The sequence below is a fragment of the Camelus bactrianus genome, chromosome 2, assembly GCF_048773025.1.
Source record: "Camelus bactrianus isolate YW-2024 breed Bactrian camel chromosome 2, ASM4877302v1, whole genome shotgun sequence".
NCBI lineage: Eukaryota > Metazoa > Chordata > Mammalia > Artiodactyla > Camelidae > Camelus > Camelus bactrianus.
The window spans coordinates 134,342,281-134,586,073 of NC_133540.1; the positions used below are offsets into that span (position 1 = coordinate 134,342,281).

The following is a 243,793-nucleotide window of genomic DNA, read 5'->3' on the forward strand; positions in this document are numbered from 1 at the left end:
TGGAATCTGAATTTGCGAGTTCATTTTCCTCCTGGGAAGGATGAGGGGGTGTCTGGGTCAGAGTCTGGGCTGCCACATATGTGACTTTGGGGTCCAACTTGCCCCTGACCTCGCGGCAGTGAAGGAGCCTCCCCTGGGCTATGGCTCGGCCTCCTGTGCGCTTTTACTGCTCGTGTTTTGAGAATGAGAAGACTGGGCCCAAAAAGTTTAGCAGCAGGCCTGGGGTCACAGCTCCTAAGGGATGGAGTGGAACTTGAACCAAGGGGTCCTTGGCTTGTGAGCAGCCCTCTTACACACAGGTCCCACACACACACCACAGTGGCTCCTTCTCTAAGGCATTCTCTCTCCTTGGAATGCCCTTCAAAGTTCAGCATGTACAGGTCACCTCCTCCAGGAAGACATCCCTGACTTCCCATCCTCCACCAGCCTGCCTGTGTAGATGCATCCTCTCCAATGACAGATGACCTGTCTCAGCTCATTTGACACATCCTGGGCAGAACCATGTCCCTGTCCGTGTCCTCTCCAGCCCCGGCGCACGGCAGGGCTGACACCTCACTGCCGGCACTGCTAGATCCGTCCCGGGCTGGACAGTTCCCACCCTCGGGCAGCTGTGAGTAAGACTCCAGCGCCTTCAGCCAAGCTCTCGTCACGAGCTCTGGGTTGTCTGGGGTGGTTTTGTCCTTTTACAGTAGAAATCGTTTATTTTTAACATATTGATGCTGTTGTTTTCTTTTAAAGAAGTTGCAAAAAAAAAAAAAAAACCGTTTCTGTTTCTTTTCTCGGCCTGACGTGTCAGACACCCTCGAGGCTCTGTCTGGGCCCCCAGCGCCCGCAGCCCCACTGGATTGTCAGAGGCGAGGTGCTCTGGGCAGGGAGGGAATGAAACGCGGGGATTCACCTCCGGGGGCAAACCAAAGATGTAGGGGGGACCCGGGGACCCCACCCCACCAGGAGCAGGGCATCCGGGCTCAGCGAGGCTGAGGCAGCTCCTGCAGTGTTAGAACCACTGCCACTCCCGGGAGACCCCGGCTACCCCTCCACACACGCCCCTGGACGGCTCCTCCAAGCTCCCTGGCTGCACAACGGAGCCTGGGGGCAGTTGAGCAGCCCTGTCCCCGCCCTCTGGAAGCTCACAGGTCAGAGAGGGAGACAGAAGAAAGAAGTGAGTGCTGCAGCCAAGTAAGGGAAGGGGAGGGGGCCCCAAAGAGGGGTCCAGAAGGTCCCCTGGAGGCGATGGCCCCTGAGCTGAGCCCTGAAGGGTGCACAGGTGTTCAGAAAATGCGCAGGGACAGGAAGGGTGCTGGAGGAGCACCCCGGCCCTGGAGGAGGCGGACACGGTCCTGGTTAGCAACGTCCGCCGGGCAGGGCTGCGGCAAGGATTCCACAGGCTTGTCCACCCATTTACTCATTTCTCATGCTGCCAGTGGCCTCCCGCCTCTGGGAAGGTCCTGGCCTCTGGCTCAGCCTCCCTCACAGTTTTAATTTGCCTTCCTGCCTCCGCACATTCCGGCCCAGGAGAAAGAAGATGGTCGAGGCCAGGCAGCCCCAGCCTGCCGGGAGGGAGGGAGGGAGGGAGCTGCCTGGCCCCTGCCCGGACCCCCCCCGTCAGCACCCGTGGCTGGGAGAGCCGTGTCCACACAGGCCTACACACGTGCACGCCCCGTGCTCTCACACACGCTCCGAGTCTCCCTGACGTTCACACCGCTGTCTCACGGAAAGTGGCAGGAGTCAGTGTCACCGATCACATCTCTGCTGTTTCCGTGGCAACCCCCCTCACGTGCACCCCGGGTTTGGTCCTGGCTTGGTGAGAGGCATGGCTCCCCCTCATCCTAGGAGGTGGCAACACCTGCCCTGCCCTGACCTGACCTTCTGGAAGCCGCGGCCTCGCTGAACCTCAGCTTCTCTGGGTCGGTGGGGCAGAAGCCACCTTCTAAGGGCTGGGCATGCTGACTGGGCTGGCTACACAGAGTCAGCCCATGGTAGCTGTCCCTCGACTCGGTCTGGGGGCCTGGGATGGGTGCCCCGGAAGAGGGGCTGCTCTGTATGTCAATGTGGCAGGGGCATGAGAGTCCGGGCCACTGCCCTCCAGTCCTTCCTGTGGCCCGAGCCCTCCCTCCAGCGGCCCCAGCTCCTCCTTCTCGCCCTACATCTGGGGCCCAGCGGCGCATGCTTCCTCGGGGGCCTTTGCACGTGCCTCCTGCCTGCCCTCCCTTCCTTCTCCCGCCAGACAAGCATGTGGCTCCACCCTGGTATTTCCACTCACAGAGAGACTGCCGGGAGCAAGCAGTGTAACCCCAAGTCCCCCGGCATGCTGGACCCCAGAGCCAAGACTCCAACCTGTCACTCCATCGAGTGGCCAGACCCAGCAACTGTTACCAAACCAAACTGCGGTCCGCTCACCTGCTCCTGGCAAAGCCCGTCGCCCGACACGGGGCCACGGCGAAGGGAAGTGCAGCGTTCACTGCAGGGCACAGACGGGGCGTCTGGGACGGCCGGTGCTCCAGAGGCCCCGACCCCGGTGTGGGTTTCAGGAAAGCGTTTTAAAGGCCAAGTGAGGGTGGGCATCCAGGGTGCGTTTTCAGCTCGTGGGCAATTCTCTGAGTGGTTGCTGGCAGGTCACAGGGCGGGGTCACGGGGTTAGCATGACCATCCTCAGGAGCCAGTGGGTCTGGGGGCCACGCGCTCGGTCGTCAGCAGACGCTTCCTGCCACTTGGTGGGGGTTTAGCGTCTTCAACGCGCAGGTACTACTATCTACGCACTTCAGGGAGGAGCTGCCGCAGAGGGTCTGTCCCGGGAAGGGTCCTGCTCAGTTACACAACCGCAGGGCGGGGACCTGGCTGCTGTCACTGGGTCGGAACCAGCACGCCCACCTGCCACCCCAGCCTTCCCTCACCTCCTGGGAGAGGCCATTCAGCACCTTTCCTGTTTTTATTTTCTGTCTTGATAAAAAGAGGGCTGTGATCCCCCTGCTGCGGGACACACAGGCTGATGGGACTGCTGTCCCTGCTGACACAGAGCTGCGTGCACGGACTCAAGACCGCCCCGCACTGCTCATTCCCGACCCCTCGCACAGGTCCGCCTGCACCACGCACCCCCCAGGTGCTCTCCAGACCCTGCATCAGTTGCCAGGCATGTATCCCCGCATCTCACACACCCATCTTGGCTGATCAAGGGCCCACGTGGCCTCCCCCTCCTCTTTCAGACACCTCTCCACAAGCTCCCGGTCGACGAGTGGCCGTCCTGGCTTCCAGCCCCCACACCCTCCCCACCAGCAGTAGCTTGAGAACCAACAGACCCAGGTCAAATCCTTCCCCAGCGGCTACCTTCTCAGAGCCTCGCGGTCATGTGGATAAACAGGCTAATGAAGGCTCGTGCTCACCAGGCCAGCTGGGGACACAGGCACGGCCGGCCCAGTGGGGACACACCTTTGCCCCCTGGAAGCTCTGAGGACAGTCTTCCAAGCTCTGGGCTCCCACTGCCCTGGAGCCTCCTCCCACAGCTGGGTCCACAATACGTCCAGCAGCTCCTGACCCCAGGACAGTCCAGCACCCTCGCTCCATCAGAATCACCCTGAGAGCTCCCAGGGAAAAGGCCAAGTGCCCGGACGCACGTGGATGCAAGACACTCCTCTCAGCACCGGCCAGCGTACCTGCCCAGCCTTGGCTTCCAGCCGCACACACAAACAAGGAGAGAGGAAGTCACTCTCCGCAGTGGGGCCCTCAGGGAACCAGGAAATCAAGACATTGGGCATGCGGAGACCCAGTGAGACAGAAGCCCTGGGTCCCCATCCCAACCATGCATGAGCTGGGGGACTAGGGAACGAACCTCTCTGACCCTCTGTCTCCTTTTCCATAAAATGAGACTTTAATACCCACTTCCTAGGGCTGAGGAACAGATGAAACTGGACAGTGTGTGAGGCCCTAGGACAGGGCTGGAAACTTGCTCAGTTTCCAGGAGGGCCACTCCGGCCAGCCTCCACCCCTTGCCTACAGGAGGCCCCTGCTACAGGGCACTTTGTGGGCATTTGTGGCAGTGATAGAAGCAGGTCTCCTCCTCCTCCCGAGCCCCCAGCTGGACCACGTGCCCTGACCCCCTTGCAGCTAAGACTGGCCACATGGCTGAGCTCAACCAGTGGGGGTGAGGGAGCAGGTGCGCTGTTATGAACTGAATTGTGTCCCTGAAAAATTTGGAGGTGGAAGTCCCAAACCCAAGCACCGCAGAACGTGGCCTGTTTGGCAGCAGGGGCGTCACAGACATAATCAGCTGAGCCGAGGTCGTCAGGGTGAGCTCTGATCCAACTGACGTCTGTAAACGGGGCATTTGCACAGGCGGCACGCACACTGGGAGAAGGCCCGTGAGGGCAGAGGGAGCGCGAGGTGATGTGTCTAGAAGCCAAAGAACAAGAAGGCTACGGCCAGCAAACCCCGAGCAGCTGGGAGAGGGGCCTGGAGCAGATTCCCCCTCAGCCTCAGGAGCCGGCCTGCTCCTTGATCTCGGGCTCCGGCCTCCAGAAACCAGAGACGGTCAATGTTGAACCGCCAGCCCGTGGTCCTTCGATTCAGTACAGCAGCCCGAGCCTCCACGACCACCTTGGGGGGATGTTGGGAAGATGGCCAGGCCACCATCTGCCTGGCCCATGAGCCCCCTGCCACCTCCCTCTCACTGGCAATCAACCACCACCTGGGGGTCCTTGACATCAAGCGTTTGGGTTCCCTCACAGGTGCCGATCCCTCCCACCCAAGTGCCCCGGAGAGGCCTGGCCCCAGGGAGCCTCCACCTGCTGTGAGAGAGGGGTGTGGGATGAAACAGAGGCCCCCACTCAGAAAGCAAAGAGTCAGCTCAGAGCTGGCTGGGCAGGGGGTCGGCCACCGTCACTGCACTTGGCAGAGACGCAGGTGGAGGAGTGGGGCGCTTCCCAGGGGAGAAGAGGGGGCTCAGGGTGCCTGGTGGGGGCTGGGGGCCTCGGGGGACCTGGCTACCAGAAGAGGGGCAACCCAGGTGACTGGCCAGGGGCAGATTGGGCCTTCTGGGGTCTGAGTTGGAAGCAGGATGATTAGGGACGTTGTCCGTTACTGGTCAGGTCCTGGCCGATTGTCACAGGGGTTGCTGTCCGGCTCCTGGGGTGTTGCTGGAGACAGGAGCCTGACCTCGCGCGAGCCTGACTCACAGCAGGCCGGCTCCCTAGGCGCGGCTGCGGGCTGCGGGTCAGCGCTCTGCCTTCATACGGTCTGGCCGTTGTTTGTCTGCATAGTCAGTCTCCCAGCGAGGCAGGTGAGACTTTAAACAACCTGCTGGCCGCTGGGCATCCGCCCTCCTGGGGGCAAGCACGCCCAGGTGCGTTGGGCCTGGACCATGTTTCGCTGGGAACAGACAACCCCGGAGACCTCCCAAGTTAAGTCAGGCGCTCAGCCAGCCCCTCCCTCAGGAAGCCCCCTGCCGCACCGCTTTAGGCGGGAGATCCTGGCCTCCCGAGGGTCCCGAGATGATCACAACATGGCCCTGAGACCCCTCACACCCCATCCTGTGGGATTTGTGGGCAGACCAGAGGGGCGTGGCAGGAAAAGCTGCTCATTCCACCTCATCATGGGAAAAGAAGAAACTGGCTGCAGGAGGCAGCAGAAACCATGACCCGGGTGAGGGCATAGCTGGTGAAAAGGTCCTGAGGTTTGATGCTAGAGGCAGTTAAGAGTGGCTCACCACTGCTGGGGGCGAGGGAGCAGGGGAGGCAGGAGGTGAGAGGTCAGGCAATCGTGTTCCGAGAGACGCTGAACATCTTCATGTTCAGGTGCGTGGCAGTTATCAGAAAAAATCACCAGAGAATCACCAAACAACAATCAGCAAATAAGAGAATTCAGTGAGGACAAGGGATGCCGGGAGGAAGGAGCCCGGCATAACCGAAGTCAGGGGATGAGCGTCCGGGTTCCGGGGAGCAGTGGGGACCAGCGCTCCAGATGACCACTGGGCCAGAGAGGGGGTGTGAGGTTCTCTGTCTGGCCTTGCCACAGGTAAGCAGGGGCGTCGTGGTGTCCTCGAAGCCACATGGGGCAGGGGCTGTTTTCTGGAACGCAGGCTAGGAGATTGCTCACCCTTTGCAGGCTTCAGGTGCCCCGGGCTCAGTACGCATCAGCATTGTCAGAAAATTGGGTAAAGCATCTGGAAAAGAAAAATTGGATCTGGACTTGAGCATCCCCTCAAATAAGCACCAGTGGATTGGGGCGACATGTGACACAGGGAGCGACACAACTGCCTGGGAAATTTGTGGTGAATTCCTTGTGACCTAAGGGCGGGAATTGCCCTCCTCACTATGACTCGAAGCCAGAGCAGCACAGGGAGGTCTGGGGACCCCACGATGCAGCCTGAACGCACGCACATGGAGCACTAGGGCATCGGCAACGTCAAACACACGAGCACGAAGCGCGGAGAAACCGTTACAATCCGTGTCACAGGCAAGGGGCTGGCCCTCCCGCAGCAGGGCTCCTAATGGAGCCGCGAGGGCAGGGCCCGACCTGGCCCAGAAGGAGGGGAGAGCGCAGGGCGTGAGCAGGCAGGCCGTAGGAAGACGTGCACAGACAGGCAGAGGCCCCCACACACACACAAATGGGCTGAGCCTCTCTTATCATCAGAGAAGTGCAAATAGACCACCCGGAGACCCTGCCTCTTCCGCAGCGGAGCGCTGACGCCCAGAGGGGCCGGGGCGGGCGGTGGGCTGAGGGGCAGGCAGCCCCGCCCGCTGCCGGAGGGGGGCAGAACGGTGCCGCACTGGAGGGCAGCTGAGCAGCAAATGACAAAAGCACAGCTGCTTTTCCCTGTAGGCTCAGCCGTCTCAGATCCGTCCCAAAGACACCCTCCTGGAGCGCGGAATCGCACACACACAGAGGGCACTCATCAGGGCGGTAGTAGCGCTGTCACGCCGCGGGGCCTCCCCACCGCCCTCCCTCAGGGGCCGGCTGGATGAAGCGAGGTCCATCTCCACGGCGGGCACCAGGCAGTCCCAGGGAGGAGGAGACCTCTGAGTTCTCAGGGGTGTGCTGGTCATGGGAAAACGAGGCACGGACGGGGGCATGCAGCTCACTGCCTTCTGTAAAAGGAAAGCCTGTGTAGCGCTCTGCTTCTGCAGGACAGAGAGGCGGGACCCCAGCGGGCCTCCTGCCGTGCGGTGGGGCCGGGGCGCAGCGCAAGCGGCGGCGTTCGCAGACAGCAGGCAGCAGGCCAGGCAGGGCTGTGTGCTGAGAGGGATGCTGGGTGGCCCCACGTCCCCCCTGCTTTCTGCCCAGAGGCGATTTCCAACCACAGGCTGGGGGGTGGAGCCCAAGATAGCCTGGGGGTTCTCGCCGGGCTCTGCTAGAGTCTGGGGAGTTTGCGGAGTTTGCGGCAGCTGGAATCTGTGGGGCAGACGAGGAAGCTGGTGGGAAGGAGATTCAGATGGGTGTGGGGGGGGCCCTGAAGTCTTCTAAACTCCAAGCCGCCATGTGCAGGGCCAGGCGTGGCGGGGCAGGACGGAGGCCAGCCCCTGGGGACCTGGGGGCTGAGGGCAGAGTCTGGGGGCAGCACAGGGCTGGGAACTGCCTGTGTCCCACCCAGTCAGGCTGGGAGGAAGGGCCAGGCGCTAAGAGTAGACTGCACAGCCCTAGAACATGGGCCAGGCCGGAGCCACCCCAGCAAAGCTCAGAAACAAGCCCGGAAGGACCCACCACTGAGATCACTGCTGGCCGGGGCGCTTTTTCAACAGTCCACGCCCAGCCAGGTCTTAAAAACATATGTCGTAAATGTGTGGACGCAGCCTAAGTGCCCATCGACAGACGCCTGGGTAAAGCACGCGTGGCACACGTATGCAGTGCACGTGGCATATATACACTCGGCCATAAACAGAGAATGAAGTGATGCCATCTGCAGTAATGTGGCGGACCCAGAGATGGTCACACTCAGTGAAGTGAGTCAGACCGAGACAAATGCCATATCAGATGATGCCATTTACATGTGGGATCTAAAAAAGGACACAAATAAGCTTATTTACAAGACAGAAACAGACTCACAGACATAGAAAACAAACGCAAGGCTACCAAAGGGGAAAGGGGTGGGGAGGGATTAAACTGGGAGTCCAGGGTTAGCAGATACAAACTAGTATATACAAAAATAAAGAGAAAGAAAAATATTGTATGATATCACTCATATGCAGAATCTTTAAAAAGAGAAAAAGAAGACACTAATGAACTCAACTACAAAACAGAAACGGACTCGCAGACACAGTAAACAACCTTATGGTTACTGGGGAGAGGGGGTGGGAGGGCATAAACTTGGGAGTTTGAGATTTGCAAATGTTAACCACTATATATATAAATAGATTTTAAAAAACAAATTTATTCTGTACAGCACAGGGAACTATAGTCAATCTCTTGTGGTAACCTATAATGAAAATGAACATATATACATACGTATAAATAAATGACCGCTGTACACCTGAAACTAACACAACATTGTAAATCAACTGTACTTCAAGTTTTAAAGATGGGAAGAAAAAAACATATAAGCTTAAGGAAACCCTCTAAAAAGTTTTTCTAAAAAGGTTTAAATACGTCAATAGAAGAGCCATAGTGGAGTAATTTCTTTAAATGTTCTAGCAAAAGACAGAATGCAGGAAAAGCAGAGGGGAAAGACAAAAACAACAAATGTGGTAAACATCCTCACATGCGTGCCCACTGAAACACAGCCTCCCTTATGGAAAATAAAAGGTAAATTTCACTTGTGAAGGACTCACACCTAACTTCCCATGCACAGAAAAGACCAGAGGCACAGGAACACGCTGAACACCACCAAGGGGAACGGCCCAGGGCGGGACGTGGCCCTCACCCACGGCAGCTGACCCAGCCCTTCAGAATGAATGTGTAGAGGAACTGCGGCTCTAATGTAAAAGCTCCCCCCTGGGGGGATGTTTCCAGGTTAAAAGGCACCAAAGAGACAAGCAAGGGATGCAATGCACGGAACTCGGTTGGATCTTGGGTCAAACTAACAGATACAAAACAGATTTGGGGGGACATGCTGGACGCTTTTAATCTGGACAGGGTCATAGATGTTATTTGAGGATTGATTGTTAATTTTCTTAGGTGTGATTGTGGTACTGGGGTTCTGTAGGCAATGTCCTTATTAGGGTTAAGTGTCATGATGTCTGCAACTTACATCGAAATGTTCAGCCAAAAACGAAAGGCGGGAAGGAGAGAAAGAACGTGTACGCAGTATGTTGATAACTGTTGAACCCAGGTGAAGAGGAAGCAGGTGTTCACGGCGCTAATCTTCCATAGTATCCTTCCATTATGAAAATCTTCATAGTTGAGAAAAAATCCTGCAGTTACGCACAAATCAGACTTCCAGGAGGCGCAGCCATCTGGTGCGCAGGCACGCGCCCAGAAGTGAGCGAGAAGTCAGCGGCCACCACGGCCAGCACCACGGCCAGCACCAGGCACGCTGGGCCGCGTCTGCCACGGTGGGAGTTTACTGGCTGAGCCCCAGCACCCACGCCCCCTGCCCATCTGCTCTGGTTTCCGTCTGAGGACCCACGTGGCTTGCGGGAAGCTGACTCCACCCTGATCCCCCAACATGAGAAACTGGTCCAAGGGTGCTCAGGCGGTCTAAGTCAACTCGGTCAGGTCAGAGAGGGCGTGAATAAACAGCCAAAGCCTCAGGAGTCGTGGGCAAACCGCACAAGAGCATGAGGGGAGCCTGCCCAGGACAAGCCACGCCTGCAGAAGCAGCATGCAGAGGCTGAGGACTGGGTCTTTGGTGACACCCTGGAGCTACCAGAGCACACCCCACCCTAAGCTGCTGCCGCCTGGGGTTTGGTCTGTTGTGGAAGCTGACAGATTCACGTAGGTTGCGTTTCTGTTGCTTGCAATGTAAAGCATTCTTCCATGCTGCACAATTCTAGAGCAGAGTCCTTCAGGCCCCCCAGTGACATCCTTAAATCAGTAAACAGCACTGCATCTTGCTTCCCAGAACTCAGGAGTGTAGACCCTAAAAATTAGGAGAGGGGAGGGCTGGCAGGCAGGCATGACAACAGCATGGAACAGCGAGAACTGGCAGTCCGCAAGCAGACGGGCTCGTCACAAAGCAGGAAGCCCAGGTGCTCACCCTCGTGCCAACCAGGGAAATGCAGGGGCAAACCACAGCGAGACGCCACCTCACAGCTGCCAGGCGGGCAAAAGTTCAAAACTAGGATAATATCAAGGGCCGGCAAGGATGTGCAATGCCTAGAATGCTTAGGCACTACTGGGAGGAGAGTAAATCTGCAGAACGCACTTTAGAAAGCACTTTAGCACATACACACCCATGTATACGTGTACATACGTGTGTGTACATGTTGTAGTGTGTGTATGTGTGTACGTGTATGTGTCTAGATATATATACACACATATATGGCAAAATATTAACAAATCTAATTGGAGGGCGTACAAGTGTTCATTGTCTATTCTTTCAAATTTCTCTTTGCTTGAAAATCGTCAAAAATAAGCCCAGGGAAAATAAACTAAAAGAAGGCAAGAAAGAAGGAAAAATATACAGAATCAGCGGCCAAATAGAAAGTGCAAAATAGAATAGAAGCTTCCAACACAAATGTATCAAGACATGCACTAAACACAAGTGGACTAGCGCTCTAGTTAAAAGCCAGCATTTCAGGCTGAACACCATTGCCCAGAGTTGTCTGCGGGGTGAGCCAACACGCGGAGGACCCTGCGTGTGGCGTATCCTGGGAGGGTTCTTCCCAAAACAACTAGGAAAACAAAGCCAGGGGGCCCGTACACGGGGGACACCCTCGGAGCTCGCACCAGGGGGCCCGTACATGGGGGACACCCTCGGAGCTCGCACCAGGGGGCCCGTACATGGGGGACACCCTCGGAGCTCGCACCAGGGGGCCCGTACACGGAGGACACCCACAGAGCTCGCACCAGGGGGCCCGTACGCGGGGGACACCCACAGAGCTCGCACCAGGGGGCCCGTACGCGGGGGACACCCACAGAGCTCGCACCAGCCTGGTGCACCCCAAAACCCCACCCCGAGGGCATCCTGGGAGGGGGGCCACCGCATCACACTAGCAACGCCCGAGGGAAGCAGTGCGAGGCCAGGCGTTCCCTCCCCTGGGCCGGGCCAGGGCTCTCCCCGCTGTGGACAAGCCACGTGGGAGGAAACCCGGGAGCCGGAGTCAGGCAGGAAGCTGGCGCACACAGGGAGAGGCAGGCTGCAGCGGCCAGGTGCCCACCTCCAAGCCCAGGGGGGACAGCAGGGGTGGCAGGGTGGAGAGCCCTCCCTGCACCACCAGGGGCAGCTGTCACCTCTCCCTTGTCCTGGATCCTAGCCGTCCTGAGACTGGGAAGTCCCTCTGGAAAGACACTTTGCTCCGTTTCCTCTTCATTTTCCAAGTCATGCAGGCCCCTCCTCCACTCCTCACCTCTGTGGTTCTTCATGCCATCCCTTCCCTGTGGCCCTGGAAAAGCCCCCCCACCCAAGACAGGGCTCAGGGTCAAAGGCCAGGGACAAACAGACATCTGTAGAATGCAGCCTTGGTCGCTTCTGCCTGGAAATTCAGCTGGGAGTCCACACCTGGAGCGCAGGTGTCCTGGGGCTGGCCAGTGACAGCCACCTTGGCTCCAGCAGGTTTGCTGGATACGGAGCAAATTAAAAACACCTACTGTATTGCGATCTACCAGCAACACTTAGAAAACGAAATTGTTTACAAGATGCTGTGTCAGGTTCTCCAGGAAACAGAAGCGACAAGAAGTGTGTATGTACAAATCTTCCTTGGCTGACAAGGAGGTCACGTCCCAGTAAACCCACTGTAAGTGAAAAGGCATCAGCTGAAGATGCGTTTTGCAGCCTCGCCCGCCGAGCATCACAGGCCCCCGCCCAGCCCACCTCAAAGGTGCGCAGAGCACTCCCTTGGGCCCGCAGCTGGGCAGAGCGCCTCGCGCGAAGCCTGTTTCACAGTGGAGTGCTGGCTAGCCCGTGCAATTTACTGAGCACTGTGCTGGAGGTGAAATCCAGAACAGGTGTGAGTGTTTGGGTTGGCTACCCCACGGTCTCGGGGCTGCCCGGTATCACAAGGTAGGACTGAACCAAACGCAGAAAAACCGTAAGTCAAACCATTGTAAGTCAGGCATCGCCTATAACAAATGATTTATTTCAAGGACCGGCTCACGCGATGGTGGAGGTTTGTGAGTCCAGGGTCACAGGGGTGGGCAGCAGGCTGGAAACTCAGGGAGGAGCTGGAGTTCAGGTCCCAAGGCAGCTCAGACAGCCCTCTTCCTGGGGGAGGACCGTTCTGACTGACTGCATGAGGTCCCCCCACATGATGGAGAGTAACCTGCTTCACCCCAAATCCGCCACTGAAGATGTCAATCTCACCCAAAAAAAGCGCCCTCGCAGGCACATCCGGACCAGACACCCGGGCGTGCGGCCCAGGCAAGTCGACACATAAAATTAACCATCACAGAGACCATTTACAGTAATACTGAAAACATGAAATCCCTGGGAATAAACCTAAGGAAATATGTCAAAGAGAAACAGAACGAAAATTGCATGTCATTAAAGGAAACCTAAATGATTGGAGAGAGAAAACAGGTATGTTTTTCAAACAAACATGTATGTTAATAAGAAGTCCCCAAAATAGAGGGAGAGGGTGTACAGCTCAGGGGCAGAGCGCGTGCTTAGCATGTGCGAGGCCCTGGGGCCAATCCCCGGTGCCCCCATTAATAAATAAATAAACAAGCCTAACTACTCCCCTCTCCAAAATAAATCAATTAATTTAATTTAATTAATTTTAAGTCCCCAAGATATTATGACAATACCAATTTCCCCACAAAATGACCTGTAGACTCGATGCAATGCCAATCCCAGTCTCGTGTGTGTGACGGTGCGTGCGTGTGCATACAGAACTTGACAGGCTGATTCTAAAATTTCCATGGAATCACAAAGCGCCAAGAACAGCCAAGATACTCGTGAGGAATACCAGGGTAGGAGGACCTGCCTGCCCTACCAGACCCCAACATTTCCTTTAAAACTATAATAAAGCCACCGGCGAGGAGCCGGTGCAGGGGTTCCGTGGGCACTGGGGGAGCACAGCCTCGCCCGTTTGCTGGAGAAGCCCGGGGACCAGTGGAGCAAGGCCAGGCCTTTCCTGACCATCAGGTGGAGACCGGATTATCCACAGAGGAAAGAATATTAATCGGATGCCTGTTTCACACTGTCCACAAAAATCAACGCCAGGAAGAGAGTAAGTCATAAATTAAAAGCGATACCAGGTGGATGAAAGGCTGAAGCGCGGGCCGTAAGCTCACAGATCTTCCGGAAAGACACGGGGGGGACAGTCTGGTGACTCCAGGGCTGGGAGAAACTTCTCTCTTCTTTTTTTTTAATTTGTGTTCTTTTTTATTGAAGTACAGTCAGTTTACAATGTTGTGTCAATTTCCGGTGTACAGCACCATGTTTCAGTCACACACATACACGCACACACTCCTCATTTTAAGTTACTACAGTATATTGAATATAGTTCCCTGTGCTATACGGTAGGACCTTCTTCTTTATCTATTTTATACATAGTAGATCGTATCTGTGTATCTCAAGCTAGAAATCTCTTAAGCAAGACACAAAGGGCACAAACTCTAAAAAGAACAAAGAATTAATTGGGCTACATTAAAATTTAGTACTTCTTTCTATCCACCAGACACCACACAGAAAATGAAAAGACAGGCCACACTGGGAGAAGATGTTTGAAACACAAATGACTGGCAAAGACTCATTAGGAAATACGTGGAGAACTCAACTATTCTCTAAGGGAAAGACCAAAAAATTTTTCTAACGGACACGGTATTTGAACATGTGCTTCACACACAAAAAAAGAAATTCAAAGGGCAAATGAACACAAGCAAAGATGCAGCCTTCATGAGCACGTAAGGAAATGCAAATTAAACCACAGTAAATCCTGGTTGATATTCACTCGGTTGTCAAAAATCTTGAGATTGGACAGAACCAAGGGTGGCTGGGATCTCGAGCCATGGTCTGGTCCCCAGAGAACGGGGCAGCCCTCCAGCAACCAGACAGCAGATCCAGGAAAGTTGAAGGAGTGAGAACGATGGACAAAGCAGGTCCCTTCTGGGTGTTTCAGTAAACGAGTGTTCATGGCGTGGGCACTGGAATACGATGTTCTCCATGTCCGTATTGTGTTCAGGGTGGCAAGGGCGTCCACAGAGCACGTTCTGCGACCACAGGGAACCGCAGGGGCACACACCAGCCTGACAGAAGCAAGTCACAAAGGGTTCCTATGACGTGGCCCAACTTACAGCAAATTCAAACACGGACAAGCAGACGTACGCTTGTGCTGGCTGAAGTGTAGGGACCAGCCAGAACCAGCTGTCACAAAATTGGGGTTAAGGGTCCCAAAGCAGAAGGGGGCGCCCAGGAAGCTGAGGAAAGGGACCTGTTGTTGTGCGTCTGTGATGCACTTCATGGTAATAAAGCAAAATCAATGCGCACTGTGAGTTTCCCTCTCTGCCAGTGGACTGAGGGACTGGACAGCCCCCGCCCTGACCGTCCAGGTACACAGGGGCAGCTGGACCAGTGGGCCAGCCCAGCCAGGGCAGGCGGCAGCTGCCATGAGTCTGGAAGCCCGGGGGCTGAGGGGCACCTTTGCGGCGCCTCATCCCTTCTGAAGCCTCGGCCCGCAGGGTGAACCCCAGTCAGCCCTAAGTCAGCTAGAGACCTTGGCTGAACGCTGCCCCAGACAGGAAGGGGCCCCACCCGTCTCTGGTCAGGCCCCTCTCTGGCACCTTGTCTTAAGGGAGATGGAGGAAGGACCCCAGGCAGGGCATCCTCCTCCTCCAAGGTGTGGCCGGAGCCCTGATCTGATGGACCTCTTATCCTGGAGTTCCCTTCCTGGTCCGCTCTTCACCCACAGGCACCCAGGACAGGGAGGAAGCACCACCGTCTGCTGGAGGCCTCCCCAGCCCGGTGGCCCGAGGTAGTGGACTTGACCCCAAGAGATGACGACAGCACCCCCAGGAGGGAGACCAGCATCTCCTGGGAGCAGCAAAGACGTTCCCCCAAGGTCACTCCAAGTTCACCTTGGAAAGGTACGAGCCAGTACTCAAACCCAGAAGCGCCTGCCTCCACGCTGCGGGCCCCACCTCCCCGACTCGTGCACACACGCACACACACGCACTCACGCACTCATACACACTCACACACACTCTCACATACATACACGCGTACTCACAATCACACACAAGGACTCACACACTCACACGGACTCACGCACTCATACACACTCACAACACTCTCATACATGCACTCACACGCACTCACACACATGCACACACACACCCAGCCCACTGACTCACAAAGGACTTACTCCTGGCTGCAGCGAGTTGGGTCAGGACCTGGGGTCAACAGGATTCTGTCCCTGACCCCAACCTGAGGATGGGGCCCGGTCTCTGTCCCTCCTTCTTTCCTCCCCCCTCCCCTCCCCCTCCTCCCTCCCCACCTTACCGCCCAGTCTCAGCCACCACCACCACCACCGAGCTCCAGCCCACTCTCGTGCAGCCACGTGACAGCGATGACCTGTCCTCCCGGGGGGGAAGCAGACCGCACTGAGTGCATGAGAGCACGTGGAGTCCTCGCCCAACACCCGGTAACCGGGTGGGATGGGACCGCGCCACCAACACTCCGAAATCAGGTGGCAGGGAAGAGAAAAGGAAAGATGGGATTACGTGGGAGCTGCCGCCACCGCTGGTCGCTGACCGGTCCACTCAAACCCGCACGGGAGGTAAGGAACATGAACGTTCCGCACACGAGGACCCACAGCTGGAGAGGGGGGCGTGGGGGCCACGGCGGGCTGCAGGGAACCCTCCCTCTCCTTTCTCCTGTACTCCCAACTTACCTCCAGGTCCCCAGGAGCAGGAGCGGCCTCCTTCAGTGTCCTGGCCTGTCCCCAGAGGTCTGAGAGGTCAGAGTGCCGAGGACAGAGCCACCTGAAGTGGGGGGGCTGCCGGTGGGGGGAGCATCCAGCACTGGTTCTGACCCCTCCTCTGGCCATGTGACCCAGGGCAGCTCCAATCTCCCCAAGAGACAAGAGAGGGCCTAGAAAAGTCTGCAGAAAGAACAAACAAATGAACGAACGAGCGAATGATTAACCCCTCGCGGCCGTGCCTCCCATGGATCCTCCCATCTGACCCCCTAGGATGGGGCACAGCCGTCACCATGTCACCACACAGAGCAAACAGACCAGTGTCCCCGCTGCACGGGCTGGCCTGTTTCTCTGCATGCGGCATCCCAGGAGAGACTGCGGGGACCGTTCTGTCTAGCCAGGTCCCCAGGCCAGGTCCTTGTCCCTGCAGCCCAGACCTGGCTCAGGTGCAGGGCAGGGGGCTGCCGTGGAGGGGGTTCTGAGGAAGCTTGATTGGATTCCTTTTGACATCACAGGGACTGTCCCCCACGGAAAGCCACCTCTTTTCTTCCACAGCCCCTGTATTCACGCCTTCTTAGCTCCAGTGATGGCTGCAATGGTCCGTTTATCTGCGTCCATCCCCCCACAAACCACCCAGCCCATAAGTGAGCACACGTGTCGGGCAGGCAGTGTCCAGCAGGGCGCCTGGCTGCAGTCCCCACAGGGGCAACTCTGACTGAGGGCTGGCACAGCCCCGCACACGTGGACCCCAGGAACCCTCATTATTATCCTACAATGCCGATGGTCCTTTCAATAAACTCCTCTGACAACAGCAAGGAGAAGCTGGGGTTTGAATTGGGACCACTGGTGCCAGGACCCACACACCTACTACCACAACCATGATCCTAGACGTTGTGGGAGCAAGATGGTACAACGAAGGGAAAGGGCAGAGGGAGGTCGGGGCCAGGGTCTCCCAGTGCTGAGATGCCATAAACGCTCTGTTTTTCCAGCTGCAGCCTCCCTTTACTTGCGGGTATTTGTCCTAAGCCTCCTGCCTACTAGACCCTTTAGCGAATATTTATCAGATGGGAGGATAGATGGGTGGATGAATAGATAGGTAGACGGATGAGTAGATGGATGGATGGGTGATGGATGGATGATGGGTGGATAGATGTGGATGGGTTGGTGGATGGCTGGGTGGGTGGCTGGAGGATGGATGGATGGATTGATGATGGATGGATGGGTAGCTGAATAAGAGAACGAGTAAGTGAGAGGACTGGAGGATGGCTGGGCAGGAGAAGAGGATAGCAAGAAGGCAGGATGAAGGGTGAGTGAGTAGATGGATGGATGGAAGGATGAGTGGGTGTGTGGTGTTAAAGTGAGATTGTTTTTACGTCCTCGAGCTGACTTTTTATGCTTAGAAAAGATTATTCAGAAATCAGTTTTTTAATAATTAAATTTTCATTTATTAATGTTACAAAACCAGAAACCTAGGGCTTTTTCCCCTTTAAACCACTAATTCAGTCTACAAGTCTTATCATAATACTTTCAAGCCTAACAAATTTTGAGATTATTTTTAAAGGGGTTTTGATTAACATTAGGTCCCAGTTTCAAACTTAATAAAACACCTTCAGAAGTGTATTACACTGACAACTTGATGTACTTTATTTTATGTGATAAACCTCCCCAATATGTTAAGTAATTCTGATACACCTAGAAAGGTAACTTCCTAACGTGACGAATCTCGGATTCTGTCAAATGTTCCAACGCTGTGTGATATAAACTTTATGGATTTCAAGGTAAAATCGTAAGTCCAATTCAAGTAATTAAGTATATATTTTAAATTTGAATTAAAAGGTTGACGTCATTCTGATAGCCCAAATTCTTTTAAACATCGCAAATGCTCACAATGCCAAAGATGCCCAGATCTGTCACACACAAGCCTCAATTCTGTGGAGTTGGTACCATTAAATATTTCTATACTTAATTATAAATATGCCTGGGGGTTCAAACATGTTTATTCACTAAGGAAACAACCAAGAGATGTAGAGGCGGTGTCTTGTTTATCTGAGGCTGCAAAATACCAGCTCCTCAAATCTCTTGGTTATTTCAAGGACACTGAGATTTTCCGTCATGCTGATGGGAGTCACAGAGATTTATTTATGTTTTATTCCAGGGACTTCAGAACTTAGAGTTTGGCCCATCAGCCCTTGCCCCCGTAAAGATCCCCTCCCCATCCTCTCTGCACACCCCACCCCGGAGTGCTTTTGGATTTTGCATTTATCAATCCCTCCGTGAACGTGACTTTGACTGGCAGTCTTCCTGGTGAGACCACACCTTCCAGGGGCTAAAATGACACTCACTGGATGCTGCAAATCCCAAAGCTGAGCTGGAGTCTGTGGACAAGCCTTCGAAGATCATACCACTGGTGTGTGTTGTTCAGATGAATGGGTGGGTGGGTGGGTGGGTGATGGCTAGACCACAGTTGGTGAGTGGATGTAAGAGTAGGTACATAAGTGAGTGGAGAGAATTTTCCTGCATGTGGTGGTAACTAGGTAGTAGGGCAGGTGGGTGGGTGAATGGGTGAGGGGGGAAGTGGGTGGGAGTGCAGGGGGTGACGTATGGGTGATGGGTAACGGGATATGCATGGAGGAGAGGTCAATGGGTGTGTGGATGGACGGGTAGTAGGTTGAGAAGGTGGCTGGGTGGTGTGTTAGGTGGGGTGGGTAAGACAATGGATGGGGGGTGGATGGGTGGAGAGGTGAATTTGGGGACATATAGGAGGAAACAAGCTGGTTTGTGGGTGAATGGGTGAGTGAGTAGGTGGATTCAGGGATGGGTGCTGGATGGGTGAGTGGGTGAATAGACAGACAGAGGACGGCTGGGTGGGCAGCAGATGGTGATGGAGTAAACAGAAGTTTCTAGTTCAGACGACTGGTACCCCCCGAGAACTCTCTCTCTCTCTCTCTCTCTCTCTCTCTCTCTCTCTCTCTCTCTCTCTCTCTCTCTCCCCCCACAGACTCGCTTTCTGACTCAGAGTGAGCGTCCGCCCCACTCCGGGCTCTTTTCCCGTCCGCTCCGTGTCCTGGAGCAGATGAATTGAATTAGCCGTGCCGACTCCAGTCCTCCAGCCAAGCCCGCGTGCCTGGGAGTCACACCCCAGGACCCGGCCCTGGCCACTGGGGCCAGGGCCAGCAGCCGCCGGCCAGACCCGTCCTCCCGGGACAAGCTCAGACGGGGAGAGGACACGCTGCTCGCTGGTGGCTGCCCTGGGAAACTCGTCACTGCTTGTTTTCCTCCTTGACGGATTAAGGAAGGAGACTTGGAAAGTGACAGAGCATCACTGGCCTCGCTTCTGGCCAGCTCTCACTTGTCCTGTGACATTTCCCAAGAGCCAGCTAACCTTTCCTGCCGCAAATAGACTGACGTGGGTCCCTCGAGGCTGTCTGGCCTGCACAGGGCTCTGTCTTAGGGGAGTTGGGGACCCAGGGGACATTAAAGGCAGCCAGATACTGATAATAACCAGGCAAGAGAGCAGACAGTTCCGTGGGATCAGCGGCGCAGAGGGAACTGAGGGGCTCAGCGCTGGGGGGGGGGCAGGGAGGGCGAGCTGCAGGGAAACAGAGGCCCAGCAGAGCGAGTGGCCACTGGGACCCGCTGCCCCACGAGATGGTGAGCTCCCTGTCCCCGGAAGAGGACAAGTCGAAGCCACGCGGCCACCCAGCAGACAGGCCGGAGGGTCCAGGGCACAGTGAGGTCTGAAAGGTCCCACTCAGCTCTGAGTGTCTGTGAGCCTGATGCTCTCACAGGATTCCAGGATTCTGGATCTTTCTGACAGGGAATTGGAGAGTTTGGCAGCCACTGTCTTGTCAAGGAGTAAGGCTGCAGTGGTCAGGGAGGGCATCAGTCAAGCAAAGAGCTGAGGGGAAAGGGTCACAGTCAGAGGGCACAGCATGTGCAAAGGCCTGGGGCCAAAAGGCTGGTAAGTTTGAGGATGGGCCTCGCTGGGGAAGCTGCTGCACCCTCTGAGCCCAGGCTTATCCCCTGAGATCCACAGCCGTGTCTCTTTCTCCAGAGAGCGTGGGGCCAGTCGGCCAGACCGGAGCCATGGAAGGGATCTGTGAGTGTCACCTGCCATCACCTGCAGGACAGGGCCCTTTGTCACAGGGTCGAGCTCCCCTAAGGATGGAGTACGCGCCATGCAGACAGGCAGAGATGTGGATCCTGTCCCGAAAGCTCCCATGGTTTTCATGATAAAATCAGACATGTGGTTTTGCAGAAGGATATGGAAGACCCAAGCGGCTGGAGCTTGGCAGGGGTGACCCTGGGCTGGCGGCTGCGGTAGACCAACTGGCCACACCCACCAGGCGTGGGCAGAGCAGGGGCCCCGGGGCCTGGGTTCCAGTCCTGGTCCCCACTTGCCATTCTTCCAACGCCTCATTCCCTGATTAAATCCATCTCTGCTGGAAATACCGAGAGCTGTTCCTACGTCCCGCTCCGAGCCCAGACCAAGACTGCAGCTGCGCGGAGACCGGCTCTCCCGCCACCTGCTTAGCTGCCCCATGCTGGGAGGCGATTCTGCACAACGGATGTGTGCCACTAGTGCAAACAGGGACAGACTCCCGGGCTAGAGTGAGCGGACCAGAGACCCCGGGGCTCCTTCACGAAGCGTAATCTCCCTCCTCCCCTGGAGGAGGCGTGCTTGCTTTCCAGGTTGAGAAGACCACATCTCCCCTGCAGCGCTCCAGCAGCTCCTTCATACCATCAAGGGCTTCCTAAACTCTGGGCTCCTTACCTGGGAGTTTTTGCCACCTGGGACGTGGGGACAGAGGACTGATGGAGGCATTCTGTGCCTTGTTCTCTTACTGGTGGAATTTCAGGAAGTGCGGCAGGCAAATGTGACCAATGCCTGACCCCTTGACCCCAGCCCGTCTTGGACACCTGCATCCCCCGGTGGGCCCCCACCAGCTGTGGCCTCGCAGGTCCTGCCTCCTGGGCCTTCTCCCGTATCACACCCACTATCTCACCCACAGTCCAACCACTTGTGTTCTTCAAACCAGCAGAGCAAGTTCCTGCCTCAGGGCCTTTGCATGTGCTTATCCATCTGCCTAGAACTGCCTTCCCCAGGTCATCACATGGCCAGCGCATCCTCGCCTTTCAAGGAGTCTCAGCCTAAATGTGCCCTCCTCAGAGAGGCCTGCCCGGGCCGCTTTCCCCAAAGTGGCCATTCCCTCTTCCTGCCCTAGTCACTCTAGCACATTCGTTCGTCCTTTCACCAGATGGGGACCTACCGCTCACAGGTACGTCTGGGCTCAGGACACAGCTGAGGGCAGGCACCCAAAGCCCCTGCAGTCCCAGCGCTGATGTTCTAATGGGGAGACAGAAGAGCAACCGAATGCACGCATGGATGCTGGGAGCTCGGGTGCTCAGTGGCGGGGAGGACGGAGCCGCAGGGGCTCTGGGTGGGGGCGCGCTGTCCCATCGCGCTGTCCGAGGCTCTTTCTCCTTCACGTGTCACGTTGGTCCTGGTCCTCTGGCGAGCACACGCCAAAGAGGCATCGGAAGTGCAGAGACATTCAATCCCCAGCACCTCCATTAAAAATAAATACAATAAATAAACCTGGTGCCCGCCCCCTGAAAATACCCAAAATTTAAATTAAAAGTGTAGAGACGTTATTGCGGGAGACGACTGCGAGAGGTGATGGGGAGGTGGCAGAAGCATCGGTAGAGACACAAGTGTGACCTCCCCCCAGGGGAGGTCGGGTGGGAGCCTCCTGGCCCCGTCTGGTCTAGGAAGGTTCGGAAGGCTTTCGGGGAGTCCCTGACTCAAAACTGACCGTCAGAAGGGGCCCGGGCACCCCAGAGGTGGGCCTGCCGCCGCGCCCCGGCCGCGGGGGGGCAGCCGTGGTAAGTGCAGTCTCTGCATCAGCGTGCTGATGGGTCTCAGCGGACCCTGGATCAACGACGCGCCCTGTAGTTGGAGTCCATGGGGAGTGTCCCTGCCCTGCCTGTGTGTGCATATGGACCATCTCCACACCAGAGCAGCCCCTTCAGAGAGCGGGCACCCTGCCTGTGCCTGGAGCCCAGCGCTGAGCTGACACCCAGATACTCAGGCGATGAGTGAATGGGGTCAGTTAGCGGCAAATGTGGCCCGAGCCCTTCCAGCCTGAGTGCATCCTCTGCAGCTCTGCCCCTCCTCCATCAGGAAGCACAGCCTCTTTCTCCGCCCCGTGGAAGGGAGGCCGCGTGGCCCCGTTAGCCAGTGGGCATCAGCCAGTGTGATGCCAGCAGAGGCTTGAAAAGGCAGTGCCCGGGCGCGTTCTCCCACAGCGGGAACCTGCCTCTGCTCCGTGGGGGCCCCCCTGCCGACCCGCAGCCCAGCACCAGACGTGAGAGGGAGGCCGTGTCCCTGCCCCAACTCCAGCTGAGCCGCCAGCTGACCTCAGAGACCAACCAAGCCAGCTGGGACCCGTGAAGCCGCCCACTTGGTCTGGGGAATCTTGAGCTGTATAAGGTAGTTGTGTTTTAAACCACTAGGCTTTAAGAGCTTTTTTACGCAGCCGAAGCTACCCAGCACAGTTTTCTCCTCCTCCTCGGGGTCTCTGTTGGCCCTGGAGGGTGAGCTTGAACTCAAGACCCTGGTCCACCCAGAGTCGTGAACACTGCATCCGTCCACGCCTCCGGGGCAGACAGTCCTCCTTCATCAGGTGTGTAAGTTCAGTGGGTCACTTTTGCTTGGGAGGAGGAATTCCACGTTGTAACAATAAACACTTTGCCATTTGTCACCTTCTAAACTAGGAAACAGATGGTGCAATAATTTTCATTGTCCCACTTCTCAGTGAAGCCACTAAAGGACACCAGCCCGGCCGTGGGAAGGGCAGGTGGAGAGGGGCCCCCGCTGCTCAGCCCTGTGGGCGGGGTGGCTCCCAGCAAGGGTCCGGCCGTGCATGATGGACGCAGACACACCTGTTCACCCAACTCTGTCAGCACCCGCAGTCCTCGACATTTAAACATCTGCAACCTAGAAGGGAGTTGCAGGGACAGGACCTTGAGTGCCCGAATCCTTATCAGTTCCTCACCGCATCATGTACACACACTGCATCAGTTTGCAAAACCAGTTAACGCTGATCTGAGGACGTTGTCTATACACAGCCAATATTCAAAACTTCTAGAACATCCTTTCCAGCCATATTGTTTTGATCCGGGTTCCAACAAGAACACACGTGGTGTTTGGTTGCTGGGGCTCGTGTGTCTGGTTTTCCCTTTAAAGACCCTGATGACCCTGAAGGGGTCAGGTCAGTTTCTGCAGACGGCACCACCGTCCGGACTGGCCTGGGGTCCAGTTCAGCCTAGGCGTTCCAGGCACCAGCACTGTAAGGGATGCTGGGTCCTTCTCAGCACGTCCCGTCAGGGACACACCATGTCCGTGCATCCCTTTCCAGGTGATGCGAAGTTGGATCACTTAGGTGAGGGGCGCCTCAGACACCCCCACTCTGAAGTTCCCTGTTGCCTTTGTCATTCGTGGGTCAACCAATGGGTGTATCTGTGAGTGCGAATTTCCTGTTTCCCAACAGCCTTTCACTCGAGGGTCTCAGCACCTGCTGAATGTCCTCTTGCTGCTGTAACAACTTACACAGAGTGGCTCTAAACAGCGTGGAAGTGTCCTCTCACGGCTCTGGAGACCGGAAGTCTGAAGGGGGTCTCACTGGGCCGAGGTCCCGGTGTCGGCAGGGCGGGCTCCTCCTGGAGGTTTCAGAGGAGAATCGTTTCCTTCCCTGTTTAAGCTTCTGGAGGCTTCTGCGCTCCTTGGCTCTCGCGTGGTCCTCGCTCCACCTTCAGCCGCTGCCTCCATCATCACACCATCCTTCCTCCAGCTGATCTGCCTCCCTCTTCTGAGGACACTTGTCACTGCATTTAGATAAGCCAGAATCATGCCACACTTGAAAACCCTTAACTTAACCACTTCTGTAAAGTTCCTTTGACCGTATAAGGCAATATTCACAGGTTCTGGGAATTAGGGCGGGTCTGGGGATTAGGGACACTTCTGGGGCCATTTTTCAGCCAACCACAGCATCCTTTGACTATCCTCACTTGAATGAATCAGTATCACGTGGGGGTGGTCAGAACGGGGTGGGGGGTGGCTCTGAACGGATCGCCTCCCCAGCATTTACTAGCTGGCACTGTTCTGTACGGAAGTCCTCCCTTCGTTTCAGCATCTCTGTGGACTCATGAAGACTTCGACGTTTGATGTTCATCATAGTATCTCCCAAATTTGGCCACTGGGAGTCCCTGCCACCTGGCCCAGGTGTCTCTTGACCTGCCCCCTCACTCTCTGGGGCTTCTGGGCTTTCTGGCTCCCATGGTGTCCCAGGCTCGCCTTGGCCCAGGTCCGGACTCCGGTCCGTTAGTAGGCCGGCTCCAGAAGCCTTCGCGCGCTCCCAGCTTTTGGGCGTCGTTACCTTGAACTCCTCTCCCTGCTCAGAGCTAGGAAATGGATTTTCTTGGTTTTGAGCAGGAATTTTTCTGCTGCTTCCAATTCAAACACAAGCCCCAAGGGCCTGCATTGCCCTCCCTGCTCTGCGACCTCACCTCCCACCACCCACAGAGAGAGCCCTGGCCCCCAAGAAGACCTCCCTCGTTCGGTCAGCCTTCAACGCGCACACAGTATTTTCAGAACCGCCACACTCTACTGCCACTTGCAACAGCAACGACCCTGTAAACGGGAAGCTCAAGGCTTCAGATCAGAAAACCATGCTCAAGGAAAGGTATGTGGTCTCCCTTCTGTCTAGTTATATTAGCAGTTGATTTAGGATCATTTGGGCTTTTATTTTTAAATTTCTGAACTCCTTAGTACTTTTAATCAAACTATAGCTGATTTACAATGTTTCAGGTGTACAGCAAAGTGATTCAGTCACACATCTATATGTATGCACACATACATTCTTTTTCAGATTCTTTTCCATTCTAGGTTATTACAAAATATAGAATATAGTTCCCTGTGCTGTGCAGTAGGTCTTTGTTGTTTATGTTTTATATATTATTGGTCTTTGAGTTCAATTTTAGGGTTTTTAAAAAAAAAAAAAAACTTGTTGATTTAATTTTATTTTCTGACTGTGAAAAAGGTCACATGGCTCAAAAGTCAAAACAATATGAAAAAGACACTCAGAGGACTCTCATCTCCCCCTGATGGTAACCGCCTGCCTCCATCTGGGTTTTCCTTCCTTCAAAATCAAACTCCCTCTTTCCCCCTCTCTCCCTCTCAGGAGACTGGCAGATGGTTAACAGAGAGCGAGAGGGCTGGACGGATGGTAAACAGGGCTTGTTTGTTGGGCAGGGGGGTACTCGCGCCTCTCCCTTCCGAAAGGCAGCACACCATCCATGCTCCTTTGCACTTTGCCGGAGGGAACACATCCAGCCGCGTCCAGTTAAGGTTTTGAAGGAGTTGGTCTGAAGCCAGGGCCCCTGCTCCCAGGGAGTCCTGGTCAGGGAGTGGGGAAGCAGGACCACAGGACCACTCCAGGGTTGGCTTCTGGGCAGTGCCAGCCTCAGCTGGATCCCACCAGGAGCTCTGGGGCGTAAAATCCAGAATCCTCAAATTTTGTCCTGCCTCGAGATGAGAGCCGGTTCTCACTCCAGCCAGCCATCGCCCCCGGGAACACACTCCACGGGCTGGGAGAAGTCCTCCAAGGGTCCCCCGGTGCACCTGCAGCAGGTAGAGGGGCTCACAGGAGACGTCAGGGGAACTCAGGGGACCTGGGCAGAGGGCCCACAGCCAGGGGACTAGGCAGTAATCAGTGATCATTAAGCTGAGACTTCCCCCAGAATATTTTAAAGATGTGACTCCCAAGGAAGGAAGACCCAGGAGGTTAAATAAAAATAAATCCACATCCAGACACATCAGAGTGAGAGCACAGACGAGCACAGCAAAGGGAAGGCTGTGCAGCAGCCAGGAAAGCAAAGCCAGCTGTCTCCCCGGGCTGACAGACTCGCCGCCGACCTCTGTTCCGTAAGTGACTATCGGATGGATGGATGGATGTAGGATAGGGAGGGGGTGGAAGGAAGGAAAGAAGGAAGGAAGGAAGTGTAACAGGAAAGAACAGATCTGACTCCATATTAGCTCTGTCCCTTTGACTTTAACCCTGTGCTCTCTTCCCTGGGCTTCACCTTGCTGGCTCTGCGCCTTTTGTGAAACAACGTTGCCTTTAGCCTGAAATGTACAGGACAGCCTGTTCTCAAGGCTCTGACTTTCAAGGATACTTTGCCATTCATATAGCGATAACAGCTTGCAGAATAGAAAATAACATTTATTTTGTTGGAGGTTTACAGGAACACCCTGATCTGACCCACGTGGACAGCTGCAAGAACAATGGATTCCAAGAACAAAGAATTCCTACACCAAGAAGTTTGCAACAACCAACCACACCCCCTCCCCTCTTTAGTGTAAAAGGAGCCTGAATTCTGCCTTGGGAAGGTGAGTCTCTAGGACAGTAGTCTGCCATCTTCTGTTTGCTGGCTTTCCAAGTAAAGTCATTATTCCTTGCCCCAAAACCTTGTCTCCCAATTTATTGGCCTTCCGTGCAGCGAGCAGAACAAGTCTGGACTTGGTAACAGAAGGAAAGAAGGAAGAGAGGAAGATACTAGATAGTGGATGGTCGTATGACGGATACATAGGTGGATGGATGGGAGGATGGATGGATTGATTTTTGACTGGATGGGGATGGGTGGCGAGTAGATGGGTGGATGGTAGATGGGTGAGTGAATGGATGAATGGGTATTTGAGTGAAGAGGTGGTGGATGGGCAGGTGGTAGATGGATGGATGAACGGATGGATGGATGGATGTTTGAGTGAATAGGTGGTAGATGGTGAGGGGATGGGTGGATCAGAGAGTGAATGGCCAGCACTGAAGCAGCCATGGTGCCAGGGTCTGCATGACGCTCTATCGGTCCCTGCGTGACCAGCTCTAGGCTGAGCACAGGGGGAGTGGGCTGGGTGGTCCTGGGCAGCCAGCCAAGCCATCATCAGAGGGATTGAGATGACCCCCAGACTAGGCCCCCCTATAAGCCCACTGTCTCCGCCTCCCCTCTGATGGCTACAGCCCCAACCTGGACCTTGGGGCTGTCCCCAGGCCCTTCTGGCCACCCTCACATTTTATCTTTCCTATTTACTTTTATTTCCTACCGTAAAGAGTGACTCATGGTTCACGGTGACACTGAGCAGAGCCACACTTCTGTGCCGCCATTTACAGAGCTGACTGCTTACCTGTTCCCCTGGGAAGCTGGCGGGGGCCTTGTGCCCCCACCCCCGAAGAAGAATGCTTCTCTGCGTGCTCACAGCCCCTCCCATAAGTCCCTCCTTGAAGTGTCAGACTGCATGGAGCCCAGCTCCTGTCCACCCAGCCTCCTCCCTGTGCTCAGCTCGGGGCTCAGCGCAAAGAAAGCTCTCAATACACGCGAATGATGCTGAGACTTCACACAGTGACGACGATGTTCCCGGGGGCAGGGGTGGCTCGGGAGGACAAGGGAGAGAGGCAGGCTCTCGGGGCAGGACTGACCACACTGGCACCCCATCCAGGTGTGTGCAGGAAGCACAAGCAGGGCGAGTTTCCTTCCCTTCAGAGTGACGATGCGAACAAAGTGATGGGAATGTAGCAGGTGCCACTAACTGTACACCTCCCTCCCCTGCTGAGGCCAGAAAGTGACACTACAATTATTTTCCCTCCAGCGGCCCTGCCTCCATGCAGTATTCCAGAAATAGCAACAGCCCGCAGAGCTGCAGGAACCTACATGGCGAGTCGTTGCGGCTCTGCTCCCACGCACGTCACTGGTACGAAGCTTTGCCAGGAGGATGTAATTTGCACCCCAGGCTGCGGGGGTCCGAGCTGCCTGGTCACGTTGATGCTGGGGATCCAAGCACTGGCTGGCGAGTAGGAGAGGCACATTTGGAGTCTGCACCTACCTGTCTTCCATGAAGCCCTCTGCACTCAGGGCTTGCTTGCTACTTCCAGCTGTGTGACCTTGGGCAAGTGTCTTTACCCGTCTGAGCCTCAATTTGCCCCTCTATAGAAGAGTGACCAAGGTTATGATGAATATTAGCAATAATATATCCATTATGGCTTGGTTTGGCTGCTCATAACAGAGCAATCCCAATAAAACAGGCATAAACAAGATAGAAGCTTGTGTCTTTCATAAGTAAAAAAATCTGAAAGTGACCAATCCAGGGAGGCACAATTGCTCCACAATGTCCTCCAGGAACCAGACTCTTTCCATCTGCTCCTCCCCATCCTCAGTGCATGGCCTCCTTCCCCGAAGTCACTTCATGTTCCAAGATGGCTGCTGGAGCTCCAGCCATCAAGACCACGGGACAGAAGGAAGAAAGTTGGAATAGTACAGGGCAAGTAAGCCTCCCCCCAGAGTCGCAGCTGCGGCAGCTACCTTTCAAGCAGCCTTCCTGGAAGTCTCACAGAGAAGATTTTTATTTCATTGGCCAAAACTGAGTCACTTGGCCACACTTAGCTGCCAGGGAGGGAGGTTTGGAGATGTAGCCTTTTATTCTGACCCGCTACATGGCCAGCTGAAACCTAGGGTCTGTTTCCACAGAGGAAGGGGAACAGGGATGTTGGGGTGGACAGAGTTCCTGTGCAAGGAAGACCCATAACAAATAGAGCCACCGCTGTTGCTAATGTCGTCAGCATCCCCAGGGATGGCCCACAAAACCGCCTTCCCTGAAGTCACCTGCCACACACGTCACTGCACACACCACACCACCAACATCCAGCCCAGGCTGGTCCTCGCTGCAGCCTAGAGGGGCCAGGGTGCAAAGGGGACAAAACTACACCCAGAGAGAGGGACCTAAAGGGCTGAGCTGAGAGGCATAGGTTACTCATCAGGAGGAAATCCCAGAGGGCTGCCTGGAGGGGGCAGTTTGCAGCCTCTCATTTGCCCTTCTCCCCCCTCCCTTCTCTCCTGCTCCTCTCTCATCTCTCTCCCCACCTCGCTGTAGAAGGATGTTTGTACCCACCAAATTCCTACCTCACCCCCAATGTGGTGGTCTATGAAGTGATCAGGCAAGAAGCATGGGGCCCCCATTAAGGGATTAGTGTCTTCATCAAATCAGGAAGAGAGGGGAGATCCCTCCCTCACCCCCGCCCTGCCAAAGGCACCGCGAGGAGGCTGTGAGGTCTTAAGCAGGACGGGGCCTCACCCGAGCCCTCCCTGCCCCCGGACTCTGCCGGCAGACCGTGGGGAGGGAACATTCGCTGCTCGGGCCCCTCTGCGGTGGTCCGCTGACGGCAGCCTCAGCCTGCCTGGGAGGAGACACACACCGGCTCTCTCGGGAGGACCTTGCAGGGGAGCCGGGAGCCTGTGACCCGAGGGCGGGACAGGCTCTCAGCCGAGGACTACGGCTCTCTCAGACAAGCCTGAATGTCTCCTCATGTCAGCCCTTTGGGGCCCCAACGTAGGGGCAGGCTCAGAGTTGGGGAGCTGGGCTGGAGATCTCTTTTCCGTGGCTTCTGTGTCAGGGGCTTGTCTCACGCCCACTCCAGTCCCTGAGTTGTGTGAACTGAGTATTGAGAGAGCCCCTTTCTCACGCAGTTGTCTTTTTACTTGATTATTCAGGGACGTCCGAAGTGTCTAGTTAAACATTTTTCCCAATATTTTCTCACGAACATCATCCAGCATGCCGTAGGGCAGAAACTGTTCCGCCAATACCCACACGACCTCCCCCCGACTGTCGGCGTGTTTTAAACTCACTTTATCCCACTGCCATCCACATACCCATCCCTCTGTCTGTCCACCAGCCCACCTGGCTTCCTGCCACACGTCCAGGGAAGTGTAGCCACCAGGACCCTTGTCCTCACTAAACAATTCCGAGTGCACATCACTAACCAGAGCTCAACACTTGCTTCCACATTTAAGCAGAATTTAACGAGACAACATCAGTGCCCCGGGCTAACATGATGGAGCGCCGTGGACTGGGCTTCTGCGTCTCCACGTCCAAACTCCTTCTGCTCGCCCCACAACGGGCCGATACATCGGGAGACGAGGGGTGGGGGCGAGGAATGACGACTTTATCCTGAAAGCCAGCAGACCAAGAAGGTGGGGGACTAATGTCCTAGAGAACCATCTTCCCCAAGTCAGAAATCAGGCTCCTCTGATACTAAAAAGGGCGGAAGGGCGTGAGGTGTGGTTGGCTGTTGCAAACGTCTTGGTGTCAGAACCCTTTGTTCTTGCAGCCGTCCACGTGGGTCAGGTCGTGGCACCCCTGTAAACCTCCAACAAGACGAATGTTCTCTATTCTGCAATATTTCATCTTTATAGGAATGGAAAAGTGCTCCACCCTTAAAGGTCAGAGCCTTGAAGACGGGATCTCCTGTCTATTTCAGGCTAAAGAAAACATTCTTGTACAAAAGGTGCAGAGCTAGCAAGACTCAGCCCAGGAAACGGCACAGGGGTAAAGCCACAGCAACAGGTCTAATACGGAGTCAGATTTGTTCCTTTCTGTCACAGAGGGACACGGTGAGAGCCGCCTGGCGACGGGCGGGAAGCACCGCGGGTGTCACGGGGAGGCATTGTGGCACCCATCTTCTTGCCCCGGCCCCTCAGCCACACTGCACGCTCCACGCTCCTGCCCGCGGCCACCCTCGCACCTCGCACCCGGTGCCTCCTGCGCCCGCGGGGCCTGGCCCGGCTCCTCTCCCTCCCATTCCTGCCCCGCGGCCGGGGATCCAGCTCCCAGAAGTGGAGCACAGCAGACCTCCGCCCACCCGGGGAGCACCCCTCCCAGGCCTCTGGTGTCCCAACCCGTCTTCACAGCGGCGGCCAAGCGCCCCTGGCATGCGCCTCGCCTCTAGATCCAAGGTGAGTGGAGGGCAGCCGCCGGCTCCCACGCAGACACCTGTTGACCTTGGACCACCGCCTGACCCTAAAGCTGGGGTCTAGACCTTGGACCTCCTGCTCCACGCATGACAGCCACTGAATCGCACGGACCCCTGCCCACCTCCATGCAGCCTAACCCTGCAGAGCCAAGGGCAGCCTCAGGCCAGCGGGCACAGGCTTGTGTACCCTGGGTCACTGCAGAACCTTAAAACCACGGTCTCCTTGGATTCCAGGCTGGGGGAAGGTCAACCACTGATGCCGTCTGAGATTCCCGTGCCCCACCTGAGCCTGGGGACCCCCACACCCAACCTTACGGCACTTAACTGGACTCCCCAGGAAGGGCAGGCACCGTCCCAGAGTCAGCCGCCCAGAGTCATCCAGGCACTTGTGGGCTTTCCCTCCAAGTTCTCCACCTCGGATGCCCCTCAGCCTAGGGCACCAAATTCCACGGTCTCTGCTTCTGTCAACCCTCAGGACAAAAAGGGCAACATTCACATCGGTCTGAGAGTGCCCAGGACCGCCACCCACCACCATCCAGGCCTTCCGCAGTCAAGCCCCATGCAGCCAAGGGCCGCCTGAGATGAGCAGTCTGAGGCCCATGCGCCCCCGTCTCCCTGTGGGCCCTGAAGCCAGGCTCTCTAAGGATCCCCCTGTTGCAAACAGCAACAGCCACCCACAGTCAGACTGACCGCAGCCCCGCCTGCCCGCCCACCCTCCACCTGACGTCCCCAGCTTTTATTCGGCCCTTAGACAAGAACTGTCCTGGACCACTGGTTCAAATCCCGCGCGCCCACGGCCGTCTGCGCACCTCCACACAACCTCTCTGCTGCTGACCGCACATTTGGTGAGGGGCCGCTCCCCACCTGCCCTCAGAAAGCCACGTGTGCTGGCCCACCTGCACTCTCTAGTCCCTTGGCTTCCGAACTAGACTCCCCACCCGGCCAAGGGAACTCCAGCCTGAGAAGAGGGCCATCTGCACATCCACGCCCCAGCAGAGCCTCCCTCTGGGCACTCCAGCTTAGACTGCCCACGCCGCACAGGGCAGCCACTGACCCCCACGCCCACAGGGTGCCCCACCAAAACAAATCGGCTTACTCCGGAGAAAAAGCCACAAATGCAGAGGAATAAAGTTCCTGCTGTGCACGCCAGAGCAACTTACCCTCTGTATGGAGCCCGTCGGCCCCCAAGTGTCGGTTCCTTGCTCCAACTGCCAAGTGCTGGGGCAGCCGGGGCCACTTTGGGGAACTTTGAAGGGAAGGGCCTCAGGACAGGTGGTCCTGGCAGCTGCAAGGGCCTTACCCGAAAACTCCCCACGTGGAGCCGGCTGGCCATGAGCAGCAAGGCTGCTGGCTGGCTTCGCCAAAATTGTTACCGAGTCCAAACTCGTCCTGCCCACTGCACAACAGGCCAATAAATGAGGAGACAAGGTGTTGGGGCAAGGAATAGCAACTTTATTCAGAAAGCCAGCAGACCAAGAGGGTGGCCAACTAATGTTTTGGAAAACCATCCTCCTCAAGTCAGAGCACAGGCTCCTTTCATACTGAAAAAGGGAAGGGGGTGTGGCTGGTTGCTGCAAACTTCTTGGTGTAGGAATTCTTTGTTCTTGAAGCTGTCCACGTGGGTCAGGTCCAAACCTCCAACAAAACAAATGTTGTCTTCTATTCTGCAACTTACTATCTTTACATAAGGTCACAAGTATGAATATCCTTTTGCAGAAGCTGCAGGGCCCGCAGGACTAAGCCTAGAAGACGGGGCACAGGGCTAGAGCCGAAGGAGCAGCTCTAGCGCAGAGCCGGGCTTGCTCTTTTCTATTCCATTCCCAGGAAGGGCTCGGCCAGTGAGCAGAGCCCCAGTCTCTCCAGGTTCGGGGAGGGGTTCCCACACCCCAACCGCCTAACCGCCTCCCCCTGGGCCCTGGGCTCTGCCTTCCCTCCCAGGCAGGTTCTGACAGGTCACCGGAAGGGCACAGCCTTGGGGAGGCTGGGTCCCCACCCACCCTGAGGGGTCCCTGCCCTGCCTGGGGGCTGTGCATTCCTGTTTCTAGTCGGTCCTGGGCCCGAGCAACCCCGGCTGGGCCCGCAGTCTCGCCCAGACCCACTGCACCCGACGTACCGCTGTTGTCTGGAGGGCTTTCCACCGCGGCTGGGCGCGACTGGATCCCCATCCCCTTCGCAGAGGAGCAAACTGAGGCTCAGAAAGGTCAGGTCAGGACCTAGGTGGCACAGCCAGGATTCAGAGAGCCACCCTTCCCCCTTGTCACAAGCACCCTGCCTCAATAAGGTAATTTTCTTCCCAGTTAGGCGAGTAACACATCCTTAGAGAGCCCACTGTCGGAATCTTGCTGGACCAGCTTAGAAGGTCGCCGGAATCTGGAATGACAGATCGCAGGTAAGCTCAGGTAGGCCCTGAGGTCTGGAGGTCCAGGTGGGTGGTCCCATAGTCCGGTAGGTGGCAGGGGCGGGAGGCGGGGGCTCCCCAGGCTAACGGGAAAGCACTGGAGCTGGGGGCAAGGGTCCTGGGCTTTGTTCCTGCCCCAGCCTTGTGGCCTTCATCTGAAAAACGGGGAGAAAGAACCCTTCCTTCCTAACTGGAGGACAAAACAAGAGCATGATTTGGGAAGGTAGAATTTCTTCTTTTTTTTTTTTTTAATCACAGTGCTGTCAGTTACAATGTGTCAGTTTCCGGCACACAGCACCATGTCCCAGTCATGCGTATACACACATATATTCGTTTTCATATTCTTTTTCATTAAAGGTCATTACAAGATATTGAATATAAGAGTTTGGGGTTGTACCAGAGGTAATCACGCATATTGGCTGCTTTGGACTTCGTTCATAAATGACTTATTGCAGAAATGAGTAAGTTTATAATATATTATCTCTTTGGATCACATCTCTGAGGAAAATTCTAAGCAGCAAAATTATCAAATTAAACAACAATTTAAACATTTTTTGGCTCATAGCATACATTGCCAATTTTCTTTTCCAAAGGCTAGTTCTAATGTTATTGCCACAAAAAGTGTTTCGGTTTCACTCCATCCTCATTAGTATTGAGTATTAATTTTTAACACTATTTTGGCAAAAGTTGAACAATATATTTTTGGAATAAATTATAAATTTCAACATTAAAAAAAAGAGTTTCGAGGACTTCACAAAGGAGGACATCAGAATGGCGGATACAGACCGAGAAGTGCTCTCACCGTCAGGGCAGCATTGTTGGAGACCCGAGAGGGGTCGTCCCAGCCATGCTGCCCGTGGGCGCACAGATGCCTGTGGCCACCTGGGGAAACAGGATTGACTTTATTAATTTAATTTTTTAAATTAAAGTATAGTCAGTTTGATTTGTCACTTGAAGCTGTGGACCTGCAGACAATAGGACCTACAATTCCACTCCTGGGCAAATGTTCCACGGAAATGCAAGCATGTCCACCTGAGAGCTTGTTGGCAGTTGCCAGGGACCAGAAACAAGCCAGGCAGCCGTCATCACCAGACCAAATGAAGGAGGGGCAGCGTGTTCCTGAGCCGTGGGCCACTCAGCCCTGAGCACACGGGAGCCAGAGCTACTGGGAGCAGGGAGAGTTCACACATGTGGCGTTGGTGAGGGGAGAAAAGGCACCAGGAGCACATGCAGGACAAGTCCATGCGTGCAAAGTGCAAGCCAGACGCTGCTGTTCAGGGCCACAGTCGGCGCTGTAGAGAGATGCAAGGGGACGACCGCAATAAAAACAGAAGGGCGATCACTGCCCAGGGAGGTGGGGCACCCCCACCCGCCCCACCCCCCTCAGGGCCCTCAGAGCCATCCTGGGGGAGAGGCACCCCATTTAGAGACAGGACTCCAGTCTTGAATGAAAAATGCACTATTCTATATGAAAGCAACCTAAATGTCCATCAACAGAGGACTGGATAAAGAAGCTGTGGTATCTTTATACAATGGAACACTACTCAGCCATAAAAAATAATAAAATAACACCATTTGCAGTAACATAGATGGACCGGAGATCATCATTCTAAGCGAAGTAAGCCAGAAAGAGAAAGAAAAATACCATATGATATCACTCATATGTGGAATCTAAAAAAAAGAAAGAAAGAAAGAAAGGAAAAAGAGGACACTAATGAACTCATCCACAAACAGACACAGACTCACAGACACAGTAAACAATCTTATGGTCACCGGGGAAAGGGGGTGGGAATAAATTTGGGAGTTTGAGATTTGCAAATGTTAACCACTCTATATAAAAATAGATTTTAAAAATTTCTTCTGTAAAGCACAGGGAACTATATTCAGTATCTTGTAATAACCTTTCATGAAAATGAATATATGTATGTATACACATTGTGCTGTACACCTGAAACTGACACATTGTATCTGACTATACTTCAATTAAACAAAATTTCTTTTTAAGAAAAAAAAGTGCACTCTTCTAATACCTGGTCTGGGATGCACGCTTAGGGAGGCCGGGTCGCTTAGTGATGAGACGGCTGGTTGTCAACTCCCCCCAGGGACCGCTCAGCAGAGCGATGTGGTCTCTCCTAAGCACCTGCCTTGGAAGCCCCTCCTCCCAAGGGCAGACACTCTGGTGCATCCATTCCTGTTCCCAGCGCCTGAAGCCACCCCCATACACGGTGAGGGTCAGCAGGATTTGCTTAGTGGATGAATGAACCGCTGGCTTTATGGCAAATACCATGGAAACCGACCCTAGGAATGGAGGTGGGAAGGGAGCAGAGCGAGAGGAAGAAGAATCCTCGAGTCTCAGGTAAGATCGGCCAACACGTGTTCGAATCCTGTCTCCGCCACTTTCTCGCTGTTTGACCGTGGACCGATGTTGTCACCGCTCTCAACAGTCATTTCCCCCTCTGTAAACGGGTGTGCAGCCCCGCCCTCACAGGACACTTCCTAGCAGGATGCCAGACACCCACCCACCCCTTGTGAGGCGCAGCGGTCTTCACTCCCTCCCTAATGAGCAGGAGGCCCAGCCATGCTGTCCCCATCAGGCGGCTGCTGAGTCCCTGGAAGCGTGTGACCTTCCAGGAGTCCCGTGCGTGTCACTCTGGTCATCAGAAAAGGGGCCGCTCACATCATCGGTGAGAAAAGCCCTCTGCCCCTGAAAGTGGCCTGCCCACCGAGACAGGAAGGACCCTGGGAACTGAGAGCTGGCCGAAGCGCTCGGGCACCAGCAGCGGGGGACAGTGCCGCGGGCCTGGCAGGCGGCCTGGCAGGCGGCAGGGCGAGCCTGGCCCAGTGAGGGCCTGGTCCCGGAACCAGCTGAACCGCACGCTGGTGTCGCCAGGTTGAAGCTTTACAGACAGTGCCTAAGTGCGCATCTCCCTGTGGGAGGCTGGAGCGCAAAGGAGGATGAACTTACAAAAATGGCAACTTTTAAAAATGAGTTTCCAGTGATTGCTGTTCTGTGCCAAGTTTCAGCCTGGTGGGAGTTTCATGCCAGAATTGCCAAGTAGGAGTTTAAAACGGACAAGTTAATCATCCTTGTGCAGGGCTGAGGTGCTGAGCAAGGATCCGGGTACCCAAGCCAGATGCTTCCCGGGTCTGACAGCACAGGAGGCCACAGGGAGAGCGAAGGGCACAGGAGCAGGGGGAGCAGGGGAGCAGGGGACCAGTCCCCATGTCCCCACCACAGTACACACCTGGGCAGGAGAGGCTCCAGGCCAGCCCCCAGCCCCTTGGGACCAGGATGCCAGAGTCTGCAGGAACATTAAGGGAGAGAGGGGAGCTATCTGGAGCCGAGAAAAGGAGACTTCGAGCTGCCTTCTCTCCCCCAACACCCAACCCCCAGCCCCAGCCCCCTTGATCAGCCAGCAGATCCCACCTGAGTCTCTCCCAGGCCTGGAACTGAAGGCGGTATAAGACATCTATTCCTTTGCCCCATCATCACCAAGGGCTTTATGGCCCCTTATCTTTGCCAGCAGATTCTAAGACCAGGCTGGGAACAAGTGAAGAATTCATCATGTATCCCTCCCTCCCTCCCTCCATCCATCCATTCACCCTCCCTCCTTCCATCCAGCCAGCCAGTCATCATCCATCCACCCACCCATCCACCCATCCATCTATTCATCCATTCATCATCCACCCATCAATCCATTCCACACACCTTCACTGAGCACCAACTCTGAGCCCTGCCCTGTGCTGAGCAACAGGAGACAGAGATGCAGGAAACACAGTCACTGCTCTCAGAGAACAATGTATGCTCCAGGAGGGAAAAAGACAGAAGCACAAAACAAGGATACAAGAGAAAGGCTGGTCTGTGGTCTATATCCTGGGGGGACAACTGGAGTTACTGGTGTGATGAAAAGAAGGCTTGAGGGAATCGACACCCCCCAAAATGTCGGGTATGCACTGTAACAGCTAGCAGGGGAGCAGAAGGACCAGGGAGGGTGATGAGCGGTAAAAAAGTAGTAAATCCCAGTGGCTGAAGGATTCTTGGCCTTGAAGGTCAGCGGCAAAGACAGGTGCTGTGACTGCTGAGTAGGTGCTTGCAGCCGTGTTCAGGGAGCAGGTAGAATTCATGTCGTGGGTCAGACAGTCACCACGGGAGTGGGTGGCTGGGGTAGGTTGGTGGTCAAGTTCATCAAAGGTGAGCAGAACAGGGTTTTAGGTGGCTCATCCGCCAAGAAATTGAAATCACCAAAGATAGTAAGGGGGAGAGTATTAGAGAGTAATGCTGTATTTGAAGGGCAGGGAGCACCCGTTTTCCGTTAGAATAAGGTCAAGGGGATGTTCAGACGAAAGCTTTAAGGCATGGGGGTGTCGTGGCTCAAGAGGGCACAGTGGGAAGGTTTGGGGAGTCAGGGGACCAAGGAGAAGGGTCCGAGAAAGGCTGTGCAGAGCTGTGCGGATGAGGCTGGCCTGGAGACTTGGACCTGACATACAGGAGAAGAAGCAGAGTGAGATGAGTCCTGGGGCCCCGGTGGCAGGTGCTGGGAAGCACCTAGGGGCAGGGTTTTGCCCACTTATTCCTGTGAGAGGCGGGCAACCGGCTGAGACGGGCCTCCTGCAGGGACCCTCCTGGATCCCAGAGGAAGCTGGGGTTTTACTCACGATGTGGAGCCCCACCTGTCTCCAGGTGAGGGTAGTGGATACACTTGCTGCCCACCCAGACTCCTCCAGCATCGGAGCACAGCCTCCCCATCACTGCTCACAATGGCCCCCTCTCTGGGGAACTGCCAGTCCAGGAGGTCACGCCCTCCTCAGCCCTCAGCCAATCACTGATTATTGGGGGGAAGAGAATGGCCCTCCTCGGGTGGTCCAGACTGTGGGGTTCTGGTCCTGCTCCAGCTCCCATGGGTCAGGCTCGAGCCAGTGTCTGGCTGAGACCCCAGTCTCCTTAGCTTCCCTCCCCGGCTCTCTCCCATCATGCCCCCTTCTCCACCCATCATGGGGGAGACACCACCTTTGGGACCCAGGAGAGGCTCTGCCCTGGGGAATCTGACCTGTGCAGAGAGGCTGGCCAGGGTCAGGCAAAAGGAGCTGTCGTCCACTGAGTTGAGGCTTGCTCGTCCCGTGCGTGGCCCAGCCCCCAGGTGGCCTTGCTCTGGCCCCTGATGGCACTCTCCACACTGAAGCTCTTCGCCCTCCAGTTGGCAGCACGATTCCCCGAGGTTCCTGGATGCTTGTACTTCAGCGTCCTCTGGAAGCATCTTCTCTCGCGCCGTGCTCTACTGTCCGAGCATTCCACCAGTTTCTCTCTCTGCCCTCTTTCCCTGAGTGACCTCCATCTCTCTGCCTCTTCCATGCTCGCCCCGCCTTCTGAGTGCCCAGTGCCAGGTCCATCTGGCTGAATGCCCTCTGGGGAGCCCTGCAGACATCCTGCAGAGGCCTCGCACTTAAGATGTTCAAAACTAGACACACCATCGTGTCTCCCCCCTCCCCCAAACTTATCCTCCCCTCGGGGTTCTCTGGCTCTGGAAACAGCCCCTCCCTCCATCTGGTCTCCCGAAGGAGAAACCTGGGAGTCGACCTACGCTTCGGGCACCAAACCTGAAGTGTCCCGTGGCCTCTCCCACCCCAACAGCCACAGTCAGCAGGTCCTTAAACACTCCCTCGCCTGAACCCATCCCGAATGTTGTGCCCCGCAAGACGAGCACTTTGCTCTGCTCAGAGAGGCGCCCAGCAAAGGCAGCTTCCCTTTGCGCAGCGGGCACTGGATTCAGCTGGAGTGCCCCCAACTTCTGCAATGCCAAGAGCCGTGCCGTCCACCCTCGTGACGGTCACAGGCTCCCCGGCGCCACATCTGCCGACACAGCTTCGTCCTCTTTGCAGGCAGGCACAGCGAGTGCCCAGGATGCCCAGGCCAGGCACAGCGAGGGCCATGGGGGGCACTGACCTGAACTGAGAAAAAGGAAGTTGGCAGTTGCTGAAAACCAGTGTCCGACCTGGGGGTTAAGCTGAGGGGTAGGGACGGCCTCCCCCGGAGCACCTGCTCTGTGCCAGGCCCCACGCTGAGTGCACTCACTAGCCCAGAGGAAAACTTCTTACTGTGACACGCAATGCACATGAGGAGTGGGTAAGACGTGCGCCCAACTGGCAGGATGATGGCAAGACGCACCCTGTGCCCCCCACCCCAGGTTGAGAAGTCCAACCCGACCAGCAGTCTCTGGGGCCTCCTCCATCACGTCCTCCCCCTCCCCGGGCCCGGAAAACCGCTCTTTTAGTCACCCCCTTGCCTTTCATCACGGGTGGCCAACTATGTGTGTCCCCCTACAGCAGACCGTGGGCAGCGCACGCCAGCGTGGCCAGGTGAGCGGAAGGTGGGGTGGCATCGCAAGGTGAAGGCTCCTGAGAGGACTTTGATTCCAGTCTCTGAGCCCCTTCTGTCAAGCTCCTTATGCCAAGAAAGACACGCCTGGGTCTCTTTCTTTTGAGACCCCTATACCTGCCTGCACTCCCTCCCGGGCACACTCTGCATGCTCAGAGGTCTTTCAGGTCATCCTTACCAGGTAGGCTTACCCTACCCCTTCTTGAAGCCCCAAAGAACGTAGTTGGTGCCTCTACCCGACCCTATAAGCTACTTGAGGGCAGCAATCTGCTTCTCTGTTCTCTTTCCCCGTGTCCCGCTCTACCCCAGGGCACTGCCCAGCTCACTGGCCCAGGCCCCATCAGTCAGCTATATCCATTTGTGCTCAGTTGACTAAAATATAGCAGGCGAGAAGAAACGAAACAGGTACACAAATATCTCTAATGCAGAACAAGTGCAGGGAAGATAAGAGTTCGGGACGCAGATCAAAGAGGGTGTTGGGGTGCAGGCACTAGCTGGGTCACGGTGGGAGAAGCTTCAGAGGGGATGGAGTGAAAAGGCCCAGGACACCTGGGACTCCCGGGCCTTGCTCGCTATTCTTCCTGACACATGAAGGAGGTGCCAAGACTCTGGACAGCAGTGACATTTATGCTGGGGTGCCAACCAGAGGCCACCTCCCTGAGTTCACAATGACAAGTGTTGACTGAAAATAACACACAATCTAAAAGTGGAGATCCATGTTTTATTCCACGGACTTTGTGAGGATGTCAAGCCTGGAAGGCAGCCTTTCAGATCTCTCTGAAGGACTGCTCCCAAGAGGTAAGGGAGGAGTCAGGATATATAGAGGGTTTTGCAGCAAAGACCAGGTAGTGGGAACATCAAAAGATTATTGTTAATTAAAGAAAACTAGATATCTCAAGTTAGTGGATTTAGCACTTTTCTGTGTATGGGAAGGTGCAAAAGTCTAAGCTCACTGAAATCATTCCTTTAATGTGCACCTAGCTATCCGTGTTCTGTGCTTCTCACGCTGAGTCCCCTCAGCGCACGTTGTTGCGGACAGACGGCCGCAGACGCTGAGGGCTTGGCAGCGGGCAGCCAGTTTGTCTCCATCCTGAGCTCCCTCCAGCTCACCATCAGGGCAGCTGCAGTGGCTGACGGCTTGATGGCCACAGCATCCTTTGCGGGGAAGGCCTGCAGCATTTTTCATCCATACAAGGAAAACTCAGAATCAATGCAGATGACATAGAACAGTCTAAGGTATCAGCCACACACCCTTCCGATTTCTGAACTGTTTACTCTTTCTACGGAATAGAGGGGAAAGGAGCCTCCAGTCAATTCGATTTCGGTATCTGGGTCTTCTCCAGCCAAGCCTCGGACAAACCGCAGCGCCGTCGGCAGCCGCCCTGGCAGGACCGCCGGCAGTGGGGCCAGGCGGCACAAGACGAGTGTGGTTGCCTAGGAGACGCCCCCATGGCGCCGCAGGGCTTACTGGGCTCTGTAGTCCCCCTCCGCCTCCCCTGGGCCAGCCGCTCGGGGAGGGACTACAACTCCCAGGAGGCGGCGCGCGGGGCCTGGGGGCGGGCCGGGCCGGGCCGGGGCCTTTTCCGGCCCGCAGCCACCGGGGTCTCGGCGTCTGAGGGTGGAAGATGGCGTCGCGGAGAGTCCGAGCGGGGCTGCGCCAGCTCAGGCCGCCGCCGCCGCCGCCGCTGCTGCTGCTGCTGCTGCTCCTCCTCGGGCCCTGGTCGGCTGCGGGCCATGGCGGCAAGTACTCGCGGGAAAAGAATGAGCCCCAGCCGCTGTCGAAGCGCGAGCCCGGGGGGGAGTTCCGCATGGAGAAGCTGAGCCAGCTGTGGGAGAAGGCCCAGCGGGTGAGCGGGGGTCGGGCCGCCTCTGCCTCGGGGGTCCGCTGGGCAGGGGCTTCCTTTAATCCTGGGGACCGCGCAGCCCGGGGGTCCACGGGGCCGGGGTCTCTTGTAATCCTGGGATCCGCGGGACCCGGGTCTCCAACTTCGGGGTTCCGCGGGGCAGGGACCTCGAGCCTCTGATAGCCTCAGACCCGCCGGCAGTTGTAGATGTGGGGTACCCTTACCCACCTGCGTCAGGGAGGAGGGACCTGGCCCTGGGAGACAGGCGGAGACAGGGGAGGCCCTGGTGCCTGGGCAGAAATGCTGCCCGGTCAGTTTGAACTGTGCCTCTTTGCAGCTGAGGCCAGGACCCCACCCTGCAGGCAGGCCCAGGCTAGATCTCAGGTCCCTCGTCTTGCAGGTTTTCACCTTTTCGCACATTACATATCCCTGAGTGGAGAAAAAAGGAGACCAGGTGATGCCTAAGACACTTCCAAGGACAGAACCTTGCAGCAGGCCAGTGCGTGTTAGTTAGGGCGTGGGGGGGAGATGGGGAGGGGAGGGGAGGTGGGCTCAGGCGGGAACACCAGAAACTTAAGACTCTCCTGATCTAAATCCCACCTTCCTCATTTCAGAGCTGAAGGTAACGAAGCCCAGAGGGCAAAGGGCACCCCCAAGGTCACTTAGCCGTTGAGGGCAGAATTAGGCCAACAATTTGCTAATTGGTGTGTGACCTGGACCAGCGGCCTTCTCATTAACATAACAACTCTTCCTTTGTCAGGCTTGGCTTGTTTTTAGTGAAATGGGTATTTGCAAACTGCCCCCAACCCTGAGGGCAGCAGTGTCTTCAGCTCTAAAATGAAGGGATCCATTAGATCCAGTCTTCCAGTTTTAAGCATTCCTGAGTCCTTTAGGAGAGTTAGATGTTTGCAAAGTAAGACTGAGTTTTGGAAAAGAGGAGAAACTGGCTGGGAAGAAAGGTGGAGGTGGGGCAAAGTCTGCAGGAGGGGCGCGGGAGGAGACTGCAGGGCTGTGAGGGGGCAGGATGGATGCCCACAGGCCCTTAAAGGAGCTTCTGGGTTCTGTGCTGTTCCCAGACCAGTGTCCTTGAGGATCCTGCAGGGGTGGGCCAGTTGTCAGAGGGGCCCTTTTTGTGCGTGGAGTCTGCACAGGTGAGAGAGAGCACTGTGGGCTGGAGAGGCAGGGAGATGTACTGGGGGAGGGGGCTCTTGAGGGGCTGGGGCATTGCTGGATTTGGCAGCCAGGAATAGGAGTGAGGGCGGGGCACAGGGCCTGGGAGGAACCGGTTTACTGAACTGGGGGTCGTGCCTGGGAAATGCACTCTTGTGCCCATGAACCACACCCCCTCCTGCTTGCAGGGCTGTCCTGATGAGTCCTGCCTTGTCTGCCCTGATGCGGCTTTATGTCTCTCAGCCTGGGCAGCCTCCTCACGCCTGGCTGCTCACCCACCCTGGGGCTGCACCTGCGTGACCCCCCACACTCACCACATGCTCAGTCCACTTCTGAGCTGGGTCACTCTCAGGTCACATCTGTCCGAGAGGGCCTGGCTGTTCTCCGGAGACCCCAGCCCTGTCCTGGCCTTGGACAGACAGTCCTTGGACTGGATGACCTTTCTGCTCCCCTCAGCCCTGAAATTCTGCAGTGGCACATGCAAGTCTTTTCTGCTGAACAAGATGTGCAGGGCCTCTGTGGTGGGGTTTGTGCCTAGTGGCATTTTCCGGGGCCCTCCCCACTTCCAGACGGCCTCGTGCAGGTAGGCAGACCTGGAATACAGGCTGGCTGGTCTTGGCTCTCAGGTGGCTCCTGGCCCAGGGTCTGCCCTCCTGCTGCGCAGAGCCGTCGTGCAGGAGGAAGGTGGTGCAAGGCACACCTGTGCCAGCGTTCTGGACCTATTGATTTTGTTCTTTTCGCAGTTAGCTCTCTGAAAACATTGTTTATTTCCTAAGTAGAATGTGGTCTCCTAGTCTAGGTAGCTAGTGTGTTACAGTGTCACAGGACACAGGGACGGAAAGGAGGCTGGTGAAGGCATTTGCCTTCCCCTCTCTGTCCAGCCCACCTTCTCTGGGCTGGGGGGTGCGAATCCCCCCTTGATACGCAGGTGCCATGGATGGGGGGCCTCCCCTCCCATAAGACCAGACCAGGGACCTCCTGGTGTTGCTTCATCACAGCTCAGCATCTTAAACCTTGACCTCCTGTGAAATCATGCAGTTCCTCTTTGATCCTAGCCTCTTGTGTCATCTTCCAGCATGTTGCAAGGCTCCTGAGCAGGGAGGGGCCGGGGGCTATTCACAGAGCCCTAGGGTTGGGTGATGCCATGGGAAGATGTCTGGAGGGGTGCATCTGTGGGCGGCACCCACCGTCACATGGGGGTGGTCTGGTAGGTGTCTCTGTTCCCAGGGTGGCTGTGTGTGGTGTCACAGGGGTGCCGCTCCAGTGCTCAGGACGCAGTTCCTACACTGACCTCAGCGCTGAAGCCAGTCTCCAAGGTGGGAGGTCCAGGGGGAGAGCATGCGGCTGGTTTCCCTTCCCTGTCATCTGCCCCAGCCCCCATCCTCTGCTCCAGGGCAGACTGCGGAGGGACACTCCCATCCCCACAGCATCTTCAGTAGGGAAGGGCCGTGTTCTGTCCTTGGAGCTCCCTCACCTATGTGGGCCACTCTGCAAATAAGGTGGCTCTCAGGTCTTCGCCCAGGGACAGGCCCATGTCAATGCTGGGCCACCGCCAGGCCTCTGCTCAGAGTGCGCAGCTATGGCTGGAGGCTGAGGCTTGGGTGGACACCAGTGCCCAGTGACTTTTTGGTTTTGGTGTTTATCTTTTTTTTTTTTTTTTTTGAGGTCTGATTGAGGTCTGAACCTCCAAAAGGCTGTACCTGTGTGTGAATTTGGAGATAAGTGTATATTTGTGGAACCATCACCATCATCTGTGCTGTAAGCAGAGCCGTCGCCTCCAGGGTGCCCTCGCGCCCCCTCGCGTATTATTTGCAGGTGTGGTAAGAGCAGCTGACACGTGACCGACTCTCTTAGCAAGTGTGTGAATGCACAGCTTAGTAACCACCAGTGGTGGACGGTACTGCGGACTCAGGCCCGGCACTGGCACTCCATCTCAGTCCTTACTCGTGTCGCGTGGCTGGAACTGCGTCCTCTGACCAGCCCCTCCTGTCCGCCCCCCGCACCCCGGCACCCAGCTCCACCTGTGCGTCCCCGAGCTTGGTTGGTTCGATTCCCCGTGTGAGCGGCACCACGTTGCAGTGTTTGCTCTGACGTGTCCAGCTCGTTTCTCTCTGCGTGATGTCTTTTACCTTCACTCGTGTTGCCACAGATGGCAAGACTTCTTCCTTTTTGAGGCTGAGTAATATTCCATTGTCTGTCTACAGCACGGTTTCTTTATCCGTGTGTCTCGCTGGACATTCAGGTTGTTCCCCTGTCGTGGCTGTCGTTAGTAGCACTGCAGTGAACAGGGGGGCGCAGATCTTTCTCCAAGATCCCGAATCCAGTTCCTTGGGAGAGTGGATAACCCGGGGTGGGGTCGCCAGCTCGCGTAGTAGTTCTGTTCTTAATTTCTGGGGAACCTCTGTACTGTTCCCACAGTGGCTGCGCCAATTTGCGTTCCTGCCAACAGTGCGTGAGGGCTTCCCTTCTTACCCTCGCCAGCGATTGCCGTCTTCTGTCTGTTGTTTATAATAACCTTCTTAACACATGTGAGGGGACGTCTCGTTGTGGTTGGATTTGCATTTCCCTGATAATTCGAGGTGTTGAGCAGCTTTTCATGTACCTGTGGGCCATTTACATGTTATATTTGGAGAAATATTCAAGTTCTTTGCACCCTTTTTTTTTTTAACTCAGGTGATTCCATTCAACATAGTCCTGGAAGTTCTAGCCAGAACAGCTAGGCAAGAAGAAGTGAAAGTCATCCAGCTCAGAAAGGAAGAGAGAGAATTATCTGTTTGCAGATGGCATGGTCTTATATGCAGAAAGCCCTAAAGATTCCACAGAATAACTTGGATCTAATCAACAAGTTCACTATGGTTACAGGAGACAGAGTCAGTATACAAGCACCAGTTGCCTTTCTATACGCCAGCATCAAACTGTCTGAAAAGGACAGTGAGAAGTCAGTCCCATTTACAGTAGGATCAAAAGGCATAAAGTGCCCAGTGACGTTTAGCTACGTGTTCTGGGCCAGCTTCCTAACCTTCCTGGGCCTCGGTTGGTCCGAGCAGCCTGCAGGGTGGTTGTGAAAGTTTCAGAGACAGAAGAGAGAGTGCCAAGGTGGTGAGGTCCCCTGGCAGGAGGGCGCCTGAGATGTAGACCCGTGTCCACCCCGCAGGCCGAGGGCCTCTGTCTCTGTGAGCCGCGTGCTTCCTGCACAGCTGCTGTTGTGGAGTCAGGATTTACTTTCTTTCATGTTTGACAGAGTCTGCTTTGCGTTTGGTTTCTATTAACTGGTTTTGTTCGTGTGAGGAATGAATTTAGCTCAAAGTTAAAGGGATTGGAGGAGTCAGGAGAGCAGGCACCAGGTGTTTGCACGTGGCCTCCTTGCCCGGACCCCATGGCTGTGTCTCAGGGGCGCTGCTGCCCCCGTGGGTGTCTCCAGCCCCGGGCCTGCAGGCCTCCATGCGCCCCAGGAAGGTTGGCACCAGAGGGCAGCTGTCTTTGTGTGATGCGTTGGGAGGGTTAGACCTGCCGGGCTCTCAGACCCGGGAGGTAGTGACTCTCAGGGGGCGTGACAGTCACACTGGTGGGCACCAGAGTCTGCCAGCCATGGAGCCCCTGCCCTGACGTCAGCGCCTCGATTCCCTCAGAGCCCTGGGGAGTCGGACAGACAGGAAAATCGGGGTGAGTGGGGACCACGGGCTGTGGTTTGTCCAGCAGCCTGAGATCCCCAGATCTGTCCCCCCGGGATGGAGCTTGCTGGCAGTTGGAGGACACAGGTCCTCCCCCACAGCCCCAGAGAGGGCCACCTTGGGCTGTTGTGCTGCCACACAGGCCACAGAGAGCGGAGCCGGGAGCCTGTCCCTCCACCCTCACTGTCCCCCGCTGCGCCTCCCGCTGCGAGCAGGCCCCTGGTGGTGACACTGAGCGCCTGTGCCCTCGGCATCCCGGGTGGGCTGCAGGCCTCCCTTCGGGCAGCGCAGCGTCACTCAGTAGGAGCCGAGTAACGGAGCAGCCAGCATCTGTGTGCACGGAGTCAGAAACGGGGATAAGCCTGTCACCAATGGAGATGCAGTAAACGTGGACTGAAGGGTGAAGCCCTTAGCGCTCTTCTTCCTGCTAGAGGGCCCCTCCCTCTGCCTTTCCCACCATCCTGCCTCCCTGTGCCTCATCGGCCCACCCCTGGGAATGCAGGTCAGAGGAGGCTGCCACCTCCAGAGCTGGGGAGCCAGCTGGGCTGGCGGGGCCAGGTAGGCCTGCCCTGGGCGGCGATTAAGAAGCCTGGGGCACCCGGGTGCAGTCGTGTGGACTGCGGGAAGCAAGCTCGGGGGAGAAGAGGGGACGGGAGACCGCAGTGAGCACAGGCCTCAGGAGAAGGCCCCAGGCAAGGGCCCACCCCCAGGGGAGCCAGCAGAGCAGATGGAGAACCCGGGCCCTGCTGTCACCTGTGCCGTCTGGCTCGTGCTGGGGGACTTTCCCTGATAGGTTCCAGGCTCGTGGCGGGTGGGCCCCAGGTTTTTCTGGCATCTCCCGAAAGGCCCTGCAGAGCTGGGAGAGCCCAAGGTCTGCCAGGTGCCCATTAGGGACACTGGGGACACTGGCAGTTCTCGTCCTCTTGGGCGGGAACCCTTTACAGAGGTTCTCGGCTACCACAGTGGCCGTCCCCAAGGGTTCGTTCTCATGACCCTTTTAACCTGAAAAGCCTGGTGCCCACTGTTCTCCCGAACCTGTGCGGTCGATAAGGGGCCGCTTTGTCCTGGGCAGTGTTCGGGGGTGAGGACTGAGCTCCAGCCGCCCAGGAGAGCCTGCAGGGCCCGTGGGGTCAGGTGCTGGGAAGTGACATCTGAGCTGGGGCCTTGTGACCAGCAGGTACAGTGGTCTGGAGACAGGTGGAATGTGCAGCATGTTTGCTCCCCCGGCCTGGCCTGAGCCAACAAGTGTCAGCAGGAAAGGCCAGAGCCAGAGTCTGGGCCTCTTCTCGGTCTCCCTGGGTTCTGTGCTCACTTCCACTGGGTGACAATGCTTCACAAGGCGGTGACAGTGGCCCAGAGCCTTGCGGCCACAGAGCACAGGTCAGCCCTGGTTCCCAGCCTCGACCCGGTCTCAGGGGAGAGAAGCACTCGGAGCGTCTTTACTGGGAATGGGCCCTCCCCCGGGGCGCTTATCCCGGCAGCCTTCTCTGTCCTCTCGCTGGGGCGTGGTGGCCCACGCCACTGAGGCTGCCTGGCCACCTCCAAGCCCCGGTCCCACACTCCCAGGGCAGCAGCTCCCTCAGCAGCCTTGGTCACGTGTGAGCCCCGTCTGGGCTGGTGTGGCCGAGAGAGGCCGGGTGAGGGAGGCCCAGCGTGGCTGGGCCGGAGGCTGTGAGCGGCGGGGGGCACCCTGGGCGGGGTGCTGTGAGGAGGAGGGGCTGCTGGGCCCTCCTCAAGCCACAGAGGGGACTTGGGAGAGACCAGCTCCAGGACAAGCTGTGATGCAGGTCGACTGGGCATCCTGGCTCCTCCGTTCCTCGGCTGTTTCCTGAGAATGCCAGTCCTCGGAGAGGGTGACTGGTCTGAGGTCAAGTAGGTTCAGGACACCAGGCTCATGGAGCTGCTAGCTTCCTCTGCTGCAGGACTTGTCAGAGCCTCTGATGTGCTGGTGTCACAGAGCGCTGAGGTGTGCACGTCCTGGGTCACGCAGATCTTGGCAAGCCTGCTTTACAAAGAGGAACCCAAGTTTTGTGAAGGACGTGGCTTACTTCCCCCAGCGCACCCAGCCAGGCAGGTCTGAGCTGGGGCTCACGAGGAAGGGGCATTCTGACCCGCGGTTCTGGCGCAGGGACACTTGGTGTGGCTTTAGACATCAGCCATTAAACCTTGAGAACACAAAGCAGTGGTTCTGACAGACGGCGTCCCCCAGCCTTCCCTCAGCACCACCCACCCCGTCAGAGCTGGAGTCGCGTCAGGGATGGAGTGACGTGTGCATGTCTGGTGGCCTCGCTGGACCCCAGCGCCCTGCACTGCCGTCGGGTGGAGGGGCTGGGGAAGCCCCCGCACGGCCCGCGCGCAGCGGGTAAGTGGGGCACTGAGTCCTGCCACACAGGGTCAGGCTCCCTGGTCTGAAGGCTCTGGAGTTTGTTTAGAGCCCAGGGTGCGCTTCAGAGGCTGGGACGGGACGCAGGTGTCCCTGCTCCCCACGGGGTCGACGAGAGGTGAGGCCGGCAGGGCTGAAGCTGTGGTGATGTGTCTGCACCAGACCTCCCGGGCTCGGGGCTCACGTTGACGTTGCTCGGCCCGCGCAGTCCAGTTCACGGGGGCCGCCGACCGGGGCGGCTGGGGGCCCGGCTGCCCCGCAGCCTCCGCTCAGGGCCCTCTCCTTGCGTAGCGTCAGTTTCCTCCCCGCTCCTTCCCGCCCTGACCTGGAGCCCTTTCTCCCAAGGCTCTAGCGCCGGGGGGCTGTCCTCCGCCCTGCTGCTCACACGCACACTGGGTCCAGCCAAGCCCGGAGTGGACGAGTCCCCCAGGACAGCCAAGCTGTCTGAAGTCCAGTCCGGTGCCCTTGCCCACTGTCCCGTCTACCAGGGGAGCCCCGCACTCAGCCCCGCATTCTGTCTTGTGTCCTGTGTCACTCGGCCATTCCCTCAGGGGTGCGGGCACCTGTCACATTAGCTCGTTGGTTTTTAAAGCTGCAGGTTTAATGGAACTTACACAGCCTTCCGTGTCATTTTGGCTGACAAAGGTGGTGCGAGCCCTGAAGCTGTGAGGTGGCTGAGCCTGGAACAGGGTCTGTCAGGAGCTAGAGGTCCCTTCTCAGTCCCGCAGCCCGTGGCCAGTGCAGCCCCGTGTCCCTCGGTCGGCCAGCTCCTGGCTCAGGAACTGCTCCACGGGGGAAGGGCTTCCCAGCCAGTGTCCCGAAGGAGCCATGGCTGTGTTTTTTGGTTTTTGTTTTAATCGGACATTTTCCATAAATTCAATCTGCTCTCTGATAGTTGCACTGTCTTTTATCCTAGTTATGTAATACGAGGAAAAAGTATTGGTTTCCTGACCAAGCCCTGCATTCGTGCTCCCGCGTCCCCCCACCCCGTTTCCCCAGGTGTCCGCAAGGTGTCCTCAGGGTCCAGGCTGGGAAGCTGAAGCATCCCGTTACAGGAGCCAGCTTTCCACTGGCGCCCGCACGCTTGGGCTCCCCAGGGACTTGGGGTCTGGCAAGGCCAGAGAGCGGGCTCGGGACGCAGAGGCCAGTGGTCTCCACACTGTGGGCAGAGGTCTCCGAGGCTCTCGTGCAGGGACACATGAGGGAGTTTGACCATCCAGGACCCTGGCTCCTCTCCGAGGCCCATTTCTTGCAGGCCATGTCGTTGGTCACCACGCAGCAGGTGTTCAGGTGGTCTCTGTTCTTGTCCCACAGCTGGGCCTTACTCCTGTGAAACTGTCTGAGCTACATGCTGACCTGAAGATACAAGAGCGGGACGAATTCAAGTGGAAGAAGCTGAAGGCTGAGGGCTTGGATGAAGATGGGGAGAAGGAGGCAAAGCTTATCCGCAGTCTCAACGGTACCTCTCTGTCTTTCACCAAGGGAAGCGGGCTCCTGGCTCAGCCCCACATCTCGTTCTGTCTCTGGTTTGTGGGCAGGACGAGAGGTAGCCCCTCCTCGCGAGCCCGTCCTCGGCAGAGTGGCCCTCGGCTGTAGGCAGGCGCAGCCGCCGGGCTGTCCTCTGAGGGCTCTCGGCCAGCGAGCGCGAGGGCCAGGGCGAGGGTGTCCGGCCGCGTTAACGCGCAAGCCGCCAAAGGCCCAGAGCTGCCTGGGCCAGGGGGGCAGCCAGGGGTGGCCAGGTGCCTACGGTCACGTGGAAGAGAAAGTAGGGGTGTCCCAGGTCCTAGTCCACCCAGTGAAGAGCGAGCCCTCGCCGAACCAAGCCCGGTGCTGCTCCGCACGGGCCCAGAGTCCACCCACCGTCTCAGGCTCCCTGTGCACTCCAGGTGGCCTGGGGCTGTGAGGTGGAGGCGCACGGGGGGCACAGAGAGATAGCCAGTGGTCAGCTCCCTCCCGCTGACACCTTCACCTGGACTCTCACTGCCAGACCCTTTCCTCCTGGGAGCAGCTTCCAGCCCAGACAGTGTCCAGGTTCCTGTCACAGGTCTCGTGGGTGACGTTGGTTCCTTTGTGGGTGCCTGGGTGACCTCAGTCAGCCCGGAAGGAGCTGGAGTGCTGAGGCAGGCCCTCTGAGTGTCCGTTCTGCGGGACTGTTCACCGAGTGGCTGGCCGTCTTCTGGATGTGGTCCACAGGACCCCGTCTGCCATCCCCTTGGTGCCCTCCCCCGCCCCACGCCATTTCCAAGGCAGATGCCGCGTAGTACAGCATCCAGACCAGGACCCGAGCGTGACCAGGCCTGTCCTGTGTGCTAACGGTGCTCGCCCTGGTGTGCCCCCACACTGGAGGGACAAACTCCGCAGGATCTGCCTAGTTCTGGCCGAGGTCTTGCCGGCACACTCAGCACACCCAGTTGAGTCCTGAGCAGACGGGTCCTGCCCTTTCTGCTCTGCAGCCTCACACCCCGGGCTGGGCCGCCCCATAGAGTGCACTCCAGGGCTGCAGCCTTTCCTGGAAACAGGAGGCTGGGCTTGGGGCTGCTGAGTGCACCCCAAGATTCGTGTACCTTGCCTTGCCTGCTGGTTCTGCCTTCTGCTGGCTGCAGGCACTGGCTCGAGGACGTGGACAGCCCAGTGCTTCTCCCCGCCAGGCTCAGGGCCACTGGGGTCATTCCGGGTGGGTTGGGGTTGCCAAGCCTGGGGCTCCTTTCTGCACTAGTGATGCGAGGCCGGGACTCTGGCCAGGATGACCACTGCATGGGCCTCGAAGGCAGTGCCAGGCCCCAGCTCTCTGGGCCGGGACATCCAGTAGCCTTTTTTCCTGATAGTTTTAGGGTATAAGTTACACGTGGTAAGATGCTGGTCTCAGTCCCAGGGTGTGATGGATTTTGTGATCTCCCCTGAAGGCCCTGCCCCAGGCAGCATCCATCACTCAGGGGGGGCGGGGGGGCTTCTGCAGTTTAGGGCGAGGACCACGGTTTACGTTTAGGGAAAGCACAGACTGGACGCTAAGAACATACACACTTCACAGCTCATTCCATTGGTCTAAGCATCCGGGAAAGTGAGTTCCGAGGTGCAGGCAGTGTAGGCAGAGAAGTGAAACCCCAAAAGCCAAGATTAGGCCTGGCAGGGCCGTGGGGCCCCAGGGCGAGGAGCTGGGTGTGGAGGCTGCACAGGTGGGCCGCAGGCGCTAATTGCGTCCACCACCTATTGGGGTAAAGTCCAGAGAAGGGACTGGAGGTCAAGGGTCAGAGGGGCCACTGCTTAGATGAGGACCCCAGGGATGGCAGGGATGGGGTGCAGGGGGAAGGGAAGCCCTGTGCCCAGTTCCTGGGGAAGACAGGATGGGGAGCTTGGGAGAGGCCCGGGGTGCGGCCGTGGAGGGGACAGTGGGTCGTATCTGCCATCTGGAGGACCCGCGTCCCTTCAGATCAGGGGGATGGGTCAGACCCACTCCCAACTAAGGAGGCAGGTAGGGCATGGGAGGAAGCACTGGGAAGGCAGGACCATCCCGGGCAGGACCCCCGTCCCAGGGTAGGCCCAGGAACCCTGCCCCGCTGGCCGAGCTGTTCTCCAGTCTCCTGCCGGCCCCCTGCCCCGCGCTGTGCTGGTGACGACGGGGTCTGAGACGCAGGCCCCCTTCTGATGCAGAGGCTGTGGGCGGGCGCCGGGTCCTGAGTGTGCCTGAGAAGTGACACCCAGTCGCCACCCCGTCGGCTGGCCAGTAGGCCGGAGCTGCTGTCCTTTCCGGCTGCTGCTGGTGCCTTTTCACTGAAAGCACCAACAGGGGTTTCACCTTTAGAAAGTATTTTCCTTCAAATACAAATATGTTTTGGGTTGTGGAAAAGCTGCCCCGGCCCCTGCCCCGTCCACTCAGTGAACTGCCGCCCTCTTGCTCACTGGAGTTGGCCCCCCGACAGAAACAGGCTGCAGGTTTCGGTTTTGAACACCTGGGAAGCGCTGGTCTGTAGAGACGGTCCGGTGGGTGACAGCCCCATCCCGGCCGAAACGCACAGGCTCCACTGCGGTCAGGGTGGAGGGGCCGGGCTGGTGTGTGTTGGGGGTGTCCCCGAGCCCCGGACGCGTCGGTAGAGCGGCAGCCCCAGGTTTGGTCACGCTCCTTCCGCCAGGTCCCGAGTGGCCGGGAAAGCCGGGGGCGGAGGCCGGTGCCGAAGTCAGCAGGGCGCTGTGGCCCCCGGGCTGGGGCGCCGCTGCTAGTGACCGCCTCCCGCTCTCTCCTAGTCATCCTGGCCAAGTACGGTCTGGACGGGAGGAAGGATGCCCGGGCTGTGAGCAGCAACTTCCTCAGCCACGACGCCCAGGACGACAGCCTGGAGGACCCTCGGCTGGAGAAGCTGTGGCACAAGGTACCAAGGGCACCGTCCGCCACCCCGGGAATGCGCGCCCTCATGCTAACCCCTGCCCTGTCGTCTGGCCCGGTGTGGGGTGTCCCACTGGGACGTGGTCTCTTCGTGAGGCTGTACCCATTTCTCCGGGGTCGTGTCTTTCCTGTTCAGAACACTCGCTGCTCTCATCCGGGGTTCCTGTGTGGCCGTCAGAGCTTCCTGTGTTAGGGGCGTGTGGATGACCTGTGGTTAGAAACGGGCTCGTGGTGTAACCAGCGGCTCTTTTCTCTTTGTGCCTGGACAGTTGACCCTTGAACGTACGGGGCTTAGGGGTGCTGACCCTCCACACGGTTGAAAATTTGAGTGTGACTTAGTCTGCCCTCTGTGTCCATGGTTCTGCACCTGCGGATTCAGCCACCTGCCGAGCATGTGCACTGCCTTGTTCTTTGAAAATATCCTCACACAAGCGCGTGGATGCACGCGGTTCAAACCCATGTTGCAGGGTCATCTATAATTTAGTTTGATCCCACGGGCAAGTTCCATGACTCAGAAAGGCGTGGTCGCCTGGTTGGGGGTGCCGGCCAGGTGGGGATTCAGGCTTCATTCTCCTTTGCCCACCAGCTCCTGTCCAGGACGTGCTGTCTGGACCACACTGAGTGGGGGCTAGAACTGGGGTTCTCCCTCCCCTGGACGTGGACGGTGAGCATGGCCGACCGGGGTGTTCACCCGAGGCCACTGTGCTTTCAGGCGAAGACCTCTGGGAAGTTCTCCAGCGAAAATCTGGACAGGCTGTGGCGGGAGTTCCAGCATTACCAGGATAAAGTCCATGAGTACAACGTCCTGCTGGAGACCCTGAGCGGGACAGAAGGTGTGTGAGGCCCCGGGCCCCCCTGTGGGCAGCCCTGGCTCCAGAATGTTCCAGAATGGAGCTGGCCACTGCCCTGTGAGATCTAGACAAGGCTCCATGGAGCTGCTGTCCCAGGCCCAGGCTCTCATGCGTGGGCGCCCTGCTTCTGGTTCCCACAGAAGTTCGCGAAAACGTCGTCAGTCCTGCCGACATGACCCGCGTCAAGGAGGAGGTGCTGCAGAGCAGACACGCCGAGCTGAAGGACAAGCTGCGGGACGTGAGCCAGGGCTTCGAGCGCCTGCGGAAAGTCAGCCACCAGGGCTACGGCGCCCAGGCCGGTGAGCTCGCGGCCGTCCCCCACGTGCCCTCTCCCCTGCTCCTGCAGGCGCACCTGGTGGGGGAACGGGGCCACCTCGAGGGCCACTCTGGGAAGCCATTGAGCTACTGTGGAGCAACGACTCCGAGGCCCCGGCCATGCAGAGAAGCAGGGGGCACTTCTGACCTCCACCCAGCCCCTTCCAGGGCTGCGTCCAGCCAGCTGCTCGGTTTCTCCTGCTAGTCTGAGTCCTTCCAGCAATGCCCTGCGGCCCTGGGCAGCAGGAGGGGGTCCCCCGAGGGAGGAGGTGGAGCAGCTGGTGAGATCAGTGCTGGGCAGGCAGCCAGGGCCACTTGTGCCCAGCCTCCTCCAGAAGGTGGGTGAGAGGCCGGCACCCTCACCGCGTCAGCTTGTGAGCACTGGCCGAGGGTAAGGGGTCCCTTCCATCTGGTTTGCTTCACTTCAGAGCTAGCAGGATGGGCAGTGGCCTGAGCCTTAGCCTGGAACTGCAGGTGGGGGCACCCACAATCTTGACTCCCACAACCCCTTCCCCCTCGTACCCCCCAGCTCCCCCCCCCCCCGCTCACTTGTGGGACTCCTGCACCCTAGGGCGCAGCGGATTGACCGAGGGGCAGGTGGGGGCATCACCAAGGCCCCATTCCGCTGGGTCCCGTACACTGCAGACTGAATGCATGTGGGGAGTACCCGGTCTGCTTCCAGAAGAAACCAAATACACACCTGCACATCAACACTGTGTGTGCACACACAGTCACGCACATGTACGCTTAGACACACATGCTCTGTGCACTCGGGCGCGTGTGGCCCTGGGTGTCCCCGGTGCCGTGTGTGTCACTGACCTGCCTGTGCTCTGCAGAGTTCGAGGAGCCACGGGTGATGGACCTCTGGGACCTGGCCAGGGCGGCCAACTTCTCTGAGAAGGAGCTGGAGTCCTTCCGGGTAAGGAGGCGCCAGGCGATGGCATCTCAGTGACAGTATTTGGCAGCCTCTCCTGGTGAACTTTCTGGGGACGTGGCGGAGGGTTTCTTCCTCAGTCCTCGCAGATCAGTGTTTTCCCAGGGGCTTTCCCCTTGACCCCTGCGTCCCTCCACTGTCCTGGTTGGTGGCCTATGTGGGACAAAGCTGGTCTCCAGTGAGTGGACAGTGTGGGGTGCAGGATTTTATGGAACAAGCAGGTGGACAAGGATTTGGAAGAGGAACCGTTAGGACCCTGCAGGGGGCCCCGGGGCTGGGCCTGGAGGAAGGAAGGGTCTTGGGGCACCTGGGCATCGCTTTCCTGTGGGTCCTGTTGTGACAGAGGCAGCACAGGTCAGCATGTCGGGGATCGGGGGAGTGGGCTCCGCATGGGGCCTGTGGAGTTGAAGCCCCTTGAGTTGTTCAGGAGGCAACTGGTGTGGGCCTGGAGGTGCCCGGGGCAGGGAGCGGGGCGGTCTTAGGGGGAGGGTAGGAGGCCCTGGAGGCCCAGCAGGGGTCTCGGGAGTGGTGTGCCCATGGTTGCCAGGGAGTTGGCGGGAGGGTGGGAGGGAGCTGCCCTGTGTGGCCGCTGGGAGCAGGGAGGGACCTGAGGAGGGTGTCAGCTCCGTGAGACACGTTAGGTCAGCCAGCATGTGTCCAGGGTAGGTCCCAAGTGGGCATCCATCCTGAGCCCTCACAGAGTTCAGGCCATTCAGAGGGCCCACACTGTGGGCTCGCGGGCCTGGGCAGAACACGGAGCCCCACACTGAGGCCCGGGGCAGTGACAGCCCACCTCAAGGCTGCAGTGGGATTGGAGGTGGGATGTGTCACCCAGGAGCGCGGGGCGGGCAGGAGGGCAGTCATGTTGTCCCTTCTGCTCCTGACGGACAGGAGGCTGTAGGGTGGAAGGGGGCGGGGGGGCAGTGCGCAGGGGGCTGGGTAAAACTCAAGCCCACGTTTCAGGCTGGAAACGGGGTCCAGGCTAGAGAGAACCAGATGCCTGGCAGGTGCCGTTCACAGAGGTGTGGGTTCAGAGGTCATCGGGGGCGGGCTGGGTCTCTGACAGGGAAGCACCGCTCGCGGTTCCCACACGTGCTGCTCCCCGAGTGCGTGGCGGCCGGGGCAGCAGAGCCCGCTGCCCCCGCTCGGCCCCCGGAGCTGTCCCCGGCGGGCCGCACGTTGAGCTGGGATGGTGTGGGGGGCTGCTGCTGTCCTGTGCTGAGCCCTGTTCCCCAGTGGGACCAAGCGTGTAGTCTGCCCTCGGTGTTCTGAAACACGTCAAATTTGATCAGGGACCCTGAAATGGGAGTTAGAGCGTGTCGGGGGACATTCAGTTGTTTCACTGTTTTTCTAGGAAGAACTTAAGCACTTTGAAGCCAAGATTGAAAAGCACAACCACTATCAGAAGCAGCTGGAAATTTCCCATCAGAAGCTGAAGCACGTGGAGAGCTTCGGTGACCCGGAGCACATCAGCCAGAACAAGGAGAGGTACGCCCTGCTGGAGGAGAAGACCAAGCAGCTGGGCTACAAGGTGCGTGCGCGCCGGCCGGCCTCCCGGGGGGCGGGCCTGCCACGGTTTCGTCCTCGCCAGGCTGCCGGCCCCTAGCCCCCTGACCCCGTGTGTGCGCCTGGCCACTCCTCCCTGAGCCTTGGTTCCTTTCTGCAGACGGAAGGCGATCGTCCCAGCGTCATGGATCTTGGTGGGGGCTTCAGGCATACAGCCACACACCTGCTTCCACAAGGGGGCTGCACAGCCCTGAAGGGGGTTGGGGCTAGGCCATCACTCTGGGGCGCTGGGGAACAGGGGCTCCCCACCCCCCACCCCCAGCCACCTCTGGGCCTGTTCAGGGCCAGGACACCTGTCTGCACTCGTGCTCTCAGCTGGGTGACCAGGCAAGAGGTGTGGGCAGTGGGGGCAGGCTGGCCTGGAGCGGGGCTCTTCCAGCCACACAACTGGCATCCTGGCCCTGGAATGTGCAGCCAGGCACTGGTTCTGAGTGTCCTTAACTCCTGCCAGCTGCCTGAGGTGCCTTTGGAGCCTCCGTAGGGCATGCAGGTGGCAGTGGTTTCCCAAGAACTCAGTCTAGGGCTCGTGGACACCACACCTGGTTCCATAGGAAGCAGGGACCATCTCAGGGCAGCAACAGTTGGCCCAAGCGGGGTCACTCCTCGTGCATGGCTCAGCAGGGCTCATGTCTGCCCCAGATGGGGACGTCAGCTCCACTGTGGGGTGACGCTGGCACCCCAGGCAATGCACAGAGGTGTAGGACAGCCTAGACTGGAGCACCCCTCACAGGGGAGGTTGGGGGCGCCTGACCTGGCAGGGCTGTGGGAAATAGCCACTGCCCACCCTACCACAGTCATTCGTGGTGAACCCACGAATCGGGGCAAGTTCCAGGCATTAAGGCGTGAGGGGGCCCATCTGCGGATGGGCCTCTGGTTGAGATTCAGTGAGGACAGGAGGCAGCAGGCAGTGTGGACACTGGTACCAGCACAGGACGCTGCTGCAAGTGCACAGGGAGCTCTGAAAACAGGAGCTGGGCTGCACTGCAGGGGCGCACTTCTTACTCAAGACTTAGTCAAACTTTTAAACTAAAAGAAGGTAGAAGTAGCAAGAAGGACGGGTGTGTGGATCTGCTCCTGCACTTGGCAGAGGGGAGTAGAGAGAAGCCAGGTAACCCGTGGTGAGACATGCAATCTAGAACTGACACCACGATACAAGAATCTGCAGGGGAAATCGCTGTGACAGGCAAGGATGCGGGTGGGCAGGTGCGCTGGCTTCCCTGACCAAGGAAGAAGACACGTCGGTTAAGAAGTGCGTGTGAGAAGCTCAGATGGCTTAAGTCTTCCGCGTAAGACAAGACGCCAGAACCCTCCCAGAAGAGCGCGCAGGCAGAGCGTCCCTGACGCGAGCCCCAGCAGCGCTCTCCCGGGCCGGGCTGCCCGGGCGGCAGGCGGGAAAGCGAAACTAAGCAAGTGGGGCCTGAACTGAATTTACAAGCTTTTGCAGAACAAAGGACACCATAAAAAAAGACAAGACAAGACAACCTACAGAATGGGAGAAAATATTTGTAAATGATGTGACTGACAAGGGAGCTAATCATCAGAGAAATGCAAATCAAAACTACAATGAGGTGTCACCTCACACTGGTCAGAGTGGCCATCATGAGAAAGGCCACAAACGATAAATGCTGGAGAGGCTGTGGAGAAAAGGGAGCCCTCCTGCACTGCTGGTGGGAATGCAGTTTGGTGCAGCCACTGCGGAAAACATGGAGATTCCTCAAAACACTAAAAACAGACTTACCACATGACCCAGCTGTCCCACTCCTGGGTACATATCTGGAGGGACCTCTAATGCGACAAGACACGCGCATCCCACTGTTCACAGCAGCACTGTTCACGATAGTCGGCGTGGAAGCGCAAAGTGTCCGTTAGCAGAGGGCTGGATGAAGAAGCTCTGGTACATTTATATGATGGAGTACTATTCAGCCACAAAAAAGAATAAAATAACGCCATTTGCAGCAGCATGGATGGACCTGAGATTATCATACTAAATGAGCTAAGCCAGAAAGAGAAAGAAAAACACCATATGGTATCACTTACATGCGGAATCTAATTTTTAAAAAGGACACAAATGAACTTATTTACAAAACAGAGATAGACTCACATAGAAAACAAACTTACAGTTACCAGAGAGGAAAGAGTGAGGAGGAATGAATTAGGATTTGGGATTAGCAGATACAAACGTCTCTATGTAAAACAGACAGCGAAGTCCTGCAGTACAGCATGGGGAACTCCTCATGACGGCCTGTACTGAACAGGAACGTGTATGCATGTAACTGACTCACTGCCGTGCAGCAGAAACACAACATTGTAAACCGGCTAGACTCCAGTTAGAAAAGTGTGTGTGGAAGGGACTGGCGCTCCATGAGGAGTGAGGTGGCGGGGGGGCAGCCCCGGGGAGGCTCTGGCTGAGAGCACCCCGGCTTCCCGCCCAGCCTGTGCTCCTGGGTGCGGCCAGCAGGGCTCCAGGAGGGCTCGGGGAAGGCCTCAGGCAGAGCGGGAGCCGCAGGCAAGTTGGCGTCTTTTGCTGCTTTTGAAATGACACAGGCACGGTAGTCAGCCCACCACGGCAGAAGGGCCCCTGCAGCCCATGTAGGGGACATCCCCAGAGTGCGAAGCTCTGGTGACTGGACGGGACCATGCTGCTGGCTTCCCTGAGGGATGCCTGCTACGTTAAGACCACTTCCCCGAGATCGGGAAGCAGCCGACCCGGCTCATGCACAGAAATAAACACAGAACTAGGCACTGGAGACAGGAACGTGTTCCAAACAAACGAGATAAAACCCCAGAAGGACGCGGCAGAGGCGGGGTGGGCAGCCTGCCTGCTGTGGAGGTCGAGCTGGCGTCACAGCGATGCTCAGTGAGCTCAGGGCAGGGGTGGGCGGTCAGTGAGGAGTGCACCGGCTGGAAGATGCATGCGGACACCAGCAGCAGAAGGACACAGTGACTGAACTGCAGGACGTGCTGCAAGGAGTCAGCAGTGCGCTAGGGGACACAGGAGCGGAAGCGAGGCGTGGCGCTCACTCAGGCTGAACAGAAAAGGGAGACTGCTCGTGAGGACAGTTTGAGGGACCTGGGGCAGCGTCAGGCCACTAACCTTCAAGGTGTAAGGGTCCCAGAAGGACGACGAGGGGAGCTATTTACCCAAAGAAGTAAGAGCTGAAAAGAGACCCAGGCCCGGGCAGCACAGAGCCCCACACGACGAACCCACAGCGGCCCATGCAGGGCACGCTGCAGCTACAGGGGCAGGAGTCAGAGACACAGAATCCTACAAACAGCAAGAGAAAGGCAGCGCGTTACATACCAGGGAGTCCCCGTGAGGCTGTCAGCTACTTCTCAGCAGAGAGCTCTGCAGGCTGGGGTGGGGAAGGCGGTCAGAGACATGAAAGGAAGCCGCCTACGACCACGAACACTGCCCTGGCGAGGCCCCGGTGGGCGTGCCAGGGACGGGCGGGCTGTCGCAGGGAAGCAGAGGGACAGGAAGCGCTTCTGGCCTCCCAGGACATGATAGAGGGAGCCGTCTGTGCACATGGAAAAGAGAACACCACAACTGAAAATACGAGAATCACAAAAGGAAAAACCTCACTGGGGAGGCAGGCACTCGGTGACGGTAGAGAGTGTTCACCTACCAACTAGGAGGAGCGCTGAAAGCCAGCAGTGGCAGGCGCTCGGCTTTTGGCTCGGAGGAGGCCAAGGTGCAGCTTCCTTCGGTCGTCCCAGATCCGGGTTCGTCTGACACCAGCCCCCTCCACCGTGCCGCCTAAGTTCAACCCCAGCAAGAGCAAAGTCGTGTACCTGAGGTGCACCGGTGGGGAAGTCGGTGCCACATCCACCTTGGCCACCAAGATCAGTCCCCCTGGATCTGCCTCCAAAACAGACTGTGTGATGACATCACCAAGGCAATTGGTGATTGAAAGGGTCTGAGGATTCCAGTGAAACTTACCATTCAAAACAGACCCAGATTGAGGTGGTGCCTTCTGCTGCCGCCCTGATCATCAGAGCCCTCAAAGAGCCCCCGAGACACAGAAGGAAGCAGAGAAGCACGAGGCACAATGGAAACATCACTTCCGATGGGATTGTCAACAGTGTCCGACACACGAAAAAAGAGCAGGAATCCATAACAGGGAAGACAGTCACCAAAGCACAAGGGAAGAGAGCCAAGAACAGAATGAGCTACAAACCCACCAGGAAACAACTAACAGCGGCAGTAGGTGTGCGCGTGTCAGTAACCGGACGTACGCGGACTGAGGGCTGCAGCCGAAGGACACAGACTGGCGGAGCGACCGCAGCAACAAGGCCACACGCACGCCACCTGCAGGAGACTCGCTGCAGACCTGGAGACACGGCGCGGGGTGGGGAAAGGTGTTCCACGCAACTGAAGTCAAAACCAGGGCAGCAGTACTCATACCAGACAAAATAGACTTCAAAACAAAGACTAGCAAGAGGCAAGGCTGGACATTGCCTAACGGGATCAACCCAGGAGGAGATAGAGCAGCTGTCAGCGTGAGCACACCCAACCTAGGAGCAAGTAAACGCGCATAGAAGGAGGCAGTGACCCAAGAACAGTGCAGGACCCCAGCCCCCCACTTACAGTGACGGACAGACCCCCAGGCAGAAAGTCCTCGAGGCACATTGACCAGATGAATGAACGTTCTAGATGTTCATAGGACATTCCATCCAAAAGCAGAATGCACATTCAAGGGCATGGAACGTTCGCTGGGAGAGGCCACATGCTAGGCCACAGAGCAAGCCTTGGTAAATTTAGGAAAATTGAAGTCATATCAAGTGTCTTTTCCAATCGTAACACTATGAGGCTGGAAATAACTTCAAGGAAAAAAAACAAACGTGGAGGCTAAACAGTTTACTACCAAACAATCAATGGATCACCAAAGAAATGAAAAATCAAAAAGTGCCTGGAGACAAAAACAAGACCACTTTCCCAAATCCAGGGACGCAGCAGAAGCAGCTCAGAGAAGGGAGTCTGTCATGATGCAGGCCCACCTCAGGAAACGCAAGTCTTGAATAAACAATCTAACCTTTCACTTAAAGGAACCAGCGAAAGAAAGGCAGACAAACCCAAAGTTAGTAGAAGGAAAGAAATCGTAAAGATCAGAGCAGAAATAAATGAAACCAAGACTGAAAAAATAGAAAAGATCAACGAAACTGAGAGCTGATCCTTCAGAAAGGTGCACGGAATCAACGCGCCCTCAGCCAGTCTCGTCAGGAGGGACCCAGAGCTCAAGTCCGCAGAGTCCGGGGTGGAAGGAGGGCGTGGGGGGCGGGAAGGCCTCCTCCGCCTGTGTCCACAGTGTTCTTCGGAGGCTGTTCCTGGTTCGTGAGCTGCTTCTGAGATTTACTCACAACAGGGTCTGTGTGGGAGGGGGATGGGAGAGTGAGCTAACCGGGCTCGGGAGTTCACTGCTGGGCCAGCATCTCAGGCCGAGGTGAGCAGGTCTCCTGACTGCTTTGCCTGTGTCTTCTCTGCAGGTGAAGAAGCACCTGCAGGACCTGTCCAGCCGGGTCTCCAGAGCGCGCCACAACGAGCTCTGAGCCCCGGGAGCCTGGCCGCAGGACTCCTGAAGACAGCCAGCAGGGGACGGGGCCACAAGGGTCCCGAGCGAGAAGAGGAGCTGCGTGACCCCCCACCTCCCCCTGGCTGGCACGGCCCCGCCCGCAACACCGCTGGCAGTCACCTCTGTCAGGAACGCCGATTTCCAGCTGCCCATGCTGCAGGGTCACAGTTTGCATCAAAATCTTATCAGTCTGCTGCTGGAAATACTGTGTACAGAAGTCCTCAGAAATACACTGCAGTGTTTAAGCCCCGAGCTTGTTGGTGTCACTGGTTCCGGTTTCGCTGTCTGCTGGGCTGGTGACTTCAGTCACAGGTGTGGGCGCCCGAGGCCCCTCTTCCGCCGCCCCCTCCCCCAGCTTCTCTGTGGCACGAGACGGAGGAAGGGGCCATGGACTTGGCTCAGCCTCCCTGGTCAGGCGGCGGCGAAGGCAGGGTGGGGACGCGGCGTCGTGGCCTCCGAGCCGAGCCCTCGTGGGGCTGCCTTTCTCCTCCTGACCCCGCAGGACGGGCTCGGGAGCAGCCTGCAGGGCTCCATCCAGCGGAAGTGCCTGGTTCTCGCTGCAGGAGGGCTCGGGCCCGAGTCAGGGACGAGTCCGCAGCACGCCTGGGCCCTGGAGGCTCCGCTGGGCGCTGCCTTCCTGCGTTGGCCTCATCAGATCTCAGCACCAGCACTGGGATCCGCCGAGCACGAGTTTCCTGTTGCCGTTACAAGAAGAGCCAAGGCCAAGGACACCGTGGCGGGACTGTGCAGGGCGTTGCGAGCACAAGCGGGGAGGCAGCCCCACGGCAGGCAGCTCGGGTGCAGCCCCGCTCCTCCCTGGGTCGTGGGCCTTCACGTCCTGTCTGCCAGCAGCCAGGCCAGCTGCCGTGGGCAGGACTGGGGCGACTGCACGGAGACGCGTGTGCGAGGCTCAGGGCAGAGCTGCTCTTGAAGGGCTGAGAGCCCCCGTGTGCCTGCAGGGCCCAGCCCTCATGGTTCACAGCAGGGGCGCTGCCAGGCCTGGGGAGGCTGGCACGGGACGTGGAGGCCGGCAGAGAAGGAGCCTCAACCAGTCCGGCCTCTGAGGAGCTGACAGCCCAGAGAACTGGCCTTCAGACCGGAGCAAGAGAGAGGGACGGGCCTTCACTGTCGCTCGCCGCCTCCAGCCCTGGGGGAGATGGGTGAGGAGGGACCCCCCCCCCCCCCAGTCAGGGGCAGTGGCTGCACTGTTTGTAGCTTTTAAATGATCCCTTTGAAGTAAAACGTACGTTCGTTAAAGGGCACAAGACATACGCCTGGGGCTCAGGGAGATGTCCCATGCCAGCACAGTGGGCCCACCCAGCCCAGGAAGCGCAGGGAACCAGCGGCCCTGGGCCCTCCTTTCTCCTGGAGCCAACCACTGGCTTGTGTTCCCCAAATCCGTGGGTTGGAACCTAATCCCCAAGGTGACGGTGCCTGGAGGTGGGGCCTTCGGGAGGTCATGAGGTTGGGGTCCTCACAAGTGAAATCAGCGCCCTTACAAGATGACCCCAGAGCTCCCTCACCCCTGCCACTGTGCAGACTGCCCCCCAGCGCCCAACCTCCCACGCTGTGGCCACAGACGTCCGCCCCCCGGGACTGGGAAAGTGAACCTGTGTTGCTTCATTCCTGTCTGTGGTGGTCCGTTATAGGGGACTAGGAGACCGCCCTTCAAGGTCGGGTCTCCCTGTTTGACCTTCACAGATGTGAAAGTGTGCTAGGGGGCGGTCTGTGTTTGTGTTGTCCAGGTTTTAGCAGGCGTGTTGCTGAGATAACGCCAGCGGAAGTTTGTTCCTTTAGTATTCCATCCCGTTGTGGGAGGGTGTCATACTTTGTTTCTCGTCCGTTCTGCTGTTGATGGAGATGTGCGTTATTTCCAGTTTGGGATGGTGACAGCAGTTGGAAACGGCTGTGGGGAACACTCGTGCGTGCGCGCGTTTCCAGATTCTGAGCGGTGGTGGTGCGTTCGTTCAAACGCGGCAGGTGATTCCAAATGCCTTTCCAAGGGGAGGCGCTCATTCCCACTTGGGGCGGGGCGGAGTGCGTGCTCTGTTGCCAAGCCCTGGTGTTCAGCTTTCATTGTGGACGTTCCTGCTGGTGTTGGCAGTACCTACTTAGAGAGACGCTTGTTAAATTTTAGGTGGTTTTGTGGCGGGGAGGGAGTACATTCACAGGAAATAGCCCAGGTCTTAAGTGTTCAGCCTGGGGGACAGTGCTGGTGGTTGTAATAACCTGTGTGACCGCTACTCAAAAAGAGACTCAGTATTGCCTGTGCTCCGGAAAGCCGTCCTCACCCAGGCCACCGCCTTGCGACCATCCCCCCCTCCTGCCTGTCCCTGCGTTTGCCATAGTGGAGCTAGACCGTGTGTGCCCGGCGTCCCTCAGCCGGCACGTGCGCTGCCTGCGTCAGCGGTGGGGTCCCTGTGCTTGCTGATGGGCGTCCTGGTGCACAGACGGCGCCCTCTGGGGGAGGCTGGCACTTCCAGCTGTGTTGGGAGGCCAGGCCCCTTCTCCCCCTGTGTCCCAGCACCGCTTGTTATGTAGGCTTTTCCCTTTGCCAGTGGTTTGGTTTGGTGCCTTTGTCAAAAGTCAAGTGGACCTACAGGTGTAGGTCTGTTTCTGGACTCTGTTCTGTGTGTCTACCTCAGTCTGGCTTGATGACAGCAACTTTACAATAAATCTTGAAATCAGTGAGCGGTTTTCTTCCTGCTTTTAAAGATTCGCGAAAGGTCTTCCGCATTTCTGTATACGCTTCGTGTTTACGGGCGAGCTCCTGCACCGACAGGCGGGCCCTCGGTGCACGCGTCACCGGGGCGGGGCGCGCGTCTCCAGGATGCAGTCTTGCAGGGCTCACACGCGGTCCCGGCGCAGGCTGCTGCCTCTGCACGGCCTCTCGTGCTTTCTTTAGGTTCAGTCCCAGGTACACGGTGTTCTGCACTCGCGCCGGCAGCATGGTTTTGTATTTCATCTTCCGATTGTTTGTTTCATGTAACAACCTCGCATCCTCTACCCTAAATTCACACTTGTTCCTGTCATCTGTGGGGACCTCCGCACTGGCCGGGTCGCCAGGCCGCCGAGGACAGTGGTGGCGGAAGAGGGCGCCCGCACCTTCACCCGCATCCGCGCGCTCGCAGGTGAGGGCCCTTTTGGGGAAAGCAGAGGTGCTGTCCTCGTCTGCTGAGTGTTTCCATCGGAGGTGGTCGAGGACTTCGCACGCGTCTGTTGAGGAGGTTGTGAAGGCTTGCCTGCCCAGTGGCGGATCGCGCTGGTTGGTTCTCACGGGCTGACGTAGCCTCGCATTCCTGGGTAAATCGCACGGGTCGTGCTGACTGGCCCTTTTCTGTGGCCAGAGGAGACGCGCTGCCGCTCGGCCAAGCACTCCTGCACGCGCCCTCACGAGGGGCTCTGGCCTGTGCGCTCCCTCTGCCTGTCTGTGAAGCCTCACCCACAAGCCGGCCTCCCCAGACGGGTTGCAGCTTGGGAGAAGTGGCCCTGCTTCTGTCTTAACCGTGCAGTAGGGTTGATGGGTGAGGCCGTCCAGGCCTGGGACTTCCCTTGTGATGAGGTTCTTACTATGAGTTCAGTTTTTAAAAATAGATAGGAGGCTGCTTTGATTTTAATATTCTTTTGTGTTTTTTAAAGGTGTGTTTGTCAAGGAATTTGATCTAAGTTGTCAAAATAACTGGCATTAGTTGTTGAAAATACCCTTTTATCTTCTTACTGCGTGTGGAATCTGTGGTTAGACCCCGCCCTTCGCACGCCCGGTGCTGGCGGTCAGAGCTCGCTCGCGCCCTCCTCTGCCCTCCCCGCCCCGCCAGTCTCACCCAGGGCTTGCCGGTTATGTGGGCGTTTTCCCCAGAGCCAGCTTTGAAGTTCATCGATTTTTGTCTGCTGCTTGTTTGTCCATTTTCTTTTTCACTGACTTCTGTTCTTACTCTTCTATTTAATTTGTGTTTAATTTGCTGTCTATGTTCTAATTTCTTGTAAGAAAAGCTTAGATCACTGCAGAGTCTAGAAGAATGGGGGAAGGGTGCAGCTCAGGGGCAGAGCGCACACTTAGCATGCCTGAGGTCCTGGTTCGGTCCCCGCTACCTCCATTTAAATAAATCGGTGAGTAAACCTAATCCATCCCCCCACAAAAAAGTTACGAGATATAAGTAAATAAGCAAACCCAGTCACTCCTCTTCCCGCAAAATAAAGGCGAAGGCGCGCAAGGTGAAGCTGAAAGCAGAGCTGCCGTGGGAGCCGCAGCCGCGCTGCTGGGCGTCGATCGGGAGAAAACGGAAACGCTCGCTCACGCCGCCCGCGTGCCCTGTGTCCGCTGCAGCGCGATGCCCTGCATCCAGGAGGCAGAAGCCCCTGAGTGCCCGTCGATGGACGCGTGGATAGGCCGATGTGGTGTGTGTGCGCACACGTACACACGCGCAGTGCCACATGGCCACTGAAGAAACGAACCCCTGTCATCTGCAGCTTCACGGATGGACCCAGAGGCCGCCGCGCTGAGTGAGAGGAGACAGGCACGTGCATGACCTCACTCACACGGGGAAGCTTCCAGAGGAGAGACGTGAGCTTGGCACAGAGCAGACCTGTGGCTGCAGAGGTGGACGGCGGGCAGTGGCGATGTGGGTGCAGGGGCCAAAAGGTGCAAACTTCCAGTTAGAAGTGGAGTCTCGAAGGTTGTGTGTAGCATGGCGCCTGCAGGTCACAGCCCCAGATTTACACTGCAGGTCGCTAGCAAGTTGGTCTTTAGAGATCCTATCACAAGGGGAAATAGTCTGTAACTCTGTGAGGCGGGTGTTCACTGGGCTCACTGTGGGGTCATCTCACAATATACACAAATACCGAACCCTTACGTTGTCCGCCTAAACTCACGTCGTGGTATTTGTCAGTTACACCTCAGTAAAAAAGTAATGCGATGTTCAGTCCAACCGTGGTATCTCAGAGCCGAGACGCTGGGGTCGGGGAGGCAGGGGGAGGACGCCTCTGCCGGGTCGTGTCCAGCGCCCTGCGCAGCCTCCTGCGGGCCAGCTCAGGCCTAAGGAGGGTCCCACCCGGGGACCTGAGGGCAGAGGGGCCATGAGGATGTGAGGGGGATGGGACATGAATGAAGGCAGGGGGAAGAGCAGTGGCAGGTGTCGCTGCAGGGGCGCCCCTGCCCTCTCAGCAAAGGCGGCGTCCCTTCCCCAGCTCGAGCCTGTGTACGTGTGCCTTGGCCCTGGCGGCTGTAGCGGCTTGGCAGAGGTAACCCCAACGAATCGGGCCACCAAGTGCTGGCTTCACAGCTCCGGAGGAGGGGAGGTGTTTGTCTGGCCCCACTTGGCCCTGCCTGGCCACCATCCATCAGAACAAACCCCTGCCCTCAGCCTCGGCCGGCACCCTCACTCCGGGCCCCTCCCAGCCTCCCGAGCACCTGCTCCCCGATGGCCGCTCTCATGGTGCCCTTGGCTGGGCCCGCCTGACCCTGCAGGGAGCTACTCTGTTCCTCACAGACATGTGCCCAAGCAGGGGGTCCACAGGAGACCCCTTGGCTGCCTGCAGGGCAGAGGGCAGGGATGGCAACCCTTCCTGGACACGTCGCACATCTGTGACCTGACCCCACGTTAGCTTTGTGAAAACACAGCAGGCTCATCCCATTTTGAAAAATAGGAGACCCCAGACACCAGCCCCTCGAGGTCACAGGTAAGGCCTGGGACCCCTAGTTGCCCAGCCCTAAGCTGACACGTGTGGCCTGCCCAGGGCACGGAGGTCGGCCCCCTGCACCTGCAGGACCTTGGCCAGCTGGAGCCCTCGACTGGGGCACACTGGCTGTGCTTTGCCACCACGTACACCTGAGAAGGCAAGTCCCGCTACCCTGGCATCTCATCCAGGGCGTGTGAGATCCTGACCTGCCTGTGGGGCGGCCCCTTGGCCTTTGCACCCCAGGCGGGACATTTGCCTCCACGGACTCGGTGGGGAAGGGGACTGGACTTCTGGGCCCACTAACCCAAGGGGCCCCCACTGAGAAGGAGGGCCTGTGGGGTGTGAGCTGTGTGTGCTCCCCATGGGCATGCTAACCACGCCCACTGGGTCCTGGGTGGGGTCCCTGGAGGCGGGCAGGGTAGGATGGGTCTGCGTGGCCGTGGTTGGAGCCCCACCAGGCAGGGCAGAGCGCCATCTCCTGTCCGAGACCAGGGTAGGAGTGCCCGGCCCGGCCCGGCCCGGCCTTCCTGTCGTGCTACATACGGCCCAGGGAGCAGGAGGCCCACCCCCAATTCTGGGAGCCTCCCAGCCTCCAGGACCCCATCAGCCAGTGGAGCCAGGACCACCCCTCCCATCCACTGAATCATGGAAATGCCATCCGACCCCCAAGGCCACCAGGAGGTCTAACCCCAGCCCAGCCCCTCTGTGTGTCTGGACGGCAGCGAGCGTGGGCGCCTTGCCCTCAGGAACAACGCGTGACTGACGGTGGAGCAGGAGCCATCGATTTTAAACCGTTTGCAGGACAGGTGGGTCCGAAGAAGGGGGCGGTCGGTCCAGGCACGGGCAGCGGTGACCAGGATGGGGACGGCCGGGGCCCCGCGGAGGGCGTGGGGGGTCCAGGTGCTCAGGTGGTGCGATGCGTCGCCGTCACTGGGTGGTCACCACCTCCAGGGCCGGAAACTGCTCACCCGGTGCTGAGACGCTGCACCAGGTCCAACCAGAGCCACCCAGCATCTGTCCAGGTGGCACTTCCCGCCGGCCTGGGGGCCAGAGTGGACGTCAGAGGAAGGGCGGGCTCTGGGCACCAGAGACTCGGGAGGTTCTAGGTGGGAGGTCAGGAGCCCCAGAACCGTCCACCCGCCTGCACCAGGGCTCAGGGCAGCTCGCCCACCCTCTGCTCGGAGCCTGACCGGCAGGATACAACAGAGATGCCATGGGGCCGCTCCCTCGGGGCATCGGTCGTGGTGGAGTCCAGCCACCTCACCGCGGGACCCCCTTCCGCCTCTGCTCCAGGTCGTGCAGCCGCTCCTTCCTGGTGTGTGCATGCAGGGCCCCCGCCCTGTGGGCCGCCTCGGTGGCCAGGATGTCGATCTGCGCGTAGCGGGAGGCTCCGGCCCCTGCAAGCAGCCCGAGGTGAGCCGCCGCGCACCCTGCCCGCCCCGGGACCCCGCCTGGGGCACACTGGGCCTGGACGAGGAGACAGGCTGGGGCTGCACCCGCCCCGCTCACCCGCAAGGGCCCAAGCGCCAGGGTCAGCGGGAGGAAGGATGGGGCAATTGGGGAGCCCCTGGCTGAGGGCCAACATGCCCAGGGTTCAGGTCCCCGAGGCCCCCAGTGCCACAGGCCAAGCACCCCCAGCACCCCCATCAGGCCCGTGGGACCCACCTCGGATGCCCGCACTGGCCGCCTGCAGCTGCAGCCCCAAGTAGTGCAGCTGCTGTGGGGAGGAGGGGCTGACAGGGACATTCACGTAGGTGTGCGCCTCACTGCGTGGCCCCTCAGGCCCCGGGGCTCCTGTGGGGTCGAGCGACCACACTCTTCTGTCTTTGGACCCCGGCCCCAACCCTCCGCCATCTCTCCCGGTCACTTATTCCTCAGCTCCCCAGTGCCCTGCCCCTCCCTGGCAGGACGCCCTGCCCTGTCCACGCCCCAGCCCTCCCCCTCAGCTGTCCTCCTGGGTCACCACCCCACCCCCGCTCCAGGCTTCCAGGACCCTCTCTGGACTGGTGAATCCCCACAGGGCATCCTTCCCCGAGCGTAGGCCCATACTTCCATCCACAGTGACACGTCCTTCTCGATGGCCCCCAGCACTTCAAGCCCCTCTTCCGCCCAAGAAACCGCCCCCTGCCCATTTCCTAGAAGTAGATGCTCTCACCCTGCACACCCCACTGGCACATGGGGCAGACGCAACAGGAGCAGGGGTGGGGACCCAGAATGCCTGGACCCACACCCGACCCACCTTTTCTGACCTGCCTGAGAGCCTGTCCACTGGGCACAGGGTCCCGCGGGGAAGGATTCCAGGCGCCGTCTAGCCCCTTACCAGCAGCCTCCTCCACACGCCTGCCCTCTGGGTCCCGCCGGGCACAGACACATGGGGTAGGGGCCCAACGCCACATCAAGAGGCAAATGCCAAGTTCCTCCCTCTTCCCTGAGGGCCTGACCCTAGGACACGGCCAGGTCTAGGAACTTGGACCAATTGGCTGGCCAGCTCCCTGCCCCAGAGGGATTCAGGGGTGGGGCTCAGGTGGATGGTGGGATTCAGGGGGGATGAGATTTTTGGGGGGTGGGATTCAGGTGGGGAATTGAAACACCCACAGGTCAGCCTGTCTGAGCCACTGCCCACCTGTCCCAGGAAGGCAAGCCGGAGCCTGGGGAGGGTCCTGGTTCTGCCAGCGGCGGGTACTGGAGGACCAGCCAGCCCAGGGGCTTCAGTGGGCAGACCCTACCTCATTCACCGTCTTGTCCTGGCACCGGACACCACTGTGGGGCACCTTCTGAAGGCCCCCGCCTGCACAGAAGCCTTTCACCTCATCCCTTCTCTGCCCCAGCAAGGCCTGCGGGGCTCCTGCTTGCTCAGTGGGGACACTGGGGTCAGAGAGACCGAGGTCCCGATTGGGCCAGGTCCACCTGGGTTCACCCAGGTGATGCCTGGAACCAGTGCAGGTGACACGGTTCTCTCCCTGCTCTCGCCCCGCCTCGCCCAGCTTCGGGGCCCCGGAGGACAGGACCCCCCTCAGTTGATGCCACGTCCCCTGTGCTGAAACATAATACATCACACAGACGCCTGGGGCCGGCTGAAGGCTGCTTGCTGTTCCCGCTTGTTCTTCTTACTGACCCCGCAGGGGGACCTTGGAGGGTTCACGGGCAGACGGGCTGCCCTTTGGTGCCAATGCCCAGGCTGGGGGAGGGGGCTCCCAGGAGCTGCCTCAGACCCCCCCAAGGAGCCCTGCGCCCACCTCCAGAGACTTGGAATCAGAACCCCTCTTGAAGGAGGACCCACCGCCCTGATCCAGAGGGTCCCCTGCAGTGTCAGTGGTCAGGGAGGGAAGGAGGGAGGCTTTGCCTGGACACAGGGTGACCAGCATCCTGAGGGGTTCCTGGGAGGCGAGACTTTTAGGGCTAAAGCCAGCAAGGTCCAGTCAAACCAGGACAGAGCAGGGCACCCCCACCGAGACCGCTGCCCCCCGCAGGGAGCACAGGCAAGGGCCGTCCGACCATCTAGCGTCCAGGCCAGGGCCACACGGGGCCCTGGCTGCCCGGGGCCACACGGGGCTTGTCGGGGTCACAGAGCTGGCCTTGCCCTATGAACTGGCTAAGAGTTTTCAACACCCAGAAAATCTCCACTCCGAGGTGAGGGGTTTCTGTAAACCCACTGCATCACAGCTCCCAGACTCCATCACAGCAAAAGTCCTCCACCCTCGAGGCCCAGCGGACCAGCCGAGGAAGGGCTTAGGCAGGTGGCACAGAGCCGGAGCCCCCACCCGCCCCAGGCAGAACTGGGTCACACTGTGTCCACGTGGGCTCCAAGCACCCAGCCATACACCCAGCAAACCGGGCGAGGCCCCCACCCTGACCAGGCCCAGTGGACACCGGCCCACAGAAGGGCAGATGCAGACCCTCTCCCACGTAGCCCGAGATAACAGGCAGAGGTGCCCAGGGCAAAATCCCTGCAGGCTGCCTGGAGAAGGGGGCATGTCCCGAGGGGTGGAGGACAAGAAGGGCTGGCAGGTAAAGCAGGAGGCAAAGGCCTGGTTGGAGCTGGGAGAGCCCGTCGGGGGCTGACACTGGTCTGAGGGGTGCTAGCAAGGAGGCCTGGCCTCCACACAGGGGCCTCTGAATGCCTAAAGGATAACCGGGGTTTGACCTGGGGTCAGGGGTACAAGCTCCCGCAGCGCAGCAGCTAGTTTTATGACCTGTGTCTTCCACAGCGGAAGCAGGAGAGCAGGCGGAGGGCTCTGGGCAGCCCAGCACCGGCAGGGTCGTGCCGGGCAGCCCAGGAAGGCTGGCTCCATCCCGCCCCAGCCTCCGGCAGTGCCCTGGGAGGCAGCAGTGCCCCTCCGGTGGCTGCTCCCCGGCCCTCGCTCCACAGGCTGTCCTTCGCCTCCTCTCCTCCCTCAGTTCCAGCTTCTTGTCAGCATCTCAGGAGCTGCCTCAAACACTCTCCGGGCCAAGCAGAGACCAGGTGGGCCTCTCCCTAGGTGGCCACCCTGAGTGCCCCACCCATCACTGTGGTTCTGGCCACACTGTCTGGGGTCCCATTCATCTCTGTTCCCCCTAGACCCAGGCCCCTCCTCCCCAAGCTGCCCACCCCGGAGGAAAGGTTCCATGTCTTCCAGCAAATCCTGACTCACCTCTGTCCCCCTGTCCCCTTCCCGTTCCCAGGGACACACACTGTGTCTGGGTAAAAAAAAATGAGTAGCGGGTGGCCAGCAGGAGGGAGGCATCCAGGACTGTCGGGGCAGACCATCCATTTCCTGGTGTTGTCAGGGATGGTCCTCACGGCCCCATCCTGAACGAGGGAACCCCAAGGCCAGCCAGGATGGGGTGTCCCTGTGACCCCTGTCTGACTCTGCATGCCCACGGCCTTCCCCTCCCACCTCTCCCCCTAGAATGTCCACCCTGGACAGGCCTGCTTGGCCTGCATCTGGCCCCAGACAGGCACCCTGCACCTCTGAAGAGGAGATGAAAAGCTCTAAGCTCATTAGGGCCCCACCCCAGTCTGGAAAATGAGGCTCAGAGCCGACCCCTGACCTCTAGCCACCCCTCCCCACGCTGCCCAAGGCCAGCCTGCCCTAAACTTCAGCCTCTCCCAGCCTCCCAGGCCTTCCCCTGGTCAGAGCCAGTGTCTGCCCAGCTGTCATCTGTGAACAAGGCTTCTCCAGGGAGACCCCAAGTCTCCTTTCTCCCTGCCTGGGCCTCCCCTACCATGGTCACCAATGCCCTGCCAGTTCCTGGGAGTCCTGAACCATCCTTCACCTCTGTGCTCTGTTGCCTTGAGGACAAGGCTCCTTTTTACAAGCTGAGGCTTCTGGCCCCGCCCACTCCATCCACACACCCGTCCGGGCAGGCTGGCCACTCCTAGCCACCCTGCCCTCAACTCGCTGCCTGGCCCCGCCCCGCCTCAGCCAGGGTTCACGCGGCTACACACTGTCGCCCTGCTGCCCACTGTCACCCCTCCCCACTGACACCCCACTGTCCACTGTCACCCCCTCCCCAGCATCAGCCGCCTCCCACTGACCCTGCTCCCCACTGCTGTCCTATCTGGTACGGACTTTCCGGCGGGGCTGTGACTGCAGCCACTCTGACCCCACCTCCCTTGACCCGTGGCTGTTTGAGAGCTGGTTCCAAAGACGAGGCCTACCTGAATGCGTCACCGGGACCCCAGGGGGAGAGGCAGCGGCTCCCTAGAGCAAAGAGAACCCGTGTCAGTCTGTCCATCCTGCTCCTGCTCACCCTGCTCCCAGCCCGAGAGCCCGGATGCTCCCCAAGAGCAGCCCGGGGCCCGGCCGCCCCGACACACACGTGGCCCTGTTTGCGGTGGGGCTTCGGCGGCCCAGGCCCCAGGCCAAGCCCAGAGCGGCCCGTTCTTGTAAACCGCGCTGCAGGCGCACAGCCACGCTGGGCTTTACACGCCGCTGGCTGCGCGGTGGGCTTGCAGCCGTGAGATGTGCGAGGGCTGTGACATCACTCTGGCCCTGTGCCCTGCCCCCTGCTCTGAATAGGGCACCCAGGGTGACCCCCGCCAGGGGGACCTGCAGAGTGGCTGCTTCGAGGTGCTTGACTAGGGGTCCAGAGGAAGACGGGCATTTGGTGGCCTCAGAGCTGGGGGACTGGTCTGCTGGCAGATCAGGAGGAAGGCACGGTGGCCCACTGCTGGCACATTCACTGTCACCTGGACCTCCATCCCCCAAACCTGTGAGGAGATGGGTCCGGTCCCACCAGGGCCGGGGGCACGTGACAGGAAAGTGCTTCCCGGGACGGCGGCCTGGCAGTGGGCCTCAGGGGCTCTGCTGGTTGGAATAGGGGTGCACAAGCCGACCCCGTCTCCAGGGGGCAACAGTGCTGCCCAGACTCCGGACACGGCTCCCTGACTCCGGTGCCGGCTGGGCTCTTGGGCACCCCGGGTTGGCCTAAATCCGTCCTCCTGTGTAAAGGAGATCAGGCGGGCTTGGGGACTTGGGGAGGGTGTGTCTGACCTCTGACACCTGGGACAAGAGCCAACTGCCTTGAGGAACCCCCACAACTAACTGCTCAGAGCCCACCAACAGATGCCACCTGTTTGGGGGGCCAGTCCTGCAGGTGCAGCATTGAACCCAAAGGACGCAACGAGGTGCCGTGGGTCATGAGCAAATGCAGACCCTCCTGTTCACACTCCCTGGGGACCAGGACCGGGTGGGGGCAGGTGGGTGCACATGGCCCCGGGGAGGCGAGGAGGACTCTCTGGTCACCCCCAGCCCCGACGCTCAGCAGGAAGCTCCAGGCACCTGAAAAGCCCGCTCACACTGCCCCCCTCCTGAGGAGGGGGAGCGAAGCTGGCTGCCCTCGGGGTGCAGGAGCAGGACGAAGCCGGAGCCTGTCAGGTTGTTCCCAGCCAGGAGCGCAAGGCCCAACAGTGAGCACAGGGAAGAGAGCGGATGAAGGCAAAAACGGCCTGCAGGTGTCTGTCCTGCGGCCCGCCCAGCCCCACAGGAGAGGCCCCGGGGCCCCACCCCCTCCCCGGCCACCCCGGGCTGCATGGGGAGATGCGGAGCACCCGCTGGTGCTGGCAGGGCTTCCTCGCCGCACTAGGTGACGGCTATTGGCTCCTCCCAGGACGGGCCCCCCACGCTGGGCGGGGACTCCATGCCTACAGCCCAGCCCCCAGCACTCAGGCCCTTGGCCATGCCACCTCCAGCCTCGGGCTGAGATCCCCCCTGGGCGGCCCACAGTTACCGCCTCCCGCCTCACCCCCCAGATGGCCCTTCCGTGAAGTCCCAGCCATCAGCCTCGGTCAAGGAGACCAGTGTTCACAGCCAGGAAGGCCCCACAGAGCACAGGACAGCAGAGCACCCAGCTCCAGCCCTCCCTGCTTCACACGGGGTGGGGGTGCTCATCACAGGGAGCGCAGCGGGCCTGGGCCTGGGCGGTGGGGCTCAGGCTGGAGTGGGCAGCCCAGCCCCTCAGGGCAACCCCCTTCCCCGAGGTACCAGCAGTGCCCTGCTCTTTCTTTTGCAGCCAGGCTGGTGGGTCTCTCTGGGGGGGTGACAGTAGGACTGAGCACCCACCGAGCACCTACACACATTATCTAGAGGCCTTGGTGCCCAGGCAAGTGGGGCTGTTGGCCCATCTGTGGAAGAAGAAACTGAGGCTCAGACAGGAGTAGTGACTTGTGGGGGCCACCCAGCCAGTAGGCAGGGTGCCAGCTCAGCCCCCCGACACCTGTCTCTCCCCTCACTGCAGAGCCCAGCCAGACCCCCATCCTCAGCATCCACAGGGACTAGGGCTCCCCTCCCCAAAAGGGTGGTGAACAAGGGTGAAATGGGTGTGGCAGGGTGGGGCATTGCCCCCCAGGATGTGCCAGGGGATGGAGGTGGGGTCCCTGGAGCTCCACCGCCCACCTGGGGGAGCCTGGGGGGTTGGGGGCGCTTCAGGCTCAGAGCCAGGCCCCTCACTGGCCCAGAAAGTGGAGTGTCCACCCTCACCTGGACACAGGGAGTCCAAGGGACCACAGAGGACCTCCCTGAGAACGCCACACATGTGCACGCACACATCACCCAGACCACACACATGCACAGGCATGCAAGCATACGTCACAACACACGTGCAACACACACGTGCACACGGTACATGCACACAACACGCACAGGCGCGTGCACACACGCAAATGCGCACACACAACACACGCCACATGCACACACGCACGCACACACAGTGCATGCCACACCCGTGTGCACCCACCTCGCACACAATACACAAACATGCAGATGAACGCACACATCACAGACTGCCACACAGCACACAAACGTGCGCACATGCGCACACATGCCCTGGGCCCCGGGGGCTGCCCGAGGCTGCCCTCCTTGTTCGCGCCTCCTCCGGCGTGTCCAGGCCTGCGGCCAGTCAGACAGGTGAGGCCTCCCGCTGCTCTCTGTGGCCCTCAGGTCAAGGGAGGCCAGGCCCCTGGATTTCAGAGACAGTTAAAGGCCCCGCGGGGAGAGCCAGGGCGGGAGGTGGAGAGAGCTGGCCACGGAAAAGGACAAGGCGGTAAGAAAAAACAATTTTATTTCCAGTCTAAGAATGTATTACAAACTGTGTCAGGTTTTAAAAATGTGAAAAAGCAACAAGCGTCTTCAGCCAACAGTGAAGGTACAAAGCGGAACACGGACGGGCGAGCTGTGCGGGGCGAAGCCGGCCGAGCCCAGGTCGGAGGGACACAGGCCGCGCCCTCCCCGGGGCGCCTGGGATGGCAGAGCCAGCGCAAACCACGCAGCCGCAATCCATGCAGGTGAGCAGGCCGACTGCGGGGGGCGCGGGGGAGCACGTCGCCCGGGGGTGACCCGCGGGCAGGGCCTAGGGCCCAAGAGCGCGAATGGACGCCCCGAGCCCTGGCATCCTCTGGTCCTGACCGCTGGCCCTCAGCCCAGCCAGGCGGCTGGCAGTTTCCCACAAGCTCCTGGCGGGCTGACCCGGACCCTGCCGGCCCCTCACCCCGGGAGCACTCAGGTTCAGGAAGAGGCGTGGGTGAGCTATGGGGGTCCCGGAGTTCTGAGACCCAGACCCCACAAGTCCCCAGGCCTCCCGAGCCTCAGTTTCCTCCCCAAAGGGCGGGCCACCTGCGGTGCTGCTTCCGGAAGGAGGCGCGGGGCAAGCAGGTGAAACTCGTCACACACACAACGGACGCGCAGGGAGGTTAGCCTCGGGTTCCTGCTCGGCTCGGGCATCTGTTCCTCGGGCCCTGGGGCTCTGCTGTCCCCAGCCTGCCCTGCCGGAGCCTCCGCCTTCCAGAACGCACTTGCAGCTGGGTCCCAGCAGGACCTCCTCAAGTCCCACGGCCCTCTCTGCAGGCTTGGCTCCCAGGCCCCCAGGCCCGCCCCACAGAGCACAGCCCCCGGCTGACCCAACAGCACGAAGGGCAGCCCTGCCAGGGCCCCACCCCACCCTGCAGCACAGCCGGGCTGCCCTCAGGGAGGGGGCTTTACCTTCAGTCCTCCACAGACTGGACACGTGGAAAAGAAAGACAGAGGGGGCCCGGTGTGGGGGCCGCCCGTTTCCCAGGGCTCGCTGGGGGCCGGGCTGGGCAGTGTGGCCTCGCTGCCCGGTGCGTCTGTCGCCTGTCCCCGCCGTCTTGCGCCCAGCCAGCTGGAGGGACACCCTGCTGACATCTGGCCGCCCGAGTCCCCAGCGGTACCGTCGTCAGGGCCGCCCTGCGAGGCTGGGGTCTGGTCCCTGGGGGCCTGGCGCAGGCTGCGGGGCGTGTCATAGTGGGGCCGCAGGGCGGTGGGCACCTGGTACTCGGCCGTCCCCGGCGGGCAGGCGCACAGGCTGGGCTCGGCTGCCCCGGCCGCTGGCAGGCTGAGCAGGGAGCCGAACTCGTCGGCGGCGCGCCACACGTCCAGGCTGCTGCCTGCGCAGGAGGAGAAGCTGCCCGAGTAGGAGGAGTGACTGCCCGTGGCGATGCCACTGTCTGAGGAGCTCTGGCGGCCGACCTCCTGCAGCTGCCGCGGCCGCAGCGGCTTGAGGGGCGGCCTCGAGGTGCCCAGTGCAGCCTCCCCAGGGGCCTGGGCAGCCGCCAACCCCGGCCCCTCTTGCGACGTGCTGGCCGAGGACGAGGATGGCTCTGGCCATGCTGCGAGCCGGCTGCTGGCGCTGACATCCGAGTGGCTGGCCTCCGACGACGAGCCGGACAGGCTGCGGTCATCCCCTGCAGGACAGTCAGAGGGCCGGGGCTGAGGCTGCTGCGGGGCCCGGGTGGGACGGGGCAGCTTGGAAGCCTCAGCTGGGCTGACACCCCCCAACACCCACCACCTGTGCTGGCTCACCCACCCCTCCCTGGACTCCACACCCAGTGTCACCCAGGACGGCCCCCCGACTCCACGCCTATTCCTCAACCACACCAGCCCTCTCCAGCTCTCTCTGGAGTCCACGTGCCTCCCCGCCGTCTACCTTGGAACAAGATGTGAGCCTCTCCTCCAAGAAGGAGGTGGCTCCGTGCACATCTGAGTGCCCTGCTCCAGGGGGCAGGCCTAGACTGGAGTGCCGCTGTCCCCACTGTGCACTCGTGGGGCTGGCAGCAACCACAGAGGACAGAAGGCCGGCAGAGCTCCCCTACTCTGCCCAGGAGACCTAGGGCAGCACCCCTCCCGCCCGTGGCTGGCTCCCCTCACGAGAGCTGCAGCAGCTGAGGGCCCTCTGCGCCCAGCACCCAGCACCCGAGGCGGTGCAGATGGTGCAGTCACGGCCTCACCAGGCTGCATCACCGGTGGTTGGGAAAGAATTCAAACCCAACCCGCCAGCACTGGCCCCAGGGCCACTGCCCCTTCCGCACAGCCCAGGCCATGGCCCACCTCCGCTGCCCGGCCGGACGGAGTGGGAGAGCAGGCTGAGCCGCTTCTCCAGCTGCAGGGTTTCCAGGGCCTCCTGAGCAACTCGCTCCTCCACGGTGGCGGGTCCCCCGGGGCTCAGGTCTGCGGCAGCAGAGCAGAAAGTCAGCAGAGCAGGCAGCCCCAGCCCGCTCCCCGCAGGATCCTGGCCACAGCCCACATGCTGCTCAGGACGTCACGGTGACCCCAGCACTGTCCGGGCAGCGTGGACCCTGGTCCAGCCCTGACGCCAGGACAGAGCCACAGGTCCCCAGGGAGCCCCAGCTCCTCCCCACACCTGCATCCCAGCCACTGGACACCAAACTCTGGGTACCCAAACCACCCCCATCCAGAGGTCCCCCAGCCACCAGCCTGTGTCCTGAGCCTAAGGACAGCCCCCAGACTACCAGTGATGTCCTGTGCCCGGACATGCCTGGTGACATCCAGGGTCAGGACACCAGGCGCACCCTTCTGGCGCTGGTGGGACCAACCCTGGTGACATCCAGGGTCAGGACACCAGGCGCACCCTTCTGGCGCTGGTGAGGCAGTAAGACGCTGGCGCTGAATGGACTCACGGCTCCACCACTTTCCCTCCCTGAGCCACGCAGCCACGTCTGCAAAATGTGGGTTCAGAGACAGCGCGTCCCAGTCGTGGCGGGATCAAGAAGAGAACGCACGGGAGATGCTCAGGGCAGGGTGGACCCTGGAACTCTAACCTCTCCCCTTCCCTTCCCACCTCTTCCTGTGTGAGGTGAGTCCTGCCTCTGGGCCTTAGTGTCCACCTGGGTCTGACCAAGCAGAGGTCAGCTCGAGAAGACACCCCAAAATCCCAGAGTGTTAAGGCTGCTGACCAAGTGAAGGCCACATCTCAGGAGTCTCCCCGATGATCACAGGCGTCAGTGCGACACCGGCCAGACTGAGAGAGCAGAGCCCCACCAGCCCTGTCCATGTCTTTGCTGTCCACACCCTCCCCATCCACATCGGCCCCTTAGGAGCCCCGCCACCCACACCACACCTGTGGCTGCGGTTCAGGAAGGTGCCAGCAGAGGGCGCTGCAACACCACCCAGCAGAGCCGGGGCAGAAAGGCTCTGGTCACAGGAGCCGCCTCCTTCCCACTAATCCCACCTGCCCTGGGCCTGCTTATGGGGTTGGAGGGTTGAGGTGCCAAGGCTGGGAGAGGGGGGAGCTGGCATGTCGCCTGCCCCTGTCCCAGCTGTGCTGCCCACGCAAGGAGCCTGCAGATGTGAGCTCACTGACCACCTGCTGCACGGCCGCAGGCCTTAGTCTCCCGTCTGGACAAGGGGACAAGCGCTGCCTCACTGGGCAGGGGCGGTAACAGTGGCAAAGTGCCCAGGCAGCGTGGCCCCTCCGGGCTCCAGCACCACCCCTGGCCCAGGACACTTGAAGAACGGTGCCCGGCCACAGCCCCGAGAGTCGGGGGAGAAGACCAGGCAAGCTCAGGGCAGCCCCTGCCCCCACCACCCCAACGTGCTGAGACCCCACCTCACAAGGTGGCTTCCAGCCTGAGCACCAGCTCGGACAGAGCCCGTCTTGACCCACTTTCCCAGCGACCTCAGGTCGGGGAGACTGGGTCCCACTCGGAAGGTCTCCAGGATCCCCATCTCTGGCTTCTTGCTAATCCACCTGGCGCAGCTGCCATGTAGCTGTCCCCGCCAGCAGCCATGGCCCTCAAATGTCCCCGCACCTCAGACCCCGTGGAGGAGGAGCTGTGCCTCCAGGAGCCTGGTGGTGTGATCGCTCGATGCAGTCAGGTCAGCAATGCTCTGGGTTTCCCGGGTGCACGGGAGGCGGGGCAGGGCAGAGGGAAGGCAGCCCACCTGGCTCTCCCCACCCGGCCATGCTCCCTCACGAACCTGGGAGAACCGGCCGCAGCCCAAAGGGACCCTTGGTCGGGGAGATGCCGCGGACGATGCAGTCGAACAGGAAGCTGATCCGCTCTCCCTCAGCCGAGGACAGGAAGAAGACTCCAGCCCCTGCAGACGGGGGACAGACCTGTGTCAGCCCAGCCGGAGCTCGGGTGGGGTGGGACCCCTGCAAGGTGGCCTTGGGGCTGCCGGCATGGGGACTGCCTGCAGAAGCTGGAGCAAGCCGGAGAGCACCCCCCCACCCCACCCCCACGCCAAGCTGGAGGGAGCGTCCCCGGAGCGCCGTGGTGAGCCTCTTCCGGCCCCAGTCAGCACACGAGCGGTCCAGGCAGCTCGGGCCAGGCGCCAGCTCTCCCAGGCCTGTGGGCACCAGCCCTGCCCGGGGCCCAGGCTGTGCAGCAGCAACCAGGTGGGAAGGGAGTCCTGTCTGCGGGTCCCAGGCCATCAGCCACCTTGTGTCTCCCTGGCCAGCAGCAGGAGCTGGAATTTCTGGAGAAAGGGGCCACGGGAGGAGGCCAAGGAGGGTGTCCTGGATGCACAGGAGGGCCCCGCATTCATTTGAGGGGGTGGCTGGCGGGATGCACATTGCAGGAGGGTGGCTGCATGACTCTGCTTCCTTACCCGGGGCTGTGGTGAGAGGGGTGCTGGCACCTGCTCCACCTCACAGCCCTCCCCTCTTCCTGGTTGGGGGCTGGAGCCCACGGTGCGCAGCTATGGGGCTGAGGTCCCGCCAAGGGGCTCCCACCCACAGAGGGAAGGCCCGGCTGAGATCCCAGCCCAGGGGCTCGGGCAGAGGGGGCACCTGGGGACTGCCGCTGCAAGGGTGCCAGGCAGAGAGAGGCCGTGGGGGCCTGGGCCGGGCCGGAGCCCCGCCAGCGTGAATGAAGTCCCGTGGTCGAGTGAATGGGGACACAGGTCACGTGGGCTGGACACCCGGCGTGCTGTCACCGCACAAGAATCCTTCGGTGCCTCGCCCTCCGCCCTTTGCCCAAAGAAAGGCAGGAGGAGGGCGCACAGGGAGGACGGGGAAGCGCCACACTAAAACCGTCCTGGTCACGCTCGCCGCTTTGAATTCCAGGGTCTCGGGCCAGCCCCACACGTGGCAACACGGCTGTGTTGCTGGGCGGCCACCCAGGGCCCAAACCTGGTGACGTGCCTGCTTTAGAGATGAGGAAACTGAGACCCAGAGAGGGGCCACGTCCCGGCACCACAGAGCCTCTGACCGGGCAGCAGAGCGAGGCCCACCCTGGCGCCGACCAAGGGGGCACCCGCTGCCCAGGAGGGCTGGGTGGGGTCCCTCTGGGGCAGGGTGCCCTGGCTGAGATCTCAAGCCCAGGACCTTGGCCGACTGGCGGCTGTGCAGGGAGGAGGCCCCATCCGGACCGCCCCGCTCCCCCAGGGCCAGGCCTCTAATCCCAAGCTTACAGTCAGCTGGCAGAGGCCGCGGCACAGTCAGTCCTCAGACTATAAAAAACCACATTACGAAGGGAGTGGAGCCGGCGGCATTCCTCCAGGCGTCGCGCTCCTGGGGACGCGGCCGGTGAGGCCTGGAGGGAGCGCAGCCGCCGCTCCGCTCCCCCTGGCGGCCTCGGGGCCCCACCTGAGCCCAGGGAGACTCTGCTGCGAAAGGTGGCTTTTCCTCACCTCTGACCCCTGACCGTTCAGCCGGCGACGCTTTCAGGGGACACCTCTGGGGAGAGCCTGTGACCCTTGACATCACATGTCCCAGCCACCAGGCCCAACACCTTGAGGCAGGACCACTTCTGAGTTTTCTGTGGCCCCCAGTGTCCAAGCCCGGGCCAGACGCCCAGGAGACCCTGTGCTCAGTGTGGACGGAGGGAGGGAGACATGGCGGCAGCCAGGCCCCCGCCTGCCCCAGGGAGGCGTTCTCCGCGTTCCTTGTTTGCTTGTCTGTTTGGGGGGAGGGGAGGAAAGGTAAAGTCTGGCCCCCCGTTGCCTCATCGCACAGGTGTGGTCGCTGCCAACACAGCCCCGCCGCCCTGTTGGAGAGAGGCCACCGAGCAGAACCGAGGCGGCCCGGCCAACAGCTGGCACCAGGGCCCCAGGCTATGCCTGAGGCCGCCCTCCAAATGCCACTGCCCGAGTGATCCCAGAGCCACAGAATCACAAGCCATGGAACTAGCATGAAGTTTTGGGGTGTCTGTTACACAGCAATAAATAACATGGGGAAATTAAGTTGCGGAGGAGGGCGTCTGAGCAGAAAGCGGCCTTCAGGCCTCCAGCCACCTTGTGTTGTGCACAGACACTGCGGGTCCCCCCGGGGTACAGGCAAACCTCACCCACGTTACGAATGCAGTTGCTCCTCAGGAGAAGCATCCCCAGTGCGAAAGCACTGCATTCATCTCAGAGGTTCAACGACCAGGAGAAGACACCCCTCCACGCAAACGCACAACGAGCCCGGCAGACAGGGCCGCACGCGAGTCCCGCCGGGGACACGGCCTGGAAGCGGCTGCAGGGCCCTCCTGCTGAGGAGCGTCCAGAAAGCCCGGTCCAGACAGGCGCCGCGCGGTCAGGGCGCCGGCGCAGCTAGCCGAGCCCGCTGGGCTGTTATCCCGCAGTTCCCTCAGAGAGTAAAGCATGCACCACTTCGACTTCCACTTCTCTCTGCCCTTATTTTGGGAGAAAGGAGCAAAATACAACAAAATAAGTTCGTCTGAAATGACGTTTTAAATTTCACCTCGTGTTTCACACCCACTAGGACTATTACTTTCAACAACAAACAAAAACAAAACAGAACACAGCAAGTGCTGGCGAGGAGGCGGAGAAGCCGGCCCCCGGGTACCGCCGGGGGAAGTGTCTACAGTACAGTCGTGCAGAAACAGCGCGGCAGGCCCTCAAAAAATTAAACCGAGAACCACCATCTGATGCAGCAGTTCTGCTGCTGGGCTCGCAGCCGGGAGAATTCAAAGCAAGGGCTTGGAGAGATATTGGCATCCTCGTGTTCACGGCAGCATTACTCACAATAGCTCAAATGTGCAAGCAATCCAAGTGTCCACTGACGGCTGGATAAACAAAATGTGGCCCATCCACATAGTGGAATATAATTCAGTCTTAAAAAGGAAGGGAATTCTGACACCTGCTACAACCTGGAGGAACCTAGAGGACACGGTGCTCAGTGAAGCAAGCTGGTCACAAAAGGAGAAATGCTGTGTGATTCCACCTATAAGAGGTCCCTGGAGTCATCAAAAGCAGAGACAAAAAGAAGAAGAGCGGGTGCAGGGAGAGGGAAGAGGAAGTTAGTTTAATGGGGACAGAGTTTGGGAAGATTCTGGAGACAGACGGTGGTGATGGTGGCACAGGGACAGGAATGAATGTGCTCACGGCTGCTGAACAACACACTAAACACGGTTGAAATGGTCAATGTTGTGTTACGTGCATTTTACCACAGTGAAACAAACAAAACAAAAAACCAAGCCACTCCCCTGGGAAGCAGGCTCCATCCTGGGCTCATTCAAGTGTGTCCCCACCCTTCCAACCCGTCCTCTCACGGACACCATGACCATCAGCGCAGGATGCAGCAGCTCAGGGCAGGCACCTACCATCCTGGCAGCTGCTGCCCGCTAAAAGCCAGATGCAGGCTCTAAGCACCAAGACAACCACCCCTGTGCATGGTGGGGGCGCCAGCACTGTCCTGAGCACAGAGCAGGGGCGTTGGCCACGTCAGCCTCAACCTCCCTGTCACCCACCAGCACCCTGCTCCTTGCGAGGTCCAGCCGAGGCCATTCCTGAGCAACCCACTCTCCTCCAGTGCTGCCCCCGCTCCACAGCTGCACTGGGCCCCTGGGCGCAGCCTGCCCAGGTGAGAGGCTCCTCAGGGCAGACCTAAGGTCTTGCTTTCTCTGTGTCTCCCCAAGGGCAGGCGGAGAGCCCCACCCACCAGCTCTGTCCTCTGAAATGGCATCCTGAACGACCCAGCAAGGAGAGGGCCAGGCGTCCGCCCCCGGGCCCCACGTCAGGTGCACAGGGTGCAGGGATGGCAGCAAACCGCATCGGCTGCAAGCCCCCATCCCTGCTTTGGGACATGGAGCATAGGTGCGGGCTGGGGGGCAGTGGTGGAGATTCAAACCCAGGCCCTGCTCTTTCCCCGGGGTGCCTGCTGCCCCCCGGGGCCATGCCAAGGTGGGGCTCAGAGGTGCGGGTGGGAAGGACATTGCTCAGCTCGAGTCTCCACCAGCAGGAGAATTCTGCAAACCACAGCCTGCCGGCCCAGTCCATACAGGGCCAGTCTGGCCCAGCACAGGGGTCTCTTGCTGGGAGAGCAGGACTTGGGGTCCCTCTCGGGGACACTATCACCCACTGCCCAGGCACCTGGCTGCATCAGTACCAGACACTCCTTTGCCAGAGCCCCATGGGGTGGGGGTCACTCCCAATCCACAAGACGCTGCAGAGTAGCTGGAACTGGGAGCAGCCTGGGGGCCAGTCTTCCTGGGAGGCAAGGCGAGGGCATGGCTTGAGCACTGAGGGCACCAGGATCCAGGCCACCACTTGGTCTGTGACCCTGTGCTCCCTGCATCTCATATTAGGGGCACAGGGAGCCCCACAGTGCAGGTAAGGAAACTGAGGCTCAGACAAGCTAAGAGACATGGCTGAAGTCTGGGGAATCTGTGGAGTCACACACTGAAATCCTAGAGTAACAGGGACTTCATGTCCAAGGACTCAGTTTCTCGCATGCCAGTCTCACACGAGGCCACACTGCGTGTCCATGAGAACAGGGGGACACCAGACCTGCCCCTCAGGCTGCTTTTCTGCTTGGGAGAACACAGACGGAAGCAAAATACCCAGTGGAGGAAGCCCAGAGGCTGCGGAGGGCTGGAGCGGAAATTACCGCAGCTACTCCTGCCCCACCGGGCCCCGCGGCCAGTCAGGCACTGGGGCTGGCGGGCGGCACAGCAGGGCCCGGAGAGTGGGGCCAGGCCACCCAGGGCCGGATCTCAGCTCCACCGTGCTCTGATGTACAGACCAGGGCAGGTGCCAGATAGCTCTGTGCCTCAGTCTCCCCACCTGTAAAATGGGGGTGTGCACACACTCCACAGGGTCAGTGTGAGGACAGATGCTTGAACACAAGTGAGCACTTAAAACCCTACAACACAGGGGACCCTGCAGCGTGACTCTCGGGGTGACTATCGCCCCTGGTCCCATCTCTCCCTGGTCCCATGAGACCTCGGCCTCCCAGACACTCAGAGAGCCCAGAATCACCCTTGTCTGCAAATATGAAAATGGGCTACAGAAGGGTGGTGGATTCCGGGCCCAACTCCCACCCCAGAGCAGAGACTTCAGGGCAGAGGGCTGAAATGGACCACAAACCTGCCAAAAACGGGATAGGGGCCCAGACCCAAAGGGGAGGCTGGGTCTCTGCGTATAAACCTGAACGGGCTCGAGACGGGGCCTCCGCACTGGCTACAACCTTGCCCTGGACGCCTCCCCACCCCAAAGGCCAAGCACCCGAACAGGCCTCAGCCCAGGCCTGCCCTCCTGGGACTCTCCGTCCTCCCCACCCAACCGCCCTGCGCCCCTCACTCAGGCCTTGTTAACGCTCCTGAGTCCACAGGCCCCGCCCACCGCACAGCAGCTCTCACAGCCTCTCCCTCTCTCCGCCAGTCCACACGGAGCACCCCCCGCGCCCCCCACCATCCCATCTGCACCCTGGAGCCGAAGCTACCACCCTCAGCACAGATCTGTCAGTCCCGCTCAAGCACCCTCAGTGGCTTCCCGCTACGCTGGGCACACAGTGCCAGCTCCTACCGGCCTTTCTGTAACCCAACACTGTCTCCTCCTCCCCCGGCCTCACCTCTGCCCCCCACCTAACAGGGCTCCTGCACGTGCTGTTCAGGTAACCTGTTCCTGCGTAACGTATGCCTGGAGCACTGTTTCTCTTCCCACCACCCCTTCCTACCCTTCGGCAGCTGAGCCAACTCCTATTTGCCCTGTAGAACCCCACTCAGGCTCATCTCCAGAGGGCCTCCCCGATGCCCCTGGGCTGGGGTCTGTGGCCCTCCCTGGCTCCCCTGAAGCCCCTGCGGACTCTAAATGTCTCGTGTCCATCTCACACAGGCTCAGTCTTCCCAGCCCTGCCATGTAGTCCTGGCTCCAACCCTTCTCCCAGTGCCTGGCGCAGAGGCCGCTGAACACATTCCCTTCTCCCCCAGAGTCCTGGCGTCCAAGACCAGGGCTTCAGCCAGCTCTGGCGAGACCACCCGGTATTTGGACCACAAAGCCCAAAAGAGGCACCAGAGGATTATCAGAGCTGGACAGAAAGACGCGAGTGTTCTAAATACAGAGCAAGACAGCCTCCCCTTGGATCCTCATCCTTTACTCACCTACAAAAATCATTTTTAAATGCTCACCATGCCCCGAGGGGCTGAAGGGTTGGCCTGGACCCTGAGGAGGGAGGGAGGAGCAGGGAGCAGCCAGCACAGAGGACATGGGGGAGCCTCTGCCACAGACATCAGGGACCAGCTTTGGACTCCCGCCCTCTGCCACCTGCTGAATTCCTCAGCACCCAAGGACCCTGACCCTTGTGAACGCAGCCAGCTCACCTGGATGTGGAAATGCCCTTGAAAGGCCCTTGACAGGACCTGTCAATGTAAAAGAGGGAGACGTCCTGTAAGCCCCGCCCCCTCCCGGAAACGTCTGTTTAACCTAAGGCCCCGGACTCCAACTCCGGGCAGACCCTGTCTCCTGAGCCCACCATTCTCCCCGTCAGCTGAGCCTGTCCAGTGGGGAGGACTCCCTGAATCTCTGCACCCCACCCTAGTGTGTCCCTCCCCTGCCCTGCAGCCCTAACACACACAGGGGCCTGTAACCAACCGAGAGGCAGAATCAGACCACACTGGGGACCTCGGGCTCCCGGCCACCAAGCCCAACCTCCATCCAAATAACCCGGCCAGGGTGCTGTCCATGTGGAGGGAACAGACAGGGACAGAGGGAACGTGTCCACATGTGGGGCACTCAGAGCCACACCAAGACCTGCACGCCTGCCCCGACCCCCTCCCCCACAGTCTCCAGGGCCCACTCCTGACATCCCACCACCGAATGTCTCAGGGTGGTTGAAGGGGGCCAGGGTCACGTTCACTGCTCTCTGAAGAGTGGTCTGGGGTTGGGGATCCAGAGGGTATGGTTCTGGGGGCCTGGGGGCCAGGCTGGGACCTGAACCGGGGAGGAGATGTTAATTCTTTACATCCAAAACCTTCCAGGGCCTTCTGATGGCTCTAACCCACTGTCTGTCCCAGATTGAACATGCCCGGGGCCCCAGACCCCACATGACCTGAATTCTAGAAATTTTACAGCCCAAGTGACCCTTGTCATGAGCTGAACAGGGTCTCAGAGCAGATTCACATCCCAGAGCCTCTGCCTGTGGCCTTATTTGGGGAAAGGGTCTTTGTAGATGTAATCAGGGGGAATTCCAAGATGAGAGCATCCCAGGTTGGCAGGTGGCCTGATATCCAGGGACCGATATCCCACAGACACGGAGGAGGAGGCAGAGGGAGAGGTCGTGTGAAGACGGAGCAGAAACTGAGCTAAATGCGGCCACCAGCCCGGGAAGCCCTGGGGCCACAGGAGCTGGAACAGGCAGGAAGGACCCTCCCCGGGAGCCTCCGAGGGAGCCCAACCCCACTCAAACTTTGACTTTGGACAGAACAGTGAAGGAGTCAATCTGTGTGGTTCTAAGGGCCCCAGTCTGTGGTAATTCGCTACGGCAGCCTCAGGACACTAACTCACCCCCCTCCCCCTCCGGACACGAGCTGCCGCCCTCCTCCCGGGCGGGCCCAGGCCCTGAGTGGCCTGGTGCTCTGACCACGGGTGCAGGGGTGAGCCATCCCTCCACCACCCAGCCCTGCAGTGAGTCTGGTGACGGTCTAGAAACCGGAATAGCCGGTGGAGCAGTGGCAAGCCTGTCCCTGAAGGAGAAGGGAGCCCAGCAGGACTTGCAGAGGGTCCAGACTGGCCCTGCCACCTGCTGCCCCCACCGTGCTCTCCAGCCACCGCTGACCAGGCGGGCTTGGCCAGGGGCCTCGGACGGGGACTTGAGGGAAGATGAGGATCCCCAGGAGGGACTCCCTTTGGGGTCGGGGTCCCCGGTGGACAGAGCACACCCAGACTCACACCCACAGGTCAAGGCAGACCGGCCAGGCCAGCAGAGCTTGGGGGACGGAGCTAACCCGTGGCCTCAAGCAGAGGCGCTGGGACGGTGCTGCCGCGGCTCATGCCGGGGAGCCCGGGAAGCACGGCGACTCGAGTGCAGCTTCTGCCCTCGCGGGGGGTGCTGCTCGGATGCCTGAAACGGCCGATGAGCCGGAAAGGAGCCCACCCACTCCAAGGGTCGGAATTTCCTCTGAAGCCTCAGAGGAAAAGTATCCCACGGCCCTATTACATGATGTCCGGGCAAATAAAACAGTGTCCAAGGAGCCAGCTGGGCCACTGTCCCGGCCCCGCGCCGGGCACACCAGGGCCAACCCCAGGTCTGCACGCCAGGCCTCAAAGTGGCCTCAAGTCATCCTGTCTGAGCCTTGGTGCCCAGAAGGCCACAGTCCAGCGAGGACGCTGGTCTCCTTCCCCCAGGGGGCCCTGAGCAGCTCCAGGACCGCACATCCAGGGGCCTGAGGAGGGAAGTGCACTTTGAGCACCCACGCAAGAGAGATGAACAAAGCTGGGAGAGGGCCCCCGAAACCCCCTCACTGCTCTGGGCAGCACAGTGGCCAGGGCGTGTCCAGCAGAAAGGACTCTGACCGATGTCCCATCTGGCCCCTCCACGCCAGCCCCGGGCAGGCAGGCCAGCAGCTGTGCTCGCCCTCGCTCCCGAGCAAATCCCCAGGCAGGGAAGTGCGCAGGCCTGGCCGTGGTCAAGGCCCCTCAGACTCTGGCTGTGGCTCCCAGGCCAGCTCCAGGGCCACTTTGCCAAACTGCCCATCCCACAAAGCCACCTACACCCCTACACCCCAGCCACACACCCCTTCCTGCCTCTCTCTGCATCTCCAAACTGTTAACCTCCCCAGCCCAGGATGGCTGATCGTCATGAATTCGGTGGCTATAGCCGTCTTGCTGGCTCGAGCAGGAGCTTGAACCTCACCTGCCTATCCACCTCTTTGCTGAGCATCTCTGCAGCCTGTGCCTCGTCCCCTCAAATGCAGGGTCCTGTGGGCTGCCAGCTGGGCGGATGGATCACAGGCCCAGATCGGCCTGTTCCACGTCACATCCCCTTTGCAGAATGAGGGGACCAGGGGGCCAGCATCCAGCACGCACACGCCCTCCAGTGCGTTCCCTCCACCCAGAGAAATTCAGGCATGACGGAGGCCCTGGGGCCCAGTGGACCCACACTCAACCCTGGCCGTACTGAGAGTGTGTGCCACACCCTGTGGTAAGCCCATGCCACTGTCATCCTCACATGAGGCTGCGGGTTGCGGGGTTAATGCCCCTTTACAGGGCTAGGGAAGTGGAGAGAGGTTGCCAGCAGCTCGGAGCCTCCATCTCCCCTCCACATGAGGGAGGGGCTGATGCCCCTCACAGGTGGGTTTCCCAGGCTCCCATCCAGGCTCTGCCCTCCGGACCAGCACACTGACTGGAGCTGTCGAGGCCACCTGCCAGGTCAGCAGGAGGCCTGGGCTGGCCGCGAGCCCAGGGCAGCCAGTGCAGACAGGCTCAGCCCCCAACCCTGGGAGAGAGAAGACAAGGGACTTTGCAGCCCCCACAGCGACTACAGGTCCAGAGGGGTGTATCGCTCCCCTGCTCAGAGGATAGCGGGGACCCCTGAACACCCCATCCCCACTGTGCCCCAAACTCTCTGCCTGAGGGACTGTGTGCATCCTCCCAGCCCCACTCCCAGCCTGGGGGCCAGCTCCCTGGAGTGCTCACCTGGCCCCCGATGCCACATCAGTCCTCGAGACCCCTGCCCTCCCAGCTGGGTCCTCACATTTGGCCCTCATCTGTGATGTCAGGGCCTGGGTTTGGAGAGATCAGGGCCATGGAAGCTAGGGTGTGCACTAAGGTGTTTCCCGAAACATCCTTAATAAACACATCTATTCCTTTTTTTTCCCCCCACTAAATCCAACTTAAGCGGCTCTAATGCTCTGGGACCTGGGACAAAGGCCGGTGAGCGACAACATGCGATCTGGGGATGCCAGGTGCCCCTCCTCTCCACCTCCAAGCCCCTCCCTCCGACGGGGAAGAGCAGGGGCAGCCCCGAGGGCCCAAGGGGCTGGGCTCAGCACTGAGAGCGGGGTGTTTGAGACATAACTCTGCCGTGTTTCCTAGCAGCCGGCCTGCGCGCGGGTGGGTCGGCTTCAAGCCACAGTCCACCCAGGGAAGCCGAGAGGTCTGGGGCTGCCCGTGGCCCCAGGTCCCCGCAGCCCACGTACTTACAGTACCCACACCTGGTCCCGCCTTCAAAGATGAATCCGTTCGGCACGGCCCCGTAGCGCCGGAGGTCTGACAGCTTCCACTGCCCCGCGACAGCCGGGGGCACATCCCTGGCCACCACGAGGATGTCATTGCAGAGGTGCAGGGTGGCGGGGCCGCTCTCCAGCTTGGTGCCTGGAGCCACCGTCACGTGGAATCTGTGTACTGGGGGCCGGGCAGGGGTAAGAGGGCATCACTGGGGACAGAGGCGGCTGGGTGGGGAGCAGCACCCGGGTGTCAGCTCCAGAGGGCGGGGCTGCCCCCACCCCACACCCCTACCCTCCACATCTGCTCCCAGTGCCACATCTCTCCCCCAGTCCCACGGGGACCGCCCTGACCACCCCTCCTCATCCTAACAAGGCTGATGTGGCCTTGGTGCACTCTGGGAAAAGCTCCCATGAGCCTGCAGATAAATCCGCTGCATCAGGGCTCCTGTTCACAGCGAGTCCTCTGAGAAACCCCTATAAGGTCAGTGGGTTGGTCCCATTTCAAAGATGGGGAAATGGAGGCCTGGGAAGCCCAGCCCCTGGTCAGTTTGTGGAGAGTCCAGGGTCTGCCTCACAGCCCAGCCTGGCTGCACGGACACCCAGGACACCGTGGACCCCTCCCTCTCCAGTCAGGGGTTCTCCCTGGAGCTGAACATGACGACGTGCTCCCCGAGGCCTCCTCCACCATCCACGTCCCTCCTTTGCCCTAGAAGCCCCTCAGGAGGACAGTCGTGAGCTCTTCCCTCCCCAGACCGCCCCACCTCGGAAGGGGACACACCCTGGAGGAGCCCAAGAGCACCTGGGGCCTAGCTGCCCACCGCCTGTGTCCACCAGCCTCATCTCTAGCCCTGCCCCCTCCTCCCCGGAGCCCCACCTGCGTCCCTGCAGTGGGGGCCTCAAGGGGGTCCTGACGTCCAGTCTGTCTGGCCCAAGGTGGCCAGGTGTCAGAGACCCCATCACAGTGTCCTGGTGATTTCTCTCAAGGAGCCAAGACAAGGCACCAGCTGCCTCTGTGCAGGGTCTCTGACTGCCCCCAGCAGAAAAGGAGCTGTGCACGGAGCCAGGCTGAACTGGCAGGACCCCAACCGGAGGGCTTTCTGGAAAGACGCGGCTCTCCCTGTCTGCCCCTGCACCCCCTCACTGAGCCATCCACATGCCCCATGCATGAGGCTCCTGGCCTGGGGGCTCCCGGAGGAGGGAGGGGCTGCTGCCTCCCACCCCCTACCCCTGGCTGGGCTGAGCTGAAGTGAGCCAGGCCCTCACCTGGGGCAGAAAACCATGGCCAAGTTCAGTGATATTTCAATGATTATTTGAAGAGTAAAATTTAATGCAAAATGCCCATGGTGAGTGAAACATCAAATGTTTAAATAAAGACCAGGCTAGTCAAGGTTGTGGCACTAGGGTGGGTGAGGAGGCGGACGTTCCAGGTGGCTCAGAGCCTGTCTTCACTTTAAATTCGAACACTTTGTTCATCACAGGCTTTGGGCTTTAATTTTGAATTTTTTAAATACTGTGTTAAAATATCATGGGTCTTTGCGGCTCAGCTCGGGGTCCACCCACCTCTGCTCACACAGCCTGCGGGGCTGAGAGGTGGGCCGGGTCCTCCCCGTCCGCCTCCAGGACGACCTCCCAGGAGCACGGGCACCCCCCGCAGCCCCCTGGCCTCCCTGCTACTCCCTTCACCCCAGCTCTGGGCTCAGCCGCCAAGTTAGGGAGCAAAGGGCAGCAGTTTGCGAGGTCAGTCCACTCAGACAGTTGCTTGCTTTCCTTAAAGTCGCTAGTTCTGATGAACAGGGTCACGTTAGGGAGTTGAAAGGGCCTCCCCCTCAACCACAGCCGGGCCCCTCCAGGCCGGGACACTGAGCCCTGAGCACAAGCCGGGCAGAGGGCGTCAGCAGGGACTCGGGGCCGCCCCGAGTCACGTCCCAGCCTCTGCAGCCCGTTGGTCAGTGAACCACGGGACAATCGGGGCAGAGGCTGTCCCCTTGGACCCCGCGACGACGTCACTCACCCTCGCCGAGCGCGTAGCGGATCCGAGCGTCCCAGGCACACATGGCCTCCCGGCTGTCGAAGCCCAGCATGACGGCCTGTGACAGGCAGACGATGGCCAGCGTGTGGACCAGGCCCTCGTAGGGCAGGCCGGGCTCCAGGCCACAGATGTCCTCCAGTGTGAGGCTGCTCCGTTCCCGGAGCCCCTTGGCTCGCTCCGACTTGTCCCTGTAGGCCAGCATCAGCAGGCAATCTGTAGAGGGCGCCAGAGGGGCTGTCAGGGGTGCCAGGCCACGGCACCTCCGCCCCCAAGTCCCCAGCATCCCCCACGCCCGAGAGTCCAGGTCCGAGACGTGACCCCAGGCCAGCCACTCAGCCACTCTGGGTGCCCTCCCCTTTGCGCACGAATAGCACCTCCCACCCTGCGTGGCTACAGGCTGCACGGGCAGTCGCAGGCCCGCACCGCATCCCGGCTGGGCCTGCCCGCCTGCGCCTGGCCGCAGCCAGTGCGCCCGCCTGCCCCAGGCTCTGGGGCTGCAGGGCAGCTCAGCCTGCCTGGGCTCAGGCCTCCTGCCTCAGCCCGCGACTGCGGCTTCCCGCCACACCTGCACCCGCTTTGCCTCCTGGGTTTCTCGGTTTCCAGGGTGTGACTTGGACCCCAGCCCTGGGGCAGGGAAGAAAGCCACTGAGCCATGGGTCCCACTGCCAGACACTACCCGAGCCACCCCCAGACCCGTGCAGCAGGCCCCAGTCTCACTCCCGGCTGCGGGGGACATGCCCAAGTCTATCTCCTCAAATTCCCCTTCTCCCTCAGCGATCATAGTCGCTGTCCTGGGACCCGGGAGGCAACACGCAGTGCACTTGAAGGGATGCAGTTCCAGAGGTGGCACTGCCCCCCCCCCCCGCTCACCCGTGTGGCCCTGGCAAACCGCAATAGAGCAGATGACGCGCGTCCCTCCTAAGTGTGCCTGCGCCCGGCCCCAGCTCCCAGTCTGTGATGAGGGTGTGGGGTCTGGGGGCCCAATGTGAACACCTAAACACTGAAGTGTGACACAACCCCGAACCCTGGGTGGAAGCCGGGGCAGGAGAGGATGGGGCAGCAGAACACGGCCATGGAAGGAGCACAGGCTGCTCCCACCTGAACCCTCTGGAGAGCGGTCCCGCCACCCCAAGCGACCACCAGATCCCAAACGCACTTGACTCAACACTCACGTTGGCACCAGACGGAGCACACGTGTGGTGTTTCCTGCCCGGCCCGGCCCAACAAACCACAGGCACAGCCCCCCCTCAGAGCCAGAGGGGGCCTGAGCGACACGGAGGCCTGGGTTCGCAGCCTCTCCCTGCGAAGGCCGGAGGGTGGACGGTGTGCCCGGACCCCTGCCTCTGCCGCCGGCGTGAGAGCAGCTGCAGACAGTGGGAACCAGCATGGGTGACGGTGTCCTGACAAACCTGTGTTGACTAATCCAGGACTGTGATGGGGGAGCTTCCTATTTGAGACCTTGTCTGTAGTGCTTGAAATTCTCATATCAGCAAAAAGCCAAGATGTTCCCATTTTGAAGGAAAACACAACACAGAACCCAGAGAAACCCCCTGCCCGCCCAAGCACGTTCTCCCTCGAGCGCAGCTCCCTTTAGAATTTGTGGCCTGACCCGGAGAGAAGCAAGTCAGACGGGCCGCGTGAACGCATGTGTTGTTACGGAAGTGTCCCCCAGTGTGTCACCAGATGCCCAAGAGGCGACAGCTTGGGAAGGGGGTGGGCACAGAAAGACCCCCAGTATAGCTCTGCTCAAAGAGAGGCCACCAAGGCAGCCACGGAAGGGAGCGCAGGCGTGGGGACGGCCCCGCCACCCACACCCAGGAGGCTCTACCCTCAGACCTGCCGACCGCCTCCCGCCACCCCTTCTCCGAAGAAGCTGGCCTCGCTCATGTGGTTTTCCTGTTTGCTGTCTGCCCTCGACCCCTCCCCGGAAGGGGAGCTCTGGACGGCAGACCCTCTTCTACTGGAGCAAGGACAGCCCCCATCGCCTGGCACCAAGGACGGTGAGGACCTTTTGTCACATGAAAGGCCGTTCGCTTTAGTTGTGGCCGGACCAGCAAGGCAGAACAAGACTGTCACCTCCTTTGTTCTAGGAGTTACGCTCCCAGTAATACAGCAAGGTCAATAAACCTTTCTGTAAAGAGTCTGACAATCACTATTTTCGGAGACCTGGGCCGCGAACTCTCTGCGACAGCAGCTGCAGGCCACACGTAAGCCAAGGGCTGTGTTCTAATAAAACTTTATTTCAGAAACGAGCAGCCGGCTGGATTTGGTTCATGGCCCCGTTTCGCCAACTCGCAGTCTGGAGTCAAGTTTGCCGCGGGAGTCCCTGCGTCACCCCACAGCCCCTCACACCTTCCGGCCGCCTCCTGCTGCCAAGCGGGTCCCGCCGCCCCGGACGCCTGCACCGCAGGCTGGTTTGTGTGAGACTCGGTGCAAACGCCGGCATCTGTCCCCGAGACCCTGCTCCCGGCCCGCCCAGCCTTTCTGAGTCCTGGCTCTATCCGAAATGCAGCTCCTGTCCCACTCCTGGAGGAGGTCTGAGAATCAGTGCACACCTTCGCCCACCCGCGGTGACCCCCAGAACCTGCAAACAGGACCTGATTTGGAGAAAGGGTCTTTGCAGGTGCGATCACGTTAAGGCGCTCAAAGTGGTCATCCCAATCATCCGCGTGGCCTAAACCTGGAGATGAGCGTCCGTGTGAGCGACACAGACACAGAGGAGAGGCCAGGGAAGCCGAGGCGCAGGCAGACGAGCCGCAAGCGGAGGAGGCTGGAGTGAGAGGCGGGAGGAGCTCAGCGCTGCCGCCGCCGCGGTTTGGGACCTCCAGCCCCCAGGACTGTGAGCGAGCGCGTCTGCGTTGCTTGAAGCCCCCCAGTCGGTGGTAATTTGTCACCACAGCTCTGTCACTGATCTCACTTTTAAACATGAACAGAACAGGGTGAGGGACAAGGCTGCGGGACGTGCTCCCGCCTTCTGCTTGGTGGGACCGCCCAGAGCCACAGCTGACGCCCACCGTCAGACTCGGGGCCCCTCGGCCCCCGCTGTGGGCTCCATTAGCTGAGGTGGAACCCAGTTCACGGGAGGGGGCTGGGTGGGGCGTGGCAAGTGTGGGACCCAGTGGGGCCCTGGGACGGGCAGCTGCCCCTCCCCATCACCTCGGGCCACAAATTGATCCTATTTTTAAAACCCGTTCTGTGGGGGACGCTGTTCGGCACAAGCCGCTGCAGTAACAAGCACGAGAGAAGCAGAAATTCTCTGTCCGGGGCCTGAGACACAGCAGGGTAGGGCCTGGGGAGACAGTGCCAGCGTTCCCAGGGAGCAGCGACACCACCGGCCCTTCCTGCCGACACGCCAGCCAGAGGAACGTGAGCGCCTGTGTAGCTGGCCAGCTCAGCCAGGGACCACACTGGGAGCATCCTCGGGGCACCGACCACTGTGAGGCCTGGTCAGCGGCTGAGGAGGCACCAGCGGCCTTCCCGCCCCGCACCCTGGGCCCCCTACTCGGATGGCTTCTTCCTCCCCACACCAGGCCACGTGGGCCCCAAACCCCCGGCTCCCACCAGCACCCGGCCAAAGCGTGGGGCTGAAGGGGCACAGCCTGGCCCGGGGCCGTCCTGACTCCCGCGGCAGGAGATGAGGAGATGAAGCCGCCCACAGGGCCTGGAGGGAGGCCTGCACGAGGGCAGCTCGCCACCAGGATGGAGGGGACCGGGCCGTCATGGTGAGAGGAGGCACAGATGGCGTGATGACAGAAGTGCTAAAGATGTGAACCCAGGAAGTGAGGACCAAGGGGGCCCGCACAGGCACGCACACCAACACACACTCACGTATGCTCACACAAACATCCACACGCTTGTTCACGCGTGTATGTGCACTCACATATGCCCTTGCACATACACTCATACACGCTCTGCATCCCTGTGCGCAGGTGCCACGGCCTGAACCCTCGTCTGGGACTGGGGACCCGTCCCTCAGATCTTGGAGCCTCCACTCTCCGTCTGAGAAATGGACGCCACCCACCCCACGGAGTGGAGGCGCTAACACTGCCCCAGCCTGGCACGCAGAGGCCCTCGGAGACACCACACACCCACGTGCAGAGTGGGAGGAGCAGGGACCTCGGCCTGGGGCCTGGGACAGTCCCCATCACCATAAACACCAGGGAGGGCACACTTTGGGCCACGCAAACCCGCCTGGGGGTTTCCCCCCCCCCCCCCAGTGACATCCGCCCGCCCACATTGAGCGTGGGTGCTTAGGTGCAGGACAAGGCAAACTCTCTGGCGCCCCGTCATCCCACACAGGGTCCTGCTCATTGAAAGGGCCACTGGAAGACCCCCACTGGGGCCCCTCGGAGCCCACCTCCATCTCCTGCCAGCCTCCCCTACAGCCCTCAGCCCAGTTCATTCTGCTCACGAGCAGCCCGGGGACCCAGGAGACAGAGCCCATCTCCTGTGGCGCTGACACCGAGGAGGTGAAACAGCCAAACTCCGAAAAATGTTGATAAAGAAGAAAACTATGAGCAAGTGCCATTCAGGGGACCAGAACAGGACTTCGATGAAAATGGCTGCTGGGGGCCCTGAGCACAGGGGTCAGAGACTCTGCCAGCGGGGACAGTGGACTCCCGAGTGATGTCAGGGCCAGCACCGCAGGAAACAGCATCATGCTAGAGGGAACAGCAGTGCAAAAGCCCAGGCCAGGGACCCGGTGGGCAGGGCCAGCAGGAGGGGGAGGGGAAGAGCTGTCCAAGGTGTGGGCGGGTCCAGCCAGGTGAGCCTGCCAAGCCAGGCCGCGAGCCTCGTCCCAGCCCACCAGGGGGCCCTGGGAGCTGCAAGCAACAGAGGACCCAGCCTGGCTGCGTGAGGAGAACCAACACGGGGTGACAGCAAAGCTCCAGGCTCCTGCAGCTGTCCAGGCGAGAGGCGCTGTCGGCCAAGGCTGGGCAGAGGAAAGGGGGCCCAAGGCGAGGCTCTTCTGGAACCATGGTGACAGCCCCGAGGGGCCTTCCCTCTGCCAGGGGCAGCGCTAACTCCCAGGACCTCTTGGCAGGCAGATGAATGGGGGAGAGAAAGAAAGAGGATGATGCTGGATTGGGGGGGATGCCTGGGGAGGGGATGCGGGGGTGGGGAGAGGATGTGGGGGTGGGGGTTGGGGTTCTGTCCTGGACACATAAGCCAAGAGGCCCTTCGGACACCAGGCGGCGTGCACGCCGGCAGCTGGACACACGCGTCTGAAGATGTAAAAATAACTGTGGAGTCATGGGCACTCAGAGGCGTTTACAGCCCGGGGCTGAAAGCCTGGGGAAGGCGGCTGAGGAAAGGAAATCTCTGGGCCTTGTAGGAGGCAGGGGGCCGGCAGAGAGGATAGGGAGCTGGGAGAGGAGATGGAGGTTAATGCCCACCCACGGGACGCAGCCAGAGGAGCGGTTGCTGGATTTAGCCCTCAGAGGTCACAGTGACCTTGAGGTGGTGCCTTCAGCAGAGCAGCAAAGCAGCAGGGCAGGAGCCTGAGGGGACCCTGCAGTGGGGCAGCATCCTGGGGGGTAGCCCTGGGCACTGGGGTGGGGGCTGCTGACCGGCAGACCTGCTGGTGCCTCAGGCCAAAGTCAGGAGGGACCCTTCTGACCTAGAGGCCCAGGCCCGTTTAGGATACAATTCAGGGAGGAAGCAGGGGCGGGCTGCCCCAGGGCATGGGCATCAGCGCTGCAGACAGTGTCCCGGGCTACTACGCACCCGGCAGGTGAGGGTGGGCCCCTCCCGCCCGCCACCCGCCCACCGTCCGTCCACCCACCCTCCACAGGGACCATCTCCAGGGCCCAGTGAGGACCCATGCAGGCCACACAACCAGTACAAGCAGAGGCAAGAGCTCAGCCCAGGCGTTCTGATTCCCAGCCTGGAACCAGGGGCTGTAGGAGGCCCTGGCCCTTTTGTGAGGTCCCCATAAGGCCAGGAGGGCTGGCCACCACCCATACCCTGTCCTTGGGCTTCCTGCTCAGCCAGGACTGAGATGTCATGCCCATTCCCACGGGACACAGATGATCCCAAGCCAGGAGGTGGGACCGGAGAAGGGACCCTCCCCATCACCACCCGCTGGGACCCCTGTCCCCGTTGGAATGTGCCCACCTTAGCAGAGCTGCCACTGTGTGGGAAAGGGGCCAGCACAGGCCAGTGGGACAGCTGGTGTGGCTTATAGGGCACGCGCCCCAAGGCCCCTGCAAGCTTGCACGGCCCGGGTGATGCCCAGAGTGGCTGGGTCCACAGCACCTCATCTGGCAATCCCAGCCCCTGCCATCCTGCCTGTGACGGTGACACTGAGTCGAGGACCCTGCCCTCCAGGAACTCAGCACCAGGTCTGAGAGCAGGGATGGGGGCGGGGGGACCTGAATTAACACCTCACCATCAGTGGTGGGGTCAGGTGTTGACCTTCCAAGTAGCCAAGGAGCAGTGCAGGCTGAGGGCAGGAGGCAACACCTAACCATTCTTGGGCCAGGCTCCTTGGGTCTCCAAGTCTCAGCCCCTCTGCCTAGAATGACCCAAAGGTTCTGCCAGCTCCAGGGCTCAGGGTCCCTCCTGGTGGCTTTTCTAGGCTGAATCAAGCCCTGGTGGTCCACAAGGGAAGTGGTGAGGCAGGGTCCTTGGAGCTCAGCGTGCCAGGAGCCACCCTGGCTGCCACCCGGGACCCTCTAGGTGCCTCCTCTGTGGGCCGCCCCCTCCATGGGCCAGCTGTGCGTGATGCCTCTTCCCACTAAACCTTAGCCTCAACTTGGGGAGGAAGAGCGAGGCCGCCCTGGGTCCCCAGGGGTGGGCTCAGGCCTCCCTCCTCCCAGGGGGCCTGGCCCAGAGAAGGGACCCAGACAAGAATTCCTGGGCCAGGACAGAGGTGGAGACTCCACCTCCACCAGGGGCACAACTGCACTGAAGCGTTACTGCCTTTTATAAAGACAGTCACTCATTTTCATGAAGGAGGAGTTTCCTTTCCTTTCACTAAACTTTGTTATAAGAAGAGTAAGTGGTTCTGGTCAAGAAAAGTGCAAACAAGAAAAAACCCTGAAAGCCAAGGGCCCCTCCGTGCCCCCCACCCCCCACCCCCGCAGCCTCGGGCAACCCTCAGAGCTGCCCCTTGTGGGCACTCCTGGGGTGGAAGCAATTTTTAAAAACAAAGTCCTGGATTCTTCCTGACAAGAAGGCAGAGTGCCTCTCCTTTCTCCTCCACAGGCCCCTTCTGTGCTGCACCCAGGACCCGGGGTCTTAGCTGCGAGGCCCCCAGGTACGAGGACTTGCCCCCTCAACCCAAGTCTACCCAAGAGAGCCGGTCTTCAGGACAAGTTGCCGCGCCCCTCATAGCCAGCCCCCCCCCCCCGATGCGCTCCGGGTGGGGCGGCTCATCAGCTAAGGGCCAGGGAGGGGAGAGCGAGGGGTGTCAGGACTCCTGGCGGGGGGAGGGGCTGACCACCCCCAGGACCACAGCCGCCAGCACAGGGCTTGAGGGCGAGGGAGGGCTGGTGAGAGTAGGGCGTGAGACTTTGGAGCTCCCTCCAGCCAAGCACCTGGAAGACGATGACCGCATGACCACAGTCCTCGCGCAGCGTGAGGACGAAGGAGGTGCTGCTAAGATCACCATCACCGGCAGTCGGTGACCGGAGACGCTGGGGACAAGGACGTTAGATGCAAGGCTCAGAGCAGACGTCCACCCAGAGGAACCACGTGTACCTTCCACTACCCCAATCCCCTCCGTCCCAGCCCCGGGGCAAGATCCTGCCTGGAGTGCCCTCCCCCTCTGCTTCCCCTCAAACCCAGCCCTTGGAGAGGAGACTTGTCTTTCCCTGGGATCCCGTGGTGCTCTGGGGCTAGACAGTGTGGGAAGACCCAGCAAAGGCTTGCTGACCGCTAAGTCCACCGACAGACTCAGAGCTAAGGCACTGACGACCCACTGCAAACTCCCGCAGTGCAGGAGGCCCCCCACCCCCACAGGTGTCCTACAGGGCTGGACAGAGCTTGCCTCTCAACTAGCTCTTCCGGATACTGGCATGAAATCCACCACCGGGGGCTGCAAATCACTACTCAGTCCCACCAAGAGAGACAAAGGACACCCTGGGGCTGGTCTTCCGGTGGGGCACCTGTCTCAGAGGCCTGCACAGGCTCCGCCTCACCACCACCCCACCAAGCAACCCCCAGCCAGCAGCCATGCCTCGTTTCCAGCAGCAGCTGGCCACAGCCTCTTGGATCAGCATGGGCCTTCTCCACACCTCCATCTCCACCCTCAGCCTGGCCAGCGCCTCCACTCCCTGCCTGACACGGCCCCCTCTGTCCCCACAGCCCCTGCTGCTCCCCTACCAGGCCTCCCTGGAGCTCCCCAGGACTAGGACCCCATGGCACCTGGCACGGAGTCTGGGCGTGAAAGACTGACCAGCTGAATGAAGGGGTGCATGGAGCCCAGGCCACCCTGGAGGGGAAGCTGAGGCCAAGGCAGGAGGTGAGTGTGTCTGAGGCCCAAAGCAGGCCCTTGTATTGCCACCTCAAGGTGGCAGCTCAGCAGAAGGGATGGAGGAGGGGAGCCCTGAGGGGCACAGGCAGGGGGCCCCCACAACAGCCTCCCTGGGAAATGACATACATCCCGGGCGCCCTGGAGGACTCTCTAGCAGCCCGCACATGTGAGGCAGCGTGCACTCACACCCCCAGCGTCCCACACAGACCCCTGGGTGCCTGGGCCGGCTCCAGGGCACCTGTCTCCTGAAGCAGCTGCAGCCACGCAGCCCAGAGCCTCCCGGCTGCACCCGAACCGCTCACTGCGGCTACAGATGCCGAGCACCGGGCTCCCTGCCGCCTCCTCCCAGCTGGGGGCACTGGCTCTGGTCAGGGAAGTGGGCTGGGGCCATCCTCTCCTCCCAGGACCCGTCCCCCCGACATGAAATGGAGTTCACTTTTCTTAAGCACAGGAGCAACACTCTGTTCCTACCTGGCCACCCAGCCTTAGCTCCATCTGGGATCCACACCGCCTGGAACACCCATCCTGACTTGGATTCAATGACACAGCTCAGTCCTTGCAAGCGCAGGGAGCCCCAACTTTCTACGGTGCTCCCTGCTGCGTGATGGGGGAGGGGGCCAGAACGGTCTTCTGCTCTTTTGGCCCTCCGGCCTCCACAGGCCCCTCCAAGCCCCTTCCGGCCTCAGTCTGCCCTTCTGCAAAGGGGGTCCCTGCCTGGGGATGCGGGTCCGAAATGACCGCTCCCTGGCCGATGAGGGTGCAGGAGGGTCCTACCTCCCGGCGTCCCGGGCAGGCACAGGCCGAGGCCGGAGCGCTCTCCGGTTACAGCCCTCAGCCCCGGCGCCGCCGGCTATTTCGGGCGAGCTGGCCGCGCTCCGGGCGGGCTGGGCGCAGGAAGCCACCGGCGCCCGCGCCCCGTACCCCATGCGCCGCGTCCGCGCCGCGCCCCGCGCCCTCTCACCTGCCACAGGCGACGGCTTGCGCAGCACCAGCCACCTACTCTTCCACTGCGGGGACAGAGGGAGCGTGAGCGGCCGCCCGCGCCCCGCGCCCGCCCCGCGCCCGCCGCGCGCCCCGACCTTCTTGCCGTCCCGCAGCTTGACCTGGCCCTCCACCAGCGCCGCCTCGGTCATCTTCTGTCATGGTGCCCGCGCGCCCGCCGCGCCTCTCCCCGCCGCCCCGCGGCCGCCCGGCCTAGGGTCACTTTCAAAATAGCTCCGGGAGGGCCCTGGGCTGGGCCGCGGGGCGGGCGCGGCGGCGCGCGGGCGGGGCCGAGGTGCGCGCCCGCCCGTCCCTCCCCGCCCGGCGCCGCGCCCCGGCGGCGGGGCGCGGCGGCACCTGGGGCCACCTGAGCCTCCCCACCGCCCACCCCACCCCGCCACGAGCGAAGCACAGCCTGGGGCGCCGGCACTGCTCGTCCCAGTGGCCGGGAGGACGGGGGGGGTGGGGGGGGCAGGTGCTTCCCTCCCAAACGCAAAGGAAACAACCGACAGAAAGAGGGCATCCGTGTGGGGGCGCTTGCCAACTTCAAAGTGTGTCTGCAGCCAAGTTGGTTTCACCCTCTGGCACCTGTCCCTCCCACCACCCCTGAGCTGTCTGTCAGACACCACTGACAACAGACTGACGGCGAGCTGACCCTGGCCGGACCCTGCCGACCCCCAGCCCCTCCCCCCACCTCCTCTCCCCCCAGACACCCCCCTCCCCAGGCAGGGTGCTGGAGGGGGGTCCACTCATGTCCCTTGGAAGCAGGGACCCCAAGTGCAGGTTCATGCTGGGTGGAGAATGGGACCCAGGACCCCCGCACACCATGGTGCCTGCGTCTCCGTGTCTGATGCCCCTCCCGCCAGGGCTGAGAGCTAGCTGACCCTCCAGGTAAGGATGGCTGCTCTGTAAAGGTCCCCCCGGAGCCCCCGGAGCAGGGCTGGAGTGGGGGCGCTGAGCTTCTGGGCCTCCCCCGCTCCTCCTTGTAGCTCCAGCCCAGCTGCCTGGATTCTTTTGGAGCCCAGATGGTTTGGGGGACCCAGCAGGTACACATCTCGGACTTCAGCCGCCGTCTCTAAGACAGCTTCCAACACTCACTCCTTCAGGGAGCACAACAAGATGAGGAAAGAGGGAGAAGTGACGCACCCCACTTGAGAGCCATCCTCACGGGGCTGACACTGCGGCTGGGAGGAGAGGGGAGGGCTAAGCGGGGTCCTGTTCCCCAAAAACCCTGGTCGGGCATGTGTGTGTCTCCATCTGGTCAAGATCTTGCTTCTCACAGAGAAGGAACCAACGCTCAGAGCTGTGGGAACCTCCAGAACTGACCCACAGCTGCTGCACCCAGTGCCGGGCAAGGAGCCGTGGGGGCAGGCGGAGCCACCATCCTGGGCACCTCCTCCCCACTGTCCCTGGGGATCTGAGAGGACAGGTCCCTGGTGGGCAGCAAGCTTGGTTCTGACGCCCTGGGGGTCTTGCCAGGGCCGAATGCACAGCAGGATCACGCTGGGCCCCCGGGAGCAGCTCTGTGTCCCCTCCTCTACCCCCCTCCCCCGGCGTCACCTGCGCCATCACCAGCCGCCTTCCTCTGAGCAGTTGCCCAGCCACAGAGCCCCATTCATGTTCCCCACACATCTCAGGCCCCCAGGGGCTGGCCCAGGACAGCCGGCGTGGAGCCGAGTGGCGGCTGGGGGCTGTGGCCACCAACACATCTGCCGCCCCGGGTGCCTGGCACTTGGTCAGCCCTGCAGGGAGAGGCAGTGCCCTGCTGCATTCCCGAGTGCTGGCCCTACCCCCGGCTCCTGCCACGCCCGGCAGCTGCACCTGCTCCCGCACCAGCCCCGGAAAATGCGGGCTGCTGCAGGATGGACAGCACCCCTCCCCCGCCCCTCAGAGGCAGGGCGATCTTCCTGCCCAGCTCCCACTCCCAGCCCCTGGGTGGGCTCCAGGCCTCTCTACTAAGTTCCTGCTGTCCACCAAATATTTGTTTATCCACCCCCTCCCCAAAGTCATGTGGAAGCCCAACCCCCAGTGGGTTAGTATCATGAGGTGGGGCCTTTGGGAGGTGATCAGGTCATGAGAGCAGTGTCCCCATGACTGGATTAGTGTCCTTGTAAGAAGAGACATGAGGGATGTGCTCTCCCCACCACTGAGGACACAGCAAGAAGGCAGTCGTCTGCACACCTGGAAGAGAGCTCTCACCAGGCCCCGACCGTGCTGGCGCCCTGATCTCTGACCTCCAGCCTCCAGAGCTGTGAGAAGCAAATCTCATTGTTGTTTCAGTCTGGCAGTCTATGGTCTTTTTGTTACAGCAGCCAGAGCCTGCTCAGACAGTTTCCCTGGCTGCTGTAGCCCGAGTTACTGGTTGCAAGTAGCAGAAACCGACTCTGGTCACTGAAGCGGGAAAGAATTTGCTGGGAGAAGGTCAGGCCTCTGGAAGAACCCAGGGGAGGTTGGAGATCCAGTGGGAGCTGCAGAGGCAGGGCTGCGGGGAAGCACAGCCTCATCGCTGAGACTGGACGCTGCCCAGCCCTGCACCACTGCGCAGCTGGTCTCCGTGGGCGTGGGGCGGCTGCCTACCTCCAAGAAGCCCATGACCACGGGTCAGAGCTGTACCACTGGCCGATACACAGCCACAGGCGCTGCTGCTGGGCATCAGGGCCAGGGACGCTGCCACCACTAGCAGACCCCGTGGCCACAGAGCGCTGTCACCCCATCACTGGCCCTGCGGCCACAGGACCTGCCACCATACACTGCCCCTGCCCAAGTGAACTTGGACTGTCACACGACTTCTCTAGCCTCAGTTTCCTTTTCCAGCCGATGCTGTGATGATCAGGTGAGCAGATGTGTGTGAGGGCAGTTTGATACGTTTCGGATGAGATAACACAAGGCGGCTTATGACAATAACTGTGAAAATGGAGACAAATAAATTCATAAAAGTGTAACTTCTGGGCCTGGGGAGGGCAGTGTGGGAGGAATCTTAAGACGCAAATAGAAGGCAGCTGGCTGCCACTGATTCAGCACGGCTCGCTCCAGGAATGCCAGGTTGGCTCGACGTCAGACAGTCTATAACAGCAGTCACCTCTAACAGATCCACACTCAACACCCACAGGGCAGGGGTCCGGGAGGGCTCACACCGGGCAAAGGCTGCGGCGGGGCTGAAGCAGCGAGGCTCCCGGAGGCCAAGAACAGGCGCTCAGAGCCCGGATTCCTGAGCGGGAGCTGTCCCGCCCGCCATCCTCCCGTGGCGTGGGCACCAGCCTCTGTCGCCCTGGCTGCGGTCAACGTGGGGCGAGCCCCAGTCTGCTTCAGGGTTCTGAGCCCCACCTACGGCACTTGGGGCAACGGGCACACACACTGTTGCCCTCCCAGCACCCTGCTCTCTTCCTCTGGCTTTGCTGGGGGCACCGCACGTCCCTGGTGATTTGTCTGATTCTGTCACAGCAATCCTGTCCCCCCCTCCCCAGCCTCCTCTGCTGTGAGGTGTGGCCCTGTGACCCAACGCAGGCCAACGAGAGCTACGTGCCAATCTGCTGGAGAAGAGGGCTCTACGGAGACACTTCCTCTCCTGACAGAGGGACGGGTGTCAACGGCAAACCAATGTCAGCACGTGGCTGAGCGTGGGACTCCCCGCTACGTGATGGAAACAAAGCTCTCCCGCCCCAGCCACATCAGGCAGGCTCCGAACACAGCCCTGAGACCGGGCTGAGAGCTGCGTGACGGTGGAGAGTGATGCGGGGAAGGTGCATCCAAGTGGCTGAGTGAAGAGGAGGAGCAGTGTGGCTGAGAAGACTCTCAGCAGCAGTGGGAGCCGCGTGAGCAAGGGCCTGGTCAGCTTCAGCAACACCAGGAGACCACAGCGGCCGGAGCATAGTCCGGGAACAGGGTGGGCAGAAGAGGGGCTGCAAGCAGGCGGAGTCAGACCGAACAGAGATGAGGGGAGGCTCCAAGGTCGGGGGTGGGGGGAAGGAACATGGAGAAACCCTGGCATGTCACCCAGGAGAGGTGGCGAGACCTGGTCCAGGTGGGGGCTGTGGAGATACAGGAGAGAAGGAGGCCTGTGGGTCCAGGAGCAGGAGAGGTGAGTGCAGACTGAGGAGAAGGGCCCCTGCCCTTGGGGCTGCTCTGGGCAGAGGGCCCATCCTGCAGTGGGAAGGGTGGCACTGGGACACACTGAATGCCACCTTCTTCTTGCCTGTCCCAGAGACCAGAGCTCCCAGCTCCCAAGGCACCCAGTTCTGGGCGCCCCTCTGCCCTGCCTCTTTTCCTGACTGCAAATGTCATCACATCTCCACCCTGCTGTCCCATCAGGGACCCTTAGGGCACCCCCAGCACCTCACTGCAGCCCATCACCCCCCACCATCCCACCCTCTTTGGCCTCAGCCACACTTCTCTATTTTGAGCAAATAAGCCACCACCAGCCCCTGCCTCAGGACCTTTGCATGTGCTGCTCCTGCTGCCTTGAGATTGTGGACCCTCTGGGCACTTCAGATTCCTTCCCCACAAGGTCCTGTCTGGTGCAACCCACCACCCTCCATTCCCCTGGTCTCCTTCAGTTTCACCTCCTAGAAAACATGGCTGAGGCCAGGCTGCCTTCTTGAAGCAAAATGCTGGCCAGGGGTGTTTCCAAGAAACCTGTCTTAAGTTTTAACATCCCCTGCCCTGGGACACCCCAGTGTGCCTGGATCTGAGCCCCACTTGCCTGGGGGAGGGCCTGAGAGGGGTCGGGCTGGAGACAGTTCCTACTCTGGAGAGAGTCCAGATTGGAGCCCCTGCCCTAACTCCCCAGGTCGGGTGGCAGGCTCCCTTCCCCACAGAGGGAGGGCAGCTGGGGTGCTGGCTCCGGGTCCCCAGCCCTGAGGCCACGTCATCTACAAAGTTGGGCTGAGCTGGGGGCAGCGGGACAGGCAGTGTGGGGGGTCTTGGAAACAGCTTTATTGCCAGTGAGGAGGGAACAGCATGGAGGCAGGATGCTCCCAGGGGGGGGTCTCAGGAGGGATTCACAGGCCGCTTAGGGGGCCAAATCCGGTCATTGATCCAGTGCACGTAGTTGGCCACGCGGGTGTAGACGCCCGGTTTGTTGAGCCGCCCGCAGCCGTCACCCCAGCTGATGACACCGTACAGGTAGGACACGCCATTCTTCTCACAGGCCAGGGGCCCGCCTGAGTCCCCCTGCACGGTGGCTAGTCAGAGCCGGGCCAGCTCCTCAACACTCCCGAATAGTCCCTGCCCCCTCGCCCCAGCCTCCCTCACCCCGACCCCGAAAATGCCCCCAGAGGAGTCAAGGGCGCAGAAGAGTCAGACGCTCCCCTGTGACAGACTCCCTGGCAGCTGACAAGGTGGCTTCCCGACAGCTTGGGGGACAGATGACACAGGTATTCCAAGGAAGGGGCCTGCCCCACCTTCCCCCAGCCTCATAGACAGGAAGTCCTCCCATTCCCAGGATGCTGTGACAGCATCTGACCAGTCATTCCCATTCCTAAAGTCCTGCGGTGGTTCCCTCCTGCTTCCATGACCAGCAACGTCTTCCTCAGTCTGGCTCCCCTCACCACCCAGCAGCATGCACCCCACAGAGACCAGGTGGCCCTGGGTTCCCCCACAGGCTACTCTCCACTTGAAATGCTCTCCTCAGCCCCTGGAAAACTATTCACCCCTCAGGACACGTGCAAATGCCTCCTCCTCCTCTGTGAAGCCATCCTTGACTTCCCCCCCAAGGGCACTTGCTGTACCACGTGGTTCAAGGGGTGGGCTGTACCCTACTCCTTGCCACTTCTGGGCTGTATGACCTGGGAAGAGTGAGCAGACCCCTCTGGGCCTGGCCTCAGTTTCCCCACCTATAAAATGGGGAGTAAAGCAGCTTCTCTCTCTCAGCATTGACATGCAGCCCCTGGAGGAGTGCTTGATAAATGAGCTACTGGGATCAGCTGATCGACTGAGCGCACTTGGGAGAACCCTGGGAGAAAAGAGATTTGGCCTTGACGTCGCGTGGCTGGGCAGCTGGGACCTGCCTGGTGTTCGTGACCTGGCCCTCCCTGGCCTCACTCCCAGTCCCTGCGAGCAGGGCCTCCAGCAGTGACCAAGTGGCCTCCCACAGCAGTGAGCACCCATTCTGGGGGGATGGCCACCAACTGGAAGGTTGGCTTTCTGCCCTGACTCCAGGCTGGCCCTACAGGTCCTGTCCCTCTGGGCTCTGAGCAACTCAGGGGCAGGCTGTCCCAGCTCACCTGGCAGGCATCCGACCTGCAGTCGAAGTATCCAGCGCACAGCATGTTGGGGCTGATGTCTGCCCCATATACCTCAGGGCTGCTGCACTTGTGGTCAGCGACCAAGGGGACCAGTGCCTCCCGCAGCGAGCTGGAGTAGCCGCTCACGTCTGCTGACACGGTGCTCTCAGGCTGGGTGAGGCTCACGGGTGCTGGGCCTGCTCCCCTGGGCGTGACGACAGCCCCCTGCCCCAGACCCACTCACTCTCATCCTGGTGGCCCCAGCCTGCAATCTGGCACTTGTGTCCAGCTGGGAAGGAGCTGCCGGGCTCAGGGAGGCAGATGGGCTGGACGAACTGGGAGCGGACAGCACAGCGTTCCCCCTTCTTCTCCAGCCGGATCAGGACTAGGCAGGAGAGAGGCCAGAGGTCAGCCTGTGTCATGGGGGCCCAGGAGGACAGAGGGTGGCCATCGAGTCACAAGGGGGTGCAGCCTTGCTGGGCAGAGGGGCTGTGGCCTAGGAGACCCAGGAGGGGACCAGAGGACCAGCCAAGGGCTCAGCAAGGCTGGCGGGCCAGGGCTTCCCCTGGCCAGGCCAAGATCGCTCTGTCACATGGGGCACCCTTGCTGTCCAAACCCGTGCTGTCCTCCTCCCTGCCTTCCTCCCTCCTCCCCTGCACCCTTCCCTCCACCCTCCTCCCTCTCCTCCCTGCTCTGTCTCTTCTTCCCCTCCCTCTCCCTCTATCAGGCCCCTTTAGGGTCTGAGGACTCTTCTGGGCCTGCCTGGTGCCCACTCCCAGCCTCTTTCGTGGCTCCGCCCCAGTGTGCACAGAGCACACATCCGCACCCTGCTGCACCGCAACGCGTTCCGAGTCTCACCAAGGTCATGGTCACTGGGGTTGAACACTGAGTACAGGGGGTATGGGATGTACTTCTCTATGCCAAACGTCTGGGTCACGTCAGTCGTGTGGTTGAAGAAGTGTTGTCCCAGGACCACGGAGATGCTGTCCCTGGGGGGGCTGTGCAGGGGCGCTGGTGGCTGCATGGCCCGGCCATCCCCTCCGGCCCCTGAGTTCAGCTCGCCCCCTACCCATGGTGGCAGAGCATCCAGGAGACAACCCCAGGTGGGAGATGCCGTGCAGGACCCTCCCTCTCAGCCCCAGCCCCAGGAGAGACCTGAGCAGGGGTCGGGGGATGGGCCGGAGTGTGATGGGGAGCAGTGGGCTAGGGCCACACCCTTAATCCGGGGCAGCACCACCTCCAACACAACAAGTGAATTAATAACCTGGGGCCCTCATGCAGGTCCAGGAGCACACCCTCCTGTGAAGTCGCCTGGGTGTCCAGGAGCCTGGGCCCTTCCCTCACCCTCCACCTGACCATGAAGGCCCTGGTCCATCCACTTCCACCAGCCCTGCTTGACCCAGACCTGGGACCAGTATGCTGGGGTCCGGCCCAAAGGGAGTGGGTACTCCAACCCAGCTTGGCCTCTCCCCAGCCCCTCCCTGGAGGTGGGGAGAGGATGCCTGCTCCCCTCCTCCAGCCTCTTAACCACCCCCCTCTCATTCCACACTGTGGAGGTCTTTGTAGGTCCCATTTCACGGCCGAGTGGGAGCGTGCTGCAGGTCACACAATGGTCAGCACGGGGCAGCACTTGTGATGGCTGCCACCCCCTCCCCCGCCCCCAAGCTGTAGTCTCTGGGGTGATTGATGGGGCTCACTGTCGGGCTCCTCCGTCCTTCCGGAGCCCTGATCCCTGGGATGCCACTGTCAGGCCCATCCCCTCCCACCGAAGCCCCCACCCCAACTCCGGGGAGCCCTCCCCCGGCAGAGCCTTGCTCCCATCACTGCGGTAGGAGCGAGGGATGGGCTGGCCTGTCCTGCTCTGAGCCCGTTGGCCCTGGCCCTCGGGTTGTGGTGGCGGTCCTCGCAACCCTGACCCCTCCCCCAGCTGCTAGCCCCAGCCTGCCTTCCCCACCAAGAGCCCGCAGGTCGCGAGGGGCCTTGACTACCTGCAACCCTGGTACCATTAGCACGGCGTGGGCGGGGCCGGGGCCGGAAGGGGCGGCCCCTGCGCGGCGACTGCTCACGCCCACCGCCTCTGCTTCGCGCACGCGCGCCGCCCCGTCTTGCTCTGAGCGGCAAACCGGGCGCTCCCGGGGCAAAGACTGGGACAGAGCGGCGACCCAGGGCAGGGACAGGGACGGGGACAGCACCCTGGGATAAGAATGGGGCAGGTCTTGGCGGCCTCCATGCCCAGCACCGGGCTGAGCGCTGAGTCCCACCTGAGTCAGGGGGCAACCGGGAACAAAAGGGACCAAAGGACGGGGTTTACACGGGTAGGTGGGAAACAGTGGGGGCACATGGGTGATGGTCAGGATAGGCATATGGGTGGGTAGATGGGTGGCGGGTGGAGCCTGGAAAGATGTGCAATGGATGATGGTGTATGGCCGGTTGGGTGGGTGGAGGCATAGATGGTTGTGGGCGGAAAAGTGGTGGTTTGAGGGATGATGTGGGGGTGGTGGACACTGGGGTGGGAGCAGCTCACCTGTTGGAAAAGCAGTGGGCTGCAGACACCACCCAGCAGGTGTGGACAAGGCTCCCGGCACAGAAGCTGTTCCCGATGTAGATGGCGGCCAGCCAGGGGTGCGAGCCAGGCAGCGAGGACGAGCCGCCAATGATGCGTGGCCGCAGGAAGCTCCTCTTCTTGTGCCTCTTGCCGCAGGTCTGGCGTCCAGCTGATCCAGCTACGGGGGGCTCAGACAGCAAGACCTCAGGGGGCGGGGGTTGAATTCTGGCCAGGGATTCTGGGAGCAGAGGTCACCAGATCACACCCCTGGGCTCCTTCCGCACACCCCAGGCCAAAGAGGGTCCTGGCTGCATCCCATGTCCTCAGGACCTGGCGGTTCACCCGCCTTCCGCCCCACCCTAGGCAGCTGCTGTGGAAGAGGGTCCAGGGCTTGGGCTCAGTGCTGCCCTTGTGGGCACGTGACTTACTCTGAACCTCAGTTTCCTCATCTGCAAGATGGGGAGACCGTATGCAGTCACGAGGCTTGGTGGGAACCAGAGTGAACTGGCATACCTGGCAGGTGTTTATGACCCCCCAGCAGCCTGGGATCCCAGAGCCCACCCAGGATGCCCAGGACAGTCAGGGAGCCCTGGGGTCTGTGGCCAGAGGACAGGCTGGCCTCATGAAGCTGCCCACTCCCAGGGTCTGACTCCAGGGGCACCCATATTTTTCACCCCCACCTGCACTTCCCTGTTTCTGGAGGCCACCCTGCCCCTGAGACAGGTTAGGTGGGCCACCCAGAGGACCTGGTGGCCAGCTTGCCCGCTCTGACCTCTGGTGCCAGCCCACTGCATGGCCTTGGACCAGCCCTGTTCTGGGGACCCTCAGTTTCCCCCTCTCTCAGGCATGGGGTGGGGTGAGGAGGGCCCAGGGAGTGGGGGAAACTGCGTGACCTCGGTCGGGGCAAAGCCAGTGCCGCCCCGACCCTGCTCCTCCCGACCCCGCCGACCCCGCCCATCTGCGTACCGCAGGCGGCCAGGCGGCAGTACTCCCAGGAGAGCGTGCTGTCCTTCACCACGTAGCACCAGGGCCTCTCGTCTTTGTCTGGGTTCCTGGACGCAGGGGAGTCACAGGGCCCCTCAGAGGCGGTGGGGGTGCCGACACCTAGCTGGGTGGGGCTCCTGACGTCCCCAGCAGCGCTCACTCATTCTGCAGATGGTTCTGTTCCTCAGCCCACACTCCTCTCACTGGGACAGCCGCCCAGCAATGGGGGTCAGGACCCCGGGGACAGGCCTGGTCAGGAAGACCTCCCCCCAGGACAGACCCTGCCCGCCCTGGAGGAGGTGGCCTAGAGCGGGCTGGGCCGGTGCTGACCGGCAATAAGCGTGGGGACCCAGGCCGAGCAGGGCCGCGGCGCCCACGGAGTCCGCGTGCAGCTCCTGGTAGAGCAGGTCGGAGTTCCAGGCCAGGCAGCTGAGGCCCGAGGCTGCCGTGCCTGCCACGCCTCGGTAGTCGGTGCCGCTCCCTCGGAAGCAGTGCTGGGCGGGCGCTGGGGGCGGGACCGCATGCAGTGAGCCTGGGCCCCAGACACAGGCCCGGAGGCCGGCCCACGCAGCTCCAAAGGCTGAGCGACTCACCAATGTCACAGAGCCGCCCGGTGTGGCCCGGGGGGCAGGCACACACGGTGGTCCCGGTGGCCACAATCAGGTAGCAGGTGCCCCCATTCAGGCATGGGCTGCTCAGGCAAGCTGGGGCAGGGCTCAGAAGCTAGGCCTTGGGCCTCAAGGGGTGGGGTCAGCACCCAGTTCCGACCCCTGGTGCCCATCACCGGGTGACCCTGGACCAGCCCCTTCCCCTGGGTTGGGAGGGTCAGTGACGTTGCCCCGCCCTACCCAAGCCACGCGTACCTGTGTGGCGGGAGCCCTCGCACCGAACCTGGCCCCCCACGCATGTGCACTGTTCCACTCGGCCCTGGTGCACGCGGGCCCAGCGATCGCCTTCCTCCAGGTACTCATAGTGGCTCTCATCAAAGCATTTCTCTGGGGGTGGCACAGTGAGTCCCTGCTCCCGGCGTGGGGCAGTGCCCTCCTGCCCTGCAGCCCCGTAGTCCTGCGGCCCCACTCACCGGTGCCACAGTCCTTGCCCGTGAAGGCCACGGGGCAGGTGCAGTGGTACGACTCAGGGCCCTGGGTGCTCGAGCACAAGCCCCCATTAAGACAGGGACCAGAGGCACAGGGGTCCAGGGTAGCTGGGGACACGCAGGAGGGAGGGGTGCGTCTGAGAGCCCAGGCAGTCTTCGTGCCCCAACCCCACACTGTGACTCCCCCTGCTTGCCGTGGGCCCACAGTCCTGCCGTCGAGCCTGCTGCCTTAAAGCTGCCCCTTCTGGGTTCCTTGGGATGTGCGTGCTCTGGGAGGGCACACAGACCTCCCCCTCCTCGCCACAAGCCCTGCCCAGCACTCAGACCCTGGGGCAAGTGGGCCTCTGGCTCAGCACCAGGCACCCTGAAAGCCCGACCCCCCCCCCCAGCAGGCAGCAGGGTCCCTTCTGAGTGCCCTGGGACCCCTATAAGCAGGGCTGCCAGCACTACACTCTGCAAACCACCAGGCCCTTCCCTTGTCCAGGGCTCTTCCCATGTGGCCACAGGGCCCAGCTTGACCACCAGGGGGCACCTTGGACCCAGCAATGGCCAAAGCAGCTAGCTGTAGGGCCCCTGGAGAGGGCAGGGTCCTTGGGCGGGGTGAGGGGGGTGGTGTTTCCCTCTGCTGCAGTCCCCCAGGCTGATGACTCCTCCAGCCCCCGAGGCCTGCAGTAGGATCAACCCTGAAGTCCCCTCCTGTATTCCAGGCAGGATCCCCCCCACCTGCCCCAGTCAGCTCTGATGCCCCCACAAGCTCAGCCCCGCCAGGCCCAGCCCCCTTGTAGCCTGGGCTCAGGCCCCATACCCCGGGGCACCCACCTGGGCCCTCCCGCGGAGTGGAGGTCTGCACACAATAGCCCCAGGCCCTGTCCCGGTCATAGTTGTGAGTCGTGGCACACCTGGGGGTGGTGCGTGCCATGATGTGGGGGTCCCAGGCCAGAGACCTGTCCATTCCAAACCCGACTCACACAGGGCACCCCTCTGACAACTCTGGAGCTCTCTCCCGTTCATTCATTCATTCATTCATTCACGACACCTGCTGTGTGCCAGGCTTGGTCTGGAATAGGGAGGGCAGAGGGGGGAGGGTCTCCAGGGTGGACACAGGGCGGAGGACCAGGACCCACCACTTCCTGTGGGCACTTCCCTCCGAAGTGCAGGAGTGGAGCATGCGGCCGCCGTAGCGGAAGGGGAACCTGCAGGGCTGCCCGGCCTCGGTGAGCACTGCTGGGAAGGCACAGGGGTCAAGGGCTCCTGCGCTGGGCACTGCCTGACCCCCATCACATGCCCCACTCCCCAGGGGCTGCCCATGTTCCTCCAGAAACCCTCCCCCGCATCTAGGTGTAGCCTGCCACCTCCTCCAGGAAGCCCTCCTGACCCACCTGTGCCCCCAGGGCTGCTGTTGGAGGGGGCTGCCCTGGACAGCGGGCTAAGCTCCCCACCATGGGGTCCCTCTGCCTTTGGAGCTCTCATGGCTGGGATTCTGGGGGTCCCCGAGGTTACAGGGATGATAGGAGTCTCAGGGGTCACTGTGGTACTTTGTTCTGGGGGTTCCGTTTGGTTCTAGGAAGAGCCGAGAGGTTGTGATGGGGTCAGTGTGGGATGGGCACCCTGCACACTCAGGCCCTGCCAGAGGGCTGATGGCAGCCCCGGGCCTCTGCTTCCATATGGGGGCCCTCAGGTCTTGAAGCAGGGAACAGGGGACACTGGCTGTCCCAAGGCCTCAGCTGGGCCCTGTGCCCCCGCCCCTCCCAGAGTCCAAGGAGTCAGACTGAGCTGACTTGGGATCTGCCAGGCCAGCACCATCGCCCTCCGGGCTCACACTCTGGGGGCCTGTTCTGGGGACAGACAAGAGCAGCTGTGAGGCTTTCAGAGGCCCCCTGCCCCCCACATCAAACACTTGGCCCCAGCAGAGGCCCAGAGAGAGGGGAACAGCCCACATCCCTGGGTGGAGGTCCAGCAAATTGTACCCCCAGCCCCTGTCCCCTAGGCCAGCCCAGCACGCCCAGCTTGCCCCCTGGCCGGCTTGCACCCACTCCACGCCCCTGCCCGGGCCTCAGCCCTAGGACCTGGGGTGGGCCCAGGAGCCCATGGTCACAGTGCAGTCGGGGCGGTGCTCACCCTGCCCGCCTGGGGCTGAGCCCCGCGAGGCACCAGCAGCAGCAGCAGCAGCAGCAGCAGCAGGGACAGCCCAGGTAGGGGGCAGGGGCTGGGGACCCAGGCCCAGCTCCCCATGGCTCCTCCTGAACTGGCGGGAGGAGCAGCAGGCAGAAGCTGAGCGGCCAGGGCAGGTGGGGGTCAAGGCCACCTAGAAATGATTAACCCCAGCTGCCTCCCATGCCAGGCCCACATGTCCCCTACATCTGCTGCCCAGCTCACCCTGCCTGACCTAGCTGTCCCCTCTGGCCTCAGCCATGCTGGTCCTGAACCTTACAGTGTCCTCGAGTCTCAGCTTAGAAGGCTCCTCCAGGAAGTCTTCCAGGGTTACATGGCAGGAAGCGGTCTGGACTCCCAGCCCCAGCTTCTGATCCCCACCTGGGTGCAGGGCTGGCCACTAATTGTTCACAACCAGAGCGGCTACAGGTGCTGAGCCCTTCAGAGGGCCGGGCCTGGAGGATGGAGTGGCCCCTGGCCAGTAAAAGGCCAGGCACAGAGAAGAGGGTGTGTACACCGGCTGAGTATCACAAACAACGTCCCTAGGATGGGCACCTCTGCCGCCTTCTCCACAGTGCTTCTGCCTGTCCCCTCCCAGGATGAGCCGGGTGGGACCTCCTATGGGAGTAGAGCCCCATCTGCTGCCCTAGCTCAGGGGTGCCCAGGAGTACCCGCCCCCGCCATTGCTCCCCAAACCCCGGCCCCAGGACTCCCATGGCCCTGGGCTTCCTCGTCACAGCCTGGACCACCTGTGCCGTCCCCTCAATCTGTCCCGCTCTGCCCGGCATCCCATCCCGAGCCCTGGCCAGGCACCTGGGGGCCACCCAGGGATGCAGAGGCCTGGCTTGGGGTCCTGCCTAGGTCTGGATGTGCCTTGCTCCACACGTCTGTGAATGGGGATGGGGTATTGCCCCCTGGACATGGCTGCAGCCATCCCCCGACCCAGCCCTAGAGTTCATGACAGGGGCTGTGGACAGAGCTGTTGTGGGAACCTCTTCTGTGATTTCCGAGTGGCCACGGAGGTGGGGGTTCCCTGGGCCCCCACTAGTCAGCTCCACTGCCTGCACGGGGACATTGCAGCTGCCTCACTGGTCACAATCCCTCTGGGCACAATCCCTCTGGGCCCCCATTTCCCCGTCTGTGTAGAGGGAGGGAGTGCAGAAGCTGAGCAGGGCCCCAGCTTGGCACGCAGTGGGTGCCGGGCCCCTCTCTTCCATTCAGACACCTCCCCTGGGCCCCTGCTCAGCACACAGCTCCCCGGAAGCATCCAGAACAACCTCTGCGGCCTAGGGCACTCATGCTGAAGGCCCTCTCCGAGAAGCCTGACGTGTGTGACAAGACTGCCCCTCAACTCAGAGGAGGAAGGCGTGCAGGCGGCCCTCAGCTCTTAGTGTTGGGGTTCCACCGTGGCACCTGGGCCAGAGCGCCATCTCTGTCCGCTACAACCCAGCACCATGCCGTGGCCCTGCCCGCTGGCCTGCCTGCCGCCCCGGCCCCTCCTGACTCGCTCAAGCCTCAGGGCCTTTGCACAGGCTGAGGCTCTTCCCCACCCCTCCCCAGCGGGGCAGTCAGGTTTCCCCTGAGATGTCCCTCCATGGACAAGCCCTGCCACACCACCCCTCTAAATGCGGCCAAGGGCGAAAGGACAGGGCAGGGTGGCCTAGACGACCCAGGGGCAAGCCCTGCCCACACCGGCAGCCATGCCGGGGAGAAGAGCCTGCACTGACCTGCGGGACGCGGTGCGACTGGGCGAGTGGGCAAGCCCGGGCCTTGACCCGGCAGAGCCACGTCCCGCTGCCTGCAGGCTAGGCCTTTCCTGTCAGGTCGGCCTTCTTCCTTTGCCACCTTTGACTTCACCACCCAGAGCCCCTCTTCTCCCCGCCCCTGTTCCGATGCGTGCACGCGCCCACGGGGGCACGGCTCTCCGAGGGCGGGGTCTGCGCCCAGTTTCCAGCACGAGGCTGACGCTCCAGGTCCTCAAAGACACTTTATTGAGGGAAGGCCGGACGCCGAGTGGCGGCAGCGGGCAGGGGCCGAGCGGCCCTCTGGGCCAACCTTGGTGGTTGTCCGAGCCCGGGCCCCTCCGCCCTCTCCTGGTTCGGCTCTCGAAGACGTGGTGGCCGAGGGGGCCCAGGCGGGCGTAGGCTGCCCCCAGGGGATCCTGTTCTCCACGTGTACGGCCAGCAGGGCAGCTCAGGCGCAGGGGCAGGAGGGGTGGCCTTCAGGGACAGGTCCGCAGGCAGCCTCAGACGAAGGTTGCGTGGTGTGGGCTGGCCTTGGGCTTAGCAGGCCCACCCCGGACAGGGCTCAGGCCAGGGTGGTCTGACGCTGAGGCCCTGCTGGCCCGTGATCTCCGGGGGCCTATCCGTACCCCTGGAATGCTGCTGCCCAGCCCAGAAGCCGAGCCAGTGACATGGTCCACGTCGATGATCGAGTTGACCTGGGGGCCTCGGCTGCTTCGGGCCCCACCTCCTGTCACAGGGAGAAGAGAGAGGCTGTCACCTGTTGGCCCGCCCTGGGCTCTGGAAGCCTGCCCACCCCTCTCCTCCCACAGGTGCTGTCAAGGGGTTTCTGAAACACCCAAATGCGTCCCAGGGGCAGGCAACCTCCAACCTTGAGCCCCTCAGCCTGGCGCAGGCGTGTGGGGAGGGTGGGCCAGCAGCATGGCTGTCTGCAGACTGCCAGCCTTGAGCCTCTGGTTAAACAAGCCGGCGGCCCCTCCTGGGCCCCACCGTGTGCCCAGCAGTGGGGCGCCCTCTGCAGACACCCCATGCAACGAGGAGGGTCCGGTCCAGTCGGGACAGAGGGGATGGCTCACCAACTTGGGCGCCGTCTGCCCAGCCAGGTCTCCCCTTGGGGGAGCTGAAAACTGAGCCAGCACCTGAGCCCCGGCAGTGCCCCAGAGGCCACCCCACCTCCTCCTGACCCTCCCCAGGGGCGTCAGGGTGACTGAGCTGCCCTCCCGGGGGCTGTGAGTGGGGGCTATGCGCCTGGGTGTGGGCTGTGTTGCAGGAATGAGGGGTCCATGCCTGGGGGTGGGGGGAGGGGCTGGGATAAGAGGTCCCAGATCCCTCAGAGGGACGCAGTTGCCTCTGGGGTGGGGTTTGGGCACCTGGGAGCAGGCTGTGGGAACTTCTCACGAGAGCCCCCCAGCCCCACCACATCCATGCCCAGCAGGCCCTGTGCGGCCCATCCACCCCACCCCCACTGCGGCTCAGGAACAGAGCTGGGCCCCCTTCACTCCTCCACAGGGGGCTGTCTGCAGAGGCGGTAAGTGGCGTGAGACCCTCTGTCATGACAGGTTCCGGGGGCACCACTTCCTGGGCTTGGGGGGAGGACCAGGGCCCTCACCAGGCCCCTCGGTCTCCACCCACAGGCCTCACTAACAGGCCCCTTGGAGGGCTGTAGCTCCCAGGCCAGGGTAAGGCAGAGCCTGGGCCAGGCCTCCAGCCCCCCAGGGCCCTCTTAACCCCACCAGTGCAGTGGCCCACCTGCCTGATGCCTGGGCCCACATCCTCCGCCTCCCAGGAATCCTCTGAATCCTCCCCAGGCCCTCCTCCACCCAGTCCAGCCCCACCGCCAACACCACGAGCCAAGTGCCCCTTCCTCCACCCCAGCCCCTCTTCCAGGTCCTCAGTGGTCGGCCAGGCCTCTGCCTCCAAGCCCCCACCTCACCCCCAGGAATTCCCAGGCTGCCTGAAACTGCCCTGGAAGCTTCTAGATCCTGGGGTGGTCAGCGTCACCTCCCTGCCCACCACCCCCAGGAGCCCATCTGTCCCAGAGCCATCACTGCTCTGGTCCCAGGTGGGGCCCCTGGAGGACAGAGGTGCAGCCCCCAGGTGCCCACAGCCTTAGTCCCTCAGTGCGCTCCTCAGGCCACTCCCAGAACAGCGCCGCCTGGGTTAGGACCACGGGCGGGGTGCCAGGCCCTGGTCTGTCCAGGTGTGGGCGGGAGCCCAGAGTACCTGGGGGGCGTCCTCGGTGAGCCTGGCTCCCAGGACCCTCAGGCGCCTGTGGGGAGCCCAACCACGGCCCCCGGGGACACGGCGTCCTGCCACTGACTGCCCCTCCCTGGGTGTCAGCTGCCTGGTCTTGCTGGTGGAGGTGAAGGCCCTGCTCCCTCCATGGGTCCGAGGCCTACAAGCGAAAGCGAGGACGGCCAAGGGGGTCAAGAGCTGCTCCGGGGCCCCCAGCACCCCTGAGGAGAGTCTGAGCCTGCAGGCCGAGGCCCGTGGTCCCCTCTGACCTGACTGGACCAAATCTGTCCGAGGCCTGGCAGAAGGGCCTCTCACCCACTTCCTTCCCCAGCGCGTACGCACCGGGGCCTCACACAGGGCTGCTCAGGCCACGTGTGTCCTATTGGGCAGGTCCGATGGCTGTGGAGCAGTGGGAGGGGTTTTCAGGAAAAGCTGCCTCTTTTGAGTTCCAAGGGTCCACATAAACAGCTGTGACTAGAAGCTTCTTCCAGGCAGTCCTTTAGTCATTCAACAAACATCCTGCTAAGGCCTGCCGGGACCTACCCTGTCCCCTGCTTGTTGCTGGGTTCTGAGGCCCAGGAGATGATGGGGTGGGGCTGGTCTTCGCTTGAATTCCAGGCCATGTGGAGAGTCAGGGCTTTGCCCCTCAATCGTTTGTCCCCATTTGGGGCATCTGTCTGGAGCATTCAGAGGCCTGCAGTCCCACGTGTGTTCAGGGTCACGGCCCTCTCCTGTCCTGCCCCTTTGGACCCCTGGGAAGACAGAGGCCTGCAGGAGGCAGGGACAGCTCAGTGGGCTCAGGATGGCGAGGGACGCCTGCTTCTGGGGACAGGAGGCTTGTCCACAGGCTAATGACCTGCATGTCACAGGGAGGGTGGCAGCGGTCCAGGCCCTTCCTGCCTGCCCACCCACACTTGCTCTCCTGAGGAAGTGGCATCCCCAGGCTGGTGACTTAGTAGCAGGGCCCAACCCCGTGCAGCAGGCGGGTGTCACGGCCTCTGTACCATGGCCTGCCTGGGGCCGCTGCCCTCCCCCCACCTCCCGAGGCTCCCCTTGGTGCTCCAAAGGGGGCCCCATCTGCCCCAGACATGAGCTTTGCTCCTGGCCCAGCTTATCCCAATCCTCTGTCCCACGTGCCTCCAACACCCAGATGCGAGGCCAGAGCCAGCACCTCATCACCCGCCTCTCAGGCTGCCCTGCTGATTTGGGGGCCTCATGCCACACTGACACAGTGTCCAGGGTCCCCAAAGACATGTCCAGTTAGCAGAGCAGTGGGGAGCCCTCAGCCCACTTCGCAGCCGTTACGGTAGCTCTCCCGCTCGCTTGCCCACGGCCCACCTGCCAGGGGTCGCTGTAACCTAGTAACCTGGTTTCCATGGGAATGAGGGGCGCCCTCTGCAGACACCCCATGCGATGAGGAGGGTCCAGTCCAGCTGGGACAGTGGGGACGGCTCACCCACTTGGAAGCCGTCCACCCAGCCAGGGCTCCCCTTGGGGGAGCTCAAGACACCACAGACCCTACCCCCGGCAGACCAAATTCTGTGGTTCCGACTCTCTGGAGCCCCCATCATAATCTGGACCTCACAGGTCCCTCCCAAGAGCCTGGACACCTCACTTTACTGAGGGGATTGGCCCTAAAGGCTCCAAGTTGGGAGAAGGTGGAGGTCAAGTCAGGGCCCTCCTCTTGGGGACAGCAGGGTACAGGGCTGCACTGGTGGAGGAGCCAGGACGGGGGCATGGCCTGACCCCTCGGCCACCCCTGGCTCTCTCTCAGGATCCAGCCTCAGCCCCACGGTCCCTCCTGCCCCCAGAGAGAGCCACAGTCTAGCCTCAGCCTCCAGCCCTTCTGGGCCATCCCAAGGCCTCTGCTGGCCCTGGGTCCCCCATCTCACTCTGCCTGCCTCCATGGAGACTGACTGGGTCCCCCTGAGAAAGCTTGAGGACGGCCCGACCAAAGTCCTGTTCCTGCTCGTGACACGCACGAGGTCTCCCGCCATTCGGTCTCCAGCTCAGACTATGCTGAACCCCTCCTCATGCAGCAGATCGGTCCTGAGCACCTACTGGGGCCCAGGACTCCAGCACACAAGGGGTGGGCGGCAACTTGGATGTCCTGGGGCCTCTCTGAGTGCAGGCTTGCAGGTGGGGATGAGGGGTGGGGGGCTGGAAGGTCACGCTGCCAGCCACTGGTGGCCCGTGGCTTCCACTCTGAGGGGCCCAGAGATCAGGTGGAGCAGACCAACGGCGAGGCGTGTGGGGAAGACAGAAGAGGGGGATGGACAGAGGATGGATGGGCAGCAGGAGACCCAGGGCCGTTGGCCTGAGTGGCCAGGAGGATGGAGTAGTCAGAACTCCAGCCAGGGGTCTGGGGCAGGGGTGCTGGGCCAGCCCGGTCAGCCTGCGAGGACTGTGGAGTGGCCAGGCTGGCCCAGGAGCTCCCAGGCACTAGCAGGAGAAGGTCCACTCAGCTCCGGCCAGGCCAGGGCCAGGCCAGGGCACAAGAACACACTGCTGGAAAGGGCGTTCTGGAGAGCGCCCCTGCAGAGGCCGCCCTCCTGGGACTTCCGTGTCCCAGGAAAGCAGGCAGCCACTCCAGGTCACATCACAGTTTGTGCTGGGGAGGCTGGCTGGCTGCCCCAGAAAGCAGGTGTGCACGGGAGGCGCGTCCCCCGGCCACCCAGACAGAAGGGCCAGGCCTCTACTGGAGAGAGGGGACATCTGAGTGGACAAGTGCAAACATGGCGGGAGTGGGGGTGGATACAGGGACAAGAGGCTGGGCCCTGGGCTGGGGAGAGCTGCACAGCTGGCCCAGGAGCCCCGACACCCCTGGGGTCGGGCAGCTGGACCCCCTGTGGTTGTCGTCCTGTCACAGCTGGAGCCAGGCAGGCTTCCCCAGTGTCTCCAGCCCAGGGCTTCTGCCTCAGCTGGGACTGAGCAGGTGTGACACACGGAGACCGTCGCTGGGGTCCAGGTTGGGGGAGTGGCTGGGCACTGGGCAGCCCGGTGCAGATCGGCTCCCGGGACTCATGGCCACACCAAGGGCATGTGGTCTGGGCACTTTTCCTGCCAAGGTAAAAGGTGTGGCCCTGGTGTGGGCATGCGGCCTCTGGTTAACACTAGCCCCATTCCCATGGAAACCCGGTTGCTAGGCTACAGTGACCCCTGGCAGGTGGGCTGTGGGCGAGTGAGCAGGAGAGCTACCGTAACTGCTGCCAGGTGGGCTGAGGGCTCCCCACTGCTCTGCTAACTGGACACATCTTTGGGGACCCTGGACACTGTCAGTGTGGCATGAGGCCCCCAAATTGGCTGACTTCTGCCCCACCCAGTGAGCAGCATCTCCTCGTGCTGGGCCCCAGGGGACCCAGGCCAGGACGGATCCCTTGCGAGTGCTCCTGGGGGAGGGCTGGACGGGCACTGAGGTAGCCACAGGGCCAGCTGAGGACGGGAGCAGGGAGCCCAGCTGGCCTGTGGGCCCCCCGAGAGTCTGGCCTCCTGGAGGGGCTGAGGGACTCTGGGCCGGGACCCGGACCCAGGCCCCCAGTGCCAGCACAGGCAGGTGCCTGGGTGAGGGGCTGAGATGGCGGTGGAGGGGTGGAGGGATGGAGGGCCCAGCCACTGGACTGAGGAAGGGGCAGTTAGGGAGAGAATTCTCCAAACCTAGGGCCCAGGGAAGGGCTCCAGACACCCTCCGGAGCAGACTTCTCCCAGACCCCACATGGTAAGACCCGCACCCTAGGGTCCCATGTCACAGCTGAGCGCTCAGCCCAGGAGCCAAGGCGAGGACCTGCCGGCCCGACAGCACCTAGGGGTGGAGCGGGTGCTGGGCCGGGGGCTTCGGTCAGCGCTGGAGACCACTCCTCGGCTGGCTCTGGACACCTTCACCCACGACCCTGTTCAACAGATGTGCCTTCCTCACTAGGGAGAAGTGCCGTCTGGGGGCGACTCCCACAGCCTTGCTGTGGGCACAGGCACCTCCTCCCACTGGGCGAGCACCGCCCTCTGCACAGCTGGGGACACTGACTCAGAACCTGACTCTCGCTCTGCCAGGACCCGAGGTCCCAGCCGGTCCTCCCCAAGACGGGAACTGCCAGAGCACGCTCACCAACTCTCAGAGTTTTGTTGGAAACCAAACAGGTCAGAAGGTGGCTGGGAATTCGGACCAAATCCCCTGCAGGGAAGGCGCGTCCTACAGTACAGGCTCCATGCCGGGGCCGCGTGTCCCTCTGAAGACCACCATCTTTCAGCCACACCGGGCGCTGACGGTCCTTTTCGTACGTGGGTGCTGGGGACTAAGGGCCAGGTGGGCAGGCAGCACGACTCCAAGGGACACCCTCCCTGGGTGGGGGCGCACTGCTGGCAGCCTGGGGTGGAGAGCCTGGGGTGGGGAGCCTGGGGACCCAACGGCACCATCACACGGGATGGAGGGGCCATGGCGGCCACCACGCTGCTGGGCAACAGTTCATGGCAGCTGGAACTGGCGAGAGTAACTCCGGGTGAAACCCGCCTTCTGGCCCCAAGAATACGGAAGCTGGCCCGGGGGGTACGAGCAGGCTCTTCACTGGGACTAGGAACCTTGGGTGTGGTTCCCATGTCACAATGTGGATGTGGGGCTCATGGACCAGCGGGGGATCCATCTGGCAAGGCCGACAAGGAGGCTGTCCCCCAGGGGCCTCGTGGGACGAGCAGATGCTGCACAGAAGGACACGTGGCCCAGGCTCTTCCCAGCTCCAGGGGGACACTGGGCAGATCACAGGCCCTCATGGCTCCTTGGCACCTGCCTCACTGGCCTGTGCCCAAGTGCCTCTCCGTCCTCCCTGCTCGGGACAGCTGGGAGCCAAGTGTCCAGGGTCCCCACCTCCTTGGGGGCTGGGGGTTGGTGGTGGCTGTGGAACTGGTCCCTGTCAGTGGTCAGGAGGAGCCCTCAGGGCTCCGGGTTTCCACCCCACAGAGACTAGTACACGGAGAGCGACGCACTTGGGAAAGACAGGGACCCGCAGGCACACTGCCCATGCAGATGGGCATGCAGGGGGAAGGCTGAGCCCACCCTGGGTGAACAGTGTGGGCCCGACACACTCAGAGCAGAACGTGGACCCGGAGGAGCTGGGTGGGGCTGAGGGAAGGCCTACAGCAGGCAGCCAGCACACCTCGGCCCTGGGTTCACGGCGAACGAGCCAGGAGAATCCAGCCTGGCTGCCTCACCCACCCCCTCCTGGCACCCCTTCCTCTGCCTGGAGGCCCGATGCCAATGCCGGCTCTTGGGGCGGGGGCCTCCCGTGGGGCCCACGTGAGGGGCTCGGGAACGTTTGCTGAGTGAATGGTAGATCTCTGAAAGCCAGTGTATTCATGTAAACCCAGTGACTCCCATACATAAAAAACGTGCAATACTTTCTCTGGATTAAGATACACTTACTGTTTTTCTAAAGTGGAAACAAAGTTTCAAATGAGAAAGGAAAGAGTTTTAAACCAGTCCAGTGATGAGATCTAGAGTTTATTTCTCCGGGAAGAACAGAGTTCAAACACAGGTGAAAACTACACACAGGCGTCTACAAAGAAGAGCAGGACAAGACAGCCAGGCTGCGGCGCAGGCCGTGCAGGGCGACGCGCGCGGGACTCCGCATCCACGCGCCATCCCACCGGGAAGGCACCCGCCCCACGCGGCACTGCGCACGTGCGTACGACCGTGCGGGGACCAGCACCGCCTTGGGTCCCCACGGAGACGCAGCTGCAGGTCTGACAAGACCTAGCCCTGGGGCAGGACTCTGAGTGCCGGCGGCATCCTGACCGGGGCCTTCCCGCCACCCCCAACAGCGGTTCATGACCTAGAGCGTCCGCGCATCACGGGGCACGCCGGGGACACCGGCAGCCTCCAGGGCCCTGTGGACACGCACGTGGACAAGGCTCCTCGCCTACATCGCGGGACCAGGGACGCGGGGACACCGGCGGTGGCCTCAAGCCCCTTCCAGGAGGCCGGGGCCCCACTTCACCTGCCAACACTCGTGCTTCTGGGGAATGGCTCCGCCGCCAGCCGTGCTGCCTGCCTTCTCACGCTAAGTTCCCGCTTCCACCTGGAGGGACACCTGTGACTGGCCGGGTCAGGGAACCCCATGGGGCCCCGGTGCCTGGGCACGCATGCTGTCTGACCGGCAGGCGGAGGGCGGCCAGCCCTCCCTGTGGACGGACCGTAGGCCAGTCCTCGCGCTGCCATTCACGTGGGGCTTCGCGCTCTTGCTCCAGACAAACACTCTTTCAGGCTTGAGATCAAAACGCCGAAAGCGCCAGCAGCCATCGGGAACTTAAAGCGGCGCGCGCGCACAGAAGTTCCCAGGGCCTCGCTTGCTGGTGCTCCCGGGCCCAGGACTGAGGAGGGGGCAGCAGAGACAGTGCCACTGTGCCCGGTGTGGGCGCCGCCTCGAGCCCCGCCCCACGGTGGGATGCCCCCTCCGGGCCCCTCAGCGCCCACCCCGCCCACACTCGAACCTCAGCAGCTGCCGAGTCCCTTCAGAAAAGGCAGATGCAGCCACGACAAACAGTAACCGGGGAAGAGGCCACGTGAAGCCTCCCGAGAGCTTTTGGGGCCAAGGGCTAACTTACCACAGCTGTTTCTTTTTTATTGGAAACTGGGTGGACAACACAGGGTGGACAACACGGGGTGGGTGACACCAGGCGGGCAGGGAGCAGCAGAGTCACAGGGGCGCAGGGGTGTCACACTGGGAGGTACCTGGTCTCGGAGGCCCCGCCGAGTTCCGCGGGGCAGGGGGTGGTGGCAGGAAGGTGCTGTTGGGGCTGTTGATGTCTCCCTCCCCCGTGAGCGTCAGGTCAGCCACATGCTCGCCCTCCACGGTCTGGACGTCCCTGGCCTCTGCTTCCTGCGCCGGGGGGCTGGGGGTCCCGGGGGCACAGAAGGGCGCGCTGTCCGCCGAGCCAGGGCTGGTGGCCGGGCTTTCTCGGCAGTCCCAGGCGGGCCCCTGCGGCTCTCGGGGCCTGGGAGCCCTCTCCTTGCCGTGGCCTGTTGTGGGTCTCTGGCCGAAGGCCTTGGCGGAGGCCAAGGATGGGGTGAGCTCCGTAGGGCTGGGGGGCAGACGCAGGAACTCGGGCAGCACCAGGTCCTCCTTCCTCAGCAGCCCGCGCTGGTCGTCTGCTCTGTTGCTCTGAGCTTTGGAAATGAGCTCAAAAAACTCTACAGAAGAAAACCCACATTGACTAAGTTTTAGAGAGTCTACCGTCTGGCACATGCAGCCAAATGCACGTCTGGAAAGCTCCGTCCCGCTGCCCAGGCCTCCTCACTCCTGTCTGTACCCGCAGGGCTGCAGGGACACTCTCTCTGCTCCTCCCTGAAGTCAAGCTGCCTGAAGCCCAGACTGAAAACCCGGCCTGACTGGACCAACCCTGCGCCGACGGGTTTCAGCAGCACATCTCTGGTGCCACACAATTCCTGGCTCTCTTCTGAGGATTACAGAGGCCACTGGCCAGACACTACGGCCTGAAAGACCCAGGACGTGCCCCAGCCTGGCGCCCGGAGCTGGTGAACCAGCCTTGGCCAATGTGAAGGATGCACGGGTTGTGTCACCACGAACCGGGGGCCTCTGGGGGTCACCACCCTTCAGAAGAGGGTGGTCCAGATGGGGCCTGAGAGTGGCGCCCAGCCCTGAAGGCCGGGCCCCTCTGTCCACGCTGGGGGCCCCACGGCCCCAGGCCCCTCCCGGGCGGCCCCGGGCGGCCTGCTCTATAGCTCCTGCTTTGCTGGCTTCCAGAGCTCTTCTTTTTCCCACCTGGGCGGATTCCCAGTCGTAACTCGAGTTCACCATGCAAAGTCGATGGTGTCTACACTGAGTTTTCTCTAGTCTTTAATGACAATCTTAGCTTCTGAACAAGGAGTTTAAAAATCTCAAATCTCGCTGGCTTTCAGAAAGGCGCCAACTGCAGACAGCTGTGTGCGTTACTCCCGCCTGATGTTGGCCGTCACAGGGAACCGTGACAGCCCAGCAGACCAGGATGTGCTCCCTGGGCCAAAGCTCAGGTCACAGGAACAGCTCAGTTTCGAGTCAGTTCTCAAGCTTGTCTTTGTTGTAAGCTTTCAGAAGCAAAGGAAGTTTCCAGCACCCTCCCTCTCCGTCTCCCGGTGCATCCTTCCTCCCCTGCGGGCAGGGGAGAAGCACAGGCGGCCAACCCACAGGCTAACACAGCCTTTCCCCTGGGCCTCTGGCCAGCAGAAGACAGCCAGCCCTGGGCCCTCCTGCCTGCCACCTCCTGGTGAGGACCCTCAGAGACAAGGACCCTGATCCCCGAGCCTCCCTCTGAGCCAAGGACCTGGCTGTGGGGAGGAGACAGACGGAGGGCCCACACGGGACTCCTGACTCCTAAGGGGCCTGGCTCTCAGCCTGAAAACTGGAGTCCTCGTAAAGTCACACTGACAACTGAAGACTGATGGGGGACAAATTCTCAGCATGACAGGGATCACAGCCACCCTGATGTCAGTAACACAGGGCAAGTTCCAACGATCACATGGAAACCTGACATTGCATTCACTAAAAATGTGGAAGTTTTAGAAAGTACACCTACCCTCTGCTTCGTCCAAATTAATTTTCTGAAATTTTTTTTTCCCAATCTTTGCAATAGATTCTTCTCTCTTTGAAAGCCGGGGATCCCTAGCATTCTTCCCATTTTCTCCTTTTATTTTAATAGAATTAGACTTGCCTAGTGTTCTCTCCTCTCCCTGCGTCAGAAGGAAAGTCAAAGTTCTACTCACATTTCAGACACATGACAACACACAGTTCATCAGTGATATAACAAAGGGCTTTGAAACGTAGATTGCATTGATTTGGACTTAAAATGTGTTGCAGAAAAGTCAGCCACAACGATGAAGGTTACAAAAGAACAGCACATCAGGCACCCCCCCCCCCGCGCCCCCCAGGCCAGTGGGCAGAGGCGGCATGAAGGGACCACGAGAAGACCCCCCGTCCGGCCCACCGCCCGGGATGCGAGCCCAACCCGACCAGAGGCGCAGGGGGCCACTGGGGCCGCGGGATCGCGGGGCTGGCGGGCCACCCGCCCCGAGCATCGCGTCGCAGGGGAGGGGCGAGGGGGCGGGAAGAGGGCAGTTACCGTAGCCGACTGGCTTCTGGAACTGGTGCTGACGGATGTACTCTGTTTGGCTGGCGCACTTTTCTGTTTATCTGTGGACACTGAACACAGTGAGATAAGCTTTCTAACTGAGGTGAGTGCAAATCTGTCTCGACACTGAACATAATTAGGTTTCTATGTCTTTGAGAGAAAAGCTGGACAGAAGCCCAAGTGTGAGATACCGGCCCCTTATCTACATGGACGAGTAGGCCCAAACGCCACACGCGGGGCCCTCGTCCGCCTGCCACGTCTGGCAGGAACGGAGCAAGGGTGACGTGGAGAGGGCTCGTGGTTTGCAGGTTTACTGGGCCTTTGTGGTCATGAGCTGAATGGAAGCTCGTTTGGATACTGTTTGGCTCGAATGTCTTTAGAAAGTAGACGAGTTTCACACTAGTATTTTCAAATATAGCCATTGCCCCGAGTCGGGGCCGCAGGCCGGCCCCAGTGGCCCTCACGGTCCACAGACGACTCTCTGGCCCAGAGAGGCCTGGCGGAATCACAGCGCTCCTGCCTACGAGCGGCGTCACAATTGCTGCCTGCACGGGCCTGCAGCTGCGCCGTCAGACTCACCTGTGCACAAACAGGCCAGAAGGTCCAGGCGCGTCAGGCCCGAGAGAGGCACTGAGCACCTGCGCCCTGTGCGGGCCGCTCACCCTCTGTGGTGGCTACCAGGCCTGGGGGAGAGCGCACGGCCTTCTCCAGAACCCAGATGGGCCCAGAGGGGCAGGAGCAGCAGGCACTGGAGCCCCGAGGGCAGAGGGACCACCACGGTCTGGGTCACCAGCAGGGATGGAGGCAGGTGACTGGTGCCCCATTTTAGGGCTGAGCCAGCTCGCTGGGCCAAAGCCTGGGAAAGGGAGGGGGCAGCCCAACATGGCCCCCAGCAGCCCTGACACAGCCACCTCCTCGCCTCACTCAGCAAGCTCCAGAAAGCTCTCTCCAGGAGACATGCCCCCGCCACCCTCCACCTGGGAGTGGCTGAGCGCTCCGAGAGGTGCAGGTCCCGAGGCTGCAGGGCCTGACTGAGCCCCAGCTGCCAGGCTGCTGCCCCAAGGCCAGGCTCTGGGCTGTAGGGACCGCCATGTCCCCGGGGCAGCGCTGTCATGGCTGAGGCAGCGTGCGGGAAAGGGCTCTGGAAACCACCTGATTCCACACACAAGGCACAATGGGACCTCCATCACCACCCAGGCTCCCACCTCAGCTACTGCTGGGCCAAGGCCGGGCAGCTCTGCCCTGGGGTCCCCTGTCCCTGGAGCAGAGGGATGATGAGGCCTCCCAGGAACCAGGCACGCTGGAACCCAGGAGCAGCCCCGGGGGTTCCTCAGGGCCTGTCGCCCCTCCTTACGATTGAGAAGACACCCTCAGGAGGCCCCAGCACGAGGCCCTCGCGCTCCTGGTCCCAGTGCCTCCTGCCCAAAGTCAGGGCCTGGACTCGTCTAGGCACCTAGGGTTGAGCTCGGCCCTGGCAGGGGGTCGCCAGGCCCGAGAGACGCTAAACCCCAGCAGCACCGCCTGGGCTGTCGCTCTGAGAGCTCAGGGCAGGAGTGGGCGCTTCCCCGGAGGCAGAGTCCAGGGGCCCGGCAGCATGACCCTGCTCACCTTTCCCTCGGGAGGGGTCCTTCTCCTCCAAGATGACCCGCTGTCCGTCCAGACTTGAGATGGGGGCTCCCAGGTCCAGGGGCTCCTTCTCTCCATTCTAGAGGCAGAGAAGGTACAATGAGTAACCACCCAGCTGGAACTTTCCAGAACAACCGTATGTGGTCCATCTGCTGACAGCAAGACCTCCCCAGACTTAACGGAATCACACACCAGGTGACCCCAAGTCCTGGGCTGGCTGCAGACTCCTGACATGGAACAACCAGCGCTGGCTGGCCTGCCTGGAATGCTGGCCCTAGAAACCCGCGGGGACCAGACTGCCACTCGAGTGACGGCCATTGGCTGCACTCGGCCACGTCGAAGGTCCGGGGGTGAAAGACACGCGGCAGGTGCTACAAACACCTGCGTCCACAAGCCTGGGGCTGTCAGTGAAGGTGGCCCAAGTCTCAGCACGACTCCCCACCTGGATGCGGTGGCCCTGAAGCCCTCCGTGGCCTTCAACATGCCAGGAGGCGAGTGCGGGGGCAGGTGCCTCCCTGTGGGTGGGAAGCAGGTGGGCCCGAGGCCCAGGGTCCTGCCCTCCTCTCCTGGGGAGGCTCTCTTACTGTTCAAGGTCCACAGCCTATGTTGAAAAAAGCATCTGAACTTGTGGTTTGGCTCCAAAATTCCCTGTAAGTCAGAACTACACGGTGACCAAATGCCCAGTGGGGGCTCTGGCTGAGTGAGGACCAGACCAAGGCTGGCAGGGTACTGCCCGCTCAGACTTCCTGGCCTCGGGGGGTCACAGTTCACTGAAGAGGGTCAGCAGGTGTGTCCAAGGAGAGCCACGTCCTCACAGCCCAACCTCAAGGACCCTCCACACTGCCCTCGCCAGTTCCCCAGCCCCGAGCCCCCAGGTGGCTGGACTGCTCTTCCGGGTCAGGCTTCACCAGCCAGCCTTCAGGACCGGACACTCCTACGTGACCACAGAGCACGTGTCCATGACCTGCCCCCCTTTTCAGATAGGGAAACAGGCCCCGGGGGTTGGGGGATCGCTTGCGATCTGACATGATCAGAGTAGGGAATGCGTCCCTCTCTGTCCGGGACACTCTGGACTCTAGGACGGCACCCCCACCCCCAGCCCCAATGAGCTGGGAGGGGGCTTCAGGTCACTCTCGGGGTGTCCGAAAACAGCTGAGCACAGCCCTCTCACTCACGTCAAAGCTCTTGAACAATTCTGGAGCCCATTTCAGAGAAAATTAAAATCCTAAAACTACTCGAAATCATAGCTCTGATAAAGTATATTTTCCAAAGAAAGAACACAGGCAAGTGTGTCATAAATCACCACGTTTCACAACAAATGTGTATCACGTGCCGGGACCCAGCAGGGACCAGCAGACACGGGTCCCAGCTCTCCGAGCCTGCTGGCTCTAGGCGTCTCCCTGCGGACCCCCTCTGGTTGCAGGGACAGGGACTCTGGTCTTGTCCCCTCTGAACTCATTCACCGAGTAATGAGTGATGACGGGGGCCTGGCGTGGCAATGCTGGAGAGCGCTAGCTCTGCGGCGTGGAGGCTGGAAGCGTGACAGACCCCAGCGGGGGCCCGACAGTGGGTTGGGCAGGTGGGGCAGGCGCCACCGCGCTCCGCCATCAGCTCAGATTTGCAAATGGTGAGAGGTTGGAGAGTTTTCATGTATTTGTTTCTCCTCTTTGTTTCCCTGGGCCAAAAGCCCCAAATCTTAGGTATCAACCCAAACCCCAGTGGGAACCACCAAGGCATGAATAAACAACAAGCATCTCCACCGAAGGGCATGGGAGCAGGGGGCCACGGGGCCGCCTCCCACCGGGCCTGCCAGAAGGAGGGCTGCTGACAGGCCCCGGGTGTGTCCTTGGTCCCACTGGTCACAGCTCACTTTGTGGACAGCTGGGGGCACACTGGGTCCCCGCAGGCAGCACCGAGCTGCAGCTGAGCCGGGCAGCTGAGCAGCACGGCAGGCCTTGCGTCACTCACCAGCCGGGCCACCAGCTCGCTCAGGCGCAGACCGTACTTGGCTGCCACGGGCCTCAGCACCTCCGTGACGGGCTTGCTGGGCTTGGCCTTGAGTCCCACGGACCGGTTAATCGGCACCAGATCCAGCCTGGTGGGAGGGGAGAAATGGGCACATCTGCTACGGACCTACGACAACTGTCTCACAGACATTACGTCTTGAGAGCAGAGCTGCGTGGCACGCCTGGGGTCCCCGAGTCGGCCCCAGGTTCTGCACGAGAAGAGAGCCTGCAGGGTTTTCTCCAAGGCCTGGTGGGGCTGAGCTGGGGCGGCCACACAGGCCAAGAGCGGGCCCCTCCCCACGGGACGGCCCGAGCTCCGCATCCAGCCTGCCCGCCACCCTGGTCATACACGGGCAGGGAGAGTGCCCCTCTGGCCCCCGGGGCTGTGAGCAGCTGCCTCCCACCGAGCTCAGGACGAGGGCGCCGGCAGCCCCTTCCAGCAGAGCAGAGGCCCGTGGAGGGGTCACCAGAAGCAGCCGTGTGGCTCTGGAAACCTCACAGAAATGACAGTTGCATTTTTCTTACCGAAATAAAGTGCGTTTTTCTAGGCGCAGGTCCCTGGACTCCAAGATACTGCTGTCCTGATGCAGCACCAGAGGCTTTGGGACACGTGAAGGAACAGAGAGGGACATCAGGGGAGCCAAGGTGCCCCCCGCACCCACAGTGTGCAGCGCAGACAGCTGCACGGAACAGCCCTACCGGCCCAGGGCGAGAGAAGGCTCCCCAGCCGTCCACTGCTCGTCCGCAGAGGGCCCCACACAGCACGACCCACCCCCCACCCCCCAGATGGCCTCCGGCAGGCGCACTGCTCAGAGGAGGAGCGCAGAGTCCGGCCCAGCAGATTTACTAAAACAAACAGACTAGCCGGTCCTCCCATCCCATCGGCAGGCTCTCCCATGGGCAGGACCCCGGGCAGGAGAGGCCCAGGTCTACGCAGCCTTACCTTGTCTCCGCCCACCAGGAAGAGGTCCACAGCGGCCCCGTTGATTCCCTGTCGCTCGCAGAGCCCGGACAGGACCTCTTTGATGGAGAGCCCTGCCCTGACGGGCACCATGCAAGACGTCCCATCGGGCAGCTGGATGCTGCAGTGCTTGGTGGCCTTGTCCCTCTCGGGCCCCAGGGTCCTGCAGGCCTCTGGCTGGGGGGCAGGGAGAGAGGTGGCGGGTGCAGGGTCAGAAGAAATGAAGTGCCAAGGCGCCTGGGGAGGCTATGGTAGCTTCCAGACACCTGGGGAGGCCCCCAGTGTGCCTCCCCGTCCACACCCACACCCGGCTCTGGGAATTCAGAATCCCGTGGAGCTTCTGGGTTAACACCAGGGACAGCAATTCCCTCTCTCTCTCAACTCCAGGCACCATACTTACAGTTTCTCTCTCCAGTCTCTTGGTCTAAACACTAAGGGCTGCACTTAACCGGCTTCCCTGCTCAGAACAGGGAGGGCCCCTCACACTGCTGTTCTCGGGTCTGGTCTCGGCCTCCCTGACGCACAAGCACGTGGAGTCACCCTGTGGAGCCCACTGAGGCCACACGGTCACCGTGGGCTGCCTCCGCCCACCTCTCAGTCTGTGGGGCCAGGCACCCAGGAGGCAGGCTGGACCGCACCCTGAGGGCCTGAGGCCCACCCTCTGCTGCTTCTGGTCATCTTTCTGGATCCTTCTGTCTGACCTCTTGGGACCAGAGGCCTTCCCAAGAAGGATGGTCAGCCTGAGGGAGGGGCTGGGAGAGGGGAGATGCGGCCCTCAGAGGCTCAGAGGCAGGAACACACCTGCAGGATGGGGAGCAGATGAGGCGGGAGAGGCAGCTGTTCGGGAGCACCAGGGACCAAGCCTTGCCAGACAGCAGCACCTGCAACCTGACTGTCTGCATTGCTGGTGGACTGAGTCAGGGGCTGGAGGACAGCTCCTAAGGCACCTCCCCAGCCTCACCCCAGGCAGGGCTCCAGGTGGGCAGGAGCTGGACCGCGGGGCCAGCCCGTGGCCGCACTCCCTATGCAAACCTTTGGGTCTCTCCCGATGCCTCCTCTGGGTCTCGAGTTACAGCATCCTTTCCCCGCTAGAAATAGCTCCCTGCCACATCCTGCTGACATACAGCTTGCCCTGGCTGTCACTTCCTATGGTCTGAAAATCTTTCACCCAAATGGTACTTTGGAAAACTAGTCTGTGGTGGTAGATTCACTGCAAAATGGCCCCAAATCTCCTCTTTCCACAGACGCAAGTACAGTCATAAACGTTCTTTGTTTTTAGCCGCTGAGCTTTGGGGTAGTTTGTTAGGCAGCAGTAGCTAACTGACACATGGTAAGCTCGTCCAGCCTTAACTGTTATTTGGGGAAATAATATTCCACATTAATTACTGCTTGGCAATTTCCAGTGACCAGGATGCTGGCGGCAGTAAGGTTTTCCAAAATTGGTATCAGACAACAGCTAACCAGCTAGCCGGTCAGCCCAACGTCTCCCCACTTCCTCCACCTAGTTAGAAATTGGGACCAGACGAGCAGTTTAGAAGGGTGCGAGGAGAGGGCACAGGGCAGGCCAGGATCTGGGCTCCCCCACAGGCAGGGGCCAGGCTGGGGGAGGACTCGCAGAAGCAGACCCTGGGGCGTCGAGCTGATGGGTGTTCAAATGCTGAGACAAAGATGGAGCACCTGCTGGCTCCTGGTGGGCGTCCAAAGAGACAGCGACTGAATGAGAACAAAAGATCTCAAAAATAGCCCCAGAAGTATTTTTAGGACTCAGGGGGCACCCCTTCCCATCTATCAAACGGCTCCTCTCGGATCCCATGAACCCCAGTAGGGAAGAGCCTGGGTGGAGCCCCAGACCCCACATTCGTGAGGGACACGGCTCTCGTGCCCAGAGGCTGGCGGGCCCAGTGAATCAGCTGTGGCCTCAGGGACTCACCAGGTCCAGGCTCCCGGCAGAGGACACGGAGCCCTGTGACTCCCTGCGGCCCAGGCCTCCATTGGCGTGCAGGGGGTCTAGAAGGGGAAAGGGTCGCTCAGAAGGGCGAACAGCACCCACTTCACCTGTGCTCACTTAACACAAAAACCCATGCATGTGGTCACGGCTCCCAACCCCCACCCCATCAGGCTGAGCACACTTACACAGAGGACAGAAGCCAGGCTTGGAAAGGCCCCTGCACGGCCTCACCTCCCAGACCCACCACTTGGCCCACAGCTGGAGTCAGGGGGCTGGGAGCGCCGCCCAAACCTGCTGTCCGCTCGGCCCACAGCCGCAGCAGCTCAAAACACGAGTGGGTGCTCTGGTGCAGGGCCGCCCTGCACTTCACTTCATCTGGAATTGTTATCTCAGCACATGGCTTCTGGGCCCAAGAGGAGGGCAGTAAACAGGACAGCGGCCACAGCACCGCTATCTGCAGCTCATTTCCCATCTCCCACGAGTGCAAAGTGAGCCCACAGTCACTGCGTCCCTTGTCACCAAGTGTTCCCATTGCAATCCCAACATCACGACAACTCTGCTCCAGCAGGGCCCACCCGCCAGTCACGCTGCTGTGCAGGGGGCCTGGGGGCTACGCGGGGGGGCCTGATTAGACGGCAGCTCCCAGGTCCCACTGACCCTCCAAACTACCAGCCCATCTTTCAAAAGCAACAGATGGCCAGGCGACCAGGTCAGAACTCCTGGGGAGTGCCCTGGAGTCAGGATTTAAAGCCCTTTCCAGACAGTCTCTAAAGATCTGCTAGGTATGGGGACCCCAGCCTCCTGGGGCCCTGCTCAGGGGCACAGACATAAAGAGGCAGTTGCTCCCCTGTCTCCTGGTCCTCGGGGGGGTCCCTGGTCCCTATGCCCCGCTCCCGTCCCCCAGTCCTGCCTGCCTTCCCTGTGGAAGAACACCTGCACTGACAGCCCACAGCATGACCCCGGAGCGGGAGGGCACCAGCACCAAGCCCCCAGCCTTGAGCCGACTTCTGTAAGATGGGCACGAGCCCTACCGTGCAGTCTGCTCCCAGGGGGAGAGGAGGTATAAACTCTACAAACCGCCACCTCCCACCTCCTCCTCAGGCCTCCTGTCCGAGACCCTTCGATAAACCGCCCGGTTTAAACCTGGCGGCCCAGGCCTGGAGGCTGCAGGTTACTCCTTGGGAAATAATCACCCTCTTGAATCTCTAGGGAAGAAGCTCTTTCCAGCTGCTGCCCCCCATTTAGGCTTCCCGCGCCTGCAGTGAGTGCCGCCACCTCTCTCTGCCCACCCCTTCCCTGCGCCAGCCCAGCCAGCGTCTGCAACCAGCAAAGGGCCCCCGAGGCCCCTCCCCGGGCTGGGGCTGAGCCCACGCCTCGCACCGCCTTCTCGGCCACACACACGAAGGACACCAAGGGAGGAGACCTCCAGCACGGCCACCTCCAGGCTCGCAGGAAAGAGTGTGATTTGGGGACGCTCGACGCTCAAACTACCATATCACATTGTCTTTACAGACTTAAAAAGGCTCGTGCACCCCTGCACGCGGCAGAAAAACAAGAAAAAACCCCAAAGACTTCGGCAGGCAAGAAGCTGTCTGGGTGGACAGAGGGCAGGACTCCGCATTTTCTTCTTTTTACCTGGTTGTGTTTCCCAGATTTTCTGCCCAGAGCGCCTATTACTGCTGGAGCAGGAGTGGGGGAGAGCGGCCGCCACTGGGGGCCCCCGGGCGCCCAGGCCTAGGGCTGGGACGCACCACGCCCTGCTTCCCGGCCTTCCTGCCCCACAGGCCACCGAAGAGGCACGAGCCGCCCTGGGGGCGCGGCCCACACCCCCTCACTCGTCCCCGCGACAGCCTCACCCCGACCCCGCCTGCACACCACAAACCACCAACCGTTTGGACGGTCGCTGTGGTCCTTCTTCTTCTGGGAGCGCCCAGTGCTCCTGGTCCTGGACCAAGAGAAAAACGCGCCTTTCCGCTTCTTCTCACTGTCCTCGTCCCCCAGCTCCTCATTCAGGGAGCGTCCTGATTTTGATTTTCCACTCAGCTGCCATCAAACGGAAAACACGGTTAATTTACCACCACCCTGGATGAGAAAGGAGGCCGGAGGGGGCTGCCTAGGCCCGTTCTCCACGGGAGGGGTCAGGCCTTCGAGGCCAGAGATGCAGCCCCAACGGCCCCCCCAAGACAGCAGCTGCAGCCTCCCACCCAGACTGGAGCCTCAGACAAGATGCATCTGAAGATCCAAGCCCAAGAGGTCCGTCACTCCCCGTGAGTTAAGGGATAAACCAGCATGGCATCTGCTGTCCCTTTCCCAGAACAGCCCTCATCGGGTGAGACCAGCGCGACGGAGCGGGGCACCTTCTTTGGCGTGGACACGTTTGAATGGTCCGAGCTGACGCTGTGCTTGGAGGCAGGGCTGCTGGGGACCTGCTGTGCGTCGGGCAGCGAGCGGCCCTCCACCTCGGCCAGGATGCACTCTTGGTACAGCTGGGACTTCAGGAAGCGCGTGTAGCTGTCGAACTTCATCAGGTTGAAGATCTGCGGGAAAAACGCAGCTGCGGTCCAGGGTCCAGTCCCAGACGGGGCCAGACACCCAGCCCGTGGTGCAGAGTCGCACGGGGCCCGCACACGCCAGCCGGGCCCATTCTGAAAGCCCACTCTCTCCCCAGAGTTATTTTCCGGGGTCCTTTATGTCTGGTTTCTTTCCCATAATACACCAGCCCTGATTTATCACGCTTACAATCAGCCAATTCCAACAGCCTGTCAAAGCCAGCATCGCGGGTGGGCTCAGCACAACTAGTGGCCATACTGGGGCATCTTAACTTCCTTAAATCAAAATGAAACCAAAAGCAACTGGAAACCTAAAGGAAGTGAGAACTGCCCTGAAAATACTGTTTTGTTTTGTTTTGTTTTGTTTTGTTTTGTCTTAATTATTAACAGTACTCATATGACTCGGCAACAGAAGTAACCTCTGGTAAAAATCATTAGGGCCCATGCACGCTTTTTATCACAGAGATGTCCTAAAGCTGAAAAAAAAATCCAACCATCTGTCTTCCTCTACAGACGCCACTGCCCACAAACCTGCGGCCTCACACACAGGCACGTGGAGAAGTGTCACCAGACAGGGACCTCCTGCTTCACGGCCTGACTGAACCCTGGCTCTGGGACGGAAGCCCACTCTCCTGTCAGCCTGGCGCCCGCGGGGGGGCTTCTCTCTGGGACCCGAGTCCCCTCCCCGCCCCGGGAGTCACCTGAAGCTGCTGCTCCTTGAACATGTCGGGGTGGGGGGCACGGAGGATGTCGTCCGCCAGCTGGGCCTGGCTGTCGATGTTGACCGGAGTGGTCGCTTTGCTGCTCAGAAACTTACTGAAGATCTCACGGGCCCTGTAGGAGAGCTGCCGGGACACGTGTATGAGCGGACACACAGACCACAAACAGCACGTGTGTTCTGCCTGTTTCACGGCTGTACTCCAAATGCCCGGCACAGCTCCAGGCACTGGAGGTACATTCTCTTGGGGCCCAATAGATACTTCCTGCTGGAGTTACAGATAAAAGTTCCAGCCAGTATGAAACTCTTCAATAAATCAGCTCCCCTCCCAATTTTCTCAAAGGGCAATCTGAACGTCCCAAAGGCCCGGCCGTGCTGCAGCAGGGGGCAGCAGGGGTGGTGCGGTGGGGTGGGGTGGGGGGGCGAGGTCGGGGCGGCACTGAGTGTGGCGAGGAGACAAGACGCCTCCTCTGAGGGGACCACAGGCCGCACGGCCTCCAGCCAGGGCTCGCCGTCACCCGGGGCCGCGAGGGCAAGCGGGGCGGACGGGTATTCTCAGGGCGCTCTTCCACCCAGAATCTGCTCCTGCACCCCCTCAGCACGCTGAGCAGCAGCACGTCTGCTGATGAAGGCTCTACGGCCGAAGGCATTTCTGCAAGTTCTGTTCAGGCAAAATTAAATACCATATATATTAAGAAACTTAGTCTGAAAAAGAAACTTTTTCATGGTGTGAAGATACTTTTACGTGGACTTTTCAAAGTGCGCTGGGTGTGAAGCTGTGATGGAGTCACCCTGCCCTCGGCCACCCCCGCTCCCCGCCTGAAGAAACATACCTCTTTTCTGTCGTGGGCAGGAACATGACTAAAATACTCGCAGGCCTGCCAGAATAAAATGTTTTCTTCACTGAACTCTTTCCTTAGAAAATCCTAAGAAAAACACCGTCAATCAGCCTTCACACAGCCCTCAGAAAAGGGCGAACTGGTAATGGCTGAGGGCCCTCCCTCCTCTCGACCTCTGCCGATTCCTTCATTCCCACTTTTTTCTCATTACCGCCTTTCACCGAAACCAGAGGTCACAAGCGCGTCTCCAGAATTCCCCCGAAAGACGAATTGAAAAGCTGCCCACGCTGAGGACCACTTTGGCGTACACAGCCGCTTCCTCAGGAGCCGAGCACCCCTTCCTAACAGCTGCCCTTGCTGACAGGTAGCCCTTCCCAGCATTTACAAGAAGCCCCGCCCCCTTGGCCTCAAGTGCCTAGGGCAGGTGCAGGGCGGGAGGAGACACAGGCCCTGCCCCGACCCGGGGTCTGAACCAGAGCGGGCCCGGGTCCTGCCCGAGGAAGGGCCATCACCCATCATACTCACGGAGAAGTATCGCACGCCCAGTGGGTCCTGCAGAAGACGCTCGAAGGACACGGCCCAGCTGGCAACCCTCCGCTCGCGCAGGCGCCGGCAGCTCTGCACGCTGGGGAGGCTGGCATTGCTGCTCAGGCTGTGGTTGCTCACACAGTCCTTCAGGTCGGCGCCGCTCAGCTCTGCGGGGCCAGCACAGACCTCACTCACCTGCGGGTGTGTCCTCCACACCCGCCCGCGGGGCTGGCCGGGCCTCACCAAGCTGTCTTCTCTAGAACTTGCGATCGGCCCAAGAACAGTGCACGCCCACACCGTGGCCCCGTCGTCCCAGGTACAGGGCAGAGCATGGAACAAGACCAGACCCGGTCCTGCAGCCGCGCAGAGTCCAGCACGGATGCTGACAGCCCCCGACAAGGATGCTCGGCACAGATCGCGGCTGGCTGGGCCGCAGGCACAACCGGGAGCACCAGGTGAGCCCACCTGAGGTCAGGGGGCGCTGGGAGTCAGGGCCAGGTGACCCACAGGGCAAGCAGAGGGACAGGGGCACCGGTGGGGTTCCCAGGGCCTGGGGAAGCTGCCCCGTCAGGATGGGAATCTCGCACTCACATCCCTGTACTTCCCTGCACGCGGCCGGTCTCACGCCCGGGCCAGCGTGAGTGCAACCGCGAGCCAGCGTGACGACTAGAGGGCGGCCGCCCCTCGTGGAAAACGCACGCTCCCGGGGTGTGCTCCCGAGCCGGCCGCAAACAGCACTAAGGAGCCTTCGGTTCCGCTGTCTTGTAAACAAGCTCTGGAAAGATCCGTCTCCCTTCACACAGAGACGGGGGTACTTGGGACCCCTGTCGCCCTCCCATGAGCAGGCCCCCTCACAGCAGGGCGGGCAGGCCTGGCCATGGAAGCCTGGGGCCGGAACCAGGGGCCGCACATTCTGCCGAGGACAGGCCCCTTCTGTGAGAGCCCAGGGGACATGGGACAGGGACGGCCAAACCTGCGCTGGGGCGGGGCACGGGCTCTGCTTGCTGAGCGCGGCTGCCCGGTGGAATTACCAGACTCACAAGCCCCGTTCTGCTCTCTCACCCGGGCTCGAGGGGAAGAGTCGGGTGGACTAGTTAACCAGCTCCAGCTCTTGGCCAGCCGCTTACAATGCATCCTATTAGTGACAGGGGGCCGGGGTGGGGAGACCAGGACAGGTCAGTGACACAGCACAAAGCCCCGTGGGGATAGAGGCGACGCAAAGGTGGCGATCAAGCCTGTCTACAGTGCAGGATGGCGGGCAGAGGCTGGCCTGCAGCCACGGCCCCCAGGAAATGGGCCTTCAGGGGACCAGACAGCTCAACTGGGAACCCGAGCAAGTGTCTCAGCAGAAGCCACTGCTGCAGGAATCACTCAAAGCTCAGAAAGCGCGTGGATGAGAAGAGAAAAGAAAGAGAAGGTCAGAGAGTGACCACGTCACTCCAACTGCCGTGAAAAAAAGTTAGAACAAGATTAAGAAGAAGCTGCATAAGATCAGAGAAGGACAGTATGAATTTTGCTTTGAGGCTCACTAGACCCCACCCGCCGTATGTGATCTGTGAGAGAAACACTCGTGACAGAACCTGCCTCCGGGTCAGAAGGGAGGCACCAGCCCCGAGTCCACCGCGCGACACACACGCGGTCGCTAAGCCTGAACCACAGCCCCCGCTCAGTGAGTCGAGGACGAGGGTCCAGGTGAGGCTATGGGCCCAGCCACCCGGCCACCACGTACACAGAACCATCTGGAAACGCCTTGCTTAGACTCCACACAAAACTTCCCACGAGGAAAGCCCCCCCACACACACACTCTCCTTCCCTCTCCCCCTGGGGCTCTGGTCCGGGAAGGGGTCTCCCTCTCGTCTGGTTTGTGTCCGGCCCCTGAGGCACCAGGGGCTCCACACCACAGACATTCATCCTCCCTGAAGTCACACATGGTCCGATACACTTCCCAACAGACGCTTCACTCGAACTGGACAAGCTGAGTCTAAACTGAGCTCACGTGGAAAGCTACACATGAAACGCCGGGAAACTACACACAACAGAGCAACGAGGCCGGGCCAGCCCTGCCCAACGTCACAGCACGTCACCGACCCGAGTCCTGAACACGGTGGGGCAGCGGCGCCGGTGCAGAAACGGACACGCTACTGGGACAACTGGACGACCATCTGAAAAACAGCCAAGTCAGGTCCCTCCCAATACACACGGAATTAAATCCCACGTGGACCAAAGATATAAATGTGAAACATGAAATTAGCAAAACGCAACAGGAAAACACGGGCTCACTTTCTGCCGTGCCTGAGTGGGGCGAGCAGCAGGCACACCACGCCCGGAGCCGCGAGGCAGGACTGCGAGCGTGGGCGCAGCGGGCGGGTGGGAGTCCGGGGGCAGAGGGGCCGGTGTTCGGGCCTCCAGTTACGAGCGCAGTGAGTCCGGGGAAGTCCTCAGGTGGCACAGCACGGTGACCACGTTAATGACGCTGTGGTGCACGTCTGAAAGCTGCTGACAGAGTGGACTTTAAAAGTTCTCACCACAAGAAAAAAACTGACTGCAGTGAGGGATGTTAACTGGTCTTACTGTGGTGGCCATTTTGCAATATATACACGTTTTGAATCGTTATGTTGGCATGCCTCAAACTAATATAATGTATGTCAACTACACCTCAACAAACAAAATAAAATCTCTGTATGTCAAAAAACACTATAAGTTAAATCAAAAGACAAGAAACAGAAAATCCATGTAACGTCACACAGATGAAGGACTGACTTTCCTTCTAGTTAAGAGCAGCTCCAGAGCAGTAAGAAAAAGGCCATAAAACCAAAGACAGTGGAAGAAGAGTGTGGATAGTCGCCAAGTGGGGCTCAAGACGGCGCCGCCCTGGAGAGACCCACCCCAAGCTAAACTGAATGTACACTAAGCACCAGCGTCAGGAGCGGTGGGGTCTGAGCAGAGGTGTGAGCTCTCCTGCTCTACTTCATGCCGATAAACGGGGTGATCTTCACAAAATTGTCTATTTTAAAGACATCCTGTAAAGTGTAAGCACAGAACATTTTTCCTTCAGCTTTTTTCCCTTGAGGGAATGATGGTCTGAGAGCTGAGGGAAGAATAGAAGTTAACCGACCTCAGAAAGTGGGAAAAGTGTTCCAGGACAGGTTGAGTACGTGCAAAGGCCCTGTGGCAGAAGAAAGCCAGCTCACACCTGTGTGGCTGGGCTGTAGGGCCAGAGTGCTGAGGAGCAGGGCCACCAGGGCCAGGTGGTGGGTGCCAAGCAGTGGAGATTTTACCCTGGAGGACAGCGATTAACAAGGGAATGTCCAGAAGGCACCTTTGTCCTTCTCGGGCCCCTCTGGCTGCATGTGAAGGGAGGTCCTGAGCTCTGCCAGGCGGAGGTCCAGCTGCAGGTGCTGGTGGCCTGGACTGTGAGGGCTGCAGGGGCAGTGGGGAGGTGCAAAGAGGAAGACTGGCCCCAGCTGCATAAGACACATAAGTCTCCCCACCCCAGCCCCCTGTCACTAATAGGATGCATTGTAAGCGGCTGAACCCCATCAAGGATGCTGGAGCTTTGATTTCTCAAACAAAAGGTATCTGGACTCCAGTGTGCAGCAAGCACCATGATGCAGGCGGTCTGCCTCTCTTGCAGCTAGCGCAGGAAGGACGCGGGAGCGGCTGGGGGGCGGCTGGTGGAGGCGGCAGGCTTCCCACCCAGCCCACCGTGCCTGCCCGGAGCTCACAACCTCCTGGCACGGCCATCACGCCCCCAGCGCTGGGGGAGGATGGCTGTGCATTTGCGGAACGACCCGTGAACGGAAGAGTGAGCGCTGATTGACATTTTAAGGAAAGATAGCCTGTCTACTAACTCATGCTTGTAAGAGCTGACAAATGCAAATTAGTTTTTAAGACTCACAAATCAACAACTGACACTTTAAAAGTCTACTCGAGAAGGAAGCTATAAAATATATATATTAAAAAAAGGGGACCCCCCCCCACCCCCGGCCCCTGGGTGTGTGCTGTGCGGGTCAGGGGCCACAGCACATTCTGAGGTCTGCCATTACTGACGCTCTGGTGGGTGCAGGGCAGTTCCTGTCTTGGGGTCTTAGGGGCACCGAGGTCGCGCATAGGGGCCAGGCCACACTGTCTGAGTCCAAGGCCTCAGCCATCTCACTTCACGACAGCCAGACCTCTGGGAACCCGCACACTCTCCCCAGTGGGAAAGTCAGAGACAGTTTTACTGCTGCAAAAAGCAGGTCAGCACAGAGCTCTTGTCATCGGGAGACCTCCTGCGAATCGGAGGTGGCGGATTCTTGCAGACGACCGTGTGGAGCCATGTGGTGGGTGCAGAGCCCCTGGGAGAGCGACAAAATCCTAGCTCTTCCGCGTGTCCACGACGCGCACGGAAAGTCACCTGGGCCTTGCTATCCACTGTCAAATTCTTAATATCATAATTCACAGCACCTTTAAACTCACCCTGGAACTGCTCTCGACTCATGGAAAATAGTGCACATTTCTGGAAGGACTGACCTTGAACACTGAGATGAAACTTCTCCAAACGCAGAATTCCTACCCCAAGTCCAAGGCCAGAACAGGTGACGGGACGAGCCGCACTGCACGCAACTCACCGCCTGATCCTCTCCTGGGTGCCAGGAGTTTGGGTGGAACCGTGCGCTCCGCCTCCAGCCAAAGGAGAAGACACTCACAGGAGACGCCCTGCACCCCCCCCGCCACAGCTTCGCTCTAGGGGGCACCCCTGGCTTCTGTTGTCACTGTTGGGTTTGTTTGTTTTTCTTTTCTTTCAATTCACCAGTTTGAGTCAAAGGAATGCCTTCCTGGTGAGAAAGGTTTTGAAGTCTGGTTCAGATTTGCTGAAAACGAGAAAAGCCACCAGCTTTATACTGGCTGGACAAGCCTGTAGATTACATGTTGCAAATAAGATTAATAAGGCCTTGGTGTTGAAGTGTTACAGACAACTCTGCAACTCGAGGCTTCAGCCCATTAGCACCTCATCAGAACGTCTCATCCAAACCACGATCGCAAGCACTCTAAACACTGAAATCACAACTCAAGGTCGGGTTATACGAAGGGCCACAGCCTCCCACTGACGTGGCCCCCTCAGCACACGCACCTGAGGGCCGCATCGTCTGCCTGCCCCCGCCAACCGCGACAAGGCACAGACAGGAGGGACTTTACCTGGGTAGAGCCGATAAGAGCCACTGTGATGCCATTTAACCAAACACTTCCAACCATTCACCGCAAACCACCCCTCTGAATCCATACCAGGGTCAGCCAGCACAGCTCCCGGGGCTCCGGGCAAAGGCTCGGGCCACACACAGAGACATTGTTCCTTAGCTTATGCTCCCCAAGGAGGCAAGTTCGTACACCCTCTCCAGAGATCCCAGGCCACAGGCTGACAAAGGTGAGGCTCTCCCTTCAGGCGCACGGAGAGGGAAGCGCTCGTGTACTCGACACAAAGCACCGCAGAAGACGCATTCATAATTCACAGCAGACCTGCAGCTGCTGCTGGCGACCGTGAATTATTTAGCAGGTGGAGCGCAGCTCCAGAAATGGCACTCGGACGTACAGGTGCTGAAGATGAGACTGGGGGTCTCTGGGAATTTGCTTTCTGTGAAACTAGCAGCAGAAAAGGACAAAATAAATACTTTTAATAATAAAACCCTTATTCCCCTAGTAAAAGCTTTTTTAATCCCATACACCTAAAACTTGACTCTAAATGAGAAGGTGATCACCAAACCTGCGTGGTACCGGGAAGTATTCATCAGGTAATGAGCAACTACCCAAAGCTGAGCCACTTTGAAACCATAAGGGGCATTCCGAGGTGAAAGGAGAGCACGCCCGTGACTCTAGCACGGAAGCTGTATTTCCAAAAACTGGCGGGGGCTGATCTGGCTAGAGGCTGGCCCTGCTCCAGGCTCTCGCATGGACACTGCTGCAGAAACAGCTGTTACCTGGCGCCAGCTCTGTTAAAAAGATGTTTAACCGATCACAATGTTTTCCAAGAAAATAGTTCAAGAAAAGGGGTTAAAGACGCAGCTCAGTCCCAGTGGGTCCCACCTTCCTGTCAAGGGTCCTTCTGACCTCGGGTTTCAAGGCAGCAGTGCCAGGAGGCGGAGCAGCACGCCAGGCTGTGCCGCGGGGCAGGCCCCGCCCGGGGCCCCGGGGTCGTGGTGGAGCCCGCAGGGCGGGGCTGGCAGCGCAGCTGATACACGGGCGGTCAGGACGCCCACCAGGCGCTGTGGGAGAACGCCACCCGTGCTGTCCTTTGGGGGCAGCTTTTATTCTGATTTAATTTCAAACTTGTAGAAAGTGACATGGTAGTAAAAGGAGCCCCCATATGCCCTCCACCCGGATTCCCTGAGTGCCTCTCTCGCCCGATTCGCTGGCCTCTCCTCTCCTCTCCCCCTCCCCCATCTCCTTCTCTGAACACACACCCACTTGCTCTTCCCGACTGTTGCATTAAGTTGGAGAGAGCGCCCCTCTTTGTCCCTGAAGAGTCCAGTGTGTATTTCTTTGTAACCACAGCACAGCTACCAAAGCTGGGGGAAGTGACGAGTGAACTGGTCCCCAGGTGAACTGATCCACCCTTCAAACTGACCAGGCCTTGAGAACACCTGCCATGAGGTCACCACAGTGGCATAATTCAGTTCTAGGGGAAACCCAGGTGGAGACTCAGGCCCCATGATGTCATTCTGGCCCTGGGTGACATGACGTGATAGGCTGCACGGGCCTGAAAAGCCTCACGCCTTGGTTTTTCTCTTTTGGGGAGAAATTAACAATTGCAGGGTTGGGGCGAGAGTACAAGTGAAGACCTTTATATACCATGTATCTAAATATTGAAAAAACTTCAAAGAAGCTAACACACAGATAAATAAGGTATACTTTCTTCTCCCTTCAAACAAACTCGGAGGCCAGGTTTGAATTTAGAATTCTGGGACTTGCCCGAGTTCTGCCTTGGAAGCTGGTGGCACAGGGAGGGCTGCGTGGCCCACGGCCCGCCCCCACCCACCCCTCACCCCCACCCCCCGCTGCCGCCTTCTCTTCCCACCCCGGCTTCATCCTCATCCTGTGCGGCTCCCAGCCCGCTGATCACTGCCCCACCACACAGCAGCCGCCCTGAGAGCACTCACTTCATTCCCCAGCCGCAGGCCTGGCACGGTCTACAAATTCAAAGCAGCACGACCTTTTTCCTCAAAGAAATCGCATATGGAATCCCTGTGAGTGAGCCGGGCTGGCTGGGAAGAAGGAGGGCACAGACAAGACAGGTGGGGACAGACCTCGGGCCGCATTCTGCTTGACCTGGCAGAGCCTCGGGCAGGCTGGCCCAGCTCCTCCTTAAGGAAACATCTGCCACTAAACACAGAGACCTCTGATAATTAGAATGAACTGTTTTTGGAGCCAAACAGCACCTTCTCAGCACAGAGTCTGAGAAGCACGAACTATTGATCTACTTCCATCAGCCCATTTTACAAAGGAAGTTGCCAAAGTGTGAAGACCTTCAGTGACCCGCCCGGGCTTAGTCGGTGATGGTGCTGAGACTGCGTCCACATGCTCCGCGGGGTGAACCCATGTCACCGTACCTGCCCTGGGAGAGGCAAACTCCTCACACCCACGGAACAGCCCTCGGCGGCGGCAGCCCTCCGCACACGTCCCTGGGCCAGAAGAAATCTGAACGCTGAGAAAGGCCCGTTTATAACTGCTCTGGCAGAGCACAGCACAACAGACTGCTGTGTCTGAAATGACACAAGTCCTTCTGGAGACGGAAATGCCAAGCAGATGGGGGGGTGCTGGAAGAACCCACGGGGCCGCGTGAGCGGGCGGCACAGCAGCCGAAAAGGGCCGGTGTGGGAGGTGTGAGGCGACAAGCGGAGAGGGTGCTGTCACTCGTCACACGGAGTGTTCAGGACTTCAGCGCAGTGCTAGCAACTGACCACAAGTGGCTGGCCCGCTAACTGGCCACAGGGAGCCTCCAGGGCTCACCAAACAGGGACACAGGACACTTTTCAAAGACAGTCCTAATCAACTTCATTTATTATGCTGATTTGAATGAAAACATTTACATTATTCGCTCACCATCCCTTTGTGAAACTGGAGTATCTCACAGCAGTGACTAGAATGCACGCACTTTATGAAGACACTCTACTTCTGGTACCGAGGCCACACGTGAGGTGCGGCCCCTCCAGCGGTGGCCTGGCTAGCTGTGGCCCGTCCCTGTCAGGAGGTCACCGCTCAAGCAGGACCCGAGCACCACAAACGCGGCACTCCACAAGGAAGACTCGACACCGGTGCTATAACCACGCCCACGGCCCACGGCCCACGGCCCACGCAGGAAAGCTACAGCTCGGAGCCCCACGCCCATCCTGAGGCCGTGCGGTGGAGACCCCCCGCAGGACAGGCGCTGGCGGGCTGGCCAGCAGGGAAGGAAAGGATCAAGGGCACGAGGTCGTCAAGGACGCACGGGGCGGGCACCTCCTTCCTCAGGGATGGCCCTGAAAGGCCGCTCCTGTCAGTGAAAAAGAGGTGCCCCTGAGACAAAGGAAGACTTACTTTACATGTCAGGGGTCAACTGCAACTTTTTAGCTATGGCATTCACAAGGCTGGGATTCTGGGACAGTTACAACTTCGCGTAATTTTTTCCTTTTTTTTTTTTCTTTTTTCTTTTTAAAATTTATTTTTTATTAAAAATTTTCTTCTTCCTCTTAACAGAGGCACTGGGGATTGAACCCAGGATCTCACACACACCAAGCGCATGCTGTACCACTGAGCTATACCCCCTACCCTCCCCATCCCTGACTTTACATAATTTTAATATTGAAGATAGTTTGTTAGATGTAAAACTAAACAAACGTAATATTTGTGTCTTTCACATGAATTTCAAATAAAGCAATCAAATTTAAAAGGTCATTTGTCCCAGACTGGGCTCCAAAAAATCTAGTCCTCAGGCTGGTTCCTGTTCCGTGGAGGTCCTCAGCCCCAGCTCACCTGCTCCTCCTGCAGGAGGGGTGCTGATGGGGGAGGCTCCCAAAGCCCTTGCCATTGGTCTGCCTCCAGTGGGCGGGGCCTGCCACCACTGGTCTGTCTCCAGTGGATGGGGCTAAAGGCTGAGGTGACCCAAATTGAAGTACCATCTACGGATTAACTGGTCTGCAATCTTCAAAAGTGGCATAAATGTGAAAAGCAAGGGAAGAAGGAAGAGCTGTTCTATTGAAGGAGACCAAAGAACCATGACAAGTAAAAGCAAAATGTAACCCTGAGCTGGATCCATTTACTATGAAGACGAATAGAGTGTGGACAAGACGGTAATGCTGTGTGGGTGTTAATTCCCTCATTTTGCTGGCTGCATTGTGGCTGTTGGGAAACATATGCATTTGTAGGAAATACACTCTATAAAGTGTTCAGGGATGGTAAGGGTATCATATCAGCAACTCAATCTCAAATGGTATAGGAAAAGTTCTTTGTACTCCAGCTGCAATTTTTGAAAGGTTGATATAGTTTCAGACTGAAAAAAACTTTACATGGTGCAAAGATTAAAATTAAAATTAAAAAAGGCTGAGGTCCCCATTTGGCAGGACTGCCCTCTCCCCCTCAGCTTCCCCTGGGGATCTGTCAGGCCTGACTCTTCTGTGGAATAAGCAGATGATCAGGGCTCCACTGCACCAGCGAAGCCAACCATTCTCTGTCCTCTTCCTAAGACTGGATGGGGACGTTAAGATGAGGGAGAAGTAAGCAGGCTCACCCTCTCATTCTCATTTTTCAACAGATATCGGTTGAAGGTCTACTCCGGGGCAAGCTCTGTCCTAGGAGCCGGAGCCTCTAGCCCACCTCTCTCTGGCACAGGTGTGGCAGGTGTGGTGGTTCACGGTGCGGGTTCCAGAGTCACAACGCCTGGCTGAATCGGCCCCACTCGTCCTAGCTGGGCGAGGCCCTCACTCATCTGTAATGCTGCAGTGATAGCCGTGTACGAACGCCACAGGGATACTGCGAGAACGCCGCTCCTCGGCAAGTCACTGCGCCTTTCCATAGAGCTGTGGTAGCAACCATATACTGGCATCACAGGAACACTGTGATGAGCAGTACCAGGCGCATGGGACGCGTTCAATAATACTGGCTGCATAAATAAATCGTGCGTTCCAAATACAAGTTAATGAAATGGCACAGGCTGAAAAGGTGTATAACTTCAAATTATATATGTCTTGCAGCTTTAATGCACAATTCATGAAATATTGTCTCCTTTAAAAATTTAAACACAAATCTAAAATCCCTATAGATCATTACCTAAAATCCTGGTCCTATCTCCTCTCCCCAGAGAAAACCCATCTTATTAATGTGGTGTTGATCCTAATTTTTAATTCTTTTACCAGGATGTTCCCATCAAAACAATTGTTTAGGAATGCTACTACTTTTTATCTTCCTGAACTTCATTAGTTGTAAAAGCCAGGCTCAGCCGAGTGACTGGTATGCTGTGGGGTTTCTAGCTAGATGATTTAAAATTTATTTTCTTTTCTTGCCTTATAGTGTTGGCCAGAATCTCCAATATGATGTTAAACAGTTGCTAAGATACAGAACTTCTTTGTCTTGTTCCTCGCTCTAATGGGAACGTTTCTAATGCTTGACTATTAAGTATAACTTGAAAAAAAAGTGGAACGGGTAGAAGCAGACTCACAGATACAGAGAACAAACTAATAGTCTCTAGGGAGACGAGGGAATGGGGAGGGGCAAGACAGGGTTAGAGGATTAAGAGGTACAAACTATTATGTATAAAATACGCTACAAGGATATACTGTACAACACAGGGAATATAGCCAATATTTTATAATAACTATAAGTGGAGTATAGCCTTTAAATATTGTGTATCAGTATACTGTACACCTGTAACCTATAAATTACTACTACTGTACATAAACTATACTTCAACTAAAAAATGGAATAGGTACTTAATTTCATCAGAATCTCCTTTAGTCTCATTATGATAATCATATAGATGTACTCTTTTAATCTATTAATATACCCAACCTGCTTATGTACCTATGACATTCCTTTACTATAATGTAAGCCTCATGAAGGCAGGGACTTTGTTTTGTTCACCAATGTATCCCCATTGCACAGAACAGTTTTTAGAAGAAAGTAGAAGCTCAAAAAAATAATTGTTGAACAAATGAATGGTGACTTGAGGGGAAAATTCTCTAATGTTGAACTATCCTTGCATTCCTTGAATAAGTCTCACTTCATAAGGATGTGTTAAGAAAAAACAGTGCTGGATTCAATTTGCTAAAATTTTATTTTGGAAGTTTCCATATTTGTTCATAAGTTAAACTGACCAATAGTTTACTTTTGTGCTGTCCTTGTCCAGTTTGGGTGTCAAGGTTATGCTGATTCTGCAAAATGAGCTGTGTAGCTTCCCATCTTCTACGCCCATGTGACGGACCATGTTACGTTCAAAATACTTGTTGCCCCTCCCTGTGGGAGGGTTATCCACGCCCTCAACAGTGACATCAGGCTTGACCCTGTGAAGCGCTTCAGCCAGTGAATGTAAAAGCGCATAACGCGTCACTGCAGGGGGAGAACTGCCTGGGTCTGTCATGTCTTCCCTCCGCCGAAGACCCACAGCGTCCCACAGAGGAACTGTCTGGCTCTTGGGGTGAAAACACGCAGAACAAAACAAAGCCAAATTGTGATACGCGTGTAATGTAAATAAGAAAGAAATTCGGCTTTTTTAAAGCCATTAAGATTTTGGGATTATTTGTTATTGCAACATTATTTGTCTTAAGTTGACCGATATACTCACCTATACATTGGTTTGGGCATGTTGCCTTTTGAGGTGTAAATCTTTGACTTCCATATCATTTTTGCTTATGTTGATTTATCTAACCAAAGTTTCTTTTTCTTTTCAGGCCACCTGTATTTTCCTAATCATTGTCCAATTGATCTCGTAATCAGATGTATTAGTATAAAGCTATTCATAGAATTTACTTATAACTTTACTTCTCTGTCATCTTTGGTATCATCGCCTTCTTTCTTCTTCATTCTTGATGTTATCTTTATCTTTTCTCTCTTTTTCTTGATTATACTTGCTAAAGACTCATTTTTTGGTTTTATTAATCAACTATATATTTTTGGTTTTGTTTTCTATTTTGTTAATTTCTGCTTTATCCTTATTATTTAACATTAATTTGCATTTATTTTGTTGTTTTTCCCCACCTTCTTATGTTGAAAACTTATTTCCTATATTTTCCAACTTTTCTTTTTTATAATATATACATATAACACTACAAATTTTTTCCGCCTTGACTATATACCATATGTGTTAATGTGTATAACAGTATAACTGTTAAACAGTTCTAGGTTGTATTATAATTTCCATTTTCATCTTCTCTTTGGCCAATGGATTATTCAGAAATACAGTTTTAAATTTTCAAAAGTGTGAATTACTTCTTATTATCTTTTTGTGACTGACTTCTATTTAATTACACTGCTGTTAGTAGATGTGATCTGTATGCTATAAATGTATTTTTAATTTGTAGCAAATGCACTCCTGAAATTCAAATTCGGTAACTACTCCATGCAGCTTTGGGGGGAAACAGTGTATTCTCTGCCGATCGTAAAATTACATATATATGATAAGTACATCACATATATATATTAGATTTAAGTTGTCTGTTTTGTAATTCAAATACTCTATGATCCTATTCTTTTTTTTAATCAGCTTAATGTCTTAGTTTCTGAAAAAAGTATATTATACTTTTTCCCTTAGGGTATCTGTCCACTTTTATTGTAGTTCATCTAATTTTACTTTATAATTGGGAGGCTGTATTTTTGGTGCACACTGCCTTCTTTGTTCTTTTTTTTATTGTTTTTTTCACTTTGAATAATTTTATCTGATGTTAATATTGCCATATGAGTTTTCTTTTTCTTAGTATCTACCTCAGAAAATAATTTCACTTAATTTTTTTTCAATCTCCCTCTCAATTTAGTTTTAAAATTGAGTTTTAAACAACCTGAATGGAGAGTTTTTCTCCTCGGATGCTCCTTCTCGCCCGTTGATCCCATAGTCTTCTTCAGGACCTGTTCTGGGCTCTCTTCTCTACCTGCTCAGCCCTTCTAGGCAATCTGGTCCACCCCCGGTATTCAGCTATATTGGAAATGCAGTTAGAGCAGCAATAATAGCACTAACCATAACAGCGGTATCATTTGTGTGACTCTTTATCCTGTGCCAGGTTCTAGGTGCATCACACACGCTGGTTTAGCTAATTCTCACAGTAAGTCTTAAAGATGGGGCCTAGTGCCTGTTCACAGACAGAGAATACAGGCAGCCGGCTGGCAGCAGAGGCGGGACTCGCCTCCCGCCTCGCCTCCAGCTGCCTTCCAGTTCCCAGTCCTCTCGCAGGTCCCGGACGCACCCCTGCTGCACGGTCCCTGATGACAGGTGTCCCGAGGCATCAGGCTCACTGATGGACAGACGGCCCTCAAGCTCACACTCTGGCCCAGCTGCATCTCCGCATCCTCACTCACTCTCCCAGCTCCCCACACGACATCTCCAGGCCACAGGCCCCTTGTCACTGCCCTGTTTCTGCTTCTCCTCGCCCTGCTCCCTCCCATCCCTGCCAACGCTAAGGTCGCCGTCCCGATGAGGTGGGTCCGGGGTCCTCGCTGGCCTCACGGGCACGTGGCCTTTCCCTCCAGGTCCCCGCTACCGCGGCTGGTCCTCCTCAGCGTTCTCCTGGCCCCTCTCGCCCTCAAGAACACAGCAGGCTTAACCTCAGCTCACCTCCCGGGGCTCAGCTCCGTTCTGACGAGGGGCCTCTGGCCGGACCAGGCCCTGCGGCCCAGCTCCTGCCTCCACCATCACTCCCAGAAGCGCATCCTGCCATAACCCGCCAACACCCAGAGAAGGTGCGGCCTGGCCGATGTGACAGGTCACCTGACTGCAAGCCCTTGCAAAGTCTGGGACGTCACAAGCTTCCACCTCCACTTCTTTGGACAATGGAGTCCATGTGAAGGTGACACGTTAGCCTGAAATAGTCTCAATTAATGCTCATTTTAGACACTTACGAAGGTCAGTCAGCTAAAAGAAGTGGCTTTTTTTTAAAGGCAAACAAACCAAGCCAGATTTAGTGCTTATTCCTGGGGAAATGACCTCAAGATTTTCAGACAGCAGGACAGTAAGTGGCTACATAATGAAGACCACGAAGGCACAGTTACAAAACAAGTAAACCCCAACTGTCCTCACGTCAGCGGCCGTGTGGGCCTCGTGCTGCCATTTCCAGCGAAAGCACCACACGGGATTCCTGGAGTGCCGTCTCTCGACCAGCTCAGACAGAAGTGAAGACGACTCTGGAGCTGCCAGCGACCTACACACTGGCTGCCAAATGTATAAGAAAACACAAAAGGCCTGGAATAACCAAAGCAACCCTGAGCCCACAGTGCCGGATCTCTAAACGCACCACAAAGCAACAGTCATTGCGACACAAGGTGCTGATCCAATGACAGAGACCAGTGGAACGAAGACAGACCTGCAAATATATGATTACCTGATAAAGGTGCTGCTTCAGTTCAGTGAGGAAAGGATCATCTTTTCAACAAATGAAGCTGGGTCAACTGGGTCTCGGGGGGAAAATGAATCCTGTCCCCTAACTCACATCATATTAAAAAACATCAGTTCCAGATGGTCAGAGGTCTCAGTGCGAAAGATAAAACAATGACGGTTTTACCTGCATGATCCTGGGAAGGGCAACGCCTGCTCTAAGGGGACATAAAAAGCATCCCCAGAAAGAGCAAATGATACACTGGATGAGATTAAGATTAAAAACTTTTGGTCATCAAAATTCACTGCGAAGAGAATGACCAGGTAAGCTGCAGAGGCTCACCTGAACACACAAACCCAATGCAAGAATCATCTCCAGGATATATTTTGAAAATGTTCTACAAATCAATATGGAAAGTAGATGCTCTGATAGGAAAACAGGCAAGTCTCGTGAAGACACTTCTCAGAAGGGGACACTCAAGTGGCCAAATCACACAAAAGGTGTTCAACCCACCAGCCACCAGGGAACCGCACACTAAAACCAGAACCCAGGGCCCACCCACCTCCCCAGCAGTGAACTGAAAACAGACGGCAGGACATGCCAGCGACGTGGTGGCCAGAGCTCTCGGGCACTGCTGGCCGGTGTGTCCGCTGGGGGACTGTGCCGGGGCCCCGGCCAGAGTCACTGCAGCTCAGTGTGCCCAGGAAACACCATGACCCAGCCTGCCACAACAGGACTGGGTGCAGGTGTCCACCACTGTGACTGCAAATATCACCAACAGTAGGGTGGACACGGGAGCAGGGGGGAAAGCAGGCACCACACTCCACATGTAGCACGAGACTCACATACCAGCGCCACGTGGCACCCAACGCAGACGCTTGGCGTACATGGGGTGCAGATCCCTTCTGCAGAGTCCCCTTTGCAGACAAAACTCATGAGAGTGTCAGCGGTCAGGCTGGTGGTCAGCTCGGGCGGCAGGGCTAGTAGGGGCCGGTGACACGGGTGTGGGCCGTAGGAAAATTCCTGAGGCCACACACAGATGGCGTGAGCTTCCCACGTGTCGGTTGTTCTCCAAGAAAAAGTACTCATTACTTGAAGAACAGTTCTATCACGATGCATCTCAAGTGTTTGAATAAATTGTATCATGAAACGTGAGCAGAAGAAAGGAGCAGCCTTTCTAAATTAGCATGGTTTCGTGTCAAATGTAATTTGGGGTAATTAAGTATTTAATTATACGGTTGTTAGCTACATTTCTTTCTAGATCTGTTATCTCCATTTGATATATTCAAACTGGTCACCGCGGCATCTGGGGGCTTGTCACCAGGAAGCAGGGGGGGCCTGTCACAAGTGAGGGCATCCTGTGCCATGTGTCCCAAGCTGCCCATGGGCTGGCAGGCGGGGCACCGTGCACACATGGACCTGTCCGAGGGTGGGTGGGTGACCGACCCTGAAGAGCACAGGCCTGAGAGTGGAGGCACCGAGTCTGGAGCAGAGCTGGCACGGGGCACGGGCTCCACTGTCCTCACCTCCACCTCCCGCCACCAGCAGGGCCACACAGGGAGCACGGCCAAGCCCAGCCTGGGCCGGCACCGGCCTCCCCGTATTCCAGCCACCTCCTCACGGTCAGCTCTGGAAGCCCACTCACCGTTGATGTCAGTGACCTGGAGCTCGACTGATGTTAGCTCACTGGGGAAACAGTGAGTGGTGTCAGGACTGTCAGATGTGGCTGCTCTCACAACGTCCCATGAAAGCTTTTCAGCACCTGGGAATCCAGAGAAAGGGTCGCCCAGATTTGCTCTGGTACAGGAACCCTCCTGGCTGCAGCTGCACAGTGACCAGCGTCCCGGGCCACCAGGAACCACACACACAGCCGTCTTCCGGAGCAGACCGTGGTGGAGGCTCAAAGAGGGGCAGGTCCCCCCGCCTCCTGGCCAACCTCCAGGCTGCCCGCCTGCAGACTGGGCTGCACCTGCTCGCGGGGCTGCAGCGAGGCAGGAGTGAATGTGTGCGCGGCCCCGGGAGCCCCTGCCCACAGCTGGGCGCCGTCGATACCACCAGCACCAGCACCGCAGCCTCCCCCACCCGGAGGAAGCTCACCTTTAACAGTCAGCTAGCGTGCAACGATGCCTCTGGGGTTTCCCTACGTGGTGCTGGACAAGCCAGACATCCCTCCTGAAGCGGCAAGCTCTCCCAGATCCCCTCCCATCAGGGGAGGGGCACTTCCTCCGGCCCTGGGGGGTCCCTATGCTGGTTCCTGGAGGGAACCAGGGACCGTGTGGGCGGGAGACAGGCTGAGTCATGACACACAAGGAAGTCAGTAGATGAGTTTCTGGGACAGTCAGGGTGCCATCTCATTGTTCATTTCTCTAGTTCATTCTGATGCTGTGACTTTTCAACTGAACACTAACCTCTCCCAGAACAGAAGGGGCACGTGAAGGCAGTCGAAGCTCACTGGGCTTCAGAGCCGGTGTGCGTCATCACGGCTGCTTCCGTGTGCTCGGTGCTGAGCTGGGCAGTGGGCGTCCCGGGGCCAGGGCTGGGGGAGAGAGCCCGGCTTCTCTGGGTTGCGATGCAGCTTTTAGCTTACAGGTAATGGGAAATCACTGAAGTTCTTCATGCAAGGGAGTGTTGTGACCTGAGTTTTGTTCTGAATTTTACAGAGCATATCCTACAATTACAGTGAAAAAAACTGTATCACAAGAAATCTGTGACTGGCTAATGGGGTAACTGGGACAAGACTTCACCCCTGCCACATATTACTATAAAACCAGGCAAAACAGATGAAGCAGCAGCTTTCAAAAATCGGACTCTGATTCCTGATGGAAAAGAAATCAACAAGGTGAGTCCCGGATCACCCAGCCGCCTGCCAGGAGGCACTTGACAAACCGCAGCACCCAGAAGGGGAACCCAAATCAGTTACAGCCTTCTACTGAGTTGAGAAGACAGAGATGAGCATTAGCCAAGGCGAGGGTAGCTGGAACTTGCAGGTGCCAGTGGAGAAAGGACTGCAGGAATCTCAGGTTGTGCACACACGGGGTGCAACCCAGGAGGCCTGGCCAAGAACAGCTGGGAGCTGCAGCTGGACAGTTCCCAGGACCCACACGGGGCCGGGAGACTCCTGATCCACCAGTTCTTGCTGAACACCTGCCCTTCACACACGTGGGGTCTCCCGAAGCCCCACAGGCTTAAGGAATAGGACTAACCGAGCTTACAGTGAAAGCTGCTTTAGCCCTGCCCTGAAAAAAGCCTAAAAACAAGCTTCAAAAGGATCAAGCAATCCACAAGCAGCTTAGCTGTCAGTGAAAACAAACCCATACTCTTCAAATGAAGACAAAGTCCTGCACCCAGTCGAAAGCCACCAGCCACGCGAAGATGCAGAAGAATGTGACTCATGACTAGGAGAAAGACCAGTCAGCAGAATGGACTCAGGAATGGCAGCAAGGATGAGTCAGCAGACAGACCTGAAGACACTTCGAGCTGCTGGAAACATGCTCAAGACTTTAAATGAAAAGCATGAACACATGAGGACAGAAGTGAAGGCTATAAAAGATCCAAAGGGGCTGCTAGAGACACAAGTAAATCTCTGGAATGGACAGTTCTCAGGATGGAGCTCGCAGCATCTACAACACTGCAGAGGAGCAGAGCAGTGAACCTCAAGACAGAGCAAAACAAACTACGCAGCACGAAGTACGCGGAGGGAAAAGAGGCCAAAAAGAACAAGGCTCAGTGCCTCGCAGAGACGCTCCCGCAGTGGGAGGGGGTGAACAACGCCTGACCCCAACACACCCCAAACAGCAGGCAGACGGTAAAACCAGCCCAAGACTCATCATCATTAAGTTGCTGGAAACCAGCGAGAAACAGAAAATCGTAAAAGCTTTCCTCTAAGGAACGCCCAGGGACACGCTCCTTCCCTTTTTACAGTTTTCCCAAATCTGCACAGAAGCTGCCTAGACAAAGCCCCTGACAGAAGCCACTGAGCCCTCCCCAACCTCAGGGGCGACTTTGAGACTTTCCCCCTAAATTACTTGCCCAATTAGATTTCCAGTCCACTCTATATAATACTTTCTCTCAGCAACTTTACACATATTCTCCTGGGAGTGAACCTAATAAAAATTTCAGACTATTCTGAAAGTCCTTAGGTGAGAAGCTTCAAACATTTAAAACAACATTAACTATTTGAGTAAACTCTTTACTGACATACAATACATACAAAAAAGGGGCACAAGGCATAAGTAAACACTCATGCAAGCGGCTCCCAGACCAGGAGGACCCACATGGGCTGGACTGTGGCGGGAGCTGCCACAGGGAGATGCCCCCGGGCGGTCACAGGGCTTACTAAGCAGTCCTGGCACTGCTTTTCACACTAAGTTCCCTAAGAAAGGTTTTCCCTCCAAAAATCAAATTTTCACTCCCCTTGGAGTGGGAAGGATACACCTGCTTCCAGGCAGGGCCACTGGGGGGGGGGGGGGGGGACAAGGAACAGACACAGGAGGGTCATGAAGGGGACCTCCACGGTGACCGCAATGCTCCAGGGAAAGGGGCTGAGGCAGAGATGCCCACATGTCAACAGACGCGACCTCTGGGGGGTGGGGGGGAAGGCATGTGGTCACTGGTTTTATTTCTTTTGAACTTCTGTTTGCTTGAAAAAAAATTCACAACTATGAAGACTTACTAATAAAAACTCTCTCCAAATATCTTGTAGAACTGGAAAGAAATAAGTACATTGGAAGGAATCTTGGCAGAAATCAAGCCTCCATACTTTGAAAAACTAAAATCTAAGTCTGACTAGTGTTTACAAATACTTAGTACTTCGTACCCTATAAATACACTATGTTTTCTGGGTATAATTTTTAAGTTCAAAAGCAAACCATAAAGAATGTGATACATTAAACAGACTTAAAATACAGACTTCTGGCTACAATAACCCCCTCACACAGCAAATTACAAATGAACATTCCATCTTACTTTTAGCAAACATCTCTGAAAATGTGCAAACAGGCTGCACGGTTTTTCTGACGAGGAGATTTTGTGCAAATCCCATGGCACTGCTCTGAAACCTCTCCATTTCTCTTTCTCGTTCATAATTTTATGGAATGCGAATTCACTGGCCAAAAACACTAAGGATAATAACATCTTATATTCAACAGACAGAGGCCGTTTAACTCCCCAGTTAACAGGGGTGTGACTGTCACTGTAGGGCAGTAGCTCTGAGGGCCCAGGAAGCAGTCTGCCGTGGTGCCTGCTCCCGCCTGGCGGTCCCACCAGGCAAAGGGAAGATGCGACGAGGCCCAGAGTAAAGATGAAGACACAGATGGAGGGAGAACGGCATGCCGGTGGGCTTCCCCCGTGGCCCGGTCCCCGCTACCGTGAGGTGAGCTGCTCTGGGGGCAGGATGCTGGCCACGCTGGAGCTTCCCGGAGGAGCCAGCAGTTTCCAGCGAATGACCAAAGGCAACAGGCGGCTTTCTGTGTGTTGCATTTATTCCCTCATGCAGGATGGTGTTAAAGGAGAGACCCTGCAAACCCCAGACACCTGCTGTGATAAGAGTCACTTCTGGAAACCAAGTTGACCGTGAATGTAGAGCACAAGGGAAACAGAGCCAAGAGGCAGGCCCGGATGGGGAGCGGGGGTTGGACTTGGGCAGGAGGAGGGACCCCAAGCCTGGGGGTGGGGATCAGGGACCCCACCCTGGATCTGGCCCTGACCGTGCCCACCAGGGTTCACGCAGTGTCCAGCAGGGTTGCAGATGGGCAGGACCCAGAAAGACACTCAGCCCTGGCCAGGTGAGTGCAAACTTCTGGGAGAAGGGCCCTCCTGGGCCCTGGGGAGGGAGCAGCCAGACCCAAGACCACTCGCACCCTAGCACCAAGAGGAGTAGGTGGAAAGGACTGGAAAGTTCTAGTCTATGACAGCCCACTTTCTTCTTCCTTTCCTGCTGAAAGTTCTATTTCCAAACAAGACAAAACAGACCTGCTCCCAGCAGCATCTCGGGTGAGTATGGGCGAGTGAAGGAGTCACAGACTCTCCTTCTTCACATCCACCACAGGCGGGGGTGGGCCAGGGGGACAAAAATCAGCCACAAATTTAGCAAAAGCAGCCAAAAAAAAAAAAAAAAAAAAAAAGAGGGCGCAGTCTGATGCCAGAAGCTTCAACCAAGAAAAAGAAAAAAGCCAACAAATGATAAGAATAAAAAGGTTTTGACAGGCTCTGCACGTGACCCACCGCTGAGAACCCATCAGTTGTCCCGGGGAGGAAGGCATACCAACAAAACCCTGAGCGTTCTTCTGGAGGCGGGTGGCAGGGCAGCTCGGGGGACCAAGGGGAAGCCCTGCGGGGAGAGCCCAGCGGGGAGAGCCCAGCTGGCGCTGCGGAGGTCGGCACCGGGCGGAAGGGCACCAGGGCTCAGCACTGCGGCCTCTCTGGGCTCAAGACGTCAGTGCCAGAAAGCCCGGTGATGAGGACCAGGCGGGCTGCTGACACCTGCAGACGGGGGGATGCGCTGAAAGACAGGTGGACGGATGGGCGGACAGATGGGTAGGTGGGTGGGTGGATGACAGAAGGTACACGATACGCAAAAAGCAAACACAAGGTCTGGTCTGGAAGAAGACGTAGCCTAGAGAACTTTAGAAATTCTTCAAGTTCTAAGAGAGAAAGGGGCCAATGCAAAGATGATTAGACCAAGTGAGGACAAAAATCAGTACTATTACAAAATGAATAGAAAGTAAAAAAGAAGCGAGATATGTCTAAGAAGTTAAAATAATGACACAGAAAAAAGACTTTTACAACCAAACTGCTTTGAGTAGAACTGACTGACTTTCTCAAAGAAGCAGAAGCGAGCCCCGCGGGCTCTCAGCCAGTTCCCTGGCAAGGGGGGTAAAGAAGCAGAGGGCCTAAACTTCCTGGCAGCCTGGTCGTCCCTGGGTGTGGGAGTTGGGTGGAGTAGGGGGATCCTGGCAACGCTGCTTGGTGCAAAGTTAAAAAAAAAAGAAAAGAAAGAAAATAGGAGAATAAACTTTTATGACAACGAAGCTGCGCTGTGCCCGACCCCAGGTGCAGGCTGCTGGAAGGCTCTCTCCCCTCAAGGCGAGGTCTCAGGCCCCCACCAAGCTCCTGCCGCTGGGGGTCTTCAGCGTGAATAATTTGCCACGGGGCAGATCAGCACCCTTTGAGCCTCTCTGAAGTGCCGGAATGGTCTTCCTTTCCTCGGGGCAGAATCTGCCCCCGCGCTCACTTGCCCCTGGCTTGCCCTCCAAGGACTGACCCCCACGCCTGCCTTCACAGGGTGGTCTCTGGCTTGGGGCCCCTCTCCCTCTGCGGGCTGGGGGGGGGGGGCGGCTGCACACAGGGCACCGGGCAGCCCCCCGACAGGGCAGCCCCGGAACCGACCGCACGGTGGGAACAGCTCTCATAAGAGGACAACGTGGGAACTGAACACAGCAGTTAATGACTCCAAATGAGCTCACTGACGAGGTTAACTGAACCCAAACTATTTCTGGGTGAGCGCTTTATTAGTCACCAGGACTAGGCCGGGCGGCTCGGTGGAGGCAGGCCCAGCTGGTGAGGAGGCCGCTTCCCAGAGCTGGCTCCTGACTCACCCCGGCAGCGCAGGGCGCCCCCCTCACCCCAAGGAGCTGGCGCTGCGGGAGCTCCGGGCCCTTGGGGACCACAATCCCCAGCCCAACACAGAGTATGGAACATCTCGTGTGGAGAGAGACACGCTCCTGGGTCCCCTCAACCAGTCTCCATCCCCCGCTGGGCAGGGGTCCACAGCAGGGTCGGGGGCACCCCAGGAAGCAGATGTCAGGACCTGGAGGGTCTGAGGCTGGAGCTGGGGCTCTGGGGTGAGGTGGGGGAGGCCAGGGCCTGGCCCTGCCATCAGGCAGACCTCAAAGTCTGAGTTCCCACTTCAGCTTGGTATCTACGTGACCCTCTTTCTGCTGGGGTGTTTTTACGTGTAAAGACAGCAGAATATAACACATTCCTCCCAGAACTAACATGCAAATGAAATGAGATGAGTTTTTCTTCTTACTTATAATCAGAAAAGAAACTGAAGGTGGAAAGATAATAAAAGCATAAATAAACTCCATAGAATACATGTAACTGTCTGGCCCAGTTCCTGATATTCACGGTGTGCTCGTGAAATCATGACCATCCCCAGCCTCTGTCACAGAGGGGCCCACCAAGGGGAGGGTCTGTCCCCAGGGGCACTGGGTCTGAGGTGGAGAGGAGGGGCGGGGGGGGGATCCCCCATAGGGAAGGGGGAGCCACTGCCACCAGCCAGGATACCACTTCCTTAGAAAGGACACCCAGGCCTGTGAGTCGGGGACTTCCCACACTTGGGAAGTTTAGCTTTTTAAAAATCACAAAATGGAATATATAATCAAACTCCCTGGGGTTCCTGCATCTACTGCTGACAAGAAAACTTTAGAGATAACAGAAGCTTAATATTTATGAGTAGACTGATCATATTAAATACCCTCAAATTTCCAAATTTCCTGCAGAAATGAATGCCTTCTACCAGAAAAGGCGACTGAGCACAGGGTAGAAAGGGCCAGCGCAAGCAGAACACTGTAAAAACCACTTGCTTTCAGCCTGGGTTTGGTTACAGGTCTTAATTAAGGAGGCTTTCCCACTCCTAGCTTAAGACTGATTAAATGACATGATTACCATTGTAATAAGATATGTAACATCATTCTTTTATTAAAAAATACGTCCCCAAACACAAACCTAAGGATGTGTCTGGTCTCAGCCTCAGGTACCAGCACATCTCACACTTCCCACGCTGGACCGACGGACAGAGAGCGACCAGCTGCGCCTTCCAGGCCGGCAGACTCGGGCCCCACCTGCCCTCCAGGTACAGGGCTCCGGCCTGTCCAGGCACAAGCAACCCTTCCTAAGGCCCGTGACTGAAGTCATCGGTTGTAGGACAATAGAAAGTGTCAAGAAAGCGACAGTCAGTTTCTCTTTAACTCACAATAACGAGAGTAACCTTGGACCCCATTACTTTCCGCAGCTCTGACAGTCCGTGGGGCCCACAGCCAGTAAATAAATGAAGTAAAGTGCTCTTACATTTTCATAGACTATAAAGCCCAACTCCCAATAGAAAAGAACAGAGCAATCAAAAAGGTCAAAAAGCAAAGCAAAACCTGTGAGCGTGAGGACTTTGACAAGCATTAGAAGAAATGAGGAGCACCTGGAAGAACGGGAGATTCTTAAACAATCATTGAACTAAAATGATAAAGGTTACATCACAGAAATATCTTCAGTGAAGCAGGACAACGCTGGCCCTTTCCTTCTTGGGTCGGCCTCGTTAAGAGAATTCCCACGCACAAAGTCATTTAAAGACAGAGTTTTGATTCCTGTGAATTCATTCCACTACACTCAATTCAGCTATTAAATTTTAAGGTAAATTTAGCAACTGAGAGTCTCACCCGAATTTCCAGAATTGCTCAAATTCAGCAAGAGCTTTGACAACTTCACTCATGCTGGCTTACAAGCTGGTTCTGCAACAAGGCAGAGCGGGTTGTAACTTGCCAAGCACAGGTACGCGCCAGGCCTCGCCAGGCGTCGTTATCACACTGCACACGTCCCCCAACAAACCGCTTCCCAAACACGCCGCGGGCACTGGGAGAGACGGGGCCCCCGCAACTGGCCCTAACCCACCCCCCCAAGCACTATGGGGTACGGACAGGCCAAGAAAACATCATTTACTCATGCTTAATAGGAAATACACTTCTACAATTTAAAAGCTTCATTAAAAATAATAAAAAATATACATCAGAAAGTGTGACTTACCACCATCAGACACAGTTGCAGACTGAAAGAAAAGAGAGAGAGACATGAGTTAATGAGGCCTCATGACAGGTCAGGAAACAGCACGTGCACGTGAGGAGCAAACCCAGGGACTCCAGAGGGTCTGAGGCTCGCGGGCAGTGTCCCGGGAGAGCTGCCACCTCTCCGAGTCCAGAGTCACTTCCAGTTCCGGAGTGAGCCCCGCCCAGCGGAGCCGGGGCCCAGGAGGGCGGAGGTGCCCGTCTTCACTGAGCAAACCCCAGCATGTCCGACAGCCGGGCTTACTAACAACCTCGGTGCAACAGCCTTACGGATGTCAGTCTAACCGGCCCCGGGTCAAAGAGGTAGGGCCCCCGCCCACAGTCCAGCCAGGGCCCATCAGCACCCGTGCCCGGGGCCCAGGCCCGCCCAGAGTGGGGATACAGCCCCCAGTGATGGCAGAGCAGGGGTGGCCCCCAGCCCACCCGGGCCTCACCAGGTGGAGCGGGAACAGCCCCGAGCAGGCAGGCGTGGGGGGAGCTCCAAGCAGGGGCTGGAAGAGGCGGGAGACTCAGGAGAGAAGGGGTGCTGATCAAAGGCCTAGGAACGAGAACCCAGGCACCGGGCAGGAGGGCAGGTCCCGACCAGAGGGGGTCGGCGGCGGAGGGAGGTCCCAGGGCGACAGGCACTCAGTCACTGAGCTCCGAGCAACTCACAGAGGGGACATCTGAGCAAGACCACCTGGGGACACACATGCAGGTGGGACAGCTCTGAGGCTTTGGAAGGTCACCCCCAGGGAGAGACAAGACAGGGAGGGAGGGAGAGGCTCCTGAGAGGTCGGGACGGGGAAGAAGCCGGGTGGAGGAAGGCAGGGTGTCAGCGGCACAGACATCAAGAAGCCTGACCTGTGGGAAGGGGGCCGGGTTCAGTATGGGGGGGCCGGGTAACTGGCCACCTTCCATCGCTGCCCAGCGGCCGCAGAGGGGCTGCAGTCTCCCCAGGCCCATCCCCCCAGGCCTCACACGCCTTCCTCTGCAGACGGAGGGGAGACGGGGTCCCAGGGCATGTGGGAGGCTTGGCCGACAGAGGGGAGCAAACGGGGAGCACCTTCCCAAATGCCGGGCCTCCCCAGCAAGTGGAGGTCACTGTTTTTTTTAACTTTGGATTGAAGTGCAGTTGTTTACAATGTTAGCTTCAGGTGTACAGCAGTGATTCAGTTATACATATACATACATACACACACATAATTTTTTCTAAGAGGTCATGTTTTAAGACCCCTAAGGCTAAAAGCCAAACCAGCAAGGTCCAGAGGTACCCCGGGTTAGCCGGCCTGCAGTTAACGCCCCCACCACGCCCACCACGGGGGAGTGAAGCACATGCCTGTGGTCTGGATTCTGAGAAGAGCCGCCCATGTCAAATGCACCCCCGGCTCACTGCTTGGCCTTCCCATCGCCAGCACCAGAGCCCCCAAACCCTGTTTCCCAGCCTGCATGGAAGATGGGGGACCCTCTCCCATTTCGAGAAGACCTGGTCTCAGCCCCTCACCTCGTGGGACTTACACCTGCAAGACCAGAGAGCCTCCTGCCCCAGAGGGCCCGTCCTCGGACAACAAGAACAGGGCATGTCACGGCGAAAAGCATCCTGAGTCCCAGGTAAGAAACACTCTGGAACAGGAACTCAGCACCTTACCAATATATTTTTCCATGTAAAATCATATGCTGTTGTGTTTCCAGCTTTTAAACTGTTGTCTTGCCAGACAGGCAGGCAAAGAGCAGAGCCTGTGAGCCAACACAGCCATCAGCCCTCGCCCACCGAGGGTCCGGTTTTCCCTTCAGGAGCGGGGTGGGTCTCCTCCCCAGGCTGACAAATGCTCTGGGAAAGCTGTCCTTCCCATGCTCACAATACATCACCGCCAGTCGTGGTATAAACTAAATAATATCAAAGGTACATTATTCCTTTGAGATGATGGGAAGAAAATCTGCCCTGGCTCGTGGTCTCCCACCTCCGCTCACGACCCGTTGTCCCGGCAACCATCTCTATCCCCACCAGACGTTAGTCTGAAAGTACAGTTCCACGGAGACACGCTTTAATGTCACCCGGACATAAACCACGGTCCTCCTCCGAGTTTACACACTTTCAGAGAAATAGGTGATGACTTCTTAACCGACTACTTAGTCTGCAAATAAGTTCCCAGTAACATAATTCTTCTGTTTACCGGCTAACGTTTGCTCTATTTATCTGCACGCACACCTGGGAGAGACGGAGCTGGTACCAGGGCAGGCACGTCAGGGCCCTCCGGGTCCTCAGCCCTTGTGAGAGGGGCCCGGAAGCAGGCCTAGAAGCACAACACAGCGGACTCTTTCTAAGGGGAGGTGAAGCTGTCAGCACACCGCAGTGACAGGTGCCGCCTCGGGGGAGGGTGGCCGGCACCGGGCATCAGGGTGGACCGGGGGTGCAGGCAAGCAGCCTGCTGGCAGCAGGCGGGGGAAGGCGGGCAGCTCCCAGGTCATCTCTCCCGGCCTCGGGGCTGATGCGTCCAGTGTCTGACCAAGTTACTCTTACACCTAGTTTGCCTTTTTTTTTTTTTTTTTGAGCACATCCTGGCTGATGGGGGAAGTCCAAAAAGGCAAAACTTCAGAAACTCCCATAGAGAATTCCGAAAGCACACCCCCCACAAAAGGCAAGCAGGACTGACCGCAGCTCAATGTGACTACAAGTCGGCACTCCCAAATTTCTTGCTTAGACCACTGTAGGCTTTTATGAATTAAAACTTGACACTCCTCATGTTTGTTCTGAAACCCAGTATAACTTGTATGAATACTGGGTTTTCATTAGCTCAGACTTCGTCAGTTCTTCCCAAATTCCCATGTGGACATGCTATACGTACAAAAATCAGACCTGCAAAAAACAAGCTGCCCATGAAAAAAGGTCCCAGAAAGAGCGCGTTTTCTATGCTTACGATGTAAACATAGACCATAATGAGCAGCCCTGAAGAGGTCTGTACTACGTCTCCAGGACTAGAGTTCAACTCAGCGTAAGCACGTCTGTCTCACGAGAACGCGCCAAGTGCTTTAGATGTGTTATTTAAGGTCGAACAGTCCCCATTCCTCGGGTCTGCCTCTCCAGCCGGAGAGTTCAGTGGACAGTGATTTGGATTTATTCCCAGCAGGATATCTGTTTGGACCGCACGGCCTGAGGAAAAGGGACAGTGCCCCGCGGCCCATCCCCCACAGGGTCCACAGCTGCACAACACCGTGCACGCGCGCACACACACACACACACACACACGCATACCACCCCACTCTTTCCAGCAGTTTCAACCAAAGAGACAAATGGACGTAAGGCTCACGTGGAGGCAAGGAAAAGGCACTGATTTCTAGGTTCAAACCGTGATGTTCACAGCAGAGAATTTCTGTGGTCCCAAGTCAGTGACGACAACAGAACGAAGGAACCCCGGGTGTGTTCAGTGCCACCCAGAGACAACAGGCCTAGGCCAGGGACGGAGGGCAGGGCGGCCACCGCGAAGCCCCCAGAGGCTCCTGCAGAGGGAGAGGGCATGGGATGGGGCACTGAGGGGAATCTGTGTGTCTCCTTTCAAAGTGTGTGTGTCCCAAAGAGCTCTTCAACTTCAATAAAATCAGAAGAAGCCAAGATCCCATAATGGCAGCTAATATTTCTGCCATGCCCTTGGACACGCCTAAGATAATTCACTGTAAACACTTCTAAAAGTCTGAAGTAACACAGATGTGGGGCCCAAGCGCGACACTGACACGGGGTTCAATGTAAACATCCGACTTTACGCAAGACTCCTCCGACCCTACCACTGAAGTCCAGACTGAGAATCCCGCTCCTCACTGGCCCACCCAGCTTAAGAAAGACAAGAGCCCCCACCGCGGAGACAGGGCGGGAGGTCCAGGGCTCTGGAACCTTCCCAACTCAGCACCCCAACAGGACAAGTCAAGCTAACGTCAACACTGGCCTTCCCGGGACGGTCTGTGCAGGAAGTGGCACTGAGCGTAGTTCTCAGACGGAGGCGCGCCGGGAGCTCCTTCTGGGTAAACAGAGCTCGCTCAGACCAGGGCCCCAGCCCCGCGCTCCTCTGAAGCTGAAGCCCCACCCCAGGAAATGTTTTCTCATAAAGGCTGAGATAGAGTCACGCTCTCAAACCTCTGCCTTGAGGAGTCGAGCCTGGGCCGGAGCCATATGCTTCCCAGGCAGGCAGAGCCCGGGTTCAGGTGGTTGTGGGTGCGGGACGTGGGGTGCAGCCGTGCCCTGAAGGTCAGCAGGGTGCGGGCAAATCCTGGGATGGCTTCCACTTGTTCAGCCAGTCTTGCTGAGCACCAAGTCCCCTCGGGCTGTTGCTGGAGACAGGGGTGTGGGAGGAGGGCTGATGGCGGGCAAGGAAGGATCACTGTCAGGCAGACCTGGAGGGGCTCGGAGGGTCGCATTCAGGGGCTTGGAGGCTGGCGCCAAGCCTGGGGTTGGGGAGACCAGGCAGGAGCAGGTGCAGGCGCTCCCTGGGCCTCCTGCATGTCCACAGGGACAAATTTCCAGGTCTGCAGAGGCAGGTTGGGGACGGCAGCCTCTGAGTGGCAGCTGGGAAGGACCCAGAGGAGGGGAGCTGGTCAGAGGCCGCTGGTTCAGGAGACAAGCCTCCCCACCCCCGCCCCCACGTGCAGGACCACAGCTGAGAGGGGCCCAGCTTCCACTCCTGTCAGACGAGGACCCGGGAGAAAGGGGCTGCATACAGCCTCGCAGGGGAAGGAGCGGAAGAGGGGACAGGACACAACTTCAAGAGAAGGATGCAGGGAAAACCCAGTTCACAGTGACCAACCTCTTCAGGAAAAAAAGCGGAAGATGTGAAAACAGAAATTTGATGACAGTTTCCCTCAGATAGATTAGGAGGCCTTCTTCTTAGATAGGTAACAAGAATCAGAGTGTTAAAAAGTGAGAAAAGAATTTGTGCAGCCGCAGATCCGGAGGGATGAACACAAAGGGTCCCTGCCTGACCGAAGCCCCTCCCCAGCCCAGTCTAGCCGGGGCAGGTAGGTGGCCTGACTGGGATGGTGCTGCCTGGCTCCGGTCAGGACCTTCCAGGAGTGGGCGCAGGAGAGGCCAGAGCAGGGGAGAGGTCAGTGAGCACAAGGCAGCTCATCTGAGCCAGAAAGAGAGACTCAGTCAAGGGGAAGGAACTCTGACAGCCGTCAAGCTCATCCTGAGAGGTTCAGAGACGGCAGGCAAAGCCCCTTTGGCAACCAGCCCACGGACAGGCATGCCTGGCTCCCTGCCGGCCCAGGCTCCCCTCCTGGAGCTGAGCCCTGTGCTCAGATGGCCCCTCCTGCCCACGCCACCCTGGGCGGACCTGGCCAGGAGAGGACCAGGGGTCCCGGTGTGGGTGATGTGGAGCAGGAAGCAGTGGCCGACCCCTCCTGCCCACCCCACACCTTCCCCTTTGAGCTCTCACTTCCCCACCACAAACACGGAGCCCTTCCCTCTTGGACACCAGGGCTGACCTCCTCGAGCCGCAGGGCTTTTCCCTGGGATCCGTGCCGATGCCCACCGCACAGCCCCACCTGGACCGCGCCAGCCCTCCCACCAGAGCCCACCGCTGCCCTAACGCCCCTCTGCTCAGCGCACTGCCCAGAAAAGACTGTTTTACCGTTTTTACAACGCAACCTTTTATTTTCAGATCCCACAAACAGCCCAGTGCAGGAAGAGTTAAGCCACTTGGTGTCGGGCAACCCTTCTCGCTGGTTCTCTAGCAGCAGAAAGGGGACTGATCGCCTGGGCGGAGAGGAGTCCACGCAAACCCGTTACACTGGACATGCTTCCAGATCATCCAAAGACTGCTGGACACACGAGCCCCCACGCATGCAACACAGCAGAATACTGTGCTCACGTCCAGACCCAGGGGGTGACTAACCTCCCTGAGCAGCCACCTCCGCCCGGGTCACTGGGCGTGGTGGACCCTGACTGTGGGTCTGGCCCAGTGAGAGCAGAGCGGGGACACATAGTCAGGTCAGGCGAGGTCCGTGCGGGGCCCTGGGCCCTAGAGGAGGGTGTAGAACTGGCCTGTGACCATGGGGACATGGGCTCTCTAGCCTCAATGGCCCTGCACTCTGCCCAGCGGGAACGGCCCCACTGGACCGCACACCATGCGCTTGGGCACAGCCCTCCGGGGCCGCCGCGGAGACCGGAGGCCTGGCTGCTGAGCCCCAGGCTGCGCCCCCCACTGCCAGCGAGGCCGGTCGGACGCGGCAGAGGTGCTGAGCGCTGGTCCGAGGTCAGGAGGCTCACCGAGCTGTCTCCCCGTGAGGACTTCTCGTGGCTGCTCGACCGCGGTCTCACCAGCACGCCGGCTGTAACAGCCCGTGGTGAGGCAGCTCGGGACCACAGGCGGCTCTGCTCTACACAGAGGCACACACCTACGTCTGCGGCGCTGGGTCCGCTGTTAAAAGACGGGGAAACTGAGGGGCTCATCTGGCCAGTGGGAGCCTCGTTCCTTCCGGGTCAGCACCCATCAGCTCCCTCTGTGCTTTGTAGATGGGAGGCGGCTCCAGTAAAGGCTGACGAATCCTCCACCCCGAGACCAAAGGAGCTGCCAGCAGCAGGGAGCCTCTCACAGGCCACGGCCTTCCCTGAGCACATCCATCCTGTGGACTGAGCCCTGGCTTTCTTGTGACACCTCCACTTTAAAGACAAACAATCTGAGGTTCAGAGGGGGAGACAGTCTACTTATGAGCACAGACAGACCTCGCAGGGGGAGAGGCAGCCTTCCAACACCCGTCCCCCAGCCCTACTGCCCTTCCCCATGGGAACTCCCACCACAGGGCCGGCCCCTCGCAGGGACTGAGCTGGAAGCCACGGCACTTTCTGCCCCTCTTCCACGGGCCCACGTGGAGCCACCGGAGCCACAGGACTCTGCTGCCCCACGACTTGGCAGCTCGTTCTCTGCTGCTTAAAACACAACCGTACTAACCAACTATTTTCAGCACGTTCACATGAACAAGTTATTTGCTGGGCTGAGAATCTGCAAAATTTCAAAAATATTTATATAGGCAAATACAAAGGCAGATATTTAGTGACTTTTTTTCACTCAAAATCAAAAACAAAATTTTTAAAAACTTGCTTTTGCAGACTATGGACATGAAAACGCAGCCTACATGTGTGCACAAAACACTAAGTGGCTAACTGGTCCACTGAGGACACAACATATCCAAAGGTCACTTGTCCACCAGGACGTGGACTGCAATCCAGTGCCCCTGCACAGAGACAGCCAGAGGCAGGCACACGGCCAGCACGCCTGTAAACAGCAAAGCCGTGCCCCGCCCTCTCACCTGGCTTTATTAGCACAAGGGGTTTCAAAATACACACTCGATGTTTCTACTCCACGAAGTCTGTGCTCACTCCCTAGGCGCAGTTCTTGCCCTGTCCAGCAGACCTACTTCCGCCTAGCAGGTCTACTCCTGTTTTCTGCGTGAGAGGAACGATGCAGTCATTTTCCTAAATCCAGCATCCAAACCAGTCGCTTCTGAGCGTGTAGTTGCGCCTGCAGTTCTCCACAGAAGGTTCTAATTAGGTATTAGGAGAACATATTAAGATGGAACAACTCTCAGAACAGGATGAATTTAAGATTGGTTCCCAGTAATTAGTGACAAATTTCTGTTAATAATTTAAATTCATTTTTACCTTTACATCAACACAACATAGTCACAAAAGGAAAGTAAAAATTATTCTTTATTTAATCTCACACCTTTTATTTTATTTTTTTAAAAATTTTTTGGGGGGGAAGTAGTTAGGTTTATTTATTTATTTGTGGAGGTACTGGGGATTGAAACCAGGACCTTGTGTGTGTTAGGCAGGCACTCTACCACTGAGCTGTACCCTCCTCCCCAGTCTCACACCTTAAAAAAAAACACTTTGGTGGGGAGGTCCTGGATGCAATCCCCAGTACCTCCATTAAAAAAATAATAAATGAACGTAATTACCCCCCCCAACAAAATTTTAAAAATAAATAAAAATAAATTAATTAAAAAACATTTTCTAGTAAGTTCACCTTTATAAGCTCAGATATTGATCAATCACTCGGCACGATGACCAGTGGTCCCCATGTATGTATGTGAGCCACAGCCATCTCATCACAGTAAAAAATGCTAGAAAGTAGTCATTTAAAGAACATGGTGCATTTTAATACATTCATGCAGCTGAAACTGAATCTGTCAACAAAATTAATTCACTCATCCTGAAAATCTGTTTGAATTACTCTGGTAAGGACCAGAAAAACACTGATGCTTCCTGTAAGGCTGACAGAGGATGCAGGCAGCTTCCCCCTCACCCAGAGGCTAGACTGGACCGGCTGCCACCAGCCTCGCTCCGGGTGCTGATCTGTGGCCGCAGAGCCGGCTTCTCCCTCTGCGGGACTCACTTCAGGCTCCAGGATGCAGGCATAAGATAAATGTTTTCCAAGTTTATACCTAAAAGCTACCATTCACTAAACAGGCTGAAGGTAAAGCAGAAACCAAGATGCCAAGTTTCCTTACAACAATTCTGTTTAAGTGAAAAGAGACATCTGGAGTCACTTACCTGCTGACTGTTTAAGACGGGGGTTTCCTTTGGCAACCCCTCTTCCAAATCCATCTTAAGACTGGAGAACGTCCGACCAGCACCCGGCACGCAGCTCTGAAATGCACCACCTAGCCCCGCCGCGCGCCTGTGCACGTCAGAAAGTTTAAAGACATTTCGGATGAAGTTCCAGTCCTCTCCCTTCGTAACCCATGGCAACAGGACACTGCAGGAAGCTGTGGTTTGCCAAGGATTCGGACTCTATCTCAATTGTCTCGGACAAAAAAAAGAAAAGCCGTTTACATAAACCACGCTGTGAGATCATTTTTAAAGCATTTCCTCTAAAAATCAGAAGAGTAAGACTTCAGCTGGGAGGGGCGATTTCTCAGCCAGCAAGCAGCTGCAAAGACCCGGCCTTCAGCGGCAGGGTGCCGTCCGCAGCCTTCATCACAGCTGCTGACGGCTCCACTCTCAGCCCCCGTGTGCACGCGTGTGCACGGCGCCAGCCCCGGAGCCCGCCGCACCCTGGGAGCCGTCTCAAGGCACCCAGCTCTGTCCCACCTCTGCCCTGTCTGCCCGCTGACACCTGACACAACCTGCAAGTGAGGAACCGCGGCGGGTCCTGGTTTACGAAAGGAAGAAGGAAAGAAAACGAAAGCTGTTTCCAGAACCTAGGTGTCACTGCAAAGCTAGCCACAGGCTTTCTGGAGATGCGGGCTAAACTGCTCACCCCGAAGTGCTTCGTTGTCCAAATCTCTCAGCAGCGATGCCCGGGGTCCCAGCTGAGCCGCTCCAGGACCTCCCCTCCCTCCTAGAAGGTGAGGCCAGAGCAGACCTCAGGGAGTATTTTGTCCATGACTGTGGGTGCAGCCCCAGGGCCAGTGGGCAGGGATGGCGGCCTCCAGTTTGGGGTCACCAGCTGGAATGCTGAGCCCACCTCACTCGGCTTTCCACGGGGCAGCATGAACGCAGCCCTCCAGAGTGTCCAGCGCAGAGACTCTGCCCCTGGGCATGCGGCCGGGTCTGCTACAGAAATGGCCTCAGGTGGCACTCACAGACCAGACGCGGCGCCGGCTGAAGCCTCCTCAGGCAGCTTCTCTCCAGAGATCCCTGCACGGCACGTGTGGAAGCAGGGGCAGGAAGGAGCAGAGGCCACTATGGCCACCCCTGCACCACCACTGAGCAGCAGGGACGCCAGCCTGGTGCACTGGAGACTTGGAGGCTGTGATGGGCCAGCCAGGAGGAGGGGCCTGCGGCCTGGCCTGGGGACCGAGGGGCGGCCGCGCGGAGGAACCAGGACTAAGGAAGAGGCGCAGGGCACCAGCAGGCGCCCTTCCCTGGAAGCGGGTCAAGGACACAGAAAGCCTCTCCTTCCAGCTCCTTCCAGCCCCAAGTGCTTTGTCCTCGGCCCCGGGCTCCCCGGGGCCCTGTGGTGCCTGCCTGGAGGGGCCTCAGAGCACTTTCCTTGGCAGGGCCCCACCTTTCAGGAGAGCAGAGCCGGGGATGCCCTTACAGCCAGGCCCTCCGGGCACCGGACGTCACCTTTGATCCCACCCTGAGCCACCTTGAGGTGAAAACACTGTGTGGCGTGAGCTGGTGGCCCAGAGGCTGAGACACGGGACCCAGCCAGGCCCAGGGCAGACAAACTGGACACGGTGGTCTCCCTCCCTCTCCCGAGCTTCACCTTCCGACACGCACACGCACACTCACACGTGCGCATACGCACACACACGTTCAGAGAACACGCCTCGAGGGCTCTGGAAAGGTGACCACGTGGTTTCGCAGTGGGCAGCCGAGCCTGTGGCCCTGTGGCCCTCATTATCTCTGACTTCCTAGGGGCCTGCACTGACTCATAGGGTCTGGAGGGGGCAGTGGGGGAGCCCGTCAGACCCTGGTGACAACCACGGGGGACCAAGAACGGACAGGGGCTGCCGGGCAGGCCACGCCCACAGGGCAAGCACAGAACCTCCCACTGGGCCCATGGGAAAAGCCAGCACCCAGGGGCTGAGCCGCCTTGTCTTAATTCTAACTTCAGGCAGAAACAACCGGGTCCCCACAGAAGCAGCATAGGTTCATCCTGTCTGTGTTTCACGCTGTTTCACCGGAAGGCGGCCCAGGCCTAACAGGGTCCACACGCAGCCGTTGCCTCTGGGTCTCTCTGTCTCCTTGGGCTTCACCATCTCCTCTTCTGCTGTCAATCTACCCCCTCCTCTGCTGTCTGCAGGGACAGGAGAGGGAAAGGATAGGACAAGAATTTGGCCACAAACTGCCCTGTGCCAGGTGGCACCCTCTGCGGCCCAGAGCCTGGCTGGCTTCCTGGGGAAGGAGAGGCCCCAGGCCCTCGGAGTGAGTGACCAGACATTCCAAGCACCACCACTCTCCCCATCACAACCTCTTCTTTCTGATGGGGGTGTTGACTCAGGGCCAGGTTGGGGCCTGGTTCAGACCTGTGCCTACGAAGCCCAGCACTGCCCCTAAAAAATCCAGCCAACTGGCCATTTGGGCACGAGAAGACAAGGCTGATGGCGGCATGTGGTGTGGAGCTGCCCAGCTGGGCCCTGCAGGATGGCCAGCAGTGGAGAGGCCACGGGAGCGCGCCAGCTCACAGCCGAGTCCTTCTCAGCCCCAGCCCCAGGTCCACTGGGTTCCCTCTATGGGTGACACTGTTAGCGACTCCAGCAAGAATGCAAGTGACTGGGAAGCAGCGGGGCCTCAGTGGGCACCCTGGAAACCGGGTGACAGCACCCAGGGCGAGTCCCAGGGCTGCAGGAGTCCAGAGGTGTCCGTTCCCTTGGCCCGTGCCCACCCACGAGACTGTGCTGAGAGGCCCTGGGAAGCAGACCAGGTCAGAGCAGCTCCGCAAGGGTGACAGGGAGGGTCCAGCCAGGTGGACAGAGAAGGGGTGCAGAGGGCATCCCCGCAGGAACAGGGCAGCCAGGCAGCGCGAGAACCCTCTTGAGCTAAGTCCTGGGCCAGGGGCCTGGCCAGCGGCAAAGTTCCAGTGAAATGGCCTGTGGGCGGGGGTGTCGGGGCCAGCCAAAGAGCACCTCCTTTGTCCTGGGTCCCCTCTACACTATTACCTGCCTCCCCAGGCTCTTCACTAGCCTCTGTCCCCAGCCCCACACCAGTCCTGGGGAGCGACACCTCCTCCTTAACGTCCTGGACCCATTAGGACTTCCTGAGGCTGCCGCCAGTCCTGGGCACGGCTGGGCTGGGAGGGACAGACACACACGCTTTACTAAAGGTTCAAAGTAACAGCGCAGGAGACAAGTGCGGACGACCTCAGAGGCAGCTCCTGACAGCCCTCCCGGTCCCTCTTCTGCCTAAGGAGGCCAGCCTGAGCAGGACAAGGGGCGAGGGTCAGACCACACCCAAGGATGCCCAAGACTTCCAGGGGAAGAAGCCAAGTGGGTATAAGGAGAGACTAGGGAGGGCCCCTGGGGACCTCCTGCAGCGGGCTCAGGGCCTCGGCTGTGACCCCCGTGGTGGGACCCTTGAGTCTCTCCCCGCCCCGTGCAGCTCTCCACCCCTGACGCAAGGTGAGATGTCTGACCATTCGCCATCCACCTGGCCCAAGCCCCGACCCCACAACACCCACCTCACCCTCCTAACTGCCCCACCCTGCCCCACGCCCCCACCATTCATTCTGGGCCCAGCAGGCAGAGGGACCCTTTCCAGAGCTGGCTCCCGATGCTGCCCCGCCCACCTCCCCAACCTCGTGTGTGGCTCATCCATCCCAGCTGGGAGGCCAGCTTCTCTGGGCAGGAGTTGATGTCAGTTTTGTCCACCGCTGTCCACAGAGCCAGAAACACATCTGCACACAGTAGGTGTTCAATAAAGAGTCACTGAGTGAGGAAACACTCCCAGCACTAAGCGCTAGTGTATGCATGCCCCTGAGTTAACAGAATCTTAAAGAGTATTAAGATAATTTCCTGCGTGAATAGTTTAAAGAGGAAACTAGCATGTGAAAGACTAAAGTAAGAAAAACTTCTAAGTTAGATCCCCCTAGAAATAGCAAAATAGCAAACTAAGAAATAGGTAAAAAGAGCTGGTTTTGAACTAGTGTAGATTTCATCCCAGATAATGTGAATTCCTAAATTGCCCAGAGTGTCCCAGAGGCGAGCCAGAGGCTGGAAGGAGTGAGCCAGGTCGACAGGCGGCTGCACCCGGAGTCTCAGGTCTAGCTGGGGCCCTGCCTGCCTCTGACACTCAAACTCAGCATCAGAGGGACCGCAAAGCCCCCCCTGCGCTCCCTCTCCCGTCCCGCGCCCCCTCTCCCACCAGGAGAAACTCCAGGCCTCAGCGCCCCCTGCTGTCCAGGCCTGGCACTGCCAGCCCCCGCCAACTGTACCTGCCCATCTCAGGTAGGAGGCACCAGCACAGGCCACAGCCCTTGAAGGAGTGAGCTCATGGAGGAACCCCAGCGAACAGTCTGCAGGATCAGCCCAGCTCCCAGCACAGCACGGCTCCACACCGGGCTCGGGGGCAGAGTTCCCTTTTAGGTCTGTGCCGTTCAGCTCAGCGGGACCCCTGCACCTGGGTCCCCCAGATGGCCTCGGCTCGGCACCTTGAAGACATCTCACAAGTGCTAAGACCTCTTTCTGTGGCTGACTGGACACACTGAGGGCAGAGGACACCCTTCCTACCCAGCCCCTCGGGTCACTACCCACCACGTCACGACCAAAACACACAAACTCACCTCTGACGTTTCCATAGCAACATCTCATCCTCTGACCTCCACCTCCTGTCTCGAGAGCCCTTCAAAGAGGACCCCAGCCCACAAGGACCTTCCCATCCCCACACACCCTTGGTCCCTGGGCCCAGTTCCCCTCTCAGGCCCACCAGCGAAGCCCTAACCCTGGTGGTCAGCACTGCCCACTCCAGCAGTCCCGGGGCTGGAGGAGACACTGACCACGCCCATCACTTTTATTGAAAGTAGCACAAATTCCGAAAAAAGCACAAGCGGAATACAGTGGTTTATCACAGAGGGGAGCCCACATAGCCCCTGCCAGGTCACAAGGAAAAGCGTAACCACGTTCCACTTCTCTCCACAGTCCTACACGGGACACACCACCAAGAGCCACGGCGGCACGAATGGAACCGTGCAGACATGTTCTTCTGCATCTACCTTCTGTCTGGGACCCCGGTCCATGTTACGAGGCAGCCGCAGAGACTTCCAGTACCCGAGTCAGTCTGTCCTGAACTCTCGCGCACTTCTCCTGGCACGTGCACACGACACTTGTCTCATTGCATGGCTGATGGCCCTGCTCGCGCTCCAGGGACGTGCGTTGGGGTGAAGCAGGTTCCGAGCATTCGCCAAGTCAGAGTCAGTCCTGCCCTTTGTGGTCAGCGCTTTTTGTGCTCAGCTTAAAAAGTCGCTCCCTCCCCAACCATGAAGACGTGCGACTACTGTGCCCTCTACTGGCTCTGTGCCGCCAGTCGGATCTGCGATGACTGCGTGCACGGCACGGGGGAGAGTCGGGGGGAGAGTCGAGCTCTTTCTCTCTTTTTCCATGGAGACCTCCACTTATTCCAGCACCACCATCCCTGCTCGGCGCTCACAGCCCGAGGGTCCGCGGTGGCCGCGTCTGTCTGGGCTCTCTCTGCTACTCCACGTCTGTCTGTCTATCCGTGTGCCACCTCTTACATTTTACATCACTCTAACTTGATCATAAATTCCAACAGCTGACCAAAAAAGTCTTCCTATCTATTCTTCTTCAAGAGTATCTTGGCTACACTTTGCCCTTCGCATTTCTAGGAAATTTCTGGAATCACCTTAAGCTCCAAAAACCACCTGTTGGGATTTTCATTAAAATTATATTGAATCTATGTCATTTTCTAACTGCATCCACAACTGATTTTTGTATATTGACCATATATATAACCAGCAATCTTGCTAAACTTATTCCTTAATTTTAATAATAAATCCATAGATTCTTTTGGATTTTCCATGCTACAATCACACCACGTGAGAATGATAACACTGCATTTTCCTTTGCAAGTTTTTAACTTCCGTTGTCTTCCCTTCTCAGTATGCTGACTGGGACCTGCAGTGAACACTTACACACGAGAGGTAACCGCAGACAGCTTCCCTCGCTCCCGGTCCCAGAGGGAGGCTGAAGTCTGAAGACGCTGCCTTACGCCCTTAGCAGACCAAGGAAGCTGCCCTTACTCCCTGTTTTGCTGAGCTTTTCTTCCCCCAAGAACAGATACTGAATTTTACCAAATGCCTTTCCTGCTTCTGCTGCGAGGACACATGATTTTTTTATTTTATTAATGTGGTAACTTACACTGTCTGATTTTCAAAAGTTAAAAAAACACTGCGTCCTTGGAACAAACATGAACATCGGGACCCAGGCGACCTGCTGGGGTTCAGGACCGCCCACCCACGCTCAGCGGTGAGCCTCCAAAACCCTGCCTTCCTCTGCCGTGTCTGCAGGTGCTGGAGCCAGGGCTTGGGAGGCCTTACACAGGGAGCTGGAAAGTCACCCTTCTTTGCTGACTCCTCGATGGTCTGTTTGTTAGGTCTCTGTCTCACTAACTCCTGCTCTGCCCTTCACTGCTGTCCAGCTTCTACTGACCTTGTGTCTGTTTTACAGCAATTTTTCTATCCTTTCCACTATCCTTCATTTCTTTTTTTATTTTAGCTAATTTTTTAGTATTTTCTTTTTTTTAAATAATTATATATATTTGGTTTTCTTTTTATTTATTTTGTGTTTGTTTTGGCGGAGGTTATTAGGTTTATTTATTTATTTTGATGGAGGCACTGGGGATGGAACCCAGGACCTCGTGTGTGCTAGGCACGTGCTCTACTGCTGAGCTGTGCCCTCCCCGCCACTTCCCTTCATTTCTAACACATGCATCGTAAAGCCACGGGCGGTCCTACGCACAGGATTAGCTGAATTCTCATTCCACTCAGCATGTTCTGGCTTCCAAAGTGACTCTTCTGACTCTGGGTCGCCCAGCAGCTGGCCCAGGGCTGCAGCGCCTGCTCTTTGCCGCTGGTTCTGGCTACACCTGCCTGTGGTCAGGACAGGCTCCGGGTGGGGAGATGTCCTTATTTGTTGAGACCTGCTTACGGCCCAGCAAGTGGTCAGCCTCCGTCCAAGTTCCAAGGGTGGGAGGGACGCGTCATCGAGCTCAGCGCCACCTGGAAGGCCGGCAGGCCAAGTGGTCCAGATCGCCTAGCTCTGACCGAGCTTTCCCTGTCAGGTCCACCAGTTACTGAGCAGGGAGTTTAAGAATCTCCTGCTGTGAGTACAGGTTGGCCCGTTTCTGTCCCCACTTCTGCCCATTTTTGCTGTAGCATGTTGAGACTGTGTCGCTGAACAGATGCAGATTAGAGCTGTACCTTCCTGCCGCCTTTACCGTGGCAAAGGCTCGTCTCTCGGAGGACACACACAGCTGCGTTGCCACCCCTCCGACTGGTACCACGCGGTGTCCTCTGCTCTTGTATTCACATTTCCGTCTCCTTAAATCTTAGTTGTGCCCCGAGTAAGCAGCATGACCAGATTTTTAATGCCGTCTGACAGCCTTCCCTTTTTCACTGGAATATCTGATTCCTTTACCGTGGATGTGACCACTGGCACAGCTGGCCTTGACCCCATAATGGCAGGGTTCTTCATGATCTCTACCCTCCGACCCCCTTTCCCTCCTCTCTCACCTTCTTTCAAATTCAACATTTTTTATTATTCCATTTTTCCTTCTATTAATTTAAAATTTAGCCATTATTTTACTGTCTTAGGTTGCTCTGGAGATTACACTGTGCATCCTTCTCTTATAAAAATCACATTTTATTACACCTTCCTCCTCTCCCTCGCCCAGGTAAGCACCCGGAAACACCGAACTCCATTTACCTCCGTCCCCGTGCTCACTCGCTGCTGTGGTGTCATTTAATTTTACATATTTTTAAACCAAACAAAACAGAGTTAGTTCTGCTTTACACAGTCACAGCTCATTAGGATTGACCTGAAACACTGGCTATTTATCACCCTGCTACACGCGGGTCCTTACCAGGCCCTCCTCACCCCACTGTTTAGATGGCCCCAGTCTGAGTCTGCTCCAGGGAGCTCAACCCAAGACCCTGGTATCTCGAGCACTCCAGAAAGTGGGCTGGAAACTGGACTTGTGCAGTGGAGCTGGGCAGGGTGACTATGACTAGCAGGCCCAGGATGACTGAGGACCGTTAAAGGCGAGATGTGAAAGCCGGAGCCTCTGGGAGGGGCCCAGGCACGGTTGTGAGGACCAGGAGTGGGGATGTCTCACACCTGCTGAAGAGATGGAGACGGTCAGGGAGAGACAGGAGGTGTCAGCCTGTCCTCAGTTAGCCTGCCAGTGACAGCAGACCCCTGGCTGTTTGTCATGAGGAGAGGGAACGTGACTGCAGGGCCTGGGGGCTGGTCCCAAGCCACCGCTAAACCTCTCGGGGCTCAGGCCCCTGAAGAGACCCTTCTCCCAGGAAAACGCAGAGACAACGCCTGGCGAAACTCCTGAAGGGAGAACGCAGGTGGGGCTGAGACCCCCTGCCGGAGGGACCCCAGAGCCCTGGGCCCCATGGGCAGGGTTCCTTCCCCTGCCCGGGACCCACTCCAGCCACCCACCCTGTCCACACACCCCGCCCAGCCCTGCAACCCGCACCCAGACTCTCTGAAAACCCTCCGAATGAGTCCCCCTTCTCTCCTCTGGAAAAGGAGGTGAATCCGAGGCCCTTCCAGCTCTAACAGCCAATGATTCCAATTCTGCATCAGAACACAAATTAACATACTGTTTTACACTCCCCCGCAAAAAACCAGTCAATTTATTCCAGATAATTGTTATTGTGTCTCTAAGAAATATCTCACAGTTAACTTTTAAAACATCACTGAACTCAGACAGATGTCTGTACACTTGTATTCAAAGCAGCAGCATCCACATCAGGCAGAGTTGGGGCCACCCCAGAGTCCATCACAGACAAACGGGCAAACAGGACATGGTCCAGCCACACAGTGGAGTATTATTCAGCCTTTAAAAGGAAGAAAATTCTGACACCTGCTACAACCTGGGTGAACCGTGAAGTTACTGTGCTCAGTGAAAAAAGCCAGACACACAAGGACAAATAGCGTATGATTAGATGAGACCAGTCAAGTTCATAGAGACAGAAAGTCAGATGCTGAGAGCCAGAGGCCAGGGAGGGGCCTGGGGCATGAGTTTCAGCCGGGGAGGACGGAAGAGCTCTGGAGCTGATGGCAGACAGTTGCAAATGATGTGCACGTACTTACTGCCACTGAACTGGACACTTAAAATGGTAAATTTTATATTATATTTTACTGCAATTAAAAAAATATATAAAAACGTCCTAAACAAACATAGACATTAGTCACAGAGAAGATCTTCAAAACATTTCTCTGACCAAGGATCTGTACCCAAAATATATTAAAAAAGAAAATTGCTATAAAATCTATTTTTAAAGTAATAAAATAAATTAAATAAAAAATTTTAGAACTAGGAGAAGGATATGTATAGGCTACTAATTCAAAAAGGAAAACACTTGAATAGACAAAGAACCCATGATGTGATGCTCAACCTCACTCACAGTCAGTGAAATGCAGATTCAAACAAGCTGGCATTTTACTGGAACAGGGACAAATTCAAGATTAACAGTACCAAGCGTTGGTGAGCAGGAGGTCACAGGGACCCATGTCCTGCTGGTGACCAGAGCCTGAGTGGCGCTCGGCCGTGCCTGTCGCAGCCTCCTTGCTCCTGGATCACTGCCCACAGCCCCGGGTGGGTGCAAGGACACCTGTGTGGCAGTGTCCACGGAAGCTCCGCTCAGAGATGGCTGTTCCCACCTTCCACCGAGTGCCCGGTAACAGCAGAGTGGATAAAAAACTGTGGCATAGACATAATGAAATGCCACATAACAAGTAAAATAACTAAAACTACAAGGTATATAAAAACAGATTTAAAGAACAAGTTTCTTCTGTATAGCACAAGGAGCTATATTCAATATCTTGCAGTAACCTATAACAAAAAAGAATATGAAAACGAACATATGTATGTGTATGTACAACTGAAGCACGACGCTGTGCACCAGAAATTGACATTATAACTGACTAGACTTCAATTTGAAAAAATTACAAGGCAAATCTTGAAAATATACTACAACGTTTTTAAAATGGCAGAATAAGACATACAGTAGGATTACACCCGTGTAAAATGTTAGAACATACAAAACGAGCCAGTGAAAGGACCGTGGATCCCAGGGGTTCAGGGCAAGCAGGGAGGGTGCACAGGGAAGCCCAAAGGATTTCAGGGTGTGAATGCTTTGGGTAACAAGGCAGCGGTGGCTGCGTGAGCTTACACATTGTCCAAGCCTTCAGGATACGCAGTACAGGGAGGGACCTGTCTCGCAAGCTATGAACGTAGGCTGATGATAACATACCAGTGCACCGCACCAGGGCACCAGGGAACTCTCTGTGCCTCCTGCTTAACTTTTCTTCAAACCTAAAGCTGCTCTAGGAGTTAAGTCTATTAACTTTTGAAGGGCTATAGATCAAAGAAAAGGAACACACAAAATGATGCTCTCAGTAGCTATGGATCAATACTACATCTTTAAAAGGGAGTATGAAACAGAGCAGGACCCCTCCCGGCCTTCCTTTACAGACCCTCCTAGTGTCCCCTTCCTCTTGAAAAGCTTTAGCCTCCTAGGCCTTACCCAAGAGCAAATTTAACCAGACAAGTGAGAAAATGCAGAAACAGAGGAAACAGTCAAGCAAGACAAATAGAAATAGTTTAGCCATAAAACAGAGTCAAGGACCTTCAGCTCCTCCTCAAAGTCTGTAGATAACACCCTGATTCATATCTTTGTTCTGCAGAAACTGAAGCCCTCACCTGGTGGAAGAAGCTAACTGCACGCTGATCACCAGCACACAGAGCCCAGACTGGTTGGAACCAGAAGGCTGGCAATCGAGGTTCCCGACACATCACCCTGTTACCTCCCCACCAACCAGCCAGAGAACTGTGCATGAGCTCATCACACACCCTGGGACCCCCTCCCTCACACTGCCTTTCAAAGCCCTTCCCTGAAGGCCTTTGGGGAGTTGGGGTCTTTTGAGCATGAGCTGCCCGTTCTCCTTGCTGGATGCCCTGCAATAAAGGCTGCACTTTCCTTCACCACAGCCTGGTGTCAGGAGATGGCTTTCCTGTGTGCTGGGCCAACAGACCCAAGTTTGGTTCAGTCACAGCGAATGACAGGCCCCCTAGAGAGTTCCTGTGAAGGTTAAACTAGTTCACATCCCAAAGCGTCTATGAGAGCGTCTGGCTCGTAAAAGAATAGGGGACATAGCACAATGCCGTGCAGACAGTGGAGTGGAGGAAAAGGGTTGGGGACACGGGGTGGGGGAAGGGCCAGGGGTGAGCAGAAGCCCCACTTGAAAACTGAGGTCACAAGAGGGAGGGGGGAGTAGGATCAGGGTGGGGTTCAAAGCAGATTCAGCTGTGTCTGCAAGTTTGCTTTTCATTTTTAAAAACCAGGAGAATAAAAGAAGCAAAACTAAAAAGAAGTTACCTCGAGATCATCAAGGGAGCGGGTGATGCTCAGCCTCCTGGCCCTCCCGAAAGATCTCCGAGCAGAGGCGCGCTGAGGTGGCAGGGCCAGCCCAAGGCCCCGCCCAAACTTTGAGCCCTAAACACAAAGAAAAAGATGTCATTACCTTCTTGGGAGGAGACTTGAGTTCTGCCTGACGCATGGCCTGGAGGAATCGGGGCCTCCAGATCGTCCAGGTCAAGGTCACCACAACAGAAAACACAAACTTGAAAAAAAAAGAATCATCCTGGGATCCCCAAGCACTTGCTGTGCTGCTTCCAACTGTGTGTCCCAGAGAGCAACCCTAGCCTCGAAGTCCACGTCCCAGGGCAACGGGAAAGCACGAGAGGGTGGGGGAATCATTAGTGAGATAAAGACTGGTTTTCAGCAGGCTCCTGCTGGCACATAATTTTATAAGCATTTTAGGAAACTAAAGAATCCCTAGACATTCAGCTGGTGTCTGAAGACCAAACCAATGCAAGTGCACGAAATAACCAGCCATTAAACATCTTATTCTTTGTTCGGGAAATGACCGGAATTAATCCACTGTCATTATGCCAGACACCTCCACAAATGTGGTCTTGGTTCCAGCTAATAAATCATCACACTTTAAAAATAAAAAGCATCACAGCTGAAAATCTTTGATTTCCAGGGGACCTGAAATCCTGAGTGACCGACCAGGCACAAAGGACGTGCCATGTTTTCTAAAGACTAGCAAGTGGAGGGCTCTCCCTGCCCCCCCACCTGCAGAAGGGCCCGGGCATCCTGCAGAAAGGGGAAACCTCGCGGCACTTCCTTGTAAAGCTCTCTGGGCTAAGTTTCTGCACCACGACCCCGCAGGCGCTCAGCCCCCCACCCCATTAGCGCACCTGTTACCCACCCTTCCGCAGGAAAGCACCTGCCCCCAAGCCCCTGGCCGCCTGCTGCCTGCGGACGGACGAGCCCCGCGGCTGCCCTACTGACACTCCTGACACCGCCACGGAGGAGCCCTCAGCGCCGGGACTGCCTTCTCTTCTACCCTCTTCTCCCAACGGCCCTCTTCCCAGGCTCCCTCCATCCTGCCCTCGCCCAGCAGGCTCTCCTCAGGCCAAGGTGCACGGGCAGCGCTGTGCTCCAGGGACAAGCCGACAAATCGCCACTGAGGCAGCACCCCTGCCGGCACCCCCAAACAGAACTGAACAGGGGCGATTAAGATCAAAATGGCCTAAAAATCAGCTTTCTTCAAAGCCAACTCGACTTTTTAAATTGCACACAACTCATCACAACTGCTTGTGAAGGCAAGGGGGTGACACCAGGCCCCCGCCTGAGGCTGCTGCGCCCCAACGCCCAGAGGCACTGGTGGGGCCAAGTCCCCCTCACCGCCCGCAAGTGCCTCCCAGGAGGCCGACCCCCGGCATCGAGGACACAACCTGGATGGCAGGGTGGACTTCAGTGTGTGGCCCTCCCCACTCCTGGACCCTGCTCAGGACTGTCACCTCAAACCAAGAAGGGCCGCGGGCCCCGCAGGGATGCCTTCATTGGCCACAGACGAGGCCAAGGGAGGAGAAACAGCAGAACCTGGGTCGACTGACGGCTGCCCACTGCCTAGGGTGCCAGTCCAGCCTCCTCAACCACAGATGAGAACCCTCAGCCCGGGCGGGGCCTGCTCGGGGTCACGCGGCTGGAGGCAGTCAGGGCCAGACCCCGGTCGCGCCCCACGACAGTCAGAACTAGAAACGCCTGACCTGAAGCCTGCAAGCACTGGACCAGGAGCCCCAGCGGGGCGAGGGCTGTGCCCCCAACCCCCGAGCACCTGGCGCACAGCAGGCGCTCGCTGAGCAAACTCCAGCCAGGGAGGATGCTTAGCTTAAGGCAGAGGCCAGATCATCCGGAGGTTTTTCCAAGAGAATTTGAGGAGTAAGACGTCCAGCCAACACACTCACTCCTCCCACTATACTGTCAGAAGGCAGAACCACACCAGTTGTTTTAAGAGAGAATTTCATATAAGGAACTGCAAACCAGGTATCGAGAACTGAAAAGGTAAAAAGAGACCCCAGGATGGCGGTGGGGGGCCTGCACCCCTGGGGCTGGGGCAGCACAGGAGAGGAGAAGGGTTTAAATTCTGCGCCAGATGCAACGTGGGTGGTGCTGGGACCCGAACCTCGGACCTCAGAGTGGGCAGGGTGACAGCTGGTGTCTGGGGGGCAATGAGGCCCCAGAGAGATGAGGAAACAGCAAACTGGACTCAAGCACAGTACCAGGAGGAACTGCAAGACCCCCTTCCCCTTTTCCCACCCATCCCCTGGGAGCAGAGCCTGACAGGGACCCACCTGGCAAGGGGAAGGGGGCACAGACTTCCCACCAGAGCTGATCACGGAGGTGGCCTGAGCTGAACGACAAGCACAACCTCTGAAACTTGTTCCCACAAAACACTGAACGTCAGGAAGAATGCTAAGCCCCAAATCAAAACGGCTTTAGAATCAACAAAATTCCATTTCCAACAGAAAACTAGACAATGCGGAAGTGACTGTGGAGAGACGTGTGGAGCTGAAGGAAGGGGCTCCTCGCCACACAGAGTCGCCCTCTTGAGAACGAAGCAGAGCCTGGGTCTCCTGCGCAAGAAAGAAAAGGGCGAATATACAGGAAAGGACGTTCAGATTGGGACAGAAAATCAAGGAATATGTTTGCTTATTCAGCAAATACCTAAGTGCCAGGCAGTCACTGAGGATGAAAACCTTTAAAAGATAGAACAAGGTGGGCGGCATAACTTTCAAGCCAATAAAGAAGGTGATGAACAAAGCTAGCAAACCAACAGCCTTGAAAACAAAACACACCAACAAAGGCAGGACAGCACAGGGAGAGGGCGAGGCCCTAGAAAAGACAGATTGACAGAAAGTACACAGTAACACCACGGAACCAAGACTCCACATGCCAGTAATCCCAATAAATACAAATGGACTAAATTTGCCAATTTATTCTGATCTTACTCTTGAACTATCAGAATGTCAAACTGGATCAGGAAAGATATCCCACTATCTACCACTTCTGGTAGCAATCCTAGCACATGGAGAACTGGAAAAGTTTAAACAAAATGACAGAAAATTCTGACTCAGAGAAAGCTCATGTAGCTATATTAATAACAGACAAAACAAATTTCATCTCTTAATAGGATTTTTTAAATAAAAGATTCAATATGCCAAAAGGGAGGAAGAAGAGATTTCCAGTCGAGATGGCGGAGTGGTAGGACCACGAGCTCGCCTCTCCTCGTGACTGCAACAAATCCACAACTGACTGCTAGACAACCACTGGAAAAAAGACTGGAACTTAGCAAAAAAGATCTGCAACTGAAAACATAAAGAGGGAACCGCAGCAGGACGGTAGGAGGGGCGTGCTCGCGATATAACTCGGTCCCATACCCCCTGGGTGGGTGACCCACAAGCTGAACAATAGCTAAGTCACCCTCCCACAGAAGTGAGAGCTCTAAGCCCCTTGTCAGGCTCCCCAGCCCAGGTTCTGGCTTTGGGAAGAGAAGGAGACCCCAGGAAATCTGGGTTTGAAGGCCAGGGGGACTTGGCTCTGGGAGCCTCATGGGACTGGGGGAAAAGGAGACTCCATTTGCTTGGGAAGTGTACACGGAAACTTGCGTGTGCTGAGTCCAAGGGCAGAGGCAGTGATTTCACAGGAACCTGGGCCAGACCTGCCTGCTGGATTTGGAGGATCTCCAGGGGACATGGTGGATGGCTGTGGCTCACCCAGGGGACATAAAAGCTGGTGGTGGATATTCTGAGAGTGTTCATATACAAGAGCTTTCCTGGAGGCTGACATCTCGAATGGATCGTTAGCATCAAGATCCAGCGCCACCCAACAGCCTGTGGGGAAGCCTCAGACCAAACAGCACACTGGGTGGGAGCACAGCCCCACCCAGCAGCAGACCCCCTGAGCCACAAAGGCCTCTGGTCCAGCCTCATCCACCAGGGAGCAGATACCAGAAATAAGAAAACAACAAGCCCAAAGCCTGTGGAAGGAATCCACAAACACAGGCCAGGCTCTAACCTGGGACCTGCTGGACCCTGGCCCTTGTCTGACAAGAGAGGAGTGTACTGCAGGGACGCACAGGACGTCTCCCACAGAGGGCCACCTCTCCAAGGTCGAGAAACGCTAACTAACCTACCTAAAAATACACATTGAAAGATAAACAATATGAGGTGGCAGAGGAGTACTCCCAGACCAAGGTTAAGAAGAAGAACTAAGTGATGAGGAGACAGGCAATTTATCTGAGAAAGAGTTTGAAGTAATGATGGTGAAGATGTTCAGAGAACTCAAGAGGAGTACAGAAGCACAGAGTGAAGTTTTTAGCAGAGTTGGAAAATATAAAGAATACCCAAACAGAGTTGAAGAATAAAATCGCTGAAATAAACAATACACCAGAAGGAACCAAGAACAGACTGAATGGGGCAGAAGAACGGATCAGTGAGCTAGAAGACAGATTAGTGGGAATCACTACTGCAGAACAGAAAAAAGAAAGAAGAATGAAAGGAATAAGGATCGTTTAAGAGCACTCTGGGACAACATGAAGTGCACTAATATTCGCATTACAGGGTCCCAGGAAGAGAAGGAGGGAGAAAGGACCTGAGGAAATTTTTGGAGAGATAATAACCGAAAACTGCCCCCACTTGGGAAAGGAAACAGGCACCCACGTCCTGGAAGCGCAGAAAGTATCACACAGGATCAGCCCAAAGAGGAGCACACCAAGGCACACAGTCATCAAATGGACAAATAAGGATGAGGAGAAAGTATTAAAATTAGCAAGAGAAAAGCAACAAATGACATCCAAGGGAACTCCCATAAGGTTATCAGCTGATTTTTCAGCAGAAACTCTAGAGGCCAGAAGGGAGTGGCACGATATGTTTAAAGTGATGAAAGGGGAAAACTTACAACCAAGAGCACTCTATCCAGCAAGGCTCTTGTTCAGACTCGATGGAGAAATCAAAAGCTTCACAGATAAACAAAAGCTAAAAGATTTCAGCACCACCAAGCCAGCTTTGCAACAAATGTTAGAGGACCTTCTCTAGTCATCAAACCATAAGAAAAGAGAACAAAAAGAAGAAAGTGGGGAAAAAAAAAAAAAAAAGACCCACAAAAGATTGCTTTAGCTGTTCGGGGTCTTTTGTGGTTCCTTATAAACTTTGGAATTGTCTGCTGTAGTTCTGTGAAGAATGTCACGAGTATTTTGACGGGGGTTGCAATGGATCTTGGGTTGCTTTGGGTAGTGTGGCCATTTTAATAGCGTTGATTCCTCCAGTCCAAGAGCACAAGAAATCTTTCCATTTCTTTGTGTCATTTCGGTTTTCAGAGTGTAGGTAACCTCCTTGGCTAAGTTTATTTCTAGATATTTTGTTGTTTTTGATGTAATGGACATGTTTGTGCTGGTTACAAAATTCTGGTTTTTGAGGTGAAAAAAAAAAAGTGAAGGGCCACAGATGGCAAAATACCCTCCCTTCTTATGGGTGAGTTGTGTTCCATTACGTGTATATATGCTGCACCTTCATTATCTATTCCACTATTGATGTGCACTTGGGGCGCTTCCGTATCTTGGCAATCATAAATAATGTTGCTGTTAATAGCAGGGTGTATGTATCTTTTTGAATTAATTCTTATTTTGTGGTTGGCTTTATTCCTTTGATAACTATGTAAGTTTAAAAGCTAAAGCTGTAAACATTCTTAGAAACAATGTACATACAAGTAAATTAAAAACTATATGTGGATTAAAAAAAATGATCTATCAAGCCATGAACGACATGGAAGAAACTTAGAAGATATATTACTAAATGAAAGAAGCCAGTCTGAAAAGGCTACAAACTGTACAATTCCAACCAAATAACATTCGGGAAAAGGCACAGCTATAGAAACCATAAAAAGATCATGGTTTCCAGGGGTTTGGGGAGAGGGAGGGAGGGAGGAATGAATAGATGGAGCAACAAGGGATTTTTAGGGCAATGAAGTTATTCTGTATGATACTACAGTGGTGGCTACATGTCATCATGCATTTGTCAAAACCCACAGAATGTACAACATCAAGAGTGAATCCCAATGTAAACTATGGACTTTGGTTGATAATAATGTGTCCACGATGGTTCATCAATTGTACCAAACATGCCACACTGATGAGGGATGCTGAGGGTAGGGGAGTATATACACGTGGGTGGGGAGGGCTATGTGCGAACTCTCTGTATTTTCTGCTCAATTCTGTTGTGAACCTGAAACTGCTCTAAAAAACTAAAGTCTATTAAAAGAAGAAGGAGGAGAAGAAGAAGAAGAAGAGTAGGAGGAGAGGGAGAAAATGCCACCGTTGATTTTATAACTTTATGAGGGAGAATGACCTTGGTACCAAAACCAGACAGACAATGAGAGAAGGAAAAACTGTAAGACAGTCTCACTCATAAACACAGATTCAGAAATTCTACAGAAATATCCATCAGTGCATGAAAAAGATAACCATGGATTAGACTTATCTCAGGAAAGCAGGCGTGGTTTAATATTCCAAAATCAATCAGTGTGATATGCCACCTTGGCACCGTGATGGAGGAAGCACATTTGATTGCCCCAATGAATGTAAAATAACCAAAAGAGAAAGGCTGAACTTCAACACCCACTCATAATGACAAGTATCAAAAAATACTAACAGAGATAACCCTGGCAGGGCAGCTGCATATAGAAAGCAGCAAATCCACTGTACTTTTATATATCACAAAAGTTAACATTCACAGTTTCTAGGAGTACCACTTAGAACAGAAACAAATTATATAAGGCACCTAGGAATAAACTTAGTCAAAGAATCTAAGAATAAGTCTAATCAACAATGTTTGTGAAGGTAGTTATAACTTTTCACTGAAAGAAAATAAAGAAAACCTAAACAAATGGTGAGAGATACCATGTTCATGGATAGGAAGGCTCAATGTCCTGGATATGTCAGTTCTCACAATAAAAACGTTAACAGCATTTTTTGGAGAATTTATAAGCTGACTGTAAAATCTACATAAAAGAGCAAGGCTCAAGCAAAACCAAGATCAGATAAGGAGATTTGGCAGATCAGATACAAAGCTACAATTCTGAAAGTAAAGTGCTGTTGGTGGTACTGATGGCGGAGTGCAGAGAACTGAGACCAGCATGTATGTGAACACACGACGTCCAGCAGAGGGATGTGGCTGGGCCACGTGAGAGCACGAATGTAGTGCTCCCACAACCTGTCATCCACACAGAGAAAAATTAGCTTGCCACCCACCTTACTCCATTCATAAAAATCAACTCCAAAAGACTTTAGGAAAAAAAAGGAGAAAATCTTTCTGACCTCAGGGTAGTAGTGAATGTGTTACATCAAAAGTGCAAACTCTAAGAGAAAGGCTGACAAGCTGGACGACACTGAAGCCAAGAACTTCTGACTGTCAAGATGCCACAGCAAGTGAAACATGGGAAGGCACACGTGTAACACATGTAATCGGCAAAAGGCTAACAGCCAGAGTCTAGAACTCCTACTCGTCAGAGGCAAAGCCAACCCAACAGAAAAATGAGCAGAGTTTTCAGTAGGCCCCTCAACAAAGAGGAAATCAAATCTGTACGCTGGAGGGAATGCAAACTAAAGCCATAACAAGACACCATTTTACAACTAACAGATTGGCAAAACCTTGAGGAGTGTGAAGACGGCGAGTTCTGGCGAGGACGGGCTGCAGTCGGACCGCCTGCACTGGCTAGTGTGGGGTTTCGGCACGGTTAGGGCATTCTAAGCAAATTTTACTGAGACTTGGAAGTTGAACTAAAAGTCTCCGAGTCTTGTGACTTGGAGGTTAAATTATGATGGACTAGATGGTGAAAACTCCAGGAGAGGCTGGCCTTTCAGAGGAGTGAGACCTGAAGCACCTCCCAGGAGAGGCCAGTCTTAACATTCCTCCTGGAGACGCTCACCCATCTTTAAAGGGTAAAAGGGAAAACCCAGGATCTCCTCCTCTGTCTGGAAAGAGAATTTGCTTCAAGAGTAAAGGTTTCTCTCCAGTCTCAGGAGGGGAGGGGCGCAGCGTGTGTGTGAGCTCCCGGGTTTGTTCTTGGAGTTGCAGGGCGAACCTGAATGGTTCTCATCGTTTTGGCCCAGGGCAAGGACTGGGCGCGGAGGAACCACTGCAGTATTAGAAGCCGGTAATTAAACCTGTCCCTGCTCCAGAGACCTGTCTACTGTCAGTATGAACAAGCAGACTAAAAGCTTCATACTCAGTCCGTCTGCTACGGATGGGCCAGTCCCCTCCCCGGATAGATCCCGAGAAAAGTCTTTCACGTACACAGCTGGAGACGTGTGCAAGCGTGTGCACGGCAGTGTCATCAGTCACTTCGTTAACCACTGTGTGTGAGTGTGTGGGGTGCTCACAATGGAATATCACACAGTTAAAATGAATAAACTGCAGCTACAGATAATATCATGGATAGATCTTGGAAATGATAGTCAATGATTTAAAAACACATTGTAGAAGATTGTGCTATGAAACCATTTTTTTATAAAGCAGAAGAAACAGCAAAACAAACCAATACATTGTTTAGGGAGTCAAGCACTTCAAACACCCCTGATTCTGACAAAGCTGAGGGCTGCGTAGCCCGAACAGTCTCACTTTTCCTGGATCCTGTACACACCAAGAACAGTAAGTGTGGCCTGCTTTGTCTCTGCTCCTTCACTGCCATCTCCTCCACCCCAGGGTTGCACACTCTCCGTCCTCCTGACCATGGCCAGCTCCTCCAGGAAGCCTGCCCTGCCTGCTCCAGGATGGGCCAAGTGCTTCTCCCCTGCCCCCTAGCACCTCAACCAGCCTCAAACGCAGGGTCCGCAAGGTCCTCACGCAGCTGTGAGCCCCCCGGAGAGTGCTCAGCGCACATGCTCAGAAGGAACTCCCCACAGGGACGGGGAGCGCGTGTGGCAGCAGACAGCAGGCTCCTCCCCGCCAGCTTGTCTCCCCAGACCCGCTGACTCCCCAGGGGCTGCGGCCCCTGCTCGCTTCCTTTCCTTTGGATTAGCAGAGTGATGCCACGCTGCCCAAGGGCATTGTTTCCCGGGGGCAGAGATCAAAGCCGCACGCCTTAGCAGGATTCAGTCTTAGGGCCCTAGCCCGGCCTTTTAGTATTCTGCAGATTTTGTTTACAATCTATTTTAAAACTTCCTCTCATTGTACTAGAAACACTGCACAGGGTCCGTTTGTTGAACCCGGAGCTCCCCTCTCGGGAGCCGACGAGCCGGTCATCAGCGCCGCCGGAGAAACACTGCTGCTGGCGCACAGGGCCACCTCTCACTCTGTTCTCAGTAAAAGGACTAAGAAAAATAATATTTTTTTTCTCAAAAGGAATTATTTTTAGTTAGTAAAATATGGTCATAAGCCCAGAATAAAAAATCAAAACAGCACAAAACAAAATGACAACGTCCTGCTCAGTTTCCACTCGGCACCTGAGGTAACCATCACTATCTGTTCCAAGTGTTCCCTCCTTTTCTCCCTGTATATTTGCATACAAACACGCACACTTTAAAATGTCTAGGTTTATTTGAGGGGTGCTCAAATACTTCACACAAAAACAAGATCATACTAAACATGCACACGTGGCCTTGGGGGCCTTTCCCGTGGGTGACACACCAACCCACCCGTGTGGCGGAGCACAGAGCTGGTCTGACGAGGGACGGAGATCTGGGCTGGACGCCTGCCTGTGCGGCCGCACTCCCCGGCCTCCTCTGCAGCCACGCGGCCAGGCCCGGCCAATGAGGCGCAGCAGAGGGTGCCTGACACTTCCACTGGGACTCCACTGCTCCCTTTGCCAGCCTCCTGCGGGCTCCCCCCTCCTGCAGGCCCCCCACTTCCAGGTTCCCCCTCCTGTGGGATGCCCCCCTCCTGCAGGCTGGACCATGGACATGGGGGGCCTGGGGAGCGGCTACCTTCAAGTTCAGGTGGAGGCACATGCAGATGAGGGCAACACGACAGAAGGAAACTGGCTCCTGATGAAGGGGGAGCCTCCACGCCAGCCGGGCAACCGACCCAAACTCCAGGCGGGACAGCCCCACCCTGCAGGTTCAGGCCACTTTGAAGGCAGGCGCTACAGACCGCAACGCTACCACTTGCACGTGAGCGCGCGCCAGCTAGACTAGGAAGATACATTTTTCTTCACGCCACCGTCAGTAAGTATTTCTTACTCAATCAAAAAGAGAGTTCAGCGCCCACTAATACTGCCAGACTGGAAAGGGCTCGCTCCTGGAAGTCTGTCCTCCCGCACCCTGGTGATGGCGGCCATCCTAAAACACCGGCGTCTCGGGGTGTCTGCACTCCTGAAAAACTCCTGAGGACCCCAGAGGTCTTTTGTTTTTGTGGGTTTCATCTATGAATATTTTTCATATTAAAAATTAAACCGAGAAATTTTAAAATATTTATTAATTCATTTCAAGATGACAAAAATCCTTTATATGTTATAATATCTTTTCATTTAAGAATTTTCCAAAATCCACTATGTGTAAAGTTTAAGAATGTGGATTTTTGCTACTTAACCAGATATTTTAGTTAATAATGTTCTTAGAGCGTCAATTTTCAAAGAAGCAGAACCCTAACAGCCTTCGTTCAAGTTGAACATAACTGAATCATTTTTGACGATACAGACGGCATTTCAAGAGCACGGACTTCTCTCTCATCAGTCCCGTGTGGTACTCGCAGACTTTAAGCTGTATCTGCATTAGCACCAACTTCTCCTTCTGCTGGCTGTAGACGTTAAGTAGAAAGCAAAGCAAAGCAAACAACGTGGAAAATCATCCGTGTACAGACATTACTTAACTCTCGTCAACAGTTCCCTAAATTCGGCCAAGTCCCCAAGTGATGGGCTCCCAGCTACCCGCTCCAATCTCCCCAACGAGGAGACAGCTGATGAGAGTGAGTCCGCTTCACGGGCACTGCCTGGGTCGTGCGTTGGGAGCCAGAGCTTTGGGAGTCACCAGAAGAGCACTGACTCCTATAAACTGCCCCCTGACCAGCAGAATGAAAAGGCCCGAGGCGGAGAGGTGTCAACCTGGACGGGCGGGCTTGGGGAAAGTGGGCCCCCACTCTGGCTTTTCCCCTCACGGGAGGGAGGGGCTCCAGGGGCCCGAGGTCTGGATTGAGCTTGGGGTACAAAGACCAAGAGACAGTGACAAAGTGCCGGTGGAGAAGTGTAGTGACAAGGTGACTGTCTGGACACAGGCCTGATAGGACTCAGAGAACAGCTCATGCCTGAACTCAGTGCAGAGTCCTTCTGACTGCTGGCTTTCTTTCGCACACAGAATTGAGAGAGGCTGCATGCCAGGAATTTCAAAGGGAACATTTAAGGCAGAGTTGTCGGTGACAACATGGAAGCAGCCATAAACACGCAGAGGCCACTGAAGACCAGCCCAGGGCCGAGAGAGAGGGTGCCTAAGGGAAGGACAGCCTGGCAGGGGCCCCACCCCAGGTCTGGCATTAGGTGTGCCTGCCACCCACCGAGGACCAGAGCTCCCAGGGCTTCCAGGCCAGAGCCACCCCACTGGACACAGGCCACACCCCTCAGGGGCACAGGCAGCTAAGGCCAACTTAAAAGCAGCGGAGGAATGAGACGTCCACTGGGGGTCTGAAAGCTCCGGCGGGTTCCCCATGCAGGGCCGTGCCCGTGCCCGTGCCCGTGCCCGTGCCCGTGCCCAGGGCGGCCCCACGGAGGCTCTGGCGCCCACCCCAGGTTGACCTGGAGGCCCTGGCTGAGCACCGAAGGCAGGTCCGCACACACAGGGCCCCTTGGCAAGGACCGGGAGACAGACCGGCCTCTAAGGAAGTCTCTGTCCCGTCACCAGCTGACCACTAAGCGAACCAAGCAGACACCTTGCGGCCACACACAACAAAGAATACATACACTTGGCAGAATTTGCTCAGAAAAGCCACTAAACAAACAGGAACAACAAACAGCAAGAAGGACGATGGCCGGGACCCTGATGGCCGGGAGCGCGTGTCTCCCCTGTGGCACAGAAGCGGGCCGTGTGCCCTGTTGAAGTTTCCGTCTCCGCTGCGCAAAGGTCAGCTCACAGGTGCAGAGGGAGTGCTGTAAGCTGTGCTGAGCCAGGCGTCCGAGACTCTCTCATCATTAAGCGCCAAGCCCACCCCTCTCTGCCGGCATCGGACGCTGGAGCTGGGCCTTGCAGACTTGACAGCACCTCTGCCCACAGGGGGCTGCGCTGGCCCTTGTCGGGCAGCAGGGGTGGACTGCAATGTCCCGACAGCACCCTCCTCGCCGGCCGTGCCCTGGCAGCCCTCACGCTCAGCCCCACCGGCCTCCTCCTCTCTGTGCTGACAAAGTCTCCTCCTCGTCTGCCTTCCCTCCCTCCCCCTCTGCTGCGACCTCCTCGGGTCCCACTAGTGCTCCTTTGGTCTAGTTAATGATTCCTCACACCACCTTCTCCTGTGCAAATCAGATGTGTTTTCCATCTCCTGATGCATCCTGACTGCACAGAGTAAGACCCTGAAGCCACTGTCACCACGGAGAAGAGTTCACAGTCACTTCGGACACTCCACGACTGTTGGCATCTCCCCGTCCCCCTCCTAAGGCCTCTTCCTCTCCCCTCTCCAGGCACGTGCTCCCTCTTGGCCTGTCCTCTGCTCATCCTGACTAGCCCCCAGGCAGCTGAGGCCGGGCCAGGAGGCACACCAGAAGACCCGCCTCAGGACCCTGGGAAGCTTCTGCCGCTCAGCGAGGGCTGTGGGGTTAGACTGCGCTAGTAACACAGGGGACCCCGCTTAGCAGAGTAAAGAGCAATGGACACACTTCAAGGGATTGCGGCTGCAACGCAAGGAAACACACTTTATTACTACTTGTTTTTAGGTCAATTGCGTGTCCCATCACATTACAAAAGGAACTCCACCTGACTGTGGGCAAGTCGTTTGATGTGTATAAACCTTCCTTCCTTGTGAGTAAGATGGTGAGCTCACAGAATCCCCATCCGGGTCAAATAAGGAAATGTACTGTGGACAGTGAGCAGACGCCGTTCGGATAAATACTGCTCTCTTCCAACATGAGAGACACACCGGTTCCACTCTGTATCGCATTCTTTCGTTACGGTGTTAGAGCACTAACAGCAAATACCTGCGTTCTCACTACATTTTTGTTCAAGGTAAAAGAACATTAAGAAGAAGCCCAAGACCCTCCTAAGAACAGTCAGCGGATCTTTAACAAAGGAGCAAAGACTGTCTCCTCCACAAATGGTGCTGGAACCGCAGGACACGCGTATGCAAAGCAAGCGAACCTGGACATAGACCTTACACCCTTCAGAACAGTAACTCAGAATGGATCACAGATCTGGACGTAAAATTTAAAACCACGAAACTCCTAGCCAGTAGCACAGGAGAAACCTCGGTGGCCTCGGGCTGGGGGACGCCTCTGCAGGTACAAACATCCATGGAAGAAAGCCTTGATAACCTGGACTTCACTAAAAGTAAAACGTCTGCTCCGCAAAAGGCAACATCAAGAGAGTGGAAAGACAGCCACAGACCAGGAGAAAACGTTTGCAGAAGACACATCTGATAAAGGACTAACACCCCGAATACACAAAGAGCTCGTAAAATTCAACCATAAGAAAACAATCTGATTGAAAAATAGACCCAAGGTCTTAACAGACGTTTTACCAAAGAAGATACACAGGTTTGACAAGCAAGCATATGAGAAGACGTTCAGCACCATACATCCCAAGGAAATGCAAATTAAAACAGTAAGACACCACTACACACCTGGAACACGAGCGAAACCCCTGAACACTGACACCACCAAATGGGAGCCAAAATGTGGGACAAAAGGAACGTTTATCATGGCTGCTGGGAACGCAGTGGTGCAGCCACTTCAGAGGACGGTCTCCTACAAAACTAAACATAGTCTTACCATGTGATCCAGCAGTTGGGCTCCTTGGTACTCACCCAAAGGAGCTGGAAACTTACGTCCACACGAAAACCCGCACACAGATGTTTACAGCAGTTTTATTCGTCATTGCCAGAACCTGGAAGCAGCCAAGATGCCCTTCAGCAGGTGATGGATAAATAAACTGTGGTCCCTCCAGACAGTGGAATGTTATTCAGCACTAAAGAGAAATGAGCTGACACGGCATGAAAAGACACGGAGGAACCTTAAATGTAGATTCCTAAGTGACAGAGCCCGTCTGAAAAGGCTGCAGACTGTCGGATTCTGACTCTGTGACATTCTGGAAAACATGAAACTACGGGGAGAGTGAAGAGACCACCGGGGCTGGGGGGGAGAACAGGCAGGCAAAGAGGATGTTTAGGGCAATGACACGACTCTGTGACCCTGTAGCGGTGGACACATGGTACACGCTTGTCCACACCCACAGGATGCACGGCACCAAGAGTGACCCATCGTGAACCGCAGATTCCGGGCGACGACCTGTCAGTGCAGGTTCGCTGGCTGTGACACAGGCGCCCTCTGGTGGGGGTGCTGATGGCGGGGGAGGCTGTGTGTGTCTGAGGGTAGAAGGTATGTGGGAAATCTCTGTGCCTTGCTTTCAATTGTTTTAAACCTAAAACTGCTCTAAAAAATAAAGTCTTAAAAGAAAAAAAGAAGCCCAAGACTTGAATCATGAACCTGCTTAATCCTGACAGTTGAACCTCAGACAAGTCACTTAACCCCTCGAGGACTGGTCAGCTCACCCGGAGACCAGGGAGCTCCTGAGCTCAGAACCCCGTCGCCAGGGGTGTGAAGCCGTGCAGTGCTCTACGGGGCACAGGCGGGGCGCTTCCTACTCTGGCGAACAGGCCGGAGGGCGCGCTGCAGTCCGGGGAGAACCGCGCAAACGCCGTCGCTCCTTCAGCGTTTGATTACTCACTTACGCCGTGGCAATGGAGAAAAGTCACTTGCGGGACATGCACTCAAAGAGGCAGTGAACTCCCCAGTTTCACAGAGCATTTCTGCCACCTTCCAGGGCCGCCGCCCCCGCCCCCGCCCCCCCCCCCACTGAACAGGCAAGCCCAGGCTGAAGCAGGTGGCCCGGGGGGAACACTCTGGAAGGAGACCCCAGCCTGTGCGGCTGGGACTGCGGGAACTGGCAGGAGGCTGCACACGGGCCAGGACTCCTGCTAGCCCGGCCAGCTCAGGAATTCAGTCAAAACCATATGATTACAACCATGTTTATAAAAGCGAAAACCTATGCTTAGATACATTGCACTGTTTCACGGTCGTCTGGGGAGGCAAACAATGGGACATCTGTCCTTTCCTCCACCTTTAGCTTTCTTCGAGTATGCTTTATAATGAAAAATAACAAGCCTTGGGAAAGGGAGGGCTCTCAGACGGAACATTCATCAGACTCTGCAGCCCCAGCCCCAAAGCCTTCCTCCACCTCTGACCCCACCCCAACCAGCCAGTGGCCTAGGGAGGGTTTTCTCGAGAGAGCTGCGGCTACTGAGAACAAAAATGTGAACACACACAGAAAAGGTGTTTTAAATCTCAAAAATCCTCTGAGAACAGTTCCTCTCAAACCAGTTGAGTTAAGTGCCAGCCAGTCCCGCCCCCCTCACCCCTCCCCACCCCGCAGATCCATCCTTGTTCCAAACAGCGCCACCCCCTCCTCTGCGGGACCACAGCCTGCCTCCTGCTGAGCCGAGCCCCCCGCCCCCACAGCAGCTCCCTCCACCCACCTCGGCTCTGAACTAAGCTGGGGTTGGGGGGAGCCGGGCCCCAAGGCGCCCTGGTGGGGCGAGGGCGTCTGGGGTGGTGCTACACCAGCGTGTGCCCCACTGTCCGACACTCCAGCCGCCAGCCACAGCTGACTTCGGCCAGCGTTTTTCTCGTAGTAGGATTTTCTCAATGAGGGAAACAGCAAGGATTGACACCAAGGTGACACGCCCTGTCCCGAAGTGAACAGTCTTCTTCGGGAATTTTCTCACCTCATGAGGGCAGGCTGCCTCGGCCACTGGGGCCAGAGACGAAAAGGGGCCACAGGGACAGGAAAGGGTGGGTAGTCACCACCGGATTCGGGGCGAGGGCCCCCATGCAGGCAGGAGCCTGCAGCCTCAAAGCCACGCAGACAAGCTGTGAAGCCGGGGGCAGAGGGTGGGGGCAAGCCAGGCCTGGGAACCCGGGAGTAGGGCACTGTCGCTTCATCATGACTGACCCAGTTAGGAAACACGCGCATGCTCACTGAGCCTCTCCGAACAACAGGCTTACCTTCGTGTCTTCCTTAGTCTTTCTGACGTGTCGGTGGTGACCGAAAATGTTCTGCATCCCGAGCGCCTTCCTGGCCCAGTCCCTCTTCTGGGTGCTGGGCGGGGGCTGCGCGGGGCTGCCCTCCACCCTGTAGCGGTCGGCCGGAATCTTGCTCATGGGAGGGGGCAGCGTGCCGCAGTTGATGCTGGACCACCCGTCCGTGGAGTCCGTGTAAGACTCCTGGTCGCTGGCGTGGCCGCACTGCCACTCCTGCAGCACATGGACTGGGAGCCACCGCTGGCTGAAACTGCTGCCAGGGCCCCCGGCGCCCCTCTTGGAAGGGGGGACCGAACACCGCAAGGAGGCGGGGGGCGCCTCCCCATGAGACGTGGGCCCGAGGTGCTTCCCAAAGTCCCGGCACCTGTCAGCCTGCGGAGCGGCCTCAAACGGGGGCCCCACTTCAGGGTCGTGGCAGAAGGCCCCATTCCAGGAGGCGCCCCAGGGCTGGGAGCCCCTGGTGCCCATGCCCTCCCAGGCGCTGCTGCTGGGGCCGTGCCTGCTGGAGCCGGCACCCAGGTCCACCACCAGCACCCGGCTGCTCCTCTCCTCGTGCTGGAAGTTGCCGATGCCACTGTCGCTGTTGCTGCTGGTGCTGGTGTTCTGGTGGGCGTCCGCGTCCCCATCCACAAAGGCCCGGGCCCGCACCCCCTCGATCAGCTCGCCCATGTCCCTGTACAGCACGGAGATGAACTGGAGGACAGGGAGAGAGGACGCGGGGAACTCCAGGCAGCCATTGGTGTCAGGGTCAGCCGTGCACTCAAACCCGAAGCGCCGGGCGATGCCCTGGTGGATCTTGTGACTGAACAGGTCCGGGTCCACCATGAACACGTGGCAGGATGTCCGCAGAGCGCCATCCTCCTCCTGCGCCAGGCTCCCATCATCGCCCGTTTGCACAGTCACCAGTCCGAAAAACCTCCGGTCGTCCGGGCACACGGCACTGAACGCCAGCCTCTCGGCCGGGTACCGGGCCAGGACGGCAGCCTTGTCGGTGCAGAGCTGGACACAGTCATGCATGACCTTCATGGTCACCAGAGAATGGATCCTCTGCTCGGCCCGCAGGCGCCGCAGGCAGCCCCGGATGGCCTGCACACTGTCCGACTCCAGGCTGCAGCCGCTGGAGGGGAGCTCGATGGAGCCCAGGTAGCCCACTACCATGGCCACGTTCAGAACGCTGGCGTCCACCCCAAAGTCCTCGTGGCTCTCCAGTCCCACACCAAAAACAGAATCGGCATGCACCACTTTCGCTGTCTCCTCCTTAGAAAGCAGGTTGGGATTCGGATCATTTATACTTTCATGCTCAAGGTCAAATTGCCCAGTGGCTGACTCCGAAAGGGACCATTGTTTCAGTTTCAGAGGCTCGGAACTGCTGGCACGAAGGCCCGGGCTTTCAAAGATCATATTGAAAATCCCTCCTGACTGCACCTCTTCAACGACTCTCTCTGCCCTGTTTATACCTAAGGCCTTAGAATCAAGTTTGGGCTTCAGCCAGCCTTTTCCTTCATAAAACCCCACCTCCTCATCGCTGGAGCAGGACTCCAGGTGGCCGATGCCTTCACCAATCACCATGTGCAGGACCCCCGAACACTTCCCGATTAACTTCACGACGTCTTCGTGGGACGCTTTCTTCACATTGATCTCGTTGACAGCAAATATCTGATCGCCGGCACGGAGGCCCACGAAATCAGCAGGGCTCCCTCTCATGACACAGCTGAGCACACAGGGCGCCTGGCCGGAGAGCGTGAATCCATACCCCGCCCTCCCTCTGGCGACCTCCACGGTCCTGACGCGAGGGGGCGCTGTCCCGAGCAGCGCACGCTCCCCGGGGTCCCCGGCTCTGTACATCCCGGCGTGCTTCCCCAACCAGGAGCACAGCTCATTATTCCAGCAGGTCCGTGGGGCGGGGAATGCGTGACGCTATCATATTTCCGTGCAATAACGCCCTGAGGAAGAAGAATAAACAGCTCATTATTAGAGATCCCGCATTTCTGCTGCTTACCAGCACCACCCAACATAAAAGGCAGTGCACAACGAAACCGTCGGAGGAAGAGTCTCTGGCTACCACACAAATGGCAGAGTGAAGGAGCAGTGGTATCTCTGTGCACCACATCTTGAAGTCTGCCTAAGATGTCTCCTTCCACAGTATAGAACATTTCCCAGGACTGCTGTCTTCCCAGCTCCGAGCTCACTGAGGCTAATCCCAGCCCAGGCCTGAGGAGCACGGGACTCAGCGGAATCTGCTCCCTTCCTGTCTGGATGGAGAGGAGACCCCAAGCTCAGAATGTGGTCGGAGGGCAGCACCATCTGAGCTGCGGGCAGGTCCGAGTGAAAGCAGGGCTGCCTGCAGACCAGGTGGAAAGGCACCTGCGTGACCCCTGGTCCAGCCCCAACTCTGATCACAAACTCCCTCCAGGGGAAGTTTCTCCCCAGAAAGGGGCGTCGGCTTGCCTTCCCTGGTATCTCCCACCCTCCCTCAAGTAACTGACTTTCAGCAATGCACTGTGTGTGCAAAACACATTAGTGTGAAATACGAGAGAGGCCACTGGACAGAACAGGTGAAACAGCCAGGAAGAGCAAAGGAATTTAATGCTCAGTTGTTCCGGGGGGTGACTTTCCAATGAAAGGTACTTGTTGTCACTGAAACGAACCTGTGTCAGGGTGCCAGAGACCACCCCAGGCTCGATGACTCGCTAAGACTCGCAAACACTCAGGGCCGTGATTTACCACAGGGAGAGGTTGCACAGCAAAATCAGGGAATGGAGAGGCCGGCGGGGCGAGGTCCAGAGGAAACAGGCACCGCTTCCAGAACCCTGACCCATGGAGTCACACCAGCCATGCTCAGTCCCCTGGTGACACACTGTGACAGCACATGTGGAGTGCTGTCCCCAGGGAGGGTCCTTAGAGACTCAGCACCAGGGCTCTTATCGGGGGCGGGTCCTGTGGGCCCCACTGCGGACACACACCAAACCCCAGCCCCTGAGGGGCGGGTGTCTGCTCAGCGGGTGAGCCCAGGGGGCCTCCCCATCGGTGAGGGTGCCAGGATCCCTCCCGACATCCAAGCCCCGGAGCGCCAGCCCAGCGCCAGCCTCGCACCCGGGCCTCTTGGAGGACAGCAGGCAGCCCCGCTGTGAGGACTGCGTTCTGCACAAAACCCTTTAAAGATCACTTTAAAAAGCAATACAGTAAGTGATTATATTGTGAAGATCTAAAATATAATAGAACATGCTTTTTAAGGAGTGTATGTTTTGTGTGTGGTGTAAGGGAGTGTTCTAGCTTCATTGATTTACATGCTGCTGTCCAGTTTTCCCAGCACCATTTGCTGAAGAGGCTGTCTTTATTCCATTGTATATTCTTGTCTCCTTTGTTGAAGATTATTGACCAAAAGTTTGTGGGTTCATTGCTGGGCTCTCTTTTCTGTTCCATTTGTCCATATGTCTGTTTTTGTACCAATACCATGCTGTCTTGATGACTGCAGCTCTGTAGTATTGTCTGAAGTCTGGGAGAGTTATTCCTCCAGCCTCTTTCTTTCTCTTCAGTAATGCTTTGGCAATTCTAGGTCTTTTCTGGTTCCATATAAATTTTATTATGATTTGTTCTAGTTCTGTGAAATATGTCCTGGGTAATTTGATAGGGATTGCATTAAATCTGCAGATTGCCTTGGGCAGTGTGACCATTTTAACAATATTGATTCTTCCAATCCAGGAGCATGGGATATCTTTCCATTTTTTAAAGTCTTCTTTACTTTCCTTCATCAATGGTTTATAGTTTTCTGTGTGTAATTCTTTCACCTCCTTGGTTAGATTGACTCCTAGGTATTTTATTACTTTGGGTGCTATTTTAAAGGAGATTGTTTCTTTACTTTCTTTTTCTGTTGATTCATCGTTAGTGTAAAGAAATGCAACTGATTTTTGAACGTTAATCTTGTAACCTGCTACCTTGCTGAATTCTTCGATCAGCTCTAGTAGGTTTTGTGTGGACCTTTTAGGGTTTTCTATATATGGTAACATGTCGTCGGCATATAATGACACTTTTACCTCTTCTTTTCCAATTTGGATCCCTTGTATTTCTCTCTCTTGTCTGATTGCTGTGGCTAGGACTTCCAAGACTATGTTGAATAGGAGTGGTGATAGTGGGCAGCCTCATCTTGTCCCAGATTTTAGTGAGAAGCTTTTGAGTGTTTCACCGTTGAGTACTATGCTGGCTGTAGGTTTGTCATATATAGCTTTTATTATGTTGAGATATGTTCCCTCTATACCCACTTTGGCGAGAGTTTTTATCATAAATGGGTGTTGAATTTTATCAAAAGCTTTTTCTGCATCGATTGAGATGATCATGTGGTTTTTGTCCTTTCTCTTGTTGATGTGATGTATTACATTGATTGATTTGCGTGTGTTGAACCACCCTTGTGTCCTTGGGATGAACCCCACTTGGTCATGATGTATAATCTTTTTTATGTGCTGTTGGGTTCTATTTGCTAATATTTTGTTGAGGATTTTCGCGTTCATCAGTGATATTGGTCTGTAATTCTCTTTTTTGGTAGTGTCTTTGCCTGGTTTTGCTATCAGGGTCATGGTGGCTTATAGAATGAGTTTGGGAGTATTCCTTCCTTTTCAATCTTCTGGAAGAGTTTGAGAAGGACTGGTATGAGTTCTTCTTTGTATGTTTGGTAGAATTCCCCGGTGAAGCCGTCCGGCCCTGGACTTTAATTTGTAGGGAGGTTTTTTATTGCTAATTCGATTTCATTTCCAGTGATCAGCTTGTTCAAGTGGTCAGTTTCTTCTTGGTTCAGTCCTGGTGGACTGTATGTTTCCAGAAACTTGTCCATCTCCTCTAGGTTATCCAGTTTGGTTCCATATAGTTTTTCATAATATTCTCTTATGATATTCTGTATTTCTATGTTATTTGTTGTAATTTCTCCATTTTCCTTTCTTATTTTTCTTATTTGTGCTCTCTCTTTTTTCTTCTTTGTGGGTTTGGCCAGAGGTTTGTCGATTTTATTTTTCAAAAAACCAGCTTTTGGTTTGATTGATTTTTTTATTGTTTTTTAATCTCTATTTTATTTATTTCCTCCCTGATCTTTATTATTTCCTTCTTTCTGCTGCCTTTTTGGGTTTTTTTCCCTTCTTTTTCTAATTCTTTTGGCTGGTGGGTTAAATTGTTTATTTGAGATTGTTCTTATTTTTTGAGGAAGGCCTGTATCGCTGTAAACTTCCCTCTTAGCACTGCCTTTGTTGTGTCCCATAAATTCTGCGTGGTTGTGTTTTCATTTCCATTTGTCTCAAGGTGTTTTTTAGTTTCAACTTTGATTTCATCATCGACCCACTGGTTTTTTAATAGCATGTTGTTTAATCTCCATGCTTTCCTTTTTATCTCCTTTGTTTCTCTGTAGTTGATTTCCAGTGTATGTTTTTAAAATAACTGTTTCAAAGTTCTCAGGATACATTCTCATGTCTTGGAATAAAGTTTCCAGTAACAGAAGCATAATTCAAAGTAATTTACATAAATGCACCAAAAAAGTGAAAGAACTAAAGAAAATGGAAAGTATATCATTAGATGACGCCAGGGGCAGCTTCAAGGATGATGGAGACGCTATCACATGGGATGCATGTTTAAGTAAAGTTACTTTATGATACATCAAAGTGAAAAAAAGAACAATACCTAAACTACCACATTACTTCATATTTGAGTACTGTGACTGGAGTTTAACTACTTGATGTTCACCATTAAAAGTAAGTATGTTAATTATCGTAGTTCACAGAGAAAAAAAATGGGACAAGGAATATATATATATTCATGTATAATTGAGAAATTGTGCTCTACACTGGAATTTGACACAACATTGTAAAATTATTACAAATCAATAACAAAAATGTTAAAAAAAAAAAAAGTGAGTATGTTAAAGTCGCCATGAACTGTGTCTCAGGTCTTCTCACGGAATCTTCTCAAGGAGCACGAGCTGAACAATGGCCCCAAAGACACCACGTCCTAATCCCCGGAACCTGCGCTGTCACCTCACGGGCCAAGGGGACTGCAGATGTGATGGAGTGCGGGTCCTGAGGTGGGAGGGCATCCCAGGTTTTCCAGGCAGGCCCCACGTGACCACCGGGCCCTCGCCAGAGGGAGGCAGGAGGGCGGGAGGCAGAGAGAGGACGCGAAGACAGAAGCAGAGATCAGAGCAAGGGGCCTGGAAGGTGGAGGAAACGTGTTCTCCCGGGGGCGCCAGGAGGGACCAGCCTTGCCCTGAGCTGGACATCTGCCAGCAAGACTGAGTGTGGGCTCTGGCCCCAGACTGTGAGGGCATACACTTGAGTTGAGTCGCTGAGTTTGTGGTAATTGTTTCAGCGACCACTGCAAACTCTCACAAGGGGAATCGTCATCCCAGTGGGGAGAGGGGAATGCCGTGAAAGCACAAAATAACCCCTGAAAAATGCTCACGGCACTACCTGGCTCCCGGCAGACACGGCGCATCAAAGCTGCTGCTGCTCCTGACATCACTGTAAGTATCAGTTGTCACCGTCGACTCTCTCAGGATGGGTTGGCGAGGCCCTGCTGGTACCCCCAGGAACAGCACCCCCTGGCTTTCTCTTCCAAACAGTACTAGACGCTGCCTCTACAAAAGAAATGATTTCCCAGTTTTATATGCAGAATTTTTTTTTTAAATATGGAACGCTTCAAGAATTTGCATGTCATCTTTGAGCAGGGGCTATGCTTATCTTCTCTGTACCGTTCCAATTTTAGTATATGTGCTGTTGAAGCGAGCACTACTGTATGCAGAATTATTTTGTAATCCATCCGACCACCATGGAGTCACAACACTGTGGGACATGCTGTTCACGACAGTCTTGTATGTAGTTTACCCAGATATTCCTAGTAGGCTCTCATTGTCGTGTTCTTCTAATGACTGAAAATAGGTTCTAATTCTTATCAGTGATATCTTAATACCTATAACCACATTTTGTAAATTCAGCCTACAGATTAACTTTTCCTTAAACTGAACTGATTCATAGTAAAGCTGGTGGAACAGATAGTGAAATTCAGAAGAAACCATGGGCCCTAGTTTCCAAACTCAACCAGCGCTTTGGCCACCTGGGCTGCGAAAACACCAGCCCCTGGTCCCACCCCTGCACACAGAGACCCCGGCTCAGAAGTTCTGGACAGAGGCCACGGAGCTGCCTGCTTGGACCAAGCCCCACCTCACCCAACACCGTCCATGTGATGCTGACATGGCGTGGGCGACAGCATCTGGCACACCCAGACTTGAGATCACCTGCTCCAGGCTTAGTCTGTGTGTCCCCAAATTCATGCTGAAATGCTGGCCCAATGTGACGCATTTGGAAGTGGGGCCTTCGGGAGAGATTAAGTTTGGTGAGGTCATGAGGGTGGAGCCCTCACAAAGGACTGGTGCTCTTGTGAAACAGGAGAAACAGGAGAAGAGACAGGCCCCCTGCTGTCCGCTGTCCGCCGTCCGCCATGTGAAGTGGGTCTTCACCAGACACTAGTCTGCCAGCACCTCAATTTCGGACTTCCAGCCTCAGAACCCTGAGAAATACACGTCTGTCATTTAAGCCCCCCCCCCCCCCCGTCTGTCTGCGGTGTTCTGTCACGGCAGCCAGAGTGGACGAAGACATCATCTAATTAGCCAGCCTCCTGGTTCTGCCGAAGAGGCAGCCAGGTGGGAAAGAAGTGCTTCATCCAAGAGGCAGCGCCCTGCTGGCGCAGTCAGTCAGGGCACAGGGCCTCCCCTCGCCAGCCCGCCCACCCGCCACTACCGCGGCCACTCGTCCTTCCAACCAACGGGATCTAGAGACAAACGTCAGGCGCCTCCTCCTTCCTGAGGCTCAAGTCTGGTATGAAATGAGTCTCGTTCCGATGAGTTTCTCTGCCCATTCCCACTTACTGAGTGCCCACCCCGGGCCGGGCAGCCTGCAGACATGGAAGCTAATGGGGTCCCAGCCCCGAGCAGCCCGTGGTCCCCAGATGGGGAGACGCAAGAAGAGCCAACAGCCATCACTCCAGAGCAGACGAGCACCAGCCCAGCGGGGGCCCGGGGCCCTGCCGGCAGACGAGCCAAGAAAGCCATTCCGAAGAGGGCAAGAGCGAGGGTCTCGGCCCGCACCTCAGTCCCTGCCGCCCAGCATTTTGTGAGGATGGCATCGGGGTCCCCGTGACTGTGCCACAAAGGCTACAGATGTTCATGGTGCCACAGGCCCCGAGCTGAGCCAGGGACCAGAGCGGCAAAGCACAGCCACGACGGCGCGCGGGAACGCGCAGGGAGGAGACGCCGGGGGCGGCGAGGGGCAGCACCCCGGCGCGCGGAGGAGAAGCGGGAGCTCGGGCGCAGGGCGAGGCAGCGACGGGGCAGCCGCCGGGGGCGCTGCGGGGTCCCCGGCGCGGGCCGCGGCTGTCCCCGCGACTCCACGCACATTCACTAGTGTGTCCACGGAAGCGTCACTACGAGGCAGGCACGATGACTATGCCCGCTTTGCAGAGGAGCAAGTGGAGGCACAGACGTTAAGGGACCGGCCCGCAGCTGCACGGCTACAGCGAACCCGCGTCGGAGGCGGCCCCGGCCCCGGCCCCGGCCGCCCCGGGCTTCCTCTGCCCCGCCCGGAGCGCCTCTGAGAGGAGGCCGCGCGGCGGCGGGAGCCGCCCGCCCGCAGCCTCCTGCTCCGCAGACCCAGCCCCAAAGCCGCCACATCCCTGCAGCCACTCCGCCCGCCGCCAGGCTGCCCTCCTCCTGACACCGCCTGGGAGCGCACCCGGAATGCCCGCAGGGCCCCCACCCGACGCCCGGGGCGGCACGCTGGCTGTCCCCGAGTCCCAGCCGCCCCGCCCCTCCGGCCTCTTCCAGCAGCCCCCTCCCGCCCCCCAAGGAGCTCTCCAGGTCAATGGCCACCCTCCCTGCCCTGCCCCAACCTCTACCGACCCAGGGCCTGTCCTCCCCAGCACAGCAGCGGCCCCAGCCGCCAAGGAGGATGCACCGGCAGACTCCGCTCTCAAGGCCACTTCCGGGCCATACAATGCCACCAACGCCTTCGCCACACTTTCATCCTGAGAGGGCCCCCTTTCCACTGCCTGCCCCCTGACCCACCACCCACTGATGTCAGGGAGACCCTTCAGTTGTTCATTGGTGTCACCAGGCACCAACTGTGTGTGGGACCGGGCCGGGCATGGGTGACCTCATGAACGAACCATCCCTTCCTGCGAAGACCTCTCTGCAGGTGACAAGGACCAGGGGCTACCAATGGCAGCAGCTTCCTTAGAGGGTCCACACACCTGCAGCCACTCAGGCCACATGGCCTGGAGCAGCTCCCAAGGGACCCCCCCCCCACCCCTGGGCACAGCACACCCAGCAGGGACCCTCCAGGGTGGCGGCCCACCCGCTGCACTCACAGGTTAGTTCTGTCAGCTCTCTGTGCCTGTCCTTTCCCCCCAGGACCATTTCCTCTCTGAATTCAACACCCAATGTGGGTGACCCCGTGGCCTGACCATGGGCTGAACCCATTTCCCACGCTCTCGGCCACCCGTTACCTCACTGCACGTCAACAGCCAAACATACCTTTGCGAGAAGCACCCCTCCTCCTCTTCCCAGGCCCCGATGTCCACCTAAGCCCACCCATCCTTCCAGGTGCCAGGCAGCACCTCGCTCACCCCCGACCCCGCCGCCATCACCCATGGCTCTGCTTCCCCTCCCAGGCCATACCCCCCACTCACCTTACCGTCCTTCTGTCCCTGGACACCCTCCATCCACCTGGCCATCCCCTCCCCAGCCCTCTCCATCCCTCCGCCCCCCACCCCAAAGGCCTTATCGTCCTCACTTCAGCAGCCCATATTGTGGTCACGCGTGTCCAGCCTGCTCCTCGCCAGCCACCGTCCCTGCTCCCTGGGGCCCACCCTCGGGCCTGCCCCATCAGTCATTCTGTTCCTCCCTCACCCAGCCACTCCCTCCACCCTGACCCCCGACCCCCGACCCCCGACCCCCGTGCGGCCTCCAATCCCCTGGGCACCAGCCCACGTGCTCCACACCCTCTCGGGAGGGACAGCCCCTACAGGAACTGACACGGGTTTCTCCACAGGACATGCGACAGGGCCCTCTCCAAAGTCACACCACACAAACCCCCCCAGCCTTCCAAACCCTGTCCTGTCTCCCCTCCCATCTCCCCTCCCAGCCTTCCTTTACAGAGAAGACAGTCACACCCCGCAGGCCCTCCCTGGCCTCCCTGACGTCCAGGACATCCTCGTCCTCCAGCAGGCCAGCTTCTCTGCCTGGGCCCCCCCACGCCATCCATCCCCACCACCTCGGGGAGCTGACACCGCCCGCCCAGATCCAGACACACCCAGGCCTAAGTCTGAAAGGAGTAAGGCTCCCGCCCTCCCTTGACTCCTGTCACCCGGAGCTACTTCTCCCCCAGCAGCTTCTTAATGGCTTATTCACACGGGAGTCTCACCCTCCCTCCCCAAACTGGCCTCCAAGCACTCCTCACACCAGCCGCCAAGGACCTCATAAGCTGGGCCTCAGTCCTCACCCCCACTGCCCAGCAGACTCAGCGCGCACGACTCCCCCACCAGCCTCCTCCACTGGCCCCTCAGCATGGGGTCCCCAAGCTCTCTCCCCTCCCCCTCCCGAAATCAAACCCACCCCCAGGCGGGGTCACCTCTCCTGCAAGCTCAGGGTGGGGGGGTGCCTCAAACTCTGACACGCTTTGACCAACAGTCAAAACAAAACCTCCTCCCCAAAGCCACCCTCCCTCGGCGACCGGCCCACCGCCTCCCCACCTGCACGGGTAGGGCCAACACAGGTGAGGGCTTCCTAGAGAGAACCGCAAAGCCCGATCAGGACATGCAGAGATTCAAAACGGTGCAGCCTCAGTTGCACCTTGAAACTATTCCAAAAAAACTGCAGAGGAAGGAACACTTCCAAACTCATTCTATGAGGCCAGCATCACCCTGGTACCAAAACCAGACGACACCACAAAAAAAGAAATTGTGGCCAATATCACTGATTAACATAGATGCAAAAATCCTCAACAAAATATGCGCAAACCAAATCCAACACTACATTAAAAGGATCATACACCATGGTCAAGAGGGATTTATCCCAGGTACACAAGGATTTTTCAGTATCCACAAATCAATTAATGTGATACAGCACATTAACAAACTGAAGAATAAAAATCATATGATCATCTCAACAGATGCAGAAAAAGCTTTTGACAAAATTCAACATCCATTTATAATAGAGGGAAATTCCTCAACATAATAAAAGCAATATATGACAAACCCACAGCTAACATCATACTCAACAGTGAAATGCTGAAAGCGTTGCCTCTAAGATCAGGAATAAGACCAGGACGTCCACTCTCAGGAGTTTTACTCATCATAGTATTGGAAGTCCTAGCCACAGCCATCAGACAAGAAAAAGAGGTTGAAGCAATCCAAACTGGAAGAAGTAAACTGTCACTGCTTGTGGATGACATGATACTATACATAGAACATCCAAAAGATGCCACCAGAAAACTACTGGAGCTCATCAATGAATTCAATAGAGTTGCAGGATACAAAATTAATACACAGGAATCCGCTGCATTTCTATACACTAACAACAAACTATCAGAAAGAGAAATTAAGGAAACAATCCCATTTACCATCACATCAAAAAGAATAAAATACCTCAGAATACACCTACCTAAGGAAGTAAAAGACCTGTCCTCAGAAAACTTTAAGACACTGATGAAAGAAATTGCAGGTGACACAGACGGAAAGATGTACCATGTTCCTGGACTGAAAGAATTAATACCATTAAAATGACCATACTACCCAATACAAGGGACAGATTTGATGCATCCCTATTAAAATATCAATGGCATTTGTCACAGAACTAAAACAAGTAAGTTTAAAATTTGTATGAAACACAAAAGACAAATAGTTACAACAGTCTTGAGAAAGAAGAATAGAGCCACAAAAGTCACACTCCCTGACCTCAGACTATACAACAAAGCTACAGTAATCAAAACAGTGTGGTACGACACAAAGCAGACACAGAGGTCAGTGGAACAGAATAGAGAGCTCAGAGATAAACCCAGCTATTTATGGTCAATTAATCTATGACAAAGGAGGCAAGAACACACAATGGAGAAAAGACAGTCTCTTCACTAAGTGGTGCTGTGAAAACTGGACAGCTACCTGTGAAAGAATGAAATTAGAACATTCTCTAACACCATATACAAAAGTAAATTCAAAGTGGATTAAAAACCTAAATGTAAGACAGGAAACCATAAAACTCCTAGAGGAAAATATAGGCAGAACACTCGGACATAAATTGAAGCAATATCTTTTTGGATCTGTCTCCTGACACAAAGGAAATAAAAGCAAAAATAAACACATAGGACCTAAGAAAACTTAAAAGCTTTTGCACAGCAAAGGAACACACTGACAAAATGAAAAGGTAACCTACTGAATGAAAGAAAGTATTTGCAAATGATATGACTGATAAGGGGTTAATACCCAAAATATATAAACAGCTCATACAACTCAACATCAAAAAAATAAACAACCAGATTAAAAACTGGGTGGAAGACATAAACAGACATTTTCCCAGAGAAGACATACAGATGCCAACAGCCACATGAAAAGATGCTCAACATCACTAATCATCAGGGAAATGCAAATCAAAACCACAACTAGGTATCACCTCACACCTGTCAGAATGGCCATCATCAAAAAGAACACAAATAACAAATGTTGGCAAGGATGTGGAGAAAAGGGAAGCCTCATACACTCCTGGCACTGCTGGTGGGAAGGTAAATTAACACAGCCACTGTGGAAAATGGTATGGAGGTTTCTCCAAAAACTGAAAGTAAAACTACCAAATGACCCAGCAATTCCACTCCTGGCTATACATCTGAAGAAGACAAAAACACTAATTCAAAAAGATGCATGTACCCAAATGTTCACAGCAGCACTATTTACAGTTGCCAGGATGTGGAAGCAATCTAAGTGTCCATCAACAGATGAACGGATAAAGAAGATGTGGTCCAGACATACAATGGAATACTACTCAGCCATAAAAAAAAGAATAAAATTTTGCCATTTGCAACAACATGGATGAACTTGGAGGGTATTATGCTAAGTGAAACAAGTCAGAGAAAGACAAATTCTGTATGTTATCACTTATATGTGGAATCTAAAAAATACAACAACCTAGTGAATATAACAAAAAAGAAGCAGACTCACTGATACAGAAAACAAACTAGTGGTTCCCAGTGGGGAGAGGGGAGGGGGAGGGGCAATGTAGGGGGAGCAGATTGAGGTATAAACTGTTATGTACAAAATATGCTACAAGAATATATTGTACAACACTAGGAATACAGTCAATATTTTATAGCTGTAAATGGAGTGTAACTTTTAAAAACTGTAAATCACTCTATTATACACCTGTAACATATAATATTCTACATCAACTATACGTCAATTAAATAAATAAATAAATAAAAGAAACATTTGCCCTGAAAAACAAAACAAAACAAGAAGCTGCAGCCTCAGAAAAGGTTATCACAAACAAGGAATAATCATGCAAACAGAGCCTGCAAAACCCCACAAGCAACCCAGGCTGGAGGACAGTCCAGGGCAGCTTTCATGGCAGAGCAGAAGGACCAGGAGATGCAGTACCACAGAAAAGCTGAAAGACCTAGAGGATGGGCCCAGGGGCTATGGAGGCGAGGAAAGCACATGGATAAGTTCAGTGAAAAGTCTCTCTGTTCATCAGTCACGGCAAAGGGCAGCAGGGAAGGGTTTCCCCAGATGTGGAGGATGTATTTGGGGTTGGATGACTTAAATTATAGATTATGTGTAAAACAAAATTCTCTTTGGAGAACCTTGGAGGTGGTTGAAATTGAAGCCAGATTTTAGCATTTGAAGGGATATTTGGCCTCACTTGACGTCAAAAAAAAAAATCTGGGAAAGGAGAGAAAGAAACTGGAAGAAGGAGCAGAGGGATCCTGCAGCAGCTAAAACAAAGGGGAGACTCCCCGGCCCCACCCCCACAACCCAGGGAGCAGGGGCCACTGCGCTCAGGCCCCACAGAGAAAAGCACAGAGGTTTCATCACAAGTCCCAAGCCACCAGCTATGACAAATCTCAGGGAATGGTTTGCAACAAGGCTACTTCTGTGGGAGCCACTGGTTACCACAGTGCCAGGGGACACAGTTCCAGCAATGGGTGGATGGGTGGAGGGATGGGAGATCGGGGAGGGAGAGATGGATGGATGGGGGAGAGATGGATGGGGGATGGAGGGATGGGGTGGGGAATGGGGTGGGGGTGGGGGGTAGAGGGATGGGGATGGAGGGATGGGGGAAGAAGGGAAGGATGGATAGGAGATGGATGGTTGGAAGGAACGTGAAAGGATGGATGGATGGATGGGTGGGCAGGTGGGTATAGGATGGGGGGTGGATGAATAAATGGACAGAGGGAGGGATGGATGGAAGGATGGGGGATCAATGGGGGGATGGAGGAGTTGGGATAGGGGCAGGTGGGTGGATGGATTGACTGAATTCATTAGTGGTGGCCAATGTTTGCTCAATAACACCTGGTTGCCTACTTGGTCCAAAAATTTAGGGACAAATTCCCAGAGCTCTAGAAAGACAAAAACCTTTCAACTCAAAGGGCCCACCAAGACCTAAGCAGGGTAAGTGATAAAGGCCCACCCCACTTTCAGAGGGCAGGCCCGCTGCAGCAGGCAGCGGGCGGCGGGGACCCGGCCGGGATCTCCGCGTGCAGCCGGCGGCCCGGGCGCCCGCGCGCGGGAGCCGCCCTGCACCCCCAGACCCGCGGAGCTCTACGGGTGCGGGCGGCAGGACAAGCAGCAGGGCAGCCTGCCGCTTCAGCGTGACCGCCAACCACACGGCGCGGGGGCGCCGGGCCGGCCTGTGTCTGCCCTGCCCCTGCGCTGCCCGCCAGGATGAACCGGGGGCCCCTCAGCCGGCCCCGCTGGGCGGCCTCCTCCAGCGTGGTGCCCTTTCGCACCCACGAGGCGGCCTCCTGTGCAGCGCGGGGCTGCCTCGGGCGGCTGGGCCCGGCCCCCTTCTCAAAGGACTGCTGTCAGACGGCGCCTTCCGCGTGCAGAATTGCACACGCTCCCCCAAGCCCCAGAGGCTCCGCCGGCACAAGGGAGCGAGCTGCGGTCTGTCCACGTCCACCCCACAAACACCTAGCAGGGCCTCTCTGGGCAGGAGCTGTTCCAGGAAGAGACAACGCAGCCTGTCCTGGGGGACCCGTCCTGGGGGGCCTGTCCGGGGAGAGCCCACCTCCCGGGGGGGGGGGCCTGTCCTGGGGAAGCCCACCTCCTGGTTGCACACAACAGCTGAGACACGGCACAGCAGAAAATACCAGGCGGGGCCTTCCAGAGCGGCCCAGCCCTGCCACTCATGTGACCTTGGCCAGGTGACAACCTTATCCCTGTACAACAGAGACCCCAGAACCCCTTTCCTGGAGGCAGACAGCGGCCAGGCTTGCCCACCTCTTCTGTCATCTGAGAAGCCACAGGGCCTGGTGGACCACAGAAGCCCCACGTGGTTCCCAGAGAGCAGGAACGTGCTGGGTTGGACACCTGGGCCCTACACCCCCCTCGTCCACACCCTCTGCTTTGGAACATCCCGTGGGGACCACCCGCTCTCCGCCGGGCCCATCACCGGTGCAGAGGGCAGGCGGCGGGCAGGTGCAGCGGGAGGACGTGTTCCGCAGGCCCCTGCAGGGCCAACACACGTCCCGGACGTGGTCTCCGCTGTCTCCTCATGTTAGATTTAACTACGTTAGTCCGCAGTACCTAAATTTTCTAAGAAGAACAGATAGGAATTTTTGTAACAACAGCAACAAAAAAAAAGTGAACTGAAGAGGGCGCGGAGTTTTGTCCAGAGGCCCTCACTTTCACAAACACCTAATTCCTAGTTGTGCAAAACTGAAGGCGGCCTTCTCTCCCTAGACCCACATCAATCCTGCCCCATTGCCGGCTCAAAGGGGACAAGTAGGCGGAGACCGGCGCCCTGTGGTGTCTGTCTGTTCTGTTCTGGGGTCTCAGGAGACCCTGTCGAGCTGGAATGGGGGTGGACAAGGGTGTGAAGCCTGAGCAAGACTCCCTGCCCTGGTGGCAGGAAAGCAGGTCCAAAAGCAGGGCCACGGTGGCAGGGGGGCACCTGGTGGTGCATGGCCACCATCACAGGTACTGGTGCCCACCCCACCCCCACATCCAACATCAACCATCTGGAGCAGCACCAGCTCAGAAAGGACAGGGCAGGAGCGAAAGGAACCAAACATTAGAAAATTGGTGAAAATCCACTTTGGCACGTTTCTGAGGTCCCTAAAGTGAAGCCAGAACCCCACCCTCCTTCCCTAGCCCCAAACTCCATCAGCCCATCACTCCCTAACCCAGCCCAACTCCTCCAAGGACAGCTGTCAGCCCAACCGCCCGGATAACCAGGTACGACATGCAGCGTTCCCGCCCACCAAAGTCCCTGCAAACATCCCAGCCCGCAGGGAAGCAGGGCGCCATGGTGGCCAGAGTCAGGCGGCCAGAACCACGCGCCGCACCCCGCTCAGGTCACCTGCCTGTCCCAAGTGTGTGACATGTACCCTGAGGACTGGTCTTGAGGTTCAAATGCCAGAGCGGATGGACACATTTCTGTTCAAGGAAGGAAACGAGCACCAGGAGTCTTTAGACCGCAAGGCCAGGAAGTTGTTGAGTGTGTGGCATCATGTGTTTACAAACAATGCAGTACAGAGAGCCCCGAAACTAAAATCCAGTCACACTAACTGGATCTGGATGGCAGAGCCGAGGGGAGACCCTGATGTGCCGTGAGTCTGACCTCCCGGTGACCCTCTCTCCACCCCTCGCGCATTCCTCCCGTGGCTGAGCTGCTCCCCCGAGGCAGCTCGCCAGCATCCATCTCCTCTGCACACCTCCACACCTCCCCTGACCTTGTCTTCCTTGTCTCACCTCCTGCCACCTGACTCCCCTGAGCAACTGACCACCCACATGGACCCTAATGTTCCCAAAGCCAACTCCTCACCTTACCGTCCACTTCTGTGCAGGGCAAAGTCCTAGGGCACGTGATGCCAGTGGAAGGCGCTACGGATGAGTGATGGTATAAGGGATGGACAGAGCCCCTAAAAGAGACTAAGGGGCCTCACAAACCTTATTGAATGACTGGACCTGTGGGGCATTCACAGGTGCTGTCCCTCACCCTTCAGGAGCCCAGGGTAGAGAAAGGCTTATCTCAAAGCAATTTGAGGGATGGCTCTTGTCTGATGGGGTGAAGACCAACGAGATTCACAGGAAACCCACAAAGTTTTCAAGAAAACTGTATCAGTGGAAACACTGCCAGCTTGAACTTGAAAGGGTCAAAGGCAATACAAAATGAAAATTGGGCACTGGATCCCCAAAATTCTCTGGCAGGAAGCAGGCTGAGAAAACGATTCAGCTGCAAACATGTGCCATCTTCATGGAAAGTGAAAGGAGAGAGGGATCAGTACAGAAGGCAGAGTGAGAGCCACTAGCCCAAATCTCCAGACCCAGTCAAGGAATTCCCGACACTTGCCAGGCTGGATCAAAGGGCTGCTATGCATCTGTGCCTCCTGAGGCCTCCTATCTTCCCTCGTTTTGAGGAGTGTCTACCGTGGTCATCCTGTGTCTGTCCCAACACTGAACTTTTGTTGTGGGTGGAGAGGCTGGTCTCCAGCTCAGGTCCGCAGACGGAGAGGAAGCGCACTCCTGGAGCTGTACTCGAGGAGCCACAACCGGGGACTCTCATCCGCACCAGGAGCTGATTCAGATGGTGGAGTTCTGGACTCTGAGCTGATGCCGTCCTGGAAGGCTCTTGCTGGGGAGTGTGTTTGTATCAGGGAGGGACATGGATCACTGGGGCCGGGGGCTGGACAGTGACAAGCAGCCTCTGAGATGAACCCAACGATCCCACCTCCTAGCCACCCCAGCCTCGGCAGCGCCCTCCTTGCACACAGGCTGGACCTAGTGCCTCACTTCAAACAGAATATGGCAAAAGTGACGCAGTGTCACTCCCAAGACAGGCTTCCCAAAGACAGCGGGCTGGTCCTGCTCACCATCTCCCTCACTCGTTCTCAGGGAAGCCAGCAGCCAGGCTGTGAACTGCCCAGAGAAGCCACCCACGTGACAAAGAACAATGCTGTAGGCCGACCGGCCAGCTAGGCTGTGCGGCCTGCCAACAGTCACATTACTGACCTTGGAAGTAAGTCTTCTGAGGCCACCAGCTACCCCGAGGGAGCTTGGGAGTGGATCCTCACCCACTGTAGCCAGGCCAACTCCTTGATCACAACCCTGTGTGAGACTGGGAACAGAGAACCCAGCTAAGCCACACCCACACTCCTGACCACAGGAACTACGAGACAGAAAACACCTGTTGTCTGCAGAGGTGTTCTGTTACACGGCAGCAATAACTAAGGCACCATATGATGCAAAATATGAATGTTATCTTTGGTTTGCTACCACTCCTGCTAGAAATACACACAGAACAGTCACATACTGATTTCTAAGAAGCAATGCATGATTAAGTATTTTTGAAAGTCTTCCCTCAAAGCTAATCTGGGGTGAAGTGACTAAGGAAACCACGCTGCATAAGCCAGAAGTAAACTGACCAGGAAAGGGAAAAACCAGCTGATAAAAGTGATGACCCCTGACAATGCCTGGTGGTGCCACGTGTTTACAGGGACAGAGGACCACTGGGTGACTCCCTGGTCAGTCAAGATCTCCAAGCTAAATATAATAACCCCATTTTACAAATGAGGAAACCGAGGCTCAGACATCTTGCCTACAATCATGACTGAAGACAGATTTAGGCTTCAAGCCCAAGGCTGACTAGTTTCAGTTTGGGCGCTCACCCACACCCTCGGCTGCCTCTCTTTTTACTATTAGCATGTGAGCAAATGCCTGAATAGAAACCGAGCTCCCTGGAAGTATTTGGGCTAGCAAAAATTATCTACCTGGTTCTCAAAGAGTCTGTCTCAATTCCTCAGTGGCTTCACCTCCCAAATTTGAACATTCATCTAAGTTTAGGAAGCAGCCACTAAATTCTTAGTATACATGGTGATGTATACACTAGCACACATCAGTATTCATGTGCACATTAGTATCCATGAATCATTTATAACAGGCCAAACAGAAGAATACAGCATGTAAAATGTTCCAGTTCAGCATTTTGTTATTATGCAGTTTTTTACATGGGTTTTTTTTAAGTGTCAATTTTTAAGGTTTGAACACTTTAAGCCCAACGAAACCAAAGGGCCAGGCTGCAGGGACACGCATCAGGTGCCTCGGTCCTGGTCTCGAGGGGTGCGTCCCTTTCTGCTCCCAAGTCGGCCTCAGGAAGAGTCAGGTCACTGCCAAGCAGCCACCAGCAGCAGGGGCGGAGACAAGAATTCACTGAGCAGTAAGGCAGCCCTGGACTTGGGAAAGACAGCAGCTATGAATAACGAGGAAAACGGAGAAAAAAGTAAGAAAGAGAGAAGAAAGGAAAGACTGGCAGTGTTAAAAATGCTTAAACCCATCAGGAAAAGGTACACACAATTATTATTCACAGTCTAATAATGTTAAAAAGAGATCGAATTCCGAAAATAATATAAAGTTGAAGAAATACAGCTCTGCTAATGTCACACTTACCACATAAAGAGAGGTTAAACACTAGCTTTAGACTCCGCCAGCTCCGGCTTCCTGTATGAGGGCCCGCCTCGGGCGTTCTGCACAGCACTGAGCTCTCTCTGGGACGGGCAGAGGCCAGGCCCGACGAGGACAAGTGCAGCGGAGGGACAGGGCTGTCCCCGAGGAAGGGAGAGCCCGGGCCCCGCGAGCGCCCAGGTGCTCGGAACCGGAGGCCGTGGGAACAGGACACCCGCTGCGTGAATATTGCATCGCCGCCCTGCGGCCCCGCCCGCGCCAGCTCTCAGCCAGCACGGTCCTTTTTTCACAGGGTAAACGTAGTCTAGGTTTTGCAGAAAAGATACTCTTTTAAATTACAAAAGTCCATTTTACTGGTTCAAGAACATTCGCGTATTGCACCTTCCTGAGTGGTTCCAGTCCTCCGCGCTGTGAAGTTCACGCCACAAGGAAGCGGCGTGACAGCCCGCGAAGGGAAGCAAAGGTGCGGGAGCGCGCGCGGGGCCCTGGGCAAGCGAAGCCAGCACCACCGCGCGGGTTCGGTTCCCACAGGCACGCAGGGGCGCAGGAGGCACACGAGACACCTGTGTGGTCCCCAGGCATCCCTGCCCACAAAAGCCGTCCACGAAGCGCACATGGGGCCGGCCACTGGCTGAGCCAGGGACCCTCTCTGCCACACCGCGCCACCCTGCAGCGCGCCGGGCGGGACACAGGTTCTTGGCTAGGTGCATTTTGAAGTAACTGCTTTTATTCACATCACAATAAGGTCACTTTGTACACAAGAAGGAACTTAAGAAAGGTCTCAGTTAAGGAAAGAAGCAGCTCGGAAGGCAGCCAGACATCCAGGTGGGAGACGGTGGTGGTGATCCCAGCAAAGATAGGGGGTGGGAGACTAGGGGTGGAGCTGGGGGGCACCGCTCCTTCTGCTCCACCTGCTGGCTGCACCCTACCCCGAAGTGTGCACATGTGCGCACACGCACGCACGCACACACACGCACACGCACACGACCCTGCTCAAACCCAGGACGCAGGATCCAGCCTACCCTCTCAGACCTCTGCCGGAGTTCCAGACCAAACCTCAATCCCCACCTTAAGCAGGTCCATCTCACTGCCTCGTGACCTTTCCACTCACTCACTCACTCACTCACTCACTCATTCATTCAGCAGCTGCCCAGTGGCCTCTACGGCAGCGTCATACTACAAACAGGTGACCAGTGATGGCCCTGCCCTCCAAGGGCCAGCCTCCCCGGGGGACAAAGCAGATCAACGGGCTGCCACCACCACACATGGAGGTCAGGGGTACACACCGGGATGGGGGGCACACTGGGGTGCACCCGTAGTCCTGACTTCACTTAAAAAACTGCCCTTCCCTGAACATACCCACTCCCCCTCCCTCTGCCACTCCTTGGCTCAGCTGGTCCCCACCTCCTCCCTGAGACCCCAACTAACTCCCCCGACCGCCACCAACCCACCAGCTACCCAGCAGCCCCATGGACCCCACAGTCGGGAGCGTCTGCTGGGCGCTTATCAGCCCCTCGCCTCCGAGTCAGTGCAGCAGGCACACCCCGGGCATCAGTGCCCACAGGGCCGTGGGCACATGGGGGTCAGGGCGGGGCACAGGCTGGAGGGGCAGTGGTGAGTTGGGAGAAGTGGAGCCCTGCAGTCACGGCAGCGGCAGGGACATCAAAGCTCGGGGTCAACTGCCACTAGGGCTGGACAGCCGGAGGCCGTGAGCTCCAGAAATCCTCACCATGCAGAAGTACCACATCGACCAGAGACTCAGACACGGGCCAGAAGTCCCGCCTTGCTCCCCCCGGGCCCTGCAGTCAGGTCTGAGCCTTGGGGTGGTGGGGAGGCCAGACCGGGTGCCGATCTACCTGGCAGCTGGTGGGCAGACCCCTTGGCTGACTCTGGGCACCAGTCTGGCCATGACTGTGTTTTGGGACAAGTAAACAGGCCACGCTGAAGCTGCAATGTTTCAGGGTATTTTTGGTTCCAGAAACAAATCCTAGTTCACTATCTTGAACCATGGGAAGGCTGAGCCACCTCAGCTTTCCCTCCCCGTTCTTATCTGACTTTCCCTTCTTATCTCCACTTGATGTTTATTTCTGTTTGTGGTTTTCACACCTGGGCAAAGTGGGACTATAAAAAAAGTTGCTGGATTTAGCAAATAAAAATAAAGGACACTCAGTTAAATTTGAATTTCACATAAAAGATGAATAATTTTTTATTATAACTATGTTCCAAACACTGCAAAGTCTCCCCTGCTGGAGCCCGGCTGTCCCCTGTCCCCGCCCCTCCCCACAGGCCCGGGAGGAGGCACAGTCAAGCCCTCTGTCCACCTGCCTGGCTGACCCCCAGTCTCACTCCAGCCCCGCCAAGCCACCACTGGGCTCCAAATGCCCAGGAAAGACTGAGAACCATTTTCCTCCTCATCAAATGGGTCTTGTTCCAGGCCTCCCACACAGGCCTCCCCGCCCACGTGCAAGGCCAGTCATCCTCTGCGGGATGCAGGGGAAAGAGGCAGCCTGCCGCACTGTCCCACTTCCGGTCTCTGCACTGGGGCTGGCGGGACTCCGTCTGCTCTCCATGTCTCTCAGTCACTCTCAGGGGGACAGGGCACCTGCCTCAGCAGGCACAGTGTGAGGGTGAGCTTCGAGCCCCACCTGCACACAGGACAGAGCAGACACCATCTGGGAGCAATGGAGGACAGGCGGCTGGAGGAGGCCCCTCTCGTGACCCCACATGGCTCCTCATCTTCCAGGTCCAGGCAGGGTGGCCCCAGAGACATCAGGTCCTAGTCCCCAGAACCTGGAAATGTGACCCTATTTGGAAAAAGGGTCTTTGCAGATGGATTAAGTTAAGGCTTCCAAGATGAGACGAAGGTACTGGGTCAGCCGGTGGGAGGGTGGGGGTCGGGGTGGGGGCGGAGACGGGGTCCTTCCACGGGGGACGCAGACGGAAGCCCAGACACTGGGGCGGCCATGTGAAGACCGAGGGAGAGACCAGAGCGAAGCAGCCACAGGCAGTCACCCGAGCTGGAAGAGGTGGGAAGGGCCCTCCCCGGAGCCTCCAGAGTGAGCCTGGCCCTGGGACACGCTGCTCTAGATGTCTGTCTCCAGAATGGGGGGAATAAACTCCTACCATTTAAGCCACCCCATTGGTGGTGCTTTGTCACAAGAGCCACAGGAGACTGCACCAGGTGGGCCCAGGGAGCCCTTCTCAGCGGCCCCGCTGCCCATCCCTCCGGGCTGGACTCCAGGCATCCGGGGGTGGGGGCTTTGGTGGGAGGGGCGGTCTGGGGACCCGATTCTGCCCATGTGCTCCAGGTAATGTGTCCCAGGCTCTATGGGGCTGCAGCCAGGAGCGCCAGAGCCCCAGCCTGGCCCGCAGTAGGGGCGTGGCACAGATGTGCCAGCGGGCCCACACCCACTCACAGCAGCCACGCCGCGGCATGGAGAGGTCCTAGTGCCAGGCAGTCCCCACCGCCTGACACACCCTATCCTGGCTCAACCTCACAGCAGCTCTTTATTAACCCCATTTTATAGATAAACGGGCACAGAACAGCAGCCTGCCCGAGGTCGAGCTAGACACCAGGGTGGGCAGAGAGCATGGGATCTAGGGGTCTGTGCGTGTGCCCTGCAGCCCCCAGCCAGACCCCTGCCCCGAGCAGACCAGCAACAGCCAGCACCGCAACCCACCCTCATCCCCGGGTGGCTCACATCAGCGGGAGGCAGTGAGGAATGCTCACCTTCACTGCCACCTCGGTCCCCACACTCCTGTACACGTCTAAGAAAAGGCACCTTAGAAAATCCAGCCCAGGGCTCCATCCTATCCAGCATTTGCTAAGGAAAAGCTTTCCTTTAGGCTCGAGTGGCTCACTCCCCAGCTCCTCCATTCTCTAGATAAGAAAGAAGCAAACCCCAGAGACCACGCCTGCCCACTGCCGGCAGGGCCGCAAGCAGAGGGCGGCGCCTCGGGGATCCTCCTGTGCTGCTGAGTCAAGGCCTAGCCAGGCACAGAAATACAAAAACCAACTATCTGAAGGTACTGGAGAGCTATGAAAGCAGGCAGAAACTGGAGGAGAGTCATTCTCCAAAAGAAGAGGCTGCACTGGGTAAGATGTGTGTTTGAACACGTCTGGAGCCCAGGAGGAAAGCCGCAGTCCCCCAGATTCAAGTCAAAGAATGGAGTCTGGGCATGGCAGGCGGCTGGAAAGTGAGGGGGACATCGCCACATCTCAGGCAGGAGGTGGCTGGGGACACAGGAAGCCCTCAAATCTGTTCGTAAACTCTGCCTGGGCCCCCGACCAGCCCCTGAATGACCCACGCACAAGGAGACTCCAAGGAGCAGAGGAGGCAGCCATACACCAAGCACACCAGGCAGAGGTCACAGCAGAGAGTTCGGTTTGAGTCCAGACAAATTAACTCCCAGAACAAACTCAACACTCTTCAGAGGCCCTACAATGGGTCACCCACAACGTCCAGCACACAATCAAATATGAGCAGAGGGTCAAAGAAACAGAAAGGTGACCCACGGTCAAGAGACAAAGAAGCTAGTAGGAACTGATCCCGAGATAACACGGGAGCTGAAGTTAGCAGGCAGGAGCTTTAAAGCAGGTGACATAGAATGTTTAAGGGTTTAACAGAACATACAATCACAATAAGCAGATGGCACATCCCAGTAGAGAAATGGAAACTATAAACAAGAAGGGGAAATTCTAGAAATAAGAACTATAGTAACTAAAATTTTAAAACCCAATGAAATGGGCTAAATAGCAGACTGGAGATGGAAAAAAGGGTGAGTTAACTTGCAGATAAATAGAAATTATCCAACACAAAAAAGACACAAAAATATTTTTAAATTCGGACAGGGCCTGAATGAGGGACAATAGCAAACACCAGCCACAAATGCAAGAGTAGCACCAAAAGGAGAAGAGAACAAACGGGGCAGAAAAAAATATTTGAATAAACAATGGCCGAATTTTTCCTAAATTTGGTGAAGAATTAGAAACTTATTTATCCAAGATGCTCAGCAAACCCTGAGCAGGACAAATACAGAGCAAGCCCTTCTAAGGACATCAAAGTCCAAGTGCTGAACGTCAAAGGCAAAGCCAAGTGTGGAGCCACCACGGGACTCACGGGGACAAGGCAGGGGCAGTGGGGACCGACTCCTCACCACACACAATGGCGCCAGAAGAGGGAGTGAAGCAGGTGGAGGGCTGGGGCAGAGAAACTGGACTTCTCAGCCAAGAAGATCCTTCAAAACTGAAGGGAAATAAAGACATTTCAGACACAGGAAAACTGGAAGAATTCGTCACTAACAGGCAAGAAATCGAAAGGACGCGCTTCAAGCTAAAGATAAGTGGTGCAGGTGGAAACTCCAATCTGCAGGAGGGAATGGCGCGCAGCAGGACCAGCGAGCGCACGAGTGAGTGATTCAAAAGATTATTTTCCTTCTCTTAGTGTATTTCAAATACATACGGATTTTTAAAGCAAAAATTCTAACAGCATGGTGTACGGTTTATAGCATATGCAGATGCAATATGAATGACAACAAGTAGTTCCCAGAGGGGGAAAATGGAACTTCTATTACCATCACAAAATTCTTACATTTTATGCAAAGCGTTATAAAATTCACTCTGAACAGACTGCAATAAGTTGAGATACATATTTCAGACTACTAAAAGAATGCAAAGAAGTACAGCCAAAAAGCCAAAAGAGGAATTAAGGTAGAATACTAGACTATTTGTGTGTGTGTATATTACGGATACACACACCTCTGTTACACACATACATCAACATAAACACGTACACACATTTGTGTGGACACACATGCACGCGTACATTCAAATAACCCAAAACAAGACAGGAAAGGAAAAGCAGCAACAACAGCAACAAAACAGGACAAGCAGGACACAACCCGGAGGCCCAGCTCAGCCCTGTGAGCACTCATGTGAGAGAGCGGAGTGCCCACGGCAGGCGCGGGAGGCGGGGGGGGGGGGGGGGGGGCGCGTGGACAGTCGTCCCAGGCGAGTGGTGTGCACGTGGGGTTCACTTATTCTTCTGCTTACTCTAGCTCTTCAAACGTTTGCCGATCATTATAAACACTCTTTAAAAACTGGTATCGAGTGTTCCAAATATTAGTTACGCTGAACCCGTCCAAGCTGCTTCGGAAAAGTTGGTGTTTATTATTTATTTGTTGACTAATAGAAGTCTTCAATTAGGGGAAAATGTAACCACTAGAAATGTAAGTGAACAAAACACACTCAAAAGTAGAAACTATCGGATGGGCTTTATGAGATGTTAACTCTGAGTGTAAGACACAAACAGGCTGAGAGTAAAAGGACGCACAGAGCAAACGGCAGACACGAGAAGCTTGCAGGGGCTTCGAGACAAACCGTCCACTCATCACGAAGACGAACGATCCCAAGAATGCACAAGCCCAGTGCCAGGGCTGCAAACGCGTAAAGCAAAGCCTGAAAGGACTGAAGGCAGAAATGAACGATCCCGGCAGTGTTGGAGACGTTAACATCTTTCTCAGCAACCATTCGAATGACCAGAATCCCTAACCTCGAAAAATTAGTAATAATGGAGATCTGAACAATATACAGTGTTCCTTCTGGATGCCAGGAACAATTTTAGGTGTTTGAATTCGGCCACAAATAATATTGAGGAAGAAAATCCTTGGTCTCATGGAGCACAGAGTCTACAAAAAAATAGAGGGAAAAAGGGAAGACAAGACAGAATAAAAACTCAAATATCCTTAATTATTATCTTCTAAGAGATAAGACCTTGCATCTCTAAATAAAGAATGAGATGTTATTTTTAAAAAAACAGGAAAGAAAAATTAAAATAAAAAAGAACGCTTGAGAAATAAAAAGGATGATGGAAATGAAACAAGTAACAGAAGGGACAGTTAGTGAGAAGACAATGCAAATCACTCTCCTGAGACCAGAGTGAACATCAAAGATCAACAAGAGGAGAAGGTCGGGCTCAGAGGTCAGCCCAGGAGCTCCGACCTCCAAATAAAAGGGGTTCCAGAAAGAGAGGACAGAAAACTGAAAGAAAGAAAATTAAGAATAATACACAAGTCAGGTCTCAGGCTGAAGGGGCCACGGCACCCAGCACAGGGATGGGAACACGCGTCATCAACTGATGGTTCAGAATGTGGGGCACAGGAGATTGCCGCGTGAGCCCCCAGGGCCAGATCACATGGGCACCTGGAACCACAGAGGCACCAATGTCCCCCCGGGGCCAGAAACGACATACCAGGAAGCAACATCTCCAAAATTCTGAGAAAATACTTTTCAGTAGAATTCTATACCCAGCTAAACTAAAAGTTAACTGAAGGGTAAAATAAAGATATTTTCAAAATCAAGGGCAAAAGAAAGATTTACTGAATGTTTCTTAGTTATTACGAGTGTGCACTTCAGCAAAATAAGGCGTGAGCCCACACAGAGAGGAGAGGGTCCAGGGCGCAAGGACACGTGGGCGCAAGTGCGCCGGTCTCACTGGGACCAGACGGACTGGGGCAGGAAGCAGGACGCTAGGAGCAAAGTCTCCTGGCAACAAGGGCCATCACGGGAGACGTATGGCGGGAAGTATGCTGGAGGCGAGGAAAGGAGTTTGACACCGGAGTGACAGGGCTAGGTGAGAAAGGAGTTGTGCTCCAGGGTACCACGTGGTTCAGTAACAAAAAGGCCAACAATGGACTCTGGTTTAACCAAAAGAAGGTGATGCGATTAAGTCAGGAAGCGGAGGGAGACGAGGCAGCGGTGCAGCAGAGAGGGGAGCTAGTGCCTCCCTGCACCTCGGAGAGAATTCAAACACACAGATTTAAAACAGCAGCTTAAACAGCAGTAAATGCCGGAGAAAGCAGGGTGCCTGGGATGCCTGCCTCTGGGAGATGGGGACCAGCAGGACAGGACAATGCCTGCCGCCTGGGGCTTCAATCAGCAGGTCTGGCTCTTCCTCTGGTGTCCTGGAAGGATGGCCAAGACCTCTGCTAAGGGATGAAAATAAGATGTAGCAAAAGATACACAGGCAGCGTGGTGGGTGCAAAATGGAAGCCGAGGGAGGACACGCGTCGGGATTTCCGACCACCAGGCTGAGGACGGCTCGGCCGCCGGAGGGGAAAGAGGGAGAAAGCAGAAGGGATCGTGAAGCCCCTGAAAACCGCAGGGAAACCAGTGTCTGTGTTAAAGTGTCTGTGCGAGTGGGTCGAGTCTACTGCTGAGGACTAACTACAGCTTTCATCAGATGGCCCAGGGAGCTGGTGACCACCACCACAAGAAGTGAAAACGAGTGATCTGCCCAACTTGAGCCCCTGGAAAGCCTCAGGTTCTCTCCCGGGACAGCCGCAGCCTCTCCTCCGGGGCACAGCAGGGAAAAACACGTGGCCCTTCTGGACACTGGAGTGGCAGCCGCCCCTTGGACAGACCAGCCAGCCTCGAGAAAGGTAGAGACGGCTGCTCCCCAGCACAGAACAGGAGGGACCACAGTCCTCTCAGAAAGTCTGGGCACTGTGGTGGGTGGAAGGTGGTCCCCAGTGGCATCTGGGCCTAGGCCCTGGCATTGTGAATGTCACCGTAGAGGCAACAGGGACTTTGCAGGTGGGTTACACTAAGGATCCTGAGGTTAGGCAGGTGGACCCCACGTGCGGTCACATGTGCCCTAGTCGGAGGGATGCAGAGGTGGGTTTGAGGACAGGATACAAGGACGGAAGCCAGGGCAACGCAATGCGGGGCCGCAGGCCAAGGACTGAGGATGGACGGCCTCCAAAAGCCGGAAGTACTTTCAGCCTCCAGAACTGGGAGGGAATACATTTCTGTTGTTTAAGCCACCAAGTTAGTGGTAATTTGTTACAGCGGCCACAGGAAACTCGAACAAGGGCTAATAAGAAGGTAAAATGTTTATGGGAATTCCACCAAATTCAAAGAACATGTAAAGCACTCTGGCTTCTCTGGGTTTTGTGTACTTGCTGCAGTATGTGTTAAGCCTTAACAATGGTTTTCCCTTCACCCTGACTATTTCACTGGGCCCGTTTCAGACAAAGATAAATGTCAAATGACAATATAATCAGAAAGTGAATGTGCTATCACCTCTGCGGTGGGAGGTTCTGCTGTGGGAGGCGCCGGCAGGCGACACCGGACTGCTCCTTTGACTCCGGGCAGGCAGCCTTGACCGCCCTCACCTCCCACACCTCCTGTGCCCCAGCCAGTCCCGCTGGGACCGCCATCTCCTCCGCCTGGACCACATTGGTCCTGGCCTCCTAGCCCTGCAGCTGCTCCTCTGCCTAACCAGTGGCCCCTTCCTTCTAAAGAGAGGAAAGGAGGCCTGTCCTTGACCCTGGGCCCAACAGGACCACTCAGTGCCTCCCTCTGACCTCTTGAATCTCCCGGGACACTGCCACCCCATGCCCTCCCACAGATCAGCTCCACACGTTCAGCCCTCTTCCTTGGCCTCAGCGATGGGCTGTCCCCTGAGGAGTGTCCCTGAGGCCCAGGTCTAGGCCGGGCACCTAGTACCTGTAATCTCTAGGCCTCCAAGACACTGGTAAGGAGGCATTTTTATGAAACCCCACATTGACAATTACATTTCTAAAGTAAAACTTGAAATACATCCTCTCTTATTCATCACCCTCTCCCCACTGCTTGTTTAGGCTCCTATCTCAGACCAGGGTGGGAGCCCTCTAACCCTCCTCTCCAGGGAAGAGCCCCCTTCTCTGCAGGCCTCACTGTCCCCACCTGCAGGTCCCACGGCCTTACAAGTACCCTTCCCGTCACAGAACCTGTGACCACGAAAGTAACAGACACTGACCACAGATATCCACTCACAACCTGAGCAGCCCCACAGGCAGGTCCCCTTACAAACCCGACCACCAGTGGGGAAACAGGCACAGAGAGGGCGCTCGCCTGCCCAAGGTCTCTGTCTACACCCCACAGCTCTAGGGCCTTTCTGGGCCACAGTCTATACCCCACAACTCTGGACCACTGTCTCTACATCCAACAACTGGACCACTCTGTCTACACCCCACGACCCTGGACCACTGTGTCTACATCCAACAACTCGGGACCACTCTGTCTACACCCCACGACCCTGGACCACTGTGTCTACATCCAACAACTCGGGACCACTCTGTCTACACCCCACGACCCTGGACCACTGTGTCTACATCCAACAACTCGGGACCACTCTGTCTACACCCCACGACCCTGGACCACTGTGTCTACATCCAACAACTCGGGACCACTCCGTCTACACCCCACAATTCTGGACCACTCTGTCTACACCCACAACTCTGGGGCCTCGCTGTCTCACTTAAGCACCCCTGAGCCACAGCACAGAGCCTGGAACGGGAAGCCGACAGGGCACTGCACCGGCGTTGCTGCAGTTCATCTCCAGAGTAGGGGTCTCTGGAGACGGCCTCTGGCCAAACAATGCGGCCGCCCAGTCGGAAGGACAGGAAACTGGGAGCCCGTGCAGACTCGGGCCTTGGGGCGCACGGGCTCGGCCGACGTCCGAGCGAACGCGGTGGGCACAGCAGGCCCGCGCTCTCGGCCCGGACGACCGCCCGACCCCGGCCCGGCCCCGGGCCCTCCTGTCCCGCCAAGGACCAAGGCGGCGGCCCCACCACCGGGCCCGGAGTCGGGCCCGGGAACAAAAGGAGGGCCGCGGCGGCCCGCGGCCCCTACAAGCCGGACCCTGAGGGGCCGGCCGCCCCCAGCAGCCCTCCGCTCCGCTGGGCGGGGCGGGCCGCGGAGGGCGCGAGCGCGCGCCCAGAGAAGAAAGAAAGCGGAGGCGGGGCGGCCAGCGCCCGGCCCGCAACCTACCGGCCGCTCGCTCTCCGGCCGCGATCCGCTCCGCCCTCGCGCCCAACGGTCGCCGCCGCCGTCGCCCGGGACCGAGGGGCGGGGCCTGTGTGGGCGGGGCCTGGGGGCGGGGTCTGTTGGGCGGTACCACTGAGTGGGCGTGGCCGAGTGTGGGGCCTCCGACAGGGCAGGGCCGGCTGGAGGGCGGGGACGGAGAGGGGCGGAGCCAACGAGGGGCGGAGCCAACGAGGGGCGGGACCGTGGAAGGGGCGGTACCTCTCTGGAGGGCGGGGTCTGATAGGGGCAGAGCCTATGGGGGCGGGGTCTAAAAAGAGGCGGAACCCTTGGGAGGGCGGGCCGTGGGACTTTCAGGAGAGAGGTGGGGCGGAGTCGTGGCCTCCGAGGTCTTGGGCGGCTCTCAGGATGGGCCGGAGTGCGTGGTCTATGGAGCGGAGCCTCCGAGGACCGGGAGTCCAGTGGACAGGATGGGGTGGCGGCACTTCCAGGGGACGAGCGTAGAAAGGGACGAGGGACGGAGCCTGAGGGGCGGGGCATGAAGGGGGCGTTGCTGTGGTGGGAGGGGCGGGACCTGAGGGGCAGAATTGAGGGCGAGGACTCCTAGGTCTGGGGCGGAACTCCCGCTGCCCGCGCGAGCTGGCGGGTCCGGCTCCGGTGTGGACACCCTGTGCCCACTGCCCGGATCCACTCCTGCCCCAGGTCCCCTTCCACGCCCTCCCCCGGTGTCCCCGTTGGTGCACTGACGCTTCCCCGCGCCCCACGCCTCGGGGACCCTACCCCCTCCTCTCCCCTGTCCTCCGCACACCCTGATGCTCATCAGACTGCATTACACCGGGAAATCGTCTTGTTTTTAAAGGAGGGGAAGCGGAAGGGAAATGTGGTGTTCCCAGCAGAGCGCAGTCACCCCCTGATCCCCCATCACGGGGGAGAGGCCAGGCAGGCTGTGTTCAGCACGACCCAGGCTGCCCTGGAGGTCCCAAGGGGGCCTGCTCCCCCTCAGCTGTCCAGATGCCGTGCCTTGTCCCGGAAGACCGTCCAGGGTTGGCTCTCCCCCTGCCTCCAATTGTCTTCTTCACCAGCAATCATTCTTTCTTTGGAAATTCCATTCCCTTTAGTCACAGTGACCAGCCAGAGTATTTTCAGGAAACGGTCTGCTGGGCATTTGTTGTACAAACTAAGTGTGGGGAAAAAATCCAGCCCAGGACTCCCGACTGCAGCTGGCTGGAGCCTCCTGGGCTGTATGTTAAGTCATCGTGACAAATACACCAACCATCACACTTCAAGCCCCTCCCTGGAAAAATCAAAATTTTAAGTTACGTTTCACAGTCCCTTTAATGCTCCCAAGATGACAGCAAAGGACAAGTTTCTCACTACCTGACATGTTGACAGGATGCATCTTCCCCTTATATTTGCAAATGAAACCTCTGGATAGCATCCTGGGATGTGGGGCTTCGTTGGCAGAAGTGTGGTGGCCGTCAGGAGGGCTGTTGCGCTCTGCTGAGCAGAGGGCGGGAAGTGGAGTGCTCTCAGGCCCTGGAGCCAATGGTCTCTACAACAACACAGCTATGGACTAAAATTGTCCCCCAAATTCACATGATGAAGCTGTTCCCCAATGTGATGGTGTTTGCAGATGGAGCCTCTAGGAGGTGGTGAGGTCATGAGGGTGGAGTCCCGTGAATGTGATTAGTGCCCTTATAAGAGGGACCCGAGAGAGCTCCCTTACCCCTTGGGTCATGTGAGAACACAGACCAAAGACAACTGTCTGTGAACCAAGAAGCAAATCTTCACCAGATGCTGAAATTGCCCACACTTTGATCTGGGACTTCCAGCTTCCAAAGCGCAAGAAATAAAATGCTGCTGTTTCTGAGCCGCCAGTTTGTGGTGCTATTGGAGCAGCACTTACCAGGGTGGGGACACATGACTCTTCTGCAGGTCACCTAGCTGCGCCCAGCCCTACCTGTGCCTTGAGCCTTGGCTGAGTGTGCAGCAGAGAGTGTCGGATGCCATACGTCTTGGTCGGCTGGGGCTGCCATGACGGGTAGCACAGACTGGGGGTGGGGGGAGGAGGGAGACAACAGGCGCCTGGCGTTCTGAGATCAAGGTGCCGACAGACCTGGAGTCTGGTGAGGGCCCTCTTCTTGGTTTGCTGAGGGCTGTCTTCCCACATGGTGGAGAGCAGAGAGAGAGAGCAAAAGCTCACCCTTGTCTCTTTTTATAAGGGCACTCACCCCGCACTGAGGGCTCCACCCTCCTGGTCTCGTCACCTCCTAACACCCATGGTGGTTAGAGCTTTAACACATGAACTGTGGGGGACGGACGGCCTATAGTGGGTGCTGCTGCTGCCTCGACTACCTGTGCTGGCCAAGCCGGCCCACACGAGGTCCAGGACAGGTGAGCCGTCCCACTCTGCTGCCCAGGCCCCACACCCAGACCCAGGGGAAGCCCTTGCCGTGGGAGGTGGGTCCTGGTTCCCCTCTAGCCTCCCAAGGGCTAATGGCTGGCCAATGAGTACCCTGAGAAAGAAGGGTCTCGAGGTCTCCCTCCTCATCCTTTCTCTCCGGTCAGGTAGCTCAAAATGAGGCTGTTCCAGCTGTCCAGAGATGGAGTCCACACGTTACTGAGTGGAAGGCCAGGGGCTGCGGGCCAGCTCTGGGGACAGCCTCACCTGCCTCCCAGCAAGAGTAAGACTTTCTCTCCACCCGGCAACAGCCCCAGCCAGTGAGAAGCCTCCACCACCCTGAACTCTCACTTTACTTTAAAGGACTTTCTCCAAAGCAGCCCCTCCCAATGTCTTCCATTTCACTCAAGTAAACTTTCCCTCCTCTGCTTGCCGGACTTGCTTCTGGTTCTGTCGTAGCTTGCATGTCCCAAATTGCAATTCATCTGCTATTCCTGAAGGAACCCTTGTCACTTATAAAATAACTAACCGACTGTTTTAATTTCAAGGTGGACAGAGGTCAGTGACTCTGCCCGGAAGCCACCTGCTGTCCTCACACTTCCTCTGTACTAGTAACAGCTCCCCTTTCTCTCCAGAGGGAGTCCCATTTGGGGCAATAAGGTGCATGGTCACTCAGCCCAAGAAATGTCCCCTGCAGAGTGCCCCAGCACATCCGGGGCCTTGGTGGCGTCCCTCGCGGGCTGGGCCAACAGCGGACAGGCTGCCATAGCTGGTTCCTCCTATCACAGCACAGGAGGGGTTCCAGAAGCCAGTGGATGGGCTTCCTTGGCAGGGAAAGGTGGTGGAGCTGCTGGGGTGGGCAGCCCGGCGGGGCCCGACCCTCAGAGGTCTGAGGCAATGCTGTTGCGGGCAGTTCACTGGTGCTGGTCATTTTCCATAATTACAGAAAAGGAGGGCTGGTGAGCAGAAGGCTGCTGCCAGCTGCCCCAGCAGAAAGCCACCACCCCTCTACCGTCCCCAGATCTCAGTTCAAGGACCCAGAGCCCTTTTGCAGAAGGACCCTGCCATGCCACTCCCTCTAGCTGGCCTGTCTCCCAGCCTTCCCCTAGGGCCCAGCCAATTTGCCAGGTAACTTGGTCCCAGAAAGGAGGACACCCAGGCTTTTTGAGAATTGTTCCTTTTAGAGTTTGAGATGATACTGGTTCTGGGATAACCCAAGCCCCGCTCTGTCCTCTGGTTATAGTTGGGGCTCATATGGAAATTGACCAAGTCCATCTCATGAGGCAACAGTGGGCCCGCAGATCCCCATGGGTATTTCCCTGGCCCCCAAATACAGAATTGGACAGAAAGACTACTCGGCCACTCACAGGACCCTCCTGGTGATACCCTGCCTTGTGGAGTCAGGGATCCTATGGGGGGAGTCCCTGACCTGGCTCCACCCTGGCGAAACCATCTGTCGGGAGCCAGCCCTATCCCAGAAGGATTGGTTCAGCAAGGGAGCACATGTGGTCCACATTTCTCCTGTGTCACTGTCCCTGTACAGGTCACATCTTGGGTTTGGCTCCCTGCTCTGTCCAGAAATTCTCCAATTTACCTAACCCCTTGTAATTTTTTTAAAAAGTTTTTTCTGCACAAAGTAACTTATCTGCAACTACAAGCTGTGACCTGTGATGGGGGGTCTCCTCCTGGTCTGAGAGACCCCAGGCTCGCCTGACTCCACTGTCCGGCATCGCAGAAGGGTCCCACACGGACCACTGCCAAGTGCAAGAGCTGGGATCTGACTCCCAGAGCCTGGCGCAGCTCCACACAGCCCCTTCCTAAGCCCTGGGACATCAGCAGAAGGCCAGTGGACACACACTGCCAGGGCCCTCTCCCGAGCCTGCCTCAGCCCTGCCATCCCTGCTCAGAATCCCCAGGGGCCCTGCTGTCCGAGTCCCAAGGCCAATGTTCCAGGATCCCCTCTACAAGGCCCCTTTCTGCCTTCCAAGAAGTTGAGGGGATTGGCGCTTAGGCCTTACAGCCAGGCATCCCCTGTGCAGCTGGAAACAAGGCCAGTTCAGAAAGCCGGTGGTCAAGCCACCAGCATGACCCGAGGTCCTCTCCCTTCTCCCCAGTAGGTACCCGCCCCACGTGCCTGTCCTTGGCCGGATGGCTAGGAAGCCGCCCTCACGACCATCAGCTGCCTCCTCACTATCAGGGCTCCGCCCAGAAGTCACACACACCCTGTCACCGGTCCAGCACTCTGTAGGGGCCAAGTCCAGGTCTGTCTCACACCCCCCGGACCACCCACCTCCACCCGGCACTCCTGTACAAGAAGGACCATCAGAGGGTAGATGTCTGAGTGTCCATCCATACCAGGCACGTGCCAGACTTGGGGACAAGTGTTTAGGGCGGGAGAGCAGGAGGCTCCAGGGGTTCCTGGCCGACCAGCCCAGCAGGTGAGATGGCCCAGGGGGCTGGCAGGCCAAGAGGGTTGCTTCAGGTAGTGTTTGGGAACCATGTCCAGGCCCCTGGGCAGATGTGTGTTCCCAGAAGAGCTCTTGGCTGTGTGTGTTGTGGGGACAACAAGAGGGGCAGCGGTGACCCTGGGGAGTGGGGACAGTGACCCAGCCTCAAGGAGGGACGCGTTGGGTTCGAGAGGCTCGAGGCAGCAGTGGGGGCAGGAGAGGAGACGGGGACTAAGAACCAGGGGGCAAGGCTGGCATGGAACCCAGGGGCTAGCTAGGGCAGCTGGGGACACAGGGAGTTGGACATGGGGCCAAGTGCCCCCAGCTTGGGCCTTGCTCACCCCCACCCCGAAATCCTCGGCTCCAAGCCGCCCCTCCCTGGCCTTCCGGGCTGGGCAGACCACCTGACTCTGAACGTCTGCACAATCCACCAGCTGTACCCTGTGTTTTAGAATCCCCTAGGATTGGTGGACAGAATAAATCAAATGAAGCATATGTTGTATTTAACTGAAACACATGAAATTAATTAAATACAGCATATTGTTACTAAATAGAACTTGTACTCATTAGGGACATTGTTACCAAATAGAGTATGCATTAGCGAAACAGACCATACTGCTTCAGAGCAGAACATGCGCTCGCCAACCAGAGTACAACGTTTCTGCACCAGAAGTGCTCCGCTTTCCCCTGAGGCCCCAGGAAAGACCACAGGGGCCGCTGGTGGCCCGGGACAGGCAGGCTCACGCGGGCAAGTTCACGAAGCAGGAAAGGGGGCCCCTGCGGGGTGTGAACGACCCCTCCCGTGGGGACCCGACTTCGAAGTGCTTTTTCTCCTGAAGCACCTAGACACAGCTGAAACAGAACTCATCCTGCCGGAAACGCACTTACTGTGGGGAAATGCATGTTAGGAGGTTGTGTTTTCCTTCACAGAGAATAAATAAGAAATCAGAAACATCGCCGCAAAACATGGAAATGACAAGGGGGTCATTTCTAAACATGGCACTTTGAGATCTTGGCGATGCCGCGATGAAGTCTCATCCCGCGCTCTGCCCCCAGGAGGACACAGGGACTCGCGTTTCAGACGAGGACTTTGGAGGAACCAGCACCCCTTTTTTAAATGGCCCGTTCCTTGTTCTGCATCAGTCTCCCCTGTGTGCACAAGCTGAAGCAGCTGGCCCGGCGAGCCTGCGTCTGGAGGGGCCCTGTCTGTGCCAAATTCCCTTGGGCAGGATCAGCACCAAGGCCATGGCTGGTGGGTGCCCCTGGGTACCTGGTGGTGCTGGGTGCTGTCCCTGCCAGCCTTTCCATCCTCTGCCCCCCACGTCTTGCTCCTGCCCATTCACAGCCTGGAGCCCGGGGCTCAGGCGACGGTGCCCAGCCTGGCCTCCAGCCTCCCAGTGGGCTGCCCTGCCTGCCTCCTCAAGTTGCTCCAAGCTCTGGTCCGTTCACACCGCAGGCCCAGCTTGCCAGCACCCAGAGGAGCGGCAAGCACGGCCACCGGGCGTGCGTCTGTTCCCGCCGTTCCCGAGGAGGAGTGTCGGCGAGGCTGGCCGGGCCCGGACCCGCGCCCCCAAGCTCAGGTGTCAGCCAGCTCCGGCTCCGGGGCGGGTCAGCCTCCTCGTCAGCGGAATCCCAGGGCTCGGTGCTGTGGCCTGGATGTCTGTGTCCTGGAGACGGCAGAGCCCTCGCGAGTGCCTTGAGTGCCCTTATGAACAGGACCCCAGGGAGCTCCCTGCCCTCTGGGTCACTAGAGGACGCGGTGGGACAACGCTGTCCATGCACCGGGAAGCGGGTCCTCACCAGAGGCCGGACCTGCCAGTGCCTCGGTCTTGGCTCCCCACCTCCAGAGCTCTGAGGAGTTCTGATTGTCTTCTAAGCCCCCAGCCCCGGGGGGACATTGTAGAAGCCGCCCCGACAGACTAGGACCCCAGCATCCAGGGGCAGGGTCCCTGCCGCCGCCAGCACGTCCACGGCACCCCGATACTCACCGCCCCAGAGTCATGGGAACCACACGCCCCGTTTGCCCAAATACCAGTACATGTAAGTGAAGCCAGTGCAATGTTTGGTAACATCCTTTCGTCCTTCCATCTTGACAAAATTCCCACAAAACAAAATGGAAAAACGGAGCTAAAGCTAATGGGTATTTTCCCCAATATTTAAAAATTGTGGTAAGATAGACAAACATAAAATTTACCATCTTAACTATTTTTTTGTATTATTGAAGTACAGTCAGTTGCAGTGTGCCAGTCTCTGGTGCACAGCACAACGTCCCAGTCACGCATATACACACATATATTCATTTTCATATTCTTTTTCATTAAAGGTTATTACAAGATATTGAATACAGTCCCCTGTGCTATACAGAAGAAATTTGGTTTTTTATCTATTTTTATATATAGTGGCTAAAATTTGCAAATCTCATTAACTATTTTTAAGTGCACAGCTCAGTGGCATTAAGTGCATTCACACTGTTGTGCAGCCGTCACCACCACCCACGCACAAGAACTTTCTCATCTTCCCAAACTCTTCCCCCGTTAAACACTAATTCCCCCTCCCCCTCCCCCGGTGCCCACCACTCTACTTTCTGTCTCTAAGGATTTGACTCCTCTGGGGACCTCATATTAGTGGAATCACACAGGATTTCTCTTCTTGTGTCTGGCTTATTTCACTGAGCATCACGTCTCCAGGTTCATCCATGTTCAGCAGGTGTCACGGTTTCCTTCCTCTTCAGGGCTGAATGATCCTATTGTGTGGATGGACCACATTTTGTTTATCCATTTATCTGTCAGCGGACATTGGCTGTTGTGAAGGATGTGGCTGTGGACGTGGGTGTACAAGTATCTGTTCCAGTTTCTGCTTTCAGTTCTTTGGGGTTTATACCAAGAAGTGGAAATTTTGATTCATATGGTAATTCTGTTTTTAATTTTTTGAAGAACCACCATGCTGTTTTGTGCAAAGGCATTTTACATCCCACAGACAGTGCATGAGGATTCCAGCTTCTCCTCATCCTTGCTAACACTTGTTATTTTCTGGGGTTTTTTGTTTTTTGTTTTTTGTTTTTTTTTTTTGGTGGCCATTCTGATGGGTATGAGATGGTATCTCTTTATGGGTTTGGTTTGCATTTCTCTGATGGTTAATGATGTTGAGCACCCTGTCAGGTGCATATTGGCCATTCGTATGTCTTCATAAGCTATGGCTTTTATACGACCACACAATAGCAAAATATCACAACTATGTATTGTTACTTATGTCTAGGTTTTTATGGGTCCACTGTGACTGGATGGGTAATAACAGAAAACAATGCTCTATTCATAAATTTATAAATATAGCAAATGATAGTTATTACAAAAAACTTTTCCTGTGTTCATTTTAGCAAAATCTGTAATTACATTGTTATAATCTAGATTTCAATTTGTGTTGTATTTTCAATTTGAAGAAGCTTTTCTCTGCTGAGGCAAAAGCAAACATTTACAGTTGAAAAAGAACCACAGGTTTTATGCATCATGTTCAAATGCTGTGGGGTTGCGTGCAATACATTCTCATTATCACAGAAAACATTACAATCTAGTTTAATTTCATCATAGAAACCACTATCACATGGCAAGATTTTCACCTTCTCTTAAAACTGTATCTAGCTTCATGCAGGATTTCTAAAGTTCTCATTTCAGATTTTCAATGTTGAGATATTATTTTTAAAATACCAAAATATTACTCAATTTATTCAAATCTCTCTTCAACTGAGATTATGGCTTAATCTAAAAGGACAGAGGACAACATCTAAGGAACGACTTCAGGTTGTTTTTACACAGATCATCTCCTTCTCCATCACGCAGGCATTTCCATTTCCTTCTGGTGTCCTTGCATTTTACTAGAACGCTATTTTTGTTGCTTGTTTTACATGCAGTTGTTTTTTTTTTTTTTTTTTTGATGGAGAAAAGCTATTTTCTCCCCAATAAAAGAAAAGTTTTTCATTTTTTAAACATGAAAGAGTCAACCTTGTATAATTCTTTTTCTTTTTCTTTTTTTGGTAAGCTTTTTCTAAGGTTATCACTAGCAATCAACATACCAAAGACTAGAATAAAGCAAATCTGAAACCTGTTTCATTTTCCTCTGAAGACCACATTCATCTTTATCTGAGATGTTCTGCTATTTCACTTAACTCCTGTAATGCAGATTGAATCTTGTATAAATTAAATCTAATTGCTTTAACAGCATTTAATGACATTCTTTTTGTGCTGCTGAGGGTGAGTGTAAGGCCAAATATGACACATGCTTCATCAAGAGGGCCTGTCTTTGGGCAGATGCAGAAGCCACCGAGTGCAACCATTGTCCTGTTCCCAAGCACGTCATCACCGCTGGCATCCTCAAAGCCACGTCTCCCAGTAATGAACTCAGGCTCCGTGCCAGCGCTGGCACGGAGGAGCTTTCTGGGTTTCTGGCCAAAATTTTGGCTTGTTTATGTTTCCCTTTATGCATCACAACAGCACCATAAGCACAGTCTCCCCCTGACAATCTTTTAAAGTATTTAAATAAGAGTAAAATCATTCTATTTCATTGCTGAAAATTTAATCGAATGTTATTAAATAAACAATTCACAGCTTTAGCGTCCAGTGTCTACCGTGTTGTGGGTCTGACATAGAGGTGGCGCACGTCACTGCCAGCTCCAGCCCCACTGCCCGTAAATAGATGAGGGATGTGGACCCTCAGCATCGCAAAATGCCCCCCAGCCGACGCAGGAAACCGCAGCGAAGGCTCTGCTGATTTCCGAGGACCTCTGGACACAAGCAAGGCAAGCGGACGTCAGCATGTATCCCGTGGGAATCTACGGCATTCACTTCGCCTGCGACGGAGGAGGTGGCGGATCTGCTCATCTATCGTGGACCTTAACCTAAGTTCTTTCAACGGGGAGCTTCACAAAGGAAAGAAAAGGGGCTTCCTCTCCACGTGGGCTTCCACTCCCGTCGTAACAGTAAGAAAAATCCAGAGGGAAAAGTTTCACTTTTCTATGGGGTTAGTAGACCAGTGGGTGCAAGGAATCGTTTATGAACAGAATTCCTGAGAAAGGCGAGCAGTTAATTCATCAAGAACAGAGTATGGCAGCGACGTCCACGCCTGGAACGGGAGCGTGGGCCGCAGACAAGCAGGTGGAGGGGCAGGGATGGGGAGAAACGGCCGTCTTAGATGGCAAGTCACTAAGGCCTGCCCTCTCCCACCCAGACCCAGGTTTTGTAAAGAAAGTGAGAGGAGAGGCTCGGGCAGCGGACAGAAGTCCGCTCTCCCAGCGCCCACGGGGCTGTGATGCCAGCGCTCTGCCAGAGCAAAAGCTGAGGTGAACCGAGTATGCCTGACACTGAACTCGGCCTCTTGGCTCGAACACTGACGAGATCAAAAAGGCTGCAGGGCAGTGGGAGGTGGAGATTTAGGCTAAAAGTAAGCAAACTGAATATAATTAAACTTGACTTTTGGAGGAATCTGAATGATAAGCCTTTCACTCAAACTGAGGACATGGCTTGCATTCTGTGCAGAACAAAATCAAAGCAAAATATTACATATCAGTTGCTACTGTTCATTTGCACACAATGTCTGGAATGAAATAAAAAATTACAAGAAGCGTGAAGAAGCAGGAAACTTCGACCTGTCATTAGAAGCAAACACAATCAGAAGATGCAGACCAGGGTGAGCCAAGAACTGAAATTAACCGACACATAATATGAAACAATATATAGCTATGCACTACAATCTAAGGATAAAGATAGAAATAACAGATACAGAGATGGGGGATATCAGAAGACAAATGGAAACGCTAGAATCTCAGAAGAAATTCAATAACTGAAAACTACGTTATCACAATATCTGAAATAAAAATTATTGGCCAGGCTTCTAGACACTGAAAAAGGAAATTTCAGTGCACTTGAAGACAGATCAATATGAATACTCCAAATCAAATCACAGAGAGGGGAAAAAACACTGAGCAAAAGGACAAGCGTGCCTGTGGCCTATGAGATAAAATCGAGTGATGTGACATACTTGTAATTGGAGTCCTAGAAAGAGAAAATAGGAGAAATACATGAAAAGAAATGGGCACATTTTTCTCGTTTGGTTTTTTGAAAATCAATCCATAGATCCCTAAGCTCAACAAACCCCAAAAAGGATAAACACAAAGAAAACAAACATAGATGCAAATTGTTGGAAACAAAACCTAAAATCTTAGATGCATTCAGAGGGAAAAAAAGATGACTTATATTACTACAATAATAAAAATGACTGAGTTCTTAACAGAAACAACGGAAGCCCCAAGACACAAGAGCAACATTTTTAAAAGAATGGGAAGAAAAATTGTCAGCTGAGAAGTCTACATCCAGTAAAAATAGCTTTGAGAAATAAGGGCAAAATAAAGGCATTTTCAGGTAAACAAAAGTGAATCCATTACTAGTATCTGCATGCTGCAACAAATGCTAAAAGATACACAAAATAGATAAAAAGTTCATACTGTACAGCACAGGGAACTATATTCAATATCTTGTAGAGACTTACAGTGGAAAAGAATATGAAAGCAAACGTATGTGTGTTTATGTATGACTGAAGCAATGTGCTGTACACCAGAGTAAACTATACTTCAATTAAAAAAATATATATATATATATATACAAAACAACAACAACAACAACAACAACGTTAAAGAAGTTCTTTGGCTGAAGGGAAGCGATGCCAGATGGAAATCTGGGGTCCACACGAAGGAATGAAGAGCAGTAGAAATGGTGAATGTGAAAAACCTTTTCCCTTTTCTTCATTTCTTTAGAGGATAATTGTACATTTGAAGCAAATATAATAACAATATTTTATGAGGTTTATAACAAAAGTACATGTAAAAATATGCAACAATAGCACAAAAGATGGGAAGGAAATGGAATCATATGTTGAAAGGTTCTTACATTACACGTGAAGCAGTGTAATACGATTTCAAAGCAGACTGAGGTAAATTAAGGGTACATACTGGAATCCCTGGAGCAACCTCTAAAAAAATACCTCAGAGTAGTATAGCTAAAAACTCAATGGAAGGGTTAAAATTTAAAAAAAAAATTTAAATCAGTTAATCCAAAAGAAAGCAGCAAAGGGAGAAACAAAAGAGCAAAGAACAAATAGGACAAACAGTAAACAGTAAGATTACAGTTGGACTTAAACTTATAATATCACCAATTACATTAAATATAAATGGGCTAAATGCTCCCATTAAAAGGAAGAACATTTCAGATTGGGTTTTTAAAAAACTGCTACATTCTAGTTTAACAGAAACATTATTTAAATATTAAAACACATTTAGATTGAAAGTGAAAGGATAGAAAAAGAAATACTGTGAAAAATAGCCATAAGAAATTTGGAGTGGCTGTATCTTCAAATATCTGAAGCAAAATTGTGAAAATTAAAAGGAGACAGTAATAATAGACAAAACATACTTACAACTTAATATTTTAATATTTTTATGTAATAAATTGATGAGAAAAACAGACAAAATAATCAATAAGCATATGAAAGATTTGAACACCACCATCAAACAACCTAACCTAGTTAATGTGTGTAGGAGATGATGCCCACCAGCTACAGAATACAGACTGGTTTCAAGTGTACACAGAACATTTACCAGGAGAGAACATATGCTGGGCCATGAAATCAATCTTACTAATTTTAAAAGATTGAAGTCATGAAGTGTTAAGTTCTCTGACAACAACAGAAATCAATAATGAGATCTAGAAAATCACTTGATTTTTGACAAGTAGGTAATACAATTCTAAATAATCCATAGGTCAAAGTAGAAATCATTAAAGAAATTAGAAAAATACTTTTAACTGAATTATAAGAAACTCAAATTATTAAGAATTGTAGTACATAGCTAAAGTTCTTATAGGGGTAAACTTATAATTGAAAACGTTTGTAACAGAAAACAGTGGCTTGAAATTAATGATCTAAGCTTTCACATTAAGAAGCA

At 57.0% G+C, this 243,793-nt stretch overlaps 4 protein-coding genes and 1 non-coding gene across 28 annotated transcripts; 1 reads left to right on the forward strand and 4 right to left on the reverse strand.

Annotated features, from left to right (window-relative positions):
* Nucleotides 1-41,138: 41,138 nt before the first annotated feature.
* LRPAP1 (LDL receptor related protein associated protein 1) lies at nucleotides 41,139-62,504 on the forward strand. 2 transcript variants are annotated; one of them, XM_074351298.1, is made up of 8 exons: nucleotides 41,139-41,417; nucleotides 49,953-50,097; nucleotides 52,878-53,002; nucleotides 53,603-53,849; nucleotides 54,008-54,166; nucleotides 55,019-55,101; nucleotides 56,471-56,647; nucleotides 62,167-62,504. In XM_074351298.1, exons 1-8 carry the CDS (start codon nucleotides 41,196-41,198, stop codon nucleotides 62,227-62,229), a joined length of 1,221 nt encoding a protein of 406 aa, XP_074207399.1. In that variant the 5' UTR covers nucleotides 41,139-41,195; the 3' UTR covers nucleotides 62,230-62,504. The 2 variants fall into 2 exon arrangements, with proteins under 2 accessions (XP_074207399.1, XP_074207406.1); XM_074351305.1 differs by having other exon boundaries at nucleotides 41,141-41,417; nucleotides 53,729-53,849.
* Nucleotides 62,505-68,696: 6,192 nt separating this feature from the next.
* Nucleotides 68,697-102,840, reverse strand: DOK7 (docking protein 7). Of its 9 annotated transcripts, none has more exons than XR_012501703.1 (11): nucleotides 102,641-102,840; nucleotides 102,523-102,568; nucleotides 93,065-93,295; nucleotides 91,031-91,231; nucleotides 80,642-80,761; nucleotides 78,752-78,871; nucleotides 77,387-78,108; nucleotides 73,570-73,612; nucleotides 69,594-69,722; nucleotides 69,119-69,325; nucleotides 68,697-68,968 (listed from the first exon to the last, which is right to left on the reverse strand). XR_012501703.1 is itself a non-coding variant. In XM_074351243.1 (10 exons), exons 1-10 carry the CDS (start codon nucleotides 102,692-102,694, stop codon nucleotides 69,189-69,191), a joined length of 1,779 nt encoding a protein of 592 aa, XP_074207344.1. In that variant the 5' UTR covers nucleotides 102,695-102,840; the 3' UTR covers nucleotides 68,697-69,188. The 9 variants fall into 9 exon arrangements, 7 of the variants coding, with proteins under 7 accessions (XP_074207344.1, XP_074207332.1, XP_074207366.1 ...); XR_012501699.1 differs by having other exon boundaries at nucleotides 69,100-69,325; XM_074351243.1 differs by having other exon boundaries at nucleotides 68,697-69,325; nucleotides 102,665-102,840.
* A 4,610-nt stretch (nucleotides 102,841-107,450) lies between these two features.
* Nucleotides 107,451-115,681, reverse strand: HGFAC (HGF activator). 8 transcript variants are annotated; one of them, XR_012501714.1, is made up of 15 exons: nucleotides 115,507-115,679; nucleotides 114,768-114,948; nucleotides 114,513-114,612; nucleotides 114,208-114,287; nucleotides 113,374-113,496; nucleotides 113,156-113,287; nucleotides 112,886-112,996; nucleotides 112,623-112,797; nucleotides 112,275-112,360; nucleotides 111,288-111,546; nucleotides 109,622-109,761; nucleotides 109,008-109,148; nucleotides 108,764-108,912; nucleotides 108,374-108,492; nucleotides 107,579-107,711 (listed from the first exon to the last, which is right to left on the reverse strand). XR_012501714.1 is itself a non-coding variant. In XM_045520007.2 (14 exons), the coding sequence occupies exons 1-14, from the start codon at nucleotides 115,618-115,620 to the stop codon at nucleotides 107,529-107,531; spliced, it is 1,974 nt and encodes a 657-aa protein (XP_045375963.2). In that variant the 5' UTR covers nucleotides 115,621-115,678; the 3' UTR covers nucleotides 107,451-107,528. The 8 variants fall into 8 exon arrangements, 6 of the variants coding, with proteins under 6 accessions (XP_045375963.2, XP_010957586.2, XP_074207421.1 ...); XM_045520007.2 differs by lacking the exon at nucleotides 108,374-108,492 and having other exon boundaries at nucleotides 107,451-107,711; nucleotides 115,507-115,678; XM_010959284.3 differs by lacking the exon at nucleotides 108,374-108,492 and having other exon boundaries at nucleotides 107,451-107,711; nucleotides 114,513-114,609; nucleotides 115,507-115,677.
* A 1,826-nt stretch (nucleotides 115,682-117,507) lies between these two features.
* On the reverse strand, nucleotides 117,508-231,065 carry RGS12 (regulator of G protein signaling 12). Of its 8 annotated transcripts, XM_074351420.1 has the most exons (20): nucleotides 230,968-231,048; nucleotides 206,903-207,069; nucleotides 200,424-202,402; nucleotides 184,203-184,319; nucleotides 164,120-164,141; nucleotides 155,970-156,086; nucleotides 139,797-139,966; nucleotides 139,266-139,358; nucleotides 138,416-138,559; nucleotides 137,523-137,702; nucleotides 137,055-137,208; nucleotides 135,148-135,224; nucleotides 133,200-133,394; nucleotides 132,782-132,855; nucleotides 132,219-132,345; nucleotides 130,233-130,329; nucleotides 128,616-128,695; nucleotides 128,073-128,226; nucleotides 126,232-126,690; nucleotides 117,508-118,011 (listed from the first exon to the last, which is right to left on the reverse strand). In XM_074351420.1, the coding sequence occupies exons 3-20, from the start codon at nucleotides 202,302-202,304 to the stop codon at nucleotides 117,785-117,787; spliced, it is 4,368 nt and encodes a 1,455-aa protein (XP_074207521.1). In that variant the 5' UTR covers nucleotides 202,305-202,402; nucleotides 206,903-207,069; nucleotides 230,968-231,048; the 3' UTR covers nucleotides 117,508-117,784. The 8 variants fall into 8 exon arrangements, with proteins under 8 accessions (XP_074207521.1, XP_074207524.1, XP_074207514.1 ...); XM_074351423.1 differs by lacking the exon at nucleotides 206,903-207,069 and having other exon boundaries at nucleotides 139,266-139,310; nucleotides 230,968-231,065; XM_074351413.1 differs by lacking the exon at nucleotides 206,903-207,069 and having other exon boundaries at nucleotides 230,968-231,065.
* On the reverse strand, nucleotides 207,115-207,221 carry LOC123618284 (U6 spliceosomal RNA). The gene has a single exon (XR_006726697.1). It is a non-coding gene; the product is annotated as a U6 spliceosomal RNA (small nuclear RNA).
* Nucleotides 231,066-243,793: the final 12,728 nt, after the last annotated feature.

Excerpts from the sequence above, each read along its gene's own strand:
- RGS12 (XM_074351413.1), bottom strand. The coding sequence starts at position 202,304 with ATGTACAGAGCCGGGGACCCCGGGGAGCGTGCGCTGCTCGGGACAGCG. Across the intron at positions 139,967-155,969 it reads CCAGGTCACTGACATCAACG|AGCTGAGCGGCGCCGACCTG; the intron begins GTGAGTGGGCTT and ends CTGGCCCCGCAG. Across the intron at positions 137,209-137,522 it reads ACGTGTCCACGCCAAAGAAG|CTGAGTGGAAAATCAAAATC; the intron begins GTGCCCCGCTCC and ends GTTTGATGGCAG.
- HGFAC (XM_074351320.1), bottom strand. The coding sequence starts at position 115,620 with ATGGGGAGCTGGGCCTGGGTCCCCAGCCCCTGCCCCCTACCTGGGCTG. Across the intron at positions 114,288-114,512 it reads GGAAGTGCCCACAGGAAGTG|GTGTGCCACGACTCACAACT; the intron begins GTGGGTCCTGGT and ends CACCACCCCCAG. Across the intron at positions 112,361-112,622 it reads GGTCCCCACGCTTATTGCCG|GAACCCAGACAAAGACGAGA; the intron begins GTCAGCACCGGC and ends CCCTGCGTCCAG.
- DOK7 (XM_074351231.1), bottom strand. The coding sequence starts at position 102,694 with ATGACCGAGGCGGCGCTGGTGGAGGGCCAGGTCAAGCTGCGGGACGGC. Across the intron at positions 80,762-91,030 it reads CGGGACCAGGTGTGGGTACT|GGGCTGGAGTCTTCTTCCTG; the intron begins GTAAGTACGTGG and ends CCCCGTCTGCAG. Across the intron at positions 78,872-80,641 it reads GCTGCGGCCGGTTCTCCCAG|ACCTGAGCCCCGGGGGACCC; the intron begins GTTCGTGAGGGA and ends CTGCTGCCGCAG.
- LRPAP1 (XM_074351298.1), top strand. The coding sequence starts at position 41,196 with ATGGCGTCGCGGAGAGTCCGAGCGGGGCTGCGCCAGCTCAGGCCGCCG. Across the intron at positions 41,418-49,952 it reads TGTGGGAGAAGGCCCAGCGG|CTGGGCCTTACTCCTGTGAA; the intron begins GTGAGCGGGGGT and ends CTTGTCCCACAG. Across the intron at positions 50,098-52,877 it reads GCTTATCCGCAGTCTCAACG|TCATCCTGGCCAAGTACGGT; the intron begins GTACCTCTCTGT and ends GCTCTCTCCTAG.